We start from the raw sequence: 264,375 nt of genomic DNA, 5'->3' as shown, positions 1-264,375 counted from the left end.
CACCGAGGAAGAGACGGGGAGAGGAGAAGTGTGAATCATCAGGGAGGTGGGGGAGGCGGAGGGGGAAACTGACGCCAAAACAGTTTTTTGGGGTTGCAAAAAAAAAAGTGTGAAAGTCAGGAATTAGAGATGCTTTGGTTTTCCCTTCACTGAACAAGTCATCTACTGACTCTTCAGCACTGAAAATGACACTCATACGGTGGCTGGTGGGTGTCAAAAGCAAAAACACAAATGCAAAAAGCAACAACACAATGGAAGTTAAGTTATTTATGATAAATAAAGCCTTGTGATATCCTTCATAGTTCTTACATTTCCCTATCTTATATTTAGCTTTAAGGGTCAGTAACGTTGGCATTGAGGCTAAACTTATCGTTAAAGGTAAAAATATAAAACAATCCTTTAGTTACTTTCACAACTTTTAGGTGTCCATAAAAAACTGCCCTCTAAACGTCCGTTGCGATGTAGCTTTTGCATTCCTGTTACAGCTTGTGCGTCCTGTTGTACCTTTTGCATTCTTGTTGTTGCTTTTGCATTCATGCTGTGGTTTTTGCGTTTGTGTTGTGACTTTTGCATTCATGTTGAAGCTTTTGCATTCATGCTGTGGCTTTTGCTGGCAAGTTGTAGCTTTTGTATTCGTGTTGTGACTTTTGCATACATGTTTTGCTTTTGCATTCATGCTGTGGTTTTTGCGTTTGTGTTGTGACTTTTGCATTCATGTTAAAGCTTTTGCATTTATGTTAAGACATTAGCCCTCATTGTTTTGCTTTTGCTTTTGTCTTGTAGCTTTTGCATTCGTGTTTAGACTTTTGCCCTCATTTTTGCTCTTGTATTTTTGTTGTGGCTTTTGCAGGCATGTTTTTAATAATGCATCCATGTTGAAGCTTTTGCATTCATGCTGTGGCTTTTGCTGGCATGTTGTAGATTTTGCATTCGTGTTGTGGCTTTTGCATTCATGTTGTGACTTTTGCAGTCATTTTGAAGCTTTTGCATTCATGCTGTGGCTTTTGCTGGTAAGTTGTAGCTTTTGCATTCATGTTGTGACTTTTGCATTCATGTTGTGGCTTTTGCATTCATGCTGTGGCTTTTGCATTTATGTTGTGACTTTTGCAGTTATGTTGTAGTTTTTTGCATTCGTGTTGTGACTTTTGCACTTATGTTGTAGTTTTTGCATTCATGTTGTGACTTTTGCATTTATGTTGTAGCTTTTGCATTTGTGTTTTGACTTTTGCATTCATGTTGCAACTTTTGCATTCACGTTGTAGCTTTTGCATTCATGTTGTAGCTTTTGCATTCATGTTGTAGCTTTTGCATTCATGTTGTGACTTTTGCATCCATGTTGTAGCTTTTGCACTTATTTTGTGACTTTTGCATTCATATTGTAGCTTTTGCATTCATGCTGTGGCTTTTGCTGGTAAGTTGTAGCTTTTGCATTCATGTTGTGACTTTTGCATTCATGTTGTGGCTTTTGCATTCATGTTGTGACTTTTGCAGTTATGTTGTAGTTTTTTGCATTCATGTTGTGACTTTTGCACTTATGTTGTAGTTTTTGCATTCATGTTGTGACTTTTGCAATAATGTTATAGCTTTTGGATTAATGTTGTGACTTTTGCATTCATGTTGTAGCTTTTGCATTTGTGTTGTGAGTTTGGGATTCATGTTGAAGCTTTTGCATTTGTGTTGTGAGTTTTGCATTCATGTTGTGACTTTTGCATTCGTGTTGTGGCTTTTGCATTCATGTTGTAGCTTTTGCGATCATATTGTGATTTTGCACTTATGTTGTAGTTTTTGCATTCCTGTTGTGACTTTTGTATTCATGTTGTGACTTTTGCATTTATGTTGTAGCTTTTGCATTTGTGTTTTGACTTTTGCATTCATGTTGCAACTTTTGCATTCACGTTGTAGCTTTTGCATTCATGTTGTAGCTTTTGCATTCATGTTGTAGCTTTTGCATTCATGTTGTGACTTTTGCATTCATGTTGTAGCTCTTGCATTCGTGTTGTGACTTTTGCAATAATGTTATAGCTTTTGGATTAATGTTGTGACTTTTGCATTCATGTTGTAGCTTTTGCATTTGTGTTGTGAGTTTGGGATTCATGTTGTAGCTTATATTCATGTTGTGACTTTTGCATTCATGTTGTAGCTTTTGCATTCATGTTGTGACTTTTGCATTTATGTTGTAGCTTTTGCATTTATGTTGTAGCTTTTGCATTTGTGTTTTGACTTTTGCATTCATGTTGCAACTTTTGCATACACGTTGTAGCTTTTGCATTCATGTTGTAGCTTTTGCATTCATGTTGTAGCTTTTGCATTCATGTTGTAGCTTATATTCATGTTGTGACTTTTGCATTCATGTTGTAGCTTTTGCATTCATGTTGTGACTTTTGCATTTATGTTGTAGCTTTTGCATTTATGTTGTAGCTTTTGCATTTGTGTTTTGACTTTTGCATTCATGTTGCAACTTTTGCATTCATGTTGTAGCTTTTGCATTCATGTTGTAGCTTTTGCATTCATGTTGTAGCTTTTGCATTCATGTTGTGACTTTTGCATCCATGTTGTAGCTTTTGCACTTATTTTGTGACTTTTGCATTCATATTGTAGCATTTGCATTCGTGTCGTGGCATTTGCATTTTCATCAAAGCCTTTGCAATTGTGCTGTGGCTTTAGCATTTCTATCCTTGCTTTTGCATCCGTGTTGCAGCTCTTGCGTTCATGTTTTTGCTTTTGCATTTGTGTTCTTTGATCATGCATACATGTTGTGGCTTTTGCATTTGTGTTTGACTTTTGCATTCATATTTCTGCTCTTGCAGTCGTGTTTTTGCTCTTATATGCGTTTTGTGGTTCTTGCATTTGTGAAGTAGCTTTTGCATTTGTGATGGGCCTTTTGCATTCATGTTGTAGCTTTTGCAAATCGGTTGACCCCTACGGGCCACTGTACACTAATGGTGACAGATGCTGCAAATAACCCATGAACCATGAGGGAACAAGTGCAGGGCCTAAAGAAAAGAACTCTGAGGTTCCTGTTTCTTTAAATAAATTATTTGTTAAACTGCCATTAAGCCTTTTTCTCCCATCCTCAGGGGTCGCCCCCTAGGGGTGGGAGAAAAAACTGGCATATCCAATCATTTTAATTTTTTTGTTGAACAATTTTGAATCGTAATTTTTTTTGTTCAATTTTTTTTTCAAATTGAAATCGCTCATTTTAATCTTAGTTTATAAATTGGATTAGGAAAAAGTTGAAATGTCAGATCCCCTGATTAAATACTGAAAACTGACTCACATGTTTGGGGGGGGGGGTTGAGCTCCTGATACAGCACGTGTCAAACTCAAGACCCAAACGGTTTTCGAACAGCGAGCCCTCAAAGTCCATGAGCCCTACAGAAGCCCTCCCAGCTCCTCCATTGAGAATGAATAGGAGCTGAAGATGAAGCTGTGGCATTTTGGCTTCTACACAAAAACTAAAAGTCACACAGTTTCAAAAAAGACATGGTTAGATTCCTGACAAAATTGACTATAAAAATGTTATATTTTTACACGCATTTGGATAAAATTGTGCCGTCTATGAGGAGTTGTTTGCAAAACTTTTGTAAGTGTCTCTCCCTCTGCAGCGGCTCAGTGATGATGTCACACACTGCAGCTGGTCATGTGACTCACTGAAGGAGGGAAAATACTATGTTTTTGAAACACACACATTAAAAAGGAATGAAAGCTTGACAGAGGATTTAGGAGGGACTGGCAAGAGCGCGAGGACCCGTCCAACGTTGCCTGCAGCTTTAATATTACATGACATTTAGCTACATTTAGCTACATTTAGCTACATTTGATACTGTAACTGACAGTTACATCACACCCTTTGAGGGACACCATTATGCTGATGAGGCCCTCAGTGACAATCAGTCTGACACCCTGCTTTAACTGATCAAAGACAAAGGCAAAAAAGACAGAAATAAAAACCGATTCGAAAAACAAAGGACAAAAAGTAAAGAAATGGCCATTGAGGCTCAAGTTTTTTAAATAAACGTATTAATATGTCTTTTTTCTTTAGACTGGAATCATCTATAGTACGTTAAGCTGAGGGAAGGGCCAAAAATGTGTGATCCTTTGGTTTTTCCTTTTACCGAACAAATCGCCTCATGATTCTTAAGTGCTAAAAACAACTGATAGAGTACAACACTGCAAAATAAACTCATGAACCAACAACCGAATGGCACCTGTGGGACTTTTTTTAATGGATAACTATCAAACTTACGGTCATTTTAGCTTTCTATCAAAAAAGAAAAGCCAGAAAAATACAAACATTGTACCAAAAATGAGAAAAGCACAATTGAGGCTCCTGTTTGGTAAATCAATTAGTTTCTGAGTTTCTGTGGTTTTACTTTTTTTCTGATTGAGAACAAATTCATGAATTTCCCCATAAATCGTCCTTTTTCTTCAGTCTTCAATCTGCCAATCCTAGATAAAGCAGTTTGGCATTTTTGCCTCAAAGTAACCAACAGCTATTTTGCTAACGAAGATAATATTTGGGGCATTTTTAAATGCAATATCAAAATGTGATATGAGCTGCTTGGCTGTTGGATTTTAACAATTTAAAGACTTTGCTTCGACAGAACCAGAATTACCAACAGCCTTTTTTGTAACCATTTTTTTATCATATGAAATTAATCGTCATTGAAATAATCCCACCCAGGTGGATCAAACACCTCGAGTATTTCTGTTTCAGGAGGCAGGAAGAGTTTCTTGCCTGGAGAAAAAAAAAGGAGGAATCACTTTGATATCAGCGACGTGTGAACGATATCTCTGGGTCACGTAGAGAGTAATAAGATCTCAGATTTGATTAAGCGTGTTTGCAGTTTGAAGACCAGCAGCCTGGGGCCACAGTTTACCCAGCTTTTTATTTACCAGCATACATGAGCGATTATTGCTCGTGGCCTCACTTTGTCTCCTCCCTGCAGACTCGCTATGACGGGTTAATTTAACCAGCCGCTCTTCACAAGTGATGGAAAACAAATTGGCCACAGGCAGCGGCCGTCTGTGGCTGAATTGAGTGACTCATTCGGGCGATAATCTGCAACAAAGGAAGGGGACGAGATGTTGACATCTCCAAGGGGGGTTGGACCCCCTCATTCCTGGGGCCATAATAGGTCTCTGAGGCGGGGAGGGAGAGGAGACGCGTCTGAATTGATTTCTGGGAGGACCGAGCAGATGCTTTTGTTTGCACACGTCAATCCTCCACGATGTAATTAATCATTTAGTACAATAATTATTATCCCACTGACAAGGGGACGTATCCTCTGATACAGTTAGAGCTGTGAAAACACCACATTACATAACTGGAATCAGCTCTCAGAGAAACATCAGCACTTCCTGCTCAGAGAAAACGTACGAAAGATCACTCAGGTGACAGAGTTTGGTCTTCAGATGGAGAAAAAAAATCCACTAACTATTCACAGACACAGCAAAAAGTCTCAGACTCCAGCAGCAACCTTGGGCGGTGTGCAAAACTGATAAAACCTGCAGTTCCATAAGTGTCCACTAGAGGCTGGCTACAGAAACACCAGAAACCACATACACACCTGTTCTAAAACGACGATCTTTCAAACCGAAACAAACATGTTTACAGTCAGACTCAGACACTGATTTCAGTCTGAACGGCTTATTTCTCTGACTGCACACAAGGTTGAGTTTTTTTTTTCTTCAGAATTATTGTTTTTAGGCTATTTTTAGGCCCGCCTCTTTCCCTAATCCTAACTTAACAGTACCTCAAGTTTTTCCGGTTCAGCCCCCAGTGACAATAGGCTTCAAAATTCTGAAACAGAAACCAACGGCTGATGTCACGCAGAGTATCTGCAGGTTTCAGCAAGAATGTGAGACTTTTTAATGCCACCTTAAATAAAATTTAAGGCCCACTGCAACACTGTTACTACAGGCGATGGTCTGTGGATCCTGCTTTACTGTATAACAGACATCATCCAGCCAACACTCAATAAAAAGCACAAACAATATCTCCTAATTTTGACCTTTTTTTAATCTCATAATATAGACTTTTTATCTCACAATAATAAACTTTCATCTCTTAATTTCACCTTTTTATCTCATATGTTTAAATAAATAGTTCATAATTGTAACTTTTTTTCTCATATTTTAGCTTTTTATTTTAAAATTTCAACTAATTATCTCCTGACTTTTACATTTTGTCTAATAATTTGCTTTTATTCTCACATTTTGGCTTTTATTTCATTTTTTTGTTTGTTTTATCTGACAGTTTTTACCTTTTATCTCATTTTTATTGTACTTTTTTATCTTATAATTTTGACTTTTTGTACCATATTTAAGACTTTTTATCACAGTTATGAACTTTCATGTCAATATTTTGACTTTTTATCTCATAATTTTAGCTTTTATCTCGGTATAACCTATCTTATAATTTTGACTTTTATCTCAATATTTCAACTTAATATCTCAATTTTTGCCTTACTCTCTTACTTATGACTAAATTATCTCAAACTTATGAGTTTTCATGTCATTATTTTGACTTTCAATCTCATTATTATACATTCTTATCTCTTAATTTAGAGTTTTATCTCTTTTTTTACTTTTTATCTCACAATTTGGACTTTTTGCCTATTATTTATGACTTTTTGATCTCACTTTTATGAACTTTCATGTCTATATTTGACTTTTTATCTCATTATTCAGACTAAATATCTAATTATTTTGCCTTTTTCTCTTAATTATGACTTAATTATCTCACAATTGTGAGTTTCCGTGACATTATTTTGACTTTTTTCTCAATATTTTGACTTTTTGGGTTATACTCATAATCATGAATTCTTATCTCTTAATTTGGACTTTTTATCCAACAATTTTTACTTTTTAATTTATAATTTTAACTTTTGTCTGATAATTTGGACTCTTGCTTTAAAAAAAAAAAAATTAGTGGTAATGGGCTCCAGTATGTTATGGATTGATATTCTCTTGTACTTCTTTTGTAGGTCAGGTAAATTCATTTTACGCCAGAGCCCAAAGCAAAAGTACGGACATGACAGGAAGTGCATGCTGATGCTCACTACCACAATAAAAGCCCTGAACACAGAGCGGACGTCGCATAGCAGATAAAATTTCAGACCGTAGCCTACATAGAAAAAGCTATAACATGAACCAGTCCTGTCCCAAAAGAATTTAAGACCTCTGAGTCAAGTGTTCAAGACCAGCATATGACATTTTAATGAATTTAAGACATTTTAAGGCCTTAATCTTAGATACATGAGTTTTATTAAGACTTATCACGGATGCCTGGACTGCCTGTCACAGGGATTATATCCATATATTTTAAAGTCACTAGTTCAACTCAATCAATTTTATTCAAAAAACATTATCTTGGGACAGTTTCCAAAAACATGTTAACGTCAGTAAAACTCAACCCACCATGAGTACAGAGGTTACAATGGAGGGGACCAACTTCCCTTTAACAGCTGGTGACAGCAGAGCGCTACAGAGTAAGGCAAAGTGGAAGTGAAACAACGCTGGACTCAGTCATAAAAACAGAGATAAAAGAGATCAGTCATAAAGACAAATCTGGATCAACAGGAAGTGAACATTTCTGCTGCCTGAAGGCATCCCCTTTCGTTTGCACAATAACTTTTTGTTGTATAAAGAAATGTAGCCAAGTGTGAAAACTGCAGTTCCCTGAGTGCCCACCAGAGGCTGGAGATGATCACGTCTCACCCTGTGTTGGCATTCAGGTATGTTTGTAAATGGGGAATTTTTGGCTTTAAGAGCCAGCTTCAAGTTTTTAGACACATCCACGCTGGCTTCATTTTACAACAACTGTTGAGTTAAACTGATCCATCCACTCTTTAACTGTTAAAGATGCTTCATCAGGCACTTCAGCTGATCTAATTAAAGCTTTAAATGTCACTTTGTGCTGTGGGAACATCTTCACTGCAGGTAAAAACCTAAAGCCCAGCTCTCATTAAGGACCTGTCACTTTCCCCTCAGCGTAGAGACGGTAAAAGAGGATTTAGGGTAAACTTCAGAATAATAAATAAATTTGCTTTAAATCTCTGTTACGTCTGTAGCTGCTTTTCAACCGCAGGAACTAGTGTCTACGTTTAGTTCTTGGGTACATTTCTCAGTGTTTCTATTTCCCCATCCCTCCGTCCACGTTAACCTGACCACCAGCTGTGATAGACTTGGTTTAGTTCCTCCTAACCAATGTCGTCAACCTGTGACGGCTTTGTCTCTGGAGCTCATCTCCTTTCAAACGTCAACAAATCCATCTGCAGCGAAATCAAGTGTTGTGTGTCTTGATTATAAAAATACAGGCACTTATATGATCCATCACCCAGAGATCACCATGACAACCGTGTGAAGAGGAATTACCTGCGGCAGAGAAGAGGAACGGGTGAAAAAGATGTTGTAAACAAATGCAAACTTCTCCTGCTCTGGTTTGGTACTCTGGTAGACATGAGTTTGTGATACACCGCCCCCTGCTGTTCAGGAACGGATGCTGCGCAGTGTTACAAAGGATAAAAGCCACGCACGTTCACAGACGAACAGCAGCGCTACACGACCTGTCCGTCTCCTTCTATGGTGTCATTTTCCCTGAGAGGTCTTCGTTTTTGTCTCACTGCTCCCTGCTGGTCTGCTGGTGTGGTGCAACTTCTTTTACGTTTTCCACTCAGGCTTCCCAAGACTTTGAGCCAGAGTGGCAAAGCTGACAACAGTGGGCTACAGGAACCATAAAGTTCCTGCAACTTTTGCTCCTTCTACTGTACTTCTCCTTGTTGCAGAGTCATATTTTCAGCAACTCCTCATTCTCTCTCTAATGGTACGGCCACACCGGACGCAAATATGCATCAAGATTACGTACAAGTCAATGCAAATAAAGGTTTGGACGCCTTGGACAGCGCATAAGACGCGTTTGGGCATCGACGCTTTAAGAGCGTCAGACGCCTCTATGCTTGAGTTGAAAATATTGAACTGTTTGGGGCGCTGGCTCGTTTGAGGCACCGGCACAATTCAGGGGTGGGCACGTTTGGGGCACTGGCGCATTTGGGGCATGGGCATCTTTGGGGCACTGGCTCCTTTGGGGCACTGGCGTGTTTGGGGCACTGGCGCGTTTGGGGCACTGGTGTGTTTGGGGCACTGGCGCGTTTGGAGCATTGGCGCGTTAGGGGCACTGGCGCATTTGGGGCACTGGCTCGTTTGGGGCACTGGCTTGTTTGGGGCATGGGTGCATTTGGGGCACTGGTGCATTTGGAGAGTGGGCGCGTTTTGGGCAATGGCGCGTTTGTGGCGAGGGTGTGTTAGGCGCGTTGTCACATTTGGAATGTTGGCGTGTTTAGAGCGTCAGACTCCTCTATGCTCAAGTTGAAAATATTGAACTGTTTGGGGCGTTGGATGCATTTGAAGCGTCATTGTGTTTCAGCGCATTTAGAGTGATGGCACATTTCAGTGTGTTTGGAGTGGCGCCCCGTATTGGGGCGTTGACATGTTTGGGGTACGTTTCAACTCAATTTCACCTGCGGTTGTGCCGCGGCAGCCAATTTGCGATGACATTCTTCCATGACCCCGCCGGAAGATGGAGGAGAAAACAATCTCTGTGGTGTGTCATCATCCAGAGTTATAGGATACGACGTGTGTACTCTACAGAGAGCAGGAAACAGGAGCAGGCTTGGGTGAAAGTCTCTGAGGAGACAGGTTTTAAAGGTCAGTTCTGTAAACATTCGTTTCCAGCTGGATTTGCCTGCACGGGTCATCACTGAGTCCGACTGTGTTTTCCTCAGTGGAGTTTTGAGCCTGATAGAGAGGAGGGAGGAGCGGGGCAGGGCCAGTGGAGGTGGATCACCAGGGAGAGGCAGCTGGCCTTGATTGTGATCTCCAAAGCTTTCACACACTCTCCTGTCCTGCTTTTGAAACCACAGCTCAGTGTTTTTCAGCTGCTCTTTAAATGAGCGGGCTCTCTACTCCACCTGCACAGTGACGCATGTCAGCCCCTCAGCTTGTCAAAATAGTCCAGCGTCCAGACTCTGGGGCGTTTAAATTTCGTGTCTGGTGTGGCCGCGGCATGAGGCGGTGAAATGTTTCACTCACTGTGGCCCAAAAATGTTCAATAGGGTCGTTTCTTCAGTATGTTATCAATTTGGTTTTAAATATTCACAAATATTACATAGAAATTGATATTTGTGAAATTTATTGTCCCGTTTGCTTTTGTAGCCCATAAAACACCAACAATGTTGATTTGAATCTGTTTCATAATCAGTTTAAAACTCATCACAGGGTCTTTAAGATGAAACAAACTAAAACAAAAATAAAAAAGAAACGGTTCTCCTGATGACTCAAAGTTAAAAAGTGTCTTTCTACACTCAGGGCTCACCGTCTGAAGTTAAGGCGGCCCCTCACTCCAGAGGAATCCTCAGTCTGCTCTGATGAGTCTCCTCCAGCTCCTCTCCTCACCTCTCTGACTGGACCTGATCCCAACACAGCAAAGGGAGGAAACTGAGACACAATCTAGTTTTTCAGATCTACACTTGATCTCATCTGATAACTGTGAAACATCAGGGATCATGGATGTTTCCTGAGGGCTGCAGACTGAATGCAATCATCCAGTCCCTGGATTATACCACAGGGCCCTCTGGTGGACAAGAGAGGTGTCACACTGATGGAAAGAATAGTCTCAGGTACCATGCTGGATAGTATCAGGTCTTCTTTCAGGGATAGAAACTTTTTGATCAATAAAATTTCCCTCAGCTCTTAGCTGAAGGTGGTTTCTTCCTTAAAGGTTGTCGATATATAACCAGATTCATTTACAGCTGTTTTTATTTAGCGCAGGTGTTTATATTGGAAATAAAACCACATCTTCGTCTGATGTGTCTTTCTTTTTAACTGGCACTTAACATTACAAAAATCTGTGATCTTATCAACTGGTTTTGTCTTATTTTCAGCAGAAAATGTTTATTACACTTAGACATTATTTGAGTTCACAGCAAATTTTTGAGCAAATTTTTCTTGTTACATTAACTGATTTTTTTTATCTTGTTACAAATAATTAAGACCTCATTTTTGTCTTTAAATACCTTGAAACAAGATTTTTCTGGACTGTTCAGTTGAATGTGGCTCATATTAAGTCTAACAAGACAATGTTTACATAAAATGAGACAAAACACTTGATAAGATTTCAGTTTTTGCAGTGAACTAACACATTTATTTCCAAAGCTGCAATTCAAACTAAATTTCTCCCAGACATTGGTATTAACTCAAATAATCCACACATGAAAAGAAATCACAACGTTCAGGTCCATAAATAATGATTATGGTGAATTAAGTACGATAACACAGGAAAAAAGTATTGAACACACCATGGAAAGGCTGTATACTTTGGACAGGAAATGCACCATACCACCTGAAATCTGTCAGTAATTATTACTTGAACTTCCAATTAGTGCAAACCAACATCAGCTGGGCTAGAGCAAATTGATGGTCCTATAAAAAAGGTGTTTTTCTCACCAAGCAGTTAAATCAGGGATCCTACAGCTCAAGGCAAGTTAAATTTAAGACTTTTTAAGACTTTTTTTAATGACGTTGGAAATCAAATTTAAAAACAAGACAACGAACCACAATTGAAACAAACAAAACTAACAAACAAAAACACCACATGAATTACCTGGGTTAGAGGCAATTTTAACCCACTGTTTATTTTACATAAAACATCACTTTTTACCTTTTTAACCCAATTTTTACAACTTTATACCTTTTTTGCCCCCATTCATCTTTTTTGGCCACTGTCACAACCATTTTTGAAATTTTTTCATGGTTTTTGATATTTAATTTCAAATTTAATTCTCAATTTTGCTGCCATAATCAATTTCCCAAAGCCACTTTTGGATTTTTTTTTGCCAATTTTTCCTCATTTTTTTCTCTCTCCAGGCACCCTAGGTAGAACCAAGACATGTGTCTGTTTTAAAAGTTCCTGGTGCAACCACATCACCGTTTTGTTAGTTTCACTATTGTGATTACGCGATGTTGCCACGAGAGTAAATCAGGAAATTATTTAGAAAAATAGATATTATTTAATACTTTTTTTACTTCAAACTAACATAAATCTTACCAATGTGTTCAAATTTTTAAGACTTTTGAAATTTGGATTTAAGACTTTTTAATGCCAATTCAGGTCTTATTTTTAGAATTATGAATTCAATGCCTTTTAAGACTTTTCAAGGATCCGCGGGAACCCTGTAAATAGCACACACCTCATGATGGGTAAAGGCAAAGAGCTCTCTGAAGACATTCACAACCTGATTGTTGCTCAGCATCAGAATGGAACTGGTTACAGACTTATATCAAAGCACCTGAATATTCCAGTCAGCACCGTTGGGGCCATTATTCACAAGTGGAAGAAGCACCACCTTACCATCAACAGGCCACGCACAGGAGCTCCTTGAAGATTTCTGACCAGGGAGTCAGAAAGATAGTCAGAAGAGTACTCAAACGAGCCAAGGACCACCCTGAAAGTGCTCCAGAAAGACTTGGAGGCAGCAGGTACAGTTGTTACAGAGAAAACTACAGGCATTTTTAACAAACAGTACTTATTTGATAAGTCTCGTTGTTGTGGGCTGGGCCGACTTAAAGTCCAGGGATGTTTTCAGTCCCAGTCCTCCACTGACTGTAACTATTTACTAATTACCCATGAGCACAAGAGAGACCTGAATGGGTCTGAGGAGTTAATGTCATCATATCCGTTATAATATCTTGAATAATACAGATAAACCCCAATGAGATCATTAACATAATTTGATGCACATAAAATAAAATAGATGAAAAACAGGAACGCAAAGAGGTTAAACCCATTAGGCTGTAACTCTGGCGCGCTCCCATCATTTGATCCCTGGTCTAAGTTTTTCCTGTTGATGATCACGGAGTCTGTATCTATTTTTTGAGCTGGCCTGTGTCTGATCATTTGTGCTCTGTTGTAAGAGAGACCAGCAGATGCTACTTTTTCTAAACCTCTTGAAACTATCTGTGAAATATTTTCTGGTACAGGACTACCTGAACTATCACATGTTTTTGTCTTATTTTTCGTAAAAACTGTCTTATTATACTCAATATGAGCCACATTCACCTGACCAGCCTAGGCAAATGTCTTGTCTTGTCTCTTGACTTGATAGGATTTCAGTTTTTGCAGTGTGACGCTCGTCTCCACCGTGTCTTCATGTGATTGGCTGATGAGGTCATTTTGTAGCAGATAAACAAAGGAAACTTAAAAAAAGACTCAAAGGAAACTTAAGGTTGGGAAAACATAAAAAAGTTTACTCCAAAGCAGATTATTAACCAAACATCTGTACAGAGGATTAACGTATTTTACACCGACACAAACAGGTTACCACAGATTCAACCAGAGGACACGGATTCACTTTCATATCCAAATCAAGTGCTTTCTCCAAGAGTGTCACAAAAATACAGAAAAAAATCAGTAATGCAAACATGAGACTCCAGCTCTGAGTAAATCTTCTCTCTCCATGAAAACATCTGTTAGAAGCTGCCTCGAGACGAGCCGAGAGATCTCCGATTAAGCCTAAAGCTTATTTCCCTCCTGGGGTTTTTCACTCAGATCGGCCAAAAATAAAATATAATAAAATAATGAAACATCATCACAGGAAATGAGCTTCAGAAAACTGATGATATATTGCATCACAAAAGGAGAAACAGTTTTTAAATTTCCATCTGCACCCAGCGACTTCATCACTTCCCTTTCTGCACAACGTCCTCCACACCTTCAGAGAGATGCTCCAGTAACAGACTCCCAACACCAGGAGGAGAGAAAAACACTGATTCATGGCACATTTATCAGAGTTTAACTGCTCCGTAAACTCTCTGACACAGCAGAGCCCAGAGTACAGCTTTGATTTCACACGTTTGAGACTGTCAGAGGGTCATCTGCGCTCGCCACCAGACCGAATCGAGCAGAGGTCAGTTATAACGAGGCTTTCTGGGAAAAGGAGATGCAGTCACCTGAACGTAAAGCTTCATTTTTAAGGGTTTTAATTAAAAACAGCCTTGATAGACTTCATATGAGCCACATTCACCTGACAAGTCCAGAAAAAAAGTCTCATTTCAAGATATGAAAAGACAAAAACAAGAAAACTTCCTTCAAATTTCTGTAGGTAATGTCTAAAAATGAGACACTGAACAGGAACATTTTTTTCCCGCCTTTTGAAGTTTGTGCTGCTCTTTACAAACAATTCAGGCCTCATTTTTGTTTTTTTAATACTATGAAACCAGACATTTTCAGGAGTTTTCAGATGAATGTGGCTCAAACTGAGTAAAAAGAGACAATTAATGCTAGAAAAACAAAACAGAAAATGAGAAAAATAAGAGATTAAGGGGGAAAAATGAGAGAGAAAAAAGGCCAAGGAGGCAAAAGGAGGAAAAAAATACAAAACATGTCAAAAATGATTAAAGAGGAAAAGAAGAAAAAGCCAAAACAAAGAAAGGGGGATGCACTTTCTTAGTTTCTCGACAAAAAAAATCTTAATCCAAGAAACTAAAGTAGGGCCATGAGTCATTTTGTCTTTAAATTTCATGAAATGAGACAATTTTCAGGAGTTTTCAGATGAATGTGGCAAGTAAGACAATGAATGATAGCAAAACAAAACAGAAATGAAGAAAAAGAACAGAGAAAAGGAAAAATGTAAAAAAGAAAAAGCACAAAAAAGAATTTTGAGACAGAAATCTGAATAGAGGAAAAAAGTACAAAACATCATAAATTATAAAAGTGGAAGAGAAAAAAATCAAAAAGGAAAAGGAAAAAAACAGAAAAGGGGATAAACTTGTTAAGTTTCTTGAAATGTGAATATCTTAAAATTAAAAAATCAAAAAAAGGGAAAAAATGATACAGATATAAGTCATTTTTGTCTTTTAAAATTGTAAGACAAGACACTTTTTAGGGTTTTTCAGATCAATGTGACTCAAATTAAGTCCAATGAGACAATTAATGCCAGCTCAACAAAACAGAAATTAAGAAAAAAAAACAGAGAAAAGGAGAAAAGAAAAGGTACAAAAAGAATTTTGAGAGAGAAACCTGAAAAAAAAGTACAAAACATGTCATAAATGATAAAAGGGGAGATAGAAAAAACAGAAAAGGGGATGAGTTTTTAGTTTCTTGGAATGTAAATATCTTGATTAAAAAAAACGGACTAAAAAAGCACAAATATACGCCATTTTTGTCTTTTAAAATAATTAAAGAGGACATTTTTAGGGTTTTTCGGATGGATGTGACTCAAATAGAGTCCAATAGGAGTTACTACTACTACAAAAACAAAAACAAAAAAGGAAAAAAAGATATTAGGGAAAAAATGATTTAAAAAAAAGGAAAAAAAAATATGGAAGGGAAAAAAAGGAGGAAAAAAGTACAAAAAAAGCATGTCGTAAATGATTAAAGAGGAAGTAGAGGAGAAAAAAAATTAAAGAAGGAGAAAGGGAAATATATAAAGGGGGAAGTACCTCAAAAGTTTCTTGAAATGAGAATATCTTCATAAAAACAACTGAAAAAGTACAGATATGCATCATTTTTGTCTTTCAATTTCATGAAAGAGACATTTTTTAAAAGGTTTTCAGATGAATGTGACTCAAAATGAGTCCAATGAGACAATCAATACTAGAAAAAAAAACAGAAAATGAAAAATAAGAGATCAAGGGAAAAATGGTAAAAAAAAAAAAAAAAGAAGACGAATGAATTATGGAGGGAAAAAAAGGAGGGAAATGGTACTAAACGTCATAAATGATAAAAGGAGAGGAGAAAAAAAAACAAAAAAAGGGAAAAGGAAAAAACAGAAAGAGGGATGTACTTCCTGAGTTTATCAAAATTTGAATATTTTACTTAAAAAAATAAAAAGTACACATATGTGCTATTTTTGTCTTAAAAAAATGAAACAGGACATTTTCTGTTTTTTTTCAGATGGATGTGACTCAAACTGAGTCCATTAAGAGAAAAAACTACAAACAGAGAAAATAAGGTATTGGGTGGGAAAATGGTAAAAAGAAAAAAAAAAAGGAAAATGGAATCATGGAAGGGAAAAAGGGAGGAAAAAAGTGCAAAACACGTCAAAAATGATTAAAGTGGTTGAGGAGAAGAAAACATTTTAAAGAAGGAAAAAGGAAAATAAAGAAAGGGGGATACATTGCTAAGTTTCTTGAAACGAGAATATTTTATTAAAAAAATAAAAAAAAGTCCAGATACGTGTCATTTTGTCTTTTAAACTCATGAAACGAGACATTTTTTAAGGTTTTTTTTTGAGAGGATGCGACTTAAACTGAGTCCAATGAGACAATCATAGTAGAAAAACAAAACAGAACATGGAAAAAATACGAGATTAAGGGAAAAATGGAAAAAAAAAGAAGAAAGGGGGATTATGGAAGGAAAAAAAAGGAGGAAAAAAGTACAAAACATGTCATAAATAATTAAAGAGGGTAAGGAGGAGAAAAAAAAGTTAGAAGAAGGAAAAAGAAAAATAAAGTTTCTTGAACTAAAAATATCTCAATCCAACATGATGAACCCTAACAGGTGGAGGTTTGTGCATCTCCCTTTCCTCAGACTCTTCCTCTGCTCGTCTGTAACAGATCACTGCTCGATTCAACCAGAGAAAAATCAGACTTAACGTTAAACCATCAACAACAGCTTTAAACACACAACCTTTCCATCATCCAGCTTTAAAAGGATAAAAAACAAATAAAACGTGATTTAAAAACTTCCTAAAGTCATCAGACGACGTGGGAATGTAACATTTCTGACAGATTCACAAAAACAAAGCTCCCAGTTAGTGTTGTAAAAAAATAAAGTGACCTGCTCACAGACATCATTCAGTAACCCACAGTTAACACACATCGTACCAAACACCACTCACAAGATTAATGCTGTAAACACACACACACACACACACAGGCTGTACAACATGTAAACACACACACACATGCTACACTCTATGGCAGACTGTTAGCTCAGCATGCTAGTGGTCAGACTTTCTGATACAGCAGATTATTAAAAAAACAAGTTATTACAGCACAAGCAGGTCTGAGGCCAGCCGAGCCGGACCAAAGCAGAGAGGTCCTGATCCGCTTTGATTTCAAAGATTCTGGTAGAAAAAAAAACGGATCAGCTGATTTACTTTAGGTCAGAAGGGTGAAAACCACTTCCTGGTGAAAGTGCAGAGGTCTCGGCTTTGGTTCGGCTCTTGTTGCTCAGACTTCAGCTGCTGCAAATTAGTCACAGTTAAAATAAAACGACAAAAGCACCGTGATAAACAGGAGGGATAATATTAATACTGCCGTGTCCTGCTCCACAGGAGGAGGAGGAGGAGGAGGAGGAGGAGGAGGAGGAGGTGAAGGGTTGTCTCTCCTACGCTGGAGAGAAATACGTCCTGGTAACGGAGGGAGAGTCCTGCTGAGAGATGAGTAAATGAATCACTCTTTTTTCTGGCATTAAGACTACATTTCCCATGAGCACCATCAACCACATTCAATCTATTAGTGCCTTACATTTCCTACTGGGAAGTCGGGGATCCACATCACCCTGAGTTTACAATCAAAGATGGCTGCCATGGGTGTAAACAGTGATGAAGCTCCTGTTATATTCTGTTTATTATTTCTGATCAGTGTTTACGTTACATCAAGACATATTGTTGCTATGACAAGCTTTCCTGATGTGACATGATGGCGTCATTCCCACTCCACACTTCCCAGGTGGGAATGGATTTGTGCTCTCAGAAAAATCAACCACAAGTATCAGAAAAACAACTGCAACAACGTAACGATAAAATCAATAAAAATGGATTAGTAAAAGCATCAACAACATTTTTCCATAATCAGTGCACTGTGCACTGTATCAGTTTCTCTTCAGTTTATTTGTCTTCTTCCTTTTTGTTGGGTTATTTAGCGGATGGTAACTAGCTGAAGGTGCATTACCGCCCCCTACTGGACTGGAGTGTAGATGACCTGGGCTGTGGAGCTGTATGCATCACATGTAAATGCAGGAGAAGCCGTTTGCTCAAAAAACTCCAGAGTTTGGGAGAATTTCACGCTGAGTAAAAGCAAAAATGACCTTGGATGTCACGGCAGTACAACGGCAGTGATCCAGCTCTTAACACAAACATGTTGGAGCTCAACAGCGAGGGGAGGAGCTACAAAATCCCACATACACTCCTTTATATGTTGGGAAATGCATGGTTTGTCTTTAAGGACTCGTTTTTGACTTTTTATTAAAGGTCCCATATTATGCAAAAATCCTTTCATTAAGTCTTTTAGTGAAATTTGTGGGTCTTTGTCTTTCCTCCCAGCCCACAAAATGTGATATTTAATGACCAAACCTGTTCTTAGTAGAGCTTGTGAATGTAAAATCCTGACCTCAAACGAGTTGTTTGGATTTTGGGGATTTGCCGACATCAGCGATTCCCTTTTTTGACTAATCAGGAGCAAGTCTGACCTGATTGGTCCACCGGAGCAGATACCCCCAAACCCCCTCCCCGCCCACTCCTCTCCCCAGCAGGAAGGAGAATGCCAAAGTTGAAGAGCCATCACTGCTCTGTTTTTGGCTGTAAACAGCCACATAGCTCCATGCTCAAGCTTCCCATCTCAGAAGAAGACAGACTAAGTGTCTAGAGTTCATTTATCAGGAAATGTTCCAGCTACACTCAGTAAAACTGAGCATGTGTGTGCTAGTATATTTTATAAAAAAAATACAAGCATAAATTATATAAAAATAATATAAATAAATATATAAATTATACAAAACAATAAAATATGAGCTTTAATAACTAGAAACTTGGACTCTGTAACAATAAAGTCAGACTCACATGAAATTAAACTATTACAGATGCTCTGATTCATTGCTCCTCTACATATCACACGCACGTCCCATTACGTCGCTGTGATGGTGCCGTACGGCGCTGACAACTGCCGAAAACTGTTGTAAAATTGGTTGGGAAAATGTGTCGGACTAATTTAAATTCTAAAGGCTGTTAATATTGTCAAAACAATAGCTAAGGACATTTTGTCTTTAATTTTGGTTAGTTTCAGTTCGTTTTCTGAACACGATACAGTTTTAGTTTACTTATCGTTTTTTTCTTTACTAGTTTTTAATAGTTTGAGTTAACAGCAATGTATTTTAAGTTTTAGTGTTCTTTATTTAGTTTTGTTTTAGTTAACTATTATAACCTTGCTGACAGTGAATACATAAAAGAGACTTTCCTATACACTGTCGATGATTTTATGAACGAAGTAGTGGCACTTTGGACATAAGTGTATTTTAAAGTGGCACGAGACATGGAAGAGGTTGCCCATCCCTGATCTAGCATATGCAGGGCAGTTAGCATAGGCTAATTAAGGTGTAGGGCTAATGTTGGTCTATGTACTGTCCTTTAGGGGGCGATGTCACATCACTCATGACAACAGACCCACATATCATACACGTGACGCAATTTTTTTTTTGTACATTTCTCTATTTTATTTCTCTCCATTTAACTGATCTGTTGAGTCAGATTGTTTTTAAATGTGAAATATCTTAGGTTACAATTTCAAGCAATTATGAGCGCTTTGAGTCTAAATTCAAACATCTTTCTAACCTTGAAAAGAAACCATTCAAATGAAAAATGTTTTTTTGTCTGTAAGGAGAATTTCCTGATGCGGAGGAGAAACTGTGACCTACCTTTGAAACTTTAAGTGCTTTGTCCCTGTGGAAAGTAAAATCTGGGTTTTTTACAACCAGTCCGGCCTTCCCCAGCACAGGCCCGCTCAGGGGGCTGTTCACCTGTGCACACACAGAAAGAGATGTTAAATTTGACTGCAGGTGAAAGGATCACCTGCACAGCTCGCGGTAAATGAAGGAGGAAAGAGAGGCTCACAGCTTGCAGGACCACATTTTCTTTTCCGGGTTTTCTTCCCGTTCTGGTGACGGCGTCAGGAGAAATGTGTCTGACTCGCTGCTCTGCTGTCAGCTGCTCGCCACGAGCTCTGCGCTGCTCAGAGGGCAGGGAAAGTGACGAGTGAATACAGAGACAGGAAACCAACAAAAACCGTTCACTGAGTTTACGGGCTGGTACGGTACCTTGATGAGCCCACCAAAGGAGCGGGAGCGGGGATGTTTCTTGGAGGGAGCTGGATGGTGCTCGTTGGTGGGCGTCCCCGAGGTCGTCTGTTTGACTAACTGCACACAGGAAAAAGAAAAAACATCAACTTTCATTCATTACAAACTGTGATGATTTCTGCAGCTTCGTTTCCCAGGACAGAAACTAAAGAGGTGAACCTGTCTGACGAGCTTCTTCTTCTTGGCCGAGTCCGGCATGTTGTGGTGGACGTGTCTGAAGAGCTCCTTCAGAGCCTCCTCCGTGTACTGCTGAGCAGGTGACTGGTGCTGCTCCTGGGAGCTGGGGCCCAGAGCCGCTGTCCTCTTCAGGGGTAACACTCTCCTCTGAGACGGGGAGCCGCTCGCCGCCAGCAGCTCCAGATCATCCTGAGAGAGGAGGGAGGCGGTGATTTTCAGGGTATGTAAGGCAGAAATGAGGTGATAACAAGGCTTCGATCACTTTGTCCATGTGTTTGTAAGAGTGTAGAGACAAGGAAAGGTGGCACACTGTGTCCTGCTGCTATGACACACCTACCTGCCCCGAGGTGCGTCAGACAGATCACAGCAGGAGGAATTTATAGGTCCCATATTCTGCAACTTTTCAACTAGTTCAAACAGGTCTCAGAGGTCCCAGGACAGTCAGTTTAAAGTGTTTTTCCTTAAAATCAGTTATTTCCTGGACTTCATCCCCTCTCCTGAGCGCTCCTGACAACAAGCTGTTTCTGTGGGCGGAGCTCTAAATGATAATGAGCTGCCCTGTCCACGCCTCCTTCACAACTTCTTTGGACGAGGGTGTGGCTTTTGCTCTGGTACCATGCTGCAGTGTTTACACAGAGAGCGTAGATATGGCTCATAGAAGCGCCGTGGTTCAGTCAGACCAGTTTGATCCAGAGTCTGACCCAGAAGGAGAGGCGCCTGAAGAAATCCAAACTCTACGGCTGCAGCAGGACGTTTCTGAGCGGTTAGTAACTGCTGCAGTTACCATCAGGTAAATAAAGCTAACGTTAGCAGCTTGGTGCTAACCAGAGTTATATGACCATACGAGCAGAAAGAACTGTGTTCAGCCTGGACTGTTAGTTTTTCCACACAGTACCATGAGGGACGTCTATCAAAAAACTAAACTGCAGCAGTAACACACACATTAGAGGTGACTGTGGTCTTAGCCTCCATAATAACAGCTGACAGTGTGTTAGCTACCCTGTAGCACAACATTAGCTCTGCCGGGGGCTACCACGACAAGTAGTCACATCCATCCAAACAAAAGATAACATGATGTATATAGAGCTAGCTTCACATGAAACATATGTCCATTAGAGGTAGACCAATATTTGGACATTTGTCTCTATCGGCCGTATTTTCTTTTAAAAAGCTGATTTTTGATCCGTTGTATAAAATGGCGCAATTTTTGATCAGGCACATGTGCGGGCAGCTAAAGCTGCCCCTCAAGAAAGGACCCCTGTGGCACGCTGGATAACATTCATTTACGTCAGAGTGGAGTGTGCTCGGTGGAATCCAGGCTGTGGAAAAGCCTGCACCTGTTGCATCTACAATGAATAATGGTCAGATTTGTTGAACATTTTAACGTTTTTGTGGCTCTATGGCTCTCCAGTCTGCAGCATGTTGTTAACTTCAAATGCTACTTTGTGATAAGTTTTAGCAGTGAGAGATTAGCGTGGTCTAAGTTGACTTTTCTTGTACGTGTTCAACCGAGTTGGTGAAAACACATCACTACTGTACTGTTAACAACAGAACAACGTAAATACGGTGAAATGGTGAGAGTAAAAAAAGGAGTAAAGAATCAATCATGGGGCTTTTTCTGAAGCATGTATTAGCCACCTGCAAATTCCTCCACGTAAATACATGACAGGAGTTATGTTCTTATCATTTACAGTCTACGAAGAAATGCATTTATGTTTTGCTACATGTTTTCCTTCGAGGAATGAAGTGCCCACTGCCCAGTAAGTAAGAGAGACAGACACACAGACATATAACGTAGGTGTAGTAGTGTTATAATCGGTTCATTATATTTGAAATTGCTCGTTTATGCACTATTTAAAGTGATCCTCCGGGATGGAACAAGTTGGGTCCTCTCATAAGGTTTAGGGCAGAAATTACCCCTACAGCAGTGTTTTTGTGCAGCAGAAGCCCAGAGCGCTCACACCAAACACCCCCTCCCTGCTCCTCTGCAGGTTTCTTCTGCACTTAGACGGGGCCATATTTTACTTGACCAAAAACACAAATAAACGGACTCCCACCGAAAAACTCTGATATCGGTCTGCATTCACGCTTTATTTAGAGACTTTTCAGCGCGTTACTTTCACACAAAAACACCGCTAAATAAGGCTCTAGCTCTCATCGTGCCGTTTGCAGGCAGATTGTGAGCATGGAAGCAGAGGTGGCAAAAAAGATGAGCACCTCAAACTTGTGGAACCACTTGGATACATTACATACTTTTGTTCAAATTATATTAATAAGTTTAAATTTCTTTTTTGACATTTTAAGAAGAGTGTGAATGTTTACTACTGCTTGTTACATTGTGTGTTTACTCAGACAAAATATTTCATTGTTTTGAAAGCTGAATAAATGTTCAGAGGACTGGACATGACTTGTTGTAATAGATTTCTTTTAGTTGCTCAGAAATTGCTGCGTTTCACAAAAATGTGATAAATATATATTTATTTAACAATCGGCCTGAATATCAAATTGGAAAAATCGGCTATGCATATCGGCATCGGCTGCCCAAATTTGGAAAGCATCGGCATCGGCCCCCAAAAAACCCATATCGGTCGACCTCTAATGTCCATATATCTTCTCTTTAACGTCCCCTGATATTATTTACTCATGTGTGTTAACGTAGTGTAAGGAAACTAAGTTACAAACCCTAACTTACGTTAGCTGCCATGCTAAAACCACATTCATCAGGCTATGGCTCTAGGTAGAGCAGTTGGACAGTTGGTACTGATCCATGCTTCAGCTTCAGGTTCTTGGTGAATCCTGCTTTGTTCTGGCCCTCGTTGAGAAAGCAGTCCAAAGTGAAATGGTGAGCACACACATACAACATTTTAGGAGTTGTTGTGGGAGCATTTCCATCAAAAATAAAATGAATCCACTGAGTCTTCAAAACCTCATGTGATTGAGTTAAACAAAGACTTCTGTGCCAAGCAGCTAAGGTGAAAAAGGCGCTGCACAGAAGGGGCAGGACAAGGGGCGGGCCTGGAGGAGTTACTTTTTTAGGATCATGACGTCATGCAGGGCAGATCTCAACTCTGCGTGTTTGAGCACACATGTCCTGACAGCAAACTTTGTCTGGAGCAAACAAGAGAAGGAGACGGAGTTTTCTCATATCGGGGTGTTTGTAGACAGGCTGGGGACGCTGTTACTGTTACACAACCAGTCTAAAGGGAATTTTGCATAATATGGGACCTTTAAAAACTTTCAGGTCCAAAGTGGCTCAACCCTCACCTTCGTCTGCAGCGCCTTGCTCCCTGTGAAGTGAGCCCTGGCGTAGTCCCGCAGGTAAGCTGGAGCCTGAACACGCAACACACACAAATCAATCATTCCCATCATTTACAGACGTCACATTTAATGTTTCTGCAGCCTGGTGTGACTCTGTGTGTGTGTTTTCTACACATCGGCATGGTGTGTGTGGTAAATAATCACCCTGAAGAGCTTCTGGGAGTGTTTGATGAGGAAGGCCATGCTGTTGTTCAGCTTCTTCAGGTTGTCTTTCAGGTCTGCGGCTGTCATCTGAAGCAGAACAGAGCAGGAGTCAAAAAAAAGAAAAACTTAAAGGTGCACGTTAAATTTAACAAGTAATCTCCAAGGATTTTTCTAGCACATTCTTAAAGTATGACTTCAAATCTGGATTTTTCAGGTTACATGTCGGGGCCAGAGGACGTGCGGGGCGAACATGAGAGCCAGGTTGAAGGCGGACATCTTGTTTTTGTCCTGCTGCTTGGCGGTGTGGTAGAGCAGGTCCAGCAGCAGCTTGAGCAGAGAGCGGTTGGCCTGAGGTAACAGCAGGAGGAGGAGCTGCAGGGCCTCGATCTGACGCTCTTTGTTGGGGACCGCAGTCTTGTTGCCGTGTTCGTCAAACAGGGTCATATCTGGGGAAGAGAAATCTTAGATAGATTTACAAGAACCGACATTGATTTGCCTCTAGGGATGGGAATTGATACGATTTTGTCAACACCGATGCCCTTATCGATTCTGCTTATCGATCTGATTCTTTATCGATTCCCTTATCAAGTCCTGTTGTGAATTTTCTTGGTACAAAAAGTAGCTTTACAGGTTTTCTGTGTCAACAGCATTTAATTGAGTTTATACTGTAAGTGAATAAAATGTAATTGGTCCCTGAGTCTGGATATTTCTGGGCATAATTAAACAGAAACAGGTAAAAATTTCACACAATGTGACGTTGATGTTCTGTGTTGTAATATATTAATAATTCAAGTAGGCCATCTAGTGTCTCAGAGTGGTTATAGCAATGGTTTAAGTTGTTTGGAACCTTTCCGTAGTTATGAAGTCAGCTGTTAGCCTTTCATTAGCCTGTTAGCTTTTAGCATTTAAAATTCTTAGTATTTTTCACAAAGAGTTGATGTGATATGTTTCTGTGATGAAAGTTGAAATTCTATTCTGAAGCTGAAGTTTTACTGATGTATGCTAACTGCTAGCATATCAATGCAGTTTCTCATATACGTTAGCATCAAGCTTGCGCTATTTAGTTATTTTGGTTAATAAGGTGATTTATACCATTTTGAATGTGCTGAATATGAATCTCCTGAGAGAGAGTGATGTACATTTCTTTATGAAGTCAGTTCTTCAGGACAACTTCAAGCTGAAAATCCTGAATCAGAATTTTCTTGGGAAACGTTATCTCACTGCTAAGCTAAGCTAGCTGCAGCAGACTAGTCGACGTAAGGCCCGGCGGCTCCGGCACAATATAAAGATTAGATAAGGGAATCGTTAAGCACAAAGGCTAACGATATCGATGGATTAAAACATTTCTTATTGATTCTCAACAGGAACTGATTTTTGATTCCTGTCCCTATTTGTCTCAGAGTTGGGCTCTAAAATGGAAACACGTGAGTATTTATCATCACCGGCTATCTTCAGGTGGGCGTGGAAGTGTCGGTGTGTGAGCAGGGGCTCGGGCAGCTCTCCCAGGAAAGTCTTGAGCAGCGTGGCCACGTCGTTGGGGTGAAAGTCTCCAGAATCCAGGTCCACATCGGCCCCGCTGTTGAGGAGCTCCTTCAGGGTCTGCTGCCGCACGCTGTTCCCCGGCACACGGAATAAACCCTCCACGCACAGATCTAAGCAGAGGAGCAGAACGGAGAAATCTTTGGTCCAAACAGATCGTCCTTTCAATCATTGTTGAGTCTCCTTGCCACAACTCGCAAGCTTTACCCAGAAAACCTTTGTGAATTTAAACTCAACAATTACTACAGCAGCAGTGGACCCTGGAGCGTATAGGCTGCACAAACGTGACGCACGGAAATGCACAAGCTTACCATCTCAGAAGAAGACAAGACTAAAGCCTGGCTCACACTACAGGATTTTAAAAATCTTAAAAGATTCTGAAATCAGGTTGTATCTCACACATAAGGAGAATCTTCACAGATCATCTTCTCTTAAATCTTAAGCACTCACTAACTACAAGATTTGAAAATACTGACCAGCACACACTACAGGATTACACCAAGATTATTGTGATGCACCACATGTGCTCAGTTGTTTGATCTGAGGTTTTTAGCGCACTGATGGGACAGGGGGAGAGAGAAGCGGATCTGTCTGCAGCGGTGCCTTTCATCCATTACGTACACGCAGAGGGACAGAGGAGAAACTGTTGCTGTATCAGCCAATAATGGCATGATCTCACACCGATCACTGATAAAACAACAGTTTGATACTGAAAATGGCTTGGCTATGTGTTATTTTTAAAGGCGTTATTGAACTGGCTCGAGTGGGCCAGTGGAGCGCGCAGTCAGCTGACCCGGAGCCTTTCAGTTGCACTTTGAGCCTGCGTTTGTTGTCTGTTGTCCGGTCTCTGGGGCTCTTTCTAATTGTCTGTTGTCATCCTCAGTGAGAATGAATGTTGTAATCATCCAGATAAATATCAAACATGTTTGAAAATTATCAGAAAAATATCCGACGAGTCTGTGAGACGATCGTGGGGCTAAAGATTCATCTGTCAACCGCTCACACTAGAAGATAATCTTGGCCGAACGTCGGGGCGTTCATTTATGAGGGAAATGTGCCAGCTACACTCAGTAAAACTGAGCATGTGTGTGCTAGTCACTTCACGGCCGACTGCTTTTCCAACTTTGGACAGTCCAACAGAGGGCTAGCCAATAGACTGGTCCTGAATCCAGGCGCATTACCAACCATCCTCCAACAAACCTGGGACCCTGGAAATGTGAGTATTTTAAATGCTGTGTGCTGTGGAGCAGATGGAAGAGCTTTTCCTCAGTGTCCCCCCTGTCTCTGTGTTAGCTTCAGGATGCTAACTTTAGCGGCAGGTAGCCTGTTGTTTTAGCCTGTAATGTTACATTAAACGAGCTTCGCTGTTTTCTAAACATTGTGCACTCGGAGCTCATGGCGCTGCTTTCAGTGACACTGAAGAGCGGGGCGGTATCAGCGGTGGCTCATTTACATATGAATGCCACGCCTTCATATGTCTGGGCAGAGTCGTGCAGAAGTTAGAAACTTCCAGAGGTGAGTGGCGTAGAAATTTTCTGTGAGAGAAGGACGACACGAGGGGGCGACACTGCTAAAATCTGCATGAAGCTGTCCGTCTGTTATTAATGTGCTACATTTGTTAGTGACACACAATGTGCAAACACATGATCTGTGCAGCGCTGAATAAACTGACCTTAACCGCAGTACTGAAAAATACTGTGATATGAATCTGCTCTCATAGCTCTCATCCTAGTTTCATTTTTAATATTTTATTCCACCTCCGTTTAACTGAGTCTTTTATTTTGAAAGTTTTATTTACCAGTATAAGCATCATGGGGTGGTGATTGAAGGAACAGGGTCTCATTGATTATCATTTAGTTTCACTAAGATTAGTTTTTGATGTGGTCAGCACTCTGTGCCAGTTTTTGTGTCAGGACTTGGACTCACTTTTGCTGAGGTAGTCTATGAGCTGGTAGATCTGAGCGATGCAGCTCTCCGTCAGCGGGGTCCCAAACACAACACCTTTATCTGCGAAGAGATGAGGGGGGTCAAAATAAAATGATTGATTCTTTGGTTTAATGAGTCTTCTTTGTCTCTGGAGTTGCTTGTATTTCAGAGCTGATAAGAAGCTTTCGAGGAAATTCGACCAATCAAGTCAAGTATCAAACACAGCTGGCTAACAGTTCTGTTCTGATTCCATAAACAACACATTATATTATGTAAATCTATTATATTCTCTTTACAGTCAGCTCTTTTCGCATTAAGCTATTTAGAATTTTTTCTTATAGTACAGCATGTGTAAGAATATAGACTGCTGTCAAATCAAAATCTCTGACATAAATGACCTCTGACCTTTGCGTTTGAGGAAGTTGAAAGAGCGAAAGAACCCTCCATTTCCACTCGTTGGCGTCTTCGGTCCCTCATCGCCAAGGAGCAGAGCAAACTCTGTCCCAGGAAGGTCGATGAGACGCGTGATGTTACTCAGCACCAGCTCCAGGAAGACGTCAGGGTTCTCATGGCGAAGCTTCTCCACGAAAAAGTCGGGACTGAAGATGACGGCTGGTCGGCCAGCTCGGGAGCCCCCTGGGGATTCGTCATGATTGGTCACCATGTTGCTCACTGTTCCTCTGAAGGGGGGACACAGAAAATGTTGTTTTTCTTAGTGACATTGGAATTAAATTACAATGATACACCAAACTGATTCAGAATCTAAAATAACACTTTTTTTTACAAACCCCTCATAATAGACAGCTGCTGTAACGCTACAGAAGCTTCTAGAAAACATAAAACTTCAATATTAAATTAGTTTTATTTCCTCAATTTGAAGATAACAAGTTCATTTCTGATGTTTTCTCAAGAACAAGATAATTTTCTGATGGTCTAAAAATTCAATCAGTGGGTTGATAACTATCAGTAGCCTGAAGACGCAAGCCAAGCTGCTTTTCTGCCAACTTAACTGAGGAAAGGCCTATTTCTGTGTTTTTTTTTTGTTTTTTATTTTGTTACTTAGTGAAAAATATAAACAGTTAAATTAGTTAGCAGCAGAGAAAAAAAAACTAAAAAAAAAAAAAAGAAATTAAATGTCACCGGAAAAATTGTAGAAAATAAAAAGTATTTAATCGTAACTTTCAGCACTCCAGGAAAAAATTTCTTACATTTTTTTTTTATCTTAATTTTAAAGAAAAGCATTAATATGTCTTAGCACACATGTACCTATGATTGAACATAATACATTTTAAGTCCCATTGTCTTCAGAAAACAATAACTATCTTCATGTGACAACAAGAAAACAAGTTGAGACACAAGAAAGCATCTGAAATTAACTAATTTTTAGGAAACAGAGACAATAAAATGTATGTAAAATTGATGTAATCATGATCTTTTAGGGCTTCCGTAGTTTGAGACACCAGTCTGCTACGTTATTGCTGTCAGGGGAGCACTGTAAGGCTTCAGAATGATCAAAATACCGCTTCTTAGAGTGTTTTTTATTTTCTAATTTTACTAACTATTTTACTAATATTCATCTGAAAGCAGAAACGTTGTGAGTGAGAACCAGGATACAGAGCTACTCTGATCCATCTTCCTTTCATACTGTAGCGCAAGTTTTGACATTAGCCAATTGCAACCTAACACATCAAGACTTTACGGGGCAGCTGGTATCATACTCACGACTTTACTTCAGAGTTAAATTAAAATAAGGTCGTTTTGTTTGAGAAGTACAATAACCTAAACTCTCAGCTTGAATGAGGTACTTTAGCTAATGTTGCTAACGACTCGTAGCTTGACTGTTAGACCCTGAAAGTCCCGTAAGTGTAATGTTTAACCTTAAAATATGTCCAGCTTTGCACAGGACAGAGGTTTAGTTACAACTTTATTCATTTAATAACTACTGAAAACGAAGTGTCATTGTAAAAACCCGGTCTTACCGTGTATTTTCCGTGTTTTCATCGACATCTTTACCCGCTGCCATCTTCCGTTTGAATCCTCCGCTGTTACCCTTCAAGCCCCGCCCACACCAACAACCATTGGTAGTTTATTGAATATGGGCGGGGCATATCGGCTGGGATTTGCATGTCCTTGATTGTGATTGGTCGGTTTGAATCCACGATTTGTAACAAGAAGAAAACAACATCTGTATACGAATAAAGGAAGAAATCAGCAAACCTGTGAATTCAGAACAACAAAAACAACAGTAATAATAATGATAATAAATAAATAAATTAAAGACTTGCTGTCTGGATATTACGGTAAATCATGATTTACCATTTTTTTTTATCAGTGTCAGGCATCACTTGTTATAAGGCATTTTCTGTCCTGGGTTCAGGGGCGTTTTAGATTTAGAATCAAACTTTTAGGGAGCTCAGCCCTTGGATCATATTGTCACTGACTATTAATGACATGCATTTCTCCATGAATTTCTCAAATATTTTTTTTTTACCCACAAAATATTAAAAAATAGAAGATGAAACATGCTGTTTCAGATTCACAGTCAGAATTAGTAATTTTTTAATTGATCCCAGGGGACATTCAGTTAGGGTTAGGGTTAGTTAGGGTTATTTCAGTTGCCCTTATGCACAATTAAGTCAGTATATCAGAGCAGAGAAAATAAATAAGAAAATTAAAAGTAAATGTATCATTTAGGAACATATGATGCATCTGTAGCACCTTTGAAAAAGGGGTCTTACAATGCTTATGTCTCACTAGATGCTGATCAGGACCAGGACCAGCACGATGAGAAAGCCAGAGCTGTTCGACGCAAGTGAACGACGCATGTGGAGGAAGGAAGGATGGAACTTTGGAGCTCTGAGACGCACCCATGATGCATCGGTTTGCTAGCATGGAGCTAGCATTGACACTTTAGCACCACACAGAAACACCTAATGTTCATAACATTTATGTCAAAGTATCAGTGAATGTAATCAAATATTTAAAGTCTCCCTTTGTCCTTTTATTCGTTTTACAAATCTGTGTTTGTGATTTAGCTCACTCGTTAGCTTAGCTGCACAGTCATTCAAAGTAGCTACAGCTAATTAACTTGTTCAGGTCAAGGTGCCTTCAAATGTCGAATAGTTGTGTTAGTTTTCTGAGTTTTTACTTAAATTAATGGTTAATATTTGGTTTTGTGGTGCAGGAAGGCAAGCTGCAGGAGGCCATTGAAAGTCTGTTGTCGTTGGAGAAACTAACGAGGACGGTAAGAATCTTCTCATCATGTCAAAACATCGGTATGATGTGTGATGTCAGGGAGGTTAAGCTCCATATGTACTTAAATCTTTCATCATTAATTAAATTAATAATCCACCTCTAAACTGATTTAAAAGCAAAAGTTCTACTTTCAAGATTTAAAGTATTTGTTGTCATATGAGAAGTAAGGAAAAGTGTTTCCCTGTGCAAGAAGATACTTCCTTTGCTGTTTACCAGAACTGTGCAGAGAAAGATTATCAGACATAAATCAAGGCAGAAAACATATAATTTACATTTTATTGTTACAATACAAAAATAATCAAAATCAGATCCGTTTAACTGATTCATCCATCTCGTTCCTTTCATCCAAGAGTTCATGGCAGGCTAATTCAGCATTCTGCATTAGCAGTTGAGCGCCAGCTTTTCAAGACTTAATTTAAATATTTTCAGACATAACTTCAGACATTCATGTTTAGTACACTGCATTAGCAGTTCAGTGCAAGCCTTTCATGACTTCTTTCTTCCATTTTCAGACACATCTTCAGTCATTCATGTTCAGTATCAGCTTTAGCAGTTCAGCGCGAGCTTTTTAAGACTTCATTCAGCCATTTTCAGACACACCTTCAGTCATTCATGTTCAGCTTTCTGCATTAGCAGTTCAGCGCAAGCTGCTTCAGCATTCTGCATTCTGCATTCACAGCGCAATTTCTTCAGAAATTGCTTTTCTAGTTTTTACATTTTCTACTGTTGTAACTGTACAACGGAGACAGCAGCTTCAATTCAAGGTTTAAAAATATTAATTTATTATATGCAACACATGAAGGTAAAATAAGTCAAGTCTGTTTCACAATCACTCTTTATGGGTTTTATTTATATTTGTTTATGTGATGGTGATAAGAGTCATTTCAACAATCCAAATGATAGTCTTATGCTCGAGATATTTATATATATAGATACATATATATAATACTAATACTAATATATATATTTAATATTTATTATACACAACACATGAAGGTAAAATAAGTTCAAGTCCGTTTCATTATTTATATTTGTTTATGTGACGGTGATTAGACTAATTTCAACAATCCAGTATGATTGTCTTACGTCAGAGGGGGAGGAGCTGGAGGTGGAATAGCCAATCAGACGTGTAATACTGAAAAAAGGGAACAGTTTTATGTCACATCCGTCTCACATTGGAGCTGGTTTCCGATTCACGTTGGAGTTTCCACTGAACAACATTAAGCCCCTTAGAGCCTGTGTACTAACAACAATAATCATCATTAATTCACATAACGTAAAGTATAAGCAGCACACCAAAGAACATGTGAATTTAATTAAATGTAATGTAAAAAAAAAGAAAAAGAAATAAAATAGAATAAAATAAAACAAGATTAAATTTTACAGATGGAATAAAGAAAAATGAAATAAATATAAAGTAAAGATTCAAACAGTCAGTATGTTACAGCTTCTGAAAATAGAGCCTGTGATCTGCCACTAGGGGGCAGTGTGAGCCAGCAGAATAAGTGTGCACAGTCAGGATGACTGTTTTTTTCTCCAGCTTCATCAGGGTGACTCTTGCTTCTTTATGTCCGGTATGTTCTGTTTCTGTTAGCAGCCTCTCACGGGCTGCGTACTGAAACAGAAATATGAAAGCGACACTGTGATGTGTTGTTGGTTAATAAAATCAATCCTCCTCCTCGCACTGTGAGGAGACTTTGTCCAAACATCCAGGTGTGTTTTCCTCTTCTCCTCTTCCTCTCTCTCGTTCCTGTGTTTGATCTGAAGTGTTTGATGAATCGCCTCAGCTTCACTTCAGCGCGGCCTCCTCTCCCAGGCCTCCTGGAGCCAAATCTGTGTGTCAGTGAAGTAAAGTGGGACACACACACACACACACACAAACACACAAACACCTGACGGTCATTTCTCAAGAAGAGATTCGAACCCAACGCTCTGGTTTTACCCAAAATGACTTCAAAGAGTTCCACGTGGACGCAAACACGACCTCTCACTCTGTCATTGCCAGAGAAGATGAGGCCTCCTCCTCCTCCTCCTCCTCCTCTCCTCCACTTTTTCCTTTCCCTCTCCAGAAACACTCGGCTGAACCGTCAACAGTGTTGGATTTCAAAGGGTTGTGGGGCTAATGCTCCTGGATGAGGCTGATTGAGTCAATTTGTCGACATGATGGACGTTTTGTGGCCTGGGCTCCTGCTCTGCTGCTGCTGACTGCACGCTGCAGGGCTGACAGAGACACTCAGGTATTTCTTCAGAAGGCCTACGACAGAAAAGAGCAAAAGCAGAGAGACGGAGAGAAATGACCTGATCTGCACCAAAACTTTAATCCGCAAAGCCTGAATCTGGATCAGTGTGTTCGTGGTTAAAATTATGCTGATACAAGTCAGCATTGTGAGTGAACTAACTGTCTTAGTCTCTTTAAATCACAGACTGTTTAATACATGGACACACTCTCTGTGACATCACTCATTTGTTTCTAATGAGGAGATTGAAGCCTATTATCGGTGTGTCACATTGAAAATATTAAATCAAACCTGACTTTGTGCAAAGAAGAGGTAAAGAGGCGGGACTTTAGGTGCTCACCTGTCAGTCAAGTCAGCCATGCCCTTATATGGGCAATAACTTTGAAAACAGGGAGTTGTGAAAAATTTGACCCATGCAGTGTGATGATAAAAAGAAAAAAAATCAGATATTCAGTCTAAAACTGAATTTTGAAACACAGCTGTAACATGTTTATTTCCCCTGTAAGATGAGCTATCTTAACTGGGTGTGTATGTGATTTCTCGTGCTTCTGCAGCCATCCTCTAGTGGACACTTGAGGAACTGCAGGATTAAAAAACACTTTTTATTTTCAAACCAGAGGTTGTTGCTTGCTCATGACACAGGCTATATTGTTGATTCGGTATAAGGCCAGGCCTTAGGGTCTCGTCTCATCATGTCGAGGTTCTGTTTTGCGAAAACATCTACCACCTGTACATAAACCAAGCTAGCAACATAAGAAATAAACATCAGAGAAAATGAATTAAAGTATAATTTTATTGAGTTTTTAATTATTTATTTGCAGGGTTTTGAAAAAAAAAGTCCTACGCCATTAGCGCAATTTGTTCAGCCAGCCTCTAGTGGACATTCAAGGAACTGCAGTTTTTGAGTCTTTTTGCCTTAAAAATGTGCGAACTATAAGAGGGGATTTTAAGGCCAAGCAACAATAAACGTCTTGTCCAAAATATATTTCTGGAAATAAGGAAAGTAAATTTATTTATTTTTTTTTTTACTTCAAATTTGTAATTCTTACTTTTTCCCCCCAAAGAAATCTGTCTTTAACATCAGACTTTACTAAGAAAGAAAACAAAGCTAGTTAGTTTTTTTTCTTCTTCTTTTTCTTTTTTTTCCCACTGGCTTTAAATCTCTTCTGTAGAAAACTTTGTGCCTGATTTTGAAACAATCTGGAGCTTGTACTGATACCTCTTGTAAAATAAGAACATCAACGACAAAATGAATGTATGATAGACACTTCCCGGCCCCTTTATCAGACACACCTGTCCAACTGCTAGTCAACCCAAATTTCTAATCAGCCAATCACATGGCAGCAGCTCAGTTCAAAGCAAGCATCAGAATGGGGAAGAAAGGTGATTTAAGGGACTTTGAACGTGGCATGGTTGTTGGTCTGAGTATTTCAGAAACTGCTGATCTACTGGGATTTTAACCCACAACCATCTCTAGGGTTTACAGAGAATGGTCCCAAACAGAGAAAATATCCAGTGAGCAGCAGTTCTGTGGGACAAAATGCCTTGTTGATGCCAGAGGTCAGAGGAGAATGGACAGACTGGTTGGAGCTGATAGAAAGGCAACAGGAACTCAAATAACCACTGGTTACAACCGAGGTCTGCAGAAGAGCATCTCTGAACACACAACACGTCCAACCTTGAGGCAGATGGGCTACAGCAGCAGAAGACCACACCGGGTGACCCTCCTGTCAGCTAAGAACAGGAAACTGAGGCTACAATTCACACAGCAACACCAAAACTGGACAATAGAAGATTGGAGAAACGTTGCCTGGTCTGATGAGTCTGGATTTCTGCTCCACATTCAGATGGTAGGCTCAGAATTTGGCCTCAACAACATGAAAGCATGGATCCATCCTGCCTTGTATCAACGGTTCAGGCTGCTGCTGCTGGTGTGATGGTGTGGGGGAGATTTTCTTGGCTCACTTTGGGCCCCTTAGTACCAACTGAGCCTGGTTTAAAGTCCACAGAAAAAAAGAAAAAAAAAAGAAAAAAAAAGAAAAAAGAAAAAAAAGAGAAAAAAAAAGAAAAAAAAGGGAGGACAAAGGAAATAAAAGGAGGGGAAAAAAGAAAAAGAGAATAAGAAGAAAAAAGAGAAAAAAGAAAAAAAAAGAGAAAAAAGGGAAAAAAGAAAAAAAGAGAAAAAAGGAAAAAATAAGAAGAAAAAAGAAAAAAATGGAAAAAAGAAAGAAAAAGGGAAAAAAAGAAGAGAAAAAAGAAGAACGAGAAAATAAAGAAAAAAAAAAGAAGAAAAAAAAAAGGACCTGGATGATCCAGGGCCAAAAGGTCAAACACCAGGAAGTGATGGGCCCAATCAGAGAGGAGCGACAGATCATCTGATTTCCTCCAGCTGGAAAAACAAAAGTTACAGCGGCTGCTTGTTCTCCGTCAACACCCGTTATCCTGCACCAAGGCCTCCAAGCAGCAGTGTGTGTGTGTGTGTGTGAGTGTGTGTGTGTGTGAGACAAAGAAGGGCACATAGGGGGCAAAGCACCTGCATTCACACACACACACTTTCGTCCTCTTTAAGCTTCAGATGTTTTCATTCCTCCTCAAGGTTCTCCTGTTAAACATCTAAAGGAAGTGGAAACGTGTGTGTCTGTGTATGTGTGTGTCATGTTGGGAGAATCAGAGCAGTGTGTATTTGATGTGTGTGTTCAGCTACCAGTCCGTGGAGACCGTTTGCTGCCTGTAGGGGAGGTCTGAGCACGGGGAGCTGCTGGTGAGGTGGGGGGTCAGAGGGATTCATTGTCAGGGCAGCAATTATCAGATTTGCCGAGGCCTCAGCAGGAGCAGGACACACACACACACACACACACACGCAGACACACACACCTTCAGCAGCCCTGGGGCCGGTGGAGGCGAGGCTGAGGAGCAGAGCCGTCAGTGGGACGAGCTGACAGGCCGACCCCCGGGGGGGAGACGATAACCAGGAGCCAGTGACAGCTGCTGAACGGGAGATTCAGCCAGAAACACAGAAATACTCTCTCTCACTCACACACACACACACACCAGGAAACACACTGGATTGGTGAATCATTTCTTACCCTCCTCACAGTTTGATCCCTGCTGCTTCGGTCTCTGAGGAGTCGTCTGAAGACGCTTCTTCACACACCTCACTCCGAGTGAAGCGATAAAGACCCAGTTTAAAACTTAAATATGGCCAAATTTTATTGATTAAAAAAAAAAAAAAAAATTTGGATGCTTTTTTTTTCAAAATAAAAGCACATGAGTAACATCTCAAGCCTACATGGTAACTTATACCAAGGTTTAGTTCTTAGACATATTTTATTCTCACTAATATTAAAAAATGACTTCATACTTCTTTTATACTTGATGTTTCTTTTTAATCTAAATCAGTGACATTTTCCTTCCCCCAGGTATTCAGCTACAGAAATAAAGTAAAGAATAAGAATGAAACGAGAGCTTTTTGCTTATATTCAGTATATGTTCACTTGTTATTGAGCTTCAGGGAGTTTTTTTTTCTTCCTCCGTGCTACGTCCACTTTTGTACCTGCTCTAATTAGCTTCTTCCACTGTGATTGGCTGAGGTAACCACACTCAGAAACGTCCCGATACAACCAAAGCAACAACATCCAGGCAGAGGAGGGGTGTTGAGGCAGACACAGACAGATTTCTGTTTGTCTGTGAACAACATAACTCGAAATTTAATAAACTTATCCTGGTGAGATTTTCAGGAAATGTTCAAAATGGGATAAGGAAGACGTGATTAAATTTTGGAGGTGATCTGAATCACCGTCTGGATCCAGGTTTTTTTTTTAAAGGATTCTTTATCATTGTGAGATAGGGCTGTTTTCACCATATTTGTACATAACTCCACCATAAATGGTCGGATTGCTTTGCAGAACAACACAAGACAAGGTCAGCATAATTTCTGACAGATGGAAAAGTACGATCCAGATCCTGGGAATATTCTGGATACTAAGATCCAGAATATGAAATATTGTCTAATTTAAATTAAAAAATGTCTTATCATCCTTAATATGAGCCACTTTTTACTGACCAGTCCAGAAAATTATCGTGTTTAAGTTAATTAAAGACAAAATGAGAGCTGGATTGCTTGTAACAAGTAAAAAGTCAATAGAACAAGAGGAATTTGTTGAAAATTAGCTTAAAACTAAAACCAGAATAACATCTAAATTAGGGCTAGGCAACCATAAAAACTTTTAATTGTAATTAATCGCATGATTTCCCTGATTAATCATAATTAATCGCATTGTGAACGTGCCATAACATCTGTTATGCAAACACTAAATCAGTACTTGTTATACAGTAATAGTTAAATCACATGTTTAGTGCAAATCAAATTTACAAAATGTAAATACAAAATTAAAGCTTATTGCCACTGTCAGGGCATTAAAGTGATCCTCTGGGATGGAACAAGTTTGGTCCTATCACAAGGTTTTATAGCAGAAATTACCCCTACAGCAGTGTTTTTGTGCAGCAGAAGCCCAGAGCGCTTGCACCAAATACCCCCTCCCTGCTCCTCTGCAGGTTTCCTCTGCACTCAGATGGGGCCATCATACTTGGCAACCTTGAGACCTCAGAATTCGGGAGATTTTAAAGGCGGGGGGGGGTCGTCATATTGATGTGTTGTCACCGTGTTCAATCGAAAAGTCAGATCTACAAAATGTGCACGTAGCATATCCCGTCCCCTTCGCGTTGTCCCGGATAAACAGGAATTCTCTTTTCCGCTCATTCTGGGATTTACACGAATACTTTCTCTTCTTACTCATTTCTTCTTCTGCTTCTTCTTCTTCTTCTTCTGTTCTGTTTGCCGTGCTTGACTTCGAGCCAAGGTGTAACTGTTTAAACGGCGCCCGGTCAGAAGAGAAGGATGGTGTGGCAATATTGTTGTCCGGGTGGAAATCGGGAGAAATTTGGGAGAATTGTGGGCCCGGGAGATTTTTGAGAGGGGCACCGGGAGTCTCCCGGGAAAATCAGGAGGGTTGGCATGTATGGGGGCCATATTTTACTTGACCAAAAACACAAATAAATGGACTCCCACCAAAAAACTCTGATATGGGTCTGCATTCACGCTTTATTTAGAGAATTTTCAGCACGTTACTTTCACACAAAAACACCGCTAAATAATGCTCTAGTTCTCATCGTGTCTCTTCGTCCTGGCAGACTACCTGCGTTTGTTTATATCTGGCACGCCACGCGTGGACTGATACACTAAGCGGTGAGCGCCTTTAAGTTCCGTGGCGTTGCCCCTCTTCTCCATGCTTGTTTTGGTTACTCATCGTGTTTTTCCGCCAATTTCACTTCCGGTTCCACCGCGGTCAGTAACAGACATTTACAAAATAAAAGCATGTGAGCAACATGCACTAATGTGCGATAAAATATTCAACGGCGTTAATAGATTGACGGGTTAACGCGAAAATAACGCGTTAACTTGCCCAGCACTAGTCTAAATACAAGTAACTTTTCTATTTTTCCATTGGCAGATTGTTTTTTAACTTGTTACAGCACTTCAGACCTCATTTTGTCTTTAAATAACTTCAAACAAGACATTTTTCTGGACTGCTCCGGTGAATGTGGCTCATAAGACAAAAACACTTGATAAGATTTCAGTATTTTTGCAGCACTGATACTTTACTGCTTATTTAATTGAATATCTAGGACTTATTTTATTTTACGACCCTATTACATCTTATTTCCAGTTGCTGTATTATATGAAGATCAATGGTAATACCAAATTTCCCCGCTGGGTTGAAGAAGTGTTTCTGATTTCTGATTAAGGTTTCCTTTTTTGCAGTGTAAAACCCTGTGATTGACTTTTTCATCCTGGATACACAGTTTTTTTTAATGCTTCAGTCTTCTGCCTCCTTAAAGAAGAAGAAAAGTCTGCAGGATTTTCCTAAAAATAAAATATCAACTTTTACTGAGCCTCTATACATGTGTCAGTGTCAGTGTCTGCCTCAACCCACTTCCTCTGCCTGGATGTTGATGTTTTGGTTGTATCAGGATGTTTCTGAGCCTGGTTACCTCAGCCAATCACAGTGTGCCCAAGTGACTTTGCTTGTTGATGATAGTGAGTGGAAGCTAATCAGAGCGGCTAGGGTAGCGGACGTAGCACGTAGCAAAACGTCAACAGATAAAGCTTTTTCCTTCACGAGGGTGAAGCTTGGCTCGACTTTCTCTCACTTTTAAGAGCAGCACTGGATGAAGAGCGAAGCGAGTTAGCTTTCTGCTAACCAGGCATGTGTGAAATACCTGTGATTAGCTTGTGCTAACATGCTAAGGCAGGGGCACGGCTCTCGAGTCTCTCCCATGTAGAAATGTGATGCTACAGGTGGTTGCTGGGCTAGAGAGCGAGTTCACGTAGTTACAGTGAGAGGCTGTGGGTGTGTGCTGCTGCTGGCACTGAGCCAAGGAGGCGGAGCCCAGTTTGGATGATGTGTTTACTGACAAAGTCACAAAAACTCCTTCAAACTGTCCTGAAGATTTTGTCACACACTCCTTCTTCAGGACAGTTTTTGTCTCAAGTTGAGGGTCTGATGTTTTGCGCCCTCTCCTCTCTGCAGTCGATCTTCGCTGTAACGCTGAACGCTCTGCAGTTTGTCAGCGTGCTGAAGCTCCCATTTCCTCCTCTGTCAAACGTGTGCGTACCACAGCCTGTCAGCGCCGTGATTTACACCTCCCAGCTCAGATCAGAGCGAACCCAGTGTGTGTGTGTGTGTTTCTTGTCTGTGTTTGGTCTCCGTGATCCGTGTCGCTGCGCACACATCAACAAACAGGAGTCTGTGAGGAAGAGAAGGAGGAGGAAGATGGGGTCAGAGGTCAGGGTGGGAGGGGACTGTTGACTGACGGCGTTCAGCGGCAGCGTGTCTGCTGTTTGTTTGACCAGAGGCTGGTCCTGTCATCAGAGGGAGGAGGAGGAGGGGGAGGAGGAGGAGGAGGAGCAGAGATGGCTCATTCAGGAGGAGAGGGGGAGGAGGTGAGAGAAGAGGCTGATTGAAGGTTGCTGGTTTGAATCTCTTGACAGCCAGTGACAGGTTAATCAGGGAAATGTCTCCCCACAGTTTAACAGAGGCCTGAGGAGATTCACTCAGCTGAGGGAAATACTTGGCTCTGATTGGTCAAAACGCTTGTCGATGGTCATTTCCCTGAAATCAACCTGCTCCCTCCTGCTCTGACGATGTTGAGGACTGATCCGTGCCGCACAGCTCGCTCATCAAGGTGTGGATAAAGGACCCCCAGATCCAGACCGAGCCCTGTCTCCAGACCTGATCCAGACTGGAAACCTCTGGATTGTGATCCAGAGGTAGATGGGCGGTCATAAGCCATCGAACAAAGCTGAGCTGCTTGAAATGTTGCTCAAGGAGAGGCAGAAAGTCGCCAACATCAATGTGAACGTTTCTGATATCTCCACCTGGATGAAGGAATGTTCAGTTAAATCTGTTCAGCCTTTGTCTTAGTTTTTGGTTTATATTTACTTTATTTTAATACACAAAACTGTGAAAAAAAAAAAAAGGCAGAAATTGATTTTAAAAAATTTCCCAAAAGTTTGAATTTTTTTATTAAAATAAAAAGTAAGAATTTCAGATAAAAGTTAATTACCAAAAAATGCAAAGATTTGCAAAAAATGTAGTTAATTTAAATTTGAAATAAAAAATGGTAATTAAAAAAAATTCCCATAAAGTTTTAGAGTTTTAAAATTTAAAAGATAGATTTAAAAAAAAAAGAAAAGAAAAAAATGGAGGATTTCAAATAAAAGGAAATTACAAAAAAATGCAAAAATTCAAAAAAAAACAAAAACAAAAATTTGCTAAATAAAAATGAAATTTTATGAATTTGCCAGTATCTGGAAATTTTGAAATTTAAAAAATCGTAAAATTCAAGAAAAATTTTGAAGGTAAAAAAAGAATTGCAAATATGTCAAAAAATTGTCATGAATTTTACAGGATTTTTTTTTATTAAAAAGATTTCAAATAATTTGAAAATGTAAGTATTAAAATAAAAGGAAATCACCAGTATTTTGTAATTAAAAAATTAGTAATTTCAAAAAATTTGCCCCAAAAAATGTACATTGTATAGATTTGCAAATATTTGAATTTTAAAAGTATTTTTAAATTTGAAAAAAATAAAATAAAATTTTAAGACTTGCAAATATCAGAAAAAAAAAATCTTTAAAAAAAATGTAAAAATTGTAAAATTTTTCAAAAAACACTTGTATTTGGTTACGTAAAAGGAAACCTGCTCATTCTCTTGTTATCTTCCCAGGGCTGTAAAATTTGAGGTTAGCCACAGGTGCATGGAAAGTTGGTGGGCTGTTGATGTTGTAGGAGGTGAAGTAGAGCGGTGGCAGGCTTTATTGACAGATGGGATAAAGATTTAGTTCAACTAAATGTTAACACAGGATTTTATTTAGTGTCAGTGTCTTTAATCATCAATACCCTCTGTAAGAAAAATATGAAACTCTTTATTCTTTATCTATACAAAAGTCTGACCTGTGCTCCCGTTCTGGTCCTGGATGCTGTCCATGTTCCTGAACTACAAGATGGACCAGATCAGGAACCAGCCAGCTCCTATTTTTGGTTCCACTTGATGAGGGGAAGTGACACGGCCTCGCCAGCAGCTGATGGGAACTGGATCCTGTGTGTGTGTGTGTGTGTGTGTGTGTGTGTGTGTGTGTGTGCGCTCAGGCGTTTTTTATATTTAAGTATCTTAAAATGAGGCCTAGGTCACGTCTAATAAACACTTTTAACTGAAAATAAGACAAACACACTCACTACGACTCCACTTTTTGCAGATGTTAACGGGAGTCAGAGTCTGAACCCGTGTGTGTGGAGAGTGATGGCACGGTGCTGGTTCAGGGTTTAAGCCTCTTGTTTTGTCTCAGAGACCTTGGAGCCTGCTGTGCTGCAGCTGCAAGTGTGTGTGTGTGTGTGTGTGTGTGTGTGTGTGTGTGTGTGTGTGTGTGTGTCTGCCATTGTACGTGTGTGTGAGTGTGTGTGTTTATGCTACATTCCCACATTCCCCATGCATTTCTTCTTTTTTTATTTGTTTTCCACCGTCCCCAAACATTTTAGAGGAAAGCGTTTTTCTGCAGAATCCGTTTCCAAATCTGTGTATTTACAGCGTTGGCGTGTGATGGAGGAGCCGCGTTGTCTCTCCCAATAACAGACCGTCAGTTTGACGAGGACGCCACAGGAGGAGAGAGCAACAGCCTGAGTCCATCCCTCTGAAACGCTGTTTACTCCCTGCAAGGTCACGGACACACACATGTCTGTACACACACGTCTGTACACACACGTACGAGCACACACTCAGTGAAAGCTGTGGATTTTTAAATGTAGAAAAATGAAAATCAATCTGTTTAAATCAGTCGAGTAAAGACGTCTAAAAAGTCTAAATCATCGTTGGAAGTCTCCGCTCAGTTTTCTGAGTCCTTCAGCGCTAACAGCAAGGATTCATGGGAGTTTTGAAGAGTCCAATCAATCAAACACAACATGCAGTCTATAGATAGATTTGTGTAAACGTACAGTCAGAAGAACATGGAGATACACACACACACACACACACACGTACACAACGACACAGCTTCCTCTCTCATGAGTTATAGCCGCTCCACAATAGCTCCAATAATAGTTTCCCATCTCTGTTTGCAGCGGCGGCCACGACCCCTCCCTGACCTTTCGTTTCAGGACGACAGATCGCTTCACAGCAGCGAGGAGACAAACAGACAGAGCATCAGGAGCTTTGACAGGGTTTGTCCAGCAGAGGCGCTGCAGGACGACAAGGTTTTCAGCGCTAAAATATGCAAGTTAAACGTTCTTAGTATCTGTGGATGACCCGGCCGATCCTTTTACGCCACAAAGTTCAACGACGATGTTTAGAAGCAGGATCGGCCCTTAATCTTAAAGAAACGTGTTAAAAACAATGATCTGCTCTCCTAAACAAATGCACACCTTTGCAAAAGTCACACCTTTACAAAAGTGGGTGACAGTGCTCATGGGAAATGGAGTCTTGATCCTAGACAAACACTACAGCTTAGACCACAGGTGTCACTACAATCAACACCAAACGGATCGTCCTCCCAGAGCCTGTCTCCATGACAACACTGCGCCGGCTGATGAAGTTAAAGGATAAGTTTGGTTTATACAGTTTTTACATTGTTTATAGAATGAAGTAGAACAAAATACTCACCCAGAAGGCTTTCCTGATCCAAGCAGTGCTTCGGGAGATATTTAGATCCAAAATCATGCAGCGGACGTCTGTATAATGGGATCCATCAGGGCATAGACAGCGCTGCTCCTAAAACTGCATTTATCATCCAAAACTCGTGTTTTTCACCAATATTCCATCATTGATGAATAGCTAAAGCCTAAAGCACGCGCTAAAACCCAGGCTTCACAAGAGCTAAAGGTTTGTAGGGGGGCTAAAACACAGGCTTTACAAAAGCTTAAGGCTAAAACATGGTTTAAAAGACAGTCTAAACACATGCTAAAGGCTAAAAAACAGGCAAAAACATAGGCCTAACAAAAGCTAAAGGATAAAACACAGGCTAAAATACAGGCTAAACAAAACCTTTAGGCTTAAACACAGAATAAAACACATGCTAAAGGCTAAAACACATGCTAAAACACAGGCTTAACAAAAGCTAATGGCTAAAACACAGTGTAAACACAGTCCAAAGGCTAAATCATGGGATAAAAATAGGCTTGATGAACACTAACAGCTTAAACATGGGCTAAACTAAAGCTAAAGCCTAAAGCACGTGCTAAAACCCAGGCTTCACAAGAGCTAAAGGTTTGTAGGGGGGCTAAAACACAGGCTTTACAAAAGCTTAAGGCTAAAACATGGTTGAAAAGACAGTCTAAACACATGCTTAAGGCTAAAACACAGGCAAAAACACAGGCTTCAAAAAAGCTAAAGGCTAAAACATGGGCTAAAACACAGGCTAAGCAAAAGCTAAAGGATAAAACACAGAATAAAACACAGGCTTGACGGAAGCTTATGGCTAACGCACAGTCTAGACAAATGCTAAAGGCTAAAACACATGCTCAAACACAGGCTTAACAAAAGCTAATGGCTAAAAAACAGTCTAAACATAGTCCAAAGGCTAAATCATGGGATAAAATGTAGGCTTGATAAAAGCTAACAGCCAAAACATGGGCTAAACTAAAGCTAAAGCCTAAAGCACGTGCTAAAACCCAGGCTTCACAAGAGCTTAAGGCTAAAACATGGGCTAAAACACAGTCTAAACACATGCCAAAGGCTAAATCACAGGCAAAAACATGAGCTTAGCACTTAAAGAACAGGCTAAAGGCTTTTACCGGGGCTTAAAGCTTGAGCATTAGCCTAAAGCTAAAACATGATCTAAAGGCTAAAACAAGAGCTAAAGCTAAAACACAAGTTTTAAGGTAAAAAACAGACTAAACACAGGCTAAAGGCTAAAACACGGGCTAAATTACAGGCTCAACAAAAGCTTAAGGCTAAAACACAGATAAAGTTAGCTTGTTGTCATGTTTCAAAGTGTAGCTTTACCAAACTGTTGATAAATACCTTACCTCGTGGAGTTGGATCTGGTCAAAAGTTGTCTTGAACAAAGAAAAGTAGAGTCAAAAATAAGATCTGATCTCTGTTCATTTCCAACACAAACACACGTCGTGTTCAGAGTCACGTCTTCACCACAGCTTTCTGTTTGTTCGGTGTGAATTCATGCCACCTTTCTGCTGAGGAAAACAACTAGAGTCAGTCAGCTGAAGAGTTTAAACACGGCCTGATGTTTCATAACCTCACCAACACACTGATCAAATAAAGCCCAACTAACGACTCAGCCCCGCAGCGAACCACATCATCACATCGTTTAATCTCCACGTCCTGAAACGAGATGTTCTCGCTGCTTTTCTGCAGAGCACGCCATCAGAAGTGAGAGGATTACTCTGAGTCTGATGTGGATTCTGCTTTAAGATCTCAGCTGACAGAGACGCTGAATCCAGGATTAAAGTTTCTGTCATCTGGAGTACACACACACGCAGATATTTGGCTCATGCTGACTCCTGACGGTGCACAAAACCTCTTCTTCAGATTTCCACACGCTCATGAGACAGTTTTGGTTCTTGCAGGAACTATTTTTTAATGAAAGAACTTTTTTGAGTTATAATTGATCAAACCTAATGAAGTTTTTTCAGATGTTTGATATCTGAAATGATTTGACTCAGAGGAAACACTCCATCGTCTCTTGTTCTTTAACTCCTGATCTGGGAACCAAAGCTCCTCTTCACAGCCTGGGAGACTCCTGTGAGGGGAGAAATTACATTTCCTGTTGAATAAACACTCCACAGCTCTCCTGAAGTCCACACACTCAGCAGGTGTGTGTGTGTGTGTGTGTGTGTGTGTGTGTGTGTGTGTGTGTGTGTGTGTGTGTGTGTGTGTGTGGGGGGGGGGGGGGGGGGGGGGGGGGGTCCTGAGGGAGTCGTGCGGTTTCCCACATCCTGCGACAGCTGAGCTCCCAGGTGCCGGCTCGGTCCAGGGGATCAGGAAGTGTGGTGACAGTTTGGTGTGTCAGCGGAGTGCGAGAGGGAAATGATTCATTAAACAGAAGAAGAAGAACTGACAGAGCGGATCAGGGGGGACCAGGTCCTTCTGACCAAGGAGGTCTCTGATGGAGGGGGGAGGAACTTTCCCCAGAACAACCCCAGCATTTCATCCCTTAGAACTAGGGTCTACATTTACCCAAGAACTGCCCTACCTGGGTGGTACCTCACAGGGGTCCATGAAGACTTTGTCTCTAGAGCTGGTCTCCTTTAAAGAGGACATATCATGCTGATCCCTGATTTAATACTTACATATAATATAATAAATTTGAAAACAAGACCTTACACCCCCTGAATTTTCAAAAAATGAGATATTGTATTTTTTCTGATATCCTAGAACGAGATTTGATGCCTCTGAAAATAGGTCATTGACATTTGCCCACGAGATTTCGACCTTCATGACGACACGAGGATCCTTTCTTTTTATTGGAGTAATCTGATAAAGCAGCTCCTCCTCTGTGATGTCAGTTAGTCACACAACCGCCACCGAGAGATACATCCACCAAGAGCCGAGTATAAATAAAGCTCCCTAGCAGCTCTGGCTGACTTGACTGAGTGCTAACATAGTGAGGAACTGACGGTAGAGGCGATCTTTAGACGACACTTTCAGCATGATGGATCAAACAGACAGAGAAAAGTGAAGGAGCAGGATGGAGCCCTGTTATAGAAATAGTTTATTGGTGAAGTCTGCCTATATTTCCACGTATAAACTATACATGTTACAGTACCGCTTTGACTCACCACACTGAGGCGTCCTGAGATGATCTGTGTCCAGGTGGATTTTCTTCCTCCTGAGCTGCAGAACCGTCCGGGTCTGACTCGGGGTCCAATACAAAAGGAAGTATCCTACACTCTGCCATTTTGTTAGTGCTATCAATGCCTTACGGTGAAGTTTTGGCAAACAGCAAACTCGCTCGGTCTGCTCCATCCAGTATGGCGATTTTGTAAATACTGCCATGCTGCAAAAACCGCCCCCTGGCTCTACCCCCTCCGCCCCTCTGATAGAACTGACCAATCAGAGCACAAAGGGCTGTGATGTTGCGAGGTTACTGGAGGTCATTCTCCAAACGGAGCGTTTCAACGAGATCTTCAGAATGGCCTAAAATGAGGATAATGAGAACGCTATTGTGGGGCAATGAAGGAACTAAATGACTTGTACTGAGGGCAGAAATGCTTTACAGGCATCCTAGTCTGGCATATTGAAAAGGAGAAACAAGCATGATATGTCCCCTTCAAGAGTCCACAAAACTCCATCAAAACCAGCTCAGAGTGCAGATCCTCCATGCTAACACGCTAACTGTAGCGCTACACAGCTTCTCTGTCTCCTTCGATGGTGTTGTTTTTGATTACAGGCCTGCGTTTTTGTCTTACTGCCCTCTACCGGTCTGGTTGTGTGCTGCAGATACCTGTTTTTTTCCTCCAAATGTCATTGTCCTGTTTTGCAAAATCTAACTGGGTCTTTCCCAGAGAAATTTAGTAATGAGAAATTTTTTGACTGGAACTAAAAGTTTCTGGACCTTCTGATTGAAATGTAACTTTAGAATAGAACAGAACTTTATTGTCATCGTAACAAGTACAACGAAATTGAAGTCACAGCAGCAATCAAGAAGAAAAAAGTAAGAAAGTGTATAGAAAGTGCAAAAAGCTCCATAAGAAAATAGATGCTGACAGCTTGTCCATCATTGTCCAGTCAGCCAGTCTCCACCTCCACAGGGTCCAGGACTGAGCTTCTTCAGCAGTCTGTTCAGTCTCTGTCTCCTGGATCCTGTCTGCTCACAGCAGGTGAAGCTCTTCACATGTGGCCTTGGTGTCTGTTGTTAGCTCTGTTAGCCATGTCTGTGAATAGCATGATGCTACTCTGCCCTCTGGTATTCCCTCTGTTGCTGGGTTAGCACAGCTAGCTCGTCCATCTTATTGGAGATAGATCTTACGTTCCCAATAACGATGGATGGAAGGACAGGTCCATGTCGTCACTTCTTAGCTCACACCTGAGAACCAGCACGTCGTCCTCACCTCCTTCTCCTCACCTTGTGGGAAACATCCAGCCTTGCACCAGTTAGCACTGACATGCTACAGGCTGCTAACAGCTGGTTTCACATGTAAACAATGCAGCCATTGTTACATGTAGGATCTCCAGACAAACACAGGAGAAAAGTAGTAAAAATATCACTGAAGACACAAAAAGTTTGGTGTCCACGACCAACAAATGAACCATACAAAGTAACGACTTACTCCAAATACAAAGATGACGAAAAAGAGACAAAAAAATTACAAGAAACTGACAAAGAAGAGAGAGCTGCTGCAAAAGGCAGCCATAGCCAACAGGGCTTTTAGAGAGCTCTTTACCAGAAATACCAGGAACTTTCAGACCCAGGAACCAAATTATAGCCTCAGTACGGCTCGCATTTTGTGGCATTTCCTTTGACTAAAACTGGGATGGATCGTCAAGTTACCGACCCGTACCGTCACACTTTTTGGGACCCTCCTGTTGGGGTGGAGCTAGACACACTGCAGTCTATTGATTGGTCGAAAGAATCATCACTTTCCAACACATAACCCCGCCATGTTTGAATCTTCAGTCGACTTCCTGAGATAACTGTCTCTGTCGGATGGCTTCCATGGTTGCTTTTTGTTTATTGCGTCGTGTTTTTCTTCTTCGTTGTATTTATTGGCAGTATACACTGTTTTCACAACGCTATTCTGTCACGCTATTACGTAGCTGATGCAGCGATTAGCGTCCAGCTCACATGCCGCCTACCAAGTGGAAACACAAACAGGATCAGGCAGATCCAACCCGTACCGCACTGTACTGACCCGTACCGGACCACATGGTGGAAATGGGGCTTTAGACTCTGATGGGGTGGAAACACGCCCCTGCCAGGAGGGTGGAGGCATCTTGTCCAACATTTAGCCTCCTCAGCAGACACAGAAGGTCAACTCCAGATCCTGGTTCCTGCTCCGTTCTGCATGGTGGTCTTGGGGGACTCTACCTTAAAAAGAAGACTGAAGAGGCTCAGACAGCTGAGCCCAAAATCTGGACGAGCTGACGCTGCTGGCTGCGGCTCAGGATCCTCAGATAACCTGCAGCTGCTCCTGTGTCCATCATAAACATCACGTTTACGGCGACTGGGTTCATCTGTGAAGGCCGAGCGTCCTGAGCGCCATCAGCATGAAATGTTTTCAGCCGCACATCGATGAGTGACGGACGCTCTGCGTGACGCTCTGACAGGAGGAAACGTGACTCCGGGCGCTGCATACCGTCACATCACGGCGTCAGAGCATAGCCGACACTTCCCGACATTCCTGTCGCCGCTCAAAGGCAGCGAGAGGGAACGCTGTCACGTTTCCAGCTTGGAAAACACACACACACGAACACACACATTACAGAGGAGCAAGGACAGGCCTCTACATGACGTGAGCATTACCAAAGTGTGTGAGTGTGTGTGTGTGTGTGTGCTGACTTTTAGAGGCCTATTCTAAGGTGTGGACAAAGAACTGGAGGTGGAGTCTTTAATAAGCCCCGCCCACTTCACGCTAACAAACATGTCAGTCAAACCATCAGCTCTGCAAGACGACTGGATCCTGTCAAGAGACAAAAAACACACCCCTCTGTGTGTGTGTGTGTGGGTGTGTGTGTGTGTGTGTGTGTGTGTCACCTTACTCTGCTATGATTAGACCTGCAGAATCACTCCACAGATATATAATCTGTTTAATCCAGCGCAGGGCGTTGAGTTCACACGACCTGCTGGATGATGAAGACACGCTTAAATTTACACACGTTAACACATCCTCACTTTAAATCCAGAACTTTATTTCACTTATCTCCTGTGGGGGACGTTTAAAGAGGGGGTACTGGGCTTTTTGAAGTCTTGATCGTGTCCCACAGTTCAATAAAATCCAGTTTCCTCTCCATTTTATCCAATCTTATCAAGTGTTTTTGTCTTATCTTATGAAAAATTTGTCTGTTATACTTGATTTGAGTCACACTCACCTGACCAGTCCAGAAAAATGTCTTGATTTAAGTTATTTAAAGAGAAAATGAGGTCTGAATTATTTGTACCAATGGAACAAGAGGGATTAGCTTAAAACTAAAATAATGTCTTAATACAAGAAGAAAGGATTTGAAAAAGTAATGGAACTCTGCACTGTGACTTCTATCATAAATTCTGTTTTAAAATCTATTTTAACTTTTTTAAATCTATTTTCAGGGTCCTATTTTCTGTCCGTTTCTTATTTTTATTCCAAACCACCAATGAATGCTAATTTGACCCCCTAAATGTACTCAAAAATGCACCAAAATTGGGACACACCAGGATCACAGAAAACGTTGATAAAATACCAAACATGACCTCCTACATCCCAAAATACGCTCTGTAGCGCCACCTAGGTACACTTAAACAGCCCTAACAGGTGCTAGGGATGTCATAGAGAGATGAAACCAACGTTAAAATGTTCCTCATATTAAGACGCAAAAATCATACACTAATACCCCTCACCTATTTCCAACAGGAAGCCGGTTATTTGCCTTTCAAAATAAGATTTTGCCAAATTTTTACCCTTTCTGCAAAAATTTTCTCCTCCAAAACCACAAGTGCTACTGGCTTGAAATTGGCTCACATGAGAGACTAGACTCTACTTTACAAAAGTTCTGTAGGACTGTGACGTTTCAGACCCAGTTTTTCAAATGGCGAGCCCTCAAAGTTGGCGACCGCTCTCAGCTGTCTCCATGTTAACAGATGGGAAAAGACTTTTTAGGTTGGGCAGGCTGCAGATCTGGGCCTCTAGACAAAAAAAGTAAAAGTCTAAAAGCTTTAAAAATGACATGAATGGATTCCTGACAAAATTTCCTGCAAGAATATCATACTTTTACACAGATTAGGTCAACATTCTAGCCTATATGACAAGTTGTTTCTAAACTTTTCTGAATTTGAATCTCTCCCTCTGCCAGATGATGTCACACACTGACTAGGAGTTTAGTGCAGCTGGTCATGTGACTCAGCAGAGGAAATAATTACTCCCTCCCCCACTAAATTGCTTATTAGACCCCCTGAACATGCTCATAAACTCACCGAAATTGACACACACATTAAGAGCGCCAAAATCTTGGATATGATAATAAACATGACCCCCCAACATCCCATAATATGCTCTCTGTCCCCATCTAGGCACACCCAAATGGCCCTAGCAGCCACTAGGAATGTCCTACAATGATCAAACCAATGTCAAAATGTTTGTCTCATTGACACGAAAAAATCAAATGCCGACACCTCTGACCTATCTCCAACAGGAAGTTGGCAATTTGCCTTTCAAAATAAAATTTCAGTTTTCAGCTTCATGCAGGCTTCCACATTTGGGACTCTAGACAAAAAAGTAAAACTTGCACAGCTTTAAAAATGACATGAATGGATTCCTGACAAAATTTACTACAAAAAAATCACATTTTCACACAGATTAGGTCAACATTCTGGCCTTTTGTAAATTTGAATCCTCCCTCTGCTGCAGCAGTTCTGTGATGTCACACACTGATTAGGAGTTCCGTGCAGCTGGTCACGTGACTCAGCAAAGGAAATAATACATGGTATCAACTGTTACAGCACCAAGAGGGACAGAAAGGGATGAAACTCTGACCGTGGAGCTGAAATCGGCAGAAGGGACCGGGCCAGAACCCAAAGACCCACCTAACGTTGCTACAGCTGCAATTTTCTATTGTATTTTATTATTTTTAATGTGCTAAGTGTTTTCTTTTAATATGTTTTCTCTGTAAAGCACTTTGAATTGCCTTGCTGAAATGTGCTACGTTAATAAATTTGCCTTGCCAATGGAATGAATCCTTGACGGGTGTTATGGCTTTAAATGCGACCCTGTCAACTGGAGATATTCAGCGTGATGTCACAGGATCATCATTAAATCCTAATCTGATCAGGAGGCTTTGGCATTTAGATCCAAAACTAGACCCAGGTCCATTTAGAGGACTGGATCTCCACTGACACGTTCAGCTGAAGGTCTCCAGTTTACAGGGTCACTCTTTAAACTGGAACACTGGGAGCTGACAGAGACACATTATCAGGCTCAGAGAAAACCACTGGTTAGGAGGAACTGAACCAAGACCATCACAGCCGGGGTCAGCTTATTGTAGACAGAAGAAGGGGGAAATAAAAACAGCTTCTTTAGTCTAAAAAAACCTCATAACTGCCCTCACACACTCAAAACACACCTGTTACACTCACACACTCACTTACTGAGACAGGTGTGTTAATGAAGTGTCAGGTGAAGAGCTGCCAGCTTCATTACACGTCTCAGAGGATGATTACAAGTCCGACAGGCTCATTACCTGAGCCACCGTGCTCTGTTACAGCGTCAGGTTCAGCTCCGAGGAAACCCGAGCCCCAGGTTCCGTCTGCGTATGATACACTCATCACACACAGGTAAACACTCATCACACACAGGTAAACACACACAGATGGAGACTACAGATGAACCTGCTGATCCAGCTCCTGTCAGCGCTGACAAGTTTGCAGAAACAGAACAGACACCGTTTGGGATGTTTTCACACATTTAGCCACCTCTACATAGAAAACACTTTCTCCTGCTCAGTTTGACCCAAAACCATGTGTTTCTTTATTCCCAGGAGAGCCCACTGAATTAAACGTTTGGATTTTTACATCCTGAGGAGGACAGACTTTGAGTTTAAAAAGATGTGTTTGATTTGACATATAGGGGGGACTGGGAACAGTTGTAACATTTGTGTCTAACTTAGAGCTCCTTTAACCCAGTGTCTTCAAACTGCTGCACAAACTAGCTTCAAGTGTCGGCTCATGAACGGCCTCGACCAAGGGTCTTCAACCTGTGGCTCTGGAGCCTCATATGGCTCTTTGACTCCTTTGCGGTGGCTCCTTTTAGCTTAAAAAAATATTTATTATTGTAATATCAACTATTTCAATATTAGAACAATACAAAAATAATGCATCAACAATTTATTAGAATATGTATCACACGTGTCAAAAAAACATTCAAATTTTTCTAAGATTTTTTTGCAAATTTTTGGAATTTCAATTTTTTACATTTTATTACATAATTATTTTTTTTTTAAGATTTTGTAAATTTCTTTTAAAAATTGTTTACATTTTTTAATTTTTTAAATTTTTGCAAATTTCAAAATTGGTTGAATTTCTTCAAGTTTTTCTCACTTTTTAAATACAATATTGAAAAAAACTGCATACTTTTATTTTTTAATTTTTTTGTTTTGTAAATCAAGCACAGTGGCATGATTGGATTCTTTCTCTATTTTTGTCATATGTCTGACATTATGGCAACATTTTTGGAAATTTAAAAATTATTGGATTTTTTAATTTTCTTTTTTGCAAATTTTGCAATTTTTTTAAATTCCAAAAAGCTAAAATTTTGCAACTTGTTGAAATTTGCTAAAATTTGCAAATTTATGAGATTACTTATTTTTTTTAATTTTTAAAGCTATTTCCAAATTTATTAGACGTAAAAAAATAATAATTAGACGTCACATGTTAAATTTAATAAACACATAAAACTTTTGTTTAGATAATTATAAACTGGATTTTTCACCATGTATAGACTCTATACACTGAACTGTCTTTATTGTGAAGATAAATTCAATTTTTTGGCTCACCTTAAATCCAGGTGAGTTGAGGCAGAATGGCTCCTTTGATCGTAAAGGTTGCAGACCCCAGGCCTAGAAAATGTCGGCTGTAAAGCAATGAAATGAAAAGACAGATTTTAATACTGGCAGCTTATTTTAACTTTTAAACAGAATTACTGCTGATCTGCAGAGAAAAGGACTTAACCTTAAAATGCCAAATGTATCATACAGTATATGTGAGTTTCAAAGACCTCTGCCTCATTGATAAATATCTCAGTCCCAAAAAAAGCAGCTTCATGATCCATTTAACCCATTTTTTTAAATGTTACAACTCTCCCCTAGCTAGTTTGTTACAGCTGTCCTTGAGTGCATTAGCCATGAGCTAGCTTGGCTCACAGCTAACGGCTAAAACATAACCACAATCTGAAAGGTATAAACATGAAGTACATTTAATGAGTTAATTACAAAGCCAAGAAAAATCACAAGAGCCAAAAATTAATAAAATAAATAAATGATGTTTCTGTTTCAGGGCTCTACTGCTTTAGACGTGGACTAAGAACTTAACTGAGCATGCTCAGAGTGAATCAGCTGATTCTTTACTTGTTCTTGGTTAATGCAATTGGAAGTGTTACTATTGTCCCTGGTCTCCCCTACTTTGGATGATTAATTAAGCAGGGCACAAAAGAAATTAAGACAGCTTAGAGGCCAACATGAAAACTTCTGGTGATGTTTTTAATGTGATGTTAGAAAATTAAAACCCACATTTCTAAAAACCTGACTTATCTGTTTTTTCTGTCAAACTTTAACTCTGAGTATTTCTTCTCCAGAAATTGTGGAAACTATTGTTAATTTTTAAGTTAGAACTTGTCTATAAATCTATAAAAGTCGATATTAAAACTGATTTTAGGACTTATTTGTCTTTTTTTCATACTCTGTGGTTTTTGGATGTTGATTCTGAAGCTGTGATTTCCTTTTTTATCGAACAGGTGAATGAGCTAACACAGGGGTTCTCAACCTGTGGCCCTGGAGCCTCATGTGGCTCTTTGACTCCTTTGCAGTGGCTCCTTGTAGCTTTAAAGATATTATTAAAATAAAGGGCTTTTAATATTTCAATGATAACAACACAGACACTAAGTAAAATTATAATATAAAATTTGGACTAAAAATGCATCACCTCTGGAAACAAAGCTTGAATTTTTTTTAAAGAATTTTTTTGTAGTTTTTTATTTATTTATTTATTTATTTATTGACATTTTTGCAAATTAAGAGTAAGAATTCCACTTTTTTTTTTAAAGATTTTGCAAATTTTTGATTTTTTTTATATAAAGCCCTTTTTGCAATTTTAGAAAGTTTTTACAATTTTTGGAAATCAAGCAAAATTTTTACATTGCATTATTGAGGGGTTTTTCTTTTTTTCAAATTTACAACATTTCATCAATTTCTTTGAAATTTTGCAAATTTTTTAAATTCATTTCTTATTTTGCACATTTTTTTAAATCTTTTTTTCAATTTCCAAATTTTGCAAAACACTTCAAATTCCTTTTTTTATTAAATTTGCAAATTTATCAAAAAATAAATAAATATAAAAAAACTAAGAAATCACATGTAAAAACTAAAACTTCTCGTTTAGATAATTATTCACCTGATTATACACTTTTTTGCCATAATTTGAAGATAAAGCAGATTTTGTCTCACCTGAATGACTTTCATCCAGGTGAGCTGAGGAAAAACGGCTCTTTGGAAAGTAAAGGTTGCAGACCCCTGAGCTAACATCACATGGAGCCTCAGCTCCAGCAACTCCAGCGGGTCCGGCTCAGATTGATGTGAACCTTGTGAATGTCTGCTCCCTGGAAGTGAAAGTGAAAGTTAATGTCAGGAAGCTTCACTGAGAAACAGCCATAAACATCCTCCGGCCCTCCGCCCTGCTGTCATCCCAGGGGCGTAAGGATGACAAACTCCGGAGCAGCGGGGGTGCAGAGGGAGCCTTGACCCCCCTTCTGGTTCCAGAGCCTTCCCAGCTGTGTGTTTCTGCCCCCCCGGGGACCCTACGCGGTCTGAGTGATGTATTGCCGGTGTCCGTCCGGCCAGAAGCGGGCCGGTCCCGCCTGAGCGCGGCGCTCCGGAGGCCCGTGTTTAAAGTGATCCAGGAAACAGGCCCTTCCTCCGGCTTAACACGGGGAGCCGCCCGGGGACGGCAGCGGCACGCTGCGGGCTCTGCGACCCGCATCAGCAAGGGAGGGGTGAGTGGCAGGTCAACGGGTGCGCGCATTATGAAAATGTTCGCGCGCACTCTTAATTATTAACCAGTGCGTAATCTGTGCGTAAAAGTGTCCAAGGCGCGCTGCACCGTCAGACTCTGAAACTCCTCTTACTGTTTACATTTACAGACTTCTCTGACCAAAAATGAGACATTTAAGTTAGCCTCAAACAGAAACAAAGGAAGGTAAAATAAAAACATTTCGATTTTGTGAACGATGGGAGTAAAACCAGTGTCCTGATGCTGATTCTGTGCGCAAAGCTTCAGCAGCAAAGAGCATAGAGTCTGCCTTCATTCATCAGGAGTGACAGAGGTCGTGTGAGTGGAAACTTTCTCTGCATCGTTCCGACAAATGAGTTCCTGCTGGACAGCAGAGCAGATTTTCAGGAGGCCGTGAGGGCTCCGCAGAGGCCTGCTGCTCGGACTGGAGGGTGCCAAACCAGAGTTCTGACTCCAAGCTGAAGAATTTGCGATGAAGGGCGGCAAATAATGAGAAATAAAACTTTTAAGGAAAAAAGGAAGAGTTCTTCCGGTCTGAAAATGACGCAAGAAAATAGCTTTTTGACGTTTTCGTTTTTTACGCACGAATCAAATCCAGTTTTCTTCTTTTCACCGAGCTTTTTGGGATTTCCAAATGAATCCCAATCGAAATATCCTCTAAATTAAAAAAAAAAGACATGAAGTGAATTCAACTTTATTTCTGTGAATTAAGATTAGAACAGAAAAAGATCAGCAGAACTAAGATATTCTAATTTATCCAAACGTCTATTTCGTCTTTGTTTTCCGAGGTTGAATTTTGTAAATTGTCTTGAATTAATTAAACTTCACCCTGGGAAAAGCAGCAGCAGCAGCAGCCCTGAGTGAGAGCCTCCTCTCTGCGCGCTCCTGCTGTGAGAAGCCTCCTGACACCCGGGCAGAGGCGCAGCAGAGCCCCGGTCCTCGGGCCTCGCAGTGATTGATGGCTCAGGCCGCTCTGCAGGTTGAAGAGCAGCCAGGCTGGACGCTGTTTGGGAAGATAGAGAGCTGATAAAGAGAGGCTCGGTGAGAAGGGGCTCTAATGGAGGAGGAGGAGGAGGAGGAGGTGAGGGGATTCGGACTGTCTGCGCCGTGTGATGGAGTGGTCTGTCTCCATCCCGGAGGCACTAATGCCCTCCAGTTTATACACAGACTCCCAGACTTCTCCTCGGAGCGGAGAGGAGGGATCATCACGTGTCTCTGAGCTTATCTGGAGGAAATTATTCATCATAAAAATGCTCACAGCTCCTCGAGAGCTCGGAGAAATTAATCCCTGCTCTGTGATAAGATTACACCGGATTAAAAAGCGTGTTCTGCCTCTGCTGCGTTTCTCATCAAACCTCAGCTACAAGCCTCTGTGGAAATTTCTCCTTAAGCCGAGAAACAACACGGTAATAAATCAGAGCTGCGCGGCAGTAACGACTTGTTTCCTCTGCAGTAATAACAATGGAAGTGGAGGCTTTAGGAGTCCATACACAGGGCGGAGGGTGTCACTGCCTCCCCAGCATCCAGCTCCAGTTTATCCTCTCCTCCACACGGAGGTGGAGAAACCAAACAACAAAACACATCCATCACCGCGGAGGACTCCTCTCCTCAGCGCGCAGAGGAGGCAGCGGGTGGGGATCATTTACTTTATTTTAATGGATCAGAAGAAGAAGAAGGAAAAAAACTCCGGCTGTCCTCGCTTCATTTCCCACATTAATCAGGAATTCCTCTGCCGGTAAAAGTCGCTCGTTTGTCAGCGGAGTCTGGCGTGCGGCGTGACAGAAAACGAGAAACAGAAGTCCCATTAGGTAAACCATTCAACGCCACAATTTACACAGCGGGCCGGCCGGCTTCATAAACACAGCCGGTTGCGTCATGCGCTGGATCTGGGGCTGTGTGTGCATGTGTGTGTGTGTGTGTGAGGGGGAAGTATGGAGGCCTGTCCCGAACTTTTAACGACTCAGATCTCTGAATGAGCTCCAAACACATCAGCGCAGAGGAGGCCAAGCAGGCACGTCCACAACATGAGGGAGAAATCTGATCATTTTCACATTTATGTTGTTTTTTTACACACAAAAAAGTGTTTTTTCTGTTTTAAATGAATCCAGGAGTCATTCTGTGGAGACTTTCCGCACAGGTGTGTGTGTGTGTGTGTGTGTCCTGCAGGGCGGACATAGACGTTACGGATCACTGAGTAGAGTCTTCCCACTCTGCTTAATGGAGCTATTACTGGCTGCAGGCCTCTGCTATCTAAACACTAAACACGCACGCGCAGATGCACCACACAACGCGCGAAAATTTTGCCCACGAGACTCAAATCAGACCTGGAACTGTTTTTATTGATTTATTCCACAACACGGTGCTGCAGTTTGCTCCCAAACAACAACAACAAATAATTCTATTTATCGCTGACTTCTTTAATTTCTTTTCTCTCGTCAAACGCCGTAATTTTGTCCTCACATTTCACAAAATGTTGATTCACAATTTAAGTTTTAAATTCCGATACGTTTTAAGATTTATTTCCAGTAAAAAAACAAAAAACTAATTAGATTCCCCTTTTTTTCTGAGAAGGAGTTTTGTATTTTCTCTCGTTCGTTTCCTTCAGTAAAAAGTGAACGAATCCACCAGAATCATTGAATACAATTTAATTACTGGTTAAGTCGCTAAATGTGCAGAAAGAATCTACAAAATTTGGACAAAAATGTGATTTATTTCAGAGGTTAAATTTCCAGCATCTTACAGGAGAGAGTAGTCTGTTTTTGTGGCTTTTTTTTATTTCAGTAGCCTACATAAATAAAACAGAAAATGCTTTAAAATTAACAAAAAAAAAATCATTACGAACGACATAATGATAATAATAATAATAATAATAATAATAATAATAATAATAATAATAATAATAATAATAATAATAATCAGTCTCTGACAGCGTTTTTTTTATTTCTATTTTCTTTACAGAGCTACAGAGATTTATTTTAAGGAGCCTTTTATTGATTAAAAAAATGTGTGCTGTGTTTATTGTAGCCTCAAACGTGAAGTAACGTCTGTTTTATATACAATTGTTCTGTTTTTGAGAGAAAAATTCAAACTTGTGTCTTTGTACACGACGTTCTTTTTTCGGTTCAAGTTACCCGGATGTTGCTTCGTTTTGTGTTTTTGGATATGAAGATTCGACGACATATTTTTAATTTTTTATCTTTATCCGTCATTATCCTGTTTAATAAAATATATATGAATTTATTCTTTAAAAATAAACGTGTTTTAATTTTGTAGCTTCGTGAATGAAGTCAGTTTTATAATAACGCGAACGTACGTTACGTCTTTTTTAAGATCCAGGTGACCCGGATGTTGCTCTGTTTTGAATTCTTGTCAGTTTGATGTTTCAACATTAGATTTATATAAATATGATTATTATATTCTAAAAAGATTTATGCTAATTTTTTTTAGCTTTATTGGTGCAGTGAAATCTTTTTTTTATATCAGTTTTGAACTCGAACTTCCGTCATTCATTACGATCTTTTTTAGTTTCAGTTACCCGGATGTTGCCCTGTTTTTAGTTCTTGTCAGTTTGCTGTTTCAGCCTTAGATCTTTGTAACCTAAATATGATTATTATATTCTAAAAACATTTATGTTGGGCTTTTTTTTTTAGCTTTAGTGGTGCAGTAAAATCTGTTTTATATCAGTTTTGAACTCGAACTTCCGTCATTCATTACGATGTTTTATTAGTTTCAGTTACCCGGATGTTTCGTTATTCTGTGTGGTTTTAAATGAAGCTTTTAGGCGATTTAAGTTCTTATATACATTTTTTAATCAGGCCGCAGCCCATTTCAGTTTTTTAAGATGAATAAAAAGTGTTTTTACTCCTGAAGATCACAAACCGGAGATATAACAAAGTTTTAAACGAAAATGTAAAGTCTGAATATATAACATTTATCACGGTGAGAGATTTCTTTAACTTTTCACAGCGACGTTTTAGTCCTTTCTGTCTCCTTTTCCAAACATGACACACACACACACACACACACACACACACACACACACACACACACACACACACACACACACACACACACACACACACACACACACACACACACACCATGTGCACTCACACACCGGAGCGTTGGCTGAGATTGTCTCTCCCTCCATCCAACCATCCAGAGCCGCCTGGCGCCTCCGCTGGGCCGCAAATGACAGCAGACAAGAGGTGTAACGTTTCCCATTGTTACCTATGACACACACACACACACACACACACACACACACACACACACACACACACACACACACACACACACACACACACACACACACACACATTTATACAAATTGGGGGGAAGAGAGAAAAATGCCATCGGAGCATCTGTCTCAACCTGCAGCATGTTTTACAAATCCTTCAATAACTGGAAAAGGTCAAAACTACACAACCACTGTTCACTAAACACACACACACTCACACTTTGTCACAGAGAGGAAGGAAAACACAACCACACAAGTTTTTCTGAGGCACAGCTCCCAGGTAAAAGTTAATACACCACTCCTACACCACTTCTTCCTGCTGTTTTAGTGATAAAAAAAAACAATGAATAAAAGAAGAATCAGCGTTTTATAAATACTGGAGGTCACCGCTGAGGGAAGTAGATGTGAAGCGCTCTCATTGGTGGACACAGGCCCTTAATCCTGCATATGAAAGAAAACTGAGGCCTGTTTTCTAAACCAGGACATATCAAAGGAGTCATAAAGTCTGACGATCGTTTTCAGAGTCTAAGCTGCTCATGAGGGGATCCAGCCTCAGCCCGCTCAGCGTGTTCGTGTGTGTGTGTGACATTTCAGCGGACTTATCTCTGTTTGTGTGGGAGATAAAGGGCCAAACAGAAGCTCCACAGAGGTCACAGGTTTCCTCCCAACTCTGTCAGCACCAGTCGAGCTGTACGAGCGGAGAAACCACAACCGCAGTCAGCTCCTCGAGTGGTTTTCCTGCGTGGCTTCGCAGGAAACCTCAGAGGACCCGGACGTGAACCCTGAGGTACACCAACACGAAAAACACAAAACCACATTTTCAATCTGGGTTTAATATTAGAAAGGGGTGCTGTTAGAATTTTATTTGGACAAAAACAGAGCAAGAAAAGACTCAATATAGACAAAAACCTTTTTTTTCTTTCTAAGGACGAGTGATTTGATCAGTTTACAGACGGGTTCAGTGATTTCTACAACGTGATTTTGTGATATGCATTTGTTTCGTGTGACAAAGTTTCTAATAAAGGAAGAAAATGAGTTGTGAAAATGGTTCAATCCAGATTAAAAATGATCCAGATTTACATATCCAAAGATCAGGTTTAGTTTTGCCCCACTTTTGCCATCAAAGATAAACCAGATTCATTTGATCCAGGGGAAGGCTTGAAAAAAATCCAGATTGGGATTTAAGAGACATCCTCTGGCCACAGGGGGCGCCAAATCCACACATCCTAGAAGACGCTTGGATCAAATTGAGGCAGCCTCATGCCTTGACGCCTCTTCTGTCCTTATCTGCCTCAGATTAATACAGTTTCTGAGCTTCGCGTGATGTTAAAATAATCAATCAATCAAATAATAATTCTTTTTTTGGTTGTTCACTTTTTTTGGATTCAGGATAGCCATGGCGTCAGCTATATGAAGGATTTTCTTTAAAAAAGACCTGACCCTCATCCTGGAGCTTTAAAGTTTTCAATTTCCATTGGACTTGTTTTTATTTTGTTTCTTTTAAATTTGTATAAAAATTGTTCATATAATCTTGCCTGAATTGAGCTTCTACTGGGACAGGGGTCTGCAACCTTTGAAATCTACTTTATCTTCATAATAAAAACAAAAAAAGTGAATAATATTCCATACATAGTAAAAATCTAGTGATCCCAAAAGTGTTTTGTGTTTATTTAATTGTACATGTGATGTTTTAGATTTTTTCTTTATTTAATTTCAAATGTTTTTTTGTTTTTGTTTTTTTTTTTGGTGGAAAAGTTGTAATTTCATGAACTTCATACAATTTCCAGTATGTATGACATTTTAGCAAGTTGCAAAAATTTTCAAAATTTTTTTAACTTAATAAGTTTGCCAATTTTTTCAAAATAAATAGAAAAAAATGATAAATTGAAAAATGTGCCAGAGTTGGCATCCTTCCCCAAACTAACCAAAATTTTGAAGACGTCATTTATTTGCAAAACAATTTAAAAAATTATTTAAAAATTTTTCAGAAAATCATGGAAAATTTCAAAATTTCACACAAAGGGAAAAAAATACTTGCAAATTTGCAGCAGTAATATATATTTTCTTTTTTTTTTTTTTTTTTTGCAAAAATTACAAAAAATGCAATATCTTTAAAAAAATGATTTTTTTCATAATATGCAAAAATTTCAAAAAAATTAAACTTAAGAAAATAAGCAAAAAAATAAATAAATAAAAAATATTAAAAGAATTTGAAAGCTTTTTTTTGCAAGAGTTGATGCATATTAAGTTAAACAAATCGGTAACTAGTGATTTTTTTAGTGTCATTGTCTTTAATTATCAATATCCTCTGTAAGAAAAATAACTATTCTTTGTTTAAATAATACTTTGTAAAGTCACAAGGAGCCACTGCAAAGGAGTCAAAGAGCAACATTAGGCTCCAGAGCCGCAGGTTGAAGACCCCTGTACTGGGATCAAGATCATCAGGATTTCCCACACGTAGATTTAATCACAAACTGGAGACTTTTTCTAGATCAGATAGAGTCTCACAGTTCATCGCCTGGTTTTCAAGATTGGACCTGAGGACATAGAAAAGATGGCTTTTTAAAATCAAGACTCCAGCTTCAGAAAAGTGATAAACATAAAATTATAAAATTACAATCATGTCACAAAGTTTTTCTTTATTCATCCAATCGTTCATAGAGGCCTTTTGGCGAGTTTCGACGTCTTCAAAACACAAGTTTTTTGCCCCTTTCGGAGTTTTAGAAAAGTTGACCTCCACTGTTTGACATCCCGACAGAATTTGTCTCCAAATTATCAGGAAACTGACAATATGTCATGATAAAAAAAATCTTCCAGGGTCAGTTAGTTTGCATGGATTCTGGCGCCCCCTGTGGACAAAGTTGGTACATAATCTCTTGAGGACGAGGCCAATCCAGATTTCATCATTAAAAGTCTGATATGTGGAAAAATGATTTATCTGGTTGAGTTTTTCTTTAAAACTGAGGACAGCAGTGATGTGAATGACCTGATTTTATACATGGTGGATTTCTCTGAATCTAGATTAATTTTTCCAAACTGAACCTTTAGAATAATCCAGTGTAGACGGACTCTTCAGTCAACCCTCCCCTCCCTCGTGGCTTTAAACAAAACAGCCTGATTTCCCTCCAGCTGCAGACGCTCGCCATGTGTCACAGAAACGCCGCGCTCAGCCTGGCGTCTCTGGATTTAATGATATTTAAAGTAAGCGGAGGCGGCTGGGTGTCAGTCTAAACACCATCCCGCCGTGTTTGGCGCTTTTTTACGAGGACATGCTGATGATGATATAATGTGAAATGAGGAGAGTCGCCGGGGAGTCTACGGGGACAAACCGGCGTATATCAGTCTGTGTGCGGCCTCCATAGAACGAGACGGATATTTAAAACCTGCTGGGCCCAGAGGAGGGAACACCCAGACCTGGATCCAGTCAGCTTTGCAGCTCTGAGATCCAAGAAGAGCAGTATTTACATGATACAATCATCTGAAAAAAGAGAGTTCAGTGTAGTTTTTATCCACTTACATCTTTCCCTAACGTGACATGGCGCCTTTCATTAAAATTAATGTGACCTGATGAGTTTTGGATGAGCGTCAGTTCTTGTGTGCAGCTCTGAGCAGCGCTAGCGCACGGGACAATGTGAAGTATGTGGTCAGCTGACCTTTGAACCCCACAATTCCTGATCCTGGCTGGAGATTGGTTACAAAGTCCCAAACAGGGGCGTGTCCAGACTTTTGGGCTGGGGTGGCCACGCCCTTTCTCTAATAGAGGGCCCTGTGAATAATTTCCTTAGTAAACACATTTATGGGCATTTTAATTTATTTTTTTGTTGGTGTTTTGGAAACAAAACACATATAATAAATGAATTTACTGTTTTAGGTTTGGTTCTGAAACTCTAAAAAAAAAATGTGGAAAATTGCTAGTCTGCTAAATCTCTCAGTTTATGACTCATTGGTTAAATCTGCCTGTGTTAGATTATTAAACTATACAGAATTTATGTTTATGTTGTTTACATTTAGATCCTGATCGACTTTTGTAATGAGACAGGTTCTAAAAAAAAAGAAAATGTACACAGGACCTGAAACACTGTGAGTGGAGACAGTCCCTAGGACACTGTAAGTAGACACAAGCCCTGGAACACTGTGAGTGGACACAGGCCCTGGAGCACTGTGAGTGGACACAGGCCCTGGAACACGGTAAGGGGACACAGGCCTTGGAACACTGTGAGTGGACACAGGCCTTGGAACACTGTAAGTAGACATAAGCCCTGGAGCATTGTGAGTGGTCACAGGCCCTGGAACACTGTGAGTGGACACAAGCCCTGGAGCACTGTGAGTGGACACAGGCCCTGGAACAGTGTAAGTAGACACAAGCCCTGGAGTACTGTGAGTAGACACAGGCCCTGGATCACTATGAGTGGACACAGGCCCTGGAACATTGTAAGTGGACACAGGCCCTGGAACACTGTGAGTGGACACAGGCCCTGGAGCACTGTGAGTGGACCCAAGCCCTGGACTACTGAGAGTGGACACAGGCCCTGGAACACTGTAGGTATACACAGGCCCTATAGCACTGTGAGTGGACACAGGCCCTGTAGCTCTGTGAGTGGACCCAAGCCCTGGACTACTGTGAGTGGACACATGCCCTGGAATATGGTGAGTGGACACAAACCCCAGAGCACTGTGAGAGGACACAGGTCCTGGAACACCGTGAGTAGACACAAGTCCTAGAGCACAATAAGTGGACACTCTCCCTGGAACACTGTGAGTGGACACAGGCCCTGGAATATGGTGAGTGGACACAGGCCCCGGGATACTGTGATTGGACAAAGGCCGTGGGACATTGTAAGTAGACACAAATCCTAGAGCACTTTAAGTGGAGAAAGGCCCTGGAACACGGTGAGGCCACACGCCTTGGAACACTGTGAGTGGACACAGGCCCTGGAGCACTGTGAGTGGAGATAGGCCCTTAAACACGTTGGTTGGCCACAGGCCCTTAAGCAAGGTGAGGGGACACTGGCCCTACTTTTTCAGGATTACGTGGAAGGGATAGTTTTTGTGTCAGTAAATATTTGGTAGTTTGTGTGTGTGTGTGTGTGTTTGTGTGTGTGTGTGTGTGTGTGTGTGTGTGTGTGTGTGTGTGTGTTCGTGTGTTTCAGCAGAGTTTTAGCCTGATCAAATGGGGAATGTGAAGCTGGGTTTATTAATGAGTCCTGATTGAAATGTAATCAGACTCTAGAGACGAACAGATTTTACCAGTTAAATACTGAAATAAGGATAAAGTCTGACAGAGAGCAGTGTGAATATTAACCCTCTGGGTCTCTTTTAACAGCTTTTCACTTTTATCTTTCAGTGTAATTCAATCAACATTTTACCTAAAGCCTTTTGAATGACCTTAGCACTAAAACTGTTTTTATTATATTTTTTAGTCGTTTATGATTAACTTATTTATTCTCTATTATGTATTCTGTTTTATTTCTTAATTCATTTATTATACTTTTAATGATTATAATAAGTTTTTTTGTCTCCAAAATATTCACTCTCATGTTTACAGGAGAAGGGTTTGAAATAAAACAATAGTAGTGCTCTAATAACAATAATAATAATATCAATAATAATAATAGTAAAAATGAGGATTAATGTGAGAAGATTAAATGATAAGTCCGCATTTTTGATTCAAGGAACTTAATTTTTGATAATTGAAAATAAAAAATGTCTCAGGTTGTTTTTCCTGGTAAGAGTTCGTTGTAAATTTTGACACTTGTAAAAGTTAAAGCAGCGCCTGTTCCTCTTCACAGTGAGCCATAGCTCTAATATTAAACACATTTAAGTATAAGCAGAGTAAAAACTCCTGACTGGTGTTTCTACCGTTTAATAAAGTGACTTTCTGAACCTCAGCTCCTCCGGTCGCGCTCCGGGCTCGTCTGCTGTGAGAGGAACCTGCAGGAGGAGCGCAGGCAGAGGGGTGACAGAGGCGAAGGGTCCCGCTGGAAAACGGAAAGGGGAGCTGATAGGAGCAGATTACGGCGAGCTAAAAACGTCAGCCAGTTTTCCTGGAGGAATCTTAATTGCCCCGGGGGGCCCTGCTTATCGGACCCAGGGCGGTTATTAATACAACACCCGCGATAAAGAGGACGGAGGGACACCGAGGCCTCTGGGCTGCTGCAGGAGGCTGCGGAGAGTCCGGGAGGAGAGAGGGGAGCCTCTCAGTTTCAGTGACAGTTTCAAGAGTTTCAAACAAGAAAATAAAAGCGTCCTTTAACCATTTAAACCACCGGATTCTCCCTGAAATCTCAATTTGGTTTCCAACTTGGCCAAAGTAGCAACAAATGTTTAAATTCCTCTTTATCTGCTCTTGCTGTGGCTGTTCGTAAGAGTTTAATTTGATTTAAAAATAAGGAAATAACTGGAATATCCTGTACTTTCAGGATTCTGGGTATCATGAGGTCTTTGATGTGTTTTGTTTAATAGAAGCTGCACAAATATGACATTTTAAGACCTCTTAACTTAATGTAGAAATCTCTCAAGTTTGACATTTGGGAGCCAGAGCTCAGGAGGTAAGTTTTTGTTTGCACATCTCCTTGGGTTTAAATAGTGGGCGAAATAAATGACGTTTCTGTGCGTAAAAATGAAAACTCCACTTTGAAATGCCTCTTCTGCTCTCAGTGGAGCTACACTACAGAGCAGGGAGGTCGCCCTCATGCTCCATTGTCCCATGACCTGACCGTTGACCTTGACGTGCCACCGCTATTGCAACAAGTGTGCCACGCGCCGTGCACGAATCAAAAGATTTACGCACAGATTTACGCACAGATTTACGCACGGACTAACTCGATGATTTCACTGGATTTCAAGTCAAATTCAAACATATTCAGAGACAGGTGAAGCAGTTAGGAGAAGGAGTTTGTGTGTTAGCTGCTACAGAGCAGCTTCCTGTGCGTAAAAGGATTTTATTGGAGTGAATTCAGAGGATAAACAACGAGGAGCTGTGAAATCCTCTGTCCACCATATGCACACAAGTCCAAAAACAAAACCAGGACGGGAACACGCGTCACGTACGCCCCACCTCCCCTCCCTCTCCCTCCTAAATGCTCCCCTTCAGGCCCGCTCGACTTTCCATTTCACACACCCCTCCCCCTGACTCCAGAGGAGGCTCAGGCGCTCCTTCGCCCCGGTCCAAACTCCACTCACAAAGCCCCACATTACATCTGTCAGAGAGGAGACCTGCACGGGCGAAACCAGGACTACTGCTCGTGTTTTCGTGCGATTCATGGCGATGAGGGATTCCAGGGGCTTAACGCACCTCCAATCACCACAGACAGGGCTGTTCGGCTCAATTATTTGTTAGGAAGAGGGCGAAGGGAAAAGGGGATTGCATGTTACTCGGCGGGATTCATTTCCTCGGTGGCGCAGAGCAGGAGCTGGATGACATGATGCTGCAGAGCCCGCTCACCTCCACGCCGTTTTCTGTGAAGGATATCCTCAAACTGGAGCAGCAGCAGCAGCAGCAGCAGTCCGGGTCTCTGGAACTGCAGCACCGGGCCCACAGCGCGCAGCAGCAGCAGCTGGCTGGAGGATCTCCTCCTCCTCAGCAGCAGCACTTCCAGACCCCGCCGTCCTGCATGCTCGCCGGGGCCCGGGACAGCCCCTCCTTCTCGGACGGAGAGGACAACCTGGCTTACCTGAGCGCGCTGGCGGTGAGAGGAGGAGAGGAGGAGCGCGGGGACACGAGCCTGTCCCCGGATATGTACGTTCACCCCGGGCTGCACGGAGCCAAGCTGGAGGGCGCCGAGCTGGACGAGCAGGAGAGCAGTGAGTTGACGCGCAGGCTGCAGAACAGAACAAAAGACAAACAAAGAAACCGAGGGACAAAAATCAGCACAGTCATTTACAGCTGAGTAAAACAGAGAAATGTAAAACTTCACAAACCAAAAAAACATAAAGTAACGAGTTATTTTTAAACAAAGCTGCTCTTTGCAGTGGCTGCGAAATAATTTGCATGAAAGGCAACAAAAGCAAATGTTCCTGCAACCTGATCCAGAAGAGTTTTATCTCCGTTACGCACTCTCAAGTTCAGCCTTTAAATCCAGAGATAAATGTGATTATTTAAGGCTTAAAGGTCATGAAGCGATATTTTCAAACCAACTGAGGCGTCAAAACAGCGAGGGAGGGGAAGGACTCGTCCTGCAACCTTTGTGCTCAATAATCCAGCTTCATGTAACGTGTGTGTGCTCGTTGTTTGTTCACCAACAGCTGGCTCAAAGTGTGAGGAAGAGGATTAAAAGACAAGCTCTGGAGTGGGGAAACAGGGACTCAGCCGTCCTCTCCCACTCCTGACATGATCCCAATAAAGAGCGATATCAAATGGTGGAAGTCAGGCTACGGAGGCCTGAGAGGATCCAGTAAAGTCTGGAAATGTCAAACACTTTGTAGTGGTCTGCTGCGCGGAGTCTGTTATGATGTGTGGACCATAAACCGACAATTAGTTTAAAGAGGCTTGTAAAAGAAATGACACGGGGAGAGGAGCGCCAGGAAGCACACACAGTCACAGGCAGAGGCGCAGGTTTCTGACACGGAGCGAGTCTGATTGTTCCACAGAGAGGAGAGGTTTCAGGGTTTCACGGAAAAGTTGGAAAATCTAAAACTAGAAAATCAACAAAAGCTTAAGTTCTGTGTCAAATAAGAGAAGTTTGGTGAAAATACGTTGATTTTATAAAGAAGAGATTTAAATTTCGTACTCTGTGTTACTTTTGGAGATTTTCCTTGATTCATTTTTTTTTAGTTTCCCGTGTTTTTTTTTTTTTTTTTAATTGATTTATTTTTTTAATTTGGTAGAAATAAAAATAAAAATAAAAACCTAATAAGAATATAAAAAAAATCACAACAAAAAGACACTCCCATAATTTCAACTTCTCTATTTATTATATATATATATATATATATATATATATATATATATATATATATATATATATATATATATATATATATATATATATATATATATATATATTGGTAAATAAAAAGTTTCCTTTTTTTCGTTGTTTTTTTTCCCCCTTTTTGGGCGTTTTTTATTAATTGTTGAGGATTAACTATATTATTTTTATTATAAAAGTTGTTATTATTATTGTTATTATAAATATTAATATTGTATAAATAAAGAATTTTGACGCACTGACTTAAAATTATTTATGTATTTATTTTATCGAAGAGGATAAAATTTGAATATTATTTTTACGCACTGGCTTAACCGATTATTATTATTTAATTTGAACACCTGTCCCGTCTTCTCACCTGCGCAGAGAGCTGCGGTTTGGTGTCCCGGGAAGAGGCCTCTGAAGGCGGCCAGGGAGACTCCGATCGACCGGCGCAGAAGCAGAGGAGCCGGCGGAGACCCCGCGTCCTCTTCTCCCAGGCTCAGGTCTTCGAGCTGGAGCGCCGCTTCAAGCAGCAGCGCTACCTGTCCGCCCCTGAGCGCGAGCACCTGGCCACCACCCTCAAACTCACCTCCAACCAGGTGAAGATCTGGTTCCAGAACCGCCGCTACAAGTGCAAGAGGCAGCGGCAGGACAAGTCCCTGGAGGCGGCGGGGCAGCACCACCCACCCCCGCCCCGGCGCGTCGCTGTGCCCGTGCTGGTCCGGGATGGGAAGCCTTGTTTGGGGGGAGCTCAGGGCTACGCCGCCGCCGCCGCAGCTGCTCCGTACGGATCCAACCCGTACAGCTATAACGGATACCCCGCGTACACGTACAACAGCCCCGCGTACAACAGCAACTACAGCTGCACCTACACCAGCATCCCCGCCCTGCCGCCCTCCAGCTCCTCCAACGCTTTCATGAACATGAACTTGGGAAACGTGAGCGGCCTCGGCGGCTCCACGCAGCCGCAGACACACCAAGGGACAGCGGTCACAGCGTGCCAGGGCTCCCTGCAGGGGATCCGGGCCTGGTAGCCTCACCAAAAACCGAACTGGTGTCTTTTTTATGGAGCTCTTTTTTATGGCACATCATTTCTGTTTTTTTTAGGAGTTTGTTAACTTGGCCTTTGGAAACAATATCTTTGAGTTTGAGTTCAGGTGTCAGAGCAGATGTTTGGCTACTTCCGGATGGAGTGTGCGTAAAATATGTGCGTAAAATCCGAGAACTCTCGGTGCTCTTATTGAAGCACAGGGGGAGAAATGAGATCCTCCTTTTTGAACTCACAGGGATCCTCTTTTTTTTAAAAGCTTGTTTTAAACTTGGTATATTTGAAGCTTTGGAGAGACTGCTTTCAATGTTTGTGCTCAGAAATGTTTCAGTCTATTTCACATCTAATCGAATAAATACAAGAACTGAGCGTTTGATTCTGTGTCCAGGCAGAGAGGGTTGAGTACTTTTATTTCTGATCGACTGAAACTTTCTTCTCCTCTCTGTGACGCCCCCCTGTCAGAATTTTGCTCATAACCATATTTAGGAGAGCTCCAGGAGGAGAGCAGGCCACAGGAACTCTTTGTCCCAGTTTCAGGCGACGTGAAAGGAGGAAGTTGTTCTCCATTTGAGGTCCTTAAAGGACGCGATTAGGCACCTAAAATACTCCCGAAGAGCGCGCTGCAGCCGGGCTGGGGAGAGGGAAATAATGGCTCTTATTTGATTGCGGGACAAAAGGTGTGTGGTAGGCAGAGCCGGGCACTCAGCAAAGACAAAAGCGCACAGGGGCCGTGAGATTGACGTCCTAATATTCCCATTTGAGGGACAGGCAGCGGGTTATTCTGAGCCTAAGAAGGGGACACGCAGGAAAAATGTGGTCACTTTTGTTCCCCTTCAGGAGCCTTTTTTTGTTCGCGGAGAAAGGCGCACAGAGATCCCCAGCCGAGAGGGCTTGAGGGGCAGCCGGGCTGGAGGTGATGGCAGCGGGGAGGCGTTTGTGTGAAAGAAGGGGGTATTATTGCTACAAGTTTCACCATTTATCCCGATGAGGAGACACGGACGGGAGTGCAGGAGGGAGCTGAGGGTCGCTTTTCTTTCAGTGTGAGGGTGTTATTCCCACAGGTACCTGGAGAAAAATCCACGAGGGAAACTTCTCCCATAAACACGATAAAAAGAACCTGACATGTATGACAGAAAACGGCAGATTTAACAGGATTGGAGGCAAAAATGAGTGATTTTACGCAGAAGAAAAAAGAAAAAAAGCGCTTTGGAAACGTGTGTTAAAAAGTTTATCAACTAAATTCACGAGAATTATTTTTAACAGTCTGTTTTAAAGTGAAAATAAAAAGATGAATTTACAATACTTTAAAAAAGTTTCTTTTTTAGGGAAGGGATCGTTTTTATTTCATTCAAACGTCTTAAAAACAACTAAGAGAAGATTGATTCTTACTTTTCTCACATTGTATTTTTCTAAATCATATTTTTTTTCTTCTGTGAACCAAAAACAGTCATAGATTATTTGTAAGACTACGTTTTTAGAAACTTAAGACATTTAAGATATTTTTCAGGCTTGAAAAAAGTAAAGATGAAAAATAAATAAATGAAATAAAATAAAATAAAATATTCACTTTAAGTACTTTAGAATTGAGAATTTACAAACTGAAGCAAAAAAAAATTAAAAAAAAAAAATCTTGAAACATTAAAAAAAAGAGAAAAGAATTAAAATAATTTGCAAAATTTACAAAAAAATGTAATACCTTTAAAAAAAACAGATTTTTTTTCCTTATTTGCAAAAATGTCAAAAAATTGAAACTTAAAGAAATCGTCGAAAAAAAAAATCAAAAATCTTAAAGAGGTGATCCATATTCAGTTAAACAAAATGGAAAAAAGGAAGAAGCAATAACCCTTTCTATTTATGACGTTGAAGCCTCATTGGCTGCTTAATTACCCATTACGCACAAATAAAGGCCTAAAGTGCAACTCGAGGACTCGATTTCCAACCAACAGGACAGACTTCTGCCAACTCATGCACTCAGATTATTCCTCTGCTCTTAAATCTTCATGAAACCTGCTGAAAAGTGAAGAGAGGGAGCGCGAACTGCTGTGTTTTTTCTCCTCCTGTGCGTAATTGTTCCTCTCAGTCTGGGAAAAGCCGGTCCCCCAAAGCTGTTCTTGTGTAATTACAGCCACCGCGCACACGGCGCTAATGCGGGACAGCAGCCGGGACTGAGAGCGAACAGCGGGGGCCACTTTTACTGAATCATCTCCCTCTGGAGCCCCGCAGACCCCCGTGACTGCGGGATCAGAGCGGGGTCTGGAAAAGAAGTCCTGATGAGAGAAATGATGAATGGAGGGAGAGCTGCCTCATTGATATTCATCACGGTGTTTTATTTTTAGATGTGGCTCCAGAAAAACTTCTTCTTAATGAAGGCAGACAGACAGACAGAGACAGAGACAGACAGACACAGACACGGACAGACAGACAGACAGACAGACGCGCTCAGATTGAGATCTGTCACTCTGCGCTGTTAACCAGCTCATCTCCTGTTTGGGACAAAAACACAGTTAAAGTCCTCCGGAGCAGCTTCTCCTCACTAATGGGCATTAGCTGAGAGGTAAACACGGAGCTGATAAGAGCAGCGCCCTGAGGTGCTGCCGCCCGCCGCAGGACAGAGACTGATGGACGCAAATAAAGACGAGACACGGCGGCGTCCTGCAGGTAAACACGGATACCTGCTGCTCCGGAGACAACACTGCGTCAGAAACACCTTCAAATGAGCCTGCGCCAAAAACAGCAGAGGGGAAACACGTTTTAACATTTTTGTATTTTTTTCCTCTGAGACAGAAAAAGCATCAGTTTCTGTGAGGACAGTTAGCAGGGACTAAACTGACATTTTTTTTTAACTGCGGTTCGGTTTAACATTTGTTTTCTGAATATTTCCCACAACAGAATGCTTCAAAACTTCGCAGTATAAACAGACGAGTGACGTCACGGAGATAACGTCCATTTATTAGACAGTCTGTGGTTTAGCGCCCAAAATCAGAGCCAGAAAATTTGTTTCATTCAAGAAATAAAAAGAAAAAGATCAGAAGTAAGGACAGGCAAAAGTGCGGCTTTCATCTTGTCAACGTCATGAAGCAAAGTTTTTCTGTAAGGTCTCACTGAACCAGTGGATTCATCAGGATGTGAAAATGTGAAAGTTCAAAAAACACGTTAAAGGACACAACAGGGGCGGCGTCACGGGTGGGCCCAGCAGTCCCAGGCCCACCTCAAACTTTTCTTGAAAAAAACAATTCTTTGTTTATTTTTTAAAAAATCGCTTCTAAACTGAATATTGTAAATTTTTGTCAGTTTAAGCACCACAATTTTATCAAATATTAGAGGATAAAAAAAACAACCTAATCAGCTTTTAAACATCCACAGTAATAGTAATGTATCTATAGAGTAACAGCTACTAACTAACTTTTGTAATTTAAGGCCCACCCAAAGTTGGAACCCTGGCTCCGTTCCTGGGACACAAGATCAGATCACAGACATGAAATGGAGCAGAAATGATAAGAAATGGTGCAATGTAGGATTAGGGCCGCATCAAAGAAAATAAAAAATGAAATTTATGAGAATAAAATTATAGGTTTGCAAGAATAGTCTCATAAATGACAATACAGTTATGGATTCATGAGAATAAACTTGTTTTTTTTTGTCTATAGTTTGGCTAACAGGAGAGCAGCTGCCTGTACAGAATGAGAAACGTGAAGCATCATGTGTAGTTAGTATAAGTTTCACAAATAAGTAATTAATTAATCTGTTGGTGAATCAGCAGAACACTGGCATCAGCTAAAGGATCCTGAGAAGATCGCTCAGAAACTGGGGCTTTATTAAGAACTTTGGTAAATCATCAGACAATCGTTGCTTTGACAAATCCTCACCTCACTGCGATCACAGCGAGGTCAAATGAGAGCTACAAATGGGGGGGTCTTCAACCTGTGGCTCTGGAGCCTCATGAGGCTCTTTAACTCCTCTGCAGTGGCTCCTTGTAGCTTTAAAAAATATTTAAATAAAGAATTTTTATTTTTCTTACAGTGGGTATTGATGATTAGAGACACTGACACTAAATAAAACCACAAGTTAACGATTTGTTCAACTGAATATGCATCACCTCTGGCAAAAATGAAGACCTTTAAATTCTTTTAAGATTTTTGAATTTCTTTTTTTATTTTTTTTTTATTTTATTAAGTTTGTTTTTTGACATTTTTGCAAATTAAAAAAAAAATCTGAATTTTTTGCAAAATATTGCATTTTTTGAAATTTTTGCAAATATATATATATAAATATATATACATATATATATATATATATATATATATATATATATATATATATATATATATATATATATATATATATATATATAATTTTTCTTATTATCTCAATTAGCTTTTTTTAAAATTTGAAAATTTTCACACTTTTTGAAAAATTTTTAAATTACAATTTTCAAAATTGTTTTGCAAATTTATGACATCTTCAGAATGTTGGTAAGTTTGGCCACATTTTTAAATTTAATCAATTAATTAAAAAAAATGTTGCAAACTTATTTTATTTAGACAAATTCAAAAAATTCAGCAACTTGTTAAAATTTCATACATTTTGCAAAATGTATGAATTGCATGACATTATAATTTTTCTGATTAAAGAAATTTTTTGCAAATTTATTTCAAAAAATCTAAAACATCACATGTAAAATTGCAAAAATAAAAAACACTTCTTGTGCTTTTTTTGTGTTAACTAGATTTTTACTCTGTTTGGAATATTATTTACTTTTATTGTCTTTTTTGAGAAGATGAAGTAGATTTTGTAGCTCCTGAATGACTCTAATCCAGGTGAGCTGAGGAAAAATGGCTCATATGAAGGTAAAGGTTGCAGACCCCTGATCTGAGAGATTAATCTAGTAAATTTACTGTTTCCCCTTCAAGCCCCGTCATGAAATGGTCATGGGAAAGAAAAAATCAGACATATTCAGGTCTAAAAGAGTTGTTCACGGATCAAAACAGACCGAGTATGGGAAATAATCCAGATCCTGACAAAAACCATCCTGATGTGTTTTCTCTATGACCCCCCCTAATGGAGAACATGCTCCTCTGCAGAAAACTGACCACTGATCATCTGGGATCAGAGCCACCTGAGGGACAGGTGAGCTGTGATGTCATCAGTCAGTGACGATGGAACGAGGAGCTGCCGTCACTGTTTTTGTTTGCTCCATCTGTTAGCTTACTCATCTGTTTACACTGCCTGCTCTGTGAGCTAACCACAGCTGCTGTGTTTGAGCTAACTCAAACACACACACACACACACACACACACACACACACACACACACACACACACACACACACACACACACACACACACACACACACACACACCATTCAGCACTGTGTGTGTGTTCATGTGTGTGGTTATGAAACTGATTTGTTTAATCTCTGTTCAAACCTCAGATTGACTCTCAGCGTGTTTGACCAAAAGTTAACCAGAACATCATAACACTCTCACCTTACATCATCCTTCGCCAGCGTCCTGACAACACGTGGGGAACTCTGCACACGTCACGTCCGGGGAGTAGATCCAGTCGTGTGAAATTCTGCAGGAATAGACGTAAACATGTGAGTCGGCGAGGTGAATCAGTGTCTCATGGAAATACCAAACATGGAGTTTTGAGGAGTTTCCTGAGGAGATCTGAACTCGCTGACAGAAAACGAAAATTCCCCTTTTCCACCTGGATTACAGAAAGCAAAGAAATAAAAGAAAGTCTGAAAAATTGCTGTATTTGACCTTTGGCACATTTGGATCTTAATGAGGTTTTAAGTAGAGCTACAGTATGCAAAAGCAAGAAGGGGGAGTGTGAAAAAAAGCACTTTGAAAAAGTCATTTATGGAAAACAACAAGTAAAGTAAAATTTTTATTTTTCTTACAGAGGGTATTGTTGATAAACTACACTTACACTAAATAAAATCATGAGTTACCATTTTGTTAAACTGAATATGCATCACCTCTTGCAAAAAAAAAAAAATTCTTATAAGAGTTTTCTATATAAATATATATATTAGGGCATTGTGAAAGTGCCATAACATCTGTCATGCAAACACTAAATCAGTGCTTGTTATACAGTAATAGTTAAATCACATATTTAGTGCAAATCAAATTTACAAAATGTAAATACAAAATTAAAGCTTATTGCCACTGTCAGGGCATTAAAGTGATACTCTGGGATGGAACAAGTTGGGTCCTATCACAAGGTTTAGGGCAGAAATTACCCCTACAGCAGTGTTTTTGTGCAGCAGAAGCCCAGAGCGCTCACACCAAACACCCCCTCCCTGCTCCTCTGCAGGTTTCCTCTGCACTCAGACGGGGCCATTTTTTACTTGACCATAAACACAAATAAACGGACTCCCACCGAAAAACTCTGATATCAGTCTACATTCACGCTTTATTTAGAGAATTTTCAGCGCGTTACTTTCACACAAAAACACCGCTAAATAAGGCTCTAGTTCTCATCGTGTCTCTTCGTCCTGACAGACTTCCTGCGTTTGTTTATATCTGGCACGCTGCGCGCAGACTGATACACTGAGCGGTGAGCGCCTTTAAAGGGCAACTCCGTTTTTTTGACACCTGGACCTTATTTATAGGTGTGTGTATGCTCATATACTCCCTCAGACAAACATCGTGCAGCTCGGAGTCCTTCAGAAGTTATTTAGATCCAGCTGATTGTAGCCGCACTTAGCGGGGGCCACGGCAATGGAGCTTCAGCGCGGGACATAATCTCTGCAAAATCACTCATTTCGGCTATATTTTTTAATCCATCGCTATCCATCGTTATCACAAAGACACTCCTCTTCTGTTGCCATAGGCGAACACAGTCCACAAACGCACTACCAGTTTGCATTGAGTCGTGGACGTGCTCCTGTTTGTTGTTCTCGAGCCAGCTCTTCGTCTCTCTCCCTCTGCATCCTTCTTTCATGGAGCTCCTCGTCCGTGTACTCAGGCTCAAACCGGTAAGGACAACCTTCAAACTCGAAGTCGTGGTCTGAAGACGGTAGACGAACTGACTCTATGATCACACTGGCGATGGATGAAAAATATAACCGAAATGCCCCTCTTCTCCATGCTTGTTTTGGTTACTCATCGTGTTTTCCGCCAATTTCACTTCCGGTCAGCGACAGACATTTACAAAATAAAAGCATGTGAGCAACATGCACTAATGTGCGATAAAATATTTAACGGCGTTAATAGATTGACGGGTTAACGCAAAATTAACGCGTTAACTTGCCCAGCACTAATATATATATATATATATATATATATATATATATATATATATATATATATATATATATATATATATATATATACAGAAATTATATATATATATATATATATACAGAACTTAGTTTGAACAGCCATCAGGAGGGACTGACCGTGTGAATGCCTGACAGAAAATCAACATTTGCAGCAGATTTTGGCTTTAACAGCCTGTGGTATTTAACTTTTGATCAGCTGATTAGCAACTTATTATTATTTTTTTTAAAATTTCTTAACATCATGTTTGTTTGATCTCTTTAAAGACAAAAAAACATTCAAATTTGAACAATACCCTTAATATATATATGGGAAATAACAGTGGTCCCAATATTGAGCCCTGGGGCACACCTTTTACCTCACCCTTGAAGGTTTCCTTCTTGTTCCTGACGTAGGCCAGGGAATATTCCAGAAGAATTCAAGATGTTTGTGTTTGAAGACAAAAAACTTTTGGATGTTTTGAGAATTTTTGTGAAAGTGTGAAGAGGTTTTGGGTGTGATGTCATGTGACTTGAGTTTGCACCAAGTGTCTGCAGCATGTGAAGCTACAATCTCCCATCTTTTGTTACGCACACTTTGGCCTCACCCTTCCTCAAACCTTCAGTAGGAAATTTTCTAATAAATCATATTTTAAATGCAAAGAAGTCCATACTCAGCTCCTTGTTCCTGTTAATCTCCAGCTCCATGCTAACTCCTGTAGCGTGTGCGCTAACAGTGCAATCAGAAAAAGTCTGAAGCGTTCCTCTGAGTCTAACAAATGGAGTGTTAATGTTTTCTTTGAGTCATTACCAGCGTTGGAGACTTTCTTGGCTCGCCCTCTGTTTCTGTCACAACACCCTCATGTTGTTGCAGAAGCTGCAGCTCCTCTGATTGGCTCGTCAGGTTTCCTGGCTCCTCCTATCAGAGGTGGATCTTCTCAGGCTGCAGAGGACTGACAGGTCCAGACAGGCCGGCTGCACACAGGGAGACTCCAACACTCAGCATGTGACAGTGCTGCTAATGCTAATGGCTAAACGCCCTGTTAGAAAAAATCTGATGGAGGATTCTCAGACACAGAGACGAACAGAAGAGCTCATGGCCACAGAGATTGATGAGGAAAAGGAGAAATACATGTTTTCTATCTGACTCAACCAAGAAGCCTACAGAAGAGGACAAGGGCGAAAGTTTGTTCAAACATGAGCCGCTTTGGACAAAATCTGGACTTTCAGTGAGAAATTCTTAAAAAACACAAAAAAAATAAAGCCGAACTTTGTGAAAGATAAGTTTAACCTTAGCTGGAAAAAAAGGTTTGACCAGTCCCAATGGATAAAAGCTGCTATGGTTAAATAAAAAAAAGAACAGAGGAAAGACGTGACTTTTTTTTTTTTTTTTTTACTTTTTTAAAAATATTTCTAAAAATAAGTAGTTTCACCAATCCTAACCGATTGGAGCTACTAAAATTAAATAAAATTAAATAAATAAACTTAAGAAGGATTTAATTTATTTTGATACTTCTAAAATATGGTTTTACGAATCTATTGGACAAAAGCCACTATGATTAAATAAAATAATAATAATAATTATATATATATAGATATATATATAGATATATGAATTTACCAATTCTACTAAACTATTATTATTAAATTAAATAAAAAAACATAACTGAGGAAGGATCTTCTTTTTTTTTTGATACTTCTAAAAAGATGGTTTCACCAACCTATTGGATGAAAGCCACTATGATTAAATTAAAATTTAAAAAATGAGGGAAGATTTGTTTTTTTTTTGAATAAACATTTATATAAGTATTCCTTAAAATAAATAGTTTCACCAATCCTAATAGATTGAAGTTACTATAATTGAATAAAATAGATTAAAAAAAAATAAACTGAGAAAGGGTTTGATTTTTTTTATTTTAAAAATAATAATAATAATAAAAAAAATCACCAATTTTATTCCATTAAAGTCACTATGATTAAATTAAATTCAATTTAAGAAGAAAAAAAAGATAATGGATTTGCCTTTTTTGGTATAAATTTAAAAAAAAAAGAAATGGTTTCACCAATCCACCAGTCCTATTAGATTTAAGCCACATTGAATGAATTAAAAAAAGAAAGAAAAAAAACAGAGAAAGGATTTTTCTTTTTCATTTCTTAGAGTGTTTACCATTTTTTAAGTTACATTTATTCTATTATTATTATTTTTTATATATTTCATTATTTGAGCAATAAGTTGACATTTAATACCAGAATTCTGGATTCTTGTTTTTTTCTCAATATGCCACTTTTTTCAACATACTTGCAACATTTTAATCAAAATTTTATTTTTTCATCAGGATCCATACATTTTTCCTAATTTTCTACATCCCCTCCTTAAAGCAATAAATGAGAACAGAATTATAAAACAACAAATTAAATACCTTTTTTTTTTTTTTTAGATTTTCTGTTTCCTTGTTACATTCAGCTTTTTGAATTTGTTTATTCTGCAGTGGCTCCTTGTAGATTTAAAAAATATTTAAATAAAGAATTTTTATTTTTCTTACAGAGGGTATTGATGATTAAAGACACTGACACTAAATAAAACCACGAGCTAACAACAACAAACAATTTGATTGTTTTACCTACAGCTCTAGGTTTTTTTTAATAGAAAAATTGACTTCCTGGAGCAAAATAGAAATTGAGACATATTTTTCACTCAGAATTCTAAAATGGAAATTTCTCTGGATTCTTTTTAAAACTCTATTAAAGATATCTGGGGAAAAAATAATAAGTTGAACTTTATTTTCCTTGGAATTCCTTTTTTTCCCCTGACGCAAGAATTACAGATGTTAAACTGAATTAGATCAAATTCACATTTTTTCCCCTCAGTGTTTTTATCACAGTCATGTCCTTTTTTCCACAATGTAAAGTCAGAATTTAAACATTTTTACTCTCATAATTCTGGGCTTTAAGTCAGAATTCAGAGAGCCCACTCTGTGTTGTTAGGATCGTCCTGTTTGACCTTATGACAAACATTAACAGCCGCTGACACCTGTCAGATTTATTTTTTTAAACTCTTTCTGAGTCTTACAGTCCTCTGAGAGTAAGTCCAGTCCATCTGCCCCTGTTGGATGACCCTTTGTGGACCTGACAGACCCTCCTACTGGTCCAGCTTCAGCTGAAGCGAAGAAGACGGCCGATCTTTGGCACAAAGAGCTGAGAGGTTCTGCAGGAGGATCCATCACTGGTATCACCTCATGATCTGGATTCTCTTGAGGGGTGAAGTCATTGGACTTGGTGCCGAGTTCAGCTTGGGTGAATTCTGTGGGAGCAGGAGGCGAGCCGTCCTGACAGCACAGACTTTTAGGGAAAGAGGACGACTCATGGGAAGCTGTCACACCTTTTTTAGCCTCTCTGGACTCTGGTGGACTTTGGCTCATTACTCCTCCTCAGTCTCAGGAAAAACTGATCTCATGAGCTCCACAAGACCAAAACTCCTGAAAACGTTCCTGCACATTTTACAAGAAATACGACAGTCACATCGTCTGTTTTGGAGATTTTGCATTAAAAACCAACATGAATTTCAAAAGGGCTTAGAGGAGCTTCTTTTTTTCTTTAAGTAATTTTTTGTGTTTTATTGGACAGAGCAGGAAACTGGCCTAGACTGGGGGGTGGCACACAGGAAAGAGGCTGGATTCAAACCTGTGCCGAACCTCATGGAGCGCGACCTTGACCACTTGGTCCTCTAGCTTTCTGTTCGGGTCGAGCAAATCCAGATTGATTTACAGCACGTCTAAGTCTCCATGACAACACCACACCAGCTAACAAAGTTTAGTAAAGAGAGAAGAGAGATCTGTGTTTTTCTCTGCTGAAAACAATTTCTGTGATTCATTTTGTAGTGATGGTGGACACTGGAGCCTAACTGTCAGACAGAAAAAGGACAGAAGAGCAGAAGAAAGAGAAACAGGAGAGAGATAGAGCACAGGCTAAAGGCTAACACAGGAACTAGAGGCTAAAACATGAGCTAAGGGCTAAAACACAAGCTAAAAGTCAAAACATGAGCTACAAGCTAAAACATGGGCCAACGGCTAAAACACAAGCTACAGGCTAAAACATAAGCTAAAGGCTAGAACATGAGCTATAAGCAGATACATGGGCTAAAGGCTACAAACAAATTAAAGGCTAAAACACAGGCTAAGACTAAGCTAAGGGCCAAAACATGGGTTAAGGGCTAAAAACACAGTTTAAAAGTTAGAACATGAACTACAGGCTGAAACATGTGCTAAAGGCTTAAAAGCACAAGCTAAAGGCTAAAACACAGGCTAAACACAGGCTAAAAGCTAAAAGACGAGCTTAAGGCAAAACACAAGTTAAAGGCTAACACACAAGCCAAAAAGATAAAAATGTGAACTGCTAAAAACACAGGCTAAAGGCTAAAAAAAATAAACAGGCTAAAGGCTAAAACATGAGCTGTAGGCAAATACATTGGCTAAAGGCTACAGACAAGTTGAAGGCTAAAACACAAGCCAATGGCAAAAACATGGGTTAAGGCTAAAACACAAGCTAAAGGCTAAAACATGAGCTAAAACTTAAAACATGAGCTATGGGATGATACATTGGCTTGAGGCTTAAACACAGGTTGAAACACAAGCTTGAGGCTAAAACGTGGGTTAAAGGCTAAAAATCACAAGCTACAGGCTGAAAAACAGAATAAAACAGAAGCTAAAGGCTAAAAAACAGGATAACAGCTAAAAAACACAAGCTAAAGGCTAAAACATTATCTAAAAGCTAAAACATGCGCTATGGGGTAATACATCAGCTTAAGGCTAAAACAGGTTCAATCACGAGCTAAAGGCTAAAATGTGGGTTAAAGGCTAAAAAACAGGATAAAACACTAGCTAAAGGCTATAAAACATGCTAAACATGGGCTTAAGGCTAAAACACAAGCTAAAGGCTAAAACCCAGTTAAACATGTTTGTGCTAATGTTGGCTCCAACCCACAGTCAGCAGTTATTCTGCAGTGGTCTGTTCAAACTTGAGAGTCTATCAATAAGATAAAGAGCCAGGTTACGTTTGCTCTGCTTGGTGAGGTTGGAGTTGGTAGATGAGCTCTGGTAGGACAGAACCAGGATTCACTAACGTTACACGTTACAAACACGTCTCAGAGCACCGGGCTGTGTGGAGAGAGAAATATAGCAGCTGCTAAACTATGCTACAAACTGACAAAGTTAGCTTGTTGTCAGGTTTCAAAGCTTAGCTTTACCTAACTCTTGATACATACCTTACCTCGTGGAGTTGGATCTGGTGGCACAGATCCTCCTCACAGCATCTTTAGAGATTACGGTATAAAATGTGTAATAGGTCTGGATGTTGTGCAAAATGTCTCTAGTTTTTACAGGAACGTGCAAGATGTTCCAAGTGGAAAACGTGCAAAAGTTCACTGTATGAAAATAAGAGATTTTGTGCACTGGATGTCAAAATGAAACATGAAATTGCTGCAAAAAAATCTGAAACTCTCCATCCATCCTGCAGAGGATCACTGACCCTCACAGATAAATGTCTAAGTTTAGCTTCTCTATGCTCCAAACCTCTGCTGATGATCTCTGTAAGCTCTCCTGATCTGATCTCTGCGGATCTCACTCTGTGGGAGTTTACATGAGATATCCTCCAATTGAGAATCTGACACCTCCAAGCCTGGGCCCTGAAGTGCTGCTGGGAGGCTGCACAGTGTCTTCTGAGTCAGCTCTCATGTAATGCTCGCTGACGTCAGGGTCATACATTCTGCGCTGGACGTGGATGTTTGGGAAACGTCTTTTTAACTGGTTTCCCGTGTCCTGGGACGGGAGACGGGGAGGAAGGCCAGCCAAGAGAACGGCTTCGGCTCGTCCATCAGCCGCAGAAATCTAAATATTTACCCTGTGATCCACATTTATCCGTCCACTGGTGCAGCTTTCTGGGTCAAAAACGAAATGTTTCTGGGAAGATACACGAGGATGCAGAGTTTATCCGATGCTACCCACAGAGATTTATCCTAAACTGTCAGGGTTTACAATAACAGACATAAATTGCGATGTGTGGCTCCCATAAAAATCATTAGAATCATTAATTTGACTTCTTCGCCAGCTGGGAAAATCTGGGCGGGAGGAGAGGCTGAGTTATGCTCAGACATTTGGTTACACATGAGCAAGGCACTTAAGATTAAGCCCACAAAGCTGATTCACAAACAGAACAAGACTTGGCCTCAGAGCTGAGGTAAAGAGAGAAATGTCAGCTGATTCTCACTGAATAAATCACAGCAACCTGTGGCTAAAAACAGCCCACGGAGGCTCCTGGTGGTCATTTTTAACAGGATGTAATCCAGGTTATTATCCTCTAATCGGAAAATATTTGCTATGCTCGCAGAAATTGGGCGCGGGTGTAGCTCCCTGGTTCCAGTAGACTGTGGCCCGCTCTTGTCGTTTGAGTCCAGGTCTATGTTTCCCATGTTAATGACTACAGAGTCCATATCTATATCCTGAGGTGGGAGATTTACCAAGTCGGGACATAATGAACTGACACATGAAAAATAACTGCTTGAACTACTCGAACTCGACGGTGTAAGATAATCTGGGTCCGGATGAGAAGTGGCCGATGAAAAGTCATTTGCTAAATTATTTGAATTGGGCGGTGGAATGTTAACTGGATGGATGGTTTGTTTAATGATGGATGGACAGATTGATTGTAACGCTGACTGTGGTAGACACTGGAGTGGATGGATGGATTGATGAATAGATGCACATATAATTGATGGATTAATGGATTGATGTATGGAAGATGGATGCATATATAATTAATGGATGATGGATAATTAGATGGATGGATGGATTGATGGATGGATGTATGGATGATGGATGCATATATAATTAATGGATGATGGATAATTAGATGGATGGATGGATTGATGGATGGATGTATGGATGATGGATGCATATATAATTAGATGGATGGATGGATGGATGGATTCCATCATTTGATTGATGGAAGGATTGAATGAATTTATTGATGGATGTTTGGATGGGTGGATGGATGAATGGATGCATATATAATTGATGGATGGATGGTTGAATTGATGGATGGATGGATGGATGGATGGATGGATGGATGGATGGATGGATGGATGGATGGATGGATGGATGGATGGATGGATGGATGCATATAAAATTGATGGATGGATTGATGATGGATGAATTAATGGATGATGACTTGATGGATGGATGAATGGATGGATGGATGAATTGATGGATTGATGAATTGATGGATTCTTATATAATTGATGGATGGATGTATGGATTGATGGATGGATGGAAGCATGTATAATTGATGGATGGATGGATGGATGGATGGATGAATAGATGGATAAATGGATGGTTGCATGCATATATATAATTGATGGATGCATGGATGGATGTATGAATTGATGGATAAATGGATGGATGGATGCATGGATGTATGAATTGATGGATAAATGGATGGATGGATGCATGGATGTATGAATTGATGGATGAATGGATGGATGGATGGATGCATGGATTGATGGATGGATGGATGGATGGATTGATGGGTGGATGGATGGATGGATGGATTGATGAATTGATGGGTGGATGGATGGATGGATGGATGGATGGATGGATGGATGGATGGATGGATGGATCGATGGATGGATGCATATACAATTGATGGATGAATTGATGATGGATGAATAGATGGATGGATGAATGTATGGACAGTTGTTTGGATGGATGGATTGATAGATTGATTATGGAGGAATGATAATCTTCCTAACTGAGATATGGGAGTTGAAAGGAAACAGAATCAGACACGAAGTGTTAAATATTCAGACATTAGTCAGTGTAAACTTGTTGATGCTGTTGGATGATAACTGTTTATTTAAAGGAATAATGTTGGTGATAAACAAACCAACCCTCATAACCACCCATTTACTTTATGCTATCTCCTTTGTGCTCATACTGTTTTTAAACCTTAACGCTTGGTTTCTACCATCCTCAAACTGTTGGCTCCACCTTTTCAGGAGCTGATGTTATTGTCACGTTTTGTTTTACTGAGAACTGAGGAAACAGTCAGTAAACTCATTTTTTGCTTTAACAGAAGCAGAAATGTGTGTGTGTCAGATTATAATTTCATGCCTGCAGCGTGAAGGTGTTGCTGTTTTATGAGAGCTCATTAATCATCCTGCTGTGGCGTTCAGGGTTTGTTCCTCTGGAGTGCTCCCTCTGTAAAACATGCTGAGGGCAGCGACGCTGCCACACGCCGTGCTGCTAATCTGAATTATGATTAATGCTGTTTATACTCTAACACACTCTTTATGAAGGGCTGTAGTGTCTGTATTTGTGTGTCCTGCAGGCGGAGCATCACCGATGAAGAGATTACAAACAGCGACACATTGAAAGAGCAGAGAGGATCCATTTATCAAACCTGGAGAACAGCAGGGCAGCGTGCTGGTCCCACTCCTCTTCTTCTTCTCTGCCGTTGGAGGGCTGTGTGTTGGATTCCCGTCCCCGTGTTTGTCTTTGGGTTTCATGTCCACACACACGCCTGGTGTTGACCTTGGCTCTGAGCAGACCTGCCGCCGTGCGCCCTGCAGACGAGGGCCTGACCCCGTGTCGAGACCTTCCTGTCCGACTTAATGGATCGTCTTTCGTTACAGAGCGTCGAGGCTGGAGCAGAAACAACAGAGGGAGGAAAGACTTCAGGGGGGGAGGGGGAGACAAGAGGGACATGAAAGACAACATTTTAGCTTGTAGGCCGCGGGGAGTGACAACAAACACGGGGCCCGGAGTGAAACCGGATCCACAGAGAGGATGGAGGTGCTGATTCCTGTCAGAGCGTCTGCCTGCCAGCGACGCACCCAGGCAGACGCTCTGACCACGCTTCACGTCCACTGGAACCTGCAGTTTGTTGTTTCCAGACAGCTTTAAGCCAGAAAACTGGATCAGAAATGTGTTCAGTGCAAACACAGAGGGATCCCAGATACGCAACAGGTTGCAAAGTTTTCAACTCACAGTAATTAAGATTAATGTAAAATAACAATTCAAAAAGTATGGAGAAAAAACTAGCTTTTTGAGAATTTCTGCATGATTATTTGATATTATACTGGAGTAACATGTTTCCCACCTGAAGCAAAACAAACAAACAAAAAGGTTCTGTACATAAAAAAGTGGAATGTTCCTTTACTATTCCCATTATTTCTCCTGAGAACCAGAGTTTAATGCTGCCACTGGTGTGTTTCTATCAACAGGTGGAAGATGAGGGAGGATTTGCTCTGTGTTGGCGCCCTCTGCTGGCTGGTTTACAGAACTGCTTTAAACCTTTAACAAACAAATCCTGTGGGGTGTCACATGAATTTGGTCATGATTGTGCAAACCAACCAAAAGATGCACAGCCTCCCCTCCTCCTCCTCCTCCTCCTCCTCCTCCTCCTCCTCCTCCTCCTCTGAGGGGGGCAGCTCTGTGGTACCTGGTTTAAAGGAGTTACAGGAGAATGTGTGTCAGCCTCTGCTCCTCTTGTGCATCAAAGAGCCGTCACCGCCCAGCAGACGTTACGTCCTTTGACGTCCTCCTTTGGAGATCTCAAACCGGTGAGGGCTGCAGGTTTGGAGATAATCCGACACGTTTCCTGCTTCAATAAATCAACTTCAGGGACAGTTTCTTCACTTGTTGCCAAATAAACATAAACTGCTGACGGGTGCTGTTATAAAACAATAAATTAACCAGTCAGTAATCAAACTGGTCAGGATTTTAAGGTTTGACACAAATCTGATCAACTGAAGTTAAAACCAGCTCCGTGGAACTCTAAGGTCCTTGAAAAGTTTTTTTTTTAGTTTTGTTTCAATGGATTGTTGACGATTATTGCACTGCAACCTAGAGGTAGACTGATATATCGGGCCGATATTTGGACATTTGTCTCTATCGGCCATCGGCCGTATTTTCTTTTAAAAAGCTGATTTTTGACCCGTTGTATGAAATGACGCAATTTTTAAAGATATATAGATATAAAGATGAGCACCTCAAACTTGTGGAACCACTTGGATACTTTACATACTTTTGTTCAAATTATATTAATAAGTTTAAATTTCTTTTTTGACATTTTAAGAAGAGTGTGAATGTTTACTACTGCTTGTTACATTGTGTGTTTACTCAGACAAAATATTTCATTGTTTTGAAAGCTGAATAAATGTTCAGAGGACTGGACACGACTTGTTGGAATAGATTTCTTTTAGTTGCTCAGAAATTGCTGCATTTCACAAAAATGTGATAAATATATATCTATTTAACAATCGGCCTGAATATCAAATTGGAAAAATCGGCTATGCATATCGGCATCGGCTGCCCAAATTTGGAAAGCATCGGCATCGGCATCAGCCCCCAAACAACCCATATCGGTCGACCTCTACAGCCAACACTGATTAGTGAGTTCAATGAGACATTTCCACAAGGTAAAACTGACTCTTGCTTTGTTTTTTGAGACTTTTATGGTGGACTTAGTCGCAAAGGACTTTTGTTATTAACCTTAAATTGCGTAAGCTAACTGCACTTCAAAGTGTAAGTGCAGTGTTAGTGGCCTGTGGTTGGGTGGCACGCCCCGGAACCTGTATAAAAGCCAGGTGTGTCGCCACACACGCCAGCTCTTTTTTTGAAGCCAGGAGCGCATGGTCTTAGGTGTGTGGTGTTAAATCTTTTGTTCTTGGTTGTTTTTTTGGTGTTTAATTGTATTTGTATTAACTGATTATTTTTGTATTTTGTTAATTAATCAGCAGTGATAACTAGGGATGGTTACTTTCACATTTGAAACAACACTGTACCGATGCCTAGTACCTGGCAATCAATACCTTAACTCAACGGTACCACGTTTTGGTTCTTTTTTGGGTTTATGTGGTAAAGCATAACAATTTGTTTAAAAATAAATTATATATTTTTTTTCAATTTAACACATTTCTTCTTCAATATACAACCTTGCCATGCTGTGTTCATGTCCAGTCTGGAAAATCACCTACTCTTCCTCTCCCTCACAGTCACAAGAATGTGATTCTTCAACCTGCAGCTCTTTGACTCCTTTGCAGTGGCTCCTTGTAGCTTTAAATAAATCTTACTGAAATAAAGAATTCTCATTTTTCTTACAAAGTGTATTGATGATTAAAGACACTGACTCTAAATAAAATCAGAAGTTAGCACTTGGTTTGAATGTGCATCGCCTCTTTTAAAAAAAAGCTGTCAGATTCTTTAAAGATTCTTGAAACTTTTTAGCAATTTTTTTTGTTCAAATCTTTTGAAATTTGCAAATTAAGGATAAAAAGCTTATTTTTTGTAATATTGCATTTTTTTGTAATTTGTGCAAATATATATATATATATATATATATATATATATATATATATATATATATATATATATATATATATATATATATATATATATATATATATATATGTAATTTCTGCGAATTATTCTAAATCCCCTGTTTTAATTACAAAAAAATCATAATTTAAAAAAAAAAAATTGTTTTGCAAATTTGTGACATCTGAAAATTTTGGTAAGTTTGCAAACTTTGGCACATTTTTACAATTTATTTAGAAAAATTTTGCAAACTTGTTAAAATAAAAAAAAAATTGAAAAATTTTGCAACTTGTTAGAATTTCATATATTTTTTAACATATATGAAATTCATGACATTTTAATCCCCCCCCCCAAAAGAAAATATTTGCAAATTTAGTTTAAAAATCCAAAACATCACATGTACAATAACAAACACAGAACACTTTTTGTTTCACTAGATTTTTACTATGTATGGAATACTATTCACTTTTTTGTCTTCACTGTGAAGATTTTGTAGATTTTGTGGCTCCTGAATGACTGAAATCCAGGTGAGCTGAGGAAAAATGAAGTACCTGGTTGGTGTGTTTTCACTGTAATGAAAAAGAGAAAGAGAGCAGGAAATAAGACGAGAAGACGTTCTGAATTTCTCTCAGCGCTTTGAGAGCCAGCACCAAGAGAAGACCCTGCTTCTGCGAGGTAGCTGCCTTAGCGAAATTTATTTACAATTCACAAAATACAGGTGTCGCTCTCAGTCTTCAAGCATTTCGCATCAGTGTCGTCGTCTAACAAACCACCGCTGTCTCTGCTCTGTCTTTGGTTTCCCAATCATCAAACTTGGCTTCACACACAATCAGCTCTAGCTCCTTCCTCACACACTCTCACACACACACACACGCTCTGTGCGAATCTGATGTTTCTCTACTCTCCTCTGTCAGGATCAAACTTTTAAAGTTCCTTAAACTTCGGCTGCTTTCTTCTCCATGATGATAGATATAGTTCATATATTCTCTTATGTACATTTCTTCCTGTTATGGCTTTAATCTCATGGTTACACCGACATCTGAAGGTCTCTGTGCAGCAGTTGTGCGTTGGATGTGAAGCGGCTTGTTTTGAAGTGATGTTTCTTTATTTGTCCTAATGGTGAATCTAAAAATGGCGCTTGGAAATGTGAGGATGATGAGATTCTTGTTCCGAACTGGTGCACCACAGAAGAAGAGGAGAAAGGCTTTGTATGAAAATACTTTCTCTCTGGATTATGAGGTTTCAGTCTGTTTAGCAGTGACTGTTTCTGATGTGGTCTGTGTGAAGCGTCTTCTTAGTGGTGGACGAGTTTTTTCAGAACAAAAATCTCGACCAGAAACAGTCTGCGGCAGCCTGATGAGCGCGCTCCTGAGCAGAGAGCAGTGATGCTGCAGAGCCTCATCTTTGCACATGGATCTTCCTCCTTTTTCACAGCTGTTTTGGGGGCTTGTAGAAATGTTTTAAAGCTGTCGTTTCGTGCATCTTTTCCAGCCGAATGTCTAGGAGAGAACTTAAAAGCTGAGCCTATTCATCAGAGGCGTTTTGCTTAAATAACGAAGAGAAAAAGCATTTCATGGCATCAAACCTCTCACTTTTTCTGTGCTTAACACCGTTTGGATCTGACCTGGCGTGAGAGGAGCTTTGTATTTCTAGAAGGTGACACTTTGTGAGATTTATCAAGTTTTAAACTTTGAAGTTTGCTACAAACACCCGTGTTGCTAAGTGAAGCTAAGTCACCAAATCCTGTGCACGTGACCCTCATACCTGTTGAGTATGAGTAAAAGTGAAGCAGGAGGCTCGGCGACGCACAGGTGCTGCTCAGGTGGGCCGTGTTCTCAGTTCTGGTCAGCTGAGCTTCCTCACATCAGTCGCTGTAACACACACACACACACCCTTTCACACAAGCGTTGTCATGTCTTTTAACAAGCTAATCTGATAAAGCAGTTTCTGTCACCTCCAGTGGGTTAACTCATGAAGCTGTGCGCCCCCTTGTGGTGAGGAGGTAATACTTTCCAGAAGTGCAACAAGTGCAGTTAAAGGAGAGGGTATGGAGAAGTAGTTTTTTGTTTTGGTCGACAGAAGTTGAGCTGGTAGGTTGACTTTGAGGCGTTTAACTGTCAGTGAAGCAGGTAAAGAAAAAACCTCAAAATCAACATCCATGAACTCACCTTCGAGGCCAAAACAAAACTGTCTGAAACCAGAGACTCAGCGCAGAGGGAGGGGATTATTTCTGAGATTAAAGAGCCAATAGATAATAAATAATCTGCTTTCTGAAAGCTAGGAGGAGGCGTTAGTCATGTTACACGCTAACATGAAACACGGATAATGCATGAGGATGTTGTGCGGTGAGTTTGTGAAACCAGAGTTTCAGATCAGTAACCAAACACCTTCTCTGGATCTTTCCCCGCTCTCAACCCGACCCCGCCTGCCTGATCTGATCTGAGTAAACATGAAACTTTAACTTTTCCTCCAAGAATCTAAAACTCGGTGGTTTTTCAGCCTCCGTACTGATTTCTGCGTCAGCGCGGTGCGGTAAGAGCTCTTAACGACTTCCACTCCCGTGTTTTCATTTGTCGCCGTCGCGGTCTCCCCGCAGCCGTCTCTCGTGCTGCCGCTTCGTGATGATGTATTTGAAGAACTCGTAGACGGACCAGCTGATGGCGGTGGAGGGCATCTGGTAGATGACCCGTGCCTGGACGCCTTTGAAGAACGCAGGCGTGCCTCCCATCCTATACACTGTCCTAAACGCCTCGGCGAGGCCGGAGATGTGGCGGCTGCCGGAGCCCGAAGCCGTCGCCGCACCAACCGCCCCAGCTGCTGTCGCTGCCTCCGTTTGGATCAGGTGTATGGCCTGGGCTTCCTGCGTGTTCAGGAGGGTCTTGCAGACGTCGAGAGGGGTGGTGGCGGCGGCGGCTACAGCTCCTGCCAGCGCGCCGGACAACATGTGAGATGAGGGGTTGTACTGTCTGTGGGGGTTGAGCAGCTCCTGGAGGTACTCGTAGGTCATGAAGTGGAGCGCCTGGAAGGGCACGTTCATGGTCAGCTGGGTGGTGTAGCTGCGGTAGAACGCGGCGGTGCCTTCCTGCTTCACCAAGGAGCCCATGCAGTGGAGAACGCCTCGGTACGGGGAGTTGAACATCTGCATACGCTGCTTCACAACTGCAGGGAGAGAGGAGACGAAGACGGGTCAGGATCAGACAGGGAACTGAAATCACACTGAGCCTGAGCGGTCAACACATCAGGGTTCAGAGATGGAGGAGAAGAAACCATACTCTGAAAAAACACGAGTCTTCAAAAATCTTTAATTTGAATGTTTTTAAAGCTGTTCCAGGCAGACAAAGAGAGGGAGTTTAAAAAACAAGGAAAGAAAAAAGCTTAAAATGAATCAACCTGAGAAACTTAACGATGTAGCTTCAGATTAAAAGTCCTTTATCTTCACTATCAGTCTACGTCACCATAAAGCTGCTCACACATCTTGACCACAGAGGCAGCATTTAGCTCCGTTCATTCAGACGAGATAGCGTTTTTTAAACACTTAATTCAACCTGTTATCAGCATAAAAATGAACGGTTGTTCTGTGGTCAGTTTTTAGAAATGATACTTTACAACAGAGTCACCAGTTAACAGGGTCACACTTTACACAGAAACTCCAGCGACGTCTGTCTTTCAAGAGTCTAATCACTTCCTGATTTTACCTCCCAACCAAGGTTATAATAGTTTTGGATTTGTCATTACAGTTTAGTTTTAGTTAGTTTTGACATTTTATTTTCCATTACAGTTTAGTTTTAATTAGTTTTAGAGCAGGTGTTATAGTTTTTATTTAGTTTTGATTTTTGCAACAAGGCTTAGTTTTAGTTTTTTCATACCTTATTAACCAGGTGCAGGATTCAAAAAGGTCAGAGTAAATATTTTGTCATAATGTTTATTTTCCAGTCCAACATAGTGCTCACTGCTCAGTCAATGCTGATACTGAACTGTTGGCTGCTGCCTTCAACACATGAAAATAATATAAACTGTGTATAAAAAAGATAAGCATCAATTATATAAAATAATGTTGACATAAATAACATTAAAATAATATAAACCTAAATTATATAAAAAACAACATAATATGAGCTTCAATAAATAAAAACTTGGACTCTGATACAATTAAACTATTACAGATGCTCTGATTCGTTGCTCCACCACGTTTCGTTGCAGCACAGAGCACAGCCAGTCAGTGCAGTAAACAAGCACGTCCCAGTACGACGCTATGATGGTGCCGTACAGCGCTGACAACTGCCGAAAATTGTTGTAAAATTGGTTGGGAAAATGTGTCAGATTAATTTAAATCCTAAAGGCTGTTAATATTGTCGAAAACTAAAACTAAGGGAATTTTGTCTTTAATTTTAGTTAGTTTCAGTTAGTTTTGTGAACACAAGATACAGTTTTAGTTGACTTATCGATTTTGTTTTCTTTTATAGTTTTTATTAGTTTGAGGTAACTGCAATGTATTTTAAATTTAAGTTTTCGTTTTTAGTTAACTTTTATAACCTTGCTCCCGACATATTTTACAATCCTCAAAATAAATACTGCAGCTGTCAATCATCATTAAATGTTACATAAAGCCTCGTTTTTAACCTCGTATAACTAATGAAAGGAAACTTTTCAGAAAAAAAGAGGACTTGAATACCAGACAGCCAAATAATATCTTCAAATCACCACAACAATCAGACGTAAGAAACATTTCTTCCAGGTGTATTAATTTTTTAAAGTTTGACCACAGCCCATCTGGAATGACTGGGGAGATGGGTTTTGTGGAGACCTCACTTAGAGCCGAGCAAGCGATGTACATTTTTTTTACAGTCTATGGTTGTGCGTGCATCCAGGGTTGTTGATAAACAAATAACCCCTCTATAATAATCTCTTCTTACATTTTAAATGTTTGCAGACCTGATTTGTCAAACTCTTTGTGAACCATAGAGTGTAAGTAGAATTGACAGCATGTCTCCACCTTTGAGCATTGTGCCACAAATGACCAGCCGGAGTCTGCTCAGTACAGACTATGAGGGACTTTGAGAGAATCTGGGTGGAGCAGCTGACAAACACTTTTTTTCCTGTTCTCGAGCCTAATCTCTTTTTGGCTCTTTTTCCTGACATATCACTATTCCTGAAAAACTGATACACAAGTGTCAGCTGTCGATCATTGTTGAAAGTGACATAAAGCCTTGTTTTAAACATCTAATGACCGATGAATGTCATGTTATGCACCCAAGAACAGGCAATCGTTTTGAAAAGATGAATCCAATAAACAGATTAAGTCTACATCCCATGTTTGCTACTTATTGCTACATTTCCATTTATACAGTTAATACTTAAGGTTTTTATACATTACAATTGACTTGGAACAGAATGACTAATATTACAATCTACGACGATGCCTGAAGTGTGATTAATGATGTCTGAGTACAGTAGTAAAGCATTTTGTTGGGTTAAACATTTGGCAAGTTGAAAATCTGGTTGGCGAGTAACTTTTTTAACTTTTTGAAAATGTAATTTCCAACCCTGGTCACACATGACGTCATGCTACAGAACATGGCAGCTCCTGGGGAATAAAAGCTTTCTGTGGACCCTCTAAACTCTCACCCAGGTTTAATCCAGAAAGTGGAACTGAATGAAACCCCATCGAATCCATGAACCACAGGAAATAAAAAACACAGTATCACTTATCCAGGGTTCCTACAGCTCAAGCCAAGTTAAATTTAAGACTATTTAAGACTTTTTTGAGGCTGTTTGAAATCAAATTTAAGACCAAGTCGACAACCAACCACAATTAAAACAAACAAAACAACAAAATAAAAACACCACATGATTTACCTGAGTGAGAGGCCATTTTCACCCAATGTTTATTTTAAATAAAACATCACTTTTTGCCTTCTTTTTAACCCCATTTTTACAGCTTTATGCCTTTTTTGCCCCCATTCATCGTTTTATGGCCACTGTCAGAAACATTTTTGTAATTTTTACATTTTTTTGAAATTTAATATCAAATTTAATTCCCAATTTTGCTGCCAAAGACTATTTTCCTAAGCAACTTTTGGATTTTTCTGCACGTTTTTCCCCATTTTTATTTTTGCAATTTCATACCTGTTTGCACCTATCTATTATCCTTTTTTGCCCAGTTTTTGCAATTTCATCCCTTTTTTGACCTTAATTCATACACTTTGTCCCACTTCTGGACCATTCTTGTCACTTTATTCAGTTTTATAACTTTATTCCTAGTTTGCCCCCATTTTTTTTTTATCACTGTCAGAAACATTTTTGGAATTTTTACATGTTTTTTGACATTTAATTTCCAATTCAATTTCCAATTTTGCTGCCATAATCAATTTTCCTAAGCCACTTTTGGATTTTTTTTTTTTGCCAATTTTTCACCTTTTTTTCCCTCTCCAGGCACTGTAGTTAAAACCAAGACATGCGTCTGCTCTGAAAGATCCTGGTGCAGCCACATCACTGATTTGTTAGTTCTGCTTTTGTGATTACACGATGTTGCCATGACAATAAATCAGTGAATTCTTTTTTTAAAAATCTATACATTTTGCTAAATATTTTTTCAGTTCAATCTAACATAAATGTGTTTAAATTTTTAAGACTTTTGAAAATTGGATTTAAGACATTTTAATGCCAATTAAGGCCTGATTTTTAGAACTATGAATTCAATGCCTTTTAAGACTTTTCAAGGATCCGCAGGAACCCTGTTATCAGGACCCAAGGCTGCAGGCTGACTCACTAAACACTGATAATGACGGCAAAGCACAGTTAAATCCAGCCTCATATTCACTGGTGTCAAAAATAAAATGAAATTAAACTCATTGATAACTAATGTAACGTCCTGCACATTTCACTAAATAACTTAAGTCAGTAAATAAATATGACACAGCTGAGTCTGTAGCTCCACCCAGTGTCCAGACAGAGGAACAGCACCATGAGAGGGAGGATCTATCCCAGCTCTCTGTGAATAACAAAGTCACACTGAGCTGATGTTATTTCACACATGTGAGAGTCAGGCGAGGAGGTTTTACCTTCAGCTGGGTTCATGACGGCGTCGTGCAGCACTGTTGCCATGCAGCCCGCCACTCCTGCAGAGAGAGGAGGAAACAGGAGCTCAGACCACCTCCAGTAACACCACATTCACCATTTCTGAACAGTTACGTTATAGACGACCAAACCGTACCGTTAGCAAAGTGGCTGTTAGCCCCGGGGTGAATGGCATCACTCAGCGAGAACTTGATCTTCTCGTAGCAGGCGAAGTAAAGAGCGTGGGCAGGCCCCGCCCCCACCGCCAGTACATTCACACCTCTGATAGGCCGCCACAAGCCCTCTGTTCGGACGATCTGTCGCAGGGCGTCCATCACGTTCCTGTAGCGCGCGCCGGGCTCGGGGTGCAGGCTCTGCATTCGGGTCTGAGGTGAGAGGAAGGAGAAGAGGAACAGACGGGAATTATTCAGAATGATTTTTTTAAACCACTTCATCTGGAAAAGGGAAATAAAGTGAAGTCTTTACAAACATGATCCTGACTCTGTTCTGTGTTATCACTGAACACACCCGACCTAGCAGGTAGAAAATGTCTTAAACTGTGATAGAAAAAGACTTTTACCCACGATGTGCTTTAGGCAGAGAAGCTTGTCCCACTTCTAGCTTAAAGTGACTGAACTGGTGAGCAAACTGGGTCTGAGGAATGAAGAATACTTACAGGAAAAACGACTTTTTGAATTTTATTTAAAAGGGAGAGCTTTGAACTACTTAGATTTAGGAAGCCAATAAATTGGTCAAAATGTCTAATGAAGCTCTAAAGATTTCTGAGCTTTTATTTCTCTGAACTCTGAAACTCTGCTGCTGTAACACAGACGACTGTGACATGAGACTGATGTGATTTTTCCACTGCCATCATGTTTTTTTTCCGGACAACAAACAAACAAACACAGAGATACAGACAGATAGGTGACAGAGTCTGAACCACGACCAAAAAACAAACACTTTTGAGGCAGTTGCTCGGTCTACAGCTTTATCAATCCAAGGTAGGATTCCTGAATCATTTAAAGCTGTTTTTAGATATTTATCATCATCACTCACAAGGAGTAAAAACAACAACCTGTCCCAGCAGAACAACATGATGTGGAGCTGGATAGCGCTCAGGCTTCATCCTCAGAACAAGAGTCTGTCAAAGACGTTTTTCAGCTAAATGTTTATTGAACAAAAAGAAGTGAAAACAAACTTATATCAAACCAGCACAACGCTTGATTCCCCTTTACCATCAGCAGAAACACCTGCTGACATGACAGCGCCCATAACTGTAAAAAAAATAGACAAGCTTTGCCTCCGCTCTGTCAAAGCTTGTATTTTACCGATAACGAAAATAGTTAGACTGTAAAAATCCATTATTAGCTGCACCGTCGGTGAAAAATGTAGCAGCTTATAGTCGTAAAGTTAACCATGCTTTCAGTTTGTGTCAAAATGTTTGTTTTGATGTCACTACTTTTGTTGAGCTGTTTGGCTTTCAGCACGCCGGTAAATGTTTACTTTGTCACGTCACTGATTTGCTGCTGCTGGCCTTAAAGTGATACTCTGGGATGGAACAAGTTGGGTCCTATCACAAGGTTTAGGGCAGAAATTACCCCTACAGCAGTGATTTTGTGCAGCAGAAGCCCAGAGCGCTCACACCAAACACCCCCTCCCTGCTCCTCTGCAGGTTTCCTCTGCACTCAGACGGGGCCATATTTTACTTGACCAAAAACACAAATAAACGGACTCCCACCGAAAAACTCTGATATGGGTCTGCATTCACGCTTTATTTAGAGAATTTTCAGCGCGTTACTTTCACACAAAAACACCGCTAAATAAGGCTCTATTTCTCATCGTGTCTCTTTGTCCTGGCAGACTACCTGCGTTTGTTTATATCTGGCACGCTGCGCGCGGACTGCTACACTAAGCAGCGAGCTCCTCGTAGCCAGCTGTGACTCTGCAGCAGAAGTAGCGCCGATGACAACCAGAGTGTGAGTGCTCTGGGCTTCTGCTGCACAAAAACACTGCTGTAGGGGTAATTTCTGCCCTAAACCTTGCGATACGACCCAACTTGTTCCATCCCATCACTTTAAGGGTAATTTCCAGAATGGCTGTGGCAGAAAAGAGACTACATGGTAGGGATACACCGATTATCAGCAAGGCCGATATTTGGCATTTTGGGGCATATCGGCATCTGCCTTTTTTCAAGTCGACAGCCAACATAAAACCCATTCAAAACTATGTTGTTTGGGCTCTGATGCTTCTCTGAACACAACTTCTCCTCTCTACACTATGGAAGCCCTAGATGGTCATTTACAATCAGTCATGTAAAACCTAACAGAAAATTGCATTACATGTATCACAAACTCAATCCTGTCCAGTTTTGTTGCAGTTACATAGAAATTTTGGAAAACGTTGTTTACTGTAGAAAACTACTGTATTTTCCGCACCATAAGGCGCACCTAAAAGCCTTCAGTTTTCTCAAAAGCCGACAGTGCGCCTCATAATCCGATGTGCCTTATATATGTAGCGATATTGATTAATCATGGCTACTGTAGTCAGAGGGCGTCGTCGGAGTAACAGCGGTAAGCAGTAAGAACCTGTAAAGAGGAATTCTGCTAAGTGCTAACATTAGCTCACAGGTTGGCCCGAGCTTCTTCTCTTGTTTATTGTTAGAGCAATACAGCGCCCCCAAAGGTCTGGCATTTGAACTGATCTCTGGAAACGGCTTTTGTGGACGGCAGAAACTGCTTCGTCTTTACAGCGCACTTTTTTTTGAAAACAGCACAGAAAATAGTTGGATAGGAAAATGTGCGGCTCCGTGTGGATGTAGCCTGAGTTTGACTGACTTATTGACTGTTTTGTTGACATTCCCTTTAGCACAGCTCCATCTAGTGGATGCATAACGCAACCTCAGCCACTACTATAGCTTATTCTATGCGCCTTAAAATGCGGTGCGCCCTATATATGAAAACAGTTTTCAAATAGGCCATTCATTGAAGGTGCGCCCTATATTCTGAAGTGCCTTGTAGTGCGGAAAATACGGTACTTATTTTTTTTAAAGTTTTCATTTAACTTTAGAGAACTGCTGCTGAGCCTTGGAGCTGTTTAATAAACATAAGCTGAAGGCATTTAATGCAGTCAAGTGTTGGAGACTGTTCCGGTAAAAAAAAATTTTACGCCGACATTTTCACTTCGACTGCAAATGAATATGGGCTCCAAATATCAGTTACCGGCCTCCTTGACTACCATTAATCAGTATTGGTATCGGCCCCAAAAAATCCAAATTGGTCTCTCTCTTCTAAATGGACTAAAATATGCGTAACAATGCTTAACTGCAGTAATTTCAGAAATGCAAAACTCATTTTGTGGCAACATATGACACCGGTGATGATGATAAAACGGGTGTACCGCCCACCCCTGACTCCTGCAAAAATTAAAGTAGTTGTGAAGTGACAAAATCTGGACTTTCAAGCTAAAACGTCATGAACTGTGTCCTCTGCCTGGTTTCTGCAGCAGACGTCACATCTCAGAAAATAATGATCCAAAAACTCAACATGCTCAATAAAGTTCATGTTTTCGTCAGAGAAAGCAGACGTTGCACAAAAGCCTGTTTCAGTTACTTCGTTCAGTCTGCCGTCCGCAAACCGCAGACACAGACGGAGAGAGTGTGCAGCCAGGAAGTGGTGCGGACTCAAAGTCTGCTTCAGACCAACATGAAGCAATATCCAAACCCCTCACAGCATGCAATGAGTGAATTTCCCCGTCCTAACTATTTACAGCACAGGAGAGGAGCAGGCGCTGCCTCTTCCAGGAGCTGGTCACTGATAAGGAATGTGCTCTGTCATCCACAGCTGCTCCAGGTCCTAAGACTGAAAGCTGGAAAACCCAGGGCTGAGTAAGAGCTGAAAATCATCCCCAACAAGATCCTGTAGAAGGAGCACAGCTTTATGTTTACTCTTCATCATCAGCCATAACTTCAACCCTGAAATGAAATCTAACACCCAACAGTCAGTCAAAGCTGAGGAGAGGAGCGTGATAAGAGTGGATTAATTCTGGTGTTGAAATGTTCACACCAACGTTTGTGACTAAATCGATGATCACAGAGGGACTCGTCTTAAACCCTTTAGCCACGACGTCCTCTGATCTATCTCTGATTGGATGATGGGATAGCAAAGGAGTGTGACGCTGTTGACTTGACAATCCAGCCAGCCTGGAGGGACAGAAAGTGTCTCTCTTTTTTAGGGTGCTGATTCAATCTAAATTGCGATTTTACGATATTTCTGATTTTTAGTTTGCTTTTTCAACACCAGACCAAGTGAAAAAGTGAAACGATGATGATAATGTCTACAGACTGTATCAGGAGCCATATTTTCTCAATAAATGCTCATTACTTGAGTCCGTTTTTAGGATTTATTCAGGAGATCTGATATCTCTACTTTTTTCCAATCCAGCTTAAAGACTGAAATGACGGATTTAATTTTGAAAAAAAAACAACAACAAAACAACAGGATACTTTGATGTACTGATTTTTTCTCCTATCCCCAGTAACAGAGGCACGAGTAGAAAAGACGTAACCTGAACTCACACAAAAGAAAGTGGATCCAAAGAGGAGGTTCGGCCCCCTGGGTTATCGCAAAACACCAATAGAGAGGGGTCTCAAGAGGTCTACCATCAAAAACTGTCCACAGTGCTATATTTTCGGCATTATGTAGAAGTATTTAAAAACACAGGGAGTGAAACTTTCGGTTTTCCACATTCCCTGTTTGTTGAAAACCCCTAAGGTGGCTAAACCAGGATAACCATGGCATCAGTGGAGCAACATACGACCACCCAGCAATGAAATGAATAAACTCGATAGGGCTACGACGACGAATCGATAAAAGTCGACTGGTAAAACCATCAACGTTATTCTAAAAACAATGCACTGTGCTGCGCCATCATTGTATTAGATTGTCTTCAGTTTGTCTTCTTGCTTTTTGTTGGATTATTTGGCGGTTAGCAACTAGCTTAAGGTGCATTACTGCCCCCTACTGTACGGGAGTGTAGATTGCCTGGACTGCGGGGCTGAATGCGTCACATGTAAACAGATCAGAATGGTTTGTCCTTAAGGACTCTTTTAGTCTTTTTATTAAAACATCACCCAATTTGCAAACCACGAGGAGTTCATTAAACTATCGTTAGCATTAGCGTTAGCTTCTACAGATAGTGGTAGGGCAGAGGGGGGGACCTGTTTGACCTGCAGGTGAAAAGATTGAGGACACATTTTTATTTATTTACCTTTTTGGTCCACTAAGTTCTTAATCTGATGACATAACAAGATATTTCTGTTACTTTGCCCAAACTGTTGATTCTTTAAGTGACATCACATTCATATCACTTTTTATACTTTATAAATTTAGCATCTGTTTGATTATGTTGAAATATGATGTTTCTTTGTGTATATCATTAAGCAAACAACAGTAATCAACTAAAATAACAACACGTTTGGGTTTGATGGGATTGATCGTAAATATAATCATCAGAGAAATCGATTACTCAAATAATCGTTGCAAAAAGTCGATGCAGCCCTAATACTCAATATATAGCTGGTTGTTGCACGTGGCATGCAAAAAATGACCATATTGTGACCCCGTAAATATTTCAAGGATGAAGTGGGGGGATAAAGATAAAAGCTGTGCATTATTTCACATTCCTGTGAGTCACACTGGTTCAGGAACTCCTCCCTTTAAGTAATTCATCTGCAACCTGTTTCTTTCCAGTCATCACTGTCACATCAGTTTCCTGAAGTTTACTTTCCGTCACCTTTATTTCCTGCTGTTGGTAAAGGTGCCATTGAAAGCACGCCGACCTTCAAATCTGCATCGAGGTAGTAAAAGATTTACAGGTCTGAGATTATTCAAGGCCACTCCTCTGAAGACACTCAGACAATGAGGAAACAGCCTCAAATTCAAGGAAAGAATGACCTCAAGCACCACATACCGTTAGAGAAGCATGTTAGCCAACCTGTTGAGACGCTAACAGGAAGCTGGGATTGAGAAAACGGAGAATTCTTGGTAAATTGAGGAAGTTAGGCGCAAAAAATGACTGAGAGGAAACTGGACTGTCTTTCGTATGAGTACAGTTTCTGTTCTGTTATGTTAGAGTGGTGAGTCCTACTGATGATATCTGCTTTTATTAACCGTTATGTGATGAAATATCTTACAAAACGCTCCAACCCTGCACGGATAATGTGAGACTAAAGATTGATAAGAGGTAGAATGAAGCACAATGGTCTGACTTCGGGGAAAACTTGCTGAGTAACTCTGATATGCAATAAAAACATCTCCATCAAACAAACGCGTGATGGTCTCTGAGTTTTTATCTGCCCAAATATGCAACGAGCTGGAAGAGCTAATCATGGAGGAATTTGTTGTGAACAAAAGCTTTATTTGATTCACCACTGCCCGGGGAAGCCACTGAGTGCTGTTTGCTCTTTATCTCCTCACACAGTCCGGATCAGGCGTGCTAGTGTCCCTGGATGGCCAGCTGTGAACTTTAAGGCTGATTTGGATTTGGCAGCGAGGCTGTGGATCTGCTCTAAACATGTTGATCTCTGGATAAAGTTAATGTCCAATTCCTTTTTGTGGTTAGGGGTCTAGAAAAAAATCAGGATGTGTAAATGTGAGTAAATCTTTCCCCAATGACTGTGTCTGTTTCTATTCCTCACATGAACATGAAGCTTAAGTTTTCCCAAACACCAAATCACAACATCCCTGAATGAGCTCAACTTAAAACAGATGTTTCTCACTGAGAGATGAGTGAGCGAAGAGAAATTTAAGACCTCTGAGTCAGAGACACGGTGGCAATTACGTAACAATTTCTTCATCAAGTTTTCAAATATGGGATAAAACACCCAAGATATCAATAATCACTTTAAATGACGGCGAATTTAGATTATCAGGGTGAATTATTAATCTACCTTTTATCATGAGAGCGCTGGTGGCTTTTATCTGGTATGATCCAATACTGGAGTTCACTCGTAAAATTACCCCATTGCATAATCCTCATTGTTTTATAGTTACGCACGTCGATATGAGCGTCTAGAAAGACAGTCCACCATTGCTCTATTGACTGATAACCCATTTGTGTAAATCATTTACTGCCTGTCTGAGATATCTTCACGATCATGACCCTTTGAAACTGTTTTATTATTACATAAAGGAAATGAACCATCTGTAGTTGCAGCTACTGCTCAGTCTAATATTGCAAACTAATCTCAAACTGAGTTAAATTAAGTACTAAAGCATATTTGTTTGGACCTTGGACTATTGACTGCGTTCATCTGTTATCAAGCACAGGGTAACATTGCCAATGACAGCTGAACTAGCTTTTAAAGGTATAAGAAAAATCTTCATCTAAGGAAATCCATGATAGTTATCGAGTGCTAATTAAGTTTTTTCCACAATAAAATGTTAGCAACAAGTCAATATCTTGTGTACACTATGTTAAACATATTTAGGAAATCTCTACATACAATCTTAGTCATGGAAATACATAGAGGAATACAGTTAACTAGAAAAACCCTATGCGCACATGTTGGCTATCTAGTATTCACAACCAGAAATATATCTTTATTTTTTTCCTTCCTATTTTATAATGCACCAATTTGTTTTTAAAGTTAGACTTTAATGTTTTAAAACGCAGACTCGGTCGATAAGAGGGGAAGATAGGGAGAAGTTACAGTACAACAAATAACCGTTGTACCAAAAAAAAAGATGTGAGAAGCCGAATAATGGCGTATGGAGTTTAGTGAGTACTGTGAAATTGTTTCTATTTCAAAAATGATCGTAAATTCAACATTACATCAAAAAGAAATTTCGGCATAAACATGGATTTAAGAGGTGTCCGATAATTGAAGCATGCTAACAAGGACGGGCAACTGCAGCTTGAGCTAGCTGTGAGGTGAGTGTCTTTAGCAGAGGAAACAACTCTCAAACCACCAGTTTAAGACACTAAATTATACATGTAGGACAACAGTGGTTAGATTTAACATCCACTGTCGTGTTTTGTTACTGTGACGAACTTTTATAGCGTTGTTTAATCTTGGGACACAGTTTGATTCGTTAACTGACCTCTGTTAGCAAGGTTAACGCTGCTAGCACAGGTTAGCTTGTTGCCTAACTAATCGAGCTCAGGCTCGGCTCGGGCCTAGCTGGGTTTATGCAACCATTTCCGGCATTTAGTATGATTAAAAACCATTAAAAAAGACTAAACAATTAATTGGTGAGTATTTTCTTTGATACCTTGACACAGTCGATGGGATACATAATGCAGTGCTCCATGATTCCAGCCACAGCTCCAGCCAGCATGTGTGTGCTGGTGGCTACTCCCTGTGGAAGCCCTTCATAGTCTATTTCTGTCTCCACAGAGGTCGAGGTCTCCGTGGGTGCTCGGTATAGCACCGGGGTAAAGTCCTGTTCCCCTGCCTTTCTCGCCGAAAGAGAGCCCACAAAGCCCCCTGCTACATTCGCATCCAGGAGCCTGCCACTCAGCCATCGGAACTCTGCCCCGGCAGCAGCGCCTGGGACCCGGCTGTCTACGCCCGGTGCTTCCATGGACGTTCGCCGGGACACGAATCCGTCCGCTTCCATACAAACAAAAAGGTGTAAACTCCGGCAAGTTTGTTGAAAGGAAGACCCCAGGCAGACCCACTGTTGATGTAATCGTCCCAGCCGGTGGCGGAAGGTCTTGGCGGGTTGCTGCTACTGCGCAGCCAGCAGCTGGAGAGAGTCCGGGAAGGTGGAGTTGGGCGGGACTTTAGTGGGTTTGTCAATGAGTCAGAACAAACACGAAAGCTGATTCGTCGAAATGACTGCCAATCACTGTTCCTTGTTCTAATTGGTAGATCCAGTCATTAGAACAGGCGGGGAAAATAGAAGGGCAGGGCTTATTTCGTAACATTGAAATGTCACATGTGATTTCGGGAAATGCGCAGAAAAGACTAACCCAAGTTTGAAATCATGCCATAAAATGAACAATTTAAGACTTTAAAGATAAAGAAGACGAGTCACTTAACTCCCTTAATCGTAATGACATTTCCATCGGTGAAAAAAAAGTGTATTTGTTGACGCACAGTGGGATCAAATAAGGACAAAGTATTTGCACATTATTACATAACAGGACAATGTGACAAGTCAGTGTTTGACGACTTTGGTGTCTGAACTTGCAACCACTCCCATGAAACAGAAATACATCTTTAAACGAGTAGTTTATTAAAAACAATAGGGAACCAGGGACGTTGTTCCTGTCTTGTCATACAGGCGTAGTTTCTTTACTTCTAGGAGCAAACTTAAAACTTTACTTTTTGATAAAGCTTGTTGTTAAACCTGTCTCAGGTCTGAAACAACTCTTAGTTATGCTCCTTAAGGTTTATCACTGTAGATCAAGGGTCACCAACGTGGGCACCTGGGTGCCCACAGGCACCACTTAAGGTGCCCACGAGGCATGTTCCAAAAAACAGCACTGGTCACAATGGAGCTCCTTCCTACCATCATTGTTTGGTAAATCATTGACAATAATTGTAAAATGATTAACATTGACCTGTGAGCAGTCTCTTCACATAGTTTGACCACTTCCACTATATGATTAATGTTATCAAAAAGTGATCTATGCAATTTTGTTGAGTTTTTTTATCAGACAAGTCGCCCTTTGTGCCACTCACTTCCCATGAGGTAGCTCTCTGTCTCAAAAAGGTTGGTGACCCCTGCTGTAGATGGCCTGTAGGTTTGCCTCTCTCTAATTCCAACACAATTGAGATAGAAAGCTGTCTGACATGAGTCTGGCTGTGCTCAAAGTTTCTGTCTGTTATAGGAAGTTTCTTCTTACCACTGTAACTTGCCAGGTGCTGCAAATGTCTCTACTCATGGAGGGTTAAGACAAGATCAGACCTCTTATCTTGTCTCAATGTTGTCTTGAGAAATCAACAAAAACTGAGATCAAAGGACCAGAAAGTAAATGGTATCTTTATCAGGCTTTTTTTTCCCCAGTTGTGGTCCATTGTACTGCTATCACTCCTGTCAATGCTGAAACCTCATATCTTCTAATTGGGCAGTAGCTTATTTGTATTACTGGTATAATTCAAGAACAGGTGAAATTTTTTTTTTTTTTAACATGTGCAATTTTTTGCGACTGTGTTATTGCTCTGTAGATAGTTTTACCTCTGTTTAATAATGATAATAAAAATAATAAGATATTTTATTTAAAAGCACCTTTCAAAACTCCTAAGGACATTTTTCAGTAATTAAAAAAAAAAAACAATTAAAAAGGAAATCACAACAGAGATAAACAATACCAACACACAAACACAAGTGCTATGACGTTAAAATGGATCAGAGGGAATATAAAATGCGGATTGAAACAGATGGGTTTTAAGTTTAGATTTGAATAAAGCAAGCGAGTCATAGAGTCAATAGAACAGAAAAGAATGAACTTTGCACTGTGAAGGCACAACAAAAACGAAGGATGCTTTTTTTTTTTTTTTTAACCATAATGCACCATGTATAATTATGAATTTACAATGTACAAACACAAAAAATCATTTTATCAGTCTGTGCACATTTCATACTTGTAGGGGAGAGCGGGGTAAATTGAGCCACTTTTTACATTGTTTGACCTGTAGGCAAGTGGAAATTAAATTGAAGTGAAATCAACACATGTACATTCATTTCGTGATGTCTCACATCAATGGAAATAATTAGAACACATCCACGATGATTGGTCATGGAAATATAACCTGTCAAAAAAAAAAGGTCTTTGTGGCTCAACTTGCCCCAGCTAAGGGGTAAATTGCTCCTCCTTAAAAGGTAAATTGAACCACACGGTGGTAAGTTGACCTCTTGACTTTTTTGGTAACGTTCCAAGAAGTTGATGAACCAATCTCGAACTAAAAGATTAGGGACATTATTAAGAATCTGTTTAGCTACAAGACCAACTGTTTACCCAAGTTGAATTGTGATCTCTTCTACACTACCTGCTGAACGGTTAGCTTTCCAGCTCTCGGGGACAGGGATATTGTTTTTCTCTGCCATTACGTAGGCTAGATCACGGGATTTCTTTGCCCTGAGGCCATGGAACTGGTCAGCCAGTTTTTTCACATGGTTTGCAAGGTCTTCCTCCATCTCCTCTGTGAAGACCTTCTTTGTGTTTGCTGTCCCTGTGTAGCCTGCTACCGTCACTTCCCCTCCCTCTTTCTTTTTTTAGGAATCTGTGTAAGGTTGACCTGTTAATATTTCTCTCTGTGGCCTCTTTTCTTACGGATTTTCCACCCTGGACTTCGGTTGCTGCTCTCTGCATCTCCTCAAGGGGTGCTGAGCCCCAGTTTGTCTTCCTGCTGTATTTCCTCTGCATTCTAGCATGTCTACAATGTTACACATATTTAAAAAAAACAACAAAAAAAAACAAAAAACAAATCATTATGTATTACTACACTTAAACACGTTATATCTCTGACACTTCAGTGCCTCATTGTGGGGTAGGTTAAATCACTGGGTCAATTTACCCCAAGCGTTTGGCTCACTTTACCCCACAGCCACCATTTTGTTAAAAACAACCTAGCCTAGCAATTCAGGCTAATACCTAGCTACACGATTCACATGGTTTTATACATTGATAGTCCAGCAACACATTTGATGTATGTTTTTAAATATAGTTAAAATTATTTTGAGTTTATATTCATTATTCATGATATATTGAAAATTTACTCTGACATGCAAAAAATGATTTTTGGAGAATAAAAGTTACTCAACACTTTAACTTGTGTTTCTGTTTACCATAGAGAGCTTGAAATGAGGCGGGCTAACTAAACCCAGAGTCATGTGACCACTGATTCGTACCGTCTCCCAAAGACAGGGGGTGGGTCAATTTACCCACAGGCTCAACTTACCTTGTTCTCCCCTAAATATTATATAATATATTATAATATTACATTATATCAAATTGTATCATATTATCTCATTTATACTATTTTATATTGTATTTTATTTTTTGGCAGTTTTGTATTTGGACTAGACAATAATGTGATTTAGGTGCAGGTTCAAACAAGCTTTTAGCTTCCTCTTGTCCCTTTTTGAACATTGCAGGTATGTTAATGTCTTTTTTTCTTGGTTGTTGCTTTCATTATTAAAATAGGCTGGATTAATTGTAATATCATTGCTCTTTAGGCAACAAATTTTGTACAAATTTATTTTTCTACTTTTTATTTCTAAATGTTTGAGATAATTAAAAATTAAAATCAAATATTCTTATATAAAGAGATTATTTTATTTGCCTTATACACTGTGTGTTTGCTTCTGTAATTCGAATTAAGTGATTAACTCATCTTATCTGGAGTCAATACCTTGAGTTCACCTTTTTGAATTTGACCGTAAAGCCAACATGACATTTACTAAACAGTATGGAAAGAAACTTGGCCAGAATCTTGGCTGGTGTGTTATTAATCCTACAGTACCTGAATGCAGCTTTACGTCGTGTCGTATACGTATCTGATGACGCACTGACGCTGGTGGAGCGGAAGTGTGTTGGATGTTTCGGTCATTTCCTCCGCTCCTCTTCGCCGTCCTCTTTTTAAATAATCTCCACTCGGAGTGAAGAGAAAGAAGAGAAATCAGTGTTTCATCTTTTCTATCGAGGAGGAGAAACGTTTAGGAGTGAGACCGAGCCGCCATGACGGGGGAAAAGCGGAGTTAGGTAAGTTTGGATCGGACTCTGACAGCATATGGATACGCTGATGTTAACGGTACTACAATGATGTGCTGTTAGCCGGTTTATCACGGAGCTGCTGCTCACATCAGGAACTACATCTGAAGCTAAGGCACATTAAACGTTATATCTTATTTAAGTGTAATACTTTGTCACCCTATTGTACCATTTCTCCTCATTTTAATGTATTATCTTTATCTTATATAACCGAGAGATAAGCCATGTACTTTCCTTGTATTGTCCTGCTTTTTAAAGGGACTGGAGTCGAAATAAGATAATAGTATTTCTGCAGGGTTTCACTCAAATAAAACAGGAAAACTCACAATATACTATGGGAAAACACAATAACAGGCTGTTAGCATAAATGCTAATCAAAACAAGTCGTTGTACATTATGTTCTTGATAAGCACAGAATGTAAACAGCTGTTAAGGTTAATAAAAAAAAACTTGGGTCACAGATTTAACTTATTTTAAATATTTAAAAGGAGAAAAAATCAGTCAAATTTATTTATTCCTGTCCCATCTATATTATCATTATTATTTTTATTATTATTATTATTATTATTATTATTATTATTATTACTATTATTATTATGCATACCAGCTATAAAGTGTCCTGCTAGAGATGATCTAAATTCCTGTAATATTCAATATTCTGTTCTGTGATTTGTCTTTGCTAGGGATGCACGATATTGGATTTTTTTTTTTTAATGCCTTTATCCAATATGCCAATATTTTACAAGTCATTCAGCCTGTATTGGAAGTAGCATACAGTATTATGGTGCAAACTCTTATCACATTTGTTATGTAATGTAAAATGTAATGAAATAAGCCTATGAAACACAGACTGTGGACATGACACCATGCACACATATTGAAATGTACATCTAGGGTAATTATAGAGACATTAATGGTGAAGTAAACATCAAAATGTAATGCAATGTGTGGAGTGTTAATTCACAAACACAGTGTAGTAATTTTTAAACATATTCGTGATTTTCTTTTCTTTTCTTTTTTTCAGGAGAAAATCCTCAAACCTGGAGCAGGATCCTGATCAGACTGCCGGCACCATGAGGTGACGACTGTGACATGTTGGATTTTCTCTGACGTGGACATATGGCAAGGTAACACACTGATAACAGCTCTGAGAAAAACAATGTTGAGCTGTAATGGTTTTAGGGTTTAATCCTCAATATGAGAAATAATCAGATGGTGTTAATACCTCAGCTACAAAAATACAGGACGAGCTTCAAAAAAAAAAGTTGGGTATCTTTAAATATTCTGCATCTCCAAACTTTCCGAGCAGAGCTGGCTCTGGAAAAGTCACTGAATTGAAAACAACATTCAGAATATTCAATTAAAATAAGTATTTTTTGAGTTTCACCAGTCTTTTCCACCCCGTGCTTTGTGATTTCTCTGTTTCTCGACTCTCACACACCACACTCTGTGCCCTCCCTCCACAGGATCAGCTTCTCCTGCCTGCCGGCCTCCTGGTACTGCAGCGTGTCCCTGCTCTCGCTCAGCTGCTTCTCCAGGCAGAGGCTGCTGCTGCTGCTGCTCTTCATCACGTCCGCCCTCCTCCTCCTCGTCACCTACCAGAAGCAGCTGTGGGGCCCACACCGGCGGCAGGGGTACAGAGTTAATAAGTGAGTAGAGACACGACTGGAAAGGAGAACGGCTCTGAGAGCGGCAGGGCTCCTGGTAAACACAGCCAGCTGATAACAACCTCATCTGGTTTTTATTTGAAAGCACAGTGGACTCAGTCTGTGGGACTGAGAGCAGCTGCTGTTGGAGTCCAAGGACACGCTGAGATACTGAGGAGACTCTGATGAGTGGAGGGGAGATGTTAGCAGCTTCAGAGGCTTTTTAGTTTGTGGTACAAGACGTTTCATCAGGAATATTCAGTGACAATAAAGTTAGTATTAAGGTAGACTGTACTTTCTTAGTAATGATGTTTTTTTTGTTGAGCATCGTGAGTTGAGTAAGTTTTGAACCTCACTTTGTGGAAACTTTGCAGCTGAAGAACTTGTTGATGCAGAAAGTGAGCCGCTGGAGCTTTTGCTTCCCTCTGCTCTCTGTTGAGCGACGAGTATTTCGCACGTTATTTACTTTTTTAGTTTAAGATATTAAGCACCAGTCCCAAATGTTTGCAGTTTTTCAAACCTCTACATTTTCATTAGGGTCTGGGATGATGTCGTTTTCCCCGGATTCACTTCTTTTACGATTTTGGGGATTTAAATTGTAGAGATGTCCCAATATTACATTTTCACTTCCGATACGATACCGATATTAATCCCATACGATATCAGCATCAAACATGCATATTTTTATTACTTATTTTGTACTATGTTTGTCATGTTAGAAAAGGCTTGATTAAGTGATATTATTCAAAAAAATAACAGTAATCAGCAACAGTAGGTATGAGGAGAAAATGACCCATTTATTATTAACCAATGGGTAACAGAAATGTTGACATTAATGTTACGTCCCGGCCAAGGGGTGCCCAGGACACAACATGCAGAGCCCTCTCTGCTTGCCCAACCCAACAAAGGCCAAAGAAACAGGTTATAAATTAGGTCAGGAGTTTTATTGACTAACCGTGAGCACAGCCCAAAACAACAAACAAAACGTTCCTTCGAATCTAACCTTACCTGTGGAAAAGAACCAATGAAAAACAAATGGCACGTATCTTACCTAACTAAATCTAACAAAAACAGGAGAAAAGTACCAATAAAAGAAAGCGGGCTTCTCCCTCCTGAAAATTCGCCTTTTTGGCTTCACACAAATCTCACTAGGGCTTTACGAGGACAAACAGGCGGCACGGCTCTTTGTTTGGCGTGGCAAGTCAGAGAGAGCGAGGGCGGGGCTTCCACTGGCTTTTAAAGATGGAGATGTCTGATCCCTCCAATCGGAGCTCTTCCCCCAAAACCCGTCCTCCAGCTGAGCACCAATCGCACCGACCGTCCTCCATCTCCACCTGTTGGGCTCACTCACGCACTCACACACAGGGAAGAGACACAACTAACAAAACATATACCAATAAACAAATACATGACTGACGGTCATGACAATTAAACATAAGAATATACTTGTAATTGAATAAAATAAAGAATAGATTAGAAGACCCAGAAAATAACCTAAATAAAATAAATAAAAACAGCAGGAGCAGAGTCTTGAATGGACTGCTTATATCAGAGATTTTTGATGCATTCTGATACGATACCAATACTGTTTTTTTTGCTGATATCGGACCAATATCCAATATCAATATCGGACTGGGACACCTCTATTAAATTCTTCGATACTTCAGATTTTTGCGTCAAACGATGATGATGTATACTGACGATATCAGGAGACATTTTCTCCCAAAAAATGCACACCACACGTGAGTCAGTTTTTAGGATGTATTGAGGGGATCGGATACCTATACCTGTTTTCCAACCCAGACTTAAAACAAAGACTAAACTACAAAAAACAAAGTCTTATCCATGTTTTTGTCTTATTTTTAGTAAAAAAAATGTCATGTTCTACTCAATATGAGCCACATTCAACTGACGAGTCCAGAAAACTGCCTTGTTATAAGTTATTTAAAGGCGAAAATGAGGCCTGAACCAGAAAAATTTGCTTGAAACAAGAATAATGTATTAATACAAGTAATTTTTTTGTTCCATTGACAGATTTTGTTTTTTGACTTGTTACAAACAGCTCAGACCTCATTTTTGTCTCTCTATAACTTGAAACGACATTTTTCTGGACTGGTCAGGTGAATGTGGCTCAGATTAAGTTTTAAAAGACATTTTAACTGAAAATAAGACAAAAACACTTGATAAGATTTTAGTTTTTTCAGTGTTTAATGAAGGAATCAAACTTGAAAAAAAAAAATGAAAAAAAAGCATTGAAAGTTTTCCTCCCACTCTTCACACTTATGTTGTAAAAATCTGTCAGAGTTTTTAGTCGGTTCTCACCGTTTTTCTTACTGTTTCTAAAGCCTGATTTAATCCTTACATTGTTGAATTTTAATACCTTTCTCTATAAAAAAAAATCACTCATTATTTTCTGACCTTTTATTAATTTATTTGGTTGGACATTTTATTTCAGACACTTGTGTGGTTGTATATCAGGATGCTTGGTTTGTCTCTACTCACTTTATTCTTTACCAGGGTGGGCTTAAAAGATTTAATGGAAAAAAAGACATTAAAAAGGAAAAACACAGTTCATATGTTGACAGTAATTAAAAGAGACATTTGTACCAATGTTTCCAGTAGCAGGATATAAACCTTGTGTTGCTCATTATGAGCTGAGCCAGTGACATTATTATTTCATCGTCTGAATCAACTTATCAACCTATGAATTTGTGCATGTAGTTTCTGAGAACAGCGTAAAATGTGGGCACATTGTTATGAACAAACATGTGACTTGCACTCAACCATCGAGGTAATTTAAGAAATATTCTGAAAACATTGTTATAAGCTTACTGTAGCTTTTTCATATGTCACACAAAGTACAGTTTATTCTATAATTTATAATCTGTGTCTTCCCTTTCAGGTACCTCTCTATCGCAGAGTCCATGGAAGCCACAGACGTCCTTAATCCCGCTCTGAATTATGGGATAGTGGTGGACTGTGGCAGCAGCGGCTCTCGGGTCTTTGTGTACTACTGGCCCCCCCACAACGGGAACCCCCACACCCTGCTGGACATCAGGCAGATGAAGGACAGAGACCGCAAACCTGTGGTCAAGAAGATCAAACCTGGTGAGAGGAAGGAGCTTATGATTCATGAGTTTCAGATTTTTTGATGAAACCATCAAGGCGGCAAAACTGGGACCTCAGTTTCCCCAGTTCTTAAATCTGAGCATCAGTGAAAGCAGCTCAGCCTGAAGTAAAGTCCAGACAGTTTGTAGCTGTTTGTGATTAAATGAGTCACATCAGCAGAAATGTTTGACATTAGATTAGAGACGCTGGGTTTGTCCCATGAGCTGTGTTAGCGCCACGCCGCTCTTTGAACCCTGTGACATAACACAGCGACGCCATGCTTCATGTTTTCAGGAATGACAGGAAGGGCAGCGAGCACTAAATCATCAGTGGTCAGATTATTCATGTATTAATTTATCTAATCTACAGGGTTGATGTAATAACCAGTATTAACTTGGTAACAGATGTTTCTGAGTCAGGGAGCATGAAATAAGATAAGGCTAATACAATCTTCTACAGAGGGGAAAATAAGTATTAAACACATCAACTTTTTCCCATCACATTTATTTCCAAAGATGTAATTCAAACAAAATTTCTCCCAGACATTGGTATTAACTCAAATAATCCACACAGGAAAAGAAATCACAACGTTCAGGTCCATAAATAATGATTATGGTGAATTAAGTACGATAACACAGGAAAAAAGTATTGAACACACCATGGAAAGGCTGTATACTTTGGACAGGAAATGCACCATACCACCTGAAATCTGTCAGTAATTATTACTTGAACTTCCAATTAGTGCAAACCAACATCAGCTGGGCTAGAGCAAATTGATGGTCCTATAAAAAAGGTGTTTTTTTCACCAAGCAGTTAAATAGCACACACCTCATGATGGGTAAAGGCAAAGAGCTCTCTGAAGACATTCACAACCTGATTGTTGCTCAGCATCAGAATGGAACTGGTTACAGACTTATATCAAAGCACCTGAATATTCCAGTCAGCACCATTGGGGCCATTATTCACAAGTGGAAGAAGCACCACCTTACCATCAACAGGCCACGCACAGGAGCTCCTTGAAGATTTCTGACCAGGGAGTCAGAAAGATAGTCAGAAGAGTACTCAACCAGCCAAGGACCACCCTGAAAGTGCTCCAGAAAGACTTGGAGGCAGCAGGAACAATTGTTACAGAGAAAACAATAGGCAATGCACTCCACCACCATGGCCTCTATGGACGCTTAGCCCACAAGACTCCATTCCTCAAGAAAAGGCATGTTGAAGCTGGTTTAAAGTTTGCTAAACAGCAGCTTGACAAGCCTGTAGAATACTGGGAGAATGTTGTCTGGTCAGATGAGACCAAAACTGAACTTTTGGGCTGTCATACTACAGACCATGTTTGGAGGAGAAATGGCTCTGCACATCAGCCAAAAAACACTACACCAACAGTGAAGTTTGGAGGTGAAGCATCATGGCATGGGGTTGTTTCTCATCTCATGGTGTTGGCAAACTTCATATAACTGACGGAGCAATGAATGGAGCCATGTATGGGGAAATTCTTGATCTGAATCTGCTGCCATCCACCAGGATGATGAAGATGAGACGTGGCTGGACCTTCCAGCAGGACAACCATCCAAAGCACACGGCAAAGTTGACTCTCAAATGGTTTCAGAAAAAGAAAATCAATCTGTTAGAACGGCCTGGTCAATCACCTGACTTCAATCCAACTGAACATTTGAGGAAAGAAGTAAAGAAAAGGGTTCACTATTTTAACAGAGTCTAAACGAAACCAGCTTTGCTCGGTGATGTGATGTGAAGAATTAAAACGTTTCTCTCTTTTCTTGGTGTTTATCGATCTTTACGCTGACTTCTTCCTCAGTTTCCTCTCCCGGCCTCAGAGCGCTCGCTGTGGGTGTTGAGCTTCTTCTTCTGTTTCCATTTCTGCCTGGTTGAGCCTAAATGTGTGTTTTCTGGTTATTCTTTATCTCAGGTATCTCCACTCTGGCAAAAACGCCAACTCAGGCCAGCGACTACCTCAACCCTCTGCTCAGCTTCGCCGCCGCTCACGTCCCGAAGAACAAACACAAAGAGACCCCGCTCTACATCCTCTGCACTGCTGGCATGAGGCTGCTGCCGGAGAGGTAGGCAGGCGTGTGGGACTGTGTGGAGAAACTGAAAGATCTGAGGATTACTGCTCCAAAAACTGAGAGATATCGAGGTTTTCTACATTGTAGCTTAAGGAAACTATAACCTCATTAGCATTTTCCTCTTGATTCCTGTGGATTTCCAGTGTGGAACAAGCAGATTTTTGGTCATAAAACAAATTTAATTGCATGTTTTATGTTAGAGACAGGGTTACAAAGTTGAAAGTTGAAGCGCAGTAAAATAAAAGTTGAGCTCTGAAGGTCGGGTCTTGTTTTGCAGTCAGCAGACGGACATCCTGGAGGACCTGATCGCTGACGTCCCTCTGGAGTTTGACTTTCTGTTTTCCCGCTCCCACGCTGAGGTCATCTCCGGGAAGCAGGAAGGTGAGGCGGCACGCTGTTTCACTGCCATGAAGAACGTGTTTACTGAATGATTTAACGTGTTGTTTCTAACCGCCGCCTGCCTGATGTTTGTGTCTCCTCATCCTGCCTCTAACGGCGTCTCCTCTGCACCCTGAAGGCGTGTATGCATGGATTGGCATTAACTTTGTGTTGGGCCGCTTTGATCACGCTGACGAGGGTGAGTGTGGCGGTTTAATGCACGTGATGCTCTCTCTCTGACCAAATATCACGTCATGGACTCATTTTTGTCGTGTTTCCAGAGGACGTCACAGTCGAGGTGACAACAGGCACTCAGAATCAGCAGCCGATCAGCAGGCGGCGCACGGTGGGCATCATGGATATGGGCGGAGCCTCTCTGCAGATTGCGTATGAGGTGCCAAGCGCCATCACCTTCAACTCGCCGCAGGAGGTAAAGAAGTGCACCTTAACCTGACAGATTAAATCTGTTTCAGTGCTGTGCAAAAGGGTGGTTGGAGGGGGGGTTTGCCCCCTGGTGGCCCAGATGTTTAAAAATGCACACTGAAGTGTCTTTGCTAGACAAAACGTGCCCTCTTGGGAGCCCAAACATGTGCTAAAGTGCCCGCCTTGTAGCCAAAACACATCAAAGAGCCCAGTTGGGAGCCATAGCGGATGCTAAAGGGCTCTTTAGAAGCTAAAACATGCGCTAAGGAGCTAATTTATGGAGCCAATATGCACGACAAAGTGCTGTTTTTGGACCCAAATGCATTAGAGTGCCTGTTTAGGGGCCAATATAGGCATTGAAGTGCTCCCTTGATAATCCTTTGACGTCGACTAATCTTTTGGTTATTTTTTCGATTAGTCGATCAATCATAATTATTTTGTGTTTCAACCTAATTTGTCCTTTAAAATGTGCAGACCTTTATAATTCAACCTGTGTGTCTTATTTTCACTGCATTTACCCAGAGTTAGGTTCTCTCCTCTGATTGGTCAGCCCTGTGTCACGTTTGTTTGTTTGTTTGTGTTGGACAGACCTCTTATTAGTGACTTTGTTCGTGTTTTCTAATGTTTATTTGTTTATTGGGGCTTTGCTCTCTGTATGATCCTGCCTGACTCTCTCCCAGCTCTCCATGACAACACGTTTAGTTTCGTTTCTCTACATGAGCTATTTCGCTCATGCGCACTCCTCCCCTCCTCCTCCCGCTGAGTGTTACCGGTGCAGTGTGAGTTTGAGAGTGAGAGCTCCTTTAGATAAATGTCCTCTCTTTTCTAAAGTTCGGGGAGTTTTGACACTAGTTTGTGACTCAGATCCTAAAAAACTGTCTGTAGCAGAGAGTGAAGGAGACTCTCTAAATCACGTTATCAGACGCTAAACTTCGGGAGCTGTCAGGCTGTCCAAGCCGGAGATGCAGAGCCTCCGTCAGCGCACAGCGCTTTCTGGGAGTGGAGATTTTTCCTCATCAATATTCCTCACGTATGAACTTAGTGATCTTTTCCCGTAAAAGTATCTGTTAACGTGCCGCCTCATGCAGTGAACTGAAGTTACAGATGAGCATCACCCCCTGGTATCTCATGAAAACAACAATAAAAACCATAATACGACGCGTCGACTTTTAGAAATTACGTCGATTTAATTTTTAGGTCGACGAGTCGATTATGTCGACTAATTGTTGCAGCCCTGGTCAAAACACATGCTAAGGTGCTCTATTATGAAGCTGAAATGCACGCTTAACAGCCCCTTTGGGAGCCCATACACACAACGGACCTGCTTTGTAGCAATAACAAACACTAAAGTGCACTGGAGAGCCAATATGTATGCAGAAGTGCCCATTTGGGAGCTAAAGCATGCGCTAAGGTGCCCTTTATGGAGCCAAAACGCACTCCAAAGTGCTGGCACTGGAGCCAACGTGCGTGTTAAAGTGCCGTTTTGGAGCCAATACACACACTTAAGTTCACTCTTTAGAGCCATAACCGTGCTTAAGTAACTGCTTTGGAGCAAAACAAACGCTAAAGTGCCCACTTTGGTGCCATAATGCACACTCAATTGCCCTTTTAAGAGCTAAAGTTTGCACAAAAGTGCCCTTTATGGGGCCCAAAAGCATGCCAAAGTGCTGGCTTTTGACCCAAAATGCTTTGGAGTTCCTGCTTGGGAGCCAGTACACATATTCAAGCGCACTCTGAAGAGCCAAAATGCAGGTTAAAGGGCCTTTTGGGTGTAAAAAGGTGTGCTAAGGTGCTCTTTTACAAAGTCAAAATGCCCTCTTGGGAGCCCACACACATAATAAGCCAAAATGAACACTAAAGTACACTCAATAGCAAAAATGTATGCTGGAGTGTCCCCTTTGGAGCCAAAGTGCATAAAAGTGCCAAATTGGGAGCCAATACATGCGCTGAGGTGCCCTTTTGTGAAGCCAAAATGCACTCCAAAGTGCTAACTTTGGAGCCAAAACACATTAAAGTGCATGCTTGGGATCTAATACACACACTAAAGTGCACCTTTGAGAGCCGAGATGCATTAAAGATCCTGCTTAGGAGCCAATACGCACTCTTGAGCGCCAAAGCGTACGTTAAAGTGCTCTTTTTAGGAGCCAAGAAGAGAGCTCAAGTGCCCCCTTAGCTGGCTAAAACCACTTAACTGCCCTTTGGGTGGAAAAAAACACAACCCCCTCTGCTGGTTAAAATATGAAAGCCCGCCCTCTTTGGGAACACACTGTCACTCTGCCCTTCAAAAAGTCTGTGCCCATCTCTGATCTGTTTCATCCGCTGTGGAATAATCTGCTGGTTTACGTGGGGAAGGCTTGTGCACCTGTGTGGGGGATTAAGCCAGAGTCCAAACAGCTGGTCTGCAGTGAGGTCATCTCCGTGTGTTTCAGAAAGAAGCAGGAAAGAGCGTGCTCGCAGAGTTCAACCTGGGCTGTGACGTCGAGCACACGCAGCATGTTTACAGAGTCTACGTCGCCACGTTCCTCGGCTTCGGCGGCAACATGGCCAGGCAGCGCTACGAGGATCAGCTGGTCAACAACACACTGGCAAAGAACAGGTGCAAATGTGCAAAAATGACAAATTATTCTTCCCTTTTTCTCACAGATAGTTAGCTCCTGATATCTGAAAAACATTAAGATCATAAACCAAAGACTCTTTCTCCAACAAGAGCAAAAAACCCGCCCAAAATCCAGCTCTAATACAATAAATGTGTTTAATGAAAGCTTGTTTTAGATGTAATTAATGGTAATCTTTAGTCTGTGTTTTCTCCTGCTGAACAGCACCTTCCTTTTATATTACGCCTTTAAAAAAACAACACATGTTCTGTAAATCCAAGCAGATGGTTCACAGAACGTAGTTTACGTCTGCTCAGATCAGGCAGGCTGTTGTTTATGGCACTTCTTCTGATGCTGAATATGAAAATAAAGTCTCAAAGGAAGAAAGCAAACAGTCTGGAGTTGATCATATTTAAACTATATTTATGTAAATGGTTACAAAATGTAAGGACCCCTCCCTTCATCCACTGAACCTCTGCTTGGTCCTGGTCCAGGTTCCTGACCACACAGACGGGCCTGAGCGAGAACAAACCGTACCTGGACCCGTGTCTGCCGGCAGGTCTGTCAGACACGCTGGTCAGAGACAACCACACGCTGTACCTGAGGGGTCAGGGGGACTGGACTCACTGTCAGGAGGCCGTGAGACCCTTCCTGGGACTGCACAACGGCACCATGTCACCAGGGGGCATCTATCAGGTACAAACCTCAGACCAGGTCCACAACAGGAGGCTGAAAGAGAGAAGGACTTTAGAGTTTAACTGGATTGATTGCATTGAAAGTAAAGCCCAGTTTCCACCAAGTGGAAACTGGGCTTTAAACAATAATTAGTCTGACATGCTACAGCTCACATCTGGGGTTCCTCAAGGATCAGTGTTGGGTCCTAAATTGTTTATGGGTACAGTGGTAAAAGAATTGGATGCCTTGACAAGATGGTTAAGTATCATAAATAGTGCTGTCAGGTGATTAAAAAAATTAATCTAATTAATTACAGGATTTGTAATTAATTAATCTAATTAATCACATTTTAATCTCATATCTGCTTAAGGTCCCAAAATAAAGAATTTAAATTCCAGGACATTAAAATTGCATTGAAAGACATTTAAAAATAAGGTGGGAATATATACAACACATTTTAGGTACCCTGAGGCATAAGGAACACATGAAAAAAGTTTGATGGTTCTATCTTTACAAAATCTACACAGTCCTGCACCTAAGATAAGCTGATTTGATTTTTAGGACGGTTTTTGCTTCTGTTCACATTTTTACTCAATGTGGACTCAATTTTCCCTGCAATATGAACTTCTATACTTCTATGAGGTCAGGAGAACCAGGGCTAAAGGCTAAAAACTGTGAGGAACTATGTACAAAACACTTAATTCAAGTCTTGGATCAAAGAAAAGTGAAGTATTCTCAGTTTAACATGCTCTGAACACACAAACTGTTGCTGATTGGTGCAGAGCAGCCCCAAGCTGAAACATGACACCAGGAAGATGGAAGCAAATTTTCAAAGAATTCTTTATATTTAAATACAGGACCTTTTTTCGATCATTCAGGGCTTGTTTGATGCAGTAGAGAGTGTAGAATTATCTGTTTTTTACAGAATTGAGCAAACGGTTGATTTTCTGTAGATTTTAAAAAAGGACGTGTGAATAAACGAGACGTGGACGGCAGTCCCCTTAACAGCGCTCTCTCTTCCCCCCAGTTTAAAGCATGTTGCTAGGTGTGATACATTCAGGGACCGTTGGAAATTTGAAAATCTGACGAGAACGCCACTTTCTTCATGTAGGACAAACGGTTTGTAAATGCTAGACATTTGAAAATAAGTGCATCTTTGAACGCCTCGCGGGTTTGGGATCCAGATTAATCTGCGTTAATTTTTATGACGCGTTAATTTGCGGTGTAATTAATTAATCTCATTAAAGCGTTAAAATGACAGCCCTACTTAAAATATTATATCTGTTAATAAAATTGTCTAACCTACTTACAAATAATTTCTGTCATATTTTTGAAAATTGTGGAAGCAAGGATACTGGCCTGTAGTTGGAGAAAACATGTTATCTTCATTTTTGTAAAGTGGAATTACTTTTGCTATTTTCATTTTTTCTGGAAAAACCCCTGTTGAAAATGATAAATTACATATATATGCAAATGGTTCAATAATCAAATCAATTATGTTTTTAACTAACATCATGTCCATACCTACACAGTCTGTGGATCTTTTCCTTGCACAACTTTTCACAATACTGAACTTTACTTCTTTTCTTGTCAGTGCTCAGTGGATGAATAACTCTGAACTCACATTTTTGGAAACTTTTGGTCTTCAACTTTTTTTGTTTTCAGGCTCCCATCAACTTCAGCAACAGTGAGTTTTACGGCTTCTCTGAGTTTTTTTACTGTACGGAGGACGTACTGAGGCTAGGAGGACAGTACGACAGTCAGAAGTACTCACAATCTGCAAAGGTATCCACCAGCAAGTTTTCAGTCTGTGTTGATTTTTTTGTGGGTTTTTTTTATAAAAGTTTTTGTATTTTTTATCTTCCTGTCCTTGTCCTGCAGGAGTACTGCTCCACCAAGTGGTCAACGCTGAAACAGCGTCTGGACAGCAAGCTTTTCTCCCAGCAGGCCGACATGGGCAGACTAAAGTGAGTCGTGAGTCGTGAGTCGTGAGTCGTGAGTCGTGAGTCGTGAGTCATGAGTCGTGAGTCGTGAATCGTGAGATGGTGGTGTTGTCTCAAAACCACAGGTCTGATTGTGGGAACTGTCCCCTCACTGAGACGGAAATGAATAACTGTGAATTTATCCGTTCTCCCAGGTTGCAGTGCTTCAAGTCGGCCTGGATGTACGAGGTGTTGCACTCGGGTTTCCGTTTCCCCACCGACTACCAGAGTCTGAAGACGGCTCAGCTGGTTTACGACAAAGAGGTGCAGTGGACTCTGGGAGCCATCCTGTTTAAGACTCGCTTCCTGCCTCTCAGGTAAACACTTTTATCCAGACACACACCTGGACCACACTTCATACACAACTCTGTCAGGTTGTTTAAAAATGCTTCAGTAAGAAGGGGGATAAAGACCGCAAGAAAAATTCTATCTACAAGTCTACAAATTAAAGTCATGGTTCTGTTTTAGCTTTTAGCTTGTGCTTTAGCCTTTAGATCAGAGGTCACCAACCTTTTTGAGCCCAAGATCTCTAAACCCAACCAGCATGTATGAAAGATCTGCTTAGGCCTGTAACTGTAACAAATTTTGCTAGACAATTATTTTCAAAATATTATTGCCGATAAATGATATTATTGTCAATATTATTATTTTTTTCCTATTTTTTCATTGATGTAATTATGATAAATGGGATAATAAAGTGAGTACACCATATCAAAAACAAGAAACTTTAACTTCTTAAAAGTATTTAACTGTAATTAAAAGGTCAGGATCTTTTAAATAAAATAAAATTAAACAAAAAATATAATAAATTTAACAAACAAGAAAGAGAAAAAAATACAATGAAAATGAAATGGACTCTATTTTAGAAAAAAATACATATCAATGAAAATAATTAATAATAATCAAAAACAATAAATCATAGACCCCTGAAAAAATGAAACTCCAAAAAAAAAACAACGATAAAAACTTTAGCCTAAATAAAAGGGAGTTTATACAGTTCCTGAATTGTTAGTAACATGTTTTCCCAGTCAATCCGTACTGTCTGTCAAACATTTTGAACATTTCTGGCTTTAACCGTATTGAAGGGCTGCATTTCTTTGGTAATGTATCTGTCTTTGAGCGCCACCGTTTGGCGCTTTTATTTCTATTTACTTTGCCGACCAAAAGCCTCAGTAAGAGCAGATTGTCAAAGAACAAGGCTCCGCTGCACCTCCCCTTCTTCTTCTTCTTCGTCGCCACTATTTTCAAACAAATGCCACATATCAGCTGGTTGGTGTTCATGAGCTCACACTTTGTTCATTCTGATAAAAAACAAAATATTCCCACACTGGGACTGTGGCAGGCGGCTTAAGAACCGTATCTTTCGTGCCATCACTCATATTAGCGTGTGTTTCCTCCTTACCTCTCAGGACGCTCGCTTCAGCTCTCTCCGTGTGAACGCGCGAGCAGCCCCGTCTTCACCCCAAAGATCGCATTTTTGACAGATGCTCACTCCGCTATAAATCTGCTAAATCCGCTATAGAACCTATGCACCCCGATGTTAGGAAAGATAGACGTAGTGAGCCATCTTCTCATTCAGCCTCTTTGGTCCAAAGAGAGGAGGAAAACAAACATGCACGTGTCAGTTTATCCAGGCTGGCAAACTTATGTTGACCTAATCTGTGTGAAAAATATGTTTTTTTTAGGTATTTTTTCAGGAATCCATTCATGGAATTGTCAGAGCTGTACGACTTTTACGTTTTTGTCTAGAGACCCAAATGCGGCAGCCTGTGCGAAACTGAAAACTAAAATTTTATTTTGAAACTTAAACTGACAGTTTCCTGTTGGAGATAGGTCAGAGGTGTCTGCATATGAGTTTTGTGTGTCAATGAGACAAACATTTTGACGTTGGTTTTATCTCTGTAGGACATTCCTAGTGGCTGCTAGGGCCAATTTAGTGTGACTGGTTGGGGACAGAGAGCATATTATGGGATGTTGGAGGTCAAGTTTGGTATCATATCAAAGATGTTGGCGCCCGTAATGTATCTACCAATTTTGTTGAGTTTTTGAGCATGTTCAGGGGATGTAATGGGTGATTTAGTGGAAATCAACAGGTTTGATTTCCTCAAGTAACTTTTCCAGCCATAGTCAGCATTTGTTTATAATGTGCGAGCTTTGGGGAGGAACTCCATCATGCTTGATGAGGAGTGATTCATTTTTCTTTTATTGTCATGATCTACCAGGGAAGCTTCAAAGATCGACCAGTCGATCGCGATCGATGGGTTGGCGACCTCTGGTTTACAGTGTTTTAGACCCTTACACTGTGTGTGTCTCTACTAAACTTCATCAGCTAGTGTGGTGTTGTCATAGAGACTTCAGCATGCTGTAAATCAAAGTGTGTGTGTGTGTGTGTGTGTGTGTGTGTGTGTGTGTGTGTGTGTGTGTGTCTCCAGGGACCTGCAGCAGGAAACGCTGAGACAGAACCACCCCAGCTGGCTGCGCTCCTCCTTCGTCTACAACCACCACCTCTTCTCGCTCTGCATCCTGGTGGTGGTCCTGGCCATCCTGCTCTACATCCTGCGCCTGCGGAGGATCCACCAGCGGGAGCAGAGGCAGGCCGAGGTCCTGGACCTCATCTGGGTGGAGGAAGGGGAGGCGCTCATCGCCTGAGGGACTACGACGAGTTGGGAAACACTGACCTTGGTCTCGTCCTGCAGGATGAAAGCTCCAGGTGAGGAGACGTGAAGTGTTCATCCTGGAAACATGTTCTCAGAAGAATCAGCTCCTCACCACGTGAATCATTCCCACTCGCTGCTCGTTCCTCCTGGGATCCAAAGCCAGTCTGTGTTGGCTCACCTGGATTCAGAGAGCTGAAAATGTCTTAACTGCTGAGCAGGAGGGTGGAGGTTAAAATTCTCCGCTGAAGAGGAGATTTAAAGCACGAACAAGGCTTTAAACATCCTTAAAGAAGATCCTGTTTTCAGAGAAGTGTTCCTCTCTGAGGATCTGAAACATTTGTCTCCTGCTGCTCTGCTCTGTCTTTGCTTAATCCACGATGATTTACTTTAAGTTTCAAACAGAAAAGATTCAATTTATGACATCCAAGTCAGATTAGAGAAACATCTGAAATTGGAACACTTTGAAAATTGGATGTTTTGGCTGAGAGTGACATTTTTCCTGCGTCAGAAGATGGAGATAAATATTATGACGGCTGCAGCCACTCCTCCTCTCACTCCACCGTCTTTATTCCAGATACTTTAAGATAAATTCAAGCTTTTAGATTCTCAAGATGTGTCGATTCAAACATGATATGGAGAGGGTGAATCGTTTGCCTCCTCTTCCTCCAGAAGCGATCCAGCACTTGAGAGCGCAGTGATATCAAAGTGGACTATCATCATCATCATCATCATGAGTGCAGCAGCACTTTGCCGCCTTCAAAGCCTGAAAGCATCCAAACAATTTCCTGTAAAGCAATCGTGCAGGCTGATGAAGTCGTCGTCGGAGTTGGGCGTCAGATTGAGCTTTCACACTCCAGGCCGAGACCTCCGACGGTCCACGAGGAGGAGCGGCGGAGCGGAGTGGTGTTTGTACTGAAATCTGCGCTTACAGCAGACGAAGACGAGGAAATGTTTTCTCTCTGCTCCTTTTTGAGAAAGAAAGAGATGAGGTTTCACTCTGCCCCTTTTTGACCCGTTCTTTACCGTACAGCTCTGTACGACGCCACTGTTCGTCTTTTTAACGATGCTAACCAAACTCAGACATGCTCCTTTCCTCAGCCTCACACTCCAGGAAGCTTCAATCTTGTATTTTGCTGGACTGCTCCTGGGTTAGCAGAGTCCAGAAAAAGAGAATCTGTACAATTGTTGTTGTATCACCGCTTTAAAGTGAAGGATAGTGAACAAATCTGAAGCTAAGTTTGGTTAAATTAAAAATTAAAACTAGCTTTGGCGTCCAACTACGTCGTCATGCTAATGTCTCCATTTGATCGAGTTACACCCTTTGAAAAAGTAGACTTGTGTGTGCAAATATATGAATTTTAGAAAAAATTGACTTTCTAAAAAAAAATTAAAGAGGGGGTATCATATTTAAAGAGGGGGTATTCTTTTTACCACATTTCAAATATCACATAAGGATCTCCTAACTGGTTTGCTGAAGGAGTCAGGCCTTAAACACCATAGTTCTGCTCATAGCTCCACCTCTAGAAAGGCCTCAAAAGGGCTGGCCAATCAGAGCGGAAGGGGGTTTGTGGAGCTGGGAGCCTTAAAGAGACAGCAGCTGGTTTTCTAAACCACCAAGGCGAGGGGAAATAGGCATGCTTTAGAGCTGAAAAATGCATCAGAGGGACAAAATAAAGAGTAAACAAAGCACAGTACCCCCTCTTTAAAGAGAGAAAAATGAGATGTGTGCGGTTTTGGCAGAAGGGAAACTTTAAAGTCTTTACTTTTATAGATCTTAATTTTTATGAACATTTCATTTCACCTGCTGCAGTGTAAGACTTTGTTCACTCCTCTCATGTTTCTATTTTAGCTCCGGCGTGGCTAAAGGCTAATGTTAGCTTTTCACTGTCAGATTCACTTTGTTTCTGTGACGTTCAACCTTAAAAATAAGAAGTCCAACATGATACAAGCATTCCAGCTTCCCCGTCAGAGGAAAACGGCAGCCATTCGTGGTTATTGACTCGGCTCGTAACGGCGAAGCTTCCTGTGGAGTCAGGGAGACTGTTTTTAGCGAATTAAAGGAAATGCCAATGCTGGGGGACATGACTCATCAAACTCACACGATGATGATCCCGTCTGTCTGTTTGTTTCTCTGCGACCTGTGGTGCTCATGTGAGGAGGATTCTCTAAACTGTGACTCCACTTTGCTCTCCGTCCTCATCTGTGATTTAAAAACTGTGTTAAAGAAGTTTCTGGATCAGCGGTCGGACGTTTCAGGACACTTTCAGACTTCTTCTGAGGTGGTTTCAGGATTTCTGCTGCTCCTGTGTCTTTAAGGGAACAATCCTTGAGTGTGTCTTTCCAGAGCTGGGCATTGTGCAATGTTGAACTTTAATTCATCTCAATTAAAACTTGACTTTGTGTTTTTAATTAAGGAACCTGTAAAATTAATGTGAATTCAAACCATTCCAATCCAATAAAAGCTCTTTTTCTAACAAACCACAGGAGTTTGTGTTTCCTGTGCAGAGACGTGTTTGTTCTGCCTTTGAATGAAAATCTGTGTGACGCAGTGGAAAGACGTGTGGGTGTTCAGCCCGTTTCCACCAGGTGGTCCACTACGGATCAGTGCAGCTTGGTACGGGTTGGATTGGTAAAGCCTGATCCTGTTAGCACAGCCCACTGTCCCCCTTGTGGTAGGCAGCGTGTAAGCCAATGCAGATTGCCATGTCAGCTACGTAATAGCGCGACGGCCCAGCAACGACACAGTACAACCCCTAATAAATCCAACAAAGGAGAAAACTGTGACACAGTAAACAAAGAGCAACGATGAAGACATCCAGCAATCCCAGCAGCCACTGCTGTCACACAGGAAGTGACCATTCTTTCCACCAATCAGCAGACTGCAGAGTTGTAGCTCCACCTTCTGGGGGTGGGGTCAGTATGGCTGACACCCAGCAGAAGGGAACCACAAAGTGGGACGGTACAGGTCGTTATTCTGAGGACCTGTCCTGGTTGAAGTCAGAGGAAACGCCACAAAATACGAGCTGCACCGAGAGCAACTAACCTGAACAGCTTGGTTTGATTCCTCATGTTTTTAAGGGCTCACAAACACATGTTTCTGCCATCCAAGAGGACAGCTCATTGTGTTTTTCCAAACAAGGGGGCACTTTAGACCAGGGGGACACTTCAGAGCACTTCTTGGCCCCATAAGGGCGCTAATGTGCACCTTTTGACTTCCAAGAGGGACATCTTCTGGCCCCCAAAAAGGGAACTATGGTGTACATTTCGGCTCTACAATGGGCACTGTTGCGCTCATTTTGGCTCCCAAGTTGGTACTTAAGCACCATTTAGACTCCCAAGAGGGCACTTTGGTGCACCTTTGGTCCCCAAAATAGAACTTAAGCACCAATTAGACTTCCCAAGAGGGAACTTAGGCACCTTCTGGTGTCCTAAAAGACCACTGTGGTGTGCATTTCGGCTCTAGAATGAGCACTTTGGCGCTCATATTGACTCCCAAAAGGGGACTTAAGAACCATTTAGACTCCCAAGAGGGTAATTTAGTGCATATTTTGCCTCCAAAAGGGAACTTAAGCACCATTTAGACTTCCGAGAAAGGCACCTTCTGGCTCCCTGAAAGAGCACTGTGGTGTGTGTTTCGGCTCTAGAATGAGCACTTTGGCGCTCATTTTGACCCCCAAAAGAGAACTCAAGCACCATTTAGACTCCCAAGAGGGCACTTTGGTGCACATTTGGTCTCCAAAACATAACTTAAGCACCATTTAGGATCCCAAGAGGGTAATTTGGCGCACATTTTGGCTCCCAAGAGGACACTAAATGTATTTTTGGCACCCAAAAATGCACTTAAGTGTGTTTTTTTTCAACTGGGAGTGCACTTAAGCATGCACTTTTGCTCCCAAGAAGGCAATTTAGTGCATCTTTTGGTGCCCAGACTGCACTTCAGTGCACATTTAAGCCACGTTTCCAACAAGCAGATCGGTTTGGTTCGTCTTTTTGTTTTTGTGGCGTTTCCACTGACTTATCCCGGGACAGATCCTCAAATAACCGAGACGAGCCGGCCTACTTTTTGGGACCTTTTTGTATGGGTGCCAGACTGAACCGATCCGCTCTTTGAAGGTGGAGCTACGACACTGCAGACGGTTGAGTGGTCAAAAGAATCGTCACTTACCCCGACAGCGGCTGTATTTCTCCTGGTGGCTCAAAGACTTCTCTGAAACAAAGCTTGATTGTTCTTTGTATCAAAGAGCTACATGACAATCACAGAGAGGACGAAATGCTGCATGTCTTCATCTGTGCTCTCTGTTTACTGTGTCGCGTTTTTCTTCTTCGTTGGATTTATTAGCGGGGTAAACTGTGTCGTGCTGCTCCGGCATCACACTATTGTTTAACAGCTGGGGCTTTGGTCATCCTTACACGCCCCCTACCATGAGAGGGCACAGTTTGCTGTGGAAACACAAACGGGATCAGGCTTAACTGTACCAAATCGTACTGAACCGAACCGAACTGCTTGGTGGAAACGCGGCTTTACACTCCCTAAAGGGCACTTAGGTGACACATTTTGGCTACTTACAGGACACTCACTGTATGTTTCGGCCAAGGGCACTTAAGCTTGTGTTTTTCAATAATTAGGCCAAGAGGGGTGGCAGCCTCCTTTGTGTACTACTACTGATGGAGTTTGGTAATTAACTACCTCTCTAACCCTTAATTAACTCTGACACAGCCTCATCTCACGTTTAAAGAGGCCTTTGATCAGAGGGAGGTCTGAAGCAGGTGTTTGTGTTCATCAAGGAGTTTGTAGAGTCTCCAGAGGGCTACAGTGGGTATGTCAGATGATTTCAAGAGGAAAATATAGTTTTGTAAAGAATATTTAGACTTTTTATGAGATGAAGTTATTTCTGAAACAACGCATTTGCACTTCTTAAAGCCTGAGCTGTGGAGCTGTGCAGATAGTTTGAGTTTTTTCTGCTCACGTTTAAAGAATCTTTAACTCTGAACTGTTTCCTTTAAGTGAAGCACTTTGTCACACACACAGATACACACACCTTTCTATCATTAGATCAGAGAAGCCTGTGTCTGTCAGTCAGTAAAAACCAACAACCCAGCACTTACAGCGTCTTCACTCGCAGTCTTCACTCGGCGCCTTCACACCGCACAGCATGCTGGGTGTTTTGTCGAGGAGAGAAAGAAAAGCGACTTCTCTCTCAACTTCTCTTCTCACAGCTGCTTCTGTCACTCTGTGTGTGAATAACAGGCTAACACCATGAATCATTTTTTCTGAACTGCTATAAACTGCATCCACCTCAGAGTTCTGACACCGCGGGGATTTTTCCACTTCGGAGGCGCTTCCAAAGAAAACGGCGCTCACTGAGGTTTGTGGATTTGATGATGTAAGAAACGGCAGAGCCAGAAATACAGACGAGTGACAAATGAGAGGAACTGAGAGTGTCTAAGTGAGGTGTTGGGATCTGAGCGCTGAAGACGCTAACAGAGATGGAAACGTTCTTTTTTCTTATTAGGCTTAACAGGAGCCACGTTCACCTGGCACGTCCGGAAAAATGTCCTGTTTTAAGATAGTAAAAGACAAAAATGACGCATGAATCATGTAAAAAGAAGAATGTCTTGATATCTGATGCCTGCTGCTGGTCCACTGGGATCCTGAAGTCCAGAGTCAGTCTTACCAGAAAACTTTAAAGCAATCTGCAGAAAAAAAATCATTTTCCAGCAGGACTTGAATCCTGCCGACAACGCCAAAAGAACCAGAAGCTGGTTGAATGACCATGATGTCACTGTGCTTGGACCTGAACCCTGAAGATAATCTATGAGGTGTTGTCAAGAGAAAGATAAGAGTCACCAAACCCAGTACGTCACTCCATTTTCCAGCAGGTGGCTCCTGCCCACAGCGCCAAAAGAACCATAATCCTTTTTATTGCTGCTTTTTCTAAAATTATTGAAGTTTAGAAAAATGTGATTTTTTTTATTGAATTTAAAGAAATGTGCCAAAATTTGCAAAAAAAAAAAAAAAATGAAATAATTGCCAAAAATCAGAAATTTGCAAAAAAAATAAAAAAAATAAAAAAAGGAAGTTTCAAAAGTTTCTAATTTTTTTAAATGTAAAAATAAAAAAAACATATTTTTAAAAAAAAAAAACATATTTTTTTAAAAAAAACAGAACTTTAATTATTTTCAAAATTTGCAGTAATTGAAAAAAATGAAATTTGTAAAAAAAAAAAAAATCTAAAATTTGCAGTCGATAAAAAATTTTTTTTTTTCTAAATTTGAAAAAAATGACACCAAATTTGCAAAAAGTAAAAAAAAAAAGAGAAAGCTTTATTGCAAGAGGTGATTCAATGTTTAGTTCAGCAAAATATCAAGGCATTATTTTATTTATTGCCAGTGTCTTTAATCATCAATACCCTCTGTAAGAAAATTAAAAAAATAAATTTCAATTATAGTTTTCAAAAGCTACAAGGAGCCACTGCAAAGGAGTGAAAGAGCCACAGGTTGAAGACTCCTGTTTTAGACGTACTGGTCCTTTAAGGGTAAAAAGGGACCAACACTGAATGACCAAATGTTTCTGACCTCAGGTTTCTGTAACGGCTTCACATCCTGAAAGACCAAACTGAGGGCTTAGAGTTGATATCATGACATGCTTTATGAAACCCAATCATCTGTAAATGTGTTGCAGTTGTGTAAAGTTATTCCCCCTGTTGCAGTAGCTCTATGTGACCTGCAGGTGGAGCTGTGCCACATTCATAGACTGCCTGAAACCCTGCAGAGGAAATGCATCACCTGTGAGGTGCAGCATGGTGCGATGACAGAGAGAAACACCTCAAATTAATCCAGGTCATGAAATAAAGAGACGTCAGACTCTTGGATTTTATTTTAAAAATATACTTTAATACAACAGCTGCATATAAATATTAAAATATACATTATACAGGTGTACAATACACTCACACAAAACCAAAACAAAAAATATTAGGCTTCTATTTGTACGGCACTTCTTGTATTTTTTTTTTCTGTTTTGTTTTTTGAACTATTTTCTTAAAGGTTACTTACTGACGAAGGAGTTGTACATAAAGATGTGTTAATGTGTTAACAGGTCCGAAGTATTACTGTAGCATTGTGATTACTGGTTACAGAGACAGACGGAGAAGAGGAGGAAGAGGGGAAAGGGAGGAAGAGGAGGGTGGCTGTACAGTATATGACACATGGCGTCGTGGAATGTTTGCTAGTCTCTGGATTTTCCTCCCATCGTTCAGACGTGAAGACTCCGTCTCCAATGTGTTCCTGACATCGTGTTTAGTCTTTATTCACTCACTCACATCCACAGACGACCCTCAGTCTGCGCTGGTTGACATCGACAGGAACGACTGACTCGGTTTTGGTTAAAGCAGCGAGGTGTCTCACCGCTTGCTGGTCAGGTTTACAGTTTGGGTGCAGAGCTAAGAATCTGTCTGTGAAATCTTCAAATCGAAGGCGCTTTTCAACTGCAGGAACAAGGGTCTACATTTAGTTTTGGGTGAACTGAGTCTAAGAGGGCGGGGCTGCAAGATGAAGGTTTCTGATTGGAGGAATTTGACTTTAATTCTAGAATTATGGGGACAGATGCGTAGCTCTGCAGAGATACAACATGAGCAGCGCTAACAGGAGCTAGCGGTCACATGGCTTCCAACGCTTCAGCTTCTCTTAAACTAAAAATAAACTCATGTGGACCTGAAGTCTCAAAACGGAGATCTACACCAGGTCGTCTACAAATGGCATCAAGATGCAGACCTCACTGTTCCTCCTCCTCCTCCTCGTCTTCCTCCTCTGCAGCTGTCAGAGTGTGAAAGGTAGCAGCGGAGGAGGACTAAAAGGTTTCGGGTGGAGGCTAAGTGCTGCCCCTCCCTCCCCGGCTGTCGCTGACTTGCCGGCCGCTGCCTTTGAAACCGGAGACGCCTGAGTGTCTCTGATAATCAGAGCGGGCACGGCCACCCGGAGGTCAGCAGAGTCCCACCGGTGTAGGCTTACTGCTGGGTCCGCTCAGCTCCACATCGCCCCCATGTGGAGGGAGGAGAGGAGAGGAGGAGAGGCCTCTCCATTCATCCTAAACTCTCTGTAGTGTTTAAAGAGGGACAGCTTCAGACTTTGGATGTCTCTTGTGCAACTGACGATCACTTCACCTGAGCCACGTTAGCGACCCAGGGCTCCAAACTCAAAGATCCATCAAATCCTCAACAGGCAGAGGCTGGAAATGTCAATGAGTTTTTGGGCTTTGGTTTCCAAAACAAATGCTGTTTCATCTAAATTTATGTAAATCAACAAACCCCAGATGTTCACCAGATGTTGGACTGCCCACTTCAGGAGTGCACTGCAAAAACTGAGAGCGTTTCTGTCTTATTTCTAATAAAATAGTCTTAGTTAACTTCAGCTGAGACACACTCACTGAGAAAGTCCAGAAAAATGTCTTATTTCTAGATTTTAAACGACAAAACTGACGCCTGGATTCCTTAAAGAAATCCACATGTTGCGTTTCCTTTGGTAGAATTTTTAAATTAAATTCAAGCGTCATTTTTATCTTTTGGTATCTTGAAATAAAAAAAATATTCTGGACCTGTCAGGTGAATGTGGCTCAGATAAAGTCAAATAAGAAAATTTTACAAAAAGAAACAAAAATTTTTTAGCTCTCAGTTTTTTGCTGGAATCATTTAAAAACATAATTGTTTTTTTTTTAAATTAAAATAGTACAAAAAATACGGGTGGGTAATTTTTTTTACCACAATTTTATTAATTTACGATTTTTGGGTTGTAGATTCAATTTAAATTGTAATTCTTAGATATTTCAGATTTTATTCGCTTTTTCCGCACCATAAACTTTGCCCCCTGCTGGAGGAAAGCAGTACATTTTTTCCAACACAATTTATAAACAAAGACTAAAATGAAGGATAAATATTTGAGTTTAAATTCTGTTTTGTTTTGTTTTTTCTTATATTATTGTTATTAGATTGTTTGATTTGTACCTTTGTGAAAGGGTTTTTCTTCTTTCTACTCCTTTTCATTCAGTTTTGGGCATCTCTTATTTTTTCTGTGTATCCATTTTTATTCATGAAAGAATAAAATAAATAAAATTTTAAAAAGAACTAAAAATAAATTAAAAATGGATTTTAAGAAAAGAAAATAATTAAAAAACTCAATTTTGTGATAAGTTTTTTTTCCTACCCCTTTCAAAAACTGCATCAATCAGGGAGTTTGAAGCAAACTGTTACTTTGAAAGTCACTCATCTTTAGGAAGTTTTCGTGCACGACTTCCTGTCCTGCTCAATCTGCTTTTTGCTAATTTAATGCATCACAGCTACAGGATTCGACAAAAACAGGATTGTTGTTAACCTGCTGCGACTCGCCGGAGCAGGGAAGCAGCCAGACCCTAACAGAGCAGATCCAGCGTGAGCTGAAACACTGACTTGAATAGAAACCAAGCTAACCTCAGTGAGGGGAGATGTATCAGCTGTATTATGACCATTAGATTAAAGTGTTTAGCCTAGCTTAGCATAAAGACCGCAAATTAATAAAAAAGCGCTAGCCTGCTATGTCTAAAAGGAAACAAAAGCAGCCAACCAGTTTGTCTAACAGGATCTGATGGGTCCCTCTTCAAGTCAGCTGGATCAAGCCAGTCAGTACCCTCTGCATCAGGTACACACACTTCCTGTTTATCCTGGATGCTAGTGACACAGCAATTTACGGATCGCACACTGAGCGGGTCAGAAAGATGTGCATGGAAACAACCTAAAAACACTCGGAAACTTTCAAAATAAAACAAAGCATGTCCAAACCAGATGGTTTTATCTTGACTACAACAACAAACCGGCACAGTGTCAGACCAGGACTCCACGTTTGAGGTTTTACAGCCCAGAGACTTTATCGTTGGCATAAATCAACCAAATCCAGCTGAAACCGTTTGAAAGTTCAGGCCAGAAACTGTGAGGAAACTCGTAGGTGTCAGCTAGATTCTTAAAGTGTCCAAAAAGGAAATGCTAAAGCTACTCCTGTGATTAGCATCAGGACAAGTGTGCTAACAGTGTCATTGGCAGAGTCTTCCTCTCGTTTCTCAAAGATTTGATTTGGCCAACACTCTCAGGATGCTAGGAGAAGTTCATCGATAACTTCTACCGTCTTTAAGCTAAGCTAGGCTAACTGGCTGCTTACTTTAGCAGCGTATTTCAACACAGACGTATCACTGTGTTAATCTAATCATCAAATTGTTTTTCTTGAAAGGAAATGAGCCCATTTCTGAGAACGCCGCCCTTCGTGAATGTCAAATATCTGGATTTGGGAGTAAATTGTTTCTCTTGATGTTAGCGACAGGAGCAGGCCTGTTTGGTGGACACCGGGGGTTTGAATTGTTCCTGTTTCAGAGCCAAAGCCAGAAATAGAAGACTCTTCATCCAAAGAACGGATCCAACTTTCACTTAAAGGACAAAACCCCCTCTCTGTCCCCAGACTGTCTCCTCCTCTGAGCGGACGTCAGCAGCAGAATCAGTCCAGGACTGTTTACCTCTCTCCGTCTCTGAGTGAGGAAGTCGCTCAGATAAGAATCGTCCAGTTTATGCTAAGTCATCGCCCACATCCGGACAGAGCCGGCTGAATCTGCGAGCCCAGAGCATCACTTCTGTTTTCTTTGAGTCTCTGCGGTCAGGTCCGGAGTCGTGACCGCGCAGCAGAGACATCTTTGGGTCAGTTCAGTTCCTCCCTGCTTCCAGGTACATATAAACACAGGCTTTCTGGGAAACTGAGTCAGGAATGTGAGCGGAGACGAGCGGCCGTGCCAAAAGTGGCCGCTCCACGTTAAAGCTTTACAGTTAAAGGGATATTCCGTGACACAAACAGGTCAACTTTCAGGAGGAGAAATGCTACAGTGTGGGTTGAAGCCCTTGTGTGAGCTCTCGAGCTGCTCAGATCTGGCGTCACGTCCTGTTTCTTGTTTGGAGTTCACTGTGTCACAACAGCTTTCTCTTCCCCTCGCTGTCTGGCTTCTAGCTGAGCGTACACAGCAGATGGTGCTCGGTGTTACTCGACACCGCTCCAGAGGAAGGAAACATCAAGAGAGACGTGTGCGCTCAAAACTGCTCTTTCTCAAAAACCGTATCCTCCCACGTGCAGAGGGATGACACGGAGAGGCCGTTACGTCTCTGTACGCAGATGGTTTGGATCAGATTCACGCTGAAACCTTCATGTTTGTCCTCAGACTGTGACAGAAAACGTGGAGGGAGCCTCTAATCTGAGATGTAAACGTGTTCGAGTCAAGTGGTAACTTCCTGTGTTGAAAAATGAAGCCCATGTGGAAGTGCATCAAACTGCAGTACCACTAGTGTCCACTAGAGGCTGTCATAAATTTAGCAAACTGTTCCTCTACCTCCAACAGGACGGTAAATTAGCTTGATTCAGTATTTACAATATGGCGTCCACCACTGTTGGGCAAACGCCTCTTAAGACACAAATAGTTCCAAAACCTGCATTCTCTCTGACGGTCACCAGGGGGCGACTCAGCTCGTTGAAAGAGGAGGAAGATGATCGAATAGAATTTGTTTCATTTTTTTATACGAGTAACTATTGGGTTTCCTGATGCGGGGACTTCAGAGGAACGTTTCTCATTAAAAACTTGAAGCTGCACAAAAAAAAGTTTCTATGAATCTAATTTTATCAGTCTGTTAAAGTCGCTAATTACCTTTTTTCAACACCTCCAAACAATCCCAAAGATGATTGAGTTGTTTTTTTTTATACAGCTTGTAATTATGTTTAAAATAAATATGATGACCTAACATGATGTATTAGCATTTCCTTTCAACTGGTAAGCGAGGAATTGTGGGATTTGTTTGGTAGCTTGTATTTTAGCCTTTAGCTCATGTTTATAACCTTTAACTCATCTTTAAGCCTTTAGCTTGTGTTTTAGCTTAAAGCTCGTTTATAATCTTTAACTCATCTTTTAGCCTTTAGCTTGTGTTTTAGCTTAAAGCTCATGTTTATAATCTTTAACTCATCTTTTAGCCTTTAGCTTGTATTTTAGCTTAAAGCTCATGTTTATAACCTTTAACTCATCTTTTAGCCTTTAGCTTGTGTTTTAGCTTAAAGCTCATGTTCATAACCTTTAACTCATCTTTTAGCCTTCAGCTTGTGTTTTAGCTTAAGCTCATATTTTTTTAACTGTTAACTCATCTTTTAGCCTTAAACCTGAGTTTTAGCCTTCTGCTCATCATTTAGCTTTTAGATAATGTTTTAGCCTTTTGCTTGTGTTTTAACCTTCAGCTCTCTTTTTTAGCTTTTAGCCTGTGCTTTAGCCTCAAGCTTGTGTTTCAAGCTTTAGCTCATGTTTTAGCATGTTTTTTAGCTTAAACCTCATGTTTATAACCTTCAAATCATGTTTTAGCCTTTAGCGTGTGTTTTAGCCTAAAGCTCCTGATTTAACCTTCTGCTCATTATTTAGCTTTTAGCTTGTGCTTTAGCCTTAAGCTCGTGGATTGAACCTTAAGCTCATGGTTGCTTTAGCTCAGCCTTTTGCTTGTATTTTAACCTTTAGCTCATGTTTTAGCCCTTTGCTTGTGTTTTAGCCTAAAGCTCTTGTTTTAACCTTCATCTAATTATGTAGCTATTAGCTTTTGTTTTAGCCTTAAGCTTCTGTTTTAATCTTTAGCTCATGTTTTAGCCTTTTACTGATGTTGTAACCTTTAGCTCATATTGAAGCCTCTTTTTTCAGCTTAAAGGTCATGTTTTAGCCTTTAGCAATTGTCTTAGCCTTTACCCTCTGTTTTATCCTTTAGCTCATGTTTTAGCTTGTGTTTTATCCTTTAGCTCATGTTTTAGCTTGTGTTTTATCCTTTAGCTAATGTTTTAGCTTGTGTTTAAGCCTAAAGCTCATGTTATAGCCTAAAGCTCATGTTTTAGCCTTTAGCTTACGGTGTTCATCACTTCATCTCATACAAATTTAGACAGTTGACTTTTTAACTAAGTTAAAAACAATTTCAAAACAAATAATTTTAATTTCACATCAAGCTTTTCAAATTTAGTCTCTAGTGGCACAAATCTCCGCTCACAGCAGTTCCTCAGCTAATGTTTGAACGAGGTGAGTCTGAGGAGTTTTTCCTCTTCATAAAGAAAACCTGACGCTGGTTTTAGAAGTTTTGCTCCTGTAAACGGTGAAAGAAATGACAAAAGACTTTAACTCTGTAGCTTCTGGTGCAGCCTAGAGAAAGGTTTGTTAACCGGCACTAAAAGACTCTGAGGTGTTGATTGCTAGTTTCATGTGCAGTCAGTGTTTCAGCCTCGACGATTATAAAGTTAGGGTAGATTACAGACACGCCTCGCCAAAACTTAACCAAACTTTTGCACACTCAGTCTCCTCTGAACGCGCTTTACTGCTCCCTCATGAGGAAGAAAAACACGGCACAGCCTGAAATCCACTTCTTCTGTCACAGTCTGTGAGTTTAACGGGCCACGTCTAAAACCAGTGACGTCACCGGAGCACTGGACGATAAGTTTACAGTTTGAAGCTGTTTGTCTGCTCTGACGGTGAATTACTGAGAGGGCATGAGAAGGAGGCAGCTGCCAGCGTCAGATCCTGTGACTCCGCTGGCAGCGTCGCCCGAGAGCGCGGAGGAGTTCTCACAGCAGTTTTCTTCCTCTGGCGACACAGATCTTATCCTGGATCATCTGCCTTTTCCTCTCTGTGTGGTTGAATAATCACACCAGAGGCAGAGCAGGTTTCTGTGGCGGCGTTTAAGGAGCCGCAGTGACATCAACAAACGCTCCTGATGACACTTCTCAGGATGAAGAAGCTCCACAGCTTTTTAAAGTCACCAAACCTGGAGGAGGTGATGAGTTTTAGGTGAACTGATCCGCCCCTCTCTGAAACAGGAAGTGCAGTTTCCATAGGAGGGGGAGCAGCGTGTTTTCGAGCAGCAGTTTGGAACGCAGCCCAGACGGGAGCTTGTCAAGGTTGAATAACAAAAGGGGGGTTTGCTCAGCTAACAGCCGCTCCTCTGCTTATATAATTCCCAGAGACGGTGTTCACAGGAAGCGGTGCCAGCTACTGTTTCCACGTATAGGTCTGAGCGCGAAGGGAAACATTTGGTGGACTGTTTTTGGCTGAGGTCGTGAAAGGGGTTTACAGCTTTCTCTTCCTTTCAGCGGAGTCAAGTGAGGCCGAGCTGGGAGCAGTAGTCATGGGTTACGTTTGACCTTGTAATAGGGTTTAAGATCAGGCATAATAACACAGGTCCCTGTGGCTTTAAAGCTCCAGGCACTTCAGAAAGGCGTCATTACGCAAACAAACCGCCTATTACAACAGAACGGCGCTCACAGGCCAAAACCCAGTCAGCAGTCACTGCCGGATGCCTCGCTCAGGTTTGCATTGCTTTTTATTTTCTAGCACCAGACGGGAACTCTGACCACCAGGGGGTCACGAGACGCCCTCGATCCATATCTACTCAAAGGTGCTGAGAGCTTTTCTCTCTTTTTTTGAAGCTCTCATCAAAGGTGCAAAGGTTTTTTTTTTATATATACCACAGTGCAATTCAAAGGGTCCTTGACTTTTTTTTGTGTCCAACATTTAGAGACCGAGGACAGGTTGGTCTACAGCTTCAGAAAAGACCACAAGAAGAAGGCAGATTTTCAAAAACAAGACTCACCACGTTAGCTCGCCAAGAACAAAACCAGAAAAGAAAAACAAACTTATTTGCTTCTAGGTCTAAAAGTGTCCTGTTTTTTTTTTTTTTTTTTTTGTCATTGCAATTCAGGAAGGTGCGCTACATAATCAGGTCAGGGGGTTGAGGAGAGGGCTCCAGGAAGGCATCGAGGACACTTCCCTTTTTTGTCGTGTTGGTGGGAGGGATTAAAGATGCCGCAGAGAGCTGAACGGAGCGAAACCACGGACTGTGGGGCGCCGAGTGTGAAGTCACTGTTTCATAAATCCACATTTGGTGAAGATTTAGTTCACTTTTCACATTTTCTTAGCTTGTTTTCTTTCATTCGAGACAGAGATTCATGAAAAACAGAATAAAAAATATACCTTTTAGAAATGTGAACTAATGAAAAATGAATTTAAATCTAAATTTTATGACTAAGTTTTAATACTTCATCTAAGTGTTGAATCTTAATCTAAATCTAAATCCTAAATCGCTCCCCAAGTGTAAAGCTAAATGTTTAGGAGAGTTAAAGTTCCCATATCCTGCTCCTTTCCTGCAGTTTAATCTGGATCATTGATGTCTTCATGAAATGGTAGTGACATGTTTTGGTCCAAAAAGCCAATAAATCAAGCACAGCAGCATTGTTTCCAGGCTCTCATAGCCCCTCTGTTCAGAACGCTCTGATTTAGTGGGCGTGGCCTTCATATGTAAATGAGCCACCGCTGATACCGCCCCGCTCTGCCACGTCACTGAGAGCGGCGCCACGAGCTCCGAGTGCACAATGTTTAGAAAACAGCGAAGCTCGTTTACCGTAACATTACAGGCTAAAACAACAGGCTAACTGCAGCTAAAGTTAGCATCCTGAAGCTAACACAGAGACAGGGGGGACACTGAGGAAAAGCTCTTCCATCTGCTCCACAGCACACAGCATTTAAAATACTCACATTTCCAGGGTCCCAGGTTTGTTGGAGGATGGTTGGTAATGCGCCTGGATTCAGGACCAGTCTATTGGCTAGCCCTCTGTTGGACTGTCCAAAGTTGGAAAAGCAGTCGGCCGTGAAGTGACTAGCACACACATGCACAGTTTTACTGAGTGTAGCTGGAACATTTCCTGATAAATGAACTCTAGACACTTAGTCTGTCTTCTTCTGAGATGGGAAGCTTGAGCATGGAGCTATGTGGCTGTTTACAGCCAAAAACAGAGCAGTGATGGCTCTTCGAATTTGGCATTCTCTCCAGCGGCGGGGAGAGGGTTTGGGGGTATTTGCTCCAATGGACCAATCAGGTCAGACTTGCTCCTGATTGGTCAAAAAAGGGAATTGCTGATGTCAGCAAATCCCCAAAATCCAAACAGCTCGTTTTAGGTCAGGATTTTACATTAACAAGCTCTACTAAGAACAGGTTTGGTCATTAAATATCACATTTTGTGGGCTGGGAGGAAAGACAAAGACCCACACATTTCACTAAAAGACTAAATAAAGAGATTTTTGCACAATATTGGGCCTTTAACATTAACAGTTAAAATTGAGATTTAGTTTTAAGAGTTAGGTTCAACATTCAGAATTTGTCTGGTGATTGTCTGATGACATAATGTGTGATTTTCCCGTGGTGTGGGGTGTGTTAAGAGTGATTTCTTCAGTGATCGTAGATAATGAGCATCTTTAATATTTGCGACTAGAAATCCTTTAGTGTGTGGGGCCCCTCCGAAATGTCACGCGTATCGGAGCAAAGCCAATCAAGACGTGAGCTGACTCAGCTGACCGACCAAAGAGGAAGTAAGAAATCTATCTGTCTCTATCTTTGCCTTTTCCCGTGCATCTGTCTTGTTTGTTTACACCAAAGTCATGTTTTACCACGTGAGATGTACACATGTGTAAAGAAACATTCTGTTTTGCACAAATTTTGGTCTCAAGTGTAAGAAAAGCCTGATGTAAGAAAAGTGAACTAAAGCTTTAAAAAACATCACCTCTTAAACAGTGGCTGAAGTTTTACATCCGGCGCCCCATCACTGACTCGTCCCGGGTCACTCTCAGGCCTCTCAGGTCCAGGGTATTAGTGCATTTATGTGAGGAGGGGGGGTCTGTGTTAACTCATCCTTGGGACTCTGAACCCTCAGTCACTCCTCCCTCAGGACAAAGTGATGTGTGAAATGTTGGCAGCATCTGAAGCCAGTGGTTCAGCAGTGTGGGGGTTTATCTTTGGTCAGTTTGGGTTAAGGTGCAGTTTTCTCTCGTTTTGACGTTTTGAAAGGGGGAGGGGGGGGGGTGTAAGGGGGAGTGTGTTAAAGCTCCAACAAACAGCCTGTTGTTTCCATCAACAGCTGCTCTGGCATCAGGACTCCATCAACTGTTGAATGTCACAACACTAGCTGACATTTCAGAGGCCGATGAAATCCCCGTGGTATGCAGTGCTTCTATAGGAGCCCGGCCAATCATATGAGAATACACACACACACACACACACACACACACACACAGGCATAACCGTGTCTTTGTCTCCCAGGCCCGGGCTCCTCCCACTTCCTTATTTTAGCACTTCCTCTATCCTCAAATGCCCCCTTGCCCTCGCCTCACTACCGGTCCCCTGCCGGCGACTACGACCATCTACAAAACAGTGCAATGTCTATTCATAGGCACACTGGGATACAGCACACGGAGGGGGGGGCACTGAACACGCTCATACAGTATGTTACACACACACACACACACGCGCGCACACACACAGAACACAGATTACAGAGACGTCAGCAGCAGCAGCAGCGGCGGCGGCGGCGGTGGCCTGGTGGCGTCGGTGGTTCGGCTGCCGTTTGGACGCTCAGCAGGAGGAGCAGGGCGCTCGTTAACTCTGTTCAGGCCACTCCCACCTCCTCTTTCCCTCACCGGTGTGGGAGGAGCTTGGTCAGGTCAGGTCTGGGTGGTTGGTGGGTTGGTTGGTGCAGAGAGGAGGAGGAGGAGGCATGGATGACGAAGGAGGAGGAGGAATGGGAAGGTGGATTCTTGGTTAGTTTATCCCGTCACCTTGTCACCTCCCTGTGGGGGGTCTTTGCGCTGGTTCTGACCCCCTGCGCTGGCTGCCAGAATCCTCTGCACAAAGTCTTTGGTCCGCCCGGCGACTAAAGGACCTGCAGGGTGAGAGCAGGAACACTCATAGGTCACACTCACGACATCAAAACCTAGTTCCTGTTTGGGGCTGTTTGGTCTCCTCTGGGCCTCTGTACATGTGTGTCAGTGTCTGTGTCTGCCTCGACCCCCTCCTCTGCCTGGATGTTGATGTATGGGATGTTTCTGGGTGGAGGGTAAGCGTGGTTACCTCAGCTAATCACAGAGCACCCAGGGTGCAAGTGACTTTGTGGGTTGATCAGAGTGGGGTATATAACTACAAGTAACGAACGTTACAAGTAGTTAAATTACTTTTGATAGGAACAAGTAGTGTAACGTCACTACTCCTCTTTGATTAGTAGTTAAACTAGAGTTACAAATGAAACGCCACGATCGTTACTTTTACAATGACTGCAGATAGAGCAACCAAAATATTACTATTGAAGCGGAGTTCTTTTAATTACCACCAGTAGATTGAACGGTGGCAATACGAGCAACTACTCGCTATCTCTTCCGGGTCAGGGCTGATGGAACTGTCACAGTAAAAGTGGTTGCCTTATATAAATCTGTGGCCCACTGACAACACTGCACTCCCTCCCACTGTAAATGCCCCTTTTAAGGATAATTTCAGTTTATACAGCTTTTACATTGTTTATAGAATGAAGTAGAACAAAATACTCACCCAGAAGGTTTTCCTGATCCAAGCAGTGCTTCAGGAGATATTTAGATCCAAAATCGTGCAGCGGACGTCCGTATAATGGGATCCATCGGGGCATAGACAGCGCCGCTCCTTAAAACTGCATCAATCGTCCAAACGTAAACAAAGTCTTCGTGAGTTCAGAGGTCATTACAGCCACACAGCGCTGTCTGGAGTGACACAGACTGCAGCAGAGGACTAACCCGGAGCGGACCATGATGGAATATTGGCGAAAAACATGAGTTTTTGGACGATTGATGCAGTTTTAAGGAGCGGCGCTGTCTATGCCCCAATGGATCCCATTATACAGATGTCCGCTGCACGATTTTGGATCTAAATATCTCCTGAAGCACTGCTTGGATCAGGAAAACCTTCTGGGTGAGTATTTTGTTCTACTTCATTCTATAAACAATGTAAAAGCTGTTTAAACCAAACTTATCCTTTAAAAGGGGCATTTACAGTGGGAGGGAGTGCAGTGTTGTCAGTGGGGCACAGATTTATTTAAGGCAACCACTTTTACTGTGACAGTTCATATGCACATTATTTGGATTTTGTAGAGCAGAAGGAGAAGAGCGTGACCGTAAAATGCAAGTTATGCCCAGGAAATAAGAGGCTGAATACTGCGTGGAACACAACCGCGAATCTCTTGAAGCATATGAAGATGAATCAGGGGGATAAAGTAGTGTAACGAGTAGTGTAACTTCTTTACTATCTCCATGGAGTAATCAAGTAGTGTAAGGCACTACTTTTTTCAATAGTAACGAGTAACGGGTAACTCTTTACTTTTTTGAGTAACGGACCCCAACTCTGGTGTTGATTAGCAAGCAGAAGAAGCTAATCAAAGCGGCTAGGAAAGAAAGAAAAACAACCAAAGTGAAACGAAACGCCAAACAGATAAATGCTTTTTCCTAAACAAGGATGAAGATTCACTCGACTTCCATGAACTTTGATGATGTTGTCAAGTCAAGTTTAAAGTCAACAAAACTGTGACTCGTGTCTAACTCGAGTCTGAGTCACATGACTCAAGTCCACACCTCTGCATTCCACTAACCAGGTATGTGTCAAATACCTGTGGTTAGCTGGTGCTAACGTGCCAAGTCAGGGGCACGGCTCTCGAGTCCCTCCCACATAGAAATGTGATGCTACAGGTGGCTGCTGGGCTAGAGAGTGTCACGGTCGGAGGCTGTGGGTGTGTGCTGCTGCTGGCACTGAGCCAAGGAGGAGGAGCCCAGTTAAATGTTGTGTTTACAAAGAAGTATGGAAAACTCCTGCAGTCCCTAAAAAAGCTGATTTTCAATTATCTCAAGACTCACGTCACCGTCCAAAGTCAGGCCCCTGGTCCACTTTCAATCAGCTCCCAGCCGTCGTCTTACACAGTGAAATTAATCATGGCGCTGACGTGAATCATTTACTCTGACATTTACTGTTTAATCAAGATGTGAAAATGTGAAAGCTCAAGAAACCACAGGGGGATAACTTTAATCAGAGGGGACTTCTGAGGAGTGCTGGGGATGATGACAATCAGTGGTTTTGCTTAAGGTGAGGCTACTTTAAAAAGCATGTGCAGCATATGTGTCAGCCCCATTTGAAGGGGACTTGTTTAATAATTACGGAGGATGTCTGTGTTTTTAGTCCTTTGTGAATCCTCTACGTCCACTGTCTGGTTATCTTTTTATAGGAAATGATGACGCTTTGGAAAAATATTTTTGAAATAAAGTTGTTTTCTTTCTTATAGAGGGTATTAATGATTAAAGACACTGATGCTAGTTGAAGTAATTGATTTCATCAGTCTGTGATGATGGTACAAGGTGTGTGTGTGCGTGTGTGTGTGTGTGTGTGTCTCACCACTGGACTCCCGGAGGATGTCCTCCAGGCGTTGCGTCATCCCTCGCTCGTCTGTGTCGTCCTCCTCGCCGTTCTCCACCCGCAGTCGGATCACCTCCTTGATCCGCAGAAGAGCTCCGAGCAGGTTCTCTGTTCAAGACGGAGCGACAGAACAACTCAAGATCAGACTTTTCCTGGTTTGGTTGAATTCTCCAGACATTTTTAAGCCAACTACTCTTCTAAAAGTCAAAACTCTGCTGCTTTTCTACCACCTACACTCCCGGCTCTTTAAAGCTGGTCTTCTGCCAGACCACTTTCTGTTTTTTGAATCTGACCAGAATTCTAGAATGAAACCAAAATTAAAGGATGTTTCAAATATTATTCTTGAGTGAGACCAGAATTATGGAACCATTCCAGAATTCCAAAATGTTGCTTGATTTCTAGAACATCACCAGAATCCTGAAACATTTCAAGGATTTTTTTCAAGGATTCTGGAATGTCACCAGGACTGAAGAATGCAGGGAGCATTCTAGAATTTTAGCAGAATTCTAGCAGAATTCCAGTAGTGGAACAAAACTCTGGATTATCCATATAATTATTGAATGAGACCAAAGTTATGGAATGGTTTTAGAACTCTGAAAATTTTAACTTCGACAATGTTGCCTGATTTCTAGAAAAGTATCATAATTCTGCAATGAACCCTGAATTCTTGAAAGTCACTGAGATTCTAGAATGTCGCCAGAAATTCTAGATTTCTCTCATAATTCACATGAACACCGGAATTCTGGAACCTTATCATAGTTATAGCACGTTCCTTGGTGTCTGGAATGATACCATAATTCTAGAATGTTACCAAAATTTTACAATCTCAATGTTGCCGTGAAGTGACACCAGAATTATGGAACCATTTCACTGTTCTAAAATGTTAACAGAATTTAAGAATGTGGCTTGAGGATTTTTTAAAAGCCACCAAAAGTTTTGGTATACCGCCAGAATTCTAGAGTGCAAAGGAAATTTTAGAATTTCATCAGAATTCTACGACTGAAACAAAATTCTATGATATCAGTTTGATCCTAGATGAAAGCAGAATTGTGAAACACCTAATTTTTCCAGGATTCTCAAATGTTTCAAGAATCCAGCATTCTAAAGGTTGCTTGAGTTCTAAAGCAGTATTGTAGTTTTTCAGTGACCCAAGAATTCTCTGATGTCACCAAGATTCTAGAACACTGGGAGAATTCTAGAACTTTCATTTAATACATTAACCATACCAGAATTCTGGATTGTGACCAAAACTATAGATTGTTTCGAGGATTCTAGAATGTTCCCAGAACTCTATGATGTCAGAGTCTTCGGTCCCAGTGTGTGAGTGTCTCTGGATGCTGAAGGAAACTCTCCTCATTGAGCTCACCTTGACTTATTTGACTTCATTTCTCTGGAGCAAAAATCTGTTTCTGGAATTATTCTCTTGCTCTGTTTCTCTTTCTGCATGAATCTCTCATTTTTAGAGCGTTTCACGACTTTCTGACCATGAGGGGCGTGTACCACAGTGTGTTCAGCTCGACTTGACACAAACCCTCAGACACCTGGAGGAACCGGAAATGTCAAGACTTGATCAATCTCCAACACTTACTCTGGACCATTTTGAGCTTTTCATCGGGCTTAAACTGCTTGAATTTCAATAAAAATCTGGTAAATGAGGCTGTTCTCCAGCTTCTGACTGTACTGTGACACAAAAACACTTTTAGTTTCAGTCTCTTTAAATCAGCCTGTCTCTGTGTTCAGGATGCTCCCTGGCTCTGTGGCACCAAACTTCTAGAAGTGTGAAGTCTTCTGTTGAATCTGCTGCTCAGCATTTCAAGCGTTATTTGTAAAGATGCAAATTACAGCGATGAACAAAGAGACGGGGAGAGCAGAGGGGGAGTGAATGAATGAGAGCGATGAAAAAAAAAAACAGGCGAGAAGAAAGAGTCAGAGGAGGGAGAGGGGAAGCCGGGTTTATGTGCGAGCTTCGGCTCTGTGTGTTTTGGCTTCCTGTCAGCGGGACAAAAAAAATTCGCCGGAGCCACAACTTAAGCCGTCGCAATGAAACGCCGAGCCGAGATGAGGAATGAGAGGAATGCTGAAGAAATATGGGAGGAAAAAAGGGACAAAAGGAAGTTGGATGCCGGTTGGTGGTGGAATCAAAGACGACAGAGGAGGAGGAGGAGGAGGAGGAGGAGGAGGACAGGGCTGACGGAGCTGGCAGAGAAAAAGTGTTGATTGTGAGGAAGGAGGTGAAGTCACCCTCCTCAGGTTTACAGCTTTTCCTGTGATCTCGTTATCGTCTCTGTGAAACAGGTTTTTTATAAAGAGGCGTCGAAAAGATGTTTTTATTTGTATTTTATTAACTCGTAGTTCTCTGCGGTGGGCCTATATCACAGAGGTGGTTGTATCCTGATATTTCTTACACCAAATGAAGGTTTTCTTTACTTGAAACGCAGCTAAATTCACACTTCAGTCCAACCTTTACAGCTGAAAACAAGAAAACCTACTGAAAATAATTTTAAAGTAAGAAAAAAAATCAGGGATCTGGCTTTTGAAGAAGGCTTTTCTTTTACAATGAGCTCTTCTTTTCAAAGAGAGGAATTAAACAGATGCTTAAATAACAGAAAAGTACATGTCCTAAACACAGCTCTTTGACTCCTCTGCAGTGGCTCCTTGTAGCTTTAAAACTATTATTGAAATAAAGAATAGTTATTTTTCTTCCAGAGAGTATTAATAATTAAAGACACTGACACTAAATAAAATCCTGCGTTAACATTTTGTTGAGCTAAATCTTCATCCCATCTGTCAATAAAGCCTGCCACCGCTCTACTTCACCTCCTACAACATCAACAGCCCACCAACTTTCCATGCACCTGTGGCTAACCTCAAGTTTTACAGCCCTGGGAAGATAACTACATCTACAAAAAGACTAATCTGGAAGAAAATACTGATTTTAATTCTGTAAGGGCAGATTCGTTTCACTGCAAATGTGCTCAAAATACAGGCTTAATATGTAGGAAGTCATAAGTGGAATGAGTCGTTGAGGAATATCACCAAAAAACATTATAAAACTGATGTATTCTTTTGAAAAAATTTAACATTTTGAATAATTTAAAATTGTAAAACTTTTTTGCAAGTTTATCTAATTTCTTTTTATTTTTGCAAATGTTAAAAAAATTGAAAAACTTCAATAATAGTATTTTTGCAAATTTTTGATATTTTTTGTAAATTCCAAATTTTGATATTTCTTCAAATTTTTGAATTTTCCATTTTTTAATACATTTAAAAAAAATTTTTTTAATTGTCAATTTTTTTCTTTTTTCTTTTTAATTTTTGAAAGTGTATTACATTTAATTTTTATAAAAAGAAATGTGTTGATTTCTTTTTTTTAATTTTGAATTTCACAAATTTTATTAATTTATTTATTTTTTCCTTTTAAATTGTTGCAGGGACACATTAAAAAAACCAAAGACTTTACATGTTGGGTTTCATGAATTTAAAAAGCTTCTTATTAATATTTTTTTTAATTTTTGAAATTTCTGGGTTTTTTTAATCTTGACAAATTTTTGAAACGTCAAGTTTTGTCATTTTTTTATTTTTTATTTTTTGAAAACCAATTTCATTTTATTTTTTTAAGGATATTTTTTTATCAAATTTTTTATTTCACAAATTTTGCTTATTTTCCAAATTCAAAATTTCTTGCAGGGACACAACACCCCCCCCCCCCCCCCCCTCCTAAGATATCACATGTTCAATTTCAAGAATTTTAAAAGCTTCTTGTCTAGATATTGTCTCCAATTAAGATTTTATTAAGTATAGATTTTTATTCACTTCGAACATACTTGGGCAATAACGACTTTTGAGAAAAAGTGTGGCTGAAAACACTTTCCAAAGATGTTTATGTCTGCTGTGAAGATCAGCTTTTCCAATGGGTGTGCATGTGGTTTCTGCAGCCAAACCCCTAGTGGACACTCAAGGAACTGCAGTTTTTTTTTTTTTTTTTTTTTTTTTTTTGTGGCTTTTATGCCTTTATTTGGACAGAAGAGGAGAAAGTGGGAAAGGCAGGAAAACAGGTTAAGATTAGGGAGTTACATGAACCTGGGCCACCCCCACAGGGACCAATCTCATAGGGCCCGCCGTAGACCACTAGGCCGTCTCCGCTCCAGAACTACAGGTTTTAACGTAATGGAAATTTTAAGACCAGAGGTTTCTGCTTGGGTCGACCTCAAAGCAGGTGAACATACACTTCTGTGAGGCGCCCCCTGTGGTCAAAGCAGTACCTAGCCTATCTGCTAGCTGCTATCCAGTGAATGTAGAGAAATACAGTGTCTCTACAGCAGTAAGCCAGCCCTCTCCAGAGCCAGCAGCTGTGAGGATAAGAGGCAGGAATGTGATGGTATGAAACAGAGATGATGAGAGGACAGGTTCAGCACTGACCGTACTCCTGGTTCAGCCCCCACAGCTTGATCTTGTTGGCTTCGTGCTGAGCCTTCTTCTTCAGCCTGCAGGCCCTGAAACCCAGGAACAGAAAGCTCAGTCAGAGTCTGGAAGAGGAAACTCCTGTTTCTGTGTCAGCAGAGCCACGAGTGGAAGGCGTCTTTCTGCAAACCAAGCTTTGCTTTCAGAGCGTTCAGGGTTTGAGGAATGAATCTATCAATGCATGTTGAGTATTAAAGCATCTCATGGGTGTGTTTCTCTCCGGCCTGCAGAGAGTTTCTCTTTCTTGTGGCTGTGAGTGCGCTACAGGAAATAAAAGACATGCACGCCTGCAGCGTTGGACAGAACCGTCTCCTGTGTTCCCCTCAGCCTCGTTTTTATCGCGCATATTTAAACCACAGTCGTCGCTGCACTGGGAGAGATGCAGACGACCACACAACAATAACGCTTTCTTTTCTCTCAGCCCCAAAAAATCGATGTGGAGGTTTGGAAAAAAGCCCCCTGCTCTCAGAGCTGAACCAAAAATAGCCCCGCAGCAGACACGCTGCTCGTTGTGATGGATCACCTGCAGCTACAGATTGATTTAATTGTGCTGCTGGAGGAGAGGAAACCAGTGGCAACCAGAGACGGAGAAGCAGATTCACTGAATGAAAAGCTTCTGGTGAAAGGAAGGTTTGGGAAACAGTCGCTGCTGTTCTCTTAAAGTCTCTCCAACAGGCATCTTCCCCTGATTGTAACGGCAAACTGCTCACGTGTCGGGAGGTGGACGAGTCTTTGGGGGCAACGAGTGCAGTGGTGACGTGGTGACGTTATCACAGAGGCTATTTAAAGAGTCAGTGGGGAGTTTAATGAGTGGCAGCTCAATTTCATCAACCATGGAGGTAAAAATAGTTAAATGTCTCCAGAAACATCCTGACAGGAAGGTTAAAGTCTCAACATCTGAGAAATCTACACATAAATAATGATTATGGTGAATTAAGTACGATAACACAGGAAAAAAGGATTGAAGACGCTAACTGAGACTCATCTAATACTTAGTGGAGAAGCCTTTGTTTGCAATGACAGCTTCCAGAAGCTTCTTGTATGTTTGAACTAATGGCCCACACTGCTCAGGTGTGATTTTGGCCCATTCCTCTGCACAGATTGTCTTTAAATCTGGAATATTCTTTGGTGCCCTCTGGTGAACCCTTTTCTTTACTTCTTTCCACAAATGTTCAGTTGGATTGAAGTCAGGTGATTGACTAGGCCATTCTAACAGATTGATTTTCTTTTTCTGAAACCATTTGAGAGCCAACTTTGCCGTGTGCTTTGGATGGTTGTCCTGCTGGAAGGTCCAGCCACGTCTCATCTTCATCATCCTGGTGGATGGCAGCAGATTCAGATCAAGAATTTCCCCATACATGGCTCCATTCATTGCTCCGTCAGTTATATGAAGTTTGCCAACACCATGAGATGAGAAACAACCCCATGCCATGATGCTTCACCTCCAAACTTCACTGTTGGTGTAGTGTTTTTTGGCTGATGTGCAGAGCCATTTCTCCTCCAAACATGGTCTGTAGTATGACAGCCCAAAAGTTCAGTTTTGGTCTCATCTGACCAGACAACATTCTCCCAGTTTTCTACAGGCTTGTCAAGATGCTGTTTAGCAAACTTTAAACCAGCTTCAACATGCCTTTTCTTGAGGAATGGAGTCTTGCGGGCTGAGCGTCCATAGAGGCCATGGTGGTGGAGTGCATTGCCTGTTGTTTTCTCTGTAACGATTGTACCTGCTGCCTCCAAGTCTTTCTGGAGCACTTTCAGGGTGGTCCTTGGCTGGTTGAGTCCTCTTCTGACTATCTTTCTGACTCCCTGGTCAGAAATCTTCAAGGAGCTCCTGTGCGTGGCCTGTTGATGGTAAGGTGGTGCTTCTTCCACTTGTGAATAATGGCCCCAACGGTGCTGACTGGAATATTCAGGTGCTTTGATATAAGTCTGTAACCAGTTCCATTCTGATGCTGAGCAACAATTAGGTTGTGAATGTCTTCAGAGAGCTCTTTGCCTTTACCCATCATGAGGTGTGTGCTATTTAACTGCTTGGTGAAAAAAACACCTTTTTTAGTAATAATAATAATAACTGACAGATTTCAGGTGGTATGGTGCATTTCCTGTCCAAAGTATACAGCCTTTCCATGGTGTGTTCAATACTTTTTTCCTGTGTTATCGTACTTCATTCACCATAATCATTATTTATGGACCTGAACGTTGTGATTTCTTTTCATGTGTGGATTATTTGAGTTAACACCAATGTCTGTGAGAAATTTTGTTTGAATTGCAGCTTTGGAAATAAATGTGATGAGAAAAACGGCTCAAACCATCTCTTGGTTGTGTTGGCCATCTCTGGTAACATTGCCTGAAGCTTTAGCTACGATGATCATGCTCTTTAACCCCCTATAGGAAAATGACCTGGGTCAGAAAAGCCTTTGTATTTCTAGCCAAAGTCACACCGACAAGATGGTTGTGTCACACAACAAAAAGATGAACTGTGGATGAATTCCTGTGTATTAAACCTGACCATGAGCCGCTCCGACTGTACGCTGACATCCTGTCTGTTTTTTTACACGCTGTATCTGTCATGTTTGGTATGTTTGGAATAATAAGATCCTCCCAGAGTCTCCCTCCGCTGTGGTGTCCTCTCCTCCAAATATTCCCCGCCTCTCCCCGACGCCATGAACTCTGCGTGACCCTCCTCGTCTCGCTCCTCAGCCCTGCCCTGGTTTCCTCCAATTCAGCCTTTCATCCTGCTCCATCCATCTCGTCTGCTTTGTTGTTCCCCGTTATTTATTCCATCATCTTTAAAGTAAACTAATTTAAAAAAAGGAGCAATCAACCCAAAAATACACCCATGACCTACATCTCCCATCCTTTGTGCTGTGTTTTTCATCCTCCAGGGATGGCGTTCAGACGGATCTGAGTGTGCGTTAAAATGAGATCGAAGCGTATTGTGGCAGCTTCCTCTGAGGCTGAGCTTTTAAAGGTCATCCTCGGTACGGTACGCCGTGTTTCAGCGAGGAAGAGCGCAAATAAACGGCTTCCTGGGAAAATGTGAGACCATTGTGTCTCACGTCGAAGCGACAGTGCTTCAAACTCAAGCCCAGATAAACGCCACAGTGTGCGCTCTCCTCTCTGTGACCTCCACAGACAACACCAGAAGGTCGACTTCCCAGAGGCAGCGCAGCGTTTGAGATGTGAGCTCAAAGCCCTGCAGGGTCCTCGTCTATTTACCTCTGCTAATGATTTCAAAACACGGCGTTAAAGCTCTCCGAGCGCCCACTCAGGGCGCACGGATCGATACAGGAAGTCTCAGAGGCTCTGGAGGCGTGGGAGTCGGGTACCTGGAGGCTAGCTTGTTCTTCTCCTTGCGGGACCGCGCTCGAGCCACGGCGGGGAGGTCGTTGACCGGGCCCATGCCGTCGATGGCGGCGTTTAGCTTCTGGAGCTGCTCCCCGATGTTGTGGAGCTTCTGGGGGTTGGGCGTCAGGTCGCTGGCGTCGGTCTTGCGGGCTTTGCGGCGACCTTTTTTACCTAGAGGAGAAAAACAGAAGAATGGAGCGTTTGTCTTTAAGATCATGTTTGTCTGATTAGTTTCGGGCTTTTCTTGAATCAGAAGAGACGAAGGCGTGAAGCAAAGAGCTACAGGATGGATTCGAAGGGTGACGGTTAAGACATGTTTTTACCAAGTGGTTCATTTTGTGGCGTTTCCTTTGACTAAACCGATCCAACCCCAGAAGGTGAAAACTGGATGTTTTCCATCGTTGCTCTTTGTTTACTGTGTCACGTTTTTCTTCTTCGTTGGATTTATTAGCGGCGTACGCTGTACCGCCCTACTTTGGCGTCACGTAGCTGATGCAGCTATCAGCATCCAGCTCACAAACCTCCTACCAAAGGACACGGTTTGCTGTGGAACTCAAACTGATGCGACCCGTACCAAACTGTGCTGATCCGTACCGGACCACTTGGTGGAAAAAGGGCTTAGGTGGTCTTATTCTGTCTTAAAGGGGCAGCCCCACTTTTTAAACCTGAGCCATCTTTTGGCGCACAGATGGCCTCACGGTTTAGGTTGCGCCCCGAGCTGGAAGCCTGGGTTCGAGTCCCACTCCCCACTCTTGCCCCTCTTCCTACTCTACCCACTGTCCTCTATTCTATCATCAAAGGCATAAAAGGCCCAAAAATCACTTTTTCAACCTCTTTTGAACAAAACTTTATTCATACTGCCAGTTTCATCCAAACACGCTGTTTTAAAAAGAGACAACAAGGCAAAAACTAAAAATTTGAACAAGTGTTTATGACTCATTTTAGAAACATGGTCCAGTTAGATCAGGGGTCTCCAACCTTCACTTTCATAGGATTTCATAGGATATGAGCCATTTTCCCTCAGCTCATCTGGATTAAAGTCATTCAGGAGCCACAAATAATACTTTATCTTCACAATAAAAACTAAAAAGTATAAAATTATAAACATAGTAAAAATCTAGTGAAAAGGTATCTAAATGACAAGTCTTTGTGGGTTTATAAAATTGTACATGTGATATCTTAGTTTTTTATTTTAATTAAATCAGCAAATATTCTACAAAATTTTAAAAAATGTGTAATGTTATAAATTTGCAAAATTATTGAAATTGAAACTCAATGCTATATTTTTCTAAAATTATTGAAATTACATAAATTTGATTTTTTTTAAAAATGAATTTAAAGAAATGTGCCAGAATTTGCCAAAATTTTGAAATTTCAAATATTTGCTAAAAATCAAAAATTTGCAAAAAAAGTTAAAAGAGACATAAAAATTTGAAGTTTCAAAACTTTTATTTTTTTTTAATGTAAAACTTCAAAAAAAATGCATTTTTTTAATAAAAGGAACTTCAAATAATTTTCAAAATTTGCAGTAATAAAAAAAAATGAAATAAAAAAAAAACAGAAAATTGCAGTCTTGTATAAAAAATATGAAGCATTATTTTATTTAGTGTTTGTGTCTTTAATCATCAATACCTTCTGTAAGAAAAATAAAAACTCTTTATTTCGCTTTGCCCCTCCACGTGCGAATGGCCCCCACAGTGAACTGTTTTAAGTCTCGTCTTAAGGCCCACTTTTATTCTCTGGCTTTTAACAACGCGTGAGTTGTGTGGTCCTATGTGTCTTTTAATTTATTCTATCTTATTTTTCATTTTAATTCATGTTTTTATTTTTTATTTTTTAATGTTTTATTTATTTTATGGTTTTTGCTTTTGTTCAGCACTTTGGAGACGTTGGTCTGTTGGATAAAGTGGATTTGGATTTCAGTATTCTTTAAGCTACAAGGAGCCACTGCAAAGGAGTCAAAGAGCCGCATGAGGCTCCAGAGCCACAGGTTGAACACCCTTGAATTCGACTTATCATGAGCCACATTCACTTCACAAGTAGAGAAAATTTTCTTATTTCAAGATATTAAAAGAGAAAAATGACGCCTGACTTGCTTGTTCACACTGCAAAAAAATTGAAATCTGATCAAGTGTTTTTGTCTTATTTTCAGTAGAATTGTCTTTTTAGACCCAATATGAGCCACATTCACCTGACCAGTCCAGAAAAATGTCTGATTTCAAGTTATTTAAAGAGAAAAATGAGGTCTGAACTGCTGTAACAAGTAAAATAAAATCTGCCAATGGATCAAAGCCCCGTGAGAGAATCGTTTCAAACAATGTTACCATCACTGCTCTCGTCCTTTATGTTGGCACTGCAGTTAGCTAATAAATCCACCAGGGGGGGCAGCCTAGTGTCAAAAGTGTATGGCAACGAAACTTAAAAACAATCATGGCGACTGTGGAGGAGGTGTTAATAATGTTTGCTTGCATAAAAACAAAAACGGAGGCAGTGTGTAGGAGGTGGTGGTCGGTGAGGACGTTAAATACATCGTGAAAGTTCCTCCATTGTTATTTCTTCTTCCTGTCTCACTAAAGCTACATATCAGGAAGTAACAGCAACACTGCCCCCCATGGTTTGTAGTGGTACTGCTCTGTTTGGTCGGTATCCGTATGCTTCATGGAAACCTGCAGAAGGGAACCAGAAAGTGGGACGGTACGGATCAGTTGTTTGGGGGTCTGTCCCAGGATTAATCAAAGGAAACGCAGCAAAATGTGTGCCGCACCGAAACAAAACGAACCGAGCTTCTTAGTGGGGATGGGACCAAAGGGCCTCAGGAACTTTTAGTTCCAGGAACTTCTGGTTAAAAGCACGTTAACAACTGTGTGTGTGTGTGGACGCTCAGAGGACAGGGCTCCGATAACTTCTCTTTACTGCAGCTATAAAGAGGATAAATGACGTTAATGGAGCGCTCTCCTCTTCTATCTTTGGATTCACTCTTTTTTTGGAGGAGGAGTGTGATTTACTGTGAGTCTGGTGGTGAAGACGAGCTCCATCAGAGGTTTGACTTCGACCTCTAACTCATTCAGATGTTAAAAAAAAGTCCCTCTTTGAAATCCAGCCCGAGGTCTGAATGTAAACCTCTCTTTGTCATGCAGAGATGTTTGCAAACCGATGAAAGAAACATCTGGATTTTCTCAGTTTGATGAAACCGTGCTGCCACGGCGATGACATCCCGGCTGTAATCTGTCACTGAAACGTTTGGAGCAGCTTCGACTGTACAATGTTGACTTACGAGGAAGCTGCTGATGTGTTATACGACTTTAAAGACTCGTTTCTGAAGAACACAAGCTGCCAAACTGCGGATGAAAAGTGAGAATTCTGACTTTAAAGTTGAATGTAGGGCAGGCGCCCGAGGCTTTTTGAAGAGAACGCGACACGAGGGAAAGAAACGGGACGCTTGGATGTCTACTCTGACAGGTTTCTCAGTGAGTCGAAGCGGTCTGTGGTGCGGCTCTCACCCTCTCTGCGGTACAGCGTGCTGGGCAGCGTGCTGGAGCTCCAGGACAGAGACCAGTGGACGTCTCCACCCAGCTTCTTCTTGGTGGCCGACTCCCGGGCTCGTCTGTACTCCCAGAAACAGCGGCGCTTCGAGGGGCGCTCGCCTGGCTGCCTCACCGGCTCGGCTTCTGCCTCTGTAAGGGAAACACACACACACACACACACACACACACACAGAAATATTAGACTGAAGCTGTGCTCAGGTGTATGAGCAGACGACTTCCTGCTGCTCGACGCCCTGAATGGACAAAGTTTATTCTTAAACCTCAAGAGGAGGCTGCACGAACAGAGCCGCTACCAATCGAAAATACCAAGGTTGCAATTTCATGCCATGAATTATTTACCACTCGGTTACCATGGTGATCTCTGTGTGAAGCGTTAAATGCCTGTATTTCTGCACTTTGACCACTAGGAGATCCTGTTTTTTGGCCATCTTGTCGGCGGATTTCACATTACAGGACAAATCTGGAGTTTTATTTTTCAGCTTTAGCATTTTTACAGTTTTCTTACATTAAAAAAATGATAAATATCTGTCAGTGCAATCAAGTGACAGGTCAGCGTAACGTTAATGTGTTTCTAAATAAAAATAAACTTTCCTCCAACCTTTCTTTTAAATTTAAAAAAAAAAAAAAATAGAAACACTTCCCCCTTAAAGCTATGGTGTACGATTTGGAAGCTTTGTACATCTTAATAACACCAGTTATAGGGCTGTAATGGTCCTATGGTCCAATCTGCACAATATAAAGACCAAAAAGAATGAAAAAATCCATTCAGTATATCCGCTGCAAAGCTGCATACTAGTTGACCAATCCGACTCCCTCGCTTTGCAGTGTCATGTCCATGGTCCCACCTCGTCCTTCCCCACCACCCCTCTCACGTCAGCTAGCTGCTCAGCTACCGAAGCGTCATGGAGCCAAAGAAGATGGACTGAGCCGACACAGCTGAGTTTCTGTTGAACAGTGAAACACTCAGTTTGAACTTTCAGGTGGAAAAATGATCACTTTCTCTAAATTTCCTCACTAGCGGCCATGGGTCCAACACAATCACAAACATTTCTCCCCCACGCCACAGTGCCTCACCACCACAACAAGTGCCTTGCTGTATCCACAAAAGACATAAGTGTGATCTTACCGGCTGTCCGTTCAGGTCTTGGATGTTGGTACACACACAGCTCAGTAGATAGCTTGATGAGAAACCCGAACTGATCTGACCTGCTCACATTTACCGTCTCCTTTCCTCCTGCTTGATTCGACACAGTTGAGCAATTAACACGCACACGCACCAGCTGATAGGACGGGGGCGCTCGCCGCAACAGTTACACATAGGGCTAAACACAAACTAACTAGCTTTAACAGTGGATACTACTACTCCCACTGTAGCTGAACTCATGCCGAACTACTTAAAAACCCACGGGGACCGCTCCAGGGTGGATACAGGTGCCGACCTGCTCTGGTGAGTGCTTCCTTAAAAACCACAGAAATCTTAGACAGAGTTTGGCTGTGTGTTGTGCTCGTCACAGGGAAACCTGAGCAGCCCCAAGCTGAAACATGACACCAGGAAGATGGAAGCAAATTTTCAAATAATTCTTTAGATTTAAATACAGGACAAATATCGATCATTCAGGGTTTGTTTAATTCAGTAAAGGGTGTAAAATTATCTGTTTTTTACAGAACTGAGCAAACGTTTGATTTTCTGCAGATTTTCAAAAAGGACGTGTGAATAAACAAGATGTGGACGGCAGTCACAAATCACTCTCTCTTCCCTCCGGTTTAAAGCATGTTGCTGACCTCACGTGTGATACATTCAGGGACCGTCGGAAATTTGAAAATCTGACGAGAACACCACTATTTCCATGTAGGACACAGGGTTTGTAAATGCCAGACATTTAAAAATAAGTGTGTCTTTGAACGCCCCGTGGGTTTGGGATCCAGATTAATCTGCGTTAATTTTTATAACGCGTTAATTTGCAGTGTAATTAATTAATCTAATTAACGCGTTAAAATGGCAGCCCTAAATCAACCAATCCATCCACCAGGGGGAGCAGCCCGAAGTCAAAAGTTAATGACAATGAAACTCAAAAACAAACAAAAGCGACTGTGGAGGAGGTGTAGCTAATGTAGCTCTAACATAAAAGACAAAAACAGACAGAAGTTCAACTCGCAAAGTTTTTCTTCAAAATATTCTGCCACTGTTACTCCTCACTAGGGCTACTCATTGGGCAGTAACAGCAACACTGCCCCCCAAAGGTTTCCAGTGGTACTGCTCTGTTTGGTCCACTTTACGGAAACGCGCAGAAATACGGACAAAATGATCACAGACAGACGGCTGAAGTTAGAGAATGCAGGATTATATTGTGTAGTGACAGTGTGTCCAAAAATGATGGTTATAACAGGATGAGGTGGGACATTGTTGTCCCCAGTGTCCTCAAAGATTCATAAATTAAAGGGACCTGAAGGGTTAGTATCTTGAGATAAGACATTTGTCTGGACTGATCAGGTGAACGTGGCTCATATTAAGTCCAACATGATTTTATCACAACATAAACTTTGCAAGTTTTCAGTTTTTGCAGCGTTCATTCCTCCCCCTGAGCGTCTTCTCTAAGTTTTACGGTAAATGTTGCAGTAAATATTTGTGCCCGCTGTCTGGCCGCCACAGATCCATCACCACTCAGACTTCAGTCGACCACAGACAGTATTTACTGTCAGCACTTTACAAACCAGAGTCTGTCTTCTGCTCTGTGTCTTATCACGTCTGATGGTATCTCCCGTTTCCGTTTCTCCGCAGCACGCCGCGCTCCGACACGGAGGAGGAGGAGCTGAGCCCAGTTTGTTTAAACTCTGACTGACCTGTGATAGAAACACTTTCAGACCCTCTCCTTCAGATTACACAGATTACACAGATTACACCTTTACACCCTGTTGGTTTCATCTGTTACAGTCGCTCTGCTCTGCAGCCAGGGGCGTGTTTGTGTGTGTGTGTGTGTGTGTGTGTGTGTGTGTGTGTGTGTGTGTGTGTGTGTGTGTGTGTGTGTGTGTGTGTGTGTGTATTTCCAGTCTGATCATGAAACAATGAAGTCTTTATCTTCAGCTCCTTACCTCTCTTCACATTCCAGAGGAGGAAAAATGAAGTTTGCTTCATGAAATTCCAAGAGTTTTTGGTGAGATCAGAATCAAACTTTCTCTGATTCACAGATTAAAATCTAGTTTTCTTAAATTAAACCATGAAGAGTTTATTTCCCCTGGATAAAGTTTCATTAATCTGATTTCTAAAGAAGCTACACGCTGCTTGTTTAAGATAACGAGATCATTTATCCCCAAATATGATCCTAAATGTTCATCAATCTTTTCTTATTTATGGATTAATATCATAATCCGCCCGGGCCAGGAGGATTAAAAAACAGATTAACGCATGAATGTGTAGTTTTCATTGTTGCTAAAAAATCTGGTTTCAGAGAAAAAAAAGGTAAAATTATGATCTAAATATGACCTTTAAAAGGCATTTGTTGAAAAAAAAAAATCAAATCAGTTTTAATAGAAAGTTTAAGGATCACCCAAAGAAATATTTATTAAGATGTTAAAAAAAAAAGAAAAGAAAAAACACATTTTGTAAAATAATGAAATGGTTTTGGCTCAAATAATATTAAGTTAAATAAAGTTAAAATAAATTAGATAATAAATTAAAAAATAATAACAATAAATTAAATAAAAATTATACACAATTTATCTACACTGTATAACATTAAATGGAATATAAAAAAATTAAAGTAATCTTAAATTTAAAAAAAAATATATATATTTTTTAAATACTGGGTTTGTGATTAAATTACTTCAGTTAAGGTCATATGGGATGTATAAAATTGTTTAAATAAATAAAGTTAAAATTCAGTTAAGTTTGGTTTATTAAATTTAGTTAAAATAAAAAAATATAAATAAATAAATAAAAAATGGATATTAGGAGACTAAGTTGAGTTGTGCGAAGCTACACTTAATTGAAAATAAAATACACTCACGATAAACTAAATGAAAGCTTTAATATAAATAATTTGATGACAGTACTCAATTAAATTATATATAATGAAAGTAAAGTAAGTTGAAATACTGCCAGAATAAAATAAATAAAATTTTTTAACATTTTTAAATTTCATTATATTGGATCAAACTTAATCAGAAAAATTTGAATAAATAAAAAATAAGTTACATTGAGTCAGTTTTATTAAATTAAAATACCCTGTCATTTAAAAATGTTAAATTGTAAAGGAACATTGAGTAACGTTAGTAAGTATACTTCATTAAATTCAGTTATGTAGGATTTAAATACAGCTGCAATGCAGTTACAATTTTAAAGAAATAAATGAGATTCAGTAAAGCCATGTAAAATTACTTTTTTCTATTAAATATAAAAATTATAATAAAATTAAAAAAGTTAAAAAATGGAGATAAGATTAGATTATAATTTAATTGAATGGGAGTAGAGTCAGGTAAAATTAAAAAATATTATATTAATCAAAACTGTATTTTTTTAATTTCATACATGCTCAAATTAAAATTTAAAGCCATGGTTGCCCCTCTGGGCTTCCATAGTTTGATCTTTAACCTCAGTTTGTGGAGTTTAAGGAATTAGGCCTCAAGGCTTTTTTTGTTTTATCATTTTAATTAAGATGGTTTAATTTCCATTTCATGTTGTGCACATTATAATTTCACCTATTAACTGTTCTAAAAAGATGATTTCTACGCTCTGAAGCTGTGAAGCTGATGTTTCACGTGTATTTCTGCAGGAAAACAGACTCAAAGACCTGACAGGATGCGTTTCCTGGTGGGGACAGGAGCACAGATATTAAATCTGACGTGGTGCTGATGTAACGTCAGAATCGCTCCAGGTTTGAGCTCACAACAAAGAGCAGGCATGGCAAAAACCCAAACAGGGAATCGATACTGCTGCCTGTTTTATGACTGCTCACACACACAGCAGCGTCTTGGAAACAACGACACTGACAGGCGTACGTTCATGTTCCTGATACAAGAGGAATCCTCCGCGTGCTAATGCGCTAATCATAACTGACAGGTCTGAGTGTTTGCTGATACCAAACCCACTGTGGGCCTTAATCCACAAACACAACCTGCACGTCCTGCACCACAAAGCCGGCATCATCTCAAACTGCACGCGTGTACACACACACACCTACACGGCAGACACACACGTCAGCGCGGATTAGCCTCAGGCATGCAGAAGCCGTGAATAATGGCGTCATAAATAAAACAACACGGGGAGCAGAGACGAGATGCTTCTGCAAATTTCCCGGGGTTCCTGCACAGAACGTAGGAAAGTGAAGAAGTAACCAGAAAATGTCCCTCTCTGCTTTCCTTCACCTCCATCTTCAGCTCTTTATTCGATTCTTTGAGACAAACACTCAGCAGGCCAAGAGGAGGTACACACTCTCTGAGCGAGGGCACGCTGATGTCTGGCGACCGCTGAAATACGACTCTGAGCACCAGCCGGCGACCTCTCCATTACCTTGCAACAAGAGGCCTGAGATTTGTTTATCTGAGGCAGAGCCAGCCTGGGAATGGCGCTTATCTGATGTGAAGTCAGCCTACAGAGCAGCTGCTTGATACACCTGAGTGTGTTTCACCTGGACGTGAGGTCACCGCTGACATTTCAGCTCTTCACGTGACGCCCGGGGCCAAAACGATGCTGCTGTCATGTCCCAGTGAACGCAGAGGAAACAAAGACTCACTTTACTCCTGTTCATTAACCACCAAGGAAGACATCAAATGAAAGGGGACGCAGCGATTGATTTTTGAGTTTCCGTTTAGCTGCTGGACTCAAAGACGATGATGAGTCAAACGTCTAAGGCAGGCATGGGCAAACTACGGCCTGGGGGCCACATGCGGCCCGTTAAACGTTTTAATCCGGCCCGCCGAACTTGAAAAATCAAATGAATAAACCTTGTTAATGTTTTATTTTCCCTTCAATTCTGATTTTTTCCCACTAGATGGCGCACTGTAGAGACATTTGTTTTGTTGAGGTGAAGCGTAGGCCTATTACTCCACGTTTGCACTTTACCCTCTGACCCATCAGCCCTTCTGTAAAGATGAACCGACCTAAGAAAAGGAAAGTGGACAAAACAAAACTCATTGAAAGATAAGATGAGGATAAGATGGAGTGGATCGTCAGTGATCTGTTACTTATTAAAAAAAAAAGCTCAGGAGCATGTCTGTATAGACCTTCAATGTGAGATATTTGTCTAATTTTTATATACAGATGCTCACATTTAATATCAAAATATCACAAAAACAGTTTTGACACATTATTTTTTGTTTTTTTCATTTTTAAAACCAGGACCGAAAAAACGCATTTTTCTGTTTTTCTGTGATTCCGTTTTTCTGTTTTGGTTTTAAAACAGAAAAACAAAAAAAAACAAGTCAGTTTTTTCATTTTTTTAAATTTTGTTTTGAAACAGAATGACGAACGAACAAACCATACACAGATTAAAAATATCATTATAATTCCATTTTCTTATATTCTAATTTTAATTTCGAAACAAAATCAAAACGGCGAAAAATAGACTGTTATTTGTTTTCTGATTTTTGATTTGAAAAGGAAAAACTGAATAACAAGTCGTTATCTGTTTTCCAATTTTGGATTCTAAAACGGATATGGAATGAACGAATGATACCCTGATACCCTTTGTCAAATGTTAGAACCCATTGTGGCCCACGAATCAAAAAGTTCGCCCACCCCTGGTCTAAGGCATGCATTTGTTTTGGAGAGCACCAGTGTTAATTTCGTTGACGAAGACTATGACGAAAAGTATTCATCAACAAACTTTTATTTTATTTTTTATTTTACGGAGGGAAACTAAATACAAACAAAATAAAAAGTCAGACATGATGACAAAGACTCAACGACTCGTCAATCCATGCACGCACCCTACAGCCCCTCAGCAGCAGCTACACAGGAGGACCAGTTTGGGGCAAAGGATAAAGTTTTGATCAGTGGAAAGTTATTTAAAGAAGTGACCTAGCTGAGGAGGGGAGTCGAAGAAAAGTTGTTCTTTCTAAATGTACCTGGCGTTTTTAAAAAAAAAAAAAAAAAAAAAAAATTCTGTGAGGAAAAGTGAAGAGTACACAAAGAAACTCATGGATTAACTAAAGGATTTTATCTTTTGAAGACCTTTGTTTCGAGAACTGTTGGATTTTTTGGCCAACATAGGATCGGAACCAGGGGAAAGCGCTCGGCGTCTCTTTTGTGGATTATTTTTGTGTGTTTTTTCCTTTTTGGGAACTTCAGGAAGTGGGACATTAAGACAAGGGGCACGGTTGTTTTTTTTTTGTTTGTTGTTTGAGGACTATTTGGTGTTAGTTTTACAGTGGGAAATGTTTGGTTTAGATGAAGACCACAAATTAACGCGTTATAAAAAATAACACAGATTAATCTGGATCCCAAACCCGCGGGGCGTTCAAAGACACACTTATTTTCATTTACAAACCGTTTGTCCTACTTGGAAAACGGTGTTCTCGCAGATTTTCAAATTTCCGACGGTCCCTGAATGTAACACAACTGACATCAGGAACATGCTTTAAACCGGGGGGGGATTTTTGGGGGACTGCCGTCCACATCTCGTTTATTCACACGTCGTTTTTGAAAATCTGCAGAAAATCAACCGTTTGCTCAATTCTGTAAAAAACAGATAATTCTACACTCTTTACTGCATCAAACAAGCCCTGAATGATCGATATTTGTCCCGTATTTAAATCTAAAGAATTCTTGGAAAATTTGCTTCCATCTTCCTGGTGTCATGTCTCAGCTTGGGGCTGCTCTGCACCAATCAGCAACAGTTTGTGTGTTCAGAGCATGTTAAACTGAGAATACTTCACTTTTCTTTGATCCAAGACTTGAATAAAGTGTTTTGTACATAGTTCCTCACAGTTTTTAGCCTTTAGCCCTGGTTCTCCTGACCTCATAGAAGTATAGAAGTTCATATTGCAGTGAAAATTGAGTCCACATCGAGTCAAAATGTGACAGAAGCAAAAACCATCCTAAAAATCAAATCAGCTTATCTTAGGTGCAGGACTGTGTAGATTTTGTAAAGACAGAACCATAAAACTTTTTTTAAGTGTGCCTCAGGGTACCTAAAAATGTGTTGTATATACTCGCACCTTATTTTTTAAATGTTTTTTAATGTCTTTTAATGTAATTTTAATGTCCTGGAATTCAAATTCTTTATTTTGGGACCTTAAGCAGATATGAGATTAAAATGCGATTAATTAGATTAATTAATTACAAATCCTGTAATTAATTAGATTAATTTTTTTAATCGCCTGACAGCACTAAAAATGATATAAATTATTTTTTCACCCACCTCCACTCAGATTTTCCCAGAATCCCTCACAGTCTCTACTGCGCAGACTCTGGCGGTGCCTGTGACGGGGGAATTTTGGCTGCAAAACCGTACAATGGTAAATGACAGAGCCACGCTGTCCACTCTATATACAGTCAGTGTCTTTAACTGGCCCTGCATGTAAGAGTGGATTCATCCTTTTACTCCTATTTCTACGAGATAAATACACGTCCAAACTTTTTACTGATGAGCTAATAAAAAACAATAATCGACTGGCTGGAGGCGTTTCTGAAGCTTTGGCTCCTGCCCAAGAAATAAACATCTTCCTCAGGGCTGCACAGTCCTCCTCACAAACACTTCATCAGCCTCTGAAAAACATGTTGGAGCGATAAAAATGAGTAAGTAGACAATCTGACGTCCAGATCACCCCAAGCTACGCAGAGAAACTCCTCCGCTCCTAAATAAGTCGACTCTTCCTCGACCTGCAGCCCCACAGCGGACTCCGTCTGAGAGTGATGGAGCTGCTTCCTCCACCCTGAAACCGATCTGCAAGTCACGCTGACGCAGCGAGGAGCTCGTGCTCTGGTCAAGCTCCACGCTGTGATGCTAACAGCTCATCTCAGGCACACACACACACACACACACACACACACACACACACACACACACACAAACACACACATGCTCTGTAGTGGAACTCACCACATTCAGTCTCCGAGGAGCTGGAAAGCTCCGCCTCCACCGTCGTCTCCTCCCCTCCTTCCTCTTCCTCCTCCTCCTCTTCTTCATCATCCTCCTCCTCTTCCTCCTGCTCCTCCTCCTCCAGCTCAGTCTTAGCCTGGCTCTCCTCTCGAGCCTGCGCCTCCTGCTGCGTCTCCCCCGCCTGCTCCTCCTCAGTCTTGGAGGTGTGTCCCACGCCTCCTCCCAGCTCCTCCCCCTTGCTGAGGGAGTAGTTGTGCTCCTCGCTGCAGTGCTCCAGAGACAAACCTGCTGCTGATGCCTCTTCCTCCTCCTCTTCCTCCTCTTCCTCTTCCTGCTGCTGCTGCTCCACCTGGTACACCTCCACCGTGCGCTCCTCCTCCCGTGCTCCTCTCCCTGAAACATATAACTCCCTCTGTGTCGTCGTGGAGACGGAGACACGCCCCTCCTCCCCGCTCCGTGCAGCCTGGACTTCCTGGATGACAGGTCCCGTGTGTCTGTCCCTCCTCCTCCTCTCCTCCTCCTCCTCCTGCAGCTGCAGCTCCTCCCCGCTCCTCCCCCAGCGGCCCATCAGGACGGCCTCCTCTGAGCACGCCAGCAGCTCCCCTCCCACCCCGAGGCCCAGCTTGGTGTAGCGAGCCATCTCATCCAGCGCCGAGACGTCCCATCGCTCCGGGTGCAGGTCCTCACCGAAGCCGCCGTCGTCCACCAGGTCGCTTAGCAACTCAAAGGGCCGTTTCCGTGGTGATGCCGGGGAGCCCAGCATGAGGAGCACGCTCTGTGAGGGAACAGATATCCTGTTTAGTTTATCATCAGGGCAGCATCTGCATGCACTGTCAGCATTAGCCAGGGAGGTCAGCGGGAACACGTCATGTGACCTCTGTGAGATCAGCTAACACGGCTCTCATCATCCTGATCTGCAGACTCAGGCGGGTCGCTCTGCAGGAACTACATCCTGCAACGTAAACACCAACAACTCAACGCTCTCATAAATCATCTCAGGGAGGCAGACAAGCCGAAGCAGAGTCACCTGAGAGCTTACAGGTGAGCTCGCCTCAGAGCGGAGGGTTCGCCAAACTCATCCACCTCTACTCAAAACCAACTTCTCTGTTTTGTTGATCATACATTTTGGGATTCTGAGTATCTTCTGGCCATAAAATGTGCGAGAAACACTCAGTGTGACGCTTATTCAGAGTCCGTTCAACTTGTGACATCACAAGTTGAGTAATTATAATAATAATGTATTGGCATGGTGGAACTCAGGGATGTCACAGCTGGCAGACGTCTTTGTAGCTACAGACGTGACCAGAGGGTTCAGGAACTTTTAGTCCTGTTCAAACATTCCCCTTTAACCCCTTTAACCCCTTGATGCCTGTTGTCGCAAATTTGCAAAATGACCTTTGTATTGATTATCACCTAATGAAACATTCTACACAAACCAAAGATGGTATCAGATCCTCTATAACACAACATATCAGTCAGGGGATGAACTTCTCATGTCTATTGATTTAATATAACTTAGTTATAACTACTGTGTGCTATTCTCAAATTTACAACTTATTCTCAATTCAACATCTGTAAGAATGAAGAAACACATAAAAACAATCTACTTTTAAAACCGTTAATTAACACAGGCAATAAGGGATTGAGAAAAAATGACCCCATAGAAGAAGACGGGCAAGCCATGAAGATAGCATGTTAGCAGGGTTAGCATGGAGGGTATCAGCCTGTGCTTGTCAGGGTCCCAAAGACCATAATGTGATCTCTACTGCCACCTAGGCACACTAAAATGACCCTAGCAGCCAGTAGGAAAGTCGTACACACATCAAACCAACGTCAAAATGTTCGTCTCATTGAGACGCAAAAATCATATACTGACACCCCTGACCTATCTCCTACAGGAAGCCGGCAATTTGCCTTTTGAAATAAGATGTTGCTGCATTTTTACCCTTTCTGCAAAAATGATCTCCGACGAAACCATGAATGGTAACGGCTTGAAATCCGCTCACATGACAGACTAGACTCTGCTCTACAAAAGTTGTGCGAGACTTTGACATTTTGGACCCAGTTTTCGAAAGGCGAGCCCTCAAAGTCGATGAACCCCACAGAGGCCCTCTCAGCTCCCTCTATTAAAATACATAGGTCTGGAGCCTCCACCTCGCACAGGCTGACGCATTTGGGCCTTAAGACAAAAAGGTAAAACTCACACAGCTTTAAAAATGGCATGAATGGATTCCTGAAAAAAAATCCTACAAAAATATGTAATTTTGACACAGATTAGGTCATTATTCTGGCCTATATGATGAGTTGTTTGTAAACTTTTGTGAATTTGAATCCTCGCACTGCTGCAGCAGTTCCGTGATGATGTCACACACTGATTAGGAGTTCCGTGCAGCTGGTCATGTGACTCAGCAGAGGAATATGGTATCAACTGTTACAGCACTAACTGTGTGTTCACATCAAAAGAGGCAAAAGAGGCAAAAGAGGCAAGCACGCCGGAAGTTCATTCATTTTCAATAAGAGCCCGTTGTCCTGAGCGGCTAAAGCAGCTAAAGCAGCTAAAGCGGCACCAGATGAGAAGTTGAGCCTCCGTCAACTTTGTGTTAATTAGCTACGACGCAGTTCAGCGGCAAACTGTGGCAACCAATCAGAGTAGAGATGTCCTTCGACCGAGCAGGCCCTAAAGAACAACACATGTAACTTTGGTTCCTAGTTCCGTCTTGGATTCAGAAAAGCTCATAAACTGTGTTCAGGCTCATCCTGTTCTTTTTTAGCTACCAACAACAACAACAACAAAAAATTTGTGTCGTGGAGGTGATAGATTGTTCTGGTGTGTTCAAAAAAATGTGCAGTAACAGCAGAAAATAGAGAAGTGAAGTGTAGTCTGTGGCAGAGATGTAGCCTAGCCTAGCATGCTAGCATTTCAAGCTTCATCTGAATGAGATGACACCAGGGCTCCAGACTAACTTTGTTTAGCAACAAGGTTTACACCGGGGGTGCAGGTTACTTTTATTACCAAACAGTCTCTGCTGGATCCTTCTGGATCCTTCTGTGGATGGCTTCGTACCAGACTGTGAGCCAGGATCTGAACGGATGCCGGGAACCTGGTTTTCACTTGTCTGTTTTGGGCGACCTTTTTTCTTCCTTGAGGATTTATCTTTCGTTTCTTGTGGATCAACGTCGTTTTGTGTTACGGACTTAAGAGAATCGGAAAAAACAGGATTAAAGGAGCGTTTAAATAGTGTGAAGAAGGTCAGCTTGTATTTTTTCGTTAGTTGGAACTTTTTCATGATTTTGGTTTAATGAACGTTGAGATTATTGTTTTATTTTGGTTGTGATTTTTTTTGGAACGGGGAATACGCTCGGGCTGCTCAGGGGTTTGATTTATTGATTAAAAGATTAACACTGAGTCCGGCTCCTGGGTATTTTTCTTTAGGATTATAGATCACACACACACACACACACACACACACACACACACCACAGAATTTTAGTATATTTTAAAACTGTAAAAGTTTGATGTGGTGGATAAATTAATATTATCTCCTTTGTAAACTGCTTCCTGCCTGTCAATCCTCTCGTGACTGATCAGATGGTGATTTTATTATGTTCATGCTTTAAACTGAAGTTGAACAACAGCAAACAGCAGCCCCTGTGAAGAAGTCGCTGTGTGGCTCCTTTAAATGACAAGCGTGATTTTACTCTGACGTCAGTCACGTGACGAGCGGACAAAGCGGCTGAAATATTTAGCCGCTTTGTCCGCTCTCCACTTTCTCAGGCGTGCTTGCCGCTTTTGCCTCTTTTGGTGTGAACTAGGGCTGCAACTAACGATTATCTTCAGTGTCGACTAATCTCTCAATTATTTTTTCGATTAGATGATTAATCACTATTATTTTGTGTTTCAACCTAATTTGTCCTTTAAAATGTGCAGACCTTTATAATTCAACCTGTGTGTTTCATTTTCACTGAATTTACTCAGAGTTAGGTTCTCTCCTCTGATTGGTCAGCCCTGTGTCATGTTTGTTTGTTTGTTTTTCTTTATTTCATTCATGATGACATAAAAAATATAAGTACTAGGCTGTATAAAAAAATAAATAGGCTAAATCTGAAAATGAATGAAGCAGGTAACAGGGAAATGAAGTTGTTGTTCAGTGTTGGACAGACGCTTATTAGTGACTTTGTGTTTGTTTTCTAATGTTTATCTGTTTATTGGGGCTTTGCTCTCTGTATGATCCCGCCTGACTCTCTCCCAGCTCTCCATGACAACACGTTAAGTTTCGTTTCTCTACATGCGCTATTTCCACTTCGCTCATGCTCACTCCGCCCCTCCTCCTCCTCGCTGAGTGTTACCGCTGCAGTGTGAGCTAGAGAGTGAGAGCCCCTTCAGATAAGTGTCCTCTCTTTTCTAAAGTTAGGGGAGTTTTGACTCTAGTTTGTGACTCAGATCCTGAAAAACTGTCTGTAGCAGAGAGTGAAGAAGACTCTCTAAAACACGTCATCAGACGCTAAACTCCAGGAGCTATCAGGCTGTCCAAGCCGGGGATGCAGAGCCTCCGTCAGCGCACAGCGCTCTCTGGGAGTGGAGATTTTTCCTCATCAATATTCCTCACGTATGAACTTAGTGATCTTTTCCCATAAAAGTATCCAATAACACAGCACCTCATGCTGTGAACTGAAGTTACAGATGAGTATTACCCCCTGGTATTTGATTTCACCATGTGACAACAACAATTAAAACAATAATACGACGCGTCGACTATTAAAATTTGCGTTGATTATTTTTTTTCATCGACTAGTCGATTATGTCGACTAATCGCTGCAGCTCTAGTGTGACCACACACTAAGAGGGACAGAAAGGGATGAAACTCTGACAGTGGAGGGGAAACAGGTATGATGAGGATTTTTCTAGAAGCACCACGACGAAGACGGCAGAGATGGAGCTGTGTTTGAGCTTTAAAACTGTTGACTGAGGACTTTGAGTGGGGTGCTTCCTTCTCAAACAGTTTTGACACCATGACAGTTTAATTGTTACATTTCATCCTCTTGCTGGAATCTTATCAAGTGTTTTTGTCTTATTTCAAGGACAAACTGTCTCGTTATACTCGATATAAGTCACTTTAACTGACCAGATAAGAAACATGTCTACTTTGGTGGAGGCTACCAAAAGATGCTTCTGGACAAGACAGTTGTAGCACCACCTACAGGCCTGGCATGCTCACTACAGTGTTTTTAGACCCGCAGGGTTTCTGTATAAATCACAGACTGTTTAAAACATGAGCGTAATCTCCGTGACATCATCCGTCTGTTGCCGTAATATGAAGCCAGTCACATGAGCTGAGCTGTGTCTCTGATTGGACAATCAAACCATCCTAATAACTTGCAGCGTCCTACAACACCCAACTTTTTCTCTTCTGCAACGTATTTTTGGGTCAGAGGGTCAAAACTGACAGTGCGAGGTAATGAGGAAATACAGCGTCTGAATACTAAGTATGTCGTCTTTTGAGAAGCTTCTGGAGGTTTTATGGTGAAAAGGGACACTATTAGAAACCAAGGACGCTGTCCTCTTATCTGATGAGAAGGTTAAAATTAAAATTTATGAGACCTTCGTTGATTTTCTACGGTTGGGAGGAAAACTCAGAGTTTTAGAGGATGTTAGCGAGTCCTGAGCTTTAGCGCGAACTCCTACGAGGCAGAAAATGTAGATTTTAAATGTTTGGAAGAAATAAATCTATAAAAGACAGTTTGAAGAATGTGACGAGTGGTTTTTGACGTCTCACCTGGTCGTACTCTGTCCTGCCCCCTTGTGGCGACATGGCCAGAGGGTAGGGACTCAGCAGCCCCCTGTGTCCCCCGTAGGCCTCGCCAAACGCAGGCTCCATCCCATTCATACCCGGCTGAGAGGGAGGAAACACACACACACACACACACACACACACACACACACACACACACACAGAGTGAGCATCTCTCAGACGTGACAGGTGAACCAGATTCCCGGTTTCAGCGGCGTTCCCACTTTACCTGAGGCATGCCCGAGGCAGGAGGGTGTCAGGTCACGGTCACAACGTCAGCTCGAGTGAGTTCTGCAGGAAACCAAAACACGACAAGGGCGGTGAGGGAGGTGAAAGGAGGAGGAAACAGGAGAGGAAGAGGAGGTTTCTCTTACCGAAGGTTGAGAGTTGAGAGGGCGAAGGGATGGATCTGTTCACATGACGCAGGCCTGCCGCTCTCAGCCTCCTCGCCTGAGGGGGAGAGGACAGAGGAGATCAGAGGAGGACTCAAAGGAGGTGTTTTATTTCAGGGTAGTGTCACTTTCACTGCTTTACATCAAGTTATGTCAAACCAGAAACTTTAGAGCTCGAAAACCTGATCACTACTGGAACGGTGCAAACTTTTTACTGTATGAAACACTTTTCCAAACTGTCCAACTCCGCGAATCCTGGAGGAACCACGAGTTTGGACCAAGAGACTGAGAGTTGGGAAGAAGACAGAGTTTGGACGACAAAACAGAAAATACTAATGTATACGGTTTCCCAGATATCCAGCTACGTGTGGACGTTGCCTGAGAGTTTCAAAAAGAGACCGAAAAGATGGACGAAGAGATCAAGAGCTGGTAAAGACAGACTGAGAGTTGTTACAAAGAAAGAGTTTAGGACGACACCATCGAGAGTTTGGACAATAAGACATTTGGGCAAAAACACAGAGAGGTGAGTGAAAGAGACGAGAGTTTGAAAGACGGCTCAAGGGGCCAGCAGTTGGGACAGAAAAAGTAAGAATTTGGATGAAAGGACAAAGGACAGAGGCCAGAGACGAAGGAAGAAGATAAGAGTTAGGTAGAAGAGGAGACGAAAGATGACGAGAGACAGAGATTGGATAAAAAGACCAAGAGTTTGGACAGAAGACAGAGGGAGGACAAAGAGATGAGAGTTTGGACAAAGAGTGACAAAGAGGTTGGAGAAAAAGGAGAAAAAGAAAGGACAAAGATTCAGGTTGAAGAGATTAAGAGTTCAGTAAAAGGGACCAAGAGGTTGGTGAAAGAAAGACTAAGTTTAGAAGCAGGGACTAAAAGTTTGGACAAAGAGAAACTTAGGCTGTATTCAGACCAGAAAAGTCCTTTGGTCCACTTGTTTGGTCCGGACCAAAAGCGGACTTTTTTTTTTTGTTTGGTGCGGTTCGTATTCAGATTGTACTTTTTCCAAGTGGACTATATTCTGTAAACACATCCAGGTGTGTGAGGATCAGTGCTCTCATTGGACAGCACTGACAAAGGGCGGCATACAGAATACAGACCAGGGGGGTATTCCACGAAGCTGGCTTAGCTCAAAGCCTGGCTTATTTGGGTTAGCCGCGCTAACTTTAGCGAGAGTTTGGTTCCACAAACGAGGCTTAGGGCTAGCGTGGCTTGGTAACCATGGTAAATTAGCCAGTGCGACTAGCCTGGTCCCGGTCAGGCTAAACGTCAGGCTTACCTTAGCTGCGTCTCAGAGAAGGTCAGACCGGCTTCTAAAAGACGCCCTGTGAACTGCAGGTGTCACATTAAATTAATCTATACCTGTAATGAATGATGTTTTTGTTCAGAACCATAAACTGAGACCTTTTGGTAACTTTTCTGACACCTGCTTAAAACCCAAAACGTCAGAAGGATCGTGAGGCTCCGCTTTCACGGTCCGTATTCATACTGAAAATCAAGATCAAGCGAGCTTTTGCCCTTCAGCTCCACGGGAGGTTTCCGTCCTCCCTGAGCTCGCCTTAGGACACCTGCGTGATCCTTTGACAGGTGGACCGCCCCAGTTATACTAGACTGGAATAACCGTGAGTCAAGACATGTCAGATATTAGACTGTCTGTCCACATAATAAGAAAGTTGGTGGCTGAGAGGTTAGAGAGTAGGGCACAGACGCATGGTGATCTGTGTTTTATTTGCGGCGTGGGTTCGATCCCACCAGTGGTAACTATTTGAAAATAACTGATTTTCTTTCTTCTGTCTCCCTCAAAGTACAGTCAACATATAACAGGATAAAGGCACAAATTGTCTTATTATATAAAAGGTGACAACAGCCACAACTTTCCATAGAAATACCCTCCTTTACCTGCGGTCCGTTCTGATCATGATGATAATGTAAAGGTGATTCCACATGGTGACATAACTTTGTGTCTTCCTCCTTATTTAAATATAGGGCACTGTATCACTGACACATCTCATCTGACAGCTGAATCATCTCTAATAAAAAAAAAAATGACATCTCATCTACATGTCTTTTTCTGCTGTTTTAGTCAGTGTTTGATGAAACATCACCCCATGAAGTATATAGGCCTATATATATGAACAGCTTTAATTTAATCAAGAAGAATCTCCTCTGGGCCACAGCAGTGTGAGGAGCTTCAGGGTGAGAAGAAAAAGGTCATCAAACTCAGCAGAAACAGTCAGTGTTGATTTGACACAAAAGCATGATATTCTTGAACCAGCAGCGTCTCTGGCTTTATTAATTGCCACCGTGTCACCCTTTTATGTGATTTTCACCTTGTAGTCATCATACGACTCCATGAAGAGTGTTTTCTCCGCTGAGGGAAACGTCTCCGCTCTCGGTTTTGACATGATTTGGTCATTTCGACAATCGACACGTCGGGGCTTTTTATCTACCGCGGACGCGCGCTTAGCCGCAGCTTAGATCAACCTGGCTTGAATAAGCGTCTCTGAAAATCAGCTGAGCTTCGTTAGTGGAACGAGTTGCAGCTAAGATTGAAGTGGCAGCTTATTCAAGCCACGCTTACCGGCGATAGCCCAGCCTTCTTTAGCCAGCTTTGTGGAATACCCCCCTGGAAATGGAGGTAAACATGTGTTTGTGCTCTTATTAGAGCTGCTAAATCATTTTCAGTTTCAAGAGCAGCTCCTTCAAAGCAGCTTAACAACACCGTTTACAATTTAGGAACAGGAAGACCAATGATCGCAGCAAGGAGACGCTATGCTCTGCGTGTCCTGACTCACAACATGCTAGCTACAGCGTGGCTAAACAGAAGACGGAGGATCAGGTATGAACCAAAGACGGTTAGGTTACGGTGGCTTTATAGGCCCAAAAGGCACATGTATCCTGTAGTTAGTTCAGATGGACCTTGGTTTGTATTCAGACCTGCACCAGAGAACCATGAACCGCACCAGAGTTCGTTTGGAAGTGGACCAAGACCACCTCAAAAAGTGGGTCTCGGTCCGGTTGTTTGGTCTGCACCAGGGTTCATTTGTGTCTATTCACACCTGCATGAAAAGTCCGCACCAGCGCGGGAAACAAACCCTGGTCCGTTTAAAGTGGACCAGACAGTCCAGGTCTGAATACGCCCTTAGAGTCTGGAAAAGGGGAGACAAGAGTAAAGGGTAAAAGAGTTTGTCCAAAAAGAAACCGCAAGTCCGGACCAAGAGAGACCTTGATTTGGACAAAGACAGACTGAGAGTTTTGACAAAGACAGACTGAGAGTTTGGACAAAGACTGAGAATTTGGACAAAGACTGAGAGTTTGGACAAAGACAGACTGAGAGTTTGGACAAAGACTGAGAGTTTGGACAAAGACTGAGAGTTTGGACAAAGACTGAGAGTTTGGACAAAGACAGACTGAGAGTTTGGACAAAGACTGAGAGTTTGGACAAAGACAGACTGAGAGTTTTAAAAAAAAGAGACCCTGATTATTGAAAAAATAAGTCTGAAAGTTTGGACAAAGACAGACTGAGGGTTTAGACAAAGACAAGACCGAGAGTTTGGACAAAGACAGACTGAGAGTTTGGACAAAGACAGATTGAGAGTTTTGACAAAGACAGACTGAGAGTTTGGACAAAGACAGGCTGAGAGTTTGGACAAAGACAGACTGAGAGTTTGGACAAAGACAGATTGAGAGTTTTGACAAAGACAGACTGAGAGTTTGGACAAAGACAGGCTGAGAGTTTAAAAAAAAGAGACCCTGATTTTTAAAAAATAAGTCTGAGAGTTTGGACAAAGAGCAATATAGAGTTTGGAAAATAAGAAAAGAGTTTGGTGGAAGAGAGAATTTAGATGAAGGGACAGAGAAAGATAAAGACATTTTTGGTTGAGATAACGAATCAGAGACAGAGTTTGGCTGAAGAGACGGAGATCCGGACAAGGAGCTGAGAGTTGAGATAGAGAGACTGACGAGAACTTTGATAAAGTTGATTAAAAGTTTGGATGGAGTTACAGAGAGTTTGGACCAAAGAAGACGAAGACAGACAGACTTGGACAAAAGAATTAGAGTTTTGATGAACAGACTCAAAGTTGAGTTGGGACATTAGAGACAGAGAGTTTGGACAAAGGGACTGACCAAACCCCGTTAAACTTTAAGACTGATCAAACCCTGAGATTCAGCCTGTGTGAGGATTTCAAACAGTTTTTATTCACTGAGACAGAAACCTGGAGCTGAACCATCTCTCTGCTCACTTTTGTGATCATATTATTATTTGTAATTATTCCATTTTCACTCATCACATTTTCATCTTTTACAGCTTGTTTGTCAAACTTTCTGTCCTTGTAATTAAGCGCAAACAGAAGAGTGATGATGTTTTCAGAAGAGCTGTAATCATCTCATCACCTTGTTGTGGATGTAAAGCAGCTGAAGAGGCTTTTGAAGCTGCAGAATCTTTTTATTCAGTTAAATTTAAGCTGTTTTTAATCTGAACGACTGAGTTTATTCCCACCAAACGCCCCTGTGAGGAGATTCTGATTTTTAATGATTCCTTTTGATGATTTACAGTACTTTGGTTTCCTCTTTGTTTTTGTTTTGCACTTTGCAGACGCTCCCTGGTGTGTCCGGGTTGCAGGGCGGCGATCGACCTTGAAAGAGCTTGTGTCAAACGTTGAGCCTGTGTTTCCTGTGAATCCAGTTTGCAGAGCTGGCTCAGTGAGGCGTTATGACAGCCGCAGATCTGAACATGTCACTCTGATGAAGAATAAAAACCCTCTGAGAACTCTTCAAACAGACGCATCCGTCACATCCTGACGTGTTTATTGTTTTTTTACCGTATCGAGCTCTTCCTTTGACTCTGTTTATGAAGTTAAACATCGGTGAGATCACAGGACGCTCTTCTTTCCTACATCTGCTGGCGAGTTTCCATCTATAAATAAATCTATTTATTCCACATGAAAAACGCGCTGCTTCAGCTGCCAGAAATGTAGGACAGATCGTTTCCTGAGAAAAGAAGCGATCAGCATTAAATCAGCAGAGCGGAGCTTTGACGCTGCAGATGAAGGTGGAGTTTTATCTGTAGGAGGCGGCTCGAGGTGGATCAGAGGGGATGGATGTATGGATGATTAACAACCAGCGCGCGTCTCTAACTGTGTCGTTATTTTGTTGATCATTAAACAAACCAGTGAAGAGGAAAGAGAGAAAACAGGGATGGAGCTGGAAACAGAGGAGAGATCACCTCATTAAGCTGCATTTAAAGGGATATTGTACTTTTTTTTAACTCTGCTATAGCATCACGCTATTTTGTACCTTCAGGCCTCAATGATCCGACCCGTACTAAACTGAACTGATCCGTACCGGACCACTTTAAGGTCTGCAGGATAAAATAAAACTTTGTAATGTTCCTGTCAGCCCCAGACTGTAAGAATAAAACATCCGAGGTCAAAGACAGAGACGTATTCTCAAAAAGAGAGAAAAAAGAGGTGCGCAAAGGTCGCACCTTCAGGACTAAAAGTAGCAATAAAGTAGAGACACTGGTAGCTGAATAAGTTAGCTTAGCCTCAAAGCGCTACAATTTTTCACCCCCCGCAATTTGCACATATACTTTTCCTCTGATGAAATGAACACATAAATACATGAATAAATAATATAAAATAAATAAATAATGTAATAAATTAAAAAACAATGTAATAAATAAAATAAATAAATAAATAAATAATTTAAAATATAAAAAATAAATGTGTAAATAATTACATAAGTAGAAAATAAATAGATAATGTAAAAAATATATAAATAAATTTGTAAATAAATGGGATCTGCAATAATACATATAAAACAAATTTATAAAATCATAAAAATCTAAATAATTAAAAATCTAAAAAAAATGTGGAAAAAGAAAAATGAATTAATAAATACAAAAACATGGTTAAATAATGTAAAATAAAATTATTGAAATATTTATTTACAAGTTTCTGTATTTATTTCTTCATAAATTTATGGAGTTTCTAAGTTCAAGTATCTATATCTATTATTTAATTATTTATTTATTTCTGCATTTATTTAATTATTTATTTCTTCATATATTTATAGGGATGGGTACTGAATCCGGTACTTTTATAGGGACCAACCAGTGGTGATTTCTCTAAGGCTGCAAGAGAAGCTCAGCTTCCCCTAAAATGTCCCTAAAAAGTGTTGATATGTTCTGCTGTGTGAACATTTCATTGATAAAATCTGAGCTAGAATTCCTTCATCTTTAGTTCAGAATCAGCTCCTATCACAGCTAACTGGCTCCACCTCCTTCTCATTCATCCCCGCAGCGTCTCAGCACTTTAACACAGTCGGACGCTGAGCGTCTTCTGACTTCAGCGGGGAAGCGTAGAGTGGGTTGTTCCACTGTGGAAACTGGACGGTCATTGGATAAACGCTGGGCTTTGTCCCGCCCATCGGACGCTCAGCGTCTCTGGGGGTCTATGAGGCAGTGGGCTGGCCTGGACGCTGGGCTTCTGCATGATGATTGGATGATCTGTCTGAGGCTGAATCCCTTTTTGATTGACAGTGAAATGAGCCAGTCAGAGATCTTGAAGTATAACCCTCCACCGGAGCATCTTCTCAGTTTTACAGTCAGTTGTTCTGGACTGATCCGGAGGATTCATCGATCCCCAGCGAGTTTACTTTTCTTGAAAATGACGAGCGTTGTGTTTAAAGATTCTCTCTCTTTTCACCAATAAACAGCTCCAGCTCCAGCTGAGGAGCTTCTCCCCCTGTCACTCACACTTACAGCCTGTCGTAGACTCACGTAGCAGCTCCAGCTGATAACAATGAATAAACAAATTTATGATGTAGGCCGGAAAAAAATGAGCTTCCCGTCCTTGACTGACCAGCAGCCGCCACTGGTACCAACCAAATTCCATCAAAAGTACCAAGTACTGACTCATGTAAAAATCAAATGATGCCATGTTTAGGTACCTAAACACATCCTCCTGACTGTGAGGGAGTGGAAGAGTTGGCAATTTTCCATGCTGGACATGAACACAGCATTTCAAGTTTATATATTGAAGAAATAATTTGTTAAATTGAAAAACATGTTTACTTTTTCCACATCAACACAAAAAAGTGTGAAAAAAAGGTACCATTGAGTACCAGAACCAATTGCCAGGTACCAAGCATTGGTACTGTAGAGTTAAATGTGATAGGTACCCATCACTATGTCTGCCTGTAGCTCCGCCCCCAACAGGTTTCCAGAGGGCTGGCCAATCAGAGGGGAGGGGGTTTGTGGAGCAAGGAGCCTTAAAGAGACAGGAGCTTTCCAAAACACCAGTGAGAGAAAGAAATTATTTTTTTTAGCTGAGAATCATGTAAAGATGCTACGGGAGCACCAGAGGGACAAAGTGGAGACCACAAAAAGCGAATGACCTGTTTTTAAGTTGTGCTAATTTGCCTTTTCGATTCATATTTAGGCCACAAAAATCGAGCCAACGCTCCAAAACATTAGCGTGTATCCCTGACCTAATTCCAGCGTCCCGCTCTTCAGTCGGCCTCCTTCTGTCTGCCCGGCTCCTCGTGGAGGCAGAATGAGGTCTGACTGAAGACCTGGGCCTTCCTCCGTGAAACACGGAGCCACATGCTCGAGCGAGCGTCAGACTCAGCCGTACGGCACGTTTGGGACTGAGTCACAATAAACCAGAAACAGGAGGACGAGTTCAGGATATTACTGCACAAACCCTTCTTCCTACTTCACCGTCTCAACAACCGCTTCTCCTGCTCCACCCATTACGGAGAAAGTGGGCCAATGAGGACCGGTTCTCCTGCTCTGCATCAGTTCATGTTTGTGTAACCAAAACTCCATTAGAGGAGGAGGAGGAGGCCACGGAGCAAACCGCCGATCACACCGAGCGAGCTCCTTACAGGCTGGTATATGATGAAACATCCAGCAACATCGAAACACACACAAACACCAAATCACACACACTGACACACACTCTGCGGGAACAATGCAGACCTACTGTTGGTACCTGTGCGGGGAAAAGAGCAGCTCGAACTGACCCGGGCTCAGCGACGGGAGAACAATGCCATAATGCTCGCTCTGTGGATTGACCTCAGGCACACAAGAATGAGGAAATGAGGATTGGCTGGGTGGTTATGACACCGCCTTGGCACGCCACATGGAAAACTGCTTTTTGGCACACAGAGCGAGCCAGCTACCGACACGCTGTGTACACAAACACTTATCAGACACACACAGCGCTTTGAAGCAGATAACAAACTGGTGGAATGGATAACAATCCCAGCGACAGACAAAGGATACACATCTTTATCGGGACGTTTCAGCACATGTGCTAACAGCAGGAGCAGGGAGATACCAGCGCTGGAAGTTTACACACAGATCAGGAGTCTGCTATCAGCTGTTTACGTGTTTCAGCAGCAGGATGACTGTTTCTGGATTAATACTCATGAAAAGACCTAAACAAACCCTCCTCCGTTTGCTTTAATCTGCTTGATCTGGCTCTTTCAGGTATTTGCTGCTTTAAAAAGTAAATTGACACAGCACAGAAATGATGCAGTGGATGGTTTCTCCCTGATATTTGTTTGCAGCAGGCGTGTCTCTGGACAACAACAGCCCTGCAATCATTTATGGTGTGTTGGTTCAATATAGGCTGAGTCCAAAGGTCCCCCGTGCTCATAACCGCCCTGCTCCTGTCAGGCCGAGTTCAGGGTGAGGCCAGAGAGGAAGCAGGAGGGAAATTGCTTCATCTAGAATAAAATAAAAAAAAAAAGAACAACAACGTTGGGTCGATATCCAGCTTTAACCAGCAGCTTTACGTCCTCTCAGCCTTTGGTACACACCAGATCAGAGCCGGATGCCGACGCCGCCGCGGCTTATGTTCCAAACACACACTGACAACACAAACATGCCTGTTTACAAACGCAGCGCGGCGGGATTACGGTCCGTGTAGAGCAGTTTGTGCACCACGGAAGAGACTCAAAGAGACTCAAAGAGACTCAAAAAGACAAATCCACAGCCGGCGACAGTTTTGGTGAGATCCTGACACACGAGCGCCTCCAGCTCACTCCTTATTCATGTTTTATTAATGCGCTGTGTGGGATATGCTAATCGCTATGACTCCATATGCTCGCAACAGCTCCTTACGCAACAGAGGACGGTGCAATCGCAGGAAACTTTCTGTAAAGAGGGGTATCATGTTTTTTTCTCTCTTTGCTGTTTTAGAACACTGGCTGCTGTCTCTTTAAGGAAAACCCCCTTCTCTCTGATTGGGCAGCCTTCTGGAGGCCTGTCAGGGGCGGAGCTAACGTAGAGTTTCAATCAGTTTACAACAAATGAATATGTAGAAGTTTAGAAATCTGCACATGCTCAGTCTGAACATGCAACATTGTTATTTTATAAAGATTTTTAAAATACAGGAAAGCAGGATACCCCCTCTTTAATATCCTCAGGATTTTTTTTCTGATTTGAAAACTGCAGGTACATTAGGCTCCTGCAGCTTCCAAACCAGCATCCATTCTTTGCCTTTCAAGTCAAGCCATGAACTCTCGAGTTTACTCTGTCTTTACTTTTTTACAATCAAAGTGAAGCTGTGTTTAGAGTCATGTTGCTGCCATTTTTATCCTTGTATGACGCATACGAGAGGAGAAAGGTGAGCCTAAGCCATCTGCAGCTCAGCTCCCAGCCCCCCAAACCACAGGAGCCTTAGATGATCACAGATCTGTGACACGAAACTGATTTATTCCGTTTCTTTTCGTGTTTTTGATGACCTCGGATCTAGAGGTCACATTATCACAGATTTAAGACATTAAACGACTTATTCGGGTGATTTTACTGGATGTGATCACAGGTTTGGTCGGTCATGGGGTTGTACGGCGTTTTGACATTTATTGTTGTTTCTACTTTTCTGTTCTTTAACAAAACATTCAGAAATCAAAGTCTGGATTTGACGTTATGAGAGAAAAAGCTGATTCAAAGTGAGCTGCAAGCACAGATATTTTCACGACAATTCTGTTTGTTTTTAAGGCGCAATATTCATCTTTATTTATAAATCAGCTCCGCGTCTCTTTTAATGTCTGATGGAAAGAGTGAAAACAGTAGTTTCAATCTGAATCATCAGTTTGTTTGTGTCTAAAAAGCTTCTGCTCTTCACTTTCAGAAAGCAAATGACACAATTTTCAGGAACTTTAGTTTCCTGTTTGTAAAGTCTGCAGACTGCTGTTGCTCTCCTGTGCACGGTGACACAGCAAAAAAAAAGTAAATAAATGAAAATAAAACGCCAAGAGTGCAGAGATTTAAGAGATTTCATGCAATTTACTCTAGTTCATCTCTGCTGATTATTACAAAAGTCTTTTAACAGGGCTTTCGTATTGAAATCAGTTCATTTTATTATCTTAAATCATAAAAAATTATTTATTTCTATCTTTATTGGCATGAAGGACTAAAAATAGTAAAAATGTGACAAAAGTGCACCAAAATTGCAAATTTAATAATATAATAAAAATAAAAATAATTTTTAAAAAGTTATAACATAATAATAATAATAATAATGATAATCATAATCATAATCATAATAATAATAATAATAATAATAATGATAATAAAATAATAATAAATAATTTAAAAAAGTTATGTCATAATAATAATAATAATAATAATAATAATAATAATAAAAATAATAATAAAAGTAATGATAATAATAATAATAATAATAATAATAATAATAATAATAATAATAATAATACTTATTTATTTATTTATTATTTAAAATTCTCTACAACTGAAAACAAGGCTCAAAAAAAAAAAAACTTAATTAAAAGTTTTGATAAATCCCTCATTTACATTATGCATTTTTCCCATATGGCTCCTCCAGCTGAAAACTTGTGTTTTAAGTAGTTACTTTCAAAATAAAAGCCTATTACGGAACCGTTATTCCGAATCACAACGCACAGCTCCTCGCATCCAAACCTGCGCCACCCTGACGTGGAGGGAAGTCAATCACCCGACACAGAGGCCAATCTGGAGCAGTCCGAGCAGACAATGAGCCCCCAGCAGCTGGAGGCCTGCTCGGAGCAGAGGAACACTCCCACTGTGAGGAGTAAAGGAGTAAAGCAGGAGGAGGACACGGTGACGGATGGATGGAGGTTACGCACGAGGAGACGAGAACGTGCAGGAGGAAAAGTCAATTAAAGGGAGTCTGCAAAGAGGCGGAGATGGCGGAGAGAGTGGCCGAGAGGAGAGAGGATGAGACGGGGAGGGAGAGGGGGGAGAGGCGGGCTGGCTCTCGGTCTGTCTGGGAGGCCAATTTGCCAAATTAGAGCTTCTCAAATCTGGGGGGCGGGGGGGACAAAGCAGCGTGGAAAAACCCAGTTCTTATTTCACTGATTAAATCTTTAAAAAAGGGGTTTCATCACAGTTTGGGCGGAAAACACCCCAAACGACCTGGATGCGCCCCCTGCCTCCTCTCCCCGTGTCCTTGGAGCTCGGTTTCCCGTGACGATGGAGAGCCAAAGTGGCCCCGTCCGCCGCCCCTCTCCTCTCCTCTCCTCGCCGGAGCGCGTCCTGATCTGCTCCCCCCCACCCCGAACAAAACCCCCGTGATGGAGACCCACGGACCGAGCAGTTGCTGCAGAACCGGTGATGCATGACGGCGCTAAGTGCCCGCACAGCTGGAGAGAACAACAGCAGCTCACAGTGAGCCAGAGCGGGAAGAGAAGGTGCCATGGTGGCAGCCAGCAGCGTGTCCCGCATGGCACGGCGAGCACATCCAGACCCCCCCCTCTCCATTTCACCCCGCACGGTCACACCAAGTGCGGTTTATCCCTCTAATATTGAGCTTAAAATCCTACCTACAGCAGCCAGCACGCGTCGCACGGAGGATCCAGCCGAGACAACAGGGCTCCTTTCAGCGCAAGACAACAATAAAAATGGGGCGCAGCTGGCAGTGCCACCGGATGTCCAATATTAATACTTAATACGGCCGATTTCTGAGCATGTGGATGAGCCTCACGTTTAACAGGTCCACGGGCCACACGCAGGGAGAAAGTCTGCTCTCCCTGCGTGCAGCTGGCCACTTTGACCAAATATTAAAGTTACACAGAGAGTAAATCCGAGCAAGTTTGTCCGCTGTGTGTCCACCTGCAGGTGCTGCTGCTCGGGCGAGTTCATCCTGTACTAAAATGAGGCTTTGTTACAACACAGCTGCAAGAAACAACACTTCTCATCACAGGGGGAGCATCAGTGTGTGCAAAACTAGCCCCTGGTCTGACTATGTAAAGGCACATTAAAGAGTCTGATCCCATCAATATTAAAATAAAAATAATCCCTCTGCTGGGATCGTGCGTATTTTCTGGTTTATGCATTCAGGATATTCCAAGTACAGTTCAGCCATGCATGCTACTGTATGTAAATCCGTGTGAAAGTAGCCATTTTTGTCACTGAAGCCCGTTTAAAGCTCACATTTTTTTCTGCTCGTGTTTGGTTTAATGCTGTAGAACTTCTCAGCGCATGAAGTCGCCTCCAAAGCGCGTTTATCCGCCCGTGGAGCTGTGGGAGAGCCTTTACCTTAGCGCGTGTCCTCGGATGTCCCCTCGGAGTTAAGGCTCCTCCGGACCGGGGTAAAATGTCGGCCTCGGCCTCTCCAGATGATATTATTACGCACCATCCACGGAGAGGAGCGGAGCCTGGACAGCAGCAGCGGCAGCGGCGGCGGCGGCGGCGCAGAAACGCAGCTCGACCTACGGCCACATGCAGGAAGTTAGTTTCCAGGAGTACCGAGCTCGGCTTTATGGCGGAGAAACGGGACAGAAAATATGGTTGTAGGACTGTGGAGTACCCCCCCTCCCTCCAAAGCCTCCTCCACCACTACCAGCACCACCACCTCCTCCCTCTCCTCCTCATGCCTCCCCCTCCCTCCCCTCCATTGGTGCATAAGCCTACCGTTTTGGAGATGAGAGGGTGGGAGAAAGCGCTCATCTGTCTGTGGAGCCTGGTTTTTAATAAAGTTTGAAAGCTTTGAACGGCTCCCTGCCTGCGTGTGTGCGTGTGTGTGCGTGTGTGTGTGTGTGTGTGTGTGACTCTGCTCCTCTAACTGCGCTCACACACTTTACTCAGGAGCAGAGCAGAAACGTAAACACAGAGATGGAGGGCGTCCTCTTTGTTGTTGTTGTTGTTGTTGTTTGAGCGCACAGGTGTAGTTGTTGTCGTTGTGCAGTGTGTAGGTGTGTATTTTCGGCCTCGGTGTGTCGTTAGTGTGTAGAAAGGAGATGTAAGGAACTGACCTGCTGGAAATAGGAAGTGTGTCAGCTGTAAAAACAATTGCAGCTCTCATTCACGGGCTGGGGGGCAATTGAGTTCACGAATAATCCCGTAGACTGGCTGTCAAAACAAAGAGATTAGCGTATCCCACATCCGGCGTGGGATTTCAAAGTAAAGGTCTTGCTTGAAAAAAAAACTGGTAAAAAATTAGGCCTACATTTATTTATTCCTCTGCTGACTTAAATACCTGATCCTTGATAAAAGTGATTTATTTTAAACAGTAAAAGCAAAAACTAACAGTAATACAATCTTTGTAAATAACTCAGGTAGGCTACGTGACCTCTCTGCCTGTTGACACTGTGATAGAAATGTTAAAACAGAAGATGGTCAAATTTGTGATTAATTGTCAATAACTGTTCATCTATTTACAAAAAAAATAAAATAAATAAATAAATAAAAAATTGCATGTTCACCCTCACTATTTCTTAAATCACTTATTAATTAATTAATATAAGCATATATACAAATGTATTGGTAAAAATACATATGTTCCAAAAATATGATTATACACTCCAATATTGTATCAGATTGTATTTATATGAATGATGTATTAATTATATTTTGATATGTGTTCTGACTGACATGAAATAACATTACATATGTTCCAATCAAAATGCTGCAGCTAATAACTGTAATCAATCAGTCAACTTTTATTCTTATAGCACCTTTCAAGGGAGTCATATGCAGTTCAAAGTGTTTTAAGCGCAAAGAAAAAAATAAAAAATAAAAATAAAATAAAATAAAATAAAATTGCATCAATTAGAACCAGGGCAATGATTATATAGATTGTAGTATCTTTAATGTAAATACGAATTCACACCAAAACAATAAATTATATATGTTAAAGTAGTTGACAAGATTAAAAAAAAAAGAAAAAATTTAAAGTTACTTAATTTAAAATAATTTACGATGGGTAAAGTGTTCAAATTGAAACCGTAAAATGTTATATGATACTTTAAACATAACAGACAGAAAAAGAAAAAAATAAATTCAAGAAATCTCCACATTGTTGCTTTAGAGGGTTAATTTAAGTAAGAATTTAACTTTAGATTTTATCTTTTTATCTGAAATCTATTAAACACCAGTTAGAGTATATCATTTATTTATTACAAAATATAATTTAGTGCAGTTTTTGTGCTACCGTGACCCCTGACCTTCCTGTTCTTCTTCTTTATTTTGACAATAATAATAATAATAATAATAACTATTATTATTATTATTACTATTATTATAATTGTTATTTTTATTATTATTATTATTATATTTTTATTATTATTATGAAAATAATTCTAATACTTATAATTTGGATTATGATTGTATTGAAGTATTTCTTTTTAAAACTATTCAATTAGCTCATCTTATACTTTACTTATTAATCACCCATTTTAAACCTTGTAGTCCTCAAAGCAGTAGGCTATCTGCTTTAGTTATAGTGGTAATAGTAGAAAAATGAAAACACAATTATGCCCTCCTCCTAAAAAAAAGTACTCGTTTTACCTTAGTTGCGCTATTTATGCTTTTATTTTGAAAAGCCCACCGTCCTGCTTCCGCTCCGTGCCGTCTGACCCTCGCTAGCTTCGCGGGTGTTAAAGTCAGTGAAAACGGATATGGCTTGTACCTACGACACGGCGTCGTCAGAGGGCGGGGTCACACGACCCGTCTTTAAGGACACCGGGAGGAGAGGGGATGTGAACCCGATGACCCGGCAGGGCCTCCGGGGCTGCTTCACGGAAGAGTCCCGCTGGAAACACTTCACCTCCACACCAACACGGTAAGGAGAGGAGCAGGGCCGGGCGGGAGGCCTCCTCAGCGGGACTCCTACAACTTTCCCAGCCCCTTCAGGTCTGCTCGGCCTCCCTGAACTCAGAGCACTTTAACCATGAACAGGGACTCACACGATCCGGATAGCTTCACATTATCCTTACATATTAAAGTTATATAATCCAGGATCTACTCTATTTGTTTTTAGTTTCACTTTAGGCTGTTAAACTGTGTGCAGCAGGAATTCACTTCCTTCTTATGTATTCTTAATGTACTATTTAATACTTTTTCACTGTTTATAAGATAATCAGCCAAACTCCTGAGCTACTTTTTGACTTTTTATGTAAACTGAATGATCACCCAAGTGCTATGTGGTGTCTGTTTTGATTTGAGAGTTTTTTTTTAAAATATAAATCACATACCTGTAATAAAACAAAGCTGATTCTGCCTTTCCAATAAAACCCTGACATTTCCACCATCTTAACACAAATCAGATCTCTGTCAGGGTGGACTGTGCAGCAGGTAGGCCTATATATTAAAACTGTTTTTGTTGATATGCATGTAGAAAGATTACATATACACCAACGGGCTGCAGCTGCTCACTTGTGATGCAAAAACAACCTCTTTATAGCACAGCGTGTGTTATTTAGGCCAGCTCATATAGCTGTTTACATAAAGATGGTTGAATCTTAACGTAATGCTGGAGGAAAGTAGGTTGTCATGGTGTGTGAACATATTAAGCCATGTTTTGTGCCTGCAGGCCGTCTGTGTCTGGCCTTAAATAATGTGTATGATTTCAGCTTCAGCTCTTTAAAGTGAAATATAGGTCAAGGCTGGGATCATCTTAGGATAATGCTGGCTTTTTGGGAAAAAGGGGGCTGCAGCTCTGAGGGATGTGATGTAACAGCATCCACTAACACAGCTACTGTTGTTGTTGTTGTTGTTTGAAATGTCACAGAGATTCGACGGCTTGTTTACTCATTAATCTGTGTTACGGATAATGAGACTGCAGTGCGGCACCACCGCTTATGTATTCGCCGCTGTGAATTATAGATGAATGTTTGTCCTCTTAGGCTGTAATAAGATTAATTTCATATAACATAATCATCATCCTGCAGAACAATTTGTGGGAAGCCCACAGGGACATTACTGATACGTTTCCCCGACAGTGAAAGAATGAACAGCAGAAAATAAAAGTTACTTTCCAGAATTTCTTTCAGGGACTGCTCGATATGATCCCATTCAGCGCAATAGGATTATTATATGTTTCTTTTTACACTCAGCCCAGGGGTCTGCAACCTCTACTTCCATAGAAGCCATTTTACCTCAGCACACCTGGATGAGACTGATTCAGGAGCCACAAAATCTACTTTATCTAAACAATGAAGACAAAAAAGTGTATGAAATTCTAAACATGGTTAAAATCTAGTGAACAGTCATCTAAACCAGAATTTTTTTGTGTTCATAAAATTTAACATGTGATGTCTTAGTTTTTTTTTATTTTTAAAAAATAAACTTTTTTTTTTAATTGTGATGTTATAGAAAAAATGAAAAATTTATGGAATTTCATGAAGTTGCAATAAAAAAAAAGGATTTTCAAATATTTGCAAATTTATTCAAAAAAAGTTAATTTAAAAATTTGCCAAAATTTGCAAAAATTCAAAAGACTAAAAACGTAAAAAAATTGCAAAAAAATTTAGTGTCAAATATTTGCAAATTGTTCAACAAACTGTTAAAGTAAAAAAAAAAATAAAAAGAAGGCATTTTAATAATTTGCAAAATTTGCAGGTTCAAAAATTTTTCAAATTTGCAAAAAAAAATCCCAAATCTGCTTAATCTTAAAAAAATATTTTTGTTTCTTAATTTGAAAAAAATATTTAAGAATATGAAATTGAAAAAAAAATCTGCAAAAGTTCAAAAAATTTGCAAAAAAAACCCTAATAAATTTCAAATGGTTTTTAGTTATATTGTATTTCTTGTATCATATTGTAATGCATAATGAGAGGCAGTGACCGTTAGGAGTTCATTAATGCTTAAGCAACAAACTGTAATGTACTGAAGTACTTGACACCAGGAAGACTTTTATTACACAGAACACTGATTCACTGTACCGTTTGATTTCTTACCTTATCATGTCTCATCATATTGTATCAAAAAAATGGAGGATATAGGTTCTGGAAAAGGTTTTGCAGAGAAACCTGGAGGAAAGTCTTTGAAAAACCAAGGATTCTCTGTAGAACCGTCTATTGTATCATTTCATTTCATAAGTTATATGATATCACATCATATATGAAATCATATCATAGCATATAATGCCATTTCATATATCATATCATATTCATATCACATATCATATCATATCTGATATTATATATATATATATATATATATATATATATATATATATATATATATATATATATATATATATATATATATATATATCCGTCTGACTTCCAGTAGTTCAAATTTGTCCTCTGTGGAGGACATTTCTAAACCTGAATATCTTCCTTTTACTTCACACTACGGAATAAACTCTTAATGCCATCTACAGAGGACATTTGGGGCTTTTCAATGATACCAAATGTTAAAGGGTGGGGCTTTGGTACCTTTCTCTTTTTCATTAAGGAAAACAGCGTCCATCAGTGCAAGTGCATTTTATGGGAAGAGGAAAAGTAAGTGTATAAAACTTTTTAATAAGCAAATCTTGGCTTGAAATGTTGGTGGCATATTTTATATGGGACTCTTAACAACACATTTGAACATTGTCTGAATAATTTTTACTGTATTTTAGCATCCTAATTAAGTGTTTAAAAGTTGTCATCTGTAGTGGACATTAGTAGTTATTTACCTCATTTTGTTCTTCTTTTTTTTTTCAAATGACAAGAAAGGGACTCATTCTCAGAAGCAGAGAGAATTTTACTGCAGTTGTTGATAGAAACTCAGATACTGAGTTGTCTGATGAAGAAGATGCAGAGGCAGAGGAAGATGATTCACAGAGCTCTGAGGATGAAACTCAGGCAGGGCAAGCAGGTGTCAGATGACAGAACGGTCCACATCTAAGTCCAGTTGGTGTCAACTGTGGAGCAAGAATCCAAAGTACACCTTCAGTTTGTTTTGTAGAAAAGAAAGACTGAAGGTTTGTCCAGGTGTCGAGGCCCCTTACGATTGCTGAGTACAACATCAACATGCCATCTATCTTCCAGAAATGGAGACAAAAACATATGCAGCAAGATGTCGCAGATCCGGCTGCAAGGGCAAAACATATTTAATGTTCACAAAGTGCAAAGTTTCCTTTGTGTTTCCAAGAAGAGGAACTGCTTTTTGAAGTATTAAACCAAACAAGCACAAAAAAGCAAAACAAAAAGGAAAATGGACGGTTAAACTCGTTCTTATATCCACTTTTTGTTATTTCCTTTGGCACTAAATGATTGCCATCAAGGTTCAGTTTCACATGTTCGGCTTTCCGATGTCCTCTGTAGTAGACTCATGATATCTGAGGTATTAAAAACTTTTTTTTTTTTTAATGTATTTAGTATTCTGATGACACATAAAGATTGGAGAATCTTAAAATCTTTGTGATTGTACAATATTTTTTTCCTGGTAGTTAGGAGGATATACATATATATATATATATATATATATATATATATATATATATATATATATATATATATATATATATATATATATATATATATATATATATATATGTATATGTGTATATATGTATATAGATATGTGTATATATGTATATAGATATGTGTACATATATCATAGCATATCGTCATATATCATATCAATTTCATATCATTTATCATATCATACCATATATCATGTCATATCATTTATAATATCACATTTAGGTCATATACATATTATAGCTGATATATATATATATATATATATATTTATATATATATATATATATATATATATATATATATATATATATATATATATATATATATATATATATATATATATATATATATATATTTATATTTGTAAATATGTGTATATATATATATATGTGTATATAAATGTATGTATATGTATATGTATGTATGTATGTATGTATGTTTATATATATATATATATATATATATATATATATATATATATATATATATATATATATATATATATATATATGTATATCTATATATATATATATATATATATATATATATATATATATATATATATATATATATATATGTATATCTATATATATATATATCTATATATGTATATATATTTATAGTATTTACCATTCTATCATATCATGTTATATCATATTGATCAAGATATTGTTTCAACTTTTAGTAAATCGTAACAAATCCCACTGTATCATATTTGACTTATTGCATTGCACCATATCGAACCATTTCATGTTGTTTTGTATTCCCTGAGCACATCCTATCTGATCATATCATTAATGAAATGAAATATCTTGGAGGGTTTTTATTGACTTAATTAATTCACATCTATAAGAAAGTATTCACAGTAATTTTGCCGTCAAAATATCAATTTTCTGAAGGCGTAAGTTTTCTCGGCACAGGAGTAAAAACTTTTGGTTCCTGCAGGCGTAGACCTCCTCGTTCCTTTTTCCACTCCTTCCTGTCCATGATGAACGAGCTCTTTAGCACGAGTATGAATGCTCCTGCTCAGCCAGCCTTGTGCTGTCACTGTGAAAAGCCTTATCCTGGATAGCCAAGGTAAATTAAACACCGCCTCAGTCTTTTCACCTCTTACAGGAAGTCAAACGAGGAACACAGAGCAGCAGGAAGGTCGACATCCATCATTTTTCTCTTTATCGCAAACACACGCTGTAAAACGGGCTGAAACGAAGCATGTGTTTCTCTGCCCTTGTGTTTCTATCCTTGTGAGATAAGGTTTAGTTTTGTTTTTCTTTAAAGGTGCAGGGTGAGGTTCAGGTTTGTCAAGTGCTGATTCATGCGCAGAATTCAGAAACGGCGACTCGAATGTCTTTGCATTTCATTTGAAACCCGAGCTTTTTTGCGGTGTGCTGCGAGCGTCTTTGTGTGGGTTTCATTCAGGAGCATCCAGCCTGCTGGAGAGGAATGTTAATAATGTCAGCCGAGCAGCAGGATTGTATGAGACTCTTCTTTTTTTATTGGGTTTCATCACAGAAAAACGCCGTTCACAAAGAAGCATTTACTTCACTCTAATACAAGGTCACATATAGGATCTCATCTCTGACAACAATCAGATCTGTGTTAAAGTAGATTTTCGTAACCATGGTGACTCCTCATTCACACACACTCACTCACACACAGATATTATCCCTTTCTGTATTTGCCAAGAATTTTGGATCCAACAGCAGACACTCGTCAGAAGGACTGAGCAGATTTCTGTGTCCACTTCGCACCCAGCGTGTCGAGAACAATGCCGTTTGTTGTCCGATGAGTCACTGACACTTTAACGCCAGCAAACACGAGAACCATGAGAGGAACTGGGATTGTAACCTGGAGTGGCTGCAGAGAGAAAACACCAAACATGAGGGTTTATGGGTACACGGTGGTAGCCAGCAGTTAATGTCTGGAAAGCCTGACGCTCCTTTCAGCTCCTTCTTCAGCTACGACCCAAACTTTGTCTGACAACTGTGCCGTTTTTGAAACAACGCTAGCATTGGGAATTCTTCTATGACCAAAAAGCTTCAGTTAAGAAGTCCAAGGCCTTTTTTTAGAGCGGTTCAAATGTTGAGCCTAAAACAGTTTGACTTCCTAATAAAGGTGAGACCGCGTGGACTCAACCTTTAAAAAGAGAGTACCAGATCCGTGCCCCTTGTTAGCAAGACCGCCAGACAGCTGGAGTCACAAGACCGAGGATTCTGAGAGTAAAGCATGGGTTCACCGTGATCATCATCATCATCATTTTCTGCGGCTTATCCGGGGTCGGGTCGCGGTGGCAGCAGCCTTAGCAGGGAAGCCCAGACTTCCTTCTCCCTAGCCACTTCGTCCAGCTCTTCCGGGGGGATCCCGAGACGTTCCCAGGTCAACCGAGAGATGTAGTCTCCCCAGTGTGTCCTGGGGTCTCCACCCGGTGGGACATGCCCTGAACACCTCACCAGGGAGGCGTCCTCATCAGATGCCGGGCCACCTCATCTGGCTCCTTTCAACGCGTAGGAGCAGCAGCTCTACTCCGAGCTCCTCCCAGATAGCAGAGCTTCTCACCCTATCTCTAAGGGAGAGCCCGGCCACCCTACGGAGGAAGCTCATTTCGGCCGCTTGTACCCGCGATCTTGTTCTTTCGGTCACTACCCAAAGCTCATGACCATAGGTGAGGGTGGGAACGAAGATCGACCGGTAAACAGAGAGCTTTGCCTTCCGGCTCAGCTCCCTCTTCCCCACGACAGACCTGTGCAGAGTCCGCATTACTGCAGACGCCGCACCAATCCGCCTGCCGATCTCTCGCTCCATCCTTCCCTCACTTCCCGTGATCTGTACCACTATTTCTTAGCTCCACCCATAAAATCTACCTTTTATATCAGCGCTAACACAGACAGGAAGTGCTGTTTTACGGTGCAAGAGACTAAACTCTAAAGCAGGCCAGCACAACATCCGTCCGTTAGCATAATCAAAGCTAGCGTATTGTTAGCAAGAAGAGTTGTCCTTTCATAGATTTTAGGTGATGTGTTTCCGTACGTTAAATCAGGGTTTCTCTGGATTGTGTAACTTCACGCCTCAGAAGTTGGAAGTTTGAGATGCGAGCCGCCACCACAGCCACCGAGGAGGGCTGGAGGAAAAAGATACAACGTAATTTGGTCTTTCTAAAAAGTAGCTGTATATTGATTTCGATTCTTTTTGGCTGAAGCAAAGTGTTTTTAAGAGAAAGGGCGTAGGGAGGTAGAGCGTTGAGGCAGGAAGGAGGGAGGAAGGAGGGAGGAGGGAGGAGGGGAGGGGTGTTCAGGGTTGGAGGAGGAAGAGGAGCGGTGGTTGTGGTGGTGGCTGGGACTCTTTGAGCATCACGTCAGTCTGATGTAAGTCAAACTGTTAGAGGAAGAACAAAACTATCAGCAAAACCAGAGAACCACAAACTGAGGCGGGGACTTTGTCACTGTCAGGCTGCCTCTACTTCCTGTTTGAGTTCTTCATAAAGAGGATTCCACGAAGAACCTGGTTTCAAATGATACCTGTTTCTAGATGACACCCATACAACACCAGAGTCTCCCCTGAGGGTAGAAAGACCCTCAGAAATCTAGAGTAGAGTTCTGGGTAGAACCAATCAAGTTAATACAGATTGTTTGCAGAACCTCTTATTGGGAGATCTGGCTCGGACTGTTGTTTGCAACACTAGCAGAGTGGAAGGTTCCAGAAAGACCCCCAATAAGGTTCCAGTGTTAGTCATCCACCCGTATTCTCCGTAAAGCCTTTCACAGGAAGTTCTGGAAAGCTCCGGAAGAGGGTTGGAAGCTTGAGGGGGTCTTTAAAAGAACTAAAAGACGTAGAAGTGGTTCAGTTGGAAAAGCTTTAACCTTAAGGCCTTTGCAAACAAATGACATGAAATTGCAAAAAATTCAGAGGCAAATTTTGACACGCCTCTCTGCACATCAGAAACTCCACCAAATGTTTTCTTTAAAATAGTTGTCTTGGTAGTTTTTTTTCTTTTTTGTAGAGAAACAGATACTGGGACCATAGACTGTAAATAAAAAAAAGGATGTCTGCTCCCCCTAGTGGCTGGGTGCAGTATAGGTTAAAAAATCCATCTCCCCAGTCATTCCAGATGGGCTGTGGTCAAACTTTAAAAAATTAATACACCTGGTAGAAATTTTTCTCACGCCTGATCGTTGTAGTAATTTGAAGATATCATTTGGCTGTCTTGTATCCAAGTCCTCTTTTTTTCAGAAAAGTTTCGTTTTCATTAGTTATACCAGGTTAAAAACGAGGCTTTACATCACGTTTAACGATGATTGACAGCTGACGTTCTCGTGTATTTTTTTCAGGGATTGTGAAATATGTCGGGAGGTAGAGTCAAGAAGTGATTAAACTCTATATTATTTTTGTCTCCCAGCTCCACTCAGATTTTCCCAGAATCCCTCACAGTCTCTACTGCGCAGACTCTGGCTGCCAATGGCTGGGCCTTTGACGGGGGAATTTTGGCTTCAAAACCGTACATTGATAAATGACGGAGCCACACTGTCCACTCTATAATCAGTCTATGGCTGGGACACAAACATAATCAAGTGATCGGCCATGTTGAATGTTTTGGTATGTGATGTGTCAACAACGAACGTTTTGATTGGTCGAATGTGTGCTCGTCCCAAGCAAAACTATGGAAAAACCGATGGTTGCTGTTGTGAAAACTTGCATTGGAAACAGCAGGTTTGAAAAAAACATAAATAAAAAAATACTTGTCTGGTTTGCAAAGGGCTTCAGGGAGCGTCATGGGTGGAACCACTTCCCCACAGAAAGGTTCTTTGTGGAACCTTTCAGGGAGGGTTACGTCTGTAGAGGTTCTGGGAAAGGTTTTAAAGAGACACCTGGAGAAAGGAGAGTCAAAGGGGAACCTTTTTGCAGAGGAAGAACCATTTTTCAGTTCCATGTCAGACCTTATTAAAGCGCCCAGTGGGACCTTCCCATACGGACTGTACCAGGAGCAATCAAAGATCCCCGTCCGGCTCTAATGAGCACCTCGCTCTGCACGTCTTTAACGCCCATTTTCTCTGCTGCTGAAGACATGAGAGGGGTCACGCTGATTTTAAAGAGCCGGTAACCCTGGAAGGATTCACAGGCTCTGCTTTAAATGGAGGGGTTTGGTGTAACGGCCTTTGATTATAGATGAAAATATTTAGGTTAAAGACACGGGAGAGTCCACGGCAGCAAACCCTCGTCCTTACAGCACAATCTACAGTACATCTGTGCACGAGCAGGCGGGAACGGGCAGGGTTTCATCAAAAGGGGTCGAGTGGAGCTGGGCTGAATTGGGCGATGAGATCACCATGGCAACGAGGACCTCCGTGGAGCAGAGCACGAGGAGAATGTGGGAGGGGGAGTTTCATGCTGAAGTGGTCTGAAGTGGAAGGAATCGCTCTTCACTTTTTTACAGTTCTGGGAGATTCTCATGGCTGGGATCCAAACACTCACTGTAATGAACTCTTCACACACTCACACACACTCTCACACACACCATTACATCACAGAAAACAACAGTTATATAACAAGACCACATGGACACGCACTCACAGCAGTGCCCACAGGCCAAATAAATACAAATACTTCAAAACTCATCTTCCCTGATGGCAGCAACACAAAACCAAAAACACATGTTGAACTGAAAAACTTAAATATGTCACATTTTAGAGCCGGGGATCTAACACCTACTCCTAACGAGGATGTCATAGTTCAGAAACACACACAAAGAAAACACTCAAAGCTTCCTCATTTGAATAGTTCATGAATCCTCCCACTGACGAAATCTCAATTTACAATCTGGAGTGTGACTGGGACTCTCGATGAACTCTACATCTTTCATTTTAGCTCATTTACATCAAGTTCCTCCAAATGCTCCAAATAATAAAAAACTGACATTTCACTCGTTGTGTCGTCTCTTCTGCGGATCGTGTTCGGTGGGAATGTTTGGGGGTTGTGTTGGAGGTCAGTCCAGCCGAGACCTGGGAGAAGAAGAAGAAGAAGAAGAAGAAGAAGAAGAAGAAAAAGAGAGTTTAACACGAGTTATCCTGAAGAGACAATCTGGAAGAAGTCAGTGACAGTGAACGCAGCCATGTTTTTATACCGTGATCCAAACAGACAACGTCAGATAGGGCGCGAACAAAGCAGAGGACGCAGATCAACGTGTCTGATGGACGTGCAGATCAAGTCACGTCTGTCAGTCCAAGACCAGTTCTTGACGCCTACACAATGCTCAACTTAGGCCCACTATTTGGTCAGCCATGACCCCCTTGGACACCAATGAGCAGTTTAACACTTGTACGTTGGCTTTTTGGACCTCAAGAGGACATCTGAGCAGTAGTGAGTGAGTGAGCCTATTGCGCAGTGCGAAGGTACCGTTGACGTCGTCAGTGGACGTTCAGCACATGTTGGATAAGACATTGTCTGGGGTAGGAGTCTGCACCTTCAGGAGACCAAAGTTAGACGTCCAAAATTGGCGTTGAGAGGACGTCATTGCGTCTCTTTGCTAGGTGGGCTCTCGGGATGGGAATTGATAAGATTTTGTCAACACAGATGCCCTTATCGATTCTGCTTATCGATCTGATTCTTTATTGATTCCGTTTTCAATTCCTGTTGTGAATTTTCTTGGTACAAAAAGTAGCTTTACAGGTTTTCTGTGTCAACAACATTTAATTGAGTTTATACTGTAAGTGAATAAAATGTAATTGGTCCCTGAGTCTGGATATTTAATTAAACAGAAACAGGTAGAAATTTCACACAATGTGACGTTGATGTTCTGTGTTGTAATATATTAATAATTCAAGTAGGCCATCTAGTGTCTCAAAGTGGTTACAGCAATGGTTTAAGTTGTTTGGAACCTTTCCATCAGCCATGAGCCTTTCATTAGCCTGTTAGCTTTTAGCATTTGAAATTCTCAGTATTTTTCACAAAGAGTTGATATGATATGTTTCTGTGATGAAAGTTGAAATTCTATTCTGAAGCTGAAGTTATACTGATGTATGCTAACTGCTAGCATATCAATGCAGTTTCTCATATACGTTAGCATCAAGCTTGTGCTGTTTTGTTATTTTGGTAAAAAATGTGATTTATACCATTTTGAATGTACTGAATATGAATCTTCTGAGAGAGAGTGATGTACATTTCTTTATGAAGTCAGTTCTTCAGGAAAACTTCAAGCTGAAAATCCGGAATCAGAGTTTTCTTGGGAAACGTTAGCTAACTGCTAAGCTAAGCTAGCTGCAGCAGACTAGTAAGATCCGGCGGCTCCAGCACAATGTAAAGAATTGATAAGGGAATTGTTAAGCACAGAGGCTAACGATATTGATGGATTGAAACTAGGGCTGTCATTTTAACGTGTTAATTAGATTAATTAATTACACCGCAAATTAACGCGTTATAAAAATTAACGCAGATTAATCTGGGTCCCAAACCCGTGGGGCGTTCAAAGACGCACTTATTTTCAAATGTCTAGCATTTATAAACCGTTTGTCCTACATGAAGAAAGTGGTGTTCTTGTGAGATTTTCAAATTTCCGACGGTCCCTGAATGTATCACACCTGATGTCAGCAACATGCTTTGCACTGGGGGTTAGAGAAAGCGCTGTTAAGGGGACTGCCGTCCACATCTCGTTTATTCACACGTCCTTTTTGAAAATCTACAGAAGATCAACCGTTTGCTCAATTCTGTAAAAAACAGATAATTCTACACTCTTTACTGCATCAAACAAGCCCTGAATGATCGATATTTGTCCTGTATTTAAATCTAAAGAATTCTTTGAAAATTTGCTTCCATCTTCCTGGTGTCATGTTTCAGCTTGGGGCTGCTCTGCACCAATCAGCAACAGTTTGTGTGTTCAGAGCATGTTAAACTGAGAATACTTCACTTTTCTTTGATCCAAGACTTGAATTAAGTGTTTTGTACATAGTTCCTCACAGTTTTTAGCCTTTAGCCCTGGTTCTCCTGACCTCATAGAAGTATAGAAGTTCATATTGCAGTGAAAATTGAGTCCACATCGAGTAAAAATGTGACAAAAGCAAAAAACGTCCTAAAAATCAAATCAGCTTATCTTAGGTGCAGGACTGTGTAGATTTTGCAAAGATAGAACCATAAAACTTTTTTTCATTTGTTCCTTATGCCTCAGGGTACCTAAAAATGTGTTGTCTATATTCCCACCTTATTTTTAAATGTTTTTAAATGTCTTTTAATGTAATTTTAATGTCCTGGAATTCAAATTCTTTATTTTGGGACCTTAAGCAGATATGAGATTAAAATGCGATTAATTGGAATAATTAATTACAAATCCTGTAATTAATTAGATTAATTTTTTTAATCGCCTGACAGCACTAATTGAAACATTTCTTATTGATTCTTAACTGGAAACAGTTTTCGATATGACCTGCATGGTGGCGTCCAAGTGGGGTCATGGTTGAACGCCCAGATAGTGGATCTTACACAAACATTGTGTGGATGTCCAGAACTGGTCTTGGACCAACAGACACGGTATAGACTTGATCTGCACCTTCATCAGACGACTAAATTTAGCGGGTTACATGAGACCAACATTTATGAAATTCACAAAATGTAGAATTGACAGTTGTTTAAAACCTGCTGTTAAGATAATGAACTCAACTTCTAGTCAGATTTCACTAAACCTAAAACATCTAGAAATCTAGACCTAAAACATCTAAAGTATGTTGTCTTTTTCCCTTGTTTTACACAAATTTTCATCCGAAAAAAAAAGTCATTGATCTTCAACTGAAAGAAAATGTTTTATCCGATTACTTGATTAATTGAAAGAATTTTCAGCACAATACTCAAAAACTAAAACAAATGCAATTAGTGCAATTACTTTAATTTTTATTCCATGTATTCCATCTAAATTAGTTAGATCCTGATCTGATAAGGAGATTATCACAGGTATGTAAAACTAAACCAAGATTCATCCCCAGGACTTCTCCTGTGTAGGGGGAAATCGTGCTTTATTGGCACACAACAGGTGTCTGGTTTTTGAGGAAAGTTCCTGTGGTTGAAAAGCATCTTAAGGCAAATCAGAAAAGCTGTGACATAGAGTACGATCCATCGGCCTCTGAAAGACAATAACTGACTGGAATCAGGAGAAACAGCCTCTGGTTCTGCTACTAACGAACTGTAAACACTTTACTGCTTGGGTGTTTTTCTCCTGTGCTCTGAGAAAAAAAAATAAAGTAGATTTTCATTAGCAAACGTGTAAATTCAGTCCACAGCCAGAGCGATTTGAAAACGCTGGATCAAAGAAGAAAAGAAGGAAGACCTGATTACGGGTGGTTTATTGTTCTTCTGGTGATTCTTGTTAAAGAGGAAATCTAATTGCAGGGAAACAGGAGAGAGCATCTCTGAAGTGAGACATCATCTTTTAATGCACACAGGGGGAAACGAGCCAAACGGTCTGTGCAGAGACGTAACCCAGAGTTTAATGGAAGCTGCATAAAATATGAATCTCATTTGATCTTCATTCAAAGTGTAGGTTTTCTTTTGATTAAATTACATTACGCCGTCTGCTGTGTATGAAATGTAGGCAAATGAGGTTTATCTTGTTGGCTCTGAATACATTAGCATTCGTTTATAATTACAGCGCGTATTTCAGACTCTTCAGAGCTGCTGCAGGAAAAAAAGCTGAATGAAGATTTATCGTCTGTTTTTGACCTTCACTGCTCACCTGTGCCCTTTGACCTCTTCACGGTTTGTTGGAGAAGTCCTGGAAAATGTCTTATTTCATGATAACAGAAGAGAAAAATGATGCCTGAACAAACTAATCAATGAAAACCTGTTCATTTTTCAACATCCCAATTTTTAATATAGATCAAATAAAGGGAAGAAGATTTTGTTACTTCATAATTTAATTTGTCCAATCATCGTGACCCAGGCGGTTTATTTCTTTTTAATACACCTTTAAAGGGATAGTTCAGTTTTTTTGAAGTGGGGTTGTATGAGCTCTTTGTGACCACTAAGGACATTAGATACAGTAGAAAGTTGTCTCCTCTCCCTCAGTAAGACACAAACTTTAATCGATGGTGACGAGGAAATAGACGCTAACAGGGACAGACGGTACCAAATTCAAAGGCTATTTTCTCTGCCTACAAGAACTAAAATCAAAAAGTAATACCACAGTTTAAGAGTACGCTACATAAAATATTTTTTAAGTGCATTAAGTCTTTGGAAATATAAACATTTATCTGGACCTAACTAACTGGTCATGTGTCCTTCCGCGCAGCGCTAGTGCGCTCCGTCCCCCTCCTCCTTTCAGCTGTAGGGAATGTAAACAAGCTATGCTTCGGGCGCCGGTTGTAGCCTCGTGTAAGTTTGATCAAGTATCGTAATTCTTTTGTTTGTACTCTAAGGATTGTGAGGCAGCGTAGGAAATTCAAAATGAGTGACTATGACAGCGACGATGAAGTTTCATTCACTTTGGAACCAAAAGGATACCTGTATGAACCGGAGCACACAGAAGAAGAGCTGCTACAGATGGAGACTGAAAGGAATACGTGGAAATATAGGCAGACTTCACCAATAAAATAATTGTTTTCAAATTTATTATATTATATGTAAGTATTAAGTCAGGGATCAGCATGGTATGTCCCCTTTAAAAAAAATGCAAAAAGTCATTTTTCCTGTAAGTATTCTGCTTTCCTTAGACCCAGAACATTTTTCGTAATCGATGCATTGTTTAAATAATAAATAAATAAATAATACAAAATAAAAAATATGCATTTTTTTAAATTTATGTAAAAAAATGAATAAAAAAATAAAAATAAAAAAATCGATGCATTTTTTAAAATTTATTTAAAAAAAATCAATAGATAAAAAATAAAAAAATAAAAATAGAAAATAAAAAAAATAATTGATGATTTTTTTTTTTATTAGTAAAAAATAAATAAATCATTTATAACGTTTTTATGATCATGAGTAACCAAAATTGAAATCAAGATAAAAATTAAATTAATCATCCAGCCCCACTGGTATGATCATAGATGGTGTGGATGTTAAAAACAACAACAACGTACACCGAACTTAACCGAAAACCGTAATAAGATCTGAGCCTGACTTCAATCTCTGAAAGCTAACCTGCTCACTTAAACTTTCCGTCTCAGTTTAACGTGGATTCAAACAAACAGTTGCACACATTTTAGCGTGCAGTGTCATGAAACACAGGTTAGTTCTCACCTTGTTTACTCCCAGAAGTAGCGCAGGTACCATATGGTTTCATTCTTCAGCTGAGGGCCGAATAGAGGGTTGGTCTGGGCCAGGATGGCTATCAACCAACTGAGCGAGAGAGAGAAGAAAAATAAAAACATCTTTTAGAGAGACACACGGGCATTAAAGGGGCAAATGTTTGAGTTTTAACCCAAACTGTGTGAGCAGAGATCATTTCATCACCCTCTGATTCTGAAACATGTGTCTGATGTAAAGCGACTAATGAGCTCAACCTGCAGGCTGACCTGGATGTTTCCTCATTATCACCGTGACTCACACACACACACACACAATGACACACACACAGACATGGTGCTGGGCTTAATGGACTCTGTAATGTTATCTACATTAACGATGGGGAGTGTGGTTTGTTAAACCTTTCATTTGTTCCACTCTGCCTCCATATTTACTGGATTTCACTCAGGCACAGAGCGGGACACCAGCTCAGGTGAATCCACAAAGGACCCCGAGCTGAAAGATGTTCCCCCTGTTTTTCCTCAAAGCTTTCCTAAACTCAATGAAGCCTTTGTGTTCACGGTTAAAAATGGCGACGCCTGCTGCCAAACCCTGGTCACTGGCGTCTTTGTGGATGGGTTTAACCTGAGAGGATGATGCAACAGTCAGTAACAGTGAGTGGCATCATTTCCCCATTAGTTTCTGGTGTTTAGCGCAGCTGATTGTTGGAAATTGGATTGGAGCTAATCGCAGGCAGCAGCTGAAATATCATCTTGATGTAATTATTCCACTTGGTGTACACAAAGCTCTTTAATGTGCTGTGATCTGAGGTATACAGTGATGGATGGGTGGTTTAATGAGGGATTCATGTCCAATTCAAGATGCTTTGTGCTCATTTCTAGAGGCTAACAGGCTAAATGCAAATGCTAACAGAGTGATGGTTTGATGACCTGTCACATGACACAGTGTGGCACCAAATCAAAGACCCCACCCTCGGTGAGAGAAGCCTAAATTGTTAATGTTGAAGGTTAAATTAGCTTATTAGCTAGCTTCATGGGATGCAAAGAACTGGCAAGACTGTGCATCCAGTGTCGTATTCACGTCTCCAAAAGCTTCTATGGTTTAAGATTATTCTGAAAATTTGATATTTCCTTTTAATGGTTTGTAAATCATTTAAAGGCAAAGTTAAATAGAAAATAACGCAAAGGTTGATCATTTTGTTTTACACTAAAAAAATTGCGCATTTAGAAATTTGTAGGGCTGCAACGACAAATCCATAAAATCGCTAGAAATCGCTAAAAATCGCTAAAAATCCATTAGTAAACACGTCAACAACATTTTTCAAACTCAATGCATTGTTTTTTAGAAAAATAATTTTTATGTAAAAAATAAATACATAAAAATGTTAAAAAATAATCATAATGTAAAAAAATGATGCATTTTTTTTTATTTATGTAAAAAAAAAATTAAATAAAAAAAAATAATCATTGGATTTTTTTATTATAAGAAATGTTAAAAAAAAAAGAGACAATCCATAAAAGCATGAAAAAACGCTACAAACCCATTAGTAAACATGTCGACACCATTTTTCATAATCAATGCATTGTTTTTAAAAAACAATTTTCTAAAAAAGAAAAAAAAAAAATGAATAATTGATGTATTTTTTAATGTATGTAAAAAATGAATAAATAAAGAATAAAATAATAAGTGATGCTTTAAAAAATATATGTAAAAATACATAAATAAAAATAAAATAAACTCAAAAATATATAAAAAGATAATTGATGCATTGTGCTGCGTCATTACTGTATCAATTTCTCTTCAGTTTATAGTCTTTTTCTTTTTTGTTGGATTACTTAGCGGTTGGCAGCTAGCTGAAGGTGCATTACCGACACCTACTGGACTGGAGTGTAAATTACCTGGGCTGTGGGGCTGTATGTGTCACATGTTAACAGATCAGCGTGGCGGGGAATATAATCGTCAGAGTAATCGAGTAATTTGAGACAGTGCGGACAAAACACCTGGAGGAAAGACCCTGTCTCAAACGGACCCTCCAGAGAGAGCCAAAACCAGAGAATTAGATATTTAGCAGAGATAGACCGGACTGATATGTTTTTTTCAGGACTGATATTCCTGGCTATCATAGGCTGTAAAAAAAATGGACGTCATCTTGCTCGGCTCTGCTTTAAAAACTTGCCAACATTTCATAAATTTCTTACAAAACCTAAAACAGTGTTTTTTCAAAATATTAAATATATAAATAAAATTTTTTAAAAAAATTTGCAGAAAATCAAAAAAATTGAAATTTGTATATTTTAAATTAAATTTTAAACACGTCAGGACGTTGGCTTCAAAACGATAACCGATCTTTGAAGCTGACATTTATTTAAAGCAGGGGTGGCCAACCTGCAGCCACATTCGGCTCTTTGCCTTCACATGTGTGGCTCTTTGGTCCATTCATAAAAAATCAGTTTCATTGTTATCAAAATCATTGTTATGAGAAGTGGTGTGCAGATTGATCTGAAACATTGATAATCAATACTTGCGTGATGAGATGGATACCTAAGTTTCAGTTTCACTTCCCTACATGCCACTCTGCCCCAACCCCTCCTCTCCTGCTCGTACATAAGGGGCTGATACACAACAACGCTTTTTGGATGCAAAAGTTTTGTTGCGTTTCAGCCTCTGGTTTACACAGAAACAGTGCTTTAACCAGCCTAAAACACAAACTTTGCTCATGGATTTCTTCTGAAACGCTGCAGCCCCTTCCGTGTAAACACCAAGCTGGCGTTTTCAGGTACTCATAAAAGTAGCTAATTCAGTATCCATCCCTAACCATGTGTATGATGTGGCTCTTAGTTGTAACACCACAATTTGTGTGGCTCTTGGTCTCTGAGTGGTTGGCCACCCCTGATTTAAAGTATAAGTGAAAATATTGACGGCCAAATCTTGAATAAAACAAACTCCAACACTTCACTTCATTCAAATGCCTTTAAGCATATGTTATTAAACAGCTCCCTAAGTTAAATGAAAGTTTAAAACAAATAGCCCCCTAAAGTTTTCAGCAGTAAATAAAGTTATTTTATCTTTCACTTATAACTTATCCTCATAGAGAATACTTCCTGGGTGAGACACCGAACCCAGCTTCTGGTTGGCGATTCATAACAACCTCCAACTTTATTCAACAATGTGAGATCCACTCAAAACACATGAGAATACACAATTCATAGTAAACTACACTTAAAATGATTTGAAACACACTTTTCTTTAAGTTTAAATGACATTTTTTATTTCATTAATCTTAATCTTAAAGTTTGGTTACCTGGGTTACATTAAAAACAGACATGACTCTGTACTGGAAGTCACCGCATTGTCAAGTAAAACCAAAGCTAAGCCTAAAAAAGCATGAAAACAGTGTTTCATATAAAAAGTGATCAATATTTAACATTTTCCCCCAATCTGAGCTCTATGGTAGAAAGTTCATCCCAAATTTGACATACTGTGTATGACTCCAGCTGTTAACAAGCATAACGTGTTTGTTCTGCTGCTCATCACTTTTAAAACAAAGAATAAAACAGACTTCACTCTGAGGGTTTGAGCTGCTATGACTAAGGTTATACCAGGGGTCTGCAACCTTTACTTTCATAGGAGCCATTTTTCCTCAGCTCACCTGGATTAAAGTCATTCAAGAGCCACAAAATCTACTTTATCTTCACAATAAAGACTAAAAATTGTTTAAATTTGAAACATCTAAAAAATCTAGTAAATAATTAGCTAAACGAGAGGATTTTGTGTTTGGAGAATTATAAATGTTATGTCTCTGTTTTTTTCTTTTCAATAAATTTGCAAATACAAAAAACTGAAAACTATGTAATATCATAAAGTTTATAAATAGATAATAAGATATTTCAGTAAGTTTGTGATTTTTTCTTCAAAAAATAAAAACAAAAAATGGCTGAAAATGCAAAAAAAAATCTAAATTTCAAAACTGTTTTAAAATGTCATAAATTTGCAAAGAAATATCAAAAAACTGTCTTTTTTTTTTTACAATTATTTAAAAAAATGGGAAAAAAATGCAGAAATAAAAAAATGGAATCTAAAAATTTGCTAAATCTTAAAAGAATTGGGATTTTTTATTTCTAAATTTGAAAAAAAAGTTTACAAAAATGAATTTCAAAAAACTTGCAAAAAGTTAAAAAAAATTAATGAAACAAATAATTAATAAATAATAAATTAATAAATAAAATTTCTTTATTCCATTAATATTTTTTTTCAAATCTTCAGGGAGCCACAGCAAAGGAGTCAGAGAGCCTTAGGTTGCAGACCCCTGGGTTATACTTTAGTCTGGGGCTCCCTCTGGTGGTGAAATGGAGACAGTGACTTGCCTCTTCTCATGAATCTCAGCTTTTTGCACAAGCATGCTCTTAAAAACGACAACAGATGTCGATCCTTTCCTTCATCAAACTCAAAAGCTGTCTCTGATCTGATCCTGTTTTTCAGCGATCGGCCCTTCAGAGAGAAAAAACGAAGCTGCTGGTTTTTCACTCTCATTTTTTCCCTGGCTGAATGTTCGGCCTTGAGCTTAAGCCTCTGAATGATATCTTCTCTCAGAGTGTTTAGATTCGTCTTATCAGAGCCACTTATGGGTTGGCTCATGCATGACCTTTGTGAAAACCTTCAAATCTTTCATGATTTTCTTCACATCTTTTACCACAGCTGCTCGGTCACAGAAGATTATTAACGATCACATAAAAATAGGAGTGTTTCTACTTACAACAGGTAGCAACAGACGGCCGTGAGGATGAGGCTGGTGACAATCACCCTGTTAAATAAAAAACATGTCAGACACTCAGTTACAGTAGTTTTGTTTATGTATGGTTTATTTCGTGCTTAGTTTCTAATATGTGCAATAAAAAGAAAACTCAAGATATCAAAAAGCAGAAACAAGATCCAAGTTAAAAACACGTAGGCATGTGAAGTTTCTTGAATTGAGACATTTATCGATTGTTTCTTACCCAACTGGTCAAATTTTAGAGATTCTGTGAGGGGGATCTGTTTTTGGACATCAGCGCCACCAATTGGCTCAGAGTCTCACGCACACTGTGGTGAAGTCGTGACTCTTACCAAGGCTTTAACTCTTTTCTTTGTTCAAGACAAGTTTTTACCAGATCCAACTCCATGAGGTCAAGTTTTATCAACAGTTAGGTAGAGCTACGCTTTGAAACGTGACGACAAGCTGTTGTACCGTAGTTTAGTAGCCGGCTAAATCTAGCTCTGCTCACACTACAACTGCACTCTACACCCTACAAACAGATAAACCTGCCTTTTAGCCTTTAGCTCATGTTTTAGCCTTTAGCTCATGTTTTAGCCATTAGCCCACATTTTAGACTTTAGCCTGTTTTTCAAGCCTTTGTTTAGCCTGTGTTTAGCCCTAAGCTCATGTTTATACCTTTAGCTCATGTTCTAGCCTTTGACCCATGTTTTAGCCTTTGGTCTGTGTTTATACCTTTAGCTCATTTTTTAGCCTTTAGCTCATGTTTAAGCCTTTAACTTGTGTTTAGCCTTTAACTCATGTTTAAGCCTTTAGCCTGTGTTTAGCCTTTAGCCTGTGTTTTAGCCTTTAGCTCATGTTTAAGCCAATAGCTCATATTTAAGCTTTTAACCTGTGGTTTAGCCTCTGGTCCGTGATTAAGCCTTTAGCTCATGTTTTAGCCTTTACCCTGAGCTTTAGCTTTAAGCCTGTGTTCCTTTGGCTCAAGTTTTAGCCTTTAGCCCATGTTTTAGTTTTTATCCTGTGTTTAGCTTTTAGCTCATGTTTCAGCCTTTAGCCTGTGTTTAGCCTTTAACTCGTGTTTAAGCCTTTAGCATGTGTTTTTTTTAGCCTTTAGCCTGTGTTTTAGCCTTTGGTCCTGGTTTTAGCCTTTAGCTCATGTTTAAGCCTTAAACCCACGTTTTAGCCTCTAACCTGTGCTTTAGCCTTCAGCTCATGTCTTAGCCTTTAGCCTGTGTTTTAGCCTTTAGCTCCTGTTTAAGCCAATAGCTCATGTTTAAGCCTTTAGCATGTGTTTTAGTCTTTAGTTCATGTTTTAGCTCTTAACCCGTGTTTACGTCTTTAGCTCATGTTTTAGCCTTTAGCTCTGACATATATCTAGAAAAGAAACTTTTTAAAGATCACTTAAAAACTCCTCACAGCCCTTCTGAGCAATTTTAACATCATTTCTTGTCCTTTGATATCTTGCATAAGTTATTTTTTGACTTGTCAGCTGAATGTGGATCATCTTTAGTCTAATAATACGCAAACTACGATACAAGCACTTGCTCAAATTGCAGTTATTGCAGCTCAGTCACTGTGTTTCATGAAGTTTGTAGCACCAATGGATCAAGCTTATTCTGATGCCATGTATCCTGACTACAGGATAGCAGATAATCATACCACAATGCAATTCTGGAATAAACTCTCTGCCTTCAACGGCAACAAGAAGATGGTTAAGTCATCTCTACCTTTAACCTTTTAACTCACATATCAGGACACACTCTTTTACATCATGTCTGACGAACTGAGGGATACAAAATGCTTGTTCACGTGTAGAATTTAAGTCACTCAAATTTGATAATTATACAGTTGTGCTCGTGACTAAACATATTTTATTGATACATAAATATTTGGGGATAGTGCTGAAGCCATTTCTCATGAATATGCTTGTTTTTTTGAAGTCACAATAATAACTGAACTCTGTGATGCTTTGTAGCTTGAAGTGAATCCTATTAATATTGGAATAAATCATGTTTTCTGTAAAGATCAGTTTACATCATGGACAATCTGCCAATAAACTTGTGTTTACATCCATCCTCATTCATAATAACATCTGACAATATTTGACTGAACCTTGAAAATAGTGCAGCATGTCTCATAAATAACTGATAATTTGATATTTTGATGGTAAGCTACAAAGCTAAGCACCACTGTTAGGTTTCAGCATCACTGTTTGTTTACTGGCTCCCACATTAGATTTTCTTTTTAATTAAAACAAACTTTCTTCAAACATTAAGGAAAAAAATGTTTAAATGTATTTGTGATGTTAATTTGACCCTTTAACCTTACAAGCATGTTGGATGGATGGATGGATGGATGGATGGATGGATGGATGAGGGATGAGGCAGGGCCTCCATCACATGAGCAGGTGCCCGCTCCTTCATTTATAAAAAGGCTCAATACAACTCAATATGAATTAAACAGCAGCAGAAATCAGAAGTATTAGCTGATTTAAGACACCAATTCCCTTAAATGGAGGAGAAATGTTAAATTATCGCCGTAATCTGCAGCCAATTAACGGCAGCTAAGACCACCTACCCCCGGTTCGGTCCTTTGGGCACCAGAAACGGAGCCACGACCCCCACCAGCCCCCACAGCGTGGTGAAGCAGATCATCGGCAGGGCGAGCGAGTGAGACCCCATGGCTTCAGTCCGCAGAAAAACAGCGAAAAACCAGGATTTATTCTCGATTCGTCCTTAGAGATAAAGAGCATCAATGGCTGCTGAGCCAGACCGTCGCTTCCTCAGTGTCCTCGCCCTGTTAGGCCAACACGCCATGTGATTGGTCAAGAGCAAGGAGGTAGTGGACTCTGATTGGTTTAGCAGGCCGTCTATCAGTATTACAGCCAAAGGGATTGGAAGAGTGTTTGTGCCAGGAGACTGCGGGAAAGAGTATTATTATTTTCATTTCGGGCCAAAAATGAACCAAAACAGTAGAGAAATCAAAACAATAAACTACGTAAAGTCACATTTTTGGTCTATCTCCATGCACAGAGCAAATCCTGTCAGAACAGAAAAAAAATGACATTTAAAATTAAATTCAAATAAATGAAACACACATTTACTCACTATGTATGTAGAGTAATGGTATATGAAAGTTAAATTCATGAACTGTGAGACATAATAAGGGTGATGAAGTGTAATGGATAGTTTATTTGGACATGAATCTTACTGCCCGGCTTAATCCTATTACTGTTACTGTCCTATCATTTAGCCCAACCGGAGTAACAGTAACTGTTTTTTTTTTTTTGTTTTTTTTTTTTTTCCATAAAATTGGCTTATACACAGAAGGTCTTAGAAATATTAAGGATAAACGCATAATTGAGACTGATATTCTAGGTTTCCTTAGACTTTCCTTGCACACCTGATATGTATGATTTTTTGTTTTGTTATTATATTTTATTTTATATTATTTTGTATTATTATATTATATTATATTATATTATATTATATCTTTTTATTACAAAACCTAAATTAGCCACCAAAAGTTAAAACAAAACTTCAAAACATCCCAGAAGGAAAAAGAAGTAAAGCAACTATTGTTGCCATTAACTTAGTTCAATAAAGGATTTTTGAAGCCCTGATGGTTTTGTATATCTTTATCTGTGTTAGCCACTGCAAATTTGCTCATATTTATTTATTTATGAGGTTTTCAATTGATGTTTTTTCCTTATCTTTTTTTCTTTTTTATTTTGCTTTTGTAAATTTAACTTACTTGTAAAGCACTTTGGGCTGCATTTGCTACCTTGGTTAAGGTCAGTTGAGTTTGGAAATACGATAAAGATATAAGTCTTAAATTTTGAATTAGACACGTATAACTTATGATATGCCATTATAACAAAGGGATAAATTCAGCATACTTAAAAAAATGTTGTCCTTGGAGCTTTTATTTTGGTGTATGATTGTTGTATTTTATTTTTTAACTTAACCGGAAGTCACTCCCGTCGTTCCGTCCGTTGTTTTCACAGACTTTGGTTCCACAGCGGTGCCGTTGACTGGACGGGCGGAGGAGAGAGATACCACAGCAGGGGCAGAACCGGCGAGGTGGCAGCGCTGAATGAGGAGCGGAGAGTTTTCGTTTGGCTCTTTGAGAAAGTTTGAAGTTTTCTTCAGAGCCTGGAAAGACCATGTTGGACATTAAAAACCCGATGAAGTTCCCCAGAGATATCTGCCGGCTGCTGGGCTTGGGGGGCGGTGAGTAGACATGCCTACCGTCCTTTAGCAACTTCTGCATCGGTCAGATAACCGTGCTACAGGTTGGAGTTGTGATTTAATGCTATCGGTACAGCTGCCAGGTTTATGGAGCAGTGATAGGTCGACACTTAAACACATAAAAACTGAACTGACGAATTTAAAAGTGTCTAAATGGATAAAAACATTAAATTACTAGCACAGGTCTCACTGTAACAACCACTGAGCTTCACCTCAAAACTGCTGATTAAAGAAGTAGTTTTACTCTGCAAGCACAATATTTTTATTTTGTTTTATTTTTTTTATTTTATTTCATTTTTTTATATCATTACTGAAGACCAAGATTGCATATTTGATATATTAAATTATAATAATATTAAATATAGTAACGGGTTACATTTGATATTAGCCTGCAAAAAGAAGAATACTAGTTTGGTGTTGGATTTTTTTTTTCTAAATTTATAACAGGTTTTTTAGTTAATCACATTAATATTATAAAAATATATATACAAATTGAGAAGAGATGCAACATTTCTCGTCTTTAATAGATTTTAGTAGATGACTAAATCAGTGTATAAACATATGCAAGCTTAAGCAGCATAAATAATGTCTATTTCCAGTTAAATATTTTCAGTTAATGGATAAGGGAGCAGTCAACACGCAACAGAATGGACACAGATTATTATAAATTAATGAGTGAATGCTAACTTTGAACCAGTAAACACCGTTTAATTCTGCCGTTATTCATCACTAAGATGTGCAGACTTTATTTTTGTGCTAACGAACTAATATCAGATTAACACCCCGTGATACTCACTAGTAATACATACCGATGATTTATGGGAAAACCTAAGAAAAACGTAAACAAAACCCCAAAGATTTTAAGTAATGTGAAAAACTTTAGGAGGTTTGACCTGTTTGTATGTCATCATCGGAAAGACTCAGGAGATAATGTTCAATAAGCATCACAGAAATAAGAGATTGATCCACCAACCCTGCCCTAATCGCTCAAAAAGATACGCTTATTTTTAGCACAATACCAATACTTCATTATTTTAAAAAGACAGTCATCGTCAGCGATTTTTTTGGACCAATATTTCGATTGCGATTTAGCATACACATTTTTTTTTTTTTTTTTTTTTTTTTTGGGGGGGGGGGGGCGCATTTATCTTCTGCATTGTCCACTTGACACAAGTTTTAAGTCATTTTATAGTATGACTAACCAACAAAAGACACTGTTAGCATTCTAACTCTAAGTCTTTTTTGCATTTCCTAATTGAAAAAGAAAAAGGAACACCGAAATTTTACTGACCTCCAGTTGTCAGTAAGAGTAACAAATCATACAGAAAAAGTGACCAAGGGGTATGACTCTACACTGGATGGATCTTTGTAGCTCACAGGGTTTTTTTTTTGCCAGAAAAAAAAACAGCATTTTGACTTTTGCTGACTTTAAGGGAGAACAAGTACAAGTTACTATATTTCTTCCAGGTTTGTGAACATGAAACTTTTTTTTTCTAATTGCAGCCTTTGCGGTTTGAGAATTGCATTCTATTACATTGCGATGTCAGTTTTAAATTGAGATTAATTGTTCAGCCCTAATCGTCAGTAACACCGAAGTGTGAAACTACATCAGTATTTTTTGCCCTCCTGAACTCTGATGAGTTTCTGTGTGATTCTGAAACTGCAGTATTGACATTTTGCAGAAGTAGCTACAGAAACATATTTGATCAGTTGTTGCTGATGGTGTTTGGACCCACCTGGCAACCTCTCATAAAGCCAGCCTGAAGTATTTGACTGGCAAATGAGCTGTACACTGTAGACAGGAATGTACAGGAACAGGTCTGACTGCATCCTCAGCTCTAGATCTTTAAAGTCCGGTCCTCATGGAAAAAAAAATACTCTGCTGCCCTAGAATCTGAATTAAAGCTTTGTTCTTGTTCCAGAAGTTGCTTTACTACATCTGATCCACTAGAGCCAGTTCATTAGGTCTCCTTGTGTCAGCGCACAGGAAGTCTTATTCAAATGACTCGTTAAGCACTTAAAGCAAAGCAGCGCTCCAGCCGCTGCGTCTCTCAGGACCCATCTGTTGATAGAAACTCATGAATCATGGAAAAACTTACAGGTGGATTCAAATGACTCATGGTTTTGGTGTGAGGTTTTGCAGTAATCAGGAAACTGGTCTTAGTAACAAAGAAAAACCTTGACCAAGAGCGGTTCCTGTTGATGACACAACTGCTGCCCTCCTAATATTAACGTTCTGGAGAATCCGGGGTCTGTTTTGCCTTTTTGCTTGAACTAAATGATGATGATGATACTTCACCTTTGGTCAACCTCGACAGGGGCAAAAACTCAAGTCATGGTCTCTGTGACATCACTCATTTGTTTTTGATACAGTTTTATCTCCCATCGATGAGTGACGTATTGAAAAGCTTGACTCAGGCTTCAATTAGAAAAAAGAAAAAGCTTGATTTCAATAAGCATCACTTAAATTAGAATGGTGTAAAGAGGCGGGGCTTTAGCGTCTTTACAGACAGCTTCATGGGGGCAAAACTCTCAAGTTTAAGAACTTAGAAAACGACAAACTATAGAAAAATTCACCCCTGTACAGTATGTGCTGATAGAGAATTTCAGACCAAAACAAAGGGTGTAAACTTGTTTATTTCTGCTGTAAAGATTGGTTTTCTTGGACAGGTGTGTATGTAGTTTTTAGCACTTTTGGAGCCAGCCTCAAGTGGACACTTTGGGAACTGCAGCTCTAAATGTTTGAACCAGGCTGTAAAGATTTTATATTCTCCTATAGAGTGGATATTAATGAAAAAGATGCAGTTTTCTGTATTATCAATTCTGGACGTTTCCATTTGGTTAAAACACAAATTTAAAGACATTAAGGGATAGTTTGAAATAATTGAAATACGACCTTTGTCAGACTCAAACTGCTTTTTGTTGAATTTTTTGTTTTACTCTTCCTCATGTGTCTGTTTTTTAATAGTGAAAAAACACTTTCACTTCTTGGCTCGCCACTGCTTCCATTTTACAAGTGCTTAACCATTACTTTGTTTGGCTCATTTGTCGGTCATGGACACCAAACTGGTTTTGTCTTCAGTGATATTTTTACTATTTTTTCTCCTGTTTGTCTGGAGATCCTACATGTAACCATGGCTGCATTGTTTACATGTGAAATCAGCTGTTAGCAGCCTGTAGCATGTCAATGCTAACTGGTGCAAGGCCAGATGTTTCCCACAAGGTGAGGAGAAGGAGGTGAGGACGACGTGCTGGTTCTCAGGTGTGAGCTAAGAAGTGACGACATGGACCTGTCCTTCCATCCATCGTTATTGGGAACGTAAGATCTATCTCCAATAAGATGGACGAGCTAGCTTTGCTAACCCAGCAACAGAGGGAATACCAGAGGGCGGAGTAGCATCATTCACAGACATGGCTAACCTGGACCCTGTGGAGGTGGAGGCTGGCTGAATTGGAGAATATATATATACATATTTCTCAGCACTTTCTTACTTTTGTTTTATTGATTGCTGCCGTGACAACTCCTAAATGTACCCTTTTTTTGAAAGTGACGACCCTTTACGGATGTCCAGGAACTTCATTCATTAGACCTCATTCAGTGTTGGGTGTGTCTGTGTCTGTGTGTGTGATATTTGTTTGCTGGACGAGGAAGAGGAGGGGCAGATAAACAGTGTTTACCACAGATCGTCATTAGTCTTCACTTTCCTTTACTGTGGAACCATTAATCCAAAGAGAGCGGACGCCACACCCTGTCAGTGTTCGTGCTGTGGATGGAGTTTGCATCGCTGAGAGGTGAATGAAGTGAAATCAGGGGGTGAGGAAAAGTTCTGTGTTTATATTTTTAAAACATATTGATTCCTAAACCTTCCTGACTCTTCAGTTTTTGTTAAATCATTGGTTTTGTGACCTGGATTCATGAAGGTCTGCTTACTCTTGATAAAACTCCTCTTCGTGCTCCCATCTGGAGCCTTCCCGGGCCGATCAGCCGCTGTAGTTCAGGGATAACATCCTGACAGCTCAGGGTCAACAAAACTGTGACGGCCTTTAAAGATATGCTTCTTTTTGTACTTTTAGTGTTTTTAAACGTTAGTTAGATTAACATGTAACCCTCAATCACTGAGCTATACATTCACTTTTTTTTTTTCTTTTTTTTTGAGACAGCACAGGCGTTGCTGGAAACCTTGACCTGGACGATATACTGTGATATCATGTGATGTAGGATAAGAGACCATCATTTACATCCATGAAGAATCAGAAAAACTGTATTAACACCAGGTGGGAATGTATTTCAGTTGATTAAAGCTTGGTTGTTTTTCCTTAAAGTCACAGTATGGATATTCCGGGATAAAGAATCAGTTTCCCATGAGCACCATCACCCACTGTCGTAAAGACATAGCTCTTCTCATGGCGTGCATTTGTTCTGGAGAGTAAATCGTCTTAGCAACACTTTTGTTTGTCCATGATAACTTGAGGGACACAAACTTACAAGGCGATGTATTTTTTTATATGAGACAGATCTGATCTGACTTCTCTGCTAAATTTCTCCCGTGAAATTTCTCTGTAGTAGACGTATCTTTACAGGTTTCTAGTATCAGCAACATTTTATTGAGTTCATAAGTAAATAAATATCAAATTTGTCACTTGATAAGGAAAAAATCATATGTCACAAGATGTTGATATACTGTTTTATGTTATACAGTATGTTATTGACTGAAAGGCCCTCTAGTGTCTCAGAGTGGTTATAGCAATGCTTTAAGTTGTTTGGAACAGTGAGCTTGCCGTAGTTGTGCTGAAGTCAGAGATGAGCCTGTATTTACGTTTTGTTGTATCTAACCCGCTGGTATTTTGACATTTAGAGTTCTCAGGATTGTTTACAGAGAGTAATGGTGATTGGGGACGGGGACCTTTCACATTTAGAATGATATGTTACCGATGCCTGGTACCCGGCAATCGGTATCAGTACTCTATGGTACAAGTTTTTGGTACTCTTTTAGAATAAAATAGAACTTTATTTTAAGTCACAGCAGCAATCAAGAAAACCAAAGTAAGAAAGTGTATAGAAAGTGTAAAAAGCTCCATAAGAAAACAGATGCTGACAGCTTGTCCATCATTGTCCAGTCAGCCAGCCTCCACCTCCACAGGGTCCAGGACTGAGCTTCTTCAGCAGTCTGTTCAGTCTCTGTCTCCTGGATCCTGTCTGCTCACAGCAGGTGAAGCTCTTCACATGTGGCCTTGGTGTCTGCTGTTAGCTCTGTTAGCCATGTCTGTGAATAGCATGATGCTACTCTGCCTTCTGGTATTCCCTCTGTTGCTGGGTTAGCACAGCTAGCTCATCCATCTTATTGGAGATGGATCTTACGTTCCCAATAACGATGGATGGAAGGACAGGTCCATGTCGTCACTTCTTAGCTCACACCTGAGAACCAGCACGTCAACCTTACCTCCTTCTCCTCATCTTGTGGGAAACATCTGGCCTAGCACCAGTTAGCATTGACATGCTAAAGGCTGCTTACAGCTGATTTTGCATGTAAACAATGCAGCCAAGGTTTCATGTAGGATCTCCAGACAAACACAGGAGAAAAAATAGTAAAAATATCACTGAAGACACAAAAAGTTTGGTGTCCACGACCAACAAATGAGCCAAACAAAGTAATGATCCACTCCAAATACAAAGATTACGAAAAAGAAACGAAAAAATTACAAGAAACGGGCAAAGAAGAGAGAGCTGCTGCAACAGGCAGCCATAGCCAACAGGGCGGCGCCTGGAAACCTGTTTTATATATATATATATATATATATATATATATATATATATATATATATATATATATATATATATATATATATATATATATGAAATCTCAAAGTTTTTAATTTAACATATCTATTTCTCATTATATAAACTTGCAATGCTGTGTTTATGTCCAGCGAGGAAAACTGAAGTTATACTGATGTAGGCTAACTGCTAGCACATTGATCCAATTTCCCATCTACATGAGCATCAAGCTAGTGCTACTTTTTCTATATTGCTTTTGGTTCATTAAGAGAAGTTAATCATGTTAATTGTACTGAATAGGAATCTGGTGTGAGGGAGTGATGAACGTTTTTTTGTCTTTTCAGTTCTTCAGTCAAACTTTAAGCTGAAAATCCTGAATCATTTGCTAAGCTAAGCTAAGCTAGCTGAGGAGAATAGTGGATGTAAGGTTTGGCAGCTAAGGCGAAACGTAAAGACTTGATGGGAGAATTGTGAAGCTAAAGGCTAAAGATGTCAATGGATTGAACCATTTTTTCCCAACAGGAACCAGTTTTCGATATAAGGAACTTTAACATTACACGCTCTCCATCCTCTTCACTCTGCCCTTCCTCGCTCCCTCTGAGCTAACCAAGGTAAACACAGGTTGCATTAAGTCTGAGCTTGAGGAATCTCATCTATTTCCGCCACAGAGTGCTATAAGAAAAGTTAGCTGAGCCGTCATCCTGCAGCTCAGACTGGTTATCAAACAGGTGGCTTCTGTTGTCATCCTCTACGCTCTCTGTTGCAAGTCGGTGAATTCACTGTAGCTGTTTGTCTGAGGTTGACATTTCTGTCATTGTCTGCCAGCTGTTCAGAAGGCGTAACGTGGTCATTTTGTAAGAAGTCCTTGATTACACAACAGGCACAGGAAGTATTGAGTCATGTGAACCGCAGCTTCATGCTGAAAGGCAGACCTCAAACTCTGGGTAGCCTCTGGGTAAGATGTCTAAACAGATCATCACTTTTTCTGCTCCGTTTCTCAGCTGCTGAGTTTAACTGTTATCATCACCTGAATGGAGCTGATTTACTGGATAAATGTGCACGAGAGTGACGTCTTTTCGTTATCCATTAAGTGAAAGCAGATTCTCTGGAATGAGCTGCTCCTCTGTTGATCTCATGATCTGCTTTCATAAACATCTTAAAAACACTCAAGATTTGTGCAAAACATTTTAATAACTTAGCTAAACAGCTGTCCATCATCTACAACGGCTGTGACCAAGAAGTTTCTCTTGTTGATCCAACGTTTACGGTACAAAGCGACTCACAGGGAAACAGAAAGTGATGTATTCTGGGTAACTATGGACTGAATCATCCTGAAGACCGAATGAGTCTGAGGTCACCGAGCCCGATTCCTTTCCTTTTATCATTCCTGCCTTGATTGATGATGATTTGTCCTGCCTGGTAAGAAAACATGAGCGACAACACAAAAACGTTTAATCAGAGTTGCTGTGGTACTCCTTCCTCTGCTTGGACATTTTCCTCTGACAGTGGAAAGTAAGCGGTTATTAAATCCTGAACCACCTGTAGCATCGTGTTTTCACGTGGGAGAGACTCGAGGGCCGTGCCCCTGACTTGGCATGTCAGCACAAGCTTACCACGGGAACCTGACACATACCTGGTTAGCAGAAAGCTAACTCGTGTCTGTTATCTGTTTGGCGTGTCATTCACTTTGGTTGTTTGTCGTCCTCCGTGCTACGTCTGCTATCGTAGCCGCTCTGATTAGCTTCCTCCTCTTGCTAGTCAGCACACAAAGTCAGTGCACACTGGGTGCTCTGTGATTGGCTGATGTAACCATTCTTATTCCCAGCCCAGAAACGTCCCAACACAACCAAAACATCAACGTCCAGGCAGAGGAGGGGGTCAAGGCAGACACAGACACAGACACTGACACACATACTATTATTTTTGGGGGAAAACTCTGCTGACTCTACCTTTGTTCTGTTACTTCTTTAGTTTTGTGATCTGATGTTAGCATGTGACTTCGCCTCTCTCTAGGTGTCGTTTGTCATACAAATACAGTCCACACGGCAACAGACAAATTCACTTGTGTATGTGTTGAAGAGTCCTTATCTTCCTCATAAATAAGCGTAGTAAGGCTGAGAGGGTCATCTCCGCAGGATGTGAGTTGAAACGTTCAAATAAAGTTCACATAGATTTATGTGCAGATGGACGGCGGCCATAACAGAGGGTGGACAGCTCCCTCAAGCAAAGATTAAACACAATTTAACAAGCTTGTAAATTCTTTATGCAAGCAAACTCTTGAATACTTTAGATGTGTAAGCTAACAAATACATCAGATATGCTTGGTGTTTTTCTGTGAGCATAATGAGTTTCTGTGCTCACTGGGTTGGACCCCCTTTTGCCTCCAGAACTGCCTTAATCCTTGGTGGCATAGATTCAACAAGGTCCTGGAAACCTTTCTCAGAGAGTTTGGTCCATATTGACATGATAGCATCACACAGTTGATGCAGATTTGTCGTCTGAACATCCATGATGAGAATCTCCCGTTCCACCACATCCCAAAGGTGCTCTATTGGATTGAGATCTGGGGACTGTGGAGGACATTTGAGTACAGGGAACTCATTGTCATGTTGAAGAAAGCAGTCTGAGATGATTCCAGCTTTATGACATGGAGTGTTATCCTGCTGGAAGTAGCCATCAGAAGATGGGTACACTGTGCTCATAAAGGGATGGACATGGTCAGCAACAATACTCAGGTAGGCTGTGGATTTTTTTTTCTTTTTTTCTGTTTCTCTTTTTTCTTTTTCTTTTCTTTATTCATTTTACTTTCTTTTTTTTCTTTTTTCTCTTTTTTTTCTTTTTTCTCTTTTTTTTTCTTTTTTCTCTTTTTTTTCTTTTTTCTCTTTTTTTTCCCTTTTCTTCTTTTTTTCCCCTTTTTTCTTTCTTTTTTTGTTTTTTTTTTCTTATTTCTCCTTATTTTATTTTTCTTTTTTCCTTTTTCTTTCTTTTTCCCCCCTTATTTTCTTTGTTCTTTTTTAATCTTTCTTCTTTTTTCTCTTTTTTCCTTTTGTCTTTTTTTCCTTTTTTCTTTTTTATTCCTTTTTTCTTTGTTTTCTTTCTTTTTTCTTTTTTCTCTTTTCCTTTTTCCTTTTTCCTTTTTTCTTTTTTTCTCCTTTCCTTTTTTCTTTTTCATTTCCCCCCTTGATTTCCTTTTTTTCCTTTACTTTCTTTTCTTTTGTCCCCCTTGATTTCTTTTTTCTCTTTTTTTTCTTTTTTCCCCTTTTTTTTTCTTTTTTTCAATTTTTTTTCTTTTCCTGTGGACTTTAAACCATGCTCAGTTGGTACTAAGGGGCCCAAAGTAAGCCAAGAAAATCTCCCCCACACCATTACACCAGCAGCAGCCTGAACCGTTGATACAAGGCAGGATGGATCCATGCTTTCATGTTGTTGAGGCCAAATTCTGACCCTACCATCTGAATGTGGAGCAGAAATCCAGACTCATCAGACCAGGCAATGTTTCTCCAATCTTCTATTGTCCAGTTTTGGTGTTGCTGTGTGAATTGTAGCCTCAGTTTCCTGTTCTTAGCTGACAGGAGGGTCACCCGGTGTGGTCTTCTGCTGCTGTAGCCCATCTGCCTCAAGGTTGGACGTGTTGTGTGTTCAGAGATGCTCTTCTGCAGACCTCGGTTGTAACCAGTGGTTATTGAGTTCCTGTTGCCTTTCTATCAGCTCCAACCAGTCTGTCCATTCTCCTCTGACCTCTGGCATCAACAAGGCATTTTGTCCCACAGAACTGCTGCTCACTGGATATTTTCTCTTTTTGGGACCATTCTCTGTAAACCCTAGAGATGGTTGTGGGTTAAAATCCCAGTAGATCAGCAGTTTCTGAAATACTCAGACCAACAACCATGCCACGTTCAAAGCCCCTTAAATCACCTTTCTTCCTCATTCTGATGCTCACTTTAAACTGCAGCAGATCATCTTGACCATGTCTACATGAATAAATGCGTTGAGTTGCTGCCATGTGATTGGCTGATTAGAAATTTTTTAAAAGCCTGATTTCCTCACTCACGTCTCCTGAAGCCTGACAGGAAGCAGTGATATTCAGAGGGAGGTTTGTTTATATCAGTGTCTGCTGTTAGAAAGGGAGGGAGCCTTCAAGGTCAGCTGTGGAGGCAGTCTGAGAACCAGATTTCACCCCTGCTTCCAGATCAAGCAGTCACACATGGTTTGGTACTTAGAGCTCAATATGCAGAAAAGTGACTAAATGGACTAAATTATGTGTAACAACGCTTTACTGGGGTAATTAATCATGGTATAGCAAAATTCATTTCATGGCAACATATGATACTGGTGACGGTGATGAAACAGGTATACCGCCCACCCCTACGAGGAACCCTTTCCCTTCGACTTTGTTTTTCTTCATGGTTTTAAAAGTGCTTCAACTTCTGTGTGACTGAAGTGAGTCAGGTCAAAATGTGCGTTTAATCTCAACCTGGCTTCAGAATAAATCATGTTTAAGTTTATGCACATTTTTCCCGACATTGAAACGAGGTGTGAGGATACCCGTGATCTGAGACTTCAGGGCGTTTTGTCGGACACATTGAGAACTAGGTCATGATTAGTGCTGTCAGGTGATTAAAAAAAATAATCTAATTAATTACAGGATTTGTAATTAATTAATCTAATTAATCGCATTTTTATCTCATATCTGCTTAAGGTCCCAAAATAAAGAATTTGAAATTCCAGGTCATTAAAATTACATTAAAAGACATTTAAAAATAAGATGGGAATATATACAACATATTTTTAGGTACCCTGAGGCATAAGGAACACATGAAAAAAGTTTTATGGTTCTATCTTTACAAAATCTACACAGTCCTGCACCTAAGATAAGCTGATTTGATTTTTAGGACGGTTTTTGCTTCTGTCACATTTTTACTCGATGTGGACTCGATTTTCACTGCAATATGAACTTCTATACTTCTATGAGGTCAGGAGAACCAGGGCTAAAGGCTAAAAACTGTGAGGAACTATGTACAAAACACTTTATTCAAGTCTTGGATCAAAGAAAAGTGAAGTATGTTCAGTTTAACATGCTCTGAACACACAAACTGTTGCTGATTGGTGCAGAGCAGCCCCAAGCTGAAACATGACACCGGGAAGATGGAAGGTAAATTTTCAAAGAATTCTTTAGATTTAAATACAGGACAAATATCGATCATTCAGGGCTTATTAAATGCAGTAAAGAGTGTAAAATTATCTGTTTTTTACAGAAGTGAGCTAGAGCAAACGGTTGATTTTCTGCAGATTTTCAAAAAGGACGTGTGAATAGACGAGATGTGGACGGCAGTCACAAATCACTCTCACTTCCCTCTCTCCGGTTCAAAGCATGTTGCTGACATCAGGTGTGATACATTCAAGGACCGTCAGAAATTTGAAAATCTGACGAGAACACCTCTTTTTCCATGTAGGACAAACGGTTTGTAAATGCCAGACATTTAAAAATAAGTGCGTCTTTGAACGCCCCGCGGGTTTGGGCTCCAGATTAATCTGCGTTAATTTTTATAACGCGTTCATTTGCGGTGTAATTAATTAATCTAATTAACGCGTTAAAATGACAGCCCTAGTCATGATGTGATGTGTGACACGTTTGAGCTGAAGCTGTATTTACAGTCGAGCGTTTCAGGAAGGATGAAACGAGCCCTGGAGGTAACAGAGACACACCTCTCAGGTGTTTTTCAGTGATGGGTTTTTAGATTACTGTGGACTTTCTGTCCCGACATGTCTCACACAAACAGGCGTCCTCCTCCTTTACATCTGCCTCTGCTCTGGATCTGAGTCAGGTGCCGTTGTGGCTCTTAATGCCAAGCAGATCCAGTTTCTGCTCCTTCCCAGAGTTTCTGCAGAGACGGTCTATTTCTGGGCCCTCCGTCCGTCAGAGATGCATGTTTGAGGGAAAGAATCTTGGCCAGAGACGGTATGGTGCATACCTCCCATCTGGCTCTCCTCCCAAACATGCATGTGTGTGGGTTTTTTTTAAGTATGTCAGCTAAATGTGTGAGCTGCTGTACTTGTTGTACACATCAATGACTTGGCTGAAACCAGAGCATTTGGTGAAGCTGAATCCTCGGTGGATTGATTTCTCCTTCTTGTGGCTCTGAGCAGAGACAGAAACACTGAAAGCTGTTTGAAGCGCCTGTTTCCACTCAGGCCTCCTGTGGCCTCTTTTTTAGAGATGTTGTCTCAGAGCACTTCCGCCTCTCTCTGTAGTCACTGATAAGTCTGTTTTGAATAGTTCTGTATGTTTGATTTTTACCTTAATTCAAATAAGTATAACAAAGGAAATGTTGGATCAACAGGAAAGAGGTTTGGGAAGCTGCTGTACCAGCGATATTTCTCGATACAAACATTAAACAATACTGTGTACAGAGCTGATTTATTGCGCCAAACACAAGTCAAAAAGGCTAAAATAAATGGAATATAACAGGAGCTACGGATTGGAATTGATAAGATTTTGTCAACAGCGATGCCCTTATTGATTCTTCTTATCCATCTGATTCTTTATCGATTCCCTTTTCAATTCCTGTTGTGAATTTTTTTGGTACAAAAAGTAGCTTTACAGGTTTTCTGTGTCAACAACATTTAATTGAGTTTATACTGTAAGTGAATAAAATGTAATTGGTCCCTGAGTCTGGATATTTATGGGCAGAATTAAACAGAAACAGGTCAAAATTTCACACAATGTGACGTTGATGTTCTGTGTTGTGATATATTGATAATTCAAGTAGGCCATCTAGTGTCTCAAAGTGGTTACAGCAATGGTTTAAGTTGTTTGGAACCTTTCCGTAGTTACGAAGTCAGCCATGAGCCTTTCATTAGCCTGTTAGCTTTTGACATTTGAAATTCTCAGTATTTTTTACAGAGTTGATGTGATATGTTTCTGTGATGAAAGCTGGAATTTTATTCTGAAGCTGAAGTTATACTGATGTATGCTAACTGCTAGCATATTAATGCAATTTCCCATATACGTTAGCATCAGGCTTGTGCTGTTTTGTTATTTAGGTAAATAATGTGATTTATACCATGTTGAATGTACTGAATATGAATCTCCTGAGAGAGAGTGATGTACATTTCTTTATGAAGTCAGTTCTTCAGGAAAACTTCAAACTGAAAATCCTGAATCAGAGTTTTCTTAGGAAACGTTAGCTAACTGCTAAGCTAAGCTAGCTGCAGCAGACTAGTCGGCGTAAGGCCCGGCGGCACCGACACAGTGTAAAGAATTGATAAGGGAATCGTTAAGCACAAAGGCTGACAAAATTTCCTATCAATTCTCAACAGGAACCGGTTTTCGATTCCCTTACCTAACAGAAGCTTAATTACTGTTTACACCTGGGGCAGCCATCTTTGATTGTAAACTCAGAGGTGGTGATGATCCCAGTTGAAATTTCCCACTGGGAACTCATAAAATCTGACTTCCCAGTACAGTTGAACGCACCATTTGGTCTGAACATTTCTGATTGGTGGATCAGCCTCAGTGTTTTTATTCCCCCCTCCCTCCGTCCACAATAAGCTGACCCCCTAGACGTCATGGTCTTGGTTTAGTACCTCCTAATGGTGCGAATGCGTCTCTGTCAGCTCTTGGTGTTCATCTTTAAAGAGCGACCCTGTAAACTGGGGGTGTCAGTGGAGATCCACAACAGCTGTTGAAACACAGAAGAAGTCCTGAGGAAGTCATCCTGGTTTAGTTTAGTGTTGTTGTTGTTGTTACTGCCCTCTACTGGTCTGGAGGTGTTTGGAAACTACCTGAATCTTTCCTTCATACGACTTTGGCCAGTTTTACATAAGAGCTGTTTCCACTAAGAGGTTCAGTTCAGTTCATCTCAGTACTACACACATTTTATGCCTTTTCCACTGATTTATCACAGGACAGGTCCCCTAGTTACCGACCCGCACCGTCCCACTTTTTGGTACCCTTCTATTTGGGCCCTAGACTAAACCAATCTGACCCCAGAAGGCGGAGCTGGAAACTCTTCTGTCCGTTGATTGGTGAAAAGAATGGTCACTTCCTGTATTCCTCCTGGCAGCACACAGCATCTGGTTTACATGCCGCCCACCAAGAAGGGCACGGTTGGCTGTGGCAACTCAAACAGGATCAGGTTTTACTGATCTGAACCGTAACAAACTGTATGGATCCGTACCGGACCGCTTGGTGGAATCAGGGCTGTAGTCTTCAACAGTGTCTTGGATCAGTACTGGTAACACAAGATCATCACAAGATCAAGACCTAGTAGAGGACTCAGACTACAGCAGAGATGCACTCATAACAAAGAGCACGTTGGTGTGTTTTGTAGAGTTTTTTTTATTTTATCACAGCAACAGGAAAAGATAAGAAAACCTCAGAGGAAGAGGAGAGGAAGCTGTTTAAAGTTTCTGCACAGTGAAGGTCAAACTAACCTGCACACACTGACACATGAGACACGCTAATCAGCTCTGACTCCTGGTGAGTTTCAGGCTCTCTGAGGTCCAGTTTATCTATCAGATTATGTAAAAACTTCTGTCAGATCCTCTTCTTGTCGTCAGCTGTGATGAAAACCTGCGTCTCTGGAAGCTTCTGCTGCGAGCCTGTGGTAATCGACTTCCTCTTGTAACGTGAGACCGCCCATCAGTTAGCAGACTCAGCTGGGTTGATCAAGATGAAGATCTACTCGGACTTAACGAGGGGTATGGAGTGGTTGGTTTCCATCGAGTCAGAGATGAGAGGGTGAAGCACTTCCTGTAGGATATTTCCAGAATGTGTCCGGCTGGCTGCGGTCTATTTCTGCTCTGAGGCCCTCAGGTATTTATGGCACGGCAGCCTCTGAGTGTGGCAGGAGGGGGGGGTTCCCAACCCCTCACAGTTAGTATGATCTCTACTTTAGATGAGCTACCTCATTACCTGCTGAAGCTCACACAGGAAGCATTAATAGAAACAGGACAGAGGTCATCAGCTCATGGTGAACATTGAGCTTCGTCCGTTTGTAAACAGGAAGTCGAACATGCACCATCTTCACCTCATCTTATACCACATTTCACACCAGCAACAACCTGGTATTTTAACGACATGTGTCACATGTTCTGCCTTTCAACAAAAAGAGAATTAACAGAGGCTCTAACATTTTTTTTTAAATAGTTTTAGTTTTTAAATAACTGGTTGATCTGAATCGGCGTTTTATCAGATGTCAGCAGGACCAGATTGATTTATGGCTCCTGAAACCGATTTCTGTGATTAATTTTATAGTGATGATGGACACTGGCGCCTAACTGTCAGACAGAAAAAGGACAGAAGAGCAGAAGAAAGAGAAACAGGAGAGAGATAGAGCACGAGCTAAAGGCTAACACATAAGAAAAAGGTAGAAATGCAGTTCAAAGGTTGAATGACAGGTAAAAGGCCAAAACATAGGACAATGGGCAAAAGGATGTAACTGGAGGATGTAAAGAATACTACAGGAGTTGTGGGGTAAAACACGAGCTAAAGGCTAAAACAGAGGCGAGGCCTACAACATAGACTAAATGTTAAAACAAGCTCAAGGCTATAATACAAGCTAAAGGTTAAAACACGAGCTAAAGGCTAAAATGCAGGTCAAAGGCTGGAACAAAAGGCAATGAGCCAAAGGATGAAACACTGGTTACAGAATACAACAAGAGTTAAGGGGTAAAACACGAGTTAAAGGCTGAAACAGAGGCTGAGTCTACAACATAGACTAAAGGTTAAAACAAGCTAAAGGCTAAATCACAAGCAAAAGGTTAAAAAGCAGCACTTAAGTCTAAAACATGAGCTTTAGGCTAAAATACAGGACAAAGTCTAAATTATGGGCTAAAGGTTCAAATAAAAGCTAAAGGTTAAAACAAGCTTAAGGATGTATAAAAAGCTAAAGGGTTAGAGCAAGCAAAGGGCTAAAAAGCATCAAGTAAGGCTTAAATATGATCATTAGGCTAAAATACAGGGCAAACGCTAAATTATCGATTAAAGGCTAAAAACAAGCTTAAGGTTAAAACACAAGCTAAAGGTTAAAACACAGGCTAATAGATTGAACAAGTTAAGGTCAAAACATGAGCTAAAGGCTAAAATACAGGACAAAGTCTCAATTATGGTCTACGCAAAAGGTCACAACAAGCTAGAAGTTGAAACAAGCTAAAGGTTAAAACAAGCAAAAGGCTACAATAGCAGCACTAAAGGCTAAAACATGAGCTTAAGGTTTAAACAAGCTAAAGGTTAAAAAATGAGCTAAAGGTTAAAATATAGGACAAAGTCTAAATTATCGGCTAAAGGCTAAAACATAAGCTAAGGCTTAAGTAGAAGATGAAGTCTAAATTATTAGCTAGATGTTAAAACACAAGCTAAAGGCCAAAAATTCAGGACAAAATCTTAACTATGGTCCAATGGCTAAAACACAAGGTAAAGGTTAAAATACAAGCTTAAGGTTGAAACGAGCTAAAGTTTAAAACAGCCAAAGGGCTAAAAAGGAGCACTTAAGGCTAAAACATGAGCTTAAGTCTTAAGTACACAACAAAGTCTAAATTATTGGCTAAAGGCTGAAACACAAGCTTAAGGTTAAAACACATCTAAAGGTAAAAACAAGGAAAAGGTTGAAACACACGCTAAAGGATGAAACGAGTTTAAGGTTAAAACAAGCTTTAGGCTAAAAGAACAAGCTAAAGGCTAAGAAGTAGCACTTGAGGCTAAAGCATGAGGTAAAGGCTAAATTAAACAACAAATTCTAAATTATGGGCTAAAGGATTAAACACAAGCTCAAGGTTTAAATAAGCAAACGGTTAAAACATGAGCTAAAGGCTTAAACTCAGGTTAAAACACATGCTTAAGGCTAAAACACAAGCTAAAGTCTAAAACCCAGGCTAATGTGTTCGTGCTAATGTTGGCTCCAACCCACAGTCAGCAGTTATTCTGCAGTGGTCTGTTCAAACTTGAGAGTCTATCAATAAAATGAAGAGCCAGGTTACGTTAGCTCTGCTTGGTGAGGTTGGAGTTGGTAGATGAGCTCTGGTAGGACAGAACCAGGATTCACTAACGTTACACGTTACACACACGTCTCAGAGCACCTGGCTGTGAGGAACACGGAACAGTCTGCTCACCTTGTGCACACGGCACTACAAACTGAGTTTACAAAGCTTGATTTTCACTTTTCAAACACCAAATTAATAAACTATAGGGACGTGATTTTTTTCTCATTGAAGGCTAAAGAGCTTCATGGATTAACTGCTGTCTGTCTGTCTGTCTGTTTGTCCTTTAGATTCATCCTATTTACACCTTATACTTGCTTGTTCAGGTGAATAGGATTTCTTAAAGTACTTTTATCAAACTCATTCATTCACAGTGAGCGTCTGTTGAAATCAGAGGTAAACACGTTTTGCATCAGTCCAACAGGAGAGTCACATTAATCCCTCTTTGCATTCAGCTAATCCCTCCGGTCTGCACCAACCAACCATTAGCTGCCACTAGATCGCTGTTTTGCATGGTGAATGTGCCACTCAGGCCATGGACACACACACACACACACACACACACACTCCTTCCTCAGAAATCTCTCAGAGAATAACCCTGTCTTTGTGCATTATGTACAGTACATGTAAGAAACACCTGTGTGTGTGTGTTTCTTCATGCAGACGGGCCAGGTGAGCAGGAGATGGAGGTTCAGGACGGAGCCCCAGAACGACCCGAGAGAAGAAAAGACCCAAACCCTTCACAGGTGACGAGAACTCTCAAACTATAGATCTGTAAACTGTAGAGAAGACTCTAAAAACACTGGAATGAATAAAGTGATAAATGTGCATGAGGCTGCTCAGTCATCCCACCTCTCACGTCTGGTGGAGCTGAACCCATCGCTGAAGTGCTCATTAATGTGATACGACTAACAACCACAGGATGGCATTCACTGGAAGACGACTTTATTGTTTTTCAATACAACTCAGAAAACCACGTGTGTGTGTGTGTGTCCTGAATCTAAAACCAAGACAGAACTGGGAATCCAAAAATAAGCTCAATGTGATGTTATTGTTTGTCGGGAGCAGGCGATGCTGAGCGGCGAGGAAGGTTTGGACGAAGAGGAAAGAAGCAGGAGGAGAGCTGAGAGGAGGAGGGCAAAAAAGAAAGTGAGTAATAAAAAACCTGAGTGGATGAGATCCTTATGTCCTACGCTGAAATGTTGCACCCTGCAAAAAGTGAAAAACCGAGCAAGAGCTTATGTTATTTTTACAACAAATTGTCTTTGGAGCCACATTCACCTGACGAGACCAGAAAAATGACTTTTTTAGGAAATCTAAATACAAAAATGACTGCTAATTGTTTTAAAGTGTGGAAAAATTAAATATAAATTCAATTAAAAATTTAGAAAAATACTCAATCAACTTTGGTCATTTTGAGACAAATGTCAGACAATAGAATTTCAACTGTGCAGTTGAATTTATTTATTTTAAGTTTTAAAATTTTCCAATATTTTGATTAAATTTTGGGATTATTTTTAATTTAATTTTGAAAATTTTTAGAAGTTAAGTTTATTTTAATTCAGTGTTGTATTTTTTATTTGTGTTATTTTATTGCATTTTTTAATGAATTTCTGTAATTTTTGAATGTAGTTTTCTCATCATTTCTTATCAAGATATAAATTATATTCTCTGGATTTTATTGTTCATTTAATGTTTAAATTCATTAATTTTTTTAAAATCTTTTTTAATAAAACTTATATTTAGTGCATTAGATTTTTTTATGCCACATTTTTAATTAATTTAAGTTTTAATATCTTGAATCCAGGCATTCTTTATAATAAATTTCTGTAATTTTTAAATGTAGTTTGTTTTTTTATCTTTTCTTAAAAAAAAATATTTTCTTTGTATTTTATTGTTTATTTAATTTTTTATTTTTTTGTTTTTAATCTACTTTTGATAAACCTTAGATTTAGTGAAGTAGAACTTAATGGCACATTTTTAATTAATTCAATTTGTAATGTCTTGAAATCAGGCATTTTTTAAATGAATTTCTGTAATTTTTTTTATGTATTTATTTTAAGTGTTTCTTTTAAAAAAAAAAAAATCTTTGTATTTTATTTATTTATTTATTTATTTTGAAAAAAAAAAGATTTATTGTTTTGTCTACTTAGATTTAGTAAAGTCGTTTTTTATGCCACATTTTTTATTAATTCAATTTGTAATGTCTTGAAATTAGACGTCTTTATGAACATGTCAGGTGACGGTTACTCATTCAGTCCAATAAGACAATTTTTATGAAATTATGAAAGACAGGAAAAATATAAGACGGTTGTGAAGGAAAAAAAGACTAAACATTTTACTGATAATACTTCAAAGAACATTTTTAATCCACCTGACCTTTTTAAAGAGGTGTAGGAATCCATTGGTCCTAGCATCCAACAGATTATAAACATCAGTCTTTCCTCTGGCAGAGTCTCTTCTTATTTTAAAGAAGCTGTGGTGAAACCTCTGAATTAAAAACCTACCTCAGATTACTCTGTTTAATCGAATTTCAGACCAATCTTAAAGATTTCTTTTATTTCAGAAATCCTTGAGAAAGCTGTGCTTTTACAAATGAAGCCCTATTTACAATGGGGATAATAAGTATTGAACGTATTAACTTTTTTCTCATCATATTTATTTTCAAAGATGCAATTCAAACCAAATTTCTCCCAGACATTGGTATTAACTCAAATAATCCACACATGAAAAGAAATCACAACGTTCAGGTCCATAAATAATGATTATGGTGAATTAAGTACGATAATACAGGCAAAAAGTATTGAACTCAACGAGCCAAGGACCACCCTGAAAGTGCTCCAGAAAGACTTGGAGGCAGCAGGTACAATTGTTACAGAGAAAACAACAGGCAATGCACTCCACCGCCATGGCCTCTATGGACGCTCAGCCCGCAAGACTCCATTCCTCAAGAAAAGGCATGTTGAAGCTGGTTTAAAGTTTGCTAAACAGCATCTTGACAAGCCTGTAGAATACTGGGAGAATGTTGTCTGGTCAGATGAGACCAAAACTGAACTTTTGGGCTGTCATACTACAGACCATGTTTGGAGGAGAAATGGCTCTGCACATCAGCCAAAAAACACTACACCAACAGTGAAGTTTGGAGGTGAAGCATCATGGCATGGGGTTGTTTCTCATCTCATGGTGTTGGCAAACTTCATATAACTGACGGAGCAATGAATGGAGCCATGTATGGGGAAATTCTTGATCTGAATCTGCTGCCATCCACCAGGATGATGAAGATGAGACGTGGCTGGACCTTCCAGCAGGACAACCATCCAAAGCACACGGCAAAGTTGACTCTCAAATGGTTTCAGAAAAAGAAAATCAATCTGTTAGAACGGCCTAGTCAATCACCTGACTTCAATCCAACTGAACATTTGTGGAAAGAAGTAAAGAAAAGGGTTCACCAGAGGGCACCAAAGAATATTCCAGATTTAAAGACAATCTGTGCAGAGGAATGGACCAAAATCACACCTGAGCAGTGTGGGCCATTAGTTCAAACATACAAGAAGCTTCTGGAAGCTGTCACTGCAAACAAAGGCTTCTCCACTAAGTATTAGATGAGTCTCAGTTAGAGTGTTCAATACTTTTTTCCTGTGTTATCGTACTTAATTCACCATAATCATTATTTATGGACCTGAACGTTGTGATTTCTTTTCATGTGTGGATTATTTGAGTTAATACCAATGTCTGGGAGAAATTTGGTTTGAATTTCATTTAATTCTATTTGATTTATTGATTTTCTTTTTTGATTTTTACTGTGCAGCAATTAGGTAAACTTTACTGATTTTAAAATATGCTGTATAATAAAGTGGCTTTGATTTATTGGATTGACAGTTTTCCCTAAAATAAGACTTGCTTTGATTTTTGTGTTTGCAGTGTATTTTCCCATGTTGCCCTTTTTTAAAATGGTAAATAAACACAAACCTAATCTTCCTCATTTGATGATTGTGTAACAGAGAAGTTTGATTGTCATCTTGATGTGTTTTCATCGCGCAGGCTTAGCTGAGACGGCAGGAAACAGTGATTGTGTAACTCTGATCTGATGCTGAGTGAAGCTTCTTTTTTATCCATCGATAAACTTTTTTTAAAATGAAGCATTAGCAGCGTTAGCAGTGTTAGCAGAAGCATTAAAAACTTGTCAGTGGTGTCGATACCTCTGATTTAAGATTTCTCAGATGTCACACCGCACAGACCGCCACCGTGTCCGTGCTCTTTTTTTTCAGAGGCAGAAAGAACGCAGGAAGCTGGAGAAAGAGGAGAGGATGGAGGACGCGTCAGAGCAGGTGAGAACACACAGAGGAGCTTTGATAACACCTGATGTTCCTCAGTCATCTTCACATCAAACTACAGACGTGCATCAACCTTAAACGTGCTTCATCTTTATAATTTGATTGGCTTTAAAGTTATATTTTTATTGCTCTGAGGGTTTTATGTGATATTCATACACTGACTCTACAAAGATGTGTTGAATCATAAATGTGAAATATGCTCTTATTTTGTTAAACAGGAAGAGGACAGTGAGGAGGAGGAGAAACCGGTCCAGGTCCGGGAAGAAAAGTGGGTCCATGTTGGTCCCAGAAGCAAAAGCAGCCCTGATTCAGCTCCTGCTTTCATGACGACGGAGAACAAGAGCAACCAGCAGCTGGCCCACAGGCCGTCGGAGGAGGTGGGTTTCTGATTGGTCCACGCTGAACTCCAAGCGTTGATTCCTTCGGAATAAAAGCAGAAAAAAATAGAGTAGCTTAACCTCTGAACCAGGGGTCTTCATCGTTTTTCAGACCGTGTTACTGTGCGTTCAGTGTTAGGCTGATTCAGCCGTGTGATTGGCTGAGCAGGGATAGGGGCGGGTCTTCCTCTGAATTTAGGGTGCGGTGCATCGAAGGCTGTCCCGTTTCAAAGGCTCCTCTGAATCCACCAATCCAGCCTGTTTTTCAGGCGACATAAAGGATTTGGAGAATCCTTCGTAACAAGGGGTGTAACGGTTCGGTACGTACCTTGGTTTTAGGGTCACGGCTTGGTACATTTTCAGTACAGTATGGAGCAACGCACAACCATTAGCTTGTTTAGCATGTTTATTAAACAACCTGCTGCTTGTTTCAGGAGCCGGAGTGGGACCTCAGCAGTGCCTTCGTGGCCAAAGCTGCCAGCCACATCAAACTGAAATCCCTGAAGAGCAGAGCGTCACAGTTCTCCAGAGAGAACAAGGAGAATGAGGCCGGGAGCAGCCAGGTACACACACACACACACAAGACAGCAGACGACAGTAATGACCTCACACACTGAACAGTGTTTCCAGAAACACAAATGGCTCTGTGATTTTTTGGGGCTCACTTTGCTTCCTGTTTGATCCTCACCTGTTGCTTTCCCAGCTCTCCACAACGAGAAACACAGATACATACTGAAGTTTCAGTTTCTTTTCTCTCACTGCACTTATGTCCCCCCCCCTCCATTTTTTTCTGCGGCACAGACGTACGAAAATACTTATACTTCCATCCATCCTTTATGTTGGTGTTGATGTTAACCAATCCATCCACCAGGGGGGGCAGCCCAGAGTCAAAAGTCTGTGACAAAACTCAAAAACAAACATGGCGACTGTGGAGGAGGTGTAGCTAATGTCGCTCTGACATGAAAGACAAAAACAGAGGCAGCGTGTGGGAGGCGGTGGTTGGTGAAGCCGTTAAATACATCATGAAAGTTCCTCCATGATTTCTTCCTCCTGTCTCATTAAAGCTACGTATCAGGAAGTAACAGCAACACTGCCCCCCCATGGTTTCCAGTGGTACTGCCCCGTTTGGTCCTTGTCACGTTTAAACCCTTTTGAACTCAGCAGTGTGTGTATTAGAGTTAAAGAGTGTGTGGTGTGTTTGCAGGTGGAGACCTCAGAGGAGATGAAGAGAAGAGGGGAGGCTCTCACAGGTGACACCATCATTTCTATCCTTCAGAAACAGAGTGAATCCACTCCATAAGAGCCTCTCTGACCTCCCTCCTCCAGCTCGTTAATAAGCAAAGCAAAAATTGCACAGTTATTAGGCAAGTTGCATTTTTGAGCTTTAATTTTATTTTTGAACAACAGCAGAGCTCTTGGTCAGTGCTGATTATTAATTAACCTCAATCCTGAATATTTAGGGAAGTGAAAGTGAGGTTTTGATGATTCTGTGGTCATGTCCTTATACCTTGGCAATTTCAAGAGCGCTGCATTCCTCTGAAATATGTTTTCCAGTTCCTGACTTTTCACATTCTGTTAACTCTCTTTTCTGGCCCATTTTGCCAGAGGAAAACAAGCTGCCTAATAATCCTGCACACCTGATAAAAGAATACGAGGAGGCAGTGGGAAATGTGAAAGACACATCATGTGTACACATCATGCTGCAGCACTTTTTTTCTATGTTTATAATAACAATGCTTCCTTGATTGAAAGGAGTCGTGTGTCTGACCCCAAGAAGTCAATTACACTTTGCCAGGCCTCTACCTTAAAACCTGTCCAACTTGGGTGTCCCACCTGAAGACTCATTTCTTGCAAGTATAGGCAGTCAACCCCCCCTGACCACAGTAAGGTGGCAATCCCTCAGGGGAAAAACTGAAAAATAAAGAAAAATAAAGAAAAACACATTTATTAGAATAAATAAAATTAATTAAAATACAATAAAAGGTAGAAATAAAAAAAATTATAATTAAAAATATTAGAATAAATTTAAATAACTTGAAATAAAAACGATAATTTAGAAAAAATTCAAATAAATTAAAAAACAATAAAAATAAAAAATTATTTAAAATGCAAAAATTAAAATAAATAAGGTAAATTAAAAAATAAATTCAAATGAAATAAAATAAAATTGAAAATGTTAAAATTAATTGAAATACAATAAAATTTAAAAAAGTTTTAAAATAAAATAGAAATAAAATAAATAAGATTAATTAAAATATGTATATTTAAATTAAAATAAAATAAATAAATTAAAATAAAATGAATCAATAAATAAGGTTAAATCAAATAAAAAAGAACATCCTACATCCAGATTTCAACCAAAAACATAGCATTTACCTTCACTTCATTCCCCTCATTCTACAATAAAAAATAACCTTAAGTAGGACTTCACACACTATAATCAATAATTGCAAAACTGAGAGCTGGTCATATAAATGATTATAAAAAACCTTATCAAACTAATTCATAAAACACAACAGATATACAGCAAAACTTTTGTTGTTGTTATTTTTGGGCAACTTAAAAGCTCAAAAAAGGAGTTTGTCTCCTCTCCACTCTACACCAGCAGTCTACTGTAATCTGCAAATGCTTGTAGCTGTCCTGTGGGATTAGCAGGTCTGAGTACCCCTCTCTGTGAACGAGCCTTTAATCAGTAATTTAGCATCTGCAAAAGAGACCCAGAGACTTACACCGTGTTTTGATGTTAACGCTTCATTTGACCACTTGTAAAACCACTGACTGTTGGCCGTAACCACGAAAAAAAGACTCTGGCTCTCTGTTTGAAACGCTTTCTACAACTCTCAGAAAACACACAGCACGGTCGGGGGTGATGCATTCAGTGAGCCTTGGATTCCTCAAACATAAGATAAGTCATCTCCACAGTAACATTCCCATTATCCAGGCTGTTACGGTGTCAACGTGAAAACCCAGAAGAATTACAAAACGGGAGTTCAGCCGTAGTGAAAACAGGAGTGTTGGCAGGTACGACCCGGGCACTGATCTCTGAGCTTTCCCCGTGTGTGTGTGTGTGTGTGTGTGTGTGTGTGTGCTCTCCAGTGCAGGGCATCCAGACGTTCGAGCAGGGCCAGTACAGCCAGGCGGTTCGCATGTTCACAGAAGCCATCCGCTGCGACCCCAAAGACCACAGGTGAGCCGAGCCGTGACCTCTGACCCCAACCAGACCGCCCCTGCTCTGTACCTGTCTGACTCTGCTGCACCTGTACCACCCGCTGTCCCTCAGGTTCTACGGGAACCGCTCCTACTGTTACTGGTGTTTGGAGCAGTACTCCTCCGCCCTGGCGGACGCCCAGACGTCCATCCAGCTGGCTCCTGATTGGCCCAAGGGACATTTCCGTAAGGGCTGCGCTCTGATGGGGTCAAAGGTCAGTACCAGGGCTGGAGGAGAGTTTTCTGTCAGGTTTGGATGTGCTTTGAAAGGTCTGGCTCTGTGGTTGTTTGTGTGTGTCTCAGCAATACGTCAGGGCGGAGGAGGCCATGGCGCAGGTGTTGAAGCTGGATCCTCGCTGTCAGGAAGCGTCCAGTAAACTCTTCACCTGCAGAGTCCTGCAGCTCATGGTGAGAGAGCACGCCACGCTCAGGCAGCTCCACGTGTGGAGCATCGGTCACACACGCAGCAACATGTGACACCTCTGTGGAGGTTCAACACAAAGAGAAATGACGTTTTTTTACTTCTGGCTCAGAAGAGATTATACCCTCAAAAAAGAGAAAGTTCCCTTCACCAGCTATTCTTAAGTAAAGAGTAGTTTATTACCATGGTTACAAACATTAAAAATACTAAAAGATGTAAAGTTTGATTCTAGATAAATCATATTTTCCCAAGTGCCACTTTAAAGAGGGGTATTCTGCTTTTGTCAGTCTTTATTCTGTCTCTCTGGCGCCCCCTGTAGTATCTTTAGATGGCTCACAGCTCAAAATGGATCCCTATTTTTCCCTTTCTGTCATTTTTGAAAACGGCTCCCTGCTCCACAAACCCCCTTCACTCTGATTGGCCAGCCCTCTGGAGGCAGACCTTGGTGTTTGAGGCCTGCCTCTCTGATGTGTCATGAACAAATTTGGCGATCCTTGATGACCTCATCATGTCAGAAAGTCTGGTGATGATCTGGTGTTACTTTTAGAACAGAGTGATTCTGGAAAGTTGAAAACTCCCTCTTTAAGGTTTTGATTTTGCAGATTTGTGGCATCCTGTAATCCTTCCTCCGAGGTGGTTCCTCACTCTGTGCATGCACAGTTCCACATTATCAGTTTGTCTTTTACTATTTCATCTGACTTTTTGTTGTGTCTCCAGGAGCTGGGTTTCTCCGAGCAGCAGAGTGAACTTCTGCTGGAGAAGTTCAAAACTGTCCAGGTGGTCATCAACTCCTCTGAGGCCAAAAGTAAGAGCTGCCTGCAGTTCCCCTTGTGTCCACAGAGGGGCAGCACTGCTCCTGAGTTACAGCGTCAGACACCATCAGTGGGAACAGGCAGATACTGTTTGCACATTATGAAAACAAAACACGGAGAGTGAAACGTACAAAACATGGCTGACTAAAAGGAGGAAATGTTTTATTTTTAAAGAAGTGAGAAAATGACATGTTTGTGTTTTAATAACGAATGTTGGGATGTGTTACTGAGAGTGTTTTAAATCAGTTTGTCAAACTGTAAAGGATAGATCTATGAAGACATGTCAACCTGTGATGTGGTTGACTTTTGAGCATTCATCTCATTGAAGCTCACAGCCTTTACCTTTTATCTCCTCTTCCTCTCAGCTCTGAAGCAAACTTCCCACCAGGACCAGAGTGGGTAGGTGGTACGACACGACCGCACACGTAAACACATGGGTCATGTTGAACATTAAGTTGACTCAGCATATTTCAGAAGTGAATGGTCCAGATGTGAAGGTCAGCATCCTCTCCTCTTCTCCTCCGTAGGAGCTGTCGCTCTCTGTGGGTGGGGAACATCACTGGAGAAGTCTCAGAGAAACATCTCTTGAATCTCTTCAAAATGTAAAGCCTCTGTTTTTCCTCACTGTGGTTAAAGTTTTGATTTGTTCAACTCTGAATAAATGAGATGATGGAGGTCAGCTTTCAGCATCACTCGGCATGAGGGTCTCTGTTGTCATGGTTACAGGTTCGGTGAGATCGAGAGCATCAGGGTCTTTCATGAGCGTTTCTGCGCCTTCGTCAACTTCAAGAACGCCAACATGGCCGCCACAGCCCTGGAGAAGCTGCAGGTGTGTGGCGGTGGCAGGTATTTAATATGGCAGTGTGTGAGTGTGTGTTAACCCTTCGCTTTGATCTCCGTGCTGCTCCTCCCGTCCAGGGGGCGGAGCTAGGGAGCTGTAAACTGGTGATGAGGTACCCCGACCGCTGGATCCAGAGGACCATGCCGAGCTTACAGAGGACCACCAACAGCGGCTTCAGCTCCAGCGCTGCAGGATCCCAGCACGGCTCGGTGGCCTCATGGTACCCACACCTCCACCATCAGAGTCCGAGCGGCGTGCTCTTACTTAACACATCTGTAACCTCTGCTTTTAGAGCTTAGGGCCAGTTGTTCAAAGAGTCTGGTCCGGATCAAAGTGATCCCAATTTGGAAATCCCATTTCCTTTAAGGGCTCGACTTTGAGGGCTCATCAGTCAAAAACTGGGTCCAAAGGGTAAAAATGTGGCAAATTTTTATTCTAAAAGGCAAATTGTCGGCTTCCTGTGAGAGATAGGGCCATGGTGCCCCCTGCCCCTTTTTCTGCGTCTCAATGAGACAAACATTTGAACATTTGTTTCATCTCTCTACGACATTCCTATTGGCTGCTATGGCCGCCTAAGTGTGCCTAGGTGGCGCTAGAGAGCAAATCATGGAATGTTAGGTGTCAAGTTTAGTACCATATGGAGATTTTTGGTGATCCCGAGGTGTAGGCCTATTCTGGATTATCTGCTTCTGTCACAGCTGAATTCAGACAGAGGAGGCCGTCACTCAGGAGATCAGGTGTTTACTGCTCTAAAAAGAAGACGTCATGATCATTTCTTAACACGTGTCATGCTGATATGACTCAGGGTCTGCTCCTCTCTCTGTTCCCATGAAGGTCCAGAGGATGTGCACCCATAGACGGAGACAAGTGCTTCTACTGGCAGACCACAGGCTGTTTCTACGGAGACAAATGCTGCTTCAAACACATACCAGAGCGACAGGGACGAGACAAGAAACCGTGACCACTCAAGCTGTGTCCGTTACACTCCTTCCCTCAACGCCACGGCACCGTGCTGAAGGATTAACCAGGAGAGAGGGGAACAGGGACCTGTGAACTCTGAGAGCCAGAAAGAAAAAGTCAAAGGAAAGACAGACATGAAACAAAGAAATCCCCAGACTTCTCTTTTAAGGCGGACTGAAGCGGGATCATCACTGACTCACACAGTCCTGGGTCCTGCATGGAGCTCCTGCTCTGGAGGAGTCTGTCACCAAAAGGATTCACTCAGAGAAACTCAGTGGGACGAAAGAGGAAAACCAAACCTTCAACAAGCATTTCATCTCCGACACCTCTGATGGATCACCTTAACCTCCAGAGATATTTTCATAGCACGAGAAAGAGATGAGGCCATGGATTGTTTACTTCATGTATTTTTCACAAAACAATAAAGAAATAAAATCAACACTCTGTGTTCTTCACACTTTCAGTCTTCAGGGTTCAAATCCTACATTTACAGACTCATCATGATGGGACCAAGCTGCAAACTCTGAGCTGAAGCCTTCATCACAATAATCCTTAGATAAGACAAATACAAGCAAGACTTCCTATCAATGATGAGCATCTAAACAGAGCAAACAGAGATGAAGCTCAGAGCAGAGGAATCTTCATATGAACAGCTGTGTTTCTCTCAGAGCCAGCTTCAGCTCTGATTGTTGTTATCCAGCAGCAGTGTTTGTCTTTGTTCTTTTCTGAGCAATAAGAGAAATGAAAATCACTTTGAGACAGAGCTTCTTAGACTGACTTAGGAACCCACTGTGGACACAGAGCTGGAGTCTCCAGGCTCTGTGCTGAGCTTTAGACATCTCAGGGTCTCTGTCTCTATCCTAATGCAAAGTACTTTAAGGTCAGGACGAGGATCACTAAAAAGTTAAGAACAAACAACAACATCACAGCTGCTATCAGTCCCTGTTGCTGGGAGAGAGCCATCCTTCCTGGACCCCCTGAGTCTGGTTTCTTAGCTTCAGTGCGACGGGGGGTCTGGTTCCTGGCTGGTTCAGTAGTAGAGGGGGTCTGGTTCCTGGCTGGTTCAGTAGTAGAGGGGGTCTGGTTCCTGGCTGGTCCAGTCTTAGACTGAGTCTGGTTCCTGGCTGGTTCAGTAGTAGAGGGGGTCTGGTTCCTGGCTGGTCCAGTAGTAGAGGGGGTCTGGTTCCTGGCTGGTCCAGTCTTAGACTGAGTCTGGTTCCTGGCTGCTGTAGAGAGACCAACAGATCAGAGTCAGTCATGGAAAGAAAAAGTCAGTGACTGCAGATAAACTCTAAAACGTCCTCAACAGGAAATCAGAGCAGCCCTTTTCTCTCAGGTTCTTCTTCTTCCTCTCTGAGGACGTCTTTGTCTCTCTGGATTCATCCTATCAAATGTTAGCCGCTGATCTCTGAACCTGAGCTGATTTGATTTTTCTTTGTCTCCACAAACGTTCACTGACTTTACTCACCAGTCACTGTGAGGAGACATCCGCCCACACTGGAACCAGAATCTGTTTTCACTTCACACCAGTACTGTCCTGAGTCTTCAGTCCTGAGTGAGGACACATGAAGTCTGATCCGTCCCTCTCTGAGGAGGTCTTTGTCACACTGGAATCGTCCTGAAAGCTCCCCATCCCTCAGTGGGATCTCAACTCCATCCCGGAAATCAAACAGGGCTGAGACTTTCCTTTTTTTCATCATGGCACAGAAAACATAGAGACCTTTCAGAGAGGGGTGAGGTTTTGGTGTGAAGGTCCAGTCCAGGGTGAGGCTCTGCTTCTCCTCAGCCTGATAGGAGCTGAGACCCATGTTGAGCTCTAATCCTGTAGAGGAGACAGAGAGGAAAAGAGAGGGGCAGAAAAACACAGCAACATGTGAGTCTTTACACACATTTTCTCATCAAGTGTTGAAGTCTTTCACTCAGTCTCAAAGTGGATCTCCTCTTTTCTCTTTGAGGACAATAAAGTGAAGGTGGAAACTAACCACAGACGCAGCAGCTCAGAGCCGTGAGCAGCAGGAACCTGGAGACCATCTTCTCCCTGAAAACACACACATGAGGTCAAAGGTCAGTCCCACAGTCTGTGTGGAATCATGGAAACACTCAGGGATGGAGAATCCTGCTTTGACACTCAGCTGAGCTGCACATTGATGCTGAAACAGTGTGAGCTCCAGGCTGAACACAACCAACACACTTGAAGAGCTGTGTGAAGCTGCAGTGAGGACTTTCTGTCACTAGAGGGCGCCCTTCATCCTCATTTCAAAGTGACTGCATGAAACAGGTTGACATTGAGCTGTGTGAAGCCAAAGGTTCCCCTGGGACAGAGACAAATAAGGCTTGGTCTGAAAAATCAGCTTTAAACTTGTTCAAACATCATCTTCCATCTTTGTTTCAATGTGTAGTTTACATTTCTGTTGGTGTCACAGTATTTGATATGACATTTCTACCATTTGAACCAGTTCAAGAATCAGTCCCATTAAACTGTCAAATGGTGTAACCACAAAAGCATGACAAGTGTTAAAGACTTCACCTTCATTGTCATGTTTTACAGCACAGTAAACTGATCAATCCTGAACTTTTTTGCTGAGTATCAGATTTTTGAGGAGCGTTGGTTCCAGCAGTTGACCCTGATCAGGTCCACGTCTTTCATCCCTCTAGTGGGCTGCTGTGATGAGTCGGGAGCGCGGTTCTGACCACAGTCACACATGAAAATGGTGGCTTTCTTGTTCACATTATTCACTGGGAAAAATGAACAAAAGTTTGTGACAATGACACAAAACATACAAACTGAAGTGTGGTTTTGCTTTTTAACCATAAAAAACAGTTTTAAAGTACATTTTATTAAATATAGCAGAAATAGTGTGGCTAGTGCCATGAATTTTGATAATATATATTTTTTTATATAATAAAAAAGATTACAATACAAAGTTATGTGTTAAGATTATTAAGTATAATTTTCAAAAGGGGAAAAAAATTAATTGTTTATTAAAAATAATTTACAAAAAATAGCTGTCTCTTGGTTTCATGTCACTGGTGTCACTATTTGTAAAAACCTTTATTTTGAAAAAACTGCTGTGTCCCTGTAAACATTTTTGGGGGTAAGAGCTCATGGGAGGCATGTCCATTATGAGAAGCACACGGTAAGTCAGCATCTTCTCCTCATATCTTGACAATTTCAAGAATTATCTACAAATTTCATGTGAGTATTTCAAATGAATAACTGGTGTTACGGAGTTTGTAGTAAGGGAAAAAGAAATTTAATTAAAATAATTGATCACACTGCATGATGAGTTGATATATTTCCAAGTTAAGACGTGTGGTTTTGCCATCTTGAATAGGCCATTTTATCTGCACTTTTGTCGTTTTGGTTAGTAACACCACTGACAATCACTAGCACCAGTAATACCTTAAATAAAAAAATAGGTCAGTTTGTACATAAACCAGACTAATTGGTTTAATTGCTGTTTCAGTGTTGGCAAAGTTAAGTGCTGCTGAAAAGCAAGGACTCTACAGACAGCGCAGGGATGCTGACCAAGAATGCAGGGCAGCCTACCTAAAAAGAATGAATGATATTAAAAAACACTTACTTGAATGAAATAGAAACTCAAAGAAAATGATCTCATTTTTTGTTTATTTATAATGCTAAGTGGTCAACTATTATGAGACTTTTTTTAATTAAAAAAAAAAAAAAAGATGCAAAAATAAAATGAAATTGCTGCTCAGAAAGCTACCATTTTCATAGAATGACTGGTTCAGATGATGACCTACTGGCTGATGGAGCTCAGTGTGTTGTTGAAATGCATCCCTCTACCTGAGTGGTGGTTGATGTCCTGATCTAATGAAGAGCCCACAGTGGAATAACTCAGGCTGCATCTGTCCTCATCTTTCTCCCTCAGACATGAAGAAATCAAAGATTTGAAACAGCTGCTCATCAAGCTGTCAAAGCTGAGCCTGTTCTTCCTCACACTGGCTGTGATTGATCAGAAAACAGCTCAATCAGGGAAATCTGCTCCATTGAAGGAGGTGAAGGATCAGAACAGAGTTTTCTTTGAACACACTGAACTTCAGCTCCACATGAAGCTGAGCACCATCAATGCTTTGAGTCAGGAATCAGAGCTGCGTGCAGGTTCAGACTTCAGCAAAGACTTTGGAGCTAACTCTGAACTCTCTGACACATCCATTCAGTCTCACAGAACACACACACAGCACAGAGCAGACCAGAAGAATCCACAGACAATAATGAGACAGACTTTACAACCTGTTGATGCAACACTACAAGAAGGAGACATTCAGACGGCATGAAGACATTATTCCATACACACCTGTTAGAGTTCAGTCACAGCTGGGGCAGAAAGCAGGTCTGAAGAGGAGGAGAGCTCTCTGACAGACGTCCTCTGTCCTCTTTCTGTATGATGCTGATGAAAAACCAACTCTGATGATAAAGAGGTTGGTCAGTAGGGAGAACTCTGAAAAAAAAAAAAAAAACTTGATTAGTTATTAGTCAAATTAAAAACATGGTTCGAGTGTGTGCCTATCCTGGGTGCTTCAATCAAGATGGACAGGAGATTCAATGCCTGCATCCTGACCTTACGTCCAAGCAGCAGAGGAGAAATAAATGGAAAAGGAGAGACTCTGAAGCTTTCAAAGTCCTGACAGCTATTGCTCTGGACAAAGGACTCATGAAAGACGTCAAGCAGATTGCCCTCTTCAAACATACAGGGATATAGAAAAGGAAAAATAATTATGAGAAATTACTATGAAGGTTAAGTGAACTTGTCATTATTATGTTTCCTCAGGAGAGCTTGAAGTGTTCTATGCCTCGATGCTGAAATACTCAATGAAAGCACTCACCCAGCTTGCTGTTATGGACCACAATGAAAATGTTCATCGTGGACAGGCCTCCACCAGCACAGGTACTGGTTTTTTGTTTGTTTGTTTGTTTTTAGAATAATGTTTCTTATATGTCTTATCATTTTTCTTTTCTTTTTTTTTTTAAGGACGATTAAGATTCAATGTGGTTTGCCCAAAACAAACAAAAAACAAAGGACTGGGTTGTCAAAAAGATCTTTGTTCCAACAACACAAACATTTCGGCAAAATGTGGTGGTGCAGGTTGTGCAGGGACACCTGGGCCACAACATCAAGATGAAAGACCCTCAATCACATGTTTCTATCCCTCCGATACCAAAAAACATTACTCAGAAAACAAAACCTACCCAAAAAGGAAGCCATACAAAAACATGCTTCCAGCAACAGCAGTTAGTCTGAGTGGTGCACTATTGTGCATTATTATTTTTGTCTTTTTATATTTGTATTTTAAATTTGTATATATACAGAGTCTGATCAGGAGTGTTCTTCATCTGTTTATAACATGATGCACATAGATAAAACAGCATTTCTCTGTGGGTGGCTTGTCTGCATTTTACACCTGGGTCTAGAATAAATCTTTTGTCAAAGGAACAGAGTTACATCTTGCCAACCTTTCAAAGTCATCACGCAAGATCTGTTCTATTTATCTATCTATTTAAAATAGATCTATTTTTAATTCTATATATTCATTTATTGACAACACAAGACAATAGTCCAAAAGTTATAACTACCGCCTATATATATTCTGACATGTTATTATCTAAATTGAGGCATTATAGCTTTTTTTTAGATTTTGGAAAAATCATGACATTTGATGAAGTAATGAAATCATATAAATAATTAGTCTGGAAGAGTGTCTTTAGATTTGTTTATTGTCTTTACATCTGTTCAAAAGCATCTTCTGCTTCCTTGAATCCAGTATACACCCCATATGGTGAAGGGTACTTGGAACGGATGCTTGTGACAACACAGGCAGGTAAAACTCTTCTGCTGTCCTTTCCAAGTCTCTCGCCTTTCAGGACCCACTCCAGCACCACCCGGTAAACCACCAACCTGTATTGACTGTTGGGGGGGACAAATAAGTATATAAATAAATAGCATCTCTTCCAGGACACAACCTAGGTGAGATGCTAAGTAAATAAACACAGAGCTGTAACACACACAGTGTACAGTACAGTAAAATAGATCATGTATTAGGCAGTGTCCTGTTAGTACAAAATAAGTATAGTAAATAAAGATATTACAAAACTCACTCCGCACAAAGCGTGCCGTTCGGTCCTGCAGGTCTTGGCCTCTTTTCCAATTGAGTTTAGGCGCGTGGAAAAACATCTCCAGAACTCCACGGGTCAGTAATGGTGGGTAATCTGTGTTTTGGGTGACACAAACTCTTTGAGCAGTGCTCTCGGTCTCATCAGTGGAGATATTGAGATCCTCCAGCGGTAGAATCAACAAGTCCCAAATGCTCTCCTCTTTCGGTCGGCATAGCTTGACATTTTTCACATTTACACCACCTCGTTTCATCCGCACATAATCTGTAGTCTGACAGTGTTTGAGGCCCTGCTCGAGCTGCGGCTGCCTCATCCGTTTCTCTAAGTTCGTCATCTGTGTATTCTGGCTCGTAAAGAAAAGGCTCGGCAAAGCCCTCGTGTTCTTCCTGTAAATTGAAGTCCTCAGACATTGTTCTTTCTACCTGTTTTTTTTTCTTTGTTTCAAAGTTTTAACACAGCCTCACTTGCCAACCTTAATAGGCAGATCAGTAACCACTAAAGCACATAACATAGTGTATAGTGTGCATGTTACTCACCCTATTTGAAAAGGAACGCCATCCTCCTGTCTTTCATGGTGGCAAAGTGGTCAATAACCATGTCGTAGCATTTCCCGCTGGCTTTGAGGTCCTCCACAACAACAGAGTCAATAGATATCCTGGCTAAATTGACAAGTCTGTCCTGTCCACATGTTTTTCTCAGATATGTTTTTATCCTTTTAAGACAGGAGAATGAGCGCTCTGCTGATGTGCTGGTGGTGGGATGTGTGAAACTTATTTTACACATTCATTTCCTCTTTTTTGTGGTATAGGTGACAGAGGTATCCAGCTTTGTTGCCATGGAGCCATTGGGGTTTAGTAGAGGACTGAACTATCTGCTGGAGCCAGGTCTTGAGGTGGAGGTGGTAACCACTGATTGGTCACCTTCCATTCGAAAAAAATTATGCATGAAGAATATCCAGAGATCCACCATGAGTTTGACATCTGGCATGTTGTCAAGGGTAAGTAGACAGACTGTAACTACTACTAATGGCAAAACATCTTCTAGTCACACACGTTTAGTCCAGTTGCTGTATTTTATGCTTGCTAGTAACTCATCGCCTTTTTTATGTTGTTATTAGGGCTTTTGAAGAAATTTCTCTCTGCGTCAAACAAAAAGGACAACTGAGGCCTGCAACCATGGATAAAATCCATCTGCAATCATTTGTGGTATGCCTGTTCAACCTGTGGAGGTGACCCAGATGTGAGTAACAACACATTCTTTACATTTTGGCAACAAATAGAAATGATAATCAAAATTGATAGTTTTGGATATAGTCCTTTTGCTGTATATGACTGAGAATAAATATTTTTTCATTATTCTCAGGATTTGATAAGAAAGTGGAAAGCACTGCATCATCAGATCTGTGGTGTGCACCGCTGGGAGGAAGATGGACAGGAGATTCAATGCCTGCATCCTGACCTTACGTCCAAGCAGCAGAGGAGAAATAAATGGAAAAGGAGAGACTCTGAAGCTTTCAAAGTCCTGACAGCTATTGCTCTGGACAAAGGACTCATGAAAGACGTCAAGCAGATTGCCCTCTTCAAACATACAGGGATATAGAACAAGGAAAAATAATTATGAGAAATTACTATAAAGGTTAAGTGAACTTGTCATTATTATGTTTCCTCAGGAGAGCTTGAAGTGTTCTATGCCTCGATGCTGAAATACTCAATGAAAGCACTCACCCAGCTTGCTGTTATGGACCACAATGAAAATGTTCATCGTGGACAGGCCTCCACCAGCACAGGTACTGGTTTTTGTTTGTTTGTTTGTTTTTAGAATAATGTTTCATATATGTCTTATCATTTTTCTTTTTCTTTTTTTTTAAGGACGATCAAGATTCAATGTGGTTTGCCCAAAACAAACAAAAAACAAAGGACTGGGTTGTCAAAAAGATCTTTGTTCCAACAACACAAACATTTCGGCAAAATGTGGTGGTGCAGGTTGTGCAGGGACACCTGGGCCACAACATCGAGATGAAAGACCCTCAATCACATGTTTCTATCCCTCCGATACCAAAAAACATTACTCAGAAAACAAAACCTACCCAAAAAGGAAGCCATACAAAAACATGCTTCCAGCAACAGCAGTTAGTCTGAGTGGTGCACTATTGTGCATTATTATTTTTGTCTTTTTATATTTGTATTTTAAATTTGTATATATACAGAGTCTGATCAGGAGTGTTCTTCATCTGTTTATAACATGATGCACATAGATAAAACAGCATTTCTCTGTGGGTGGCTTGTCTGCATTTTACACCTGGGTCTAGAATAAATCTTTTGTCAAAGGAACAGAGTTACATCTTGCCAACCTTTCAAAGTCATCACGCAAGATCTGTTCTATTTATCTATCTATTTAGAATAGATCTATTTTTAATCTTATATATTCATTTATTGACAACACAATAAATTAATACAGATATGTTTTTATCCTTTTAAGACAGGAGAATGAGCGCTCTGCTGATGTGCTGGTGGTCAGTATGGTGAGCATGAGCTGCAGCAGTTTGTAGATCTCGGAGAGTGTGCCCTGAAGTTCATCTTCAATCAGAAACTGTAGCAGCTCTGCTGGGGGCTTGTGAAACAACCTGTTGTTGTAAAGCATGTGCAGCTCCTTTCTTAACTTATGCTCATCAAAGAGTGGATATGTTTTGATCAGCTGAGCCAGCTCACTGCTGGGGAATGCAGCTGGCTTGCAGAAAGATAAAAACGATGTCTGATCCATCACTCGAAAAAAACTCAGGTGCTTCATGTCTGCAAATCTCTGTGTCATGTGCAACACTATACTGTCAACAATCTGGAAATAAAGACGTCGGGAAGATGAAACGGTGTCTTCCTCTCCTTCTTGGTGCTGGCTGAGTCCCTGCTCCAGAGCCTCCCAGCCGCGGCGAAGACGTTTACGTCGGTGCCCAGGTTCTCCGACTGCCTGGACCGTTTCATCATAAATGCCAGTGAACGTCTCGTCTGTTCTTATGACTTTGAGAGCGTTGATTGTGCTGTTGATCCAGTCCTGACATTTTTTGATGTCCACTGTTTTACTTTGAAGGACCTGAAAGAGTGGCTCTGTGAGGCCGAAAATGGACTGAAAGACCCCGAGCAGGAAATTGAAGTCAAAATCCTTCAGTTTTGCTTCAAGGCCTGCTCATTGTGCTTCTTTGTACTAATGCTCCTTGCCAAGTCCAAGGCTTCATCAATCCTGACACGTCCAAAAAGCTTCAATTTCACAGCTAGTTTAGTAAAATTGTTTTTTACTAAATACTCTAAATCTTCACCCTCCATCACTGCACTTGCTATTTTTTGCTAATAAAATGTCAACACAAATATGCTAATCTCCCTCCTTTTCATTCAGCGGCTTGATGATGACGACACTGTGATTTGATTGGTTTGAGGCAAAAGACGGGGTGGTTTCCCTTGACACAGTCTTGGATAATCACAGGTGAGTAGTGTCATGACAACAGTCTCATTTGATTGGTTAATCATTCTTGATTTTTTTTTCACCAAGGGACGCCAACTTGGCTTGGCCTCCCTGCGGACAACAGTGTGCAATATCGTATTTTCACCACGCATTCGCCACATAACATTTAGGATGGCGCTGATGTACATGCATTCTACAATGTATATCATGTAGAATAGAATGTACTCGCATATTGTAAGTTTAAATGTCTTTTGAAAGTTATACTTTCGCTCCGGTGGAATGCTGGCATTCTGCTGTCAATAATTAATTAGTCATTCTTTGACACCGATTCACGCTACACTATCAACAATGTCCACAGTGTCAATCCAGAAGGGCCCTTTTGAAAGAGAAAAAGGAGTACATGCCCATGGAGATAAGAAGGCTCAGAAATAAACATACATTCTGTTCCATTTTTAATCTGTCACTACTTCTCATGTCTTTAATTCTGTATCTGCCCAGGTAACTGAACAATTTGAACTTGTTGGGAATGGACTTAGTGGGTAAACTAACAAAGACAGAGGGTGGTAATCAGTACATATGTGTCATGGTTGATTATTTCACCAAATGGACAGAGGCCTACCCACTAAAGACCAAAAAAGCAGAGGAGGTCACCAATTGTATTGTTGATTTCTTTTACAAATTTGGTGCACACTAAAGACTGCTGACAGATCAGGGCTCAACATTTGTAAATTGTAATTGTAATTTAGTTTATTTGATAGGGAGGGACAATCTACATTCATACACACTTTAAAAAATAAATAAATGTAAATGTACCCAAATCTAGCTGCCAAGCTAATTTCCATTGGTAGTCCCCCCAGCTAAAATATAAAACAAACAGGTTAATTAAAATACAAGTACAATATTCAAAGGAGTCTGTTTTTCTTGTTTTGTTTCTTTTCAAGGAAAAGAAAGAACAGAAAAACATTATCATAATAAAACATTTTACAATACATTAAAATCATTTTTAAAGTGCCAGGTCATGTGGATAAATGAGCAGTGAAAAAAAAATTCAAGAAAGGAAAGAGAAAGGTGGATGGAGATAGAATGGGGCTGCAGCAATGCAAGTCCAGGTCATATGTATTGATTTAGTTATGGTGCTTAAGGGTTAATGCCAGTTATGGTATAATCAGACTGTGGGGATGAGGCCAAAAAAGGAGAGTAGAGGGAAGGTAACGAAAGAGAGAGGAAAAAAATAAAAGAAAAAAGGAAAAACAAAAAAAAAGATAAATAAATAAATGGAAGAGAGAGAGAAATTTTTTTTTACTAAAAAATATAAATTAAAGAAGGTGATGGGTGGTCAGATGAGGATAATCAGTTAGTCACATAAATAAATAGTGGTCCAGGAAGTGATGACATGGCATCATCGCCTCTTGTCCTACAACATACCATTACTTAGACAAAGTGACAAAGTGGTATTGCACAATATTAACAATGTAACATGATTATGCAAAAGGTGACATGGTGACATTTATTCATTATCAGAGATCATGATTGCAGTTTTGTTTACTTAACAGCCACTTCTTTAGGTTTTTTTTGAATGCGGCGTATGTATTACAGTCCCTTATCATAACAGGTAACGTGTTCCAAATGCGACTGCCTGCGACTGACAGCACTGTCTGCCCCTGAGAGGTGCGTCTGAGTGGAATAACACAGTCCCCTCTGTTGGTTGCCCTGATTGTATGGCTGACATTGTCATTCTGTCTAACATAAGCAGACAGTGGGGGCGGTGCTAAACCTTTCAAGATCTTGAATATTGCGCAGGCATATTTAAAAGTTGTGAAGTTATCAAAACTAAGGAGACCATATTTTTTAAGAATATGACAATGATGATATGTAACTGGTTTTTTGTCTAGCATTTTTATTGCTCTTTTGTATAGCGACTCCACCTGGCTGAGCACAGTTTTAGTAGTAAATGACCAGTTAGTAAACCCGTATTCAATATGAGATAAAACCATTGCATGCAAAAAAACTCTAGCTGCTTCTGTTGTTATTGATGACCTAATGGATTTAAAATTTGCAAGACTGAATTTCATTGTTTTTGAAATCTTGTTTGCGTGACTCTTGAAGGAGGGGTGGAGTCTAGAGTGACTCCCAGATACTTGAACTTGTTTGCAAGTTCAAGTTCCTCTCCTCCTATGAAAATACCGGAGTGAGTTATGGCCTTTGGTGTTTTAGAAAAATACATGCAGACGGTTTTCTTGGTGTTTAGACTGAGACACGATTTCTTGAGCCAGTCGTAGATGTGGGTTAGTTCTGTTGTAAGAATGTGGGCGGTCTCTTGGATTGATTTAGATGATGTTAATATTACTGCATCGTCTGCGTATAGTTGTATATGAGTGTTTTTGCATGCAAGTGGCATATCATTGATATTGAGCGAGAATAGTATTGGCCCAAGTATCGACCCTTGCGGGACCCCATTTTACACTTGAGGTGTGGGGATTTAATCCCCTCAACAGCCACACACTGCTCTCTGTCCGCTAGATAAGATTTTATCCACATGATAGCTTTTTCTGAGAAGTTAAAAAGAGGAAGTTTTCTATCAGGACCGCATGATTCACCGTATCAAATGCCCTTTTCAAATCTAAAAATACTGCTCCAACATATGATGTCCTATCCAGAAAGTGCCTGGTTTTTTCCAAGAAAAGATTAATGGCTGTCTCTGTAGAATGGTGTTTCCGAAAACCAAATTGTGCAGGGTGTAACGGAGTATGGCCCAAATTTAAGTGGTCCGTGAGTTGGGCTAATACCCATTTCTCTGTCACTTTGGAGGTGGCAGGGAGGATGTTAACAGGTTGAAAAATCTTCTACAGATTTAAGAAGAAGATATTTAGTTCAGAGGCTAGAGTATCTGGGCTTTTTACTAGTTGGTTATTAATAATGAGTTCCAAATCATTGTTATTTTGTCTATTCTGTTTGCCTGTCAATTTATTAATATTTTGCCAAAGCTTTTTCCCATCACCCTTTGCTCCTTCCAAGATTGTTAAAAGAAAGTTTGCTTTAGCCTTCCTTATTGTCTGAGTGGTTTTATTTCTTGCTGCAGTGAACTTTAAGCGGTCAGTAGTTAGGCCGGATTTTCAAAAGTTCTTCAGTAGAACATCCCGCACTTTCATTTGACTTCGACATCCTGAGTTCAGCCATGGTAGGGATACTTTTGCTTTCTTTCCTTGTCCCTTTTTTGTAAAAGGTTCTATCGTGTTTTTAATCTGTTCATGAAAGGGATCTGTACTACTGTTAATATCCTCATCAGAGAGGATCCTGTTCCAGCTTGTGGTTTTTAATACTGACTTGATATTTTCTTGCTGATTCTTAGGAATGAAATTAAAGGTGGTCTTGTTATTATAAAAATGTCTAGATGGATTTGAGAGTCGAGCTTTGGTGAGTTTCCTGGAGAAAAGTATTGCGTTATGATCTGATAAACTGGTTAAAAGATTGTAAGTTTTGATAATTCGTTACGGTTTATTAGAGAAAAGCAGGTCAATTCTAGTGCTAGATTTAGCAGTGATTCTGGTGGGTTTCTGTACAAGCTGGGAGAGATTCAGGTGTTCAGTTAGCTGTTTCAGGGTTTTCTTATCTGTAGTACTATCCCAGTTTATATTGAAATCTCCAAGGATAATGATCTCCTTCTTGTGATTGCACGAGTTTAAAAGAGCTTTAAACTGATCATAAAAGTCTTTCTTGGCAGTGGGCTTTCTATATAGACATATAACGGTAAACGACATTTCTGCAGAGAGTGTGATATTAACCCCAACACATTCAATATCAATACCCGCAGGCCATATAATTTGCTTGCATTTCAAAGTATTTTTAACATATAATAAGACCCCACCTCCCTTCCCTTGGATCCTATCTTGTCTAAAAACGTTATACCCAGGCATAATAATAGAAGCTTCAGGTGAGGAGCAGGACAACCATGTTTCAGAAAAACCCATAAAATCACTGTTGGACTCATTCAGTAGGTATTCTATTTGTTCCCTTTTTGGGACCATGCTCCTGATGTTGAGGTGACCACCAAGGAGCCCTTTTTTAGAATGTGGATCCCAAACTATTTTAGCTTGATGTAAAGCAGAAAAAATCTTCATTGCTCTATGTTTTTTAAGAACTGGTTTTCTATGTGTGTTGCTACTGTTATACTTGCAGTTCAATGTGTGTAGGACAGTACCCTTGTTCACTGGTTCTTTTGTAGTAAGCTGTTTAGCAGCAATCTGTGAGGTGCCTTGGTCGGATCCCGGTGTAGGTGGAGGAGGGTCGGAAGCCATTGAAACAGTCCTCGCCATAGCAGTAGCTGTCTCGAGGGGGTTGGAGCCGGGGCCCAGTGGCGCTAGTTCCCCAGCTGGTGAAAGGAGCCCCATAGCCGTTGTTAGAGGCGGCTTCTCAGCTGTTAGGCTAGTGCCAGCCGTTAGCGCGACCCCGCTGAGAGTTGCTGATGTCTGGGGTAGGCTTGGTTCCTGTGGGCTAACGTTGGCCACCAGCCTGGCTCTGTTGGTGGTCGTCGTTGTTGACGGTGACCTCTCAGCTGCCAGGCTAGTGCTAGTGTAACAGTGTAAATATTTCATGTTTAAATTCCTGTTAAATTTGGGAAGCAGACGCTTTTAGTTTCAGTTTTGTTTTATTTTGAAAAGCTTGGGCAGAAGTTAACTACGATGCTGCGCATCGCTTCTGTGCAGTCTGTGTATGCCCTCGTCTGGGTAAGTTGGGTTTGAGGTTTGCTGCACCACATGGTTAGCATAAAAAGTTGTTAGGAGTAGTTAAAAGTGCTGAAACTAAATGCTTAATCGTACAGTGCAGTCATATAAGTAATATTCTATATATATAATAATAATAATAATAATAATATTATTATTATTATTATTATTATTATTTATTTTTATTTTTTTCCCGCTGCTAGGCGCTACCCAAGTAGCTGCCTGTTGCAGCAGCTCTCTCGTCTTTGTCTGTTTCTTGTCATTTTTTTCGTCTCTTTTTCTCCTGTGTTTGTCTGGAGATCCTACATGTAACCATGGCTGCATTGTTTACATGCGAACTCAGCTGTTAGCAGCCTGTAGCATGTCAATGCTAACTAGTGTAGGGCTTGATGATTTCCCTTGAGCTGAGGAGGAGGAGGTGAGGACGATGTGCTGGTTCTTGGGTGTGAGCTGGGAGGTGACGACGTGGACCTGTCCTTCCATCCATCGTTGTTGGGAACGTGGGATCCAGCCCCGGGGGATGGACGAGCTAGCTGTGCTAACCCAGCAGCATTGTGCTGTTCACGGACGTGGCTGACGGAGCTGACATCGGACGCCGGCGACACATCGGGGGAGCTTCGCCTGCTGTGAGCAGACAGGATCCAGGAGGCAGACTGAACAGACTACTGGGGAGGCTCAGTCCTGGACCCTGTGGAGGTGGAGACTGGCTGGGCTGGAGAGTGGTGGACGGGAAGTCGTCATCTATTTTCTTGTGGACCTTTTTGCACTTTCTATACTCTTTCTTACTTTTGTTTTCTTAAATGCTGCGGTGACTCCTGAATTTCCCCTCGGGGATAAATAAAGTATTTTCTATTCTATTCTATTCTATTCTATATTCAAAGTTCGAGTCCTCTGCTCCGTTTTGTTTATATGTTTTGAATGAAAAACCGGCATCATTAGCATTAGCTTCTAACGTGCCGTGGAGGTGTGTACCGTTAGCTTTATCCTCCTGTGATTGTTTCCTTGTAGAGCGAACCTCCAATCCAGCTGCCATTTAAGAGTGACGACTCACTGTCTGTGTCCCATGTTTGCAGATTTGCAGAGTAAATTCTGGAAGCTCCATCTGTCCTGTCTCCTGTGTTTGATTCACACCTCACACCCGAACAACACCAGCACCCATAGGTCACACTAGCCGTTAGCGCGACCCCACTGAGTGCCACTGGCATCTGAGATAGCCTTGGTTTTGCTAGGCTTGGCTCTGCCAGGCTGATAGTTCCCCTGTTCATCTTCATCTCCCTTGGTACATTTCCCGTGCTTGGACCCGGGCACTGGTGCACATCTCCCGACAACAACAGGCAGAGTGCAATGATGAGGAAGTTATGTCGTTGGTGTTTACCTCGGGTTTCACTGCCGCGCTGGAGTTTTATACCGGCGATAGAAACAAACGCTTGTGTGAATGCGCCTTAACCATGCCCAGTAAACTTCAAGATGACTTGCAATGTTGTGGTATTGCATGGTGTTCCGTCTCCGTCTGGTGTCAGGGAGGGACCTGGGCTCAAAAAGTCTGAGAGGCAGAAAAACGCCAGCAGCGCTAGGAGAGCTCCTGTCGCACCGGTCCTACCAGCAGCCATTTTTTAACTGTCAGTTCTGCCAGGCCAGGGCCTGGACCTGATGGAAGCTGAGCTGGATGGCTCTGCTAGGCCTGGTGGAGGCTGACCAGGATGGCTCTGCTAGGCCTGGTGGAGGCTGAGCAGGATGGCTCTGCTAGGCCTGGTGGAGGCTGACCAGGATAGCTCTGCTAGGCCTGATGGAAGCTGAGCAGGATGGCTCTGCTAGGCCTGGTGGAGGCTGAGCTGGATAGCTCTGCTAGGCCTGGTGGAGGCTGACCAGGATAGCTCTGCTAGGCCTGGTGGAGGCTGAGCAGGATGGCTCTGCTAGACCTGATGGAAGCTGAGCTGGATAGCTCTGCTAGACCTGGTGGAAGCTGAGCTGGATAGCTCTGCTAGGCCTGGTGGAGGCCAATCAGGTATGGAAATTACATTTAGATGTTAATACTGTAATTTTGCAATGCAATATTTTTAATATGTCTTTTTAATAGGTCAACTTCTCTCTTTGTGAGAAGCTTGGCATAAAAAGGAGCCTCTGTGTCCCCTATCATCCACAAACTAAAGGATTTGTGGAGAAGCTGAATGGCACAATACAGCGGTATACTTTTCTTCCCAATATCTTACATTATTAGGAAACATATATGGAGAGGGGCCATGGCATTTTCTGATTACTCACATTTCATTTTGTAACATTATAGGGCACTGAAAAAGATGGTGCAGGGCAATGCCAAAAAATGGGACCAGTTCCTTCAACCCACCATGTTTGGGCTAGGTACAGAAAAACAATTGACAACAAAGTTCAGCCCATTTTACTTAATGTTTGGAAGGGAAGCCAGGTACCCCTCTGAGGTGCCACTACACTACAGTGTAGGTTTTGCTGACATAATTTCCTTAATGTTTAAGAAATGTACTGACATGTATTAATCTGACAAACACTTCCTGTCTTCTGGCAGGTATCTGATGAAAAAGTCATCAACATCATCTCTAAAGAGACCTTGAGTAGTGGCCTTCAAGATCATACAATGGTTTATGACAAAGTAAAAGCCAACATGAAGGCCAGTCAAGAGAAGGTCAAAAGGAGGAGAGAGGGAAAGGGCCAGGAAGAACATTTTTCTGTGGGTGACCTGGTCCTCAGACAGAATATTAGGGAGGAACAAAGGAAGGGGGGCAAGCTGGGAAAGGAAATGCTTGGGCCCTTTAAAATTGCACGGCTGGAGGGGAAAAGTGCCCATCTACTAAATGAGGACAAAGTGATGGCCAGTATAAATACTGATCATCTCCGTCATTATATCCAGCCAGAAGAGAGGATCCCTCGCAAATTGATAAGGAAGGATCTCTCTCCTCTGGATGAACAACCTTCAGTCTTGGCAGACAAGGATCGGGCCCCATCAACACACAAACAACCAGCCAAGATAACAGTAAGTAAAAAAAGTCACAATGTTCAAAAATATTTAGTATTAAACCAATGGTCTACGATTTGGAAGCTTTGTACATCTTGATAATAGCGGTTATAGGGCTGTAATGGTCCTATGGCCCAATCTACACAATATAAAGACCAAAAAGAACGAATAAAATCCATTCAGCTGCAAAGCTGCATACTAGTTGACCTATCCGAACCGCACATGGCATGCGTATTCCTCCTGCTTGATTCGACACAGCTGAGCAATTAATGTGCACACGAACCAGCTGACAGGACGGGCGCGCTCTCCTCAACAATTACACATAGGGCTAAACACAAACTAATTAGCTTTCACAGTGGATACTACTACTCCCACTAAGGGCCGTAACCAGGGTTTCAAAATTGGTGAGGTCCAGACCTTGACCCCCCAACCCACACCCACGCACATAAACTTGTGTTATAAAATCAGTTTTGACCAGTAGTAGCTAAAAGTTCCTTTATATCAGACTGCATATATTGATGCAGTGTGAAATGATGGAAGTTTACTTTGGGTTTTCAGCGTAACAGTAAGGGACATTTGAGCAAATGAGGAAGAGAGAGATTTTCTGTTGTTAAAACTTTAGAAACCTGTTCTCGTTGAGACATTGAGAAGAGAGGGGAATAAATCCCTTTTTATCAGTTTTTGCACAATTCATACCAAAATGTCACCTAAAATAACAGATACACTGCCAAGTGGATTGCACTACACACATTAAAAAACACACAGAGGGACATATTAGAAAAAAAAAAGTTTTATTTGGCTTAGTCTAAGTCTTGGGTTTGTGTTTGTTATAGTCAGGCAGACAGGCAGTCAACAATGTGCTTCCCTCTGCTTCTCCGTTCAGTCAGTAAACTGTGCTTCCTCGTGTGCTCCTCTCTGCGTTGGCCCTTTGAAATGACATAGAACACACAAACATAAGTTATAATGCTCATTCTTAGTGCAATTGGTAAATATTAGTATAATCATCTATCTATCTATCTATCTATCTATCTATCTATCTATCTATCTATCTATCTATCTATCTATCTATCTATCTATCTATCTATTGTACTGTAATGCTGTGTTGGTCTCTATAATAGATTTTTACAGCAGAGCGGGGTACCACTGGATTCATCTCAGTTGCTGTTTTGCAGAACACGCCCACTGATGCTTCTACTGAAGTAGATGCTCGCTTTTTTTTGTTTATTTTTTTTAGAGTGCATACAAGTCAGGACTGTGATGCATGTTTGTCTCTGTACAGTTGAAAGAATGCCACATGGAGGTGGGAGGGTTGCCATGTTCATACCAGCACAAGAAAACCTCATTGAGGATATGAAACGGGACAACAGCACCATCAGACTCTGTTTACAGGGAGTATTGTTGTGTGTAACTGAACCTTTGTAGTGTTTGCATTTAGTTGTGATACAGTTCAATAGTGTATTTTCTGTAGTTTGACAAACTGTTTGTATGAAAAACACATCTACGAATGCCCAATACTCTACAGTAGAATATTCTGAGAACAGATAGTGTAATGTTTACATTTTTGCGAGCTTGGAGCAGCTGTTTTGGAGTGAAACTGAGAAGAGAGAAGGTGTGGTTCTGTTTATGTAGCTTTAGAAAAGTTTACTGTGTAGAGTTTTGGTAAAATGTAGGAACAGTTTGTGAAATGTGTTTTAGCAATGGAGAAAAACTGTGAAAGAAGTGACTGATGAAGTGTAAGTGTGAAACACCCTTCTCAGAGATGACACAGGAATTAACAGCAGATGCAGAGGGCAGGGAATTCCCTAGTTATCTGACATTTGCACATCTCACAATGGATGGAAAAACCTACTTCATTTTCTCACATTTTCATATTTAGATTCTCACATTTTTTATTTATACAGTAGGAAGAGAGGAACAGTGTTTTGATTTTTCTGTTTGTCCTCATTTATATTGAAAATGAACACAAAAAGTTTTGCATCTTGAATCTGCTGTGCTTCTCCTTTGCTGTGCTTCTCCTTTGAAATGATCATTCTGATCACGGCATTTGGCAGCTAGGACAACAAACCACATCAAACACATAACATTTAGCTATGTAAAGATCCGATTTAATTACAACTTACCGTTGATGAAGTGTTCACTACAAATACGCAAATATTTGGAGGGCTGCCATAGTTTGTGCTCCCCAGGGACAGAGTTGCAAATTTCTCCAGGGCCTGCCTAGTTTTGAGAGGGTCAGTGTTTCCTTTCTGTAGGATGCTGTATAGGATATCCACATGTAGGAGAGCAGAGTGAAAAAAGGATTAAAAAAAAAGAAAGTTCACATCCGCCAGCATTGTGGACAGGCCATGGACTTGTTGGATTGACAGGCTGTCCCACGATTCATCATTCCGGATTTTATCAAAACACTGTTTCAAAGTGTCCTGATGTTCAAACACGGTGTGCACAGTGCGACTTTTAAAGTTCCACCTTGTTTGTCCTGAGGCTGGGATCCATGGAAGCGTATTGCTCCTCCAAAAAGGAAGCACGGGGAACAAAAAAGTGAATTCTTAGCCACACCTGCCGTTAGCCAGTCCTTTCTGTCAAACCAAGAAACGCAAAACTTACGGTTTTGCCGTTTGTCCCGTTGAGTTACTTGAACATTGTTTGGTCGATGTGATTCCAGTCTCTTAACCTCCAACTTTTCCTCCAAAGACATTTTGGAAAATAGACAAGAAAACAAATAATCCACCTCATTCATGCTAATGCCCGCCATAGCTCGACCTTTCTCCCTCCTTCCCCACACTCGGTCAAAAATAGCAGCACCGCTGCATAAACTCTCTGCTATTGCTCAAAAGTCAGCGGCCTGTGGGCTGACTGAAGTTAGCCTAAATGATCAGTAAATGACGGGGGTGTGACATGACACCTGTCAATCACTTACAAGAACGAAATGAATGAAAGTGGACTGTATCTACTGGGGCTGGAAAAAATGAGCCCATTAAGAGCTATCTATGTTTTTCTTTTGACCGATTGGTGATGTTGCTACCTTTGGTTTCAGCTAAACTTAAAACAATCTGTTGTAAGTAAATTGAAAAATAATTCTCTCATCTTTTTTGTGTTAGCTTGGGAGGGCTTAGCCCTGTTAGCCCTGTTAGCCCATTTATACCAGCCGTCCCTGCACATACACTCCACTCGTTAACTTTTTTTCCAAAAAAAACAATTCAAATTTTAAGATCTAAATTCTTAAAATTTCCCGTTGCACCTAAAGTGAAAGACATTCAATTCAAAATTCTCAGTGGTATTTATCCTTCTGCTGATTTTCTAAGTAAACGTGTTGGCTTTGAAACAAATAATTGTTCCTTTTGTACTGACCATATTGAAACTACAGAACATGTATTTTTTTAAATGTGTGTATTCAAATGCATTTTGGGATGATTTACATCATTGGTTGTCAAAAAATGTACCAACTCCTGATTTTAAATGTGAAAATATTTTGTTCGGCTTCATAATTAAGACTCCTTAACTCCTCGTATGATCTATCAATTAATAGCATTATAATCTTATGGAAGTTCTTTATTCATAAAAACATATATCTGAAATTTAGACCAAACTTTAATGTATTTTACAAAGATCTGTGTTCTTTTTTCTCATCTCTGAAACACATGAAAAAAAGGGACTGTTATGAAGCTCCTCAACATGGTAGAAGAGGCAAGACTCATGGACAACTCCTAGCCATTTCAAAACAAACAGAACTGTTTCAGCTATCCATTATATATATATATATATATATATATATATATATATATATATATATATATATATATATATATATATATATATATAATTTTATTTTGTATGTCTTTAGCTTTTGAACGATTGTTGATATCTTGAAACTGATCTCTCTTTGTATTATCTGAGTGATTTAATTAAAATAAAATAAAAACTAGTGAAAAATTACCTTGCAGATTATAAATCTGAAGACCTGTAACTGTTGAATTGTATTTGCAGAAAAGAATATCTTCAGGTATGCATAAAAAAAAAAAAAATCTTCAACTACACAACTCCTAAAGCACTTTTATTTGTAAATGCAAATTTATAGTTACACATGCTCAAATGTATGGTCATCTTTCTCTGTGACTTTGAATTTGTTTTGCTCCACATGCACCTTCATAGATCTCACCCAGGTCCGGGAAAGAATATCCACAGCCACGCGGCTCCTTTGTCCCCTCCGCTGCGTGTACATCCACGGAAAGGTCAGAGGAGAGGAAACGGCCTCCACAGCAATCACCACAGTTCAACGTCTTTTCTTCGGGATTAATTTCAATGACTTTTCATGACTGTTCATTTACTGTTTGTTCCCTTTAGCACCACGTTAGTCCACGGTCTCTGTTTCCTCGGCACCTCCTTTCTCCCTCTTCCCCCACGCCACATCCTCCCTTTCATCACCTTTGTTTTCCAATATTATTTTTATTGCACCCCTCACATACCTTAAGTACAGGGACTTACATCAATACCAAAGTGAACCAAGCCTAACCTTACTTTTCGTTACTCAGTTCTTTTATTTTTCCGTATCATTTACACTCTTTTTTCCAGCAAGGTGACCCTGTCACACAGTTTGAAGGAATCCGTTAGTGTTTTGAGAAACGTGTTAAGAACTGTGAAAAATTATAATGACCCTGTCGTGCTATTGATGATCTGTTTGTCTTTGTTGGGTTCGCTTCGTGCTGCATTACATTTCATTTAGTGAATGTTTTGTGGTGAAGTTAATTTATGACACAGTCCTGCTCACACTGTTATCAGATCTGTCAGGTTTCTCATATGTGCCGCCCCCCAATGTCCAACCCACTCATGTGCCCTTGGTTTCAGTAGACCTAATCCACAAGGAAGCAGGGAGATATGTAAATAATAATAACAACAATAATCAGAGTTAAAAGGTAAACCGATCGATCCCCTGAAATCTCTGCTCTCAAAATGCTTGGCTGAGGTCTGCGCTCTCTCTGAGTGATTTTCTAGTTTGTGCTGAACCTCTGAGGACCCACGTCAACGTATGTGGACAGCACATTTCTGCCTCTCAAACCCATGACACTTCATTTTTTCAAACTTTGACCCTTCAGCCACATTTAGGGACACTGCCCACGTCATCTTTTGATGATCTCACAACATTAGACACACTCACCTGTTCCTCCTGGTCACTCACTCTTCCCTTCCCTCACGTCACATCCTGCCTCAAATAAACTTTGCTTCACACTAAGATTTTCCCATTGCACCCATCTTTAATATACAGAGAACCATAACTGTGTGCAAACAAAAAAACCTTTCTTTTTTCTTTGTGCTCCTTTTTATTTACGGGGTGACACGTCACACTTCAGCACAGCATGAAGAAAAGAACCAAATGACTCCATAGTAAACTGAAAATAAAGAACCCAAACACACATCACACAAATCTTAAGAAACCAAGGCCTCGTTTCCACCAAGTGGTTCAGTTCGGTTCGTCTCAGCACAGCATGCGTTTTACGGCGTTTCCACTGACTGATCCTGGGACAGATTCCCAAGTAACCAAGACGAGACACTTTTTGGTACCCTTTTATGTGGGAACCAGACTAAACTGATCCAAATTTGGAAGGTGGAGCTAAATCGTCACTTATGGTGCAACAGCGGCTGAGTTTCTCCTGGTGGCACACAGTCCTCTCTGAACCAAAGCTTGATTGTTCTTTGTTACAAAGAGACACATGGAAAACACAAAGAAGATTAATTGCTGGATGATATCCATTGTTGCTCTTTGTTAACTGTGTCATGTTTTTCTTCTTCGTTGGATTTATTAGCAGGGCACACTGTGTCTCTTCACGCTGCTACGGCGTCACACTTTTATTTAACAGATGCAGCTTTTGGCATCCGGCTCACATGCAACCTACCACGGTAGGGCACAGTTTGCTGTGGTAATGCAAACGAATCAGGCTTAACCGTACCAAACCGTACCAAACCGTGCCAAACCGTGCTGAACTGAACCAGACTGCTTGGTGGAAACACAGCTTAAGGCAAACAGGAAAACAGACATTAAAAACGTAACTTAAGCCAAAACTGATGAACAAAAACAAATAGAAATCAAAGAGAAAACAATTATATTGTGTTTTATTTATTTTTTTATTTTTTTGACAAATCCAGTTCTTTAATCCCATTTTCAGTTTAATTTAATCTAAAAAAAAAAAAAAACACCTTTACATCAGGGGCTCAGCTTATTGTTATTGTGCCCAAAACCAGCTTCTCTATCAATAACTCAACAGAAAAAAGCAGAAGATAAAAAGTCATTGAAAAAGATAAAATGCCTGTTCATTCCACTTTTTCAGACTTTAGGTGTTCCTGAATGTATAACAAGTGATAAGAAATAAAGAAGCACACGTCTTTAGATGTGACTTTAAAACCATTAAGTGGCTCCACGTACACCCTCCTGCTTTAGATTACTTTAATGAGGTGTAGTGGCATTATAATTTTTACCAGTTGCAACTTCTATTCTACACAGGAACATTACACTTAAAGGGATAGTTCAGTTTTTTTGAAGTGGGGTTGTATGAGCTCTATGTGACCACTAAGGACATTAGATACAGTAGAAAGTTGTCTCCTCTCCCTCAGTAAGACACAAACTTTAATCGATGGTGACGAGGAAATAGACGCTAACAGGGACAGACGGTACCAAATTCAAAGGCTATTTTCTCTGCCTACAAGAACTAAAATCAAAAAGTAATACCACAGTTTAAGAGTACGATACATAAAATATTTTTTAAGTGCATTAAGTCTTTGGAAATATAAACATTTATCGGGACCTAACTAACTCATGTGTCCTTCCGCGCAGCGCTAGTGCGCTCCGTCCCCCCTCCTCCTTTCAGCTGTAGGGAATGTAAACAAGCTATGCTTCGAGCGCTGGTTTTAGCCTCGTGTAAGTTTGATCAAGTATCGTAATTCTTTTGTTTGTACTCTAAGGATTGTGAGGCAGCGTAGGAAATTCAAAATGAGTGACTATGACAGCGATGATGAAGTTTCATTCACTTTGGAACCAAAAGGATACCTGTATGAACCGGAGAACACAGAAGAGGAGCTGCTACAGATGGCGACTGAAAGGAATACAGAGGAAACATCCACGGACACTGGACATCGAAATGCTGAGTGTTACTGCTGCCACGACTGTTGTTGTTGTTGTTGCTGTTACAGGACACTCCAGAATTCAGAAGAGCAGGGAAATCTGTGTGATGAGTTATACAGACGGCTTGAGAGCCAGCAGTGTCCTCTAACTCAGACAAATCCTGAAGTGTCTGTAACCAAGTTCCACTCGTGGCAGCAGTAACACTGAGTCACAGCTCAGACATTTACACCACTGAGTATTTTCCAACTCTATCTTGATGTCCAGTGTCTGCAGATGTTTCCTCTGTTTATGTTGTTATGTTCCTCTTGTTTAAATTTGGCAAGGTAAACTAGCTGGCTGAACAGTCTGGACATGAAGCATAGCAAGCCACATTAACCACACAGATAGAGTGGGATTTTTCTCAGATTGAGATGATAATTTTATAAAGATGAGAGGAGGAATGGGTGGTTAATTTTGATAAGGTAGGAAAAGTGTAGGTGGTTTGTGGCTAACAAAGGGATGTGGTGTGTAGACTGAGGTCTTGTGAACTTAAAATACCCTTTTGGTCAAAATTATTTTATAGAATGACAAATAATTAAGAGACTTTCTTGTATTTTGAGGGGATATTTTTTATCTGCCCAAAGGAATTAACAGATAGAAGCCTATGATGTTTAATTTTGGAATGACATGAACCTCTTCCATGTTTGACTTCCTGTCTGATGCTGTATTCTCTGTGTAAACTGGACTGACATGTTGGAAGTGTTGAAAATAGACTCAGAGTGATGCTGCATTTATTAGGATGGGAATGTATTCACTGCATAGCAAGCAAGGCTGACAGAACGTGCTGCACATTCTGAGGGTTATAGGCTTAAAAGGAGGAGTAGTCACTTTTGTGCACCACCTGTGATTGAAATGTGGAGGACCAAACCTGCCATAATTAAAAATAGATAGATAGATAGAAGTTAAAATAAAAAATGAAATCCAAAAATCGGTTTATTCTGTGTGCTGTTTAGAAGCTCATGAATCACTTTTCCGGTAAAATGTGTGAGATAATTTTTGAATTATTTATCCTTTATCTAGAGCCCATCTGATCGTGAACTCTGAAGCTTATTAATATAACCCACCTTGTTGTGTCTCAGGAAGATATTATTGATCAGTCAGTTTTCTGTATTAATCCTCTGTTATATTGATTTGATGATGGTTGTGTTCAGTGTTTTGTGCTTTAAACTCACAGCAAACACTTTATCACCAGATTTATGATCAGTTTCTGAACGATCCTCTGTGCCTGTCCTCAGCTTGTCTTTTCTCTCATTAAACTCCGTTGTGTGTTTGTGAAGTTTCATGTGAAGTCTGAGCTGCTGCAGCGTCCAATCAGAGAGTGATATTCCATATGGGGGCGTGTCTGTCAGTGAAAAGACTTCCACAAAGCCAGCTCTCGTGTCTCCTCGATCATCGCTCCTCCTATCAGTCTCCTCCATCCTCTCTCCTCTGAGCGCAATTATGGCTTTGGGACAGTCTTCAAAATGGCGACTGGGAAAGTACTTCCGGTAATGTGGAGGAAATAGGACAGAGGAAGCACGAAGTTAACGCATTGAGACACACCCCTGGTAGGTAAAGGGACAGTCCGGGGATTTTCCACACAAATGTTGCTCCCAATTTGTCGTCTGACTGGAGCTCTTAAATATAACTAAGGAATAAAGCTCACATTTTTAAAAGATTTGATATATCCTTCAAAGGATTTTTCTTACAAAGCAGTACTCTGATCGGATACACAAATAGGAGACGATACTTTTTCTGTTTTGATGGAAACTTTCCTAAATTAGGGAAGCCATCAAAAGTAGAAAATGTGGCCCAGGGACAATGAACAGGGATGAAGGGGCAAACATGGTCTCACACACTTGGAACAGCGTCCTGCAGAGGCAAACAGAGGTGCAGGCCTTCTGGCGAAAAAAAAAAAAAAGTCAGAAGGGCCAGACCTCCGCAACACCAGCTGATATGATGTGTCACACCTGGTGACTCTTCTGAGGAAGGCGGAAGTTCCACTGAAACATGTCAAGGTACATGAAAAGAAAACATGTCTGAGATTAAAGAAAAAGACGTAAAAAACTATTCCTAAGAAACTGAAGACATAATGAACACCATTCAACCATTAAAGGAGAGAATACTGTGTAAGGGTTTCTGTGGATTTTTTAAAGTAGTGTTGTTGAAAATGATCATCTCACAATGCACCATGATGTAGATCACTGCAAAAACAGCTTATATCAATGCAGATAGATTTTGCTGTGTATCTTCTCCCTTGAACTGGGCCTACTCTAAATGCTTAGAATAGATAATAGAAAATTGACAACTAATTGGTTGTCTCTCATTATTATATAGTTGATATTTTCTCATTTATTTCAAGGAGCACTGAAGAAGAACATCCTTGCAAGCAGGCCACTAGAGCGCAGAGTTTACCAAAAGAGGCAAAACACAGGCCCTCCAGTCTCAAGGTGAGACACAAATCCAATAGAGCTCAACAATCAGGTCCTGGAAATAAAGGTTTATATAAAGGCAAGTGTTTGTTTACAGATTAAAAAAAAAAATGTCTATTGAGGATGTGATTGGTAAATATAATTTAAAACTAGAACTCCTGAAGAGAGTGGGTGGACAACGTTGAGACTGTACTTCTGTTTGGAGATTTACGTTAGGTTTTTGTCTGTTTGACCTTCTGTTCAATTTCTGTTCAGCCTTGTCAATCTTTTAATGCTTGCTATTCTCAATGTGCAGTTTCTGCATTCTCTAGTTACAGTGTGGAAGTTTAACTCAGTTCAGTCAGGACCACTTTGTCAAAAATAAACTTTATTAACTTGCACAATTTTCATTTGGCGGTATGGTTCTGTTCTGGGACTCCCTGAGGCAGGAAGAGCACACCTTCCTGCCCATCATGAGCCATCATGAACAGCATAAACAGGGAGCGCAGCAGCAAAATAAAAACCCAGACAGAGCAGAGCAAACGTGAATAAAACAACAGGAGGAGCTGGGGTGGAGGTGGGTTGTGAAGTGCCAGCAGAGGAAGCAGGAAGTAGGTTTGACAGGAGCAGCTTAAATAGCCCGCTCTAAAAG

The 264,375-nt window shown here is 40.6% G+C and overlaps 7 protein-coding genes across 13 annotated transcripts; 3 read left to right on the top strand and 4 right to left on the bottom strand.

Annotated features, from left to right (window-relative positions):
* Positions 1-16,482: 16,482 nt before the first annotated feature.
* arhgap19 (Rho GTPase activating protein 19) lies at positions 16,483-29,280 on the bottom strand. Of its 2 annotated transcripts, none has more exons than XM_074695913.1 (12): positions 29,215-29,280; positions 27,641-27,915; positions 27,236-27,316; positions 25,213-25,422; positions 23,990-24,216; positions 23,771-23,857; positions 23,573-23,638; positions 20,291-20,497; positions 20,093-20,191; positions 19,890-20,003; positions 19,694-19,795; positions 16,483-17,434 (listed from the first exon to the last, which is right to left on the bottom strand). In XM_074695913.1, the coding sequence occupies exons 1-12, from the start codon at positions 29,256-29,258 to the stop codon at positions 17,390-17,392; spliced, it is 1,557 nt and encodes a 518-aa protein (XP_074552014.1). In that variant the 5' UTR covers positions 29,259-29,280; the 3' UTR covers positions 16,483-17,389. The 2 variants fall into 2 exon arrangements, with proteins under 2 accessions (XP_074552014.1, XP_074552019.1); XM_074695918.1 differs by having other exon boundaries at positions 16,483-17,431.
* Positions 29,281-66,811: 37,531 nt separating this feature from the next.
* On the top strand, positions 66,812-69,387 carry LOC141785122 (homeobox protein Nkx-2.3-like). Its single transcript, XM_074663277.1, has 2 exons — positions 66,812-67,247; positions 68,738-69,387. The coding sequence occupies exons 1-2, from the start codon at positions 66,812-66,814 to the stop codon at positions 69,385-69,387; spliced, it is 1,086 nt and encodes a 361-aa protein (XP_074519378.1).
* A 19,259-nt stretch (positions 69,388-88,646) lies between these two features.
* LOC141785812 (mitoferrin-2-like) lies at positions 88,647-103,846 on the bottom strand. Its single transcript, XM_074664338.1, has 4 exons — positions 103,364-103,846; positions 95,251-95,479; positions 95,099-95,155; positions 88,647-91,196 (listed from the first exon to the last, which is right to left on the bottom strand). Exons 1-4 carry the CDS (start codon positions 103,709-103,711, stop codon positions 90,604-90,606), a joined length of 1,227 nt encoding a protein of 408 aa, XP_074520439.1. The 5' UTR covers positions 103,712-103,846; the 3' UTR covers positions 88,647-90,603.
* A 3,748-nt stretch (positions 103,847-107,594) lies between these two features.
* Positions 107,595-125,833, top strand: LOC141811191 (ectonucleoside triphosphate diphosphohydrolase 7-like). Its single transcript, XM_074699154.1, has 14 exons — positions 107,595-107,804; positions 108,838-108,940; positions 109,280-109,462; positions 112,362-112,567; positions 114,495-114,645; positions 114,929-115,032; positions 115,169-115,228; positions 115,311-115,459; positions 117,882-118,048; positions 118,541-118,742; positions 120,387-120,506; positions 120,603-120,688; positions 120,859-121,020; positions 123,136-125,833. Exons 2-14 carry the CDS (start codon positions 108,933-108,935, stop codon positions 123,350-123,352), a joined length of 1,815 nt encoding a protein of 604 aa, XP_074555255.1. The 5' UTR covers positions 107,595-107,804; positions 108,838-108,932; the 3' UTR covers positions 123,353-125,833.
* A 4,399-nt stretch (positions 125,834-130,232) lies between these two features.
* Positions 130,233-183,602, bottom strand: LOC141803353 (uncharacterized). Of its 4 annotated transcripts, none has more exons than XM_074687329.1 (11): positions 183,524-183,602; positions 182,808-182,980; positions 170,231-170,306; positions 170,086-170,147; positions 169,842-169,958; positions 164,068-164,842; positions 154,985-155,158; positions 151,466-151,655; positions 148,095-148,168; positions 143,655-143,783; positions 130,233-141,135 (listed from the first exon to the last, which is right to left on the bottom strand). In XM_074687329.1, exons 4-11 carry the CDS (start codon positions 170,092-170,094, stop codon positions 141,020-141,022), a joined length of 1,584 nt encoding a protein of 527 aa, XP_074543430.1. In that variant the 5' UTR covers positions 170,095-170,147; positions 170,231-170,306; positions 182,808-182,980; positions 183,524-183,602; the 3' UTR covers positions 130,233-141,019. The 4 variants fall into 4 exon arrangements, with proteins under 4 accessions (XP_074543430.1, XP_074543439.1, XP_074543422.1 ...); XM_074687338.1 differs by lacking the exon at positions 183,524-183,602 and adding an exon at positions 183,183-183,281; XM_074687321.1 differs by lacking the exon at positions 183,524-183,602 and having other exon boundaries at positions 182,808-183,083.
* A 1,590-nt stretch (positions 183,603-185,192) lies between these two features.
* LOC141805362 (uncharacterized) lies at positions 185,193-237,299 on the top strand. Of its 3 annotated transcripts, none has more exons than XM_074690399.1 (17): positions 185,193-185,331; positions 208,942-209,167; positions 226,605-226,687; positions 227,010-227,090; positions 230,210-230,269; positions 230,494-230,652; positions 231,087-231,215; positions 231,857-231,902; positions 233,749-233,839; positions 233,933-234,074; positions 234,163-234,267; positions 234,998-235,085; positions 235,458-235,491; positions 235,620-235,694; positions 235,819-235,921; positions 236,011-236,153; positions 236,768-237,299. In XM_074690399.1, the coding sequence occupies exons 2-17, from the start codon at positions 209,101-209,103 to the stop codon at positions 236,892-236,894; spliced, it is 1,533 nt and encodes a 510-aa protein (XP_074546500.1). In that variant the 5' UTR covers positions 185,193-185,331; positions 208,942-209,100; the 3' UTR covers positions 236,895-237,299. The 3 variants fall into 3 exon arrangements, with proteins under 3 accessions (XP_074546500.1, XP_074546491.1, XP_074546508.1); XM_074690390.1 differs by lacking the exon at positions 185,193-185,331 and adding an exon at positions 200,758-200,835; XM_074690407.1 differs by lacking the exons at positions 185,193-185,331; positions 236,011-236,153 and adding an exon at positions 200,758-200,835 and having other exon boundaries at positions 235,819-235,938.
* atpv0e2 (ATPase H+ transporting V0 subunit e2) lies at positions 190,438-207,730 on the bottom strand. The gene is made up of 4 exons (XM_074690419.1): positions 207,513-207,730; positions 204,936-204,983; positions 200,177-200,275; positions 190,438-194,958 (listed from the first exon to the last, which is right to left on the bottom strand). Exons 1-3 carry the CDS (start codon positions 207,614-207,616, stop codon positions 200,182-200,184), a joined length of 246 nt encoding a protein of 81 aa, XP_074546520.1. The 5' UTR covers positions 207,617-207,730; the 3' UTR covers positions 190,438-194,958; positions 200,177-200,181.
* Positions 237,300-264,375: the final 27,076 nt, after the last annotated feature.

Source organism: Halichoeres trimaculatus, unplaced genomic scaffold, assembly GCF_033239565.1.
Source record: "Halichoeres trimaculatus isolate MK-OKI-2021-1 unplaced genomic scaffold, fHalTri1.1 fHalTri1_scaffold_2, whole genome shotgun sequence".
In the NCBI taxonomy this organism is placed as follows: domain Eukaryota; kingdom Metazoa; phylum Chordata; class Actinopteri; order Labriformes; family Labridae; genus Halichoeres; species Halichoeres trimaculatus.
The sequence above is the reverse complement of the archived record's forward strand: the minus strand, read 5'-3'. Positions and strand labels throughout refer to the sequence as shown.

What these genes read in the sequence shown, in the direction of transcription:
- arhgap19 (XM_074695913.1), bottom strand. Translation starts at nt 29,258, where the DNA reads ATGGCAGCGGGTAAAGATGTCGATGAAAACACGGAAAATACACG. An exon ending in GCAAGGCGCTGCAGACGAAG is followed by an intron (nt 20,498 to 23,572) that starts GTGAGGGTTGAG and finishes CTCCTCTCTCAG; the next exon opens with GATGATCTGGAGCTGCTGGC. An exon ending in CCTTTGGTGGGCTCATCAAG is followed by an intron (nt 20,004 to 20,092) that starts GTACCGTACCAG and finishes CCCTCTGAGCAG; the next exon opens with CGCAGAGCTCGTGGCGAGCA.
- LOC141785122 (XM_074663277.1), top strand. Translation starts at nt 66,812, where the DNA reads ATGTTACTCGGCGGGATTCATTTCCTCGGTGGCGCAGAGCAGGAGCTG. An exon ending in GCTGGACGAGCAGGAGAGCA is followed by an intron (nt 67,248 to 68,737) that starts GTGAGTTGACGC and finishes TCACCTGCGCAG; the next exon opens with AGAGCTGCGGTTTGGTGTCC.
- LOC141785812 (XM_074664338.1), bottom strand. Translation starts at nt 103,711, where the DNA reads ATGGAAGCGGACGGATTCGTGTCCCGGCGAACGTCCATGGAAGCACCG. An exon ending in ATCCCATCGACTGTGTCAAG is followed by an intron (nt 95,480 to 103,363) that starts GTATCAAAGAAA and finishes CTCTCACCTCAG; the next exon opens with ACCCGAATGCAGAGCCTGCA. An exon ending in TAACAGCCACTTTGCTAACG is followed by an intron (nt 95,156 to 95,250) that starts GTACGGTTTGGT and finishes CTCTCTCTGCAG; the next exon opens with GAGTGGCGGGCTGCATGGCA.
- LOC141811191 (XM_074699154.1), top strand. An exon ending in CAGGGGTACAGAGTTAATAA is followed by an intron (nt 109,463 to 112,361) that starts GTGAGTAGAGAC and finishes CTTCCCTTTCAG; the next exon opens with GTACCTCTCTATCGCAGAGT. An exon ending in GCCGACATGGGCAGACTAAA is followed by an intron (nt 120,689 to 120,858) that starts GTGAGTCGTGAG and finishes CCGTTCTCCCAG; the next exon opens with GTTGCAGTGCTTCAAGTCGG.
- LOC141803353 (XM_074687329.1), bottom strand. An exon ending in CTCCTCGGAGACTGAATGTG is followed by an intron (nt 155,159 to 164,067) that starts GTGAGTTCCACT and finishes TTTCCCTTACAG; the next exon opens with AGGCAGAAGCCGAGCCGGTG. An exon ending in AAGAACAAGCTAGCCTCCAG is followed by an intron (nt 148,169 to 151,465) that starts GTACCCGACTCC and finishes CCTGGGTTTCAG; the next exon opens with GGCCTGCAGGCTGAAGAAGA.
- atpv0e2 (XM_074690419.1), bottom strand. Translation starts at nt 207,616, where the DNA reads ATGGGGTCTCACTCGCTCGCCCTGCCGATGATCTGCTTCACCACGCTG. An exon ending in CCCAAAGGACCGAACCGGGG is followed by an intron (nt 204,984 to 207,512) that starts GTAGGTGGTCTT and finishes TTTATTTAACAG; the next exon opens with GGTGATTGTCACCAGCCTCA. An exon ending in GCCGTCTGTTGCTACCTGTT is followed by an intron (nt 200,276 to 204,935) that starts GTAAGTAGAAAC and finishes TCTCTCGCTCAG; the next exon opens with TTGGTTGATAGCCATCCTGG.
- LOC141805362 (XM_074690399.1), top strand. Translation starts at nt 209,101, where the DNA reads ATGTTGGACATTAAAAACCCGATGAAGTTCCCCAGAGATATCTGCCGG. An exon ending in GCAGAGTCCTGCAGCTCATG is followed by an intron (nt 234,268 to 234,997) that starts GTGAGAGAGCAC and finishes TTGTGTCTCCAG; the next exon opens with GAGCTGGGTTTCTCCGAGCA. An exon ending in CTCTTGAATCTCTTCAAAAT is followed by an intron (nt 235,695 to 235,818) that starts GTAAAGCCTCTG and finishes TCATGGTTACAG; the next exon opens with GTTCGGTGAGATCGAGAGCA.